Source organism: Somniosus microcephalus, chromosome 24, assembly GCF_052327205.1.
Source record: "Somniosus microcephalus isolate GS21.2 chromosome 24, FLI_Smic_1.0, whole genome shotgun sequence".
Lineage (NCBI taxonomy): Eukaryota > Metazoa > Chordata > Chondrichthyes > Squaliformes > Somniosidae > Somniosus > Somniosus microcephalus.
In genome coordinates this window covers 43001506-43246926 of record NC_141010.1, presented here as the reverse complement: position 1 = coordinate 43246926, position 245421 = coordinate 43001506, and the positions used below count along the sequence as shown (strand labels likewise).

Sequence of the window (245421 nt, the reverse complement as noted above, 5' to 3'; positions counted from 1 at the left end):
ATTCCAGATCAGATCAAAAATAACGACTGATCATCTCATCTCTGGTTAAGAACATAAGAAACAGGAGCAGGAGTAGGAGAAACAGGAGCAGGATTAGGAGAAACAGGAGCAGGAGTAGGAGAAACAGGAGCAGGAGTAGAAGAAACAGGAGCAGGAGTAGGAGAAACAGGAGCAGGAGTAGGAGAAACAGGAGCAGGATTAGGAGAAACAGGAGCAGGAGTAGGAGAAACAGAAGCAGGAGTAGAAGAAACAGGAGCAGGAGTAGGAGAAACAGGAGCAGGATTAGGAGAAACAGGAGCAAGATTAGGAGAAACAGGAGCAGGAGTAGGAGAAACAGGAGCAGGAGTAGGAGAAACAGGAGCAGGGGTAGGAGAAACAGGAGCAGGAGTAGGAGAAACAGGAGCAGGATTAGGAGAAACAGGAGCAGGAGTAGGAGAAACAGGAGCAGGATTAGGAGAAACAGGAGCAGGATTAGGAGAAACAGGAGCAGGAGTAGGAGAAACAGGAGTAGGAGTAGCAGGAGTAGGAGAAACAGGAGCAGGAGTAGGAGAAACAGGAGCAGGAGTAATGATCTTAAATCCGGGTTGTCTGGTTACTGACCCTTCTGCCACTGCGAGAATCAGCGGGAATCATGGGCTGAGCGGCTGTATAAAGGCTCCAGAGCCCAGGTAAGGCCTCAGTGCGAGAATTGGCGGGAATAACGGGCTGAGCGACTGTATAAAGGCCCCAGAGCCCAGGTAAGGCCTCAGTGCGAGAATCGGCGGGCATCGCGGGCTGAGCGGCAGTATAAAGGCCCCAGGTAAGGCCTCAGTGCGAGAATCAGCGGGAATCGCGGGCTGAGCCGCTGTATAAAGGCCCCAGAGCCCAGGTAAGGCCTCAGTGCGAGAATCGCGGGCTGAGCGGCTGTATAAAGGCTCCAGAGCCCAGGTAAGGCCTCAATGCAAGAGTCAGCAAGAATCGCGGGCTGAGCGGCTGTATAAAGGCCCCAGAGCCCAGGTAAGGCCTCAGTGCGAGAATCGGCGGGAATCGCGGGCTGAGCGGCTGTATAAAGGCCCCAGAGCCCAGGTAAGGCCTCAGTGTGAGAGTCGGCTGGAATCGCGGGCTGAGCGGCTGTATAAAGGCCCCAGAGCCCAGGTAAGGCCTCAGTACGAGAATCGGCGGGAATTGCAGGCTGAGCGGCTGTATAAAGGCTCCAGAGACCAGGTAATGTTTACCAATCTCCAATCTTGGAACTCGGAGGGAAGGAGAGAGGTAAAAAGTAATCCAAGTGTGACATCACTAGAAAGCGGGTAAGTGATTGGTTGGTAAGTATTTCTCCCTTTTTAAGCTTAAATCTCTTTGGTTTATAGTTTCTAAGGTGTGATATTCACCATCTAGAATCGGGGCAGAGGGTATTTAAGAATAATATTAATAAATTTAATTAATTACATAGAATGGGAGATCAGGTGATGTGTTGCTGCTGCAATATGTGGGAGCTGGTGGACACCATTGATGCTCACGGTGATCACATTTGCAGTAAGTGTTGGCTGCTCGAGGAATTCCGGCTCTGTGTTGAAGAGCTGGAGTCCGAGCTTCAAACACTGAGACACATCAGGGAGGGGGAGAGTTACCTGGACTCTGTGTATCACGAGGTATTCACACCACTTAGATTAATTAATTCAGTTGTAGTCCGTGGCCAGGGTCAGGATGGTGTGACTAGAAGTGAGGCAGGTACGGGGATCCAGGAGGTAGTGTTGGAGGAGCCGCAGCCCTTGCACTTGTCCAACAGGTTCGAGGCACTTACTCCCTGTGAGGATGGGAACAGGGACTGCGGGGAGGACGAGCAACCTGGCCACAGCACCGTGGAGTGGGGGGCCATTCAAGTGGGGGGAGTTAAAAGAAATGTTGTAGTGGTAGGGGATAGTATCGTTAGGGGGATAGATAGAGTTCTTTGCAGCCGAGAGCGAGTGTCCCGAAAGCTGTGTTGCCTGCCCAGTGCCAGGTTTAAGGACATCTCCTCTGGACTGGAGAGAAACTTCGAGTGGGAGGGGGAGGATCCAGTTGTCGTGCTCCATGTTGGTACCAACGACATAGATAGGACAAGGAAGGAGGTTCTGCTGAGGGAGTTTGAGCAGCTAGGGGCCAAATTAAAAAGCAGAACCACAAGGGTAATAATCTCTGGATTATTACCTGAGCCACGAGCGAATTTGGCTGGGACAAATAAAATTAGAGAGTTAAATGCGTGGCTCAAAGACGGGTGTGGGAGAAATGGGTTTTGCTTCCTGGGACACTGGCACCAGTACTGGGGCAGGAGGGAGCTGTTCCATTGGGACGGGCTTCACTTGGCCAGTGCTGGGACTAGAGTCCTGGCGGATCATATAACTAGGACTGTAGAGAGGGCTTTAAACTAACTAGTGGGGGGGAGGTTCCTAGAGAGCAAATAATAAAAATGACAACAGAGAAGGTCATAGACTTAGGCAGCAGTGGGGAAATTAAAAACCAGAGCATGTCAGGAAGGGGCAGAAGGTATGGAGTAAAAGGTAAAGTAATAAAAAGGGCAAAAGCAGGAACTAAGTGTCACAAAACATCTTTGAAAGTTCTCTATCTGAATGCCTGTAGCATTTGTAACAAAATAGATGAGTTAATCGCACAAATAACTACATATGGGTATGATCTTGTGGCCATTACAAAAACATGGCTGCAGGGTGACAATGCCTGGGAATTAAACATACCAGGTTATTTAACGATCAGGAAGGACAGGCAGGAAGGAAGAGGAGGTGGGGTGGCTATGTAAATAAAGGAAGGAATCACTGTAATACAGAGAAATGATATTGGGTCAAAAGATCAGGATAATGAAACAGTTTGGGTGGAGGTAAGGAATAATAAGGGGAAAAAAACACTAGTGGGCGTAGTCTATAGGCCTCCGAACAGTGGCAACTCTGTTGGACGGCGTATCAATCAGGAAATAGTTGAGGCTTGTAATAAGGGAACATGTATTATTATGGGGGATTTTAACTATCATATTAATTGGACAAATCAAATTGGGCAGGGCTGCCTTGAGGATGAGTCATTGAGTGTATTAGGGATCGGTTTCTTGAGCAGTATGTAACTGAACCGACCAGGGGGCAAGCAACCTTAGATCTGGTCCTGTGTAACGAGACAGGATTAATTAAAAATGTCCTAGTAAAGGATCCCCTTGGAATGAGTGACCATAACATGGTTGAATTCCATATTAAATTAGAGGGTGAGAAGGTTGGATCTCAAACAAGCATGCTAAGCTTGAATAAAGGAGACGATGAGGGTATGAGAGCGGAATTGAGTAGAGTGGATTGGGAAAATAGATTAAAGGGTAAGACGATACATGATCAGTGGTGTACATTTAAGGAGTTATTTTACAACTTCCAAAAAATATATATTCCACTGAGAAGAAAAGGGTGTAAAAGAAAAGACAGCCATCCGTGGCTAAGTAAAGAAATTAAGGATAGTATTCGACTAAAAACAAGGGCATATAAGGTAGCCAAATCTAGTGGGAGGATAGAGGATTGGGAAAACTTTAAAAGACAGCAAAAAATAACAAAAAGATTGATTAAGAAAGGGAAGATAGATTATGAAAGTAAATTAGCAAAAAATATAAAAACAGATAGTAAGAGTTTTTATAGTTATATAAAAAGAAAAAGGGTGGCTAAAGTAAATGTTGGTCCCTTAGAGGATGAGACCGGGAAATTAATGGTGGGAAATATGGAGATGGCAAAAACACTGAATGAATATTTTATATCAGTCTTTACAGTAGAAGACACTAAGAATATCCCAACACTGGACAAACAGGGGGCTAAAGGGGGGGGGGGAGGAGCTAAACACAATCAAAATCACTAAGGAAGTGGTACTCGGTAAAATAATGGGACTCAAGGCAGATAAATCACCTGGACCTGATGGCTTACATCCTAGGGTCTTGAGGGAAGTGGCGGTAGGGATTGTGGATGCATTGGTAATAATTTTCCAAAACTCCCTGGACTTGGCAAAGGTCCCGGCAGACTGGAAAACTGCTAATGTAACACCCTTATTTAAAAAGGGCAGTAGACAGAAGGCTGGAAACAATAGACCGGTTAGCCTAACATCTGTGGTCGGTAAAATTTTGGAGTCCATTATTAAGGAGACAGTAATAGGACATTTGGATAATCATAATTTAATAGGACAAAGTCAGCATGGTTTTATGAAGGGGAAATCATGTTTGACAAATTTGCTGGAGTTCTTTGAGGAAGTAACATATAGGGTGGATAAAGGGGAACCAGTGGACGTAGTGTATTTAGACTTCCAAAAGGCATTTGACAAGGTGCCACACAAAAGATTATTGCTTAAGATAAAAAATCATGGGATTGGGGGTAATATTCTGACATGGATAGAGGATTGGCTATCTAGCACAAGGCAGAGAGTTGGGATAAATGGTTCATTCTCAGACTGGCAATCAGTAACTAGTGGTGTTCCGCAGGGGTCAGTGCTGGGTCCCCAGCTCTTTACAATCTATATTAACGATTTGGAGGAGGGGACCGAGTGTAACATATCAAAGTTTGCAGATGATACTAAGATGGGAGGGAAAGTAGTGAGTGAGGAGGACATAAAAAACCTGCAAGGGGACATAGACAGGATAAGTAAGTGGGCAGAGATTTGGCAGATGGAATACAATACTGGAAAGTGTGAGGTTATGCACTTTGGCAGGAAAAATCGTAGAGCAAGTTATTATCTTAATGGCAAGAAACTTGAAAGTACTGAAGTACAAAGGGATCTGGGGGTCCTGGTGCACGAAACTCAAAAGGTTAGTATGCAGGTGCAGCAAGTGATTAAGAAGGCCAATGGAATGTTGGCTTTCATTGCTAGGGGGATAGAATATAAAAATAGGGAGGTATTGTTCAGTTGTAATAGGTATTGGTGAGACTGCACCTGGAATACTGCGTACAGTTTTGGTGTCCATACTTAAGAAAGGACATACTTGCTCTTGAGTCAGTACAAAGAAGGTTCACTCGGTTAATCCCGGGGATGAGGGGATGGACATATGAGGAGAGGTTGAGTAGATTGGGACTCTACGCATTGGAGTTCAGAAGAATGAGAGGCAATCTTATTGAAACATATAAGATTGTGAAGGGGTTGGATCGGGTGGATGCGGGGAAGATGTTCCCGATGATGGGTGAAACTAGAACTAGGGGGCATAGTCTTAGAATAAGGGGCTGCTCTTTCAAAACTGAGATGAGCAGGAATTACTTCACTCAGAGGGTGGTAGGTCCATGGAATATGCTGCCCCAAAAAGCTGCAGAAGCTACATCATTACATAAATTTAAAACAGAAATAGACAGTTTCCTAGAAGTAAAGGGAATTAAGGGTTACGGGGAGCGGGCAGGAGTTTGGACGTGAGTCTAGGTTCGGATCGGTCATGGCCCTGTGGGTAGCGAAGCGGGCCCAGGGGCCGTGTAGCCTGATCCTGCTCCTATTTCGTGTGTCTAATTCTGTTAGATTCAGGAGATGGTTCTGTGATAGTGGATTGGCGGTTAGGATCAGATCAGCCATGATCTTATTGAATGGCGGAGCAGGCTCGAGGGGTCGATTGGCCTACTCCTGCTCCTATTTCTTATGTTCTTATATTCTTATGGAAACAGCTTCTCCTTATTTATTCTATCAAAACCATTTTCCCTCCTAAGCTTCCTAATCTGCTTTTCCCCTCCGTTCTAAACATTTCTTTTATCATTCTTCCAAAATTCTTCAGCATTAGCTTACAGTTATAGGCATTTTTTGAAATGTTACTTTTACTCTGAGCTCTCCCTCTCACCCTTGACCCCCGGTCGTGGATGTTCAATGAAACATTCCAAAACTAAAAGATTTGATGAAAAGATTCTCACCAACACATTATCTCTTTAAGTTGCTGCAATATGATTGTTTAACTGAAGCGCCAATAACTTGCTGTGTCTACAGGCGGGGCTCCTGGGATCTCAGTCCCAGAGACATTCGGGGGGAAGTTTTTGTTCGCAGTTACAGCTGAGAGTGATTTTGTGACATTCCCTGTGTACGCGGGGAAATCCCGGATATCCCAAACCTTTTCCCAGCCCCCGCTCCCCACACTCAGTGTGAGCCGTTCTGTTTACAAACACTCCTCACTTTCGGAAATGACAAAGCTCGTCACTTTCCCTGAGACACTTTCGCTTTCAGTGAAATTGACACAAGGCTCATTTCCACAGAGAAACCGACACGGACACTTTCCCGGGAGAGAGACAAGAAAGAAACGAGGAAAGAAAAGGCAAATCGGGAACACTTTCGGACTCCGAGTCGAAGCGGATTAAATATTCTTTAAAACAAAATCTCAAAATGACTCCAGAGAACAGGCCAGAAATGAGAAGCTTCTTGTAGTGAAAGAGCAGAGACTCCGCCAGGTGACTGCGGGCGGAGACAGTGGGCATCAAGCGGTGCCCCTGGGCTGGGAGCCGGGCTCTCTGCAATGTCCCAGCTGCCAAGTGTGAACAGTCCAAGCGCGATGTGAGCCCAGCGGGGAGAGAGCGGGTTTGAAATGGAATGGCTCTCTCTGGAGCCCAGTGTCAGCACGAAAATCCGCCGCCCCGGGATTGCCGCTGTCGGTGTCACTGGAACCCGGGTTATAAAATACAGCCCCCAATACATGTCCACACTCCCACAATACAGAGCCTCCCTCAACACCGCCTCAGTGCCCCGGTGATCCCAGTCCACACAACACGGAGCTGGAAGCGGCCGCTGGTTGGGATCTTCTAGCGGGGATTTTCCTGTCGCTGGTTCAGGAATCTCCAGCTTTTGGATTCCTCACCTCAGAAACAAACCGCACAAACCATTCCTTTCCTCCGGCTCTTCCAAAACTTCTGCAGCCCGATTTCACTTTTCGAATGAATGCCACATATTAAAGCCGGCAGCATGGCAGTGAGAGGTCCCAGCAGTGTCCAGCCGCACACCCACAACACCCGGCAACACAGGCGGCCGCTCCCGGATCACAAGCGGCTGCATTTCCACTTCCAGACTTTCATTCGGTGACAAGAACCGTTTTCGGCGCTGAACCCGGATCCGCTCGCTTTCTGATCCTTTAGATCGGTGCTTTACCCTGGGTCGGTCCAGCATGGCTTTGGCGAGTGTGTGGAGATGTTGGGTTGTGTTGGTCCTGTTGTCCGGGACCCTGAGTCTGGGCTGTGAGAGGCTGCAGTTACAGCAAGTTCTCAACACAGAGACTCTCAGCAAACTGAATGAAATGGTGAGTTTAACCTGCATCCCGAGCCGGATCCGGCCCACACGGGGTCTGTTTGTTGTGAAAAGTCATATCAGGGGAGATAATTTGGAGTTTTATAACTTTATCAAATTAAAAGTCAGTGATTCTCCAGTATTCCTGTTTCTGGGGTTGTCAGTAACAGTGATTATCTTCTGTCTCAGGGCGGTCGCATCCCCCGACAGTGTGTTAGAGAGAGGCTCTCGCTGAAAACCAAGCCCTTGAATCTGCTGAAACTTTCGGAGGGATTACAGGTGAGTGTTGTTTTATTTTATTCAAACTCGAGTTTTATCGATAGTATGAGTAAGTTCAATATCCTGACCAAAACTTTAATTTGGAAATTTAAATCCAGTGTTGCCCGCCAATTAATGTGGACATGGAAGGAGAACTTTTCATTCACTCCATGTCACTCTCTGGAACTATCTCATCCCCTCTAACTATTTCACTCTCTATAACGATCTCACTCACTGACGATCTCACTCTGTAATTAATTGACTCCATCGACCTCACTCACTCTATCTCACTCCCTCTAACTATCTCACTCTATCTCATTCACTATCTCACTCCTTGTAAATATCTAACTCCCACAAATCATCTCACTACCTCTATTCGTGTAACCCCCTAATCATCTCGATCCCTGCAACCATCAGTTTCCTGACTATCTCGCTCCCTCTTACAATCTCACTCCCTCTATCTCACTCCCTCTTACAGTCTCACTCCTCTATCTCCCTCCCGCTATCTCACTCCCTCTTACAATCTCACTTCATCGATCTCACTCCCTCTTACAATATCCCTCCCACTATCTCACTCCCTCTTACAATCTCACTCCACTATCTCACTCCCTCTTACAATCTCCCTCCCTCTATCTCACTCCCTCTTACAGTCTCACTCCCTCTATCTCACTCCCTCTTACAGTCTCACACCTTCTATCTCACTCCCTCTATCTTACTCCCTCTTATAATCTCATTCCCTCTACCTCACTCCCTCTAACTATCTTACTCCCTCTGACCATCTCACTCAATCTAATCTTTTCACACCCACTAACTATCTGACTCTCGTGAGTGTGGACATGTATTGGGGGCTGTATTTTTAATCCGGGTTACAGTGACACCAACAACGGGAATCCCGGTGGAGAGAAATTTAGAATGCTGAAGAGAAAAGACAATGAAGCAGTGCAGGAAATTGATTGGGGTAAGGATAACTAGATTGTTTCAGGAGGGGACAGAGCGTAGAAACAAAAGAGTACACTAACAAATAGGGTCCTGGTAAGAAAAAATGGTAATAAGTCAAATAGGGCCATAATACAAAAAATGTTAAGATGTCTAAAAATGTTAAAAAGACAAATCTAAAGGCACCGTATCTGAATGCACAAAGCATTCGTAATAAGGTAGACGAATTAACAGCACAAATAGATGTAAACGGATAGGATATAATGGCAATTACGGAGACAAGGCTGCAGGATGACCAAGGCTGGGAGCTGAATGTCCAAGGATATTAAATATTTAGGAAGGACAGGCAAAAAGAAAAGGAGGTGGGGTGGCTTTGATAGTAAAATATGAAATCAGAGCAATAGCGAGAAAGGATATTGGCTCTGAAAATCAAGATGTAGAATCAGTCTGGTTGGAGCTTAGAAGCACCAAGGGGCAGAAAACATTGGCAGGAGTTGTCTATAGGCCTCCAAACAGTAGTGGTAATGTAGGAGACTGCATCCAACAGGAAATTAGAGATGCATGTAACAAGGGTACTACAGAAATCATGGGAGACTTTAATCTACATATAGACTGGCCAAACCAAATTAGCAATAATACTGTGGAGGATGAATTCCTGGATCTGTCCTAAAGCTAAACAAAGGAATCTACGATGGCATGAGGAATGAGTTGGCTATGATAGATTGGGGAGCTTCATTAAAAGGCATGACAGTGCATAGGCAATGGCTAACATTTAAGGAATGAATGCATGAATTGCAACCGTTTACATTCCTTTTGGCGCAAAATGACAAAAGGAAAAGCGGCCCAACGATGGCTATCAATAGAAATTAAGGATAGTATTAGATGCAAGGAGGAGTCATATAAAGTTGCAAGAAAAAGTAGCAGGGCTGAGGATTGGGAGCAGTTTAGAGTTCAGCAAAAAAGGACCAAGAGATTGATTAAGAGGGGAAAAATAGTGTATGAGAGTAAACTTGTAAGGAACATAAAAGTGGACTGTAAAAGCTTCTACAAGTATGTAAAAAGAAAAAGATTAGTGAAGACAAATGTAGGTCCCTTACAGTCAGAAACGGGAGAATTTATAATGGGGAACAAGGAATTGGCTGAGCAATTAAACAAATACTTTGGTTCTGTCTTCATGGAAGAGGACACAAATAACTCTCCAGAAATGCGAGGGAACCAAGGGTGTAGTGAGAAGGAGGAATTAAAGGAAATTAGTATTAGTAAAAAATAGTGCTGGAGAAATTAATGAGACTGAAAGCCAATAAATTCCCAGGGCCTGATAATCTGCATCCCAGAGTACTAAAAGAGGGAGCCATGGAAATAGTGGATGCATTGGTTGTCATCTTCCAAAATTCTATAGATTATGGAACAGTTCTGGTAGATTTGGAGGGTGACAAATGTAACCGCACTATTTAAAAAAGGAGGGAGGGAGAAAACCGGGAACTGCAGACTGGTTAGCCTAACATCAGTAGTAGGGAAAATGCCAGGCTATTATAAAGGATGTGATAACAGGACACTTAGAAAATATCAACGGGATTAGACAAAGTCAACAAGGATTTATGAAAGGGAAATCATGTTTGACCAACATACTGGAGTTTTTTGAGGATGTAACTGCTGGAATAGATAAGAGAGAACCAGTGGATGTGGTGTATTTGGATTTTCAGAAGGCCTTTGATAAAGTCACACATAAGAGGTTAGTGTGCAAAATTAAAGCACATGGGATTGGAGGTAATACACTGGCATGGATTGAAAATTGGTTAACAGACAGGAAACAGAGAGTAGGAATAAATGAGTCTTTTTCAGGTGGTGACTAGTGGGCTACTGCAGGGATCAGTGCTTGGGCCCCAGCTATTCAGAATATATATCAATGATTTGGTTGAGGGAACCAAATGTAATATTTCCAAATTTGCTGACGACACAAAACTAAGTGGGATTGTGAGTTGTGAGGAGGATGCCAAGAGGTTTCAAGATGATTTAGACAAGTTGTGTGAGTGGGCAAATACATGGCAGATGCAATATGCACTTCAGTAGGAAAAACAGAAAGGTAGAGTATTATTTAAATGGTGATACATTGGGAAATGCTGATGTACAAAGAGACCTGGGTGCCCTTGTACACCAATCACTGAAAGCAAACATGCAGGTGCAGCAAGTCATTAGGAAGGCAAATGGTATGTTGGCATTCATTCCATGAGGATTTGAGTACAGGAGCAAGGATGTCTTACTACAGTTATACAGGGCCTTGGTAAGACCACAGCCGGAGTACTGTGTGCAGTTTTGGTCTCCTTACCGAAGAGAGGATATACTTGCCATAAGAGGGAGTGCAGGGAAGGTTCACCACACTGATTCCTGGGATGGCAGAACTTTCGTATGAGGAGAGATTGGTTCGACTAGGCTTGTATGCACTAGAGTTTAGAAGAATGAGAGGGGATCTCATTGAAACATATAAAATCCTGACAGGGCTAGACAGACTGGATACAGGGAGGATGTTTCCCCTGGCTGGGGTGTCTAGAACAAGGGGTCACAGTCTCAGGATACGGGATAGGACATTTAGGACTGAGATGAGGAGAAATTTCTTCACTCAGAGGGTGGTGAACCTGCGGAATTCTTTATCACTGAAAGCTGTGGAGGCCAATTCACTGAATAAATTTGAGAAGGATGTAGATAGATTTCTAGACACAAACGGCATCAAGGGGTATGGGGAGAGAGTGTGAATACAGTATTTAGATGGAGGAACAGCCATGATCATGATGAATGGCGAAGCAGACTCTAAGGACCGAATGGCCAACTCCTGCTCCTATTTTTCTATGTTTCTATCTTCTCAAGCACTTGAATCATTTCACACCCTGGAGTAGAGATTCCGCTTTTGGCATAATTGCCGATTCTGGTGCAAAGTGCAGCCACAATTGGGCCCATTTTGAATAATGTTTTCCCCCGAGATTCCGCTTAAAATCATTTGCATATCACTGAACACAAAATCTGCCAAGAACCAGTGCAATTGGGCAGCGTTTTCAAATGTATTTTTTATAAACATTTGATTCAAAAAATTTCCCTTCATATATTTAAAAGTGGTAACTTGGTGACATTTGATGAAAAGAGCAGAAAACGTGTTTATTACAAAAAAAAGGCATTTTTAATCACAGTGTCAATCCATCACATGTGAGTAACCCGAGTTTAAATTACTGATCTTCATTCTTAAAAAATATATTAAACCATTTTCTAGTTATATTGGGGTACATTTGTCAAGTTCTTTGTAAAGTAAAACAAAAATCAGATTTAGAAGCTTTTAAAACGCACTTTTTAGTGTCCTAGCACCCAAAAGATCCAGCTTAATTTCTGGAGCCTCCCTGAAGGCCTGTAAATTCACCCGGGGGCGTGGCCAATATTGTGGGCGGGGCCTGCTTCCAGCGCGATGTGTTTAAAACCAGTGCGGAAGGTCGCAGAAACTCGAGTTGTGCGAAGACCAAATGCATCATTTCAGATTTCTCTCTCTTAAATTTCATCTGCCATATGTCTGCCCATTTCACCAGTCTGTCTGTGTCCTCCTGAAACAAGTAACAATATTCCTCACGGTTTACTACATCTCCGAGATTCGGGTCATCGGCAAATTTTGAAATTATGTAATCTGTACATTTTGGAATTATGTCCTGTATACTCAAGTCCAGGTCATCAATATATATCAAAAAAACAATGGTTCTAATACCGACCCCTAGGGGACACCGCTGTACACTTCCTCCAGTCTTAAAAACAACCGTCCATCACTACTCTCTGCTTTCTGTCACTTAGTCTCTTTAATCCAACGGGCGTCAGCTTTGCTAACAAATCTATTAAGTGATACTTTATTAAATACCTTTTTAAAATTTAAATACACAAAATTAACTGCATTGTTTTCATTAACACTCAATCAAGTTAGTCAAACACGATCTGCCTTTATCAAATCCCTTCTGACCGTCATTTATTATTTAAACTTAACCGACATCCAGCATTAAGCTGACTGACTTGTAGTTGCCCTATTTATCCCTCTCCCATTTTTTGAACAATGGTATAACATTTGGTATCCTCTAGTTCTCCTATATCGAAGGATTATTGGGAGAATGCGGTCAGAGCCTCTGCTGTCTCCACTCTTATTACCCCCAGCAACCTTGGATGCATCCCATCGGGGCCGGGTGATTTTTCAAGCAGTGCCGACTTTTAACTAACTTCTCTTTATCAATCGTTGTCCTATCCAATTACTCTACTGCCTCCTGCTTAATGTTACATTGGCAGCATTCTCTTCTTTAATGAAGACGGATGCAAAGTCCTCACTTAGTGCATCAGCCAAGCCCTCTGCCTCCACAGGATCTCTTTTCTAGTCCCTAATTGGTCCCACCCTTCCTATTACTGTGTATATGCTTAAAAATGACATTTGGGTTCCCTTTTATTTTCCTGCTAATCTATTCTCATACACGGTCTTTGCACCTCTTATTTCCCTTATGAGTTCTCTTCTGTATTTTTTTTTGTATTTGACTTGGTTCTCGACTGTATTATGAGCCTGACATTTATCATAAGCCTCCATTTTCTTTTTCATTTTAATCTCTATATCGATAGTCATCCAGGATTATCGAGGATTGGATTCCATTCTTTTCCCCTCCTGGGAATGTGTCTGGAGTTTACCCGAACTCTCTCCGCTTTGAAGGCCTTCCATTGTTCAGTTACTGTTCCACATTGGGCCAGAACCCCTTTCAACTCACTGAAATTAGCCCTCCTCTAGTTTGAGTATTTTCACGTATGATTCTTGCTTGCCCTTTTCCATAAGCACTCTAAAATTAAATGGGACCAGATCCCCTCTAATGTCATTGTGTGTATTTTGCACAGACCCAGGACAGGATCCAGATTGTCCATCAAACACTGCGTCACCTCACCAAGATCTACAGCATGAACCTGGGCTCAGTCACATGGCCCCGGGACAAGGTGGAAAACTTTCGTCTTCTCCTGGATCGGCAGCTCGAGGAGCTGGAAGAATGTGTCAGGAAACCAGGCTCAGAGTCCAGGCCGAGGAGAAACGCTTCAATTCACAAATACTTTAGGAAACTGAGAGAGTTTCTCAAACAGAAGGTGGGACAATTGATATTTGGCTGTGTGATTACTGACATGTACTTCATTTCACCCCATTTAAACCGGTTCATTCTCTAATGGATTTTCCTGAATATTTCTCTTTTTCAGAGATTCAGTGACTGTGCCTGGGAAATAATCCGTGCTGAGACCAGGGCCCGTTTACAACAGATCCTTACCATAACTGCAAAAATCAGAAGAAGTTAAATATTTTCCATAGACATGTTTAATAGCCACTGGGAACAATGAATAGTTATTTAAAAATTGTTGACTTTTATAAATTGTTACATTCCAAGGACATGTTTAGTAGAGACTGGGAATGATGTTCATTTATTTAAAATAAATTCTATTTATTACAAAATATATATTTTTTGCAATACTGACACTATTTGCAGCAAGGTGACTGTTAGAGAACAAGGAATGTCTTGATAAGTTTTTATATTTGATTATTTATTTTAATTTATTGATATTTATTACTGTGATATTTTCCTGTGATGAAATGTTAGTGTTTCCCTGGGGGGAGTCTGAGGAAAATGATGTTTCTGTCCCTTCCTTTATTGAATGGCAGCTGCTACAATGAAAATTTTCATCTCGGGTTCGCTCTGTTGGGCACCTTATTGTACTCGCTGGTTTTCCAGTGTCAGCTCCCTGGACCGGCCCACCCGGCTCACACTCCTTTTGCTCCTGATCTCATCGGAACTGAGTCAATTTTATTGTTGTGATACCTTCATACGATAAAACATTACAGTTTTAACACAATATCTAAAGTCAAAAATGAGAAGGAACTGAAGATTTTTCAATAACATGTTTAATACAGACTGTGAACGATAAGCTATTTTCAAGACCCCGAATTTTTACAAAATATATTTTAATAATATATAAAGTATTACTAATTTTACAATGTTGTCAGCTTAGCTCAGATGTAATAGACTGAGTCAGAAGGTTCTGGGTCAAAACCCCACCCCAAATGAACTCTTTTATTTCCATTTAGCTGCAAGGCTCCTTATTCCAGTTGCTGAACTTCCAGTGAGAACGCTCTGCTCTGGGAATGTCTCGGCCAATACCCAGCTCTGGCACTGGTTGCCATGGTACTGTCGGGCTCTCAAGGATGGGGTTTGCTGAGCAATAACCCCTGACCTCATCCCTGACCTGCACTGACCTTTACATTTCTGCTCTGCCAGTGGCCAACACTTCAACTCGCCTCATCGTGCCTTCCTAATTTATTGATATTTAAAGTTGTGATGACGTCATGTAATTAAATGTTAACAGTTTGATACAAAGTGTAAAATGAATTTAAAAAGAAGTGTTAATTTATTGATATTTATTAAGAGTTGGGGAATAGACAATGTTTTCCTAAACTGGAAACTTTTTATACTGAATGAAAACAAGTTGGCATAAATAAATTGTTTACAATATTACACTTTTACTGGAGTGATATTTATTTCTCATTTGTACCTGTCAGTTTTCCATACGCACTATAGATACTCTGGATTCCCATACCTGCTGCCTGTTACTGGGTCACCCTCTCTGCTCTATTCTCCTCTCTCCATTGCCCGCTTCTTCCTAACCAGTCAAAACTGTGGATCCATTTTGAACCCAATTGGCCCAATTTCCGTCTCCTAGACAGTATCACTGTTTTACTCTCCTGCTACTCAACTGCATATTCTCCCTCTGAATGAGAGAGGATTGAGCCTGAGGTGTTGAACAGGAAAGGGGAAATTGGAGGCATTAAGTGGAAAGGGGCATTCAGCGATACTGAGAAAAGGCGGCGTGGCTGGAGGATCAGGGACACAGTAGAGGGGGAAATCAAACAATGAGTGGACATGGACACCAGGCAATGAGTGAGGAGTGGAATGAGTGGAGAATGGGAATGAAAGTCTCTTTTGTGGCATCTTATCCTACACCTTCTGAAAATCTTTTCAATGTTCAGTCACATTCACTTTTTTATTCTCCCTTCCCTCGTGTTGCCTTGACACTCTCCCGTCTTTCTTTTGTATATTTACCGTAATCGCTTTATTCTACATCCTCCTCGGGTTTCGCTTTCACCTTCCGCTGTAACACTGAGGCATGCTACTGATGGTCGTCATTTTGTCACACTCAAGTACAACATGTCCTCAATCACGTATAACTGCGTCCAGCATTTCACTGAATATCCTTTTACTTCTTTTTAGCAAACTTCTACTGTCTTTGCCCACAGTCAGTTGATAAACAGACATTTTTTTTATCTACAAGATTAAGAGACTTCAGAATCTTGTCAGGGCCTGGAGTGAGGCTTTGGAATGGATTTAACATTCCCACCTGTGACTCAGAGAGTGGAGGGTTCAAACCCCACTCCACACAGTCCCAGCAAGTGGGGGCCTCTCAGACTGTCAATTGGCCTGTGAATGCTTTCATTACTCCACACTATTCTCTCCAGTGGAAGGTTGTTAAGGCAGGAAAACAACAACCTCATGGTCAAAGGCTTCAACTACATCAGTACAGCTGAATTATCAAAATAGAATTACAAATGTTGACATAGCAACTTCCAATGGTAAATGCGGACAAAAAAACCTCATCAACATTTGTGACAAACTTCAGTGAAATTTGTGGCCTAAAAATTAGTTACTCTCCCGTGATCTTTTACTTTGGAGTTTACATGGGTAAATTAACTCACACTATTGCTGTCTATGCAAATCCTACCCATTTATCTTTCCACTACTCAGTCCCCAACTAGCTCAGTCCCCACCAGCTCACTCCCATCAATAGCCCGACATCTTTTCCTTTGAATTATCTGAGCCAGTGGCCAGTTTGTGAAATCAGGCTGTGAAGTTCACATAGGCAAGACCTATTATAAATGTTGGTATTGTACTTTATATTGGGAAAAAGTTAACTCAAACAGTGTGACACAAACGTGACATTTGGAAGTCACACAGTGCAAAAGGAAATGAGCAAGGATATAAGATTATTTTATATCATAGATTAATGTGCTGATAAAAGTCCTTGACGTTTCCCTTTATGTTTCCCACCAGTGTTTATCATATAGAATAACAGAGTCACTGAATCATAGAATGATACAGCAGCATATGAGGCCGTGTGGCCCATCGTGCCTGTGCCGGCTCTTTGAATCAGTGATCCAATTAATCCCATCCCCCTGCCCCTTCCCCTAAACCCAGACAATTTTCCCCCTTCAATTATTTCCCAATCCCCTTTAGAAATTTATTATTGACTCTGCTTCCACCATCCTTTCAGGAAGTGCATTCCAGATCAGATCAAAAATAACAACTGATCATCTCACCTCTGGTTAAGAACATAAGAACAGGAGCAGGAGTAGGAGAAACAGGAGCAGGATTAGGAGAAACAGGAGCAGGAGTAGGAGAAACAGGAGCAGGAGTAGGAGAAACAGGAGCAGAATTAGGAGAAACAGGAGCAGGAGTAGGAGAAACAGGAGCAGGAGAAACAGGAGCAGGAGTAGGAGAAACAGGAGCAGGAGTAGGAGAAACAGGAGCAGGAGTAGGAGAAACAGGAGCAGGAGTAGGAGAAACAGGAGCAGGAGTAGGTGAAACAGGAGCAGGAGTAGGAGAAACAGGAGCAGGAGTAGGAGAAACAGGAGCAGGAGTAGGAGAAACAGGAGCAGGAGTAGGTGAAACAGGAGCAGGAGTAGGAAAAACAGGAGCAGGAGTAGGAGAAACAGGAGCAGGAGTAGGAGAAACAGGAGCAGGAGTAGGTGAAACAGGAGCCGGAGTAGGTGAAACAGGAGCCGGAGTAGGAGAAACAGGAGCAGGAGTAGGTGAAACAGGAGCAGGAGTAGGAAAAACAGGAGCAGGAGTAGGAGAAACAGGAGCAGGAGTAGGAGAAACAGGAGCAGGAGTAGGTGAAACAGGAGCAGGAGTAGGAGAAACAGGAGCAGGAGTAGGAGAAACAGGAGCAGGAGTAGGAGAAACAGGAGCAGGAGTAGGTGAAACAGGAGCAGGAGTAATGATCTTAAATCCGGGTTGTGTGGTTACTGACCCTTCTGCCACTGGAAACAGCTTCTCCTTATTTATTCTAACAAAACCCTTTTCCCTCCTAAGCTTCCTAATCTGCTTTTCCCCTCCGTTCTAAACATTTCTTTTATCATTCTTCCAAAATTCCTCCGCATTAGCTTACAGTTATAGGCATTTTTTGAAATGTTACTTTTACTCTGAGCTCTCCCTCTCACCCTTGACCCCCGGCCGTGGATGTTCAATGAAACATTCCAAAACTAAAAGATTTGATGAAAAGATTCTCACCAACACATTATCTCTTTAAGTTGCTGCAATATGATTGTTTAACTGTGATATACCTATCAATTCGTCCACTAAAAAGCGACGAGTTAGGAACGTAACTACAGGTTTTTATTGACTAAATAACAGAGCCCACCCTCGTGGGTGATCGGGTCCAACAAGGAGGAATACCAGCCAGTCGACTACCTTTATACCTGGGCAGGTAGGTGGAGCCATGGGCGGAGTCGGAGGTGGTCAGCCCAGGTATAACAGCGCGACAAGAGGTGACCTCGTATAGTGATACAACAGTGAGAACAGTGAGAACAATACAACAGTGATAACTATAGTGTAACGATAGTGAACGATAAAAGTGGTTTACCACATTCACCCCTTGTTTAGATTTGAGTCCGGCGGGGTGAAGTGTACTACCAGTTCTGGTATGTCAGTCTGTCCGGAGGCCTCGTAAGCCTCTCCGGTCGTCGCAGCGGCGGTGCTGCATTATCCAGTGTTAATGCTGGTGTCTGCGTGGTCGGCGAAGGCTCGTGGGGTTCCGGCATGCCGTCTACCTGGGCTGGAATTGGGGGGGTGGTGGGGGGGGGTAAGGTGGTGTCTCCGGAGTGCCCGAGGGTGCGAGGTCTCGTAAGGAGACAGTGTCCTCCCGCCCGTCTGGGTAAGCCACGTAGGCGTACTGGGGGTTGGCGTGCAGGAGGTTCACCCTCTCGACCAGGGGGTCCATTTTATGGGCCCTCACGTGCTTTCACAGCAAGACGGGCCCCGGAGAGGTCAGCCAGGTTGGTAGAGTGGTTCCCGTAGTTGACTTCCTGGGGAAAACAAACATTCGTTCATGGGGGGTGGCGTTAACGGCAGTGCAAAGTAGTGACCGGATGGAGTGCAGCGCTGTCTAGAGGACTTCCTGCCAGCGGGAGGTTGGGAGGCCCTTAGACTTTAAGGCTAAGAGGACGGCCTTCCATACCGTCGCGTTCTCTCTTTCCACCTGGCCGTTCCCTCAGGGGTTGTAGCTGGTGGTCCTACTTGCTGCAATACCTCTCGCTAGTAGGAACTGACGGAGTTCCTCGCTCATGAAGGAGGAGCCCCGGTCACTATGTATATAGTTCGGGAACCCGAACAAGGCGAAGAGGTCGTTCAGGCACTTGATGACCGTGGTACTGGTCATGTCTGGGCAGGGGAAGGCAAAAGGGAAACGGGAGTACTCATCAACAATGTTGAGGAAGTACACATTGCGGTCAGATGACGGTAGAGGCCCCTTAAAGTCGATGCTCAGGCGCTCGAAGGGGCGGGTGGCCTTGATCAGGCTTGCTCTGTCCGGCCTATAGAAGTGCGGTTTGCACTCGGCGCAGGTCTGGCAGTTCCTGGTCATGGTCCTGACCTCCTCGATGGAGTAGGTCAGGTTGCGGGCCTTAATGAAATGGTAAAGTCTGGTGACCCCGGGGTGGCAGAGGTCGTTGTGGAGGGTCTGAAGTCTATCAATATGCGCGCTGGCGCATGTAATTCGTGAAAGAGCATCAGGGGGTTCGTTCAGCTTACCTGGCCGGTACAAGATATCATAATCGTAGGTGGATAGCTCGATTCTCCACCTCAAGATCTTGTCATTCTTGATTTTGCCCCTCAGCTTGTTATTAAACATGAAAGCAACCGAACGTTGGTCGGTGAGGAGGGTAAATCGTTTGCCTGCCAGATAATGCCTCCAGCGCCGTACCGCCTCCACAATTGCCTGGGCTTCCTTCTCGACCGACGAGTGTCGGATCTCGGGGCCCTGTAGGGTCCTTGAGAAGAAGGCCACCGGCCTCCCCTCCTGGTTAAGGGTAGCGGCTAGGGCGAAGTCGGATGCATCGCTCTCCACTTGGAAGGGGATGGACTCATCCACTGCGTGCATTGTGGCCTTGGCTATGTCTCCCTTGATGAGGGAGAAGGCCGCGCATGCTTCCTCCGTGAGGGGGAAGGATGTGGACTTCATGAGGGGTCTGGCTTTGTCCGCATAACTGGGCACCCATTGGGCATAGTAGGCGAAGAGCCCCAGGGTTCTCTTAAGTGCCTTAGGGCAGTGGGGGAGGGGTAGCTCCATGAGGGGGCGCATTCTTTCGGGGTCGGGGCCGATGAGTCCGTTCTCTACTACACAGCCAAGGATGGCAAGGCGCGAGGTGTTAAACACACATTTCTCCTTATTGTAGGTGAGGTTCAGCCGTTGGGCCATACGGAGGAATTTCTCCAGATTCACGTCATGGTCCTGCCGGTCGCGGCCGCAGATGGTGACGTTATCTAGATAGGGGAATGTGGCCTGCAGTCCGTTCTGGTCAACCATCCGGTCCATCTCCCTTTGGAAGACCGAGACCCCATTGGTGACACCGAAGGGGACCCTAAGGAAGTGGTATAGGCGCCCATTCGCCTCGAAGGCGGTGTACTGGCGGTCCTCGGGGTGGATAGGGAGTTGGTGGTAGGCCGACTTAAGGTCGATGGTCGAGAATACGCGGTATTGTGCAATCTGATTGACCATGTCAGATATGCGGGGAAGGGGGTATGCATCCAGCTGGGTGTATCTGTTTATGGTCTGGCTGTAGTCGATGACCAGGCGATTTTTATCGCCGGTCTTAATGACCACGACCTGGGCACGCCAGGGGCTGTTGCTCCCCTCGATAATGCCCTCTTTCAGGAGGCGCCGCACCTCAGAGCTAATGAAGGCTCTGTCCCCAGCGCTGTACCGCCTGCTCTTGGTAGCGACGGGTTTGCAGTCGGGGGTGAGGTTAGCGAACAGGGAAGGTGGCGGCACCTTGAGGGTGGATAGGCTGCAGGTGTTACGCAGTGGGCGGTTTAACATTCGCTGGTTGTCGACTGTGAGTGGGGGGAGGGGTCCACCGTATGCTAGGGTTACACTTTGGAGGTGGGATTGGAAGTCCAGCCCTAGTAGGACAGCAGCGCAGAGCTGGGGGAGGACGAGGAGTTTAAAATTTTTATACTCCGTACCCTTAACCGACAAGGTCACAACACAGTAGCCGCTAATGTCCGTGGCGTGGGACCTCGATGCCATCGAGATTCGGTTGCGCGTTGGCAGGACAGGGAGGGAGTAGTGGCTCACCGTGTCTGGGTGGATGAAGCTCTCCGTGCTTCCGCTGTCGAACAGGCAGGTCGTGGCGTGGCCGTTTACTTTGATGTCCATCATCGACTTGGACAGGTGGTGTGGGCGGGCTTGATCCAGAGTGACGGAGGCTAGTGTGTAGGTAAGCGAGTCGTTGTCATCTGCGGGTGAGGCGGTCGTCGGGTCCGGAGGCCCGGTGGCAGTCGGGCGTGGTGGGTAAAATGGCGTCTCCCACGAGGTAGGACAAAATGGCGGAGAAGATGGCTGCTCCCATAACTCACATGAGGCACTATTGGGGTTGGTTGCCTTGATCAAAGATGGCCACCCCCATGACTCACGTGTGGGGATGCTGGCCTCAGTTGCCTTGAAAGAAGATGGCCGCCCCCACAGTTCGCATGAGGCACTGCTGGCCTCTGAAGATCCGCTCCTGCAGGCCTTAGAGAAGTGGCCTTTCTTCCTGCAGGTTGAGCAGGTAGAGTTCCTGGCTGGGCAGCGCGACCTCGGGTGCTTCTCCTGGCCGCAAAAGAAGCAGCCGGCGGCCCGATTGCGGGTGCCCGATGTCGGAGCCGGTACCGGGGGTGGCGGTCCTGGTCGGGTCCGGGACGCCGACGCTGAGGTAGGTCCCGGGGGCGGCGCTGCGAAGGGTATTGCGGTAGGGGTCGGGCCCGAGTCCCAGGGTCGCGAGCAGTACCTGGAAAACGCCTCCTGGTCCTGATGGGCCACCTCTAGGGAGAGAGCGAGGGCTTCAGCTTTGTCCAGGTCGAGGTCTTTAGCTTCAAGCAGTCTTTGCCGTGAGTGGTCGGACCGTAGGCCTTTCACAAAGGCATCGCGGATATTATCTTCCGTATTTTCAACAGCCGTCACCGCTTTAAAGTCACAGTTCCTGCCGAGTGCTCTTAGCGCCCGTAAAAATTCAGCTACAGATTCTCCTGGCTGTTGCCGGCGGGATCTTAGGAGGTGCCTGGTGTACATGTAATTTACCGGGCTCCGGTACTGCTGTTTCAGTAGGTTGATAGCGGCCTCGTATGTAGTCGTGTCCTGGATGAGTGCGTATACTCTCGGGCTCGCTTGGGCGTTCAGAACTCTTAGTTTGGATCTCTGAGGGACGCCGGATTCTTCCAGGTAGGATTCGAAGCAGCCCAGCCAGTGTTTGAAGTCGAGGGCTGAGTTTGCTGCCTGTGGGTTTAGATCCAGGTACGGTGGTTTGAGGGCTTGCAGCCAAGCCGGCTGGTGTGGCTGGTGTAGCCCGGTGTCTGAAAGCTGCTGTGGCTGTGCTTCTGGGAGGGCTTCTGGCTGGCCAGTAGTAGACATCTTTAAAATTTAGTCAATAAAATTGATATACCTATCAATTCGTCCAATAAAAAGCGACGAGTTAGGAACGTAACTAAAGGTTTTTATTGACTAAATAACAGAGCCCACCCTCGTGGGTGATCGGGTCCAACAAGGAGGAATACCAGCCAGTCGACTACCTTTATACCTGGGCAGGTAGGTGGAGCCATGGGCGGAGTCGGAGGTGGTCAGCCCAGGTATAACAGCGCGACAAGAGGCGACCAGTGAGAACAGTGATAACAATACAACAGTGATAACTATAGTGTAACGATAGTGAACGATAAAAGTGGTTTACCACAAACTGAAGCGCCAATAACTTGCTGTCGCGGTCTACAGGCGGGGCTCCTGGGATCTCAGTCCCAGAGACACTCGGGGGAAGTTTTTGTTCGCAGTTACAGCTGAGAGAGATTTTGTGACATTCCCTGTGAACGCGGGGAAATCCCGGATATCCCAAACCTTTTCCCAGCCGCCGCTCCCCCCTCTTAGTGTGAGCCGTTCTGTTTACAAACACTCCTCACTTTCGGAAATGACAAAACTCGTCACTTTCCCTGAGACACTTTCGCTTTCAATGAAATTGGCACAAGGCTCATTTCCACAGAGAAACCGACACGGACACTTTCCCGGGAGAGAGACAAGAAAGAAACGAGGAAAGAAAAGGCAAATCGGGAACACTTTCGGACTCCGAGTCGAAGCGGATTAAATATTCTTTAAAACAAAATCTCAAAATGACTCCAGAGAACAGGCCAGAAATGAGAAGCTTCTTGTAGTGAAAGAGCAGAGACTCCGCCAGGTGACTGCGGGCGGAGACAGTGGGCATCAAGCGGTGCCCCTGGGCTGGGAGCCGGGCTCTCTGCAATGTCCCAGCTGCCAAGTGTGAACAGTCCAAGCGCGATGTGAGCCCAGCGGGGAGAGAGCGGGTTTGAAATGGAATGGCTCTCTCTGGAGCCCAGTGTCAGCACGAAAATCCGCCGCCCCGGGATTGCCGCTGTCGGTGTCACTGGAACCCGGGTTATAAAATACAGCCCCCAATACATGTCCACACTCCCACAATACAGAGCCTCCCTCTACACCGCCTCAGTGCCCCGGTGATCCCAGTCCACACAACACGGAGCTGGAAGCGGCCGCTGGTTGGGATCTTCTAGCGGGGATTTTCCTGTCGCTGGATCAGGAATCTCCAGCTTTTGGATTCCTCACCTCAGAAACAAATCGCACAAACCATTCCTCTCCTGCGGCTCTTCCAAAACTCCCGCAGCCCGATTTCACTTTTCGAATGCCACATATTAAAGCCGGCAGCATGGCAGTGAGAGGTCCCAGCAGTGTCCAGCCGCACACCCACAACACTCGGCAACACAGGCGGCCGCTCCCGGATCACAAGCGGCTGCATTTCCACTTCCAGACTTTCATTCGGTGACAAGAACCGTTTTCGGCGCTGAACCCGGATCCGCTCGCTTTCTGAGCCTTCAGATCGGTGCTTTACCCTGGGTCGGTCCAGCATGGCTTTGGCGAGTGTGTGGAGATGTTGGGTTGTGTTGGTCTTGTTGTCCGGGACCCTGAGTCTGGGCTGTGAGAGGCTGCAGTTACAGCAAGTTCTCAACACAGAGACTCTCAGCAAACTGAATGAAATGGTGAGTTTAACCTGCATCCCGAGCCGGATCCGGTCCACACGGGGGCTGTTTGTTGCGAAAAGTCATATCAGGGGAGATAGTTTGGAGTTTTATAACTTTATCAATTTAAAAGTCATTGATTCTCCAGTATTCCTGTTTCTGGGGTTGTCAGTAACAGCGATTATCTTCTGTCTCAGGGCGGTCGCATCCCCCGACAGTGTGTTAGAGAGAGGCTCTCGCTGAAAACCAAGCCCTTGAATCTGCTGAAACTTTCGGAGGGATTACAGGTGAGTGTTGTTTTATTTTATTCAAACTCGAGTTTTATCGATAGTATGAGTTAATTCAACATCCTGGCCAGAACTTTAATTTGGAAATTTAAATCCAGTGTTGGCCGCCCATTAATGTGAACATGGAAAGAGAACTTTTCATTCACTCCATGTCACTCTATCTCAATCTCTATTCCTCACTTACTATCTCACTCCCTGTGACTGTCTAACTTCCTCGAATCAGCTCACACCCTCTATTCATTTAAACCCCCAATCAGCTTGGACTCTAAACATCTGCCTCCCACTAACCAATCCACTCCCTCTATCTCCCTCCCTCTATCTTACTCCCTCTGACCATTTCACTCCTTCGGACTCTCGGAAATCTTTTCAAACCCTTTAATCATCTCACACCCCAGGGGTAGAGTTTCCGGTTTGGGTGCAACAGCCAATTGCGGCACAAAGTGCGGCCAAAATTCCGCCAGTTTTGAAAAGTTTTATTTCACCGAGCTTCTGCTCAAACTCATTTGCATATCGCCGAACGCAAAACCTGCCGTGAACCAGCGCAACCAGGCAGCGTTTTAAAATTAATTTTATTTTAATTTTAAAAATTGCTTTAAAAACGTTCCTTCGTATAATTAAAAGTGGTAACTCGGTGAAGTTTGATTAAAACAGCTGGAGATTTGTTTAGCACAAAAAAATAAGCATTTTAGTCACAGTGTCAATCCACCACCCGATTTTAAATTACTAATCTTCCTTCTGAAACAATATATAAATCTATTTTTTAGTCATATTGCGGTTCATTTGTCAGGTTCTTAGTAAATTAAAAGTAAAATCATGTTTAAAATGTGCCTTTTGTCCTCCTTGCACTCAAAAGAACCAGCTTAATTTTTGGAGCCTACCTGAATCCTGCAACTGAGCTAAATGTGCGGAAACTCCCAGTGGTGATGAATTCACGCTGGGGGTGTGGCCGCTCTTGTGGGCGGGGCCTGCTTCCAGCCCATGTTTTTAAATCGAGAGCAAAAGATCGCGGAAACTCGAGTTGCACTGAAAGCTAATTGAACTTAAAATTCTGCAATCTTTTGCACCGATTACGCCGATTTCGGCTAAATTCCGCCGAAAAATACAGTGCAATCGAGCGGAAACTCCAGGCCGCTGTGTCTATCTCACTCCCTGTAACAATCTGCCTCACACTAACTATCTCACTCCTGAGCTGCGGGGATTGACTGTGACCTTTGCCCCATCCTGGCTGGTTACATCATAGAATCATATAATGAGGGAGCACAGAAGGTGGCTATTAGGCCCATCGTGCCTGTGCCGGCTCTTTGCAACAGCTCTCCAATTAATCCCACTTTCCTGCCCATTCCCCATAGCCCTGCATAGTTGCCCCCTTCAATTATTTGTCCAATTCTCTTTTGAAAGTTATGATTGAATCTGCTTCTACCATCTTTTCAGGCAGTTCATTCCAGATCATAACAAAATGTGGTGTAAAAAAATCTCCAATTCTTTTGCCACTTACTGTAGGTCTGTGCGCCCTGGTTAACGATACCTCTGCCACTAGAAACAGAGAGTAGTGGTGAACGGTTGTTTTTCGGACTGGAGGAAGGTGTACAGTGGTGTTCCCCAGGGGTCGGTACTAGGACCACTGCTTTTCTTGATATATATTAATGATTTGAACTTGGGTGTACAGGGCACTATTTCAAAATTTGCAGATGACACAAAACTTGGAAGCATAGTGAACAGTGAGGAGGATAGAGATAGACTTCAAGAGGACATAGACAGGCTGGTGGAATGGGCAAACGTGGCAGATGACGTTTAATGTAGAAAGGTGCGAAGTGATACATTTTGGTAGGAAGAATGAGGAGAGGCAATATAAACTAAAGGGTACAATCCTAAAGGGGGTGCATGAACAGAGAGACCTGGGGGTATATGTGCCCAAATCATTGAAGGTGGCAGGGCAGGTTGAGAAAGCGGTTAAAAAAGCATATGGGCATTCTAAAATGAGGCGTAGAGTACAACAGCAAGGACTTTATGATGAACCTTTATAAAACACTGAAATAAAAAGAGAAAATGCTGGAAACACTCAGCAGGTCAGGCAGCATCTGTGGAGAGAGAAACAGAGTTAATATTTCAGGTCGATGACCCTTCATCAGAACTGGATAAAGCTGGAGATGGAACAGGTTTTTAAGCAAGTGTAGGGGCAGGGAAAGGGGGGAGGGGAGGAACGAAGAAAAGGGAAGGTCTGTGATAGGATGGAAGGTGGGAGAGATTAAGAGACATTAAGAGAGATTAAGAGATGGTGCAAGACAAAAGGAGATGGTAATGGGACAAGTTAAGAAACAAAAGATGGCTCTAGATGAAGTGTAAATGGCACTGGCAGAATGAAAGACAGCTACCATGTGAGAGAACCTCCCTCCCTCTGAACTTGCAGCACTCCATTCTCTCAGATCCAACCCCGACATTGTCATTAAACCTGCTGACAAGGGTGGTGCTGTGGTTGCTTTTATAAAACACTGATTCGGCCCACAACTGGAGTATTGTGTCCAATTCTGGACACCGCACTTTAGGAAGGATGTGAAGGCTTTAGAGAGGGTGCAGAAATGATTTACAAGAATGGTTCCAGGGATGAGGAACTTCAGTTACGTGGATAGGCTGGAGTTGTTCTCCTTAGAACAGAGAAGATTGAGAGGAGATTTGATAGAGGTGTTTAAAATCATGAGAGTTCTGGACAGAGTAGATAGAGAGAAACTGTTCCCATTGGCAGAAGGGTCGAGAACCAGAGGACACAGATTTAAGGTGATTGGCAGAAGATCCAAAGGTGACATGAGGGAAAACTTTTTTACGCAGCGAATGCTTATTATCTGGAATGCACTGCCTAAGAGGAGTGTGGAGGCAAATTCAATCATGGCTTTCAAAAGGGAATTGGATGAATACCTGCAGGAAACAATTTGCAGGGCTACAGGGAAAGGGCGGGAGAGTGGAACTAGCTGAAGTGCTCTTGCAGAGAGCTGGCACGGGCTCGATGGGCCGAATGGCCGCCTACTGTGCTGTAACCATTCTATGATTCTAGAAACATTTGCTCTTTATTTACTCTGTCAAACCCCTTTTCCCTCTTGGGCTTCCTGATCCTCTTCATGATTTTGAACACCTCTATTAACTCTCCCCTTAATCTTCTCTGCCGTGGGGAGAACAACCCCAGCTTCTCCAGTCTCGCCATGTGCCTTAAGTCCCGCATCGCTGGTACCATTCTTGTAAATCTTCACTACATCCTCTCTAAGGCCTTGACATCCTTCCTAACATGTGGTGTCTAGAATTGAACACAATAATTTAGCTGGGGCCTAACCAGTGATTGATAAAGGTTTAGCATAACATTGTTTTTGTACTCTGTGCCTGGTTATAAAGCCAAGTATCACGTATGCATTTTTAACAACCTACTCAACTTGTCCTGCTACCTTCAAAGATTTGTATACATAGACACCCAGGTCTCTGTTCCTGCACTCCCTTTAAAATTGTACTGTTTAGTTTATATTGTCTCTCCTTATTCTTCATATCAAAATGCATCATTTCACACTTCTCTTTGTTAAATTTCATCTACGATATGTCTGCGTATTTCACCAGTCTATCTGTGTCCTCCTGAAGTAAGTTACTATCCTCCTCTGAGATGTTTACTACATCTCTGAGTTTCATGTCATCTGCAAACTTTGAAATGATGTCCTGTATACCCAAGACCAGGTCATTAATATATATCAAAAACACAGCGGTCCAAGTACTGACCCCTACGGAACGCCACTGTATACTTCCCTCCAGTCTTAAAAACAACCGTTCACCACTACTCTCTGCTTTCTGTCCCTTAGCCAATTTTGTATCCATGCTACCACTGTCCCTTTAATCCAATGGGCTTCAATTTTGCTAACAAGTCTATTATGTGCTACCTAATCAAATGCCTTTTGACAGTCCATATACACAACATCAACGGCACTACCTTCATCAACCCTCTCCGTTACTTCATCAAAGAACTCAATCAAGTTAGTCAAACACAATTTGCCTTTATCAATCCCTTATGGCTGTCATTTATTAAACCATAATTTTCCAAGAGACAATTAATTTTGTCCCGTGTATTGTCTCTAAAAGTTATGCAACCACCAGCTTTAGGCTGACTGACTTGTAGTTGCCGGGTTTATCCCTCTCCCCTTTTTTGAACAGTGGTGTAAGATTTGCAATCCTCCAGTCCTCCCGTATCTAAGGAGGATTGGAAGCTTTTGGTTAGAGCCTCTGCTATCTCCACTCTTATTTCCCTCAGCAACCTTGGATGCATCCCATCCAGACCGGATGATTTTGCTAGCACGGCCGACCTTTTAAGTACCTCGCCTTTCTCAATCGTTGTCCTGTCCAATGACTCTACTGCCTCCTCCTTTACTGTGACATTGGCAGCATTCTCTTCTTTAGTGAAGACGGATGCAAAGTCCTCACTTAGTGCATCAGCCAAGCCCACTGCTTCCACAAGATCTCTTTTCTAGTCCCTAATTGGTACCTTCTTCTTCTTCTTCTTAGGCAGTCCTTTGCAACCAAGAATGACTTGCTTCCAGATTAAAAATGAGTTTGCAGGTGACTGATGAGTCCAATGCGGGCCCTACAGTCTCTGTCACAGGTGGGGCAGACGGTGGCTGAAGGGACGGGTTGGCTTCCGCTTGTTCCCGGCGAAGAGACTCGAGGTGTTCGGCGCCTTCCCGGATGCTTCTCCTTCACTTTGTGCGATCTTGGGCCATGGATTCCCAGGTGTCGGTGGGGATGTTACACTTTTTCAAGGAGGCTTTGAGGGTGTCCTTGAAGCGTTTCCTCTGCCCACCTGGGGCTCTCTTGCCGTGCCAGAGCTCCGAGTAGAGCGCTTGTTTTGGGAGTCTCGTATCGGGCATGCAGACATTGCGACCCGTCCATCGGAGCTGATTGAGCGTGGTCAAAGCTTCGATGTTGGGGATGTTGGCCTGAGCAAGAACACTGACATTGGTGCGCCTATCCTGCCAATGGATTTGCAGGATCTTGCGGAGGCAGCGTTGGTGGTACCTCTCCAGTGCTTTGAGGTGCCTGCTATACATTGTCCATGTCTCTGAGGCATACAGCAGGGCGGGTATCACTGCTGCTCTGTAGACCATGAGCTTAGTGCCGGGCTTGAGGTCCTGGTCTTCAAACACTCTCTTTATCAGGCGACCGAAGGCTGCACTGGCACACTGAAGGTGGTGTTGGTCTTCGTCGTCGACATCTGCCGTTGTTGACAGTAGGCTCCCGAGGTATGGAAAGTGGTCCACGTTGTCCAAGACCTTGTCGTGGATTTTGATAATCGGGTGGCAGTACTGTGTGGCGGGGGCAAGTTGGTAGAGGACCTTTGTCTTACGGATGTTTAGTGTAAGGCCGATGCTCTCGTACGCTTCGGTGAAGGTGTTCGACCTCTGAGTGAGCGCAGACAGGTGCTGATTATGGAGGCCTTGAGTGCAGACCAGGCGCTGTGGGCACTCTGTGTCTCTGCATCACTGGGAGTCGTCAGGTTGTTTGTGAGGCGAAGGCTGAATAGAGCTTTCTTAGTGGGGTCTTTGAGTGCTCCAGCATTAATTTTCCTGTGGCATTGTTTCTGTTACCGCCGCTGTTTTGGGGCTACATTGATGGAAATGACAGAGCGGATTAGGCGATGGTCTGTCCAGCAGTCATCAGCTCCTGTCATGGCGCAGGTGATGCGGACGTCCTTGCGGTCCCTCGCTCGGACGATGACGTAGTCCAGCAGATGCCAGTGCTTGGAGCGAGGGTGCTGCCATGAAGCCTTGTACTTGTCTCTCTGATGGAGCAAGGTGTTGGTTATGACAAGGCCATGTTCTAAGCATTTCGTCAGGAGGAGGGTACCATTGGAGTTGGCTTTCCCTACCCCCTCTCTGCCGATCACACCTCCCCAGAGGTCTGTGTCCTTTCCAACTCTGGCGTTGAAGTCGCCAAAGAGGATCAGCTTGTCGCCCGTTGGGACTCGGGACAGGGATTGTTCGAGGCTGGAGTAGAATTTCTCTTTGGCCTCGTCTGTGGCTTCCAGTGTTGGGGCATACGCACTGATGACCGTAGCACACTGGTTCCGGGCTAGGGTGAGCCGTAGAGTCATGAGGCGTTCGTTTATACTGCTAGGGGAGTCTCGGAGACGCCCAACCAGTTCATTTTTTATGGCGAAGCCTACCCCATGGAGGCGGCATTCTTCTTCAGGTTTGCCTTTCCAGAAGAAGGTGTAATCACCGCCTTGCTCCTTGAGCTGGCCTTCCCCTGCCCGCCGGGTCTCACTTAGGGTGGCGATGTCAATGTCGAAACGTCTGAGCTCCCGGGCAATGGTAGCAGTACGGCGTTCCGCTCTGTCACTGTTGGGGTTGTCCATAAGGATCCTGACGTTCCAGGTCTCGAACTTCATTTTAAAGGGTGGAAGATGCCTGTGCGTGAATTCTTTTAACGTGGGATGGCCATTGCACACCAGCTACCACACGGGCTTGACAGAGCAAAGTCTTGGTCCAATGCCAACGGGATCCAAGACGATTGGAGACCAGGCTCTGCTGCAACGGCCTAGCAAATACACATAAACATAACGTTACTGTCCTCCTCCCTCCTTCCCGCAGGTCCTCTCTGCCTGGGTTTCGTAGGATGCATTGTGATCCTCCTGACCTCGCTGTTGGCCCGTGCCGCACCTTCCCTGGGCCCCGACCCCGCTGCTGGTCCACGCTGCGCCACTCCTGGGCCTTGACCTCACCGCTGGGCTCATCCTCGCTCCTGGGTCCTGGCCTCGGACATGAATGATGTTGTCTCTCACAGGATCAAATTAGCACTGATATTCTCACGATCCCTGGCCCCGAACTCCACTCGCAATCCACTAGTCACTAGATCACTTGCGTCTGCGTCTAGTGACTAATTGGTCCCACCCTCCCTTTGAATGCCCTATTACTGTTTGTATGTTTAAAAATGACATTTGGTTTTCCTTTAATGTTACCTGAAAATCTATTCCCATACACACTCTTGGCACATCTTATTTCCTTTTTTACTTCTCCGGTGTATTTTCTGTATTCGGCTTGGTTCTCTACTGTATTATGATCCTGGCATTTAGCATAAGCCTCCATTTTCTGTTTCATTTTAATCTCTATATCGATAGTCATCCAGGATTATCGAGGATTGGATTCCATTCTTCTCCCCTCCTGGGAATGTGTCCAGAGTTTACCCGAACTATCTCCGCTTTGAAGGCCTTCCATTGTTCAGTTACTGTTCCACATTGGGCCAGAACCCCTTTCAACTCACTGAAATTAGCCCTCCTCCAGTTTGAGTATTTTCACGTATGATTCTTGCTTGTCCTTTTCCATAAGCACTCTAAAATTAAATGTGACCAGATCCCCTCTAATGTCATTGTGTGTATCTTGCACAGACCCAGGACAGGATCCAGATTGTCCATCAAACACTGCGTCACCTCACCAAGATCTACAGCATGAACCTGGGCTCGGTCACATGGCCCCGGGACAAGGTGGAAAACTTTCGTCTTCTCCTGGATCGGCAGCTCGAGGAGCTGGAAGAATGTGTCAGGAAACCAGGCTCAGAGTCCAGGCCGAGGAGAAACGCTTCAATTCACAAATACTTTAGGAAACTGAGAGAGTTTCTCAAACAGAAGGTGGGACAATTGATATTTGGCTGTGTGATTACTGACATGTAGTTCATGTCACCCCATTTAAACCCATTCATACTTTAATGGATTTCCCTGAATATTTCTCTTTTTCAGAAATTCAGTGACTGCGCCTGGGAAATAATCCGCGCTGAGACCAGGGCCCGTTTACAACAGATCCTTACCATAACTGCAAAAATCAGAAGAAGAAATTAAAGATTTTCCATAGACGTGTTTAATAGAGACTGGGAACAAGGAATATTTATTTAAAAATTGTTGACTTTTAAAAATTGTTACATTCCAAGGACATGTTTAGTACAGACCAGGAATGATGTTCATTTATTTAAAATAACTTTTTATAAAAAGTAATTATATATTAACAGACATTATATTGTATGTCTGTAATGTCACAATTTGCAGCAAGGTGACTGATAGAGAACAAGGAATGTCTTGATACGTTTTTATATTTGATTATTTATTTTAATTTATTGATATTTATTACTGTGATATTTTCCTGTGATGAAATGTTAGTGTTTCCCGGGGGGGAGTCTGAGGAAAATGATGTTTCTGTCCCTTCCTTTATTGAATGGCAGCTGCTACAATGAAAAGTTTCATTTCAGGTTCGCTCTGTTGGGCACCTTATTGTACTCGCTGGTTTTCCAGTGTCAGCTCTCTGGACCGGCTCACCCGGCTCACACTCCTTTTGCTCCTGATCTCATTGGAACTTGTATTGTTGTGATATCTTCATACGATAAAACGTTACAGTTTTAACACAATATGTAAAGTCAAAAATGAGAAGGAACTGAAGATTTTTCAATGACATGTTTAATACAGACTGTGAATGATAAGCTATTTTAAAGACCCTGAATTTTTACAAAATACAATTTAAGTATATATAAAGTATTACTAATTTTACAATGTTGTCAGCTTGGCTCAGAGGCAATAGACTGAGTCAGAAGGTTCTGGGTCAAAACCCCACCCCAAATGAACTCTTTTTTCATTTAGCTGCAAGGCTCCTTATTCCAGTTGCTGAACTTCCAGTGAGAACTCTCTGCACTGGGAATGCCTCGGCCAATACCCAGCTCTGTCACTGGTTGCCATGGTACTGTCGGGCTCTCAAGGATGGGGTTTGCAGACCAATGACCCTGGAACTCCGTCCCTAACAGCACTGTGGGAGTACCTTCACCACACGGACTGCAGCATTTCACGAAGGTGGCTCACCACCACCTCCTCAAGGGCAATTAGGGATGGGCAATAAATGCTGGCCTTGCCAGCGATGCCCACATCACATGAACAAATAAATTAAAAGAAACCTCATCCCAGACCTGCACTGACCTTTACATTTCTGCTCTCGCAGTGGCCAGCACCTCCACTCGCCGCATCATGTCTTCCTAATTTATTGATATTTATAGTTGTGATGTCTTCATTTAATTAAATATTACAGTTTTATAAAATGTATAAAATGAATTAAAATTGAAATGTTAATTTATTGATATTTATTAAGAGTTGGGGAATAGACAATGTTTTATAAACTGGAAACTTTTTATACTGAATGAATATATTTTGGTATAAATAAATTGTTTTCAATATTACACTTTTGCTGGAGTGATATTTATTGCTCATTTGTGTCTGTCAGTTTTCCATACTCACTATAAATGCTCTGGATTTCCCTACCTGCTGCCTGTTACTGGGACTCCCTCTCCACTCTGTTCTCCACTCTATTCTCCTCTCTGCTTTTCCCTCACCAGTCAAAACTGTGAATCCCCTTTGAACCCAATGGGCCTGATTTTCCATCTCCTAGACAGTACCACTGTTTTACTCTTCTGCTACTCAACTGCGTATTCTCCCTCCCGAATGAGAGAGGATGGAGCCCGAGGTATTGAACAGAAAGAGAAAGGGGAAACTGGAGGCCTTTCAGAGGCACTGAGAGAAGGGGGGAGTGGCTGGAGGATCAGACACAGAGTATAGAGGGGCAAATCAGACAATGAGTGGACAAGGACATCCAACAATGAGTGGACAGGGACATCAGGCAATGAGTGAGGAGGGGAATGAGTGGGAATGGGAGTGAAAGTCTCTTATGTGACATCTTATCCTACACCTTCTGAAAATCTGTATCTTTACCACTGACTGCATTCCTTTAGCTATATATGTGAGCTTCTTGAATAATTCAACGTGTTCTTTACAGATTCATGCTGACTGCCCCAATGAGCCCATGTCTTTCCAACTATTCACTAATTTCATCCCATGCCACAGACTCCTAAGTTTAAATGCAGCTGAGGTAAGACTATAAAGTATATAATTTCTTGCCACCCTTCAATCCTTTGGCACAATATTTGTTTCCAAAGTTGAGTGGAAAATTATGGTTTGTTCTTTCTCTCATTGATCCTATTTCTCAGTTTCTTGGGTTGCATGTGCTCTGGACCTGGTGAATTTTCTACTTGCACTCGTGTTTTTTTATCCGCCCTTCCCTTTGCTCCTTTGTTACTCACTCCATCCTTGCTTTTGTATATTTATCTCAGTGGTTCTATTCCACATCCCCTTCAGGTTCCATTTTCACCTCCTTCAGTAACAACTGACGCATGATACTGTTTAAGGATCTTTACCATTTATTTAAACTCAAGTACAATATGTCCTCATTCGCCTATAACTCCCAGCCCTTCACTGACTATCCTTTTAGTTCTTATTAATACATTTCCCCAGGCTTTGCCCACAGTCATTCGATAAATATGTATTTTTTTATATGCAAGGTGGAGAGACTTCAGAAACTCATTCCGCAGAATTACCTCGGGGCCTGGAGTGATTCTTTGGCTTAGTATTCTAATTCCTGTGACTGGGCCAGAAGATGGAGTGTTTGAATCCTGTTCCAGACAGACTCAGTGGGAGACCGAATTGATACACACACCCAGTGGATTCGCTGGACCCCATATGGGTTGTGGGAGCCCATAAAACCCTCCTGTTGTTTCGGACTAATTGCCCTATTAATTGGTATAAAGATGGCTACAGCCATTGAAGGAATGCTCAAAGTTGTCGCCTGTCAGACTGTTAATCATCCTACAAATCCTTCTACTACTTCACACTATTGTCTCCAAGGGAAGAGTATGAAGATACGAAAACAGCACCCTCATGGCCAAATGCTGCAATTACATCATGACAGTTGACATATCAAAATTGAATTGCAAATGTTGACATAGCAATTTGTGTGATAAATGCTGACAAATAGCCTCACCAAAATTTGTAACAACAGGAAGTAAGGTTTGTGGCCTAAAATATTAGTCAATCTCCCATGATCCTTCATGGGGAAGGCAAATGGGTCAGTTTTCCCCACTTTTGTCTCCCCTACCATTTCATCTTCCCATTATTCATTCCTCTACGTTCCACCCACTCACTCGCATCACAAGCCCTACGTTTTTTCATTTGAACTAAGTGGCTAGTTTGTGCAACCAGAGTGTCAAGTTTGCATAAGCAAGACACATAATGGGCCAGAATTTGTGGTGGGCATAACGGCATACTCCCAGAGTACGCCGTCATACCGCCTTTGAAAAGGACCGCAAGTTCGGGATTTCCACATGCGCCTGCGCTAAATCCCAAACTTGCGATCTGTCAAGTTCCGACTTGACAGATCATCAGCACCAAAACTGCACTGACATTGAAAAGCTCATTGCTGGCGCAGAGTTGGGCTAATTGCCCAGCAATTATGTGTGAAAATGTTGTGGTTGGTGGAAACAGGAGCAGGGCCTGTTTCCGTCGCGTAAAGGGATATCCCCTGACAAATCCAAGTAATTCTAAAACTTATACGGCCAGAAATGGAGGCACTTTAGGATTTTGGCCATGAAAAGTATTTATTTGTCCGTAAAAAGCTTGGAGGGAGCGCTTGCTACTTTGATAAAATTATTTCTTTTTTTGCATCTATGTGGAGCATAAGCTTAAAAAACAAAATCCAATCTGAAAGTATAGATGTTTATCCCGGAAGGCTCTCGTAATGAGGTTTTTTTCTCCCCTTTCCGGAGATCATAAATGAATGAGAGACAACAGAAAATGCTGGAAAAACTCAGCAAGTCAGGCAACATCCGTGGAGAGAAATTTGAGTTGACGTTTCGGGTTTGACCCTTCTGTTTGCTGATTGGAGCACCGGCCCACGTGACCCCAGGTACGCTTCCTCACACGGTGCGCCCCTGGGATCCGTGGGCCGTTCCGCTGCCCTCTAGTACACAGCGTCAGCCGCAAATTCGCAAACGAGGGTCCTCATCGGGTAAGTTCGCATTCCGTTCGGATGCCGGCGGTGTAATCCGTAGCCACCGACTGTAAAATCCAGGCCATTAAATGTCAGCGTAAGAATTGATAATTGCCAAAAAGTAAACAGGAGTTTCCGCTCGGCTGCGTTGGTTTCTTCAGCGTAATTCGTCTGAAATCAGCAAAACCAGTGCAACAGATCGCGGAATGTTAGTGCAAATTACGTCCAGCGCAGATCGAGTTTCCGCTATCTTTTGCGCTAGTTTAAAAAGCATCGCGCTAGCAGCTGGCCCCGCCCACAAAACTGGCCTTGTCCCCAGGACAAATTCATCACCATTGGGATTTTCTGCTAATTGTACTCGTTTGTCAGCCTCTGAGGAGGCTCCAAAAACTAAACGGGTTCTTTGGGCGCAAGGACACTAATGGGCACTTTTTAAAAAGCTTTTGAATATAATTTTTTGTTAATTTACTAAGAAACTGACTACTGCACCCCAATGTAACTAACAAATGTTTCTGTATATTTTGTAAAAGTAATTTTCAGTAATTTAACATCGGGTTACTTACAGGTGGTGGATTGATACCGTGATTAAAAATGCTTATTTTTTGTGATTAACCCATTTTCAACCGTATTAATCAAACTGCACCAAGTTACCACTCTTAAATATATCCAGCAATATTTTTTGAGGCAATTTTTTTTTAAATGACGTTTGAAAGCGCCGCCCGGTTGCGCTGGTTCACGGCAGATTTTGCGTTTGGCGATTTGCAAATGAGTTTGAGCGCAAACACAAGAAAAAAAAACACTTCTCAGAACTGGTGCAATTTTGGTGGTGGATGGTAGGGGAGGCAAAGGGGGCAAAAGTGGGGATACCCCGACACATTTACCCTCCCCATCATGTCCGGCAAAGCGGAAACGCTACCGAAACGTGTGACAAAAAGGTGACATCAGGAAGTCAAATTATGCAGAAAGAAGAAAGAAAGACTTGCATTTGTATAGCGCCTTTCACAACCACCGGACATCTCAAAGCGTTTTACAGTCAATGAAGTACTATTTGAAGTGGAGTCACTGTTGTAATGTGGGAAACACGGCAGCCAATTTGCGCACAGCAAGCTCCCGCAAACAGCAATGTGATAATGACTAGATGATCTGTTTTTGTTATGTTGGTTGAGGGATAAATATTGGCCAGGACACAAGGGATAACTCCCCTGCTCTTCTTCAAAATAGTGTCATGGGATCTTTTACGTCCACCTGAGAGAGAAGACGGGGCCTCAGTTTAACGTCTCATCCGAAAGACAGCACCTCCGACAGTGCCGCGCTCCCTCAGCACTGCACTGGAGTGTCAGCCTAGCTTTATGTGCTCAAGTCCCTAGAGTGGGACTCTGAACCCACAACCTTCTGACTGAGAGGTGAGGGTGCTACCAACTGAGCCACAGCTGACACTGCAGAAGGATATATGCACGAACGCAAGACTATTATCTATATATATAAAACAGTATGTCTCTCTGTCTGTCTTTCTGTCTCTCTGTCCGGCTATACAATCAAAAGTTATAGAGCGTACCTACACATATGTTATATCAAAAGAAAGCTTATCATTAGGGGACTCTTGTAGGCATATTTACTTTTTCATCACACAAAAATTGTTTGCACAGTGTACAAAAAACGTTCAAAAATAATCAAAAATCCACTCATTAGCGCTTGACCAATCCTACCTCTCATTAGCGTTGAGTGACGTGCTGCTTGAACAATCCTACAGTTCACTCACCTGATGGTTGACCAATCGGTGCGTCACAGGCGGGACCTAATGCTCCAGTCTCCCTAAACTTCGCCGCCATTTTTTTCATCCCCACAGGGACACCGCCAGCCAAACAAACCCCCACATTCCGACTCCGGCAGTGGCAGGTGAGTTTCCACGCAGCAGGCGGGTCATTGGCAGCGGCCGACCGTCAACCGCGCCACCCGCGGGGGAGCTCCATCCCCACAGCAACCCTCACATTGCAGCTCCCGATCCCGCTCCTGCCCCGCCGCACCGGCAGGTAAGTTGGGCTCACTCGGGCCGTGCCTCGCAACCGCTCGGCCCGACACACACAGCAGTCGGGGGAGCGGCAGCGGCTGCCCGTCAGCCGCGCGATCCACGAGAGAGCTCAGCTCGGGTCTATCTCCGCCCGACAGTCCGGCCGCACCTCAAGCGCTAGGCCCCGCACGGCCGGTATCAGAAGGGGAGGGGGGAAGGGGAGGGGAGGGGGGAAGGGGAGGGGAGGTGGAGGGGGGGAGGTGAGGGGAGGGGGGAGGTGAGGAGGGGGGAGGTGAGGGGAGGGGGAGGTGAGGGGAGGGGGGAGGGGGAGGTGAGGGGAGGGGGAGGTGGAGGGGGGGAGGGGAGGGGGAGGTGAGGGGAGGGGAGGGGGGAGGTGAGGGGAGGGGGGAGGTGAGGAGGGGGAGGGGGGAGGTGAGGGGAGGGGGGAGGTGAGGAGGGGGGAGGTGAGGGGGAGGGGGAGGTGAGGAGAGGGGAGGGAGAGGGGAGGGGGGGAGAGAGAGGGGGGAGGGGGGGGGGAGGAGGAGGAGAGGGGAAGGGGGGGAGGAGGGGGGGGAGGAGGGGGGAGAGGAGGGGGGAGGGGGAGAGGAGGGGGGGAGAGGAGGGGGGGAGGGGGAGGAGAGGAGGGGGGAGGAGAGGGGGAGAGGGGGAGGGGGAGGAGGGGGGAGGGGGGGAGGGGGAGGGGGGGAGGAGGGGGGAGGGGGAGGAGGGGGGAGGGAGGGAGGCAGGGAGAGGACAGCACAGGGAGCGGGGGAGAGGGACAGAGAGGGGGGACACACAGGGGCATGGAGACCGCGCGGCCCAAAATTGCCTTGGCAATGCCGGGCTCCCCTGCTAGTATATTATAGATTAATGTGCTGATCAGAGTCCTTGCTATTTCCCATTATGTTGCTCACCAGTGTATTTTAAATATCGCCCTTAAGTTTCCTGACCCCCTTTTCACCTCCAGTCTAAACTTTTTATAATTCATACAATTTTATTCGGCATGAACCTACCAATGTGCCCCAATTAAAAGGGGGTCGTGTTTGTGTGGAAAGCTCAGGCAGATATCTGTGAATTATTTGATTGCGAAGTTCAGAGAGTAAGCTTTCAAGGAACATAAAAATGACTATAAAAGCTTCTATAGATATGTGAAGAGAAAAAGATTGGTGAAGTCAGGTGTAGGTCCCTTGCAGTCAGAATCAGGGGAATTTATAATGGGGAACAAAGAAATGGCTGACCAATTAAATACATACTTTGGTTCTGTCTTCACAAAGGAGGACACAAATAACCCCCCAGAGATGTCAGGGAACATAGGGTCTAATGAAAGAGAGGAACCGAATGAAATCAGTATTTGTAGGGAAATGGTGTTAGGGAAATTGACGGGATTGAAGGCCGATAAATCTGCAGGGCTTGATAATCTACATCCTAGGGTACTTAAGGAAGTGGCCCTAGAAATAGTAGATGCATTGCTGGTCATCTTCCAAAATTCTATAGACTCTGGAACAGTTCCCATGGATTGGAGGGTAGCTAATGTAACCCCACTATTTAAAAAAGGTGGTAGAGAGAAAATGGGGAATTATAGACCAGTAAGCCTGACATCGGTAGTGGGGAAAATGCTAGAGTCCATTATAAAAGATGTAATAGCAGAGCACTTGGAAAACAGTGACAGGATCGGACAAAGTCAACATGGATTTATAAAAGGTAAATCGTGCTTGACTAATCTACTGGAATTTTTTGAGGATGTAACTGGCAGAATAGATAAGGGAGAACCAGTGGATGTGGTGTATTTGGACTTTCAGAAGGCTTTCGATAAGCTCCCGCATAAGAGATTAGCGTGTAAAGTTAAAGCACATGGGATTGGGGGTAATGTACTGACTTGGATAGAGAACTGGTTGGCAGACAGGAAGCAAAGAGTTGGAATAAACTGGTCTTTTTCTGAGTGGCAGGCAGTGACTAGTGGGGTACCGCAGGGATCGGTGCTAGGACCCCAGCTATTCACAATATATATTAATGATCTAGACGAGGGACCTGTGTGGAATTTTCATCTCCAAGTTTGCAGACGACACAAAGCTGGGTGGGCGTGTGTGCTGTGAGGAGGATGCCGAGAAACTCCAGTATGATTTGGACAGGTTGGGTGATTAGGCAGATGCATGGCAGATGCAGTATAATGTGGATAAATGCAAGGTTATCCACTTTGGTGGCAAAAACAGGAAGGCAGATTATTATCTGAATGGCAGTAGATTGGGAAAAGGGGAAGTGCAACAAGACCTGTGTGTCCTTGTGCACCAGTCGCTGAAGGTAACCATGCAGGTGCAGCAGGCGGTTAAGAAGGCAAATGGTATGTTGGCTTTCATAGTGAGAGGATTTGAGTACAGGAGCAAGGATATCTTGCTGCAGTTGTACAGGGCCTTGGTGAGACTACACCTTGAGTGTTGTGTGCAGTTTTGGTCGCCTTATCTGAGGAAGGATGTTCTTGCCATGCAGGGAGTGCAGCGAAGATTCACCAGACTGATACCTGGGATGGCAGGAATGGCGTATGAGGAGAGATTGGGTCAATTGGGCTTATACTCACTGGAGTTTAGAAGAATGAGAGGGGATCTCATTGAAACTTATAAAATCCTAACAGGACTAGACAGACTAGATGCAGGAAGGATGTTCCCGATGGTCGGGGAGTCCAGAACCAGGGGTCACAGTCTAAGGATAAGGGGTAAGCCATTTAGGACAGAGATGAGGAGGAATTTCTTCACCCAGAGAGTGGTGAACCTGTGGAATTCTCTACCACAAAAGGCAGTTGAGCCAATTCATTAAATATATTCAAGAAGGAGTTAGATATATTTTTGGATGATCAGCCATCATCTCATTAAATGGCGGAGCAGGCCCAAGGGGCCAAATGGCCTACTCCTGCTCCTATCTTCTATGTTTCTATGAGAGGGTATAGCTCAGCGGTAGAGCATTTGGCTGCAGATTGAAGGGGTCCCTGGTGCCAATGCAGCGATGCCTCCTCAGTGAATGATAATTCCACACAGGTCCCTCTCCAATGTCTGCATCATTATCATGGAATGATGCAGTGCAGAAGAATGTGTTTAAGCCTATTAAGCCTGTGTTGGCTCTTTAGTAGAGCTAACCACTCCCTTGACCTTTTCCCGTGGGCATGGAGTGGGGCATCTCAGGAGCGGGTGAATATCCGGCTGGGCTGCAAATGTGCCCTAATTAAGAGAGGGTGGGGCTTGTGGGTAAATCTCAGGGCATTCTCGGTTGGATCATTCGGTTGTGAAGTTCATGGGACATTGGCTTGTGAGAGGTGGTATAGCTCAGTGGTTACCACAAAGAATGAAAGGTGCACACACCTGCCTCAACACCATGTCCATTATTATCATAGATTGTTGCAGCACACAAGAAGGTGTTTCAGTCCATTGTGTCCATGCCAGCTGTCTAGTAGATCTATCAAATTAATCCACTCTTTGCCCTTTTCTGGAATAATCTGTTTTCTCCCAAACCATTTCCAAGTTTGTTGCTGCGCTGTGTGATGAGTCATTGGGCCTTCATTTTGGTTCCTCAAAACACAAAATATTGAGCCGAACCTCTCATTTGTGAATAATTATTGGGGCAGATTTTGCACTGGGTATGACAGCGTACTCTGAGGATTGTTTACCGTTCTGGTATCACTTCACAATAAAATACATGGACCTAGCGGCACCCTTTAAAAAAATATGAAATAGTACAATATTTAAAATTATCAATGTTCTCGGCACTCCAATTATATGATTCTTAGCATGAAATATAAATCGCGGGTCTGTGCGCGGGATTAATGCCCATCTGGGGACAGGATTCTGCTGTGGGAAAAAGAGGTGGGTAGTGCACTGCCAGTGGAAACTTTGGCAAATATTTAAAAATCTCCCACTTTTCTTGGTGCACGACCTCGCTCTGAGAATGTTTGCTCAGGCTGCTCGCCCTATTCATCAGCTGAAGCTCAGTGGTAGCACTCGCACTAGTGAGTCAAAATGTTGTGGGTTCAAGCTACCCCACTCCAAAGACTTGAGTACATAATCCAGGCTAACACTTCAGATTAGGACTTATTAATACACTTCCCAAGTGATAGAAACTGTGCTGCTTATATGTGTTTACCAAGGAAAGAATGAGTGATGTGACCTGACAACAGCAGGATAAATGGTACGTTGTTTCCAGCAACCTGCTATTAAGAGCATGAATCCAGGTTACGTGATGATACAAGGGAAAAGAGAAGAACCGTGAACTAAGTTTTCATGCAAACATCTGTGCTCAAAACCCCGATCTTCAATATGCAAAGTATCAATGTATCAAGTAAGTGATAGCAAAATACCGCGGATGCTGGAAATCCGAAATAATAACAGAAAACGCTGGAAATACTCAGCAGGCCAGGCAGCATCCGTGGAGAGAGAAACAGAGTTAACGTTTCAGGTCAAAGACCCTTCATCAGAACTGAGAAAAAAGCAGGAAATGAAACGGATGAAAAGGCAAGTTTGGGGGCTGGTAAATGGGGGAGGGGATGAAAGAACAAAAGGGAAGGTCTGTGAGAGGTGAAGAGACATTAAGAGATATTCAAGGTGAGACGCGATAGTAATAGGACAGGTAAAGAGACAAAAGATGGCTCTAGATGAAGTGTGAAATGCGCTGGCAGAGTGAGAGACAGCTGCCATGTGGGAGAGAGGAAAAACCGAAAAGGCACAAACCAAAAGTGTGGATAAAAAATATATAAAAATATGATAGGGGCCGAGGTTATGATCTGAAATTGTTGAACTCGATATTGAGTCCGGAAGGCTGTAAAGTGCCTAATCGGAAGATGAGGTGCTGTTCCTCGAGCTTACGGTGAGCTTCCGTGGAACAATACAAGAGGCCACAGATGGTGAGGTCCGAGTGGGAATGGAGTGGTGAATCGAAATGACAGGCGACCGGAAGCTCGGGGTCACCCTCACGGACTGAACGGAGGTGTTCCGCAAAGCGGTCACCCAATCTGCATTTGGTCTCCCCAATGTAGAGGAGACCGCATCGTGAGCAGCGAATACAGTATACTAGATTGCGAGAAGTACAAGTAAATCGCTGTTTCACCTGGAAGGGGTGATTGGGGCCCTGGACAGTGGAAAGGGGGGAGGTGTAAGGGCAGGTGTTGCATCTCCTGCGCTTGCACGGGAAGGTGCCGGGCGAAGGGGAAGGGGTGCTGGGGGTGATAGAGGAGTGGACTAGGGTGTCTCAGAGGGAGCGGTCACTACGGAAAGCTGAAAGGGGAGGGGAGGGGAAAATGCGTTTGGTGGTGGTATCATGTTGGAGGTGGCGGAAATGGCGAAGGATGATCCGTTGAATGTGGAGGCTGGTGGGGTGAAAGGTGAGGACAAGGGGAACCCTATCGTGGTTCCGGGAGGGAGGGGTAGGGGTGAGGGCAGAAATGCGGGAGATAGAACGGACACGGTCGAGGATCGTGTCAACCACGGTAGAGGGGAATCCTCGGTTGAGGAAAAAGGAAGACATGTCGGAAGCACTGGTGTGGAAGGTACTTGGCTTTGCTGAATGGATTTTCCGAATCTTCACTTATATTAATTTAAATAGGTTTGGTTGTGGCTCCCCCTGGTGGGGATTATTGATACTCCATGTTACTGCAGCACAACATTAAAGCTTGCCTCATATAGCTGTACCCAACATGTTGTGCTGCCACTGGTCCCTCAGGTATAGGCTGTACGCTGCGCTCCTGGCCTTCCTGATGGAATAGGCTGCGCAGAACTCTGCAGTGCTGAAGAGCAAGTCTACATGTGGGGCCTCGCACAAGGTGAGTTCGTATTCTTTTCGTTGGTCGACAGCGTACTCTGTAGCTATGCCGCTGTCCGCAATATTTGGGCCATTATATTGCTCTTCCATTAATGAATAGTGTGTTAAGTGATGATGTGTGTGATCCATTGTGTCTGAACCTTAACCAGGTACTTGTTTATACAGGTAGGGAGTTATGAGTCCACAGTTACTACCCAGCACTCTAATTCCCGGAGAATCCGGTCTGCTTTAAATTTCTTGCAAAGGAAGGCTTGTGGTAGAATGCAGCCTGCCAGGCAGGACCGTGAGCACAAACTAAAAGCCAGTGGAATTGGCAGCACAAACCAGCTAATAAAGGTTGAACAGCGAAACGATTTATTTCACTTTAGTAAATGGTCAAAGGACGAGAATCTTTCCATTGACCTCAAATGATCTTTTTTAAAAGTGGAAAGCAGATGCCAAATTATTGTTGGTATTTTGTTACATAATTTTAACAAAATGCTGATATATGAAATAAGTCCAAGTACCAGTTTAATTAAAAGTTTTTAAAAGTTTTTAAAATGGTGTTTCAATGGAAGAGACTGAAAGAAGTTTCGGTGGGCGTGGCTTAGTTTTGACCGATTTTGTGGGTGTGTCTTCCCTCAGGTATCGGCTGTACGCTGCGCTCCTGGCCTTCCTAATGGAATAGGCTGCGCAGAACTCTGCAGCGCCGAAGAGCAAGTCTACGTGTGGGGCCTCGCACAAGGTGAGTTCGTATTCTTTTCGTGGGTCGGCTGTGTACTCCATAGCTATGCCACCGACCGCAATTTTTGGGCCATTTTATTGCTCTTCCATTAATGAACCAGTGGTAGCACAACATGTTGGGTACAGCTATGTGAGGCAAGCTTTAATTTTGTGCTGCAGTAACATGGAGTATCAATAATCCCCACCAGGGGGAGCCACAACCAAACCTATTTAATTAATATAAGCGAAGATTCAGAAAATCCATTCACCAAACCCAAGTACATCCCTCCAGTCCACTACATTATGGTACACAGCTGCATTTGGAATAAGCTTAATGGTCTTTCCTGTACTACCCTCCCTAACAAGCTGTCTCCTATTGCCAATTCAACCCCATTGTCACTAAATCTCACCTTGATCTCTCCCTCTACCTCCTCTGCACCTTCCTCAGCTTCAAGCACCTTGCTCTGTTTCACCCCATTGCCTCTCTTTTAAAATCCTCATTGTCTACGGCCCCATCCAAACCCCACCTCTAGTTTCTCTCTGAGATATTCTCCTGCCTAGGGGGCCATAAATGTAAGATAGTCACTAATAAATCCAATAGAGAATTCAGGAGAAACTTCTTTACCCAGAGAGTGGTGAGAATGTGGAACTCGCTAACTCGTGGAGTAATTGAGGCGAATAGTATAGATGTATTTAAGGGGAAGCTAGATAAGCACACGAGGAAGAAAGGAATAGAAGGATATGTTGATGGGGTGAGATGAAGAGGGGTGGGAGGAGGCTCCTGTGGAGCATAAACTCCAGCATGGACCAGTTGGGCCGAATGGCCTGTCTTGGCTGTACATTCTACACAATTCTATACCTTTCTTCCTCAATCTCTGCAGTGAGTGACTCCTCATTCTCGATGATTTCAATCTCCAGCTCAGCTCCTCTTGCCCTCTCTACCTCTAGATTCTTCGCCCTCCTGTCGTCCCCGAGCCTCTCCCTTCATATAAACTTTCCTACGCATATTCATGGCCACCCACTGATATCCTGTTACCTTCAGTGGCTTCTCCACTCCTATGTTCACGATCATTGATGAGGCCATCTCCGATCACTTCCTTGTATGGTTCACCACACCCATCCCCCTAAAGCTTTGTCTTCACAAGGACTGTGAAGTCCAATACCATTGTGGACAAAAATGTCTGCAACAAGTAGGTTGGGGCGATCAAGGTTAAGTAGGTTATTTCCTCTCTCATGAGACACAGGATTATTCTGGCAGCTAGGTCCTTCAGGACTCAGCCAACACCATCACTGATGATACACCTGACCTATTCTTGATGATAGGCAGTGATGTCCCCTACCAAGAGTATGTTCTGTGCCCTTGTTGGTGCTGTGCATGGAGGACCATTGATTCATTGAGGGCAGCCAGGATGTTTCCTTGGTGATGTTTGACCTGCATCATTAGGCGTGAAGTAGGCTAAAGTCACTGTTGCGGACTCCCAGTTCACTCCTACTTTAACCAAAGATGGTGATAGTAATATTCAGCCAACATGCCAGGCCCTTGTCTATGTCAGGCTGTTGCTTGAGTAGTCTGTGGGACAGCTGTTCCAACCTGGGAAACAGTCCCTATGTATAACTCAGCAGGACTTTGCACTATCGACTAGGCTGACATTAAAGAAAGCAAGAAAGAACTTGCATTTATATAGCACTTTTCATGACACTTTCAGGATGTCCCAAAACACATTACAGCCAATGAAGTACTTTTGAAGAGTAGTCACTGTTGTAATGTAGGAAACTGAGCACCCAAATTGCAGACAGCAAGGTCTCGGAAACAGCAATCTGATAATGACCAGGTAATCTGTTTTAATGATGTTTGTAAGAATTCGCAATAATTTACAGTTCTGAAGATTAATTTTTTTGATTAAAGAATCCCTGGGCATTGTGCTTTTAAATTTCCAGGGATAAAAATGGCTGTCATACCACATGGCCGAAGACAAAGGGACTTGGAAAGCAGCTTTCTGTGTCTGGAATTAAGGTTCAATGGAGCTGCCAATCAAAGGGGTGTCCCCACCCCCCCCTGCAGCAGGACAATCGATGCCTGTTTACAAAACGTTACCACAGGACAATGCTTTGTTTACAAAGCAATTGAATGCTATTAGCATTTGTTTGTATATTGAGTGGATACATCTAAACTGCAGAAGAGACTTTTGTATCTTGAATGGGGACCGTTTAAGAACTGAATGGGTCTAAATCACCTAGCATTCTGGACAATAGAGCAGTTGTATTTCCCTTTTGTTTCAGCCCAGGGAGCTCCGGAAGACACATTAACCCAGTCCAACCACTCTGAGTTAGCCAATCACAGCTTTCTCTTGTGTATTGGACCCTTTGGGCAGGAATTTTGCACACAGCCCTTGCAGGGCAGAATGGCAGGACCTCACCAGGTATATAAGATAGCTGCTGAGAAGCTATCACTCTTTTTACTTCGCTGGACCACAGGTGAGCAGGGTGTTCTGACTCCTCGGCAAGGCAACCTAGCAGGAGTTAGGGGGTGGTGATTTTAGGGTAATTGCTAAGATTGTTTAAGTAACATTGGAGTCATTTTATCCCTCGTTTTTGCCGTCTGCAACCCCCTGTTATATAGTTTTACTGTAATTACTGTGTTCATATGGTATAGTTTATTCTTTTGATTGTAGTTTATTTAGGTAATAAAACTTGATTTTTCTCTCATCCAAACCACTTGTCCGTTTTAATATAATTAATTATAAGTTCCTCCACTCAGAACTGAAGGAGGGGCAGCGATTCGAAACCGCTGTTTGTAAATTGGTTTAGAGTGCAGCAGCAAAAGGCTGCTGACCAGGTGAATTACCGTAAACCAGGTAAAAGGTTGGAATTGGTCAGAGCTCAGAGGCAAAGGCTGCTGGCCAGGTAAATGACCATAAACCAGTTAAAAGATGCCCCCCTTACAATGTTATTTGAGGGAGAAATATTGGCCAGGACATCGGGGAGAACTCCCCTGCTTTTCTTTGAAATAGTGCCATGGGAACTTTTATGTCCACCTGAGAGAGCAGACGGGGGCCTCAGTTTGACCTCTCACCTGAAAGAGGGCACCTCCGACAGTGCAGCACTCCCTCAGTACTGGACTGGAGTGTCAACATTGAGTTTGTTCTCAAGGTTCTGGAGTGCAACTTAAATTACCGAGTGTCTAAGTATGACTCCTTCCTCTTTGCCAATATGTCCATTCATTTATTTTAATACTGAACTTCATAGCAATTCTTTACAACTGAGTGTCTCACTGGGCCAATTCAGAGAGCATTGAGTGTATTGTGAGGTAAGAGTCACGTCGAGGCCAGATCAGCTGGTGATTGCAGAATCCCTTCCCTGAGGATATTAGTGAACCAGCTGGATTTTATGATAATCCCACAGCTTGCATGATCATTTTATTCTGGTGCTTGCCAGCTTTCTGAATTCAATCTGAATTTATAATCTCTAGATTGCTGGTCCAGCACCATAACCAACACATTATTACACCCATTAGTCTCCGTGCTGGCTGGAACAAAGGGATAAGGCCCATTCATAAAGGTCCAGATATATAAAGGATATATCTCACCATCAATACCACTTCCTGCATTAGGATTTATGTCTGGGCCTGTGTCTGATGAGGGAGGGAACAAATAAGAACTACTTAACTTTGACCTCCTCAACCTACCTGTTGCAGACATGTCTGTCCACAATTGTATTGGTAGCAATGACCATCCCACAGTCCTTGTCAACATAAGAATTAGGCGCAGGAGTCGGCCATATGGTAGTACAGGAAAAGCTTTAAGCTTATTCCAAATGCAGCTGTGTACCATAATGTAGTGGACTGGAGCGAAGAATCTAGAGGTAGAGAGGGCTTTCCCCTAAATGCATCTCTGCTATTCGCCTCAATTACTCCACGAGTTAGCGAGTTCTACATTCTCACCACTCTCTGGGTAAAGAAGTTTCTCCTGAATTCCCTATTGGATTTATTAGTGACTATCTTACATTTATGGCCCCCTAGGCAGGAGAATATCTCAGAGAGAAACTAGAGGTGGGGTTTGGATGGGGCCGTAGACAATGAGGATTTTAAAAGAGAGGCAATGGGGTGAAACAGAGCAAGGTGCTTGAAGCTGAGGAAGGTGCAGAGGAGGTAGAGGGAGAGACCAAGGTGAGATTTAGTGACAATGGGGTTGAATTGGCAATAGGAGACAGCTTGTTAGGGAGGGTAGTACAGGAAAGACCATTAAGCTTATTCCAAATGCAGCTGTGTACCATAATGTAGTGGACTGGAGGATGTACTTGGGTTTGGTGAATGGATTTTCTGAACCTTCATTTATATTAATTTAAATAGGTTTGGTTGTGGCTCCCCCTGGTGGGGATTATTGATACTCCATGTTACAGCAGCACAAAACTAAAGCTGCCCTCAGTCGATGCACTGCCACTCCCCGAATATTTTGTTCTACTTATTCATATTTAATCATAAAAAAAACCTTGAAGTAATTTAATAAATAGGCAAACTGAGCCAAGGATTGAAGGAGCAGATGAAAGAGGTCAGTGCAGCAGGTCGGAGTGCAGCAGCTCCCCACCCAAGGGGTGTCCTGAGCTAGCCGGGCCATCAGGGGCAGGAAATGAGCTGGGACCCAAGGGCGGAGGGTATCTGTCACGCACCTCAGATGGGCTGTCTACGTGATGAATATTGCCAGAGGCCTACGAGTGCCTTAACCTGGCTGTTGTCGGAGAGTGGGACGTGTAAAATAAGGAAAAGCTGAAGAGCAGGAAGGAAGAACCAATTTCCAGAAGAACTTTCCAGCTGAATGAATGTGCTTCAGATCCGACACTTATATATTCAGAGCGAGTGTAACGAGCTGGTGCGGTATTTATCCCAGAGTGTTACACTGGGGAGCAGAGGAATGAACAGGAACTGAAATCCTTGTCCTTCAATCTGGCCAGTCCCAGTGTCTGAGAATTGTCACATCCCACATTACCTCCCATACCCCCCCAGTGTTTATCAAACTCTCTCGTGACCTATGCCTTACGTGATTCAGAATAAAATGCATCAGAATCAAATGTTCCATAGCACAGGACACCATGTAGGATTCGCAAAATCCAGAAAATACAGTCTAGATTGGTAAAACCCCTGAAATGGCCACATTGTGAGAACACAAAATGGAGTTGGCAGTTCTCATGGCTCAGTTCAAAAGGACACACCAGCAGTATCTTACAGCAGCCTGAGTCATCACCGATTAGAAGATTCCAGAACTTACTGCTATTGATATGATAATATGGTTACAGCAGTAACGAAGTCAAAACAAAAGTATTTGCACCTGGAGGTGTGCTAATTGCTAGCAAAACGCAAACCCATCTCTGAAATCGCTGAGCACAGAAAAAAAAACATTATCTGTACCAAACTCAGAGGGACACAGGACAGATCCCATCAGTTTCATTTACAAGACATTAAAATAAAGTACTTGCTTTTGTCAAAGCAGCCTGCCCATTACCTTGACAAAAGAAAACCCCTGATTTGGCGCCGAGATAAGGGCAAGGAAACAGTATAACTGGGAAGGGAAAATCGACAGCAAGACAGATTCATTCAGTGAGATTCAGACAGATCCATCACAGTTTCACAGAGACACAAGGTCAAGGACAGAGCGAGGAGGACCCACAAGATTGTGCGGGAGAGCAGATTCAGAAGTTCAGTCCAGATCCAAGACCATCAGGAGTTCGAAGGCCGAGTGGAGAGGAGACGGTTCGAGGAGTTCGGAGGACTTACAAGATTGTGCAGGAGAGAGATTCAGCCAGACTCAGACAGATCCACAAGATTCACCAGAAGCAGTGAAGTCCAAGTCCAGATACCATCAGGAGTTCGAAGACCGTGCGGAAGAGGAGACGGCTCGAGGAGTTCGGAGGACTTCCAAGTTTGTGCAGGAGAGCGGGTCCAGGAGCCGGCCCCATAAGGAAGATTGGAGATCCCAGGCGTAACAAGGAGTACCAAGGTCCAGGAGGGTTTTAAAATTCTGGTGAGCATAAAGGCCCAACTCTACCTAACTGACATAGTTGAGGTATATTTTAGCAACGGGAGGGTTTGTAACATTAAGGGTTTTGTAATTAAGGAGTGTGATTTATCCCTCGATGTGTCCGTGCGTTTTTCCCACCCCCGTTTTAGTATACCGCTGATTAAGAATTGTTGTATGATTTAAGATAGTCAAAGTTATTCCTTGTGTGTTAAATTTTAGTTCCCATTGGGAGACGTGCTAATGATTTTTGTCTAAATTGATTCTTGCATTCTCTGTGTTTACTCTCCTTGAAAATAAAGATATTTCTGATTTAAAACTCATCTTGTCTCACCTGATCCATTTGTCTTCCGAGTCACAAGTTGGGCCACACGTCAAGGTTGTCTGGCAATAAGCCCAGTGTCTAGAACCGGTGAGGGGGGAGCGCTTCAGAACCGCTCACGAGCAGTGCGAAATCAAAACCGATCTAGCACACCATAAGCTCGTTAAAACGACCCCTTACACACCATTAGGTATAAAAAGAAAGTAGGAGAGATGGGGTCATTTCAAGAATTATTAGACAATGCTCAGCATCGCTTTCTGCTTCACAACAAAATGTTGCATAGCGCAGGACACCATGAGGGATAGGAAGATGATGGGGTCATGTCAAACAAATATTAGATAAAGCTAACCATTGCTTTAAAGAGACTCCTCACCCTTCTTTCAAAATTGGCAAGAAATGTTATGCAGAGTTATTTTTCAGCTGTTCAAAATCATGGAAGTTTTTTATCGTGTAAATTAAGCTGTTTCTTGTGGCAGAAGGGCCAGTAACCAGAGGACACAGATTTAAGGTGATTGACAAGGGAAAAAAAGGCAACATGTGGAGACATTTTTTTACACATCGAGTTGTTGTGATCTGGAATACACTGTTTGCAAGGGTGGTGGAAGCAGATTCAATGGTAACTTTCAAAAAGGAATTGGATAAATCCTTGAAGGGGAAACATCTACAGGGCTATGGGGTAAGGGAAGTGGAGTGGGATTAATTGAACAGCTCTGCCAAACACACGGTGCAGGCACAATGGAGCTAAAGGCCTCCTTCAGTATTATATCATTCTATCGTAACTATTGTAAGGGGGTTTTCGTTTGGGATTTTTGTCTGGCCAGTCAGGCGTATCTGAGCTGCTCCAGCCCCGTGCGGTTCGAATCACTTCCCCTTTGGTTCTGTCCGCCGGACTTATTTCAGTAGCGATATAGACAAAACGAGACCAGTGGTTTGGTGCAAAGAAAACCAATGTTTTATTGAAATAAAGAATAAATTACTATACAGTGAAAATAATTATGAATACGGCACACTTTTACTTAACAGGGAGGAGAAAAGACAGACACATCGAGGGAAAATTGACAAAAAATGACAATTTAACAAAATTCCCCTTTAGTTCCCAACCCTTATACCTATCTAGGTTGCCTTGTAATGGGCCAGAAAGTTTATGCTCACCAGTCTACGATGTTGAAACACCTGCTCCGTGCCAATAGTGCCCCCTCATTACCATTTAGGCTCAAAAATTATAAATCTCTTTCTCCACAGCTGCTCTGTGTTCATTAACAATAATGCTGCTTCAGAGCCACTTTTCACCGCCACTCGATCCTTGTGCTGATGAAGGTGTAGATTGCTTATTTTGGTGTTAGACTTAGCAAGCAAGAGGTTGTGCAAAGCAAGGTCTCGCGCAAACAGCAGTGAGAAAAATGAAACAGCAATTTTAGTGTTGGTTTAGGGATAAATGTAACCCAGGACCATGGCTGAGCTCCCTTGGCCTTCTTCAAATAATGTCATGAGATCTTTTACACCCACCAGAGATGACAGACAAGCCTCGGTTGAATGTGTCGTCTGAAAAATGGCCCTTGCAACAAGCCAGCACTTCCCTCAGACCTAAACTGAAGTGTTAGCCTGGATTATGTACTCAAGTCTTTGGAGTGGGGTAGCTTGAACCCACAACATTTTGACTCACTAGTGCGAGTGCTACCACTGAGCTTCAGCTGATGAATAGTGCGAGCAGCCTGAGCAAACATTCTCAGAGCGAGGTCGTGCACCAAGAAAAGTGGGAGACTTTAAAATATTTGCAAAAGTTTCCACTGGCAGTGCACTGCCCAACTCTTTCTCCCACAGCAGAATGCTGTCCCCAGATGGGCATTAATCCTGCGCACAGTCCAGCGAAACCTTCCCCCATATGTTAATAACCTGGTACCGGGAATGAAGTTGTGAGCATGGAGTGGGTCATCTCAGGAGCGGGTGAATATCCGGCTGGGCTGCAAATGTGCCTGTAGGAATTAATACACAGCGGGGGTTGGGGTTATTGTCTCTGAGCTGTCAGAATCCTCTGAGCTGCTCCAGGGACCCCCGTGCAGTTTTGAAGCGCTCCCCTATTCCTGGTTCTGACCGCCGGACTTATTCGGTAGCGATGTACACAGAAGACGTGACTCGTGGTTTGGGTGCAAAACAGACCAGCATTTATTGAAACAAAAAGAAAGAAACAACTTAAAAATAATCGATACAACACACCTATACCTGGTACAGCACTTTTGCTTAACACAGTTCACTTATCGTTTAGTGCAGCACTCTTTTGCTTAATAGAACACTGTTGCTTAAATGCAGCGCTTTACTTCTTAGTACAACACTGTTAATTAGATACAGCACCTTTAAATACAGCTACTTAGTGTCCACTGAAGCACCTTTTCTGCTTAGTGCAACACCCTTTTAATAGCACTTTCAATACAGAACTCTTAGTGTTCACTACAGCACTTCTCTGCTAGTGCAACACTGTTAGTTAAATAACACTTTTAATACAGAACGCTTAGTGTTCACTAAAGCACTTCACTGCTTGTGCAACACTGTTACTTAAAATAGGGGAGGAGAAAAACAGACACAACGAGGGAAAATTGACTAAAATTACAGTTTTAACAAAATTCCCCTTAATTCCCACCCCTTAAGACCTATTCTAAGTTGCCCTGTAATGGGCCAGAAAACGTATGCTCACCAATGAAAATGCCTGCTCCATGCCCCCTGCGGTCTATGATCTTCACTGCCCCAAAGTAGAGAATATCCCAGTATTTAAAAGTAAACCTGGTATTCCACTCCTTTAGGCAGGCTTCTGAGCTGTTCTTCTGTAGGCAGAGTAAGGAGGCGAGGCAGCAGAGAGGGAGATCACTTCCTGAGAAGCTATCTTATACCCCATTTGGGGCTGAAACCTTCCCGCCCAAATCCGGGTGCATCTGGGCTAAACAAAAGGGATCCGATGTCGCCATTAACTGAGATGGGTTTTGGATTATTTACCCATTTATCGTGATAGGTTTGTGAATGTATTCCCATTCATTGTACTGGGTTTGAATAGAGCTGTCTTGGTTTGAAAAAAAGCATGTCTTTCCTTAATTGCTCAGTAAACAGCCTTGGAAGTTAGTGTAAACAAAAGTCATTGTCCTGTGGTCAAACTGAAACCACAATCTCAAGTGGTTAATCCTTTGTGTAAACATTGTAGCAGTTTCTGTAAACAAACATCGATTGTCTCTGCAGGGAGGGAAACACCCTGAACTGCCTTTGATTGGCAGTTTAACTGCTCCATTGCTTCAGGGCTGGGATTTTTTCTAAATCCTTTGTCAGCCATCTTTGATCTTCCCTTTTCATATGCACACAGTCTGTGTTCTGCCACGTGGTTGGGTACCCATCTTTGATTACCCCTTTTTCACAGACACAACAGGCTGCCTTTCAAGAGAGACTGTCCTTTTTGTCTTTTGCCGCGAGGTCTGACGGCCATTTTGATCCCTGGATTTTTAAAGGTATATTACCCAGGTATTCTTTAAACAAAAATCAATCTTCGGAACTGTAGGATATTTCAAAATTATTGCAAAATCCTTACAGTCCCCCATCAGATACTAAAACTTGCTTGTCGTATCCTGGCCAAAGGTGAGCAATAATTTCTGATCCCCCACAAACAACCTTCCCTTATTCTTATCTAAATCTATCTTTGATCCCCCGACACCTCCATCTCCCCTGCCCCGAGAGAATCGCAGTACGGTAGGCATCTATCGACAGAAAACCAAGATTAATTAACTAATCAATACACGGGAGGGGGTCCAATGCCCCTGCACCACTCGTATTTACAATAATTCAAGCATGGAGGGGGTCCGACGCCCCTGCACCACTTGTAACATAATTTTAACATGATACAACATCTTTAATGGGAATGTCACCCAGCCAACATATCTGCTAAAAATACACATGGAAGACAACGAGCTTTCCTCCCTTTTTTTTTATTACAATGCAATTGCCTGGCACTTTATTAAATGGCACTATTCTTCAGCCATGAATGTATTTTAAATTTTCACAATGCAAACATAACAATTCATAGGCATATGCAATTTGTTGCCTTAACTCCAAACAATAATTAGCAAGCTTTGTAAATTCTTAATTTTAGTGGGATTATCAATAACAGTTTAAATGTTGTGGGCATCCGCTTCCTGCAGACCCCTTCCTTCGTGGGCTAGGAGTGCTCCTTCCTTGAGCATCCAAGGACACGCTGGTTCTCTGTGCCTTCCGGAACTCTGAAAAAGACTAAAAAAAAATCTATCCAGGTCCCCTGGCTCTGGGGAGTGTAATCAGGTCCTGCGACCTCGATTCACAATACAATTCCAGAACGGTACCATACTTAAAACTTTAACACTAATAATATCACTACTGAATTACAATACAAAAATTAAAATTAACAGATTCTACCTTAATCCTTTATACACACTACTTGGAAGTACACTACTTGAACAAAGCTATATACAAGTGCTGCCCGTCTCCGGGCGGCCAGCCTAATCCCTGTTTGGGCTGCCACAGGCTGCTCCCTGTGGCATGGCTGGACTGATTCCAGCTTCTAGTCCCTGGCAGCTTATGGCTGCTGGTTGGGGACCTCTGCCTTTTGGCTTCTCCCTGACTCGGGAGTCCGCCCTACTCCACTGGAAAGTGGGTGACCATACTTTCTTGGGCTGGGGTACCTGAAGAGATCTCCTAGGGAGTGTCGCCGGTTGGTCTACCCCGGCGAGCCAACCCTTAGCTCGGGTCACACTCCATGCTGGCTAGGGACCTCCTCCTTCGGGTCCCTCCCTTCCCAAACCTGGGCTGGGGACATGCAATCCCTTGCCACCGGCTGTCGGTGGCTGAGAGCTTTCCCCTTCAGGTCTAAAACCTGGTTCAGGCTCCTCCCTGGAGTCCCACAAGAGAGGATGAATTGCTCGAGCCAAGTGCTGGGGAGCTTCTCCTCTCATACACGCGACTGCGCCTGCGTGTGCAGTCCGTGTGTGCATCCCCCCATATCAGAGACATCCCCCATATCAGAGACACATCTCCCATATCAGAGGGACATCCCCCATATCAGAGACACATCCCCCATACCAGAGACACATCCCCCCATATCAGAAACACTTCACCCCATATCAGAGACACATCCCCCCATATCAGAGGGACATCCCCCATATCAGAGACACATCCCCCATACCAGAGACACATCCCCCCATATCAGAAACACTTCACCCCATATCAGAGACACATCCCCCCATATCAGAGAAACATCCCCCATATCAGAAACACTTCCCCCCATATCAGAGACACATCCCCCATATCAGAGACACACCCCCCATATCAGAGACACATCCCCCATATCAGAGACACATCCCCCATATCAGAGACACATCCCCCATATCAGAGACACATCCCCCATATCAGAGACACATCACCCCATATCAGAGACACACCACCCCATATCAGAGACACATCAGCCATATCAGAGACACATCCCCCATATCAGAGACAAATCCCCCCATATCAGAAACACTTCCCCCATATCAGAGACACATCCCCCTATATCAGAGACACATTCCCCATATCAGAGACACATCCGACCATATCAGCGACACATCCCCCATATCGGAGACATATCCCCCATATCAGAGACACATCCCCCATATCAGAGACAAATCCCCCCATATCAGAAACACTTCCCCCATATCAGAGACACATCCCCCATACCAGAGACACATCCCCCATATCAGAGACACATCACCCCATATCAGAGACACATCAGCCCATATCAGAGACACATCCCCCATATCAGAGACAAATCCCCCCATATCAGAGACACACCCCCCATATCAGAGACATATCCCCCATATCAGAGACACATCCCCCATATCAGAGACACATCCCCCATATCAGAGAAACATCCCCCATATCAGAGACACATCCCCCATATCAGAGACACATCCCCCCATATCAGAAACACTTCCTCCCCATATCAGAGACACATCCCCCATATCAGAGACACATCCCCCATTTCAGAGACACATCCCCCATATCAGAGACACATCCCCCATATCAGAGACACATCCCCCATATCAGAGACACATCACCCCATATCAGAGACACATCCCCCATATCAGAGACACATCCCCCCATATCAGAGACAAATCCCCCCATATCAGAGACATATTCCTCATATCAGAGACACATCCCCCATTTCAGAGACACATCCCCCATATCAGAGACACATCCCCCATATCAGAGACACATCCTCCATATCAGAGACACATCCCCCATTTCAGAGACACATCCCCCATATCAGAGACACATCCCCCATATCAGAGACACATCCCCCATATCAGAGACACATCCCCCATATCAGAGACACATCCCCCCATATCAGGGACAAATCCCCCCATATCAGAGACACATCCCCCCATATAAGAGACATATCCCCCATATCAGAGACACATTCCCCATATCAGAGACACATCCGACCATATCAGCGACACATCCCCCATATCAGAGACACATCCCCCATATCAGAGACACATCCCCCATATCAGAAACACTTCCCCCATATCAGAGACACATCCCCATATCAGAGACACATCCCTCACTTCAGAGACACATCCCCCCATATCAGAGACACATCCCCCATATCAGAGACACATCCCCCATATCAGAGACACATCCCCCATATCAGAGACACATCCCCCATATCAGAGACACATCCCCCATATCATAGACACATACCCGCATATCAGAGACACATGCTCCATATCAGTGACACATCCCCCCCCATTTCAGAGACACATCCCCCCATATCAGAGACACATCCTCCATATCCTGGCGGATCATATAACTAGGGCTGTAGAGAGGGCTTTAAACTAACTAGTGCGGGGGAGGTTCCTAGAGAGCAAATAATAAAAATGACAACAGAGAAGGTCATAGACTTAGGTAGCAGTGGGGAAATTAAAAACCAGAGCATGTCAGGAAGGGGCAGAAGGTATGGAGTAAAAGGTAAAATAATAAAAAGGGCAAAAGCAGGAACTAAGTGTCACAAAACATCTTTGAAAGTTCTCTACCTGAATGCACGTAGCATTCGTAACAAAATAGACGAGTTAATGGCACAAATAACTACATATGGGTATGATCTTGTGGCCATTACAGAAACATGGCTGCAGGGTGACAATGCCTGGGAATTAAACATACCAGGTTATTTAACGATCAGGAAGGACAGGCAGGAAGGAAGGGGAGGTGGGGTGGCTATGTAAATAAAGGAAGGAATCACTGTAATACAGAGAAATGATATTGGGTCAAAACATCAGGATAATGAAACAGTTTGGGTGGAGGTAAGGAATAATAAGGAAAAAAAAACACTAGTGGGCATAGTCTATAGGCCTCCGAACAGTGGCAACTCTGTTGGATGGAGTATCAATCAGGAAATAGTTGAGGCTTGTAATAAGGGAACACCTATAATTATGGGGGATTTTAACTATCATATTAATTGGACAAATCAAATTGGGCAGGGCTGCCTTGAGGATGAGTTCATTGAGTGTATTAGGGATGGGTTTCTTGAGCAGTATGTAACTGAACCGACCAGGGGGCAAGCAACCTTAGATCTGGTCCTGTGTAACGAGACAGGATTAATTAAAAATGTCCTAGTAAAGGATCCCCTTGGAATGAGTGACCATAACATGGTTGAATTCCATATTCAATTAGAGGGTGAGAAGGCTGGATCTCAAACAAGCGTGCTAAGCTTGAATAAAGGAGACTATGAAGGTATGAGAGCGGAATTGAGTAGAGTGGATTGGGAAAATAGATTAAAGGGTAAGACGATACATGATCAGTGGTGTACATTTAAGGAGTTAGTTTACAACTTCCAAAAAAAATATATTCCACTGAGAAGAAAAGGGTGTAAAAAAAAAGACAGCCATCCATGGCTAAGTAAAGAAATTAAGGATAGTATTTGACTAAAAGCAAGGGCATATAAGGTAGCCAAATCTAGTGGGAGGATAGAGGATTGGGAAAACTTTAAAAGACAGCAAAAAATAACAAAAAGATTGATTAAGAAAGGGAAGATAGATTATGAAAGTAAATTAGCAAAAAATATAAAAACAGATAGTAAGAGTTTTTATAGTTATATAAAAAGAAAAAGGGTGGCTAAAGTAAATGTTGGTCCCTTAGAGGATGAGACCGGGACATTAATGGTGGGAAATATGGAGATGGCAAAAACACTGAATGAATATTTTATATCAGTCTTTACAGTAGAAGACTCTAAGAATATCCCAACACTGGACAAACAGGGGGCTAAAGGGGGGGAGGAGCTAAACACGATCAAAATCACTAAGGAAGTGGTACTCGGTAAAATAATGGGACTCAAGGCGGATAAATCACCTGGACCTGATGGCTTACATCCTAGGGTCTTGAGGGAAGTGGCGGTAGGGATTGTGGATGCATTGGTAATAATTTTCCAAAACTCCCTGGACTCGGCAAAGGTCCCGGCAGACTGGAAAACTGCTAATGTAACACCCTTATTTAAAAAGGGCAGTAGACAGAAGGCTGGAAACTATAGACCGGTTAGCCTAATATCTGTGGTAGGTAAAATTTTGGAGTCCATTATTAAGGAGACAGTAACAGGACATTTGGATAATCATAATTTAATAGGACAAAGTCAGTATGGTTTTATGAAGGGGAAGCCATGTTTGACAAATTTGCTGGAGTTCTTTGAGGAAGTAACATATAGGGTGGATAAAGGGGAACCAGTGGATGTAGTGTATTTAGACTTCCAAAAGGCATTTGACAAGGTGCCACACAAAAGATTATTGCTTAAGATAAAAAATCACGGGATTGGGGGTAATATTCTGGCATGGATAGAGGATTGGCTATCTAACAGAAGGCAGAGAGTTGGGATAAATGGTTCATTCTCAGACTGGCAATCAGTAACTAGTGGTGTTCCGCAGGGGTCAGTGCTGGGTCCCCAACTCTTTACAATCTATATTAACGATTTGGAGGAGGGGACCGAGTGTAACATATCAAAGTTTGCAGATGATACTAAGATGGGAGGGAAGGTAGTGAGTGAGGAGGACATAAAAAACCTGCAAGGGGACATAGACAGGCTAAGTAAGTGGGCAGAGATTTGGCAGATGGAATACAATTCTGGAAAGTGTGAGGTTATGCACTTTGGCTGGAAAAATCGTAGAGCAAGTTATTATCTTAATGGCAAGAAACTGGAAAGTACTGAAGTACAAAGGGATCTGGGGGTCCTGGTGCACAAAACTCAAAAGGTTAGTATGCAGGTGCAGCAAGTGATTAAGAAGGCCAATGGAATGTTGGCTTTCATTGCTAGGGGGATAGAATATAAAAATAGGGAGGTATTGCTGCAGTTGTACAAGGTATTGGTGAGACCGCACCTGGAATACTGCGTACAGTTTTGGTGTCCATACTTAAGAAAGGACATACTTGCTCTCGAGTCAGTACAAAGAAGGTTCACTCGGTTAATCCCGGGGATGAGGGGATGGACATATGAGGAGAGGTTGAGTAGATTGGGACTCTACTCATTGGAGTTCAGAAGAATGAGAGGCGATCTTATTGAAACATATAAGATTGTGAAGGAGTTGGATCGGGTGGATGCGGGGAAGATGTTCCCGATGATGGGTGAAACTAGAACTAGGGGCCATAGTCTTAGAATAAGGGGCTGCTCTTTCAAAACTGAGATGAGGAGGAACTACTTCACTCAGAGGGTGGTAGGTCCATGGAATATGCTGCCCCAAAAAGCTGTAGAAGCTACATCATTACATAAATTTAAAACAGAAATAGACAGTTTCCTAGAAGTAAAGGGAATTAAGGGTTACGGGGAGCGGGCAGGAATTTGGACATGAGTCTAGGTTCGGATCAGTCATGGCCCTGTGGGTAGCGGAGCGGGCCCAGGGGCCGTGTAGCCTGATCCTGCTCCTATTTCGTGTGTCTAATTTTGTTAGATTCAGGAGATGGTTAGTGGATTGGTGGTTAGGATCAGATCAGCCATGATCTTATTGAATGGCGGAGCAGGCTCGAGGGGCCGATTGGCCTACTCCTGCTCCTATTTCTTATGTTCTTATGTTCTTATCAGAGATACTTCCCCCCATATCAGAGACTCATCCTCCATATCAGAGACACATCCCCCTATATCAGAGAAATAGGGGAGGAGAGAAACGGATACAACGAGGGAAAATTGACTAAAATTACAGTTTTAACAAAATTCCCCTTAATTACCACCCCTTAATACCTATTCTAAGTTGCCTTGTAATGGGCCAGAAAAGGTATGCTCACCAATGAAAACGCCTCCTCCGTGCCCCCTGCGGTCTATGATCTTCACTGCCCCAAAGTAGAAAATACCCCAGTATTTAAAAGTAAACTGCTGGTATTCCACTCCTTTAGGCAGGCTTCTGAGCTGTTCTTCTGTAGGCAGAGCATGGAGGCAAGGCGGCAGAGAGAGAGATCACTTCCTGAGAAGCTATCTTATACCCCATTTGGGGCCGAAACCTTCCCGCCCAAATCCGGGTGCATCTGGGCTAAACAAAAGGGATCCGATGTCCCCATTAACTGAGATGGGTTTTGGATGAATTACCCATTTATCGTGATGGGTTTCTAAATGTATTCCCATTCATCGTACTAGGTTTGAATAGGGCTGTCTTGGTTTGAAAAAAGCATGTGTTTCCTTAATTGCTGAGTAAACAGCCTTGGAAGTTAGTGTAAACAAAAGTCATTGTCCTGTGGTCAAACTGAAACCCGCAGTCTCAAGTGGTTAATCCTTTGTGTAAGCATTGTAGCAGTTTCTGTAAACAAACATCGATTGTCTCTGCAGGGAGGGAAACACCCTGAACTGCCTTTGATTGGCAGTTTAACTGCTCCATTGCTTCAGGGCTGGGATTTTTTCTAAATCCTTTGTCAGCCATCTTTGATCTTCCCTTTTCATATGCACACAGCCTGTGTTCTGCCACAAGGTTGGGCAGCCATCTTTGATTACCCCTTTTTCACAGACACAACAGGCTGCCTTTCAAGAGAGACTGTCCTTCTTGTCTTCTGCCACGAGGTCTGACGGCCATTTAGATCCCTGGATTTATAAAGGTATATTACCCAGGTATTCTTTAATCAAAAATCAATCTTCGGAACTGTAGGAACTTTCAAAATTATTGCAAAATCCTTACAGTCCTCCATCGGATATTAAAACTTGCTTGTAGTATCCTGGCCAATGGTGAGCAATAATTTCTGACCTCCCACAAACAACCTTCCCTTATTCTTATCTAAATCTATCTTTGATCCCCCGACACCTCCATCTCCCCTGCCCAGAGAGAATCACAGTACGGTAGGCATCTATCGACAGAAATCCAAGATTAATTAACTAATCAATACACGGAGGGGGTCCAATGCCCCTGCACCACTCGTATTTACAATAATTCAAGCATGGAGGGGTTCCGACGCCCCTGCACCACTTGTAACATAATTTTAACATGATACAACATCTTTAATGGGATTGTCACCCAGCCAACATATCTGCTAAAAATACACATGGAAGACAATGAGCTTCCCCCCCTTTTTTTTATGACAGTGCAATTGCCTGGCACTTTATTAAATGGCACTATTCTTCAACCATAAATGTATTTTAAATTTTCACAATGCAAACATAACAATTCATAAGCATATGCAATTTGTTGCCTTAACTCCAAACAATAATTAACAAGCTTTGTAAATTCTTAATCTTAGTGGGATTATCAATAACACTTTAAATGTTGTGGGCATCCGCTTCCTGCAGACCCCTTCCTTCACGGGCTAGGAGTGCTCCTTCCTTGAGCATCCAACGACACGCTGGTTCTCTGTGCCTTCCGGAACTCTGAAAAAGACTAAAAAAAAAATCTAGCCAGGTCCCCTGGCTCGGGGGAGTGTAATCAGGTCCCGTGACCACGATTCACAATACAATTCCGGAACGGTAGAATACTTTAAACTTATACACTAATAATATCACTACTGAATTACAATACAAAAATTAACATTAACACATTCTACCTTAATCCTTTATACACACTACTTGGAAGTACACTACTTGAACAAAGCTATATGCAAGTGCTGCCCATCTCTGGGCGGCCAGCCTAATCCCTAGTTGGGCTGCCACAGGCTGCTCCCTGTGGCGTGGCTGGACTGATTCCAGCTTCTAGTCCCTGGCAGCTTATGGCTGCTGGTTGGGGACCTCTGCCTTTTGGCTTCTCCCTGACTCGGGAGTCCGCCCTACTCCACTGGAAAGTGGGTGACCATTCTTTCTTGGGCTGGGGTACCCGAAGAGATCTCCTAGGGAGTGTCACTGGTGGGACTACCCCGGCGAGCCGACCCTTAGCTCGGGTCACACTCCCTGCTCGCTGGGGACCTCCTCCTTCAGGTCCCTCCCTTCCCAAACCTGGGCTGGGGACAGGCAATCCCTTGCCACCGGCTGCCGGTGTGAGGGTGCCGGTTAGTTCCCTCAGTAACCCCTAGATGGCACCTTCACTTGTTTTTTTCCCTTTGCTAATTGTTACTAGTTTCTCCTTTGTTTATTACTTAACTGCCTTTCATCAGGCTGTTTTTGCTTGTATTTATGTTCTGTGGTTTCTGCCCTCTGTGCTCAGTCTTGACAAGCCGTTTGCCTAGTGGTAGCTTGTCTTGAGCTCCTATGTTTGTAACTGTTTACCTGTGTGATTCTAGTAAAGTACTTTTATTTAAGACTGCATACCTGCTTCTCGCCTCATCTGTCTGCACTTGGGTCCAGAACCAGCCTCGCCCTGACAGCAAGACTGAGCCAGTATGGGCCCAGCAGTGATGGAGGAATTTCGTTCTATTCTCTCCCATCAAGGTGTTTTCCTCAGCCGCCTTGAGCAACTTCTCCAAAGCATTTCGGACAAGGTAGATACGTGGACTCAGACCATTCAACACCCAGCCGCTGTGGCTTCTGCTCAGGATGTTCCTCCTCAGTCAGTTCCTTTGGGTGCTACCCCACCGGTCGCCGATCTCCAGACTCACTGAGAGCCTCGCCTACCTGCGCCAGAGCGCCATGACGGTCATCCGGGCAAGTGTCGCGGCTTCTTGACCCAGTGCTTCCTAGTTTTTGAACTCCAACCCTCCATGCTCCTATCACCCCACTCTAAGGTAGCGTTCATCATATCACTATTCTCGGGAAAAGCTCTCGCCTGGTCTACCGTTATCTGGGAGCAGCAATCTTTCGTCTGCTTGGACATTCTCCTTTTTGCCGAAGAGATGAGCAAAGTCTTTGACCATCCTGTGAGTGGACGGGAGGCAGCTAAGAGACTTTTGAATCTCCGCCAGGGCAAATGCAGCGTAGCCAACTTTGCCATTGAGTTCCACACACTCGCTGCGGAAAGCCGCTGGAACACCGAGGCCCTTCTCTCCACGTTTCTTCATGGCCTCTCCGAATCTATCAAAGATGAACTGGTGTCCAGGGAGGTTCCGGAGGACCTTGACACGCTCATCTCCCTTGCCATCAGAGTGGATAACCGCCTCTGGGAGCATGATAGAGAGAGGAGATTCACTACTTCCACAGAGGTGAGATCTTCCGGTGTTTCGAATCTGACCAAGAGTTTCCAAGTACCCCCGAGTCCACCTGTTAGCGCCGAAGAGGAACCTATGCAACTCGGTAGAACTCGGCTCTCCCAGTTTGAGAGACAGAGGAGATTGAGAGAGGGGCGTTGTCTTTACTGTGGCCTGTCTGGCCATCTCAGAGCCACATGCCCTGAGCTCCAGGAAAAAGCCAGGAGGATTGGGAAAATACTGACAGATCAAATCCCTTCTCCTACCCCTTCTGTCTTCCAAACCCTGCTTCCCGCTCGTCTCTCTTGGGAGGGACAACAGTACAACCTCCAGGCATTTGTTGACTCCGGGGCCACTGGCTGTTTTATCGATGCCACCCTTGTGTGCAGCCTGAAAATTCCTTTCTCCCGCCTTGACAAGCCTTTACAAGTCACCGCCCTCGACGGCAGGCCCCTTGGTTCTGGGCGTATTTACCATATCACCGGAGTATTACATGTCCAAGTAGGGGAGAGACATCAAGAGTTGCTGCAGTTTCACCTTATCGATTCACCTGAGCTCCCTCTCGTTCTTGGACATCCGTGGCTCTCTCTTCACAACCCTCACATTGACTGGACTACCGGGACTGTGCTGGAGTGGGGTCCTTCATGTCTAGCCAACTGTCTTAAGGTCTTCCCTAGTCTGCCCCGTCCTTCCTCTCCCGAGCCAGCTGATCAGCTGGACCTTGCTCATGTGCCCCCTGAATATTTGGACCTCCATGCTGTGTTTCGTAAGAGGCGGTCCACTACACTCCCCCACACCGGTCCTACGACTGTGCCATTGATCTCCTGCCTGGCACTAGCCCCCCTCGGGGTCAGCTCTACTCTCTCTCTGGCCCTGAGAATGTTTCCGTGGAAGAATACATCAAGGAAGCCCTCGCTACAGGTTTCATTCGCCCTTCCACCTCCCCAGCGGGTGCTGGCTTCTTTTTTGTAAAGAAGAAGGATGGTGGTCTCAGGCCTTGCATAGACTATCGGGGGCTTAACAAAATTACCATTAAGAACCGCTATCCTCTCCCTTTGATGCCTTCAGTGTTTGAGCAGCTGCAGGGAGCTACAATCTTCTCCAAACTTGACCTCCGCAACGCGTACAACCTGGTCCGCATTAGGGAGGAGGATGAATGGAAGACTGCCTTTATCACCCCTAGCGGTCACTGGGAATACCTCGTCATGCCCTTTGGTCTCACTAACGCTCCTGCTGTCTTCCAAGCTCTGGTCAATGACATGCTTCGGGACCTGCTGAACCAGTTCGTGTTTGTTTATTTGGATGACATTCTCATCTTCTCAAAGTCCCCCCAGCAGCATGTCCAACACGTCAGACGGGTGCTGCAGAGGCTCTTGGAGAACCGTCTCTTTATCAAATCCGAGAAATGTGAATTCCACGTCTCTAAGGTCACCTTCCTGGGCTACATCATCTCCTGTGGAAGTGTCCAGATGGATCCTAGCAAGGTTCAAGCCGTCTTGAACTGGCCACGTCCCACGTCGGTTAAGCAGGTTCAGCGGTTCCTGGGATTCGCCAACTTTTACAGACGCTTCATCCGCAACTTCAGCTCCCTTGCCGCCTCCCTCTCCGCATTGACCAAGGGCTCGTCTTTACGGTTCAGTTGGCCTTCTGAAGCGGAACGGGCCTTCCAGGAGCTCAAACAATGCTTCACCTCTGCTCCCATTCTGGTACACCCTGACCCCACCCGGCCCTTTATCGTAGAGGTGGATGCCTCGGATATTGGAGTCGGGGCTGTCCTGTCCCAGCGCTCCCCTAAGGACCAAAAGCGACATCCCTGTGCCTTCTTTTCCCGTCGCCTGAAGCCAGCAGAGAGTAACTATGATGTCGGCAGTTAAGTTGGCCTTGGAGGAGTGGAGACACTGGTTGGAGGGAGCAGAGCATCCTTTTGTCGTCTGGACCGACCATAAAAATCTGACATATATCCAGGACACCAAGTGCCTCAACCCTCGGCAGGCCAGGTGGGCTCTCTTCTTTAACCGGTTCAACTTTCTCCTGTCTTACCACCCAGGGTCTCAGAACCTCAAACCAGATGCCCTTTCTTGCCAGTTTGACCCCTCGGAAAAGGACCGGACCCCGGAACCTATCATCCCCAGTTCCTGCATCGTTGCTCCCGTCGCATGGGAAATTGAGACTGTGGTGCGAGGGGCCAAACGTCAGGAGGCTGACCCTGGAGGAGGTCCTCCTAATAGCCTTTATGTTCCCAGTCAGGTGTGCGCCCAGGTCCTTCAATGGGGGCACTCTTCTCGATTGACTGGTCATCCTGGGATCCGTCGGACTCTCGAGTTCCTTAAGAGGAGGTTCTGGTGGCCCTTTATTGAAGCCGACACCCGGGCCTTTGTCTCCGCTTGTCCCGTCTGTGCCCAGAACAAGACATCCCAACAACCCTCGCTTGGTCTCCTGCATCCCTTGCCCATACCCAGCCATCCCTGGTCTCATATCGCCCTGGATTTCATCACCGGGCTACCTCCATCTGTGGGATTCACTACCATCCTAGTTGTGGTCAATCGCTTTTCCAATGCTGCTCACTTCGTCCCTCTTGTCAAACTTCCCTCTGCCAGAGAGACTGCCCAGCTGGTTGTCCAGCATGTCTTCCGCCTCCATGGCTTGCCCCTGGATGTCATCTCTGACCGTGGTCCCCAGTTCTCATCCAGGTTCTGGAAGGTTTTTTGTTCCCTCCTGGGCGCTTCCGTCAGTCTCTCCTCTGGGTTCCACCCACAGTCTAACAGCCAGACTGAGAGAACCAACCAAGATCTGGAGAGGGTGCTAAGAAGCTTTGTGTCCTCCAATCCTTCCACCTGGAGCAAGTATCTGGTCTGGGCGGAGTACGTGCACAATACCCTTCAGAGCTCCTCCACTGGCCTCTCACCTTTCGAATGCCAATATGGCTTCCAACCGCCACTCTTCCCTGAACAGGAGAGGGAGGTAGGAGTCCCGGCTGCCCAGGGGTTCGTCCAACGCTGCCACCGTACCTGGAGGAGGGTCTGATCCACCTTGCAGCTCGCTTCTTCTCAGCAGAAAGTGCAGGCTAACCGACACCGCCGCCCAGCTCCTCGGTTCCGGACCGGACAGAAGGTCTGGCTGACTACCCGGAATCTTCCGCTCCATGTGGAGTCCCGCAAGTTGGCTCCCCGGTTCATCGGACTTTTCAGGATTTTGGAAAAAGTAAACCCTGTGGCCTACCGGCTCCTCCTTCCTCGGTCGATGAAGATACATCCCACGTTCCACATCTCTCACCTCAAGCCGGTACTTACCAGTCCCTTGGTTCCTGCTTCCAGACCTCCCCCCCCCCGCCCCGCATGATTGACAGTCAGCAAACCTACACTGTCCGTCGCCTCCTTGATAGTCACCAGGTTAGGAGGAGCATTCAATACCTGGTCGACTGGGAGGGTTATGGTCCCGAAGAGCGTTCCTGGGTTCCGGCCCGGAACATTTTGGATCCTGAACTCATCAGGGATTTTCGCCGTCGCAACCCTGATTGTCCAGGAGGAACGTCAGGAGCCGTTCCTAGGGGAGGGGGCCCTGTGAAGGTGCCGGTTAGTTCCCTCAGTAACCCCTAGATGGCACCTTCACTTGTTTTTTCCCCTTTGCTAATTGTTACTAGTTTCTCCTGTGTTTATTACTTAACTGCCTTTCATCAGGTTTATTGGTTTCACCTGTTTTTGCTTGTATTTATGTTCTGTGGTTTCTTCCCTCTGTGCTCAGTCTTGACAAGCCATTTGCCTAGTGGTAGCTTGTCTTGAGCTCCTATGTTTGTAACTGTTTACCTGTGTGATTCTAGTAAAGTACTTTTATTTAAGACTGCATACCCGCTTCTCGCCTCGCCTGTCTGCACTTGGGTCCAGCACCAGCCTCGCCCTGACAGCCGGTGGCTGAGAGCCTTCCCCTTCAAATCTGAAACCTGGTTCAGGCTCTTCCCCGGAGTCCCACAAGAGAGGAGGAATCGCTCGGGCCAAGTGCTGGGGAGCTTCTTGTCTCATACACGCGACTGCGCCTGTGTGTGCAGTCCGTGTGTGCATACTCGCTGCAGGCTGGGGATTTCTAATCTCAGGTACAATCCCAGCTGCCTGTTTCCCTGCCCCTTGCTTAAACAAACCGCATTGTTTGATATAGCTGGCTGCCTGCCAGTAATCCTGTTCCAAATCCATTTCTCTTACCAGGATGGCCTTAAAGGTGGAGTCTTGGGCTTGGACCTGCTTTTGGTCTGGGGCCAAAACTATCCCCTGTGTGCCTCCCTTGTCCTGGATTACTGCTACCGGACCTGCTTTACAGGGGTCCCAGAACTCTCCTTCCCTGTTCCCCTGCTTGAATAACTTACTCTGGTCATGAATGGCTCCTCCCCTAACACAAGCCACAGCGCCTGCCTGTGCAGCCTGTGAGCTTGTATCTGCTGTGGGCTGAGGATTTCTATTCTCAGGTTCACTCCCAGCTGCCTGTTTCCCTGTGGGTCCTACTAAGTTAAATGAGACCTTGTTAGACCGGGGTGAATTGGTCAGGTCTTCCGAGTGGACCACCGTGCTGGAGGCTCCAGTGTCCACTGAATATCTCCCCTGCACCATCTTCACCCCCATCTCAACATAGGGCCTGCTCCCCTCAGCATTTTCGCGGGGACACAGGTCAACAGGCTGCGCTGGCTCTAGTCATTGCTGGGAGAGAGGTGGGGCAGGTGGGGTCAGAGCACCGGTGGTGGCTGCTACTCTCCCCTGGCCAGTCAGAAGAGACCGTAGGGACTGTAAAAATGACTCAATTGCTGCAGGAGGGAGGTCTGGCCCTGCCTTTTGGGCTGGGGCTGTGGGATCCTTTCCCTTGTCCTTCCAAGGATTTTTACAGTCTTTTCTCCAGTGACCGTCTTTCCCGCGCCCGTAGCAATTTAACCTAGCCTGAGAGGGCCGGTCCCCCTCCTGGTGCCACTCTTTCTTACTCTGGCTACCAAGTTTAACCTCATGGACTCTTCCCTTGAGTTGGGGAGCCTCAATACCCCTCATGTTCCTGACGGCTACTGTGAGCCGGTGGATCACCACTTCTTCGGTGGTCTGGGGGTTTCGGGGGTCAAACCAAGCCACGACCTGGGCTTGGATCTGGGGTAGGCTGTTTGTCACGTGTCACCGGAGCCAGTAAGCCAACTGGACTGGGTCCAGTGCTGCCCGCCCTGGCATTCCCGGTCATGCGCTCCGGTAGACTGGCCACAGCCTGTCTGCGAATGCCTGCGGGGACTCCCCTGGGAGCTGCACCGTTCTTTCCACCCGAGCGAACGGGCTACCATCATTGAGTCCCATGGCCTGCAATATCTCATTCTTGAGACCCTCATAATCCCTCTGCCCCCTTTTGCACTCGCCAGATAGGGACTGGAGGAGATCACCTGCCAGGGAAAACAGCAGCATTTTTGCTTGCTCTGCATCATCGCAGTCATTTACACAAGCTGCTTGCTCTATCTCCCTGAAGTGCAGAGAGGGGTCTCCCTTTTTAGTGAGCTTGGGGATGTGGCTAACCATGTCCCTGAGCTGGTGGGTGCCATATGGCACCACAAACTGATTCTGGATGGCCCCTGGGTCATCTTCATCAAGGGGTGGACCATACCTCCGTTGTCGGAGGGGGTACACTGGTCCTGGTCCCGGCCTATCTAGCGGGGCCTGCTGTGCTTCCTCTACCACCTCATCCTCCACCCCCCTTTGCTGCCAGAGCTCCTGAAAGCTCGGAGCCTTGGGTGGCGGTCGTGGGACCTCTGATTCCCTGACCAACCTTTCCCTGGGGGTTGCCTGTGGGACGGTTTTACTTGGGTTGCCAGTAAAATCCGATTGACCTGCCTTCGAGCTGATCAGACATATCATCCCCCTTGCCCTCTTTAAAGCCATATTCAAGCTTTCTATCTCTGCTCTACAGGGGCCATGATCTGCTTCCTCAAACCCTTGCTCGCAGGCCAGCTTATATGCTGCCTTTACCTCCCTAAACTTTTCCTCCTGGACTTTTATTTCTTGTATGAGGCGAGCGTTCTCCTCCCGCACCCTCATCTCATTGCTCTTGGCCTCTGCAACTAGGCACTTCAGGTACTCTGACTTGTGCCTCGTGTGGCTTTTGCCCTCACTAAACTGAACCACCAGGCGCTCTACCTTGGCCTGGTATTCTTCAACCTGCCTTTCCCTGTCCCAACTCTCTGCTCTGGCTTCCCTAAGCCTGTGGGTAACCTCCCCAAGCCTGCGGGATCCTAACCAGAAACAAACCAGTGGGATAAAAAGAAAACCAATAACAGCTGCTCTCTCCAGACCCAAACCACCGTCTGTTACATCGCACACCATTGCCGACGGTCCTGCCGCAGTCGCCATTTTGTAGGAATTAATACACAGCAGGGGTTGGGGTTATTGTCTCTGAGCTGTCAGAAGCCTCTGAGCTGCTCCAAGGACCCCCATGCAGTTTCGAAGCACTCCCCTATTCCTGGTTCTGACCGCTGGACTTATTCGGTAGCGATGTAGACAGAAAACGTGACTCATGGTTTGGGTGCAAAACAGACCAGTATTTATTGAAACAAAAAGAAAGGAACAACTTAAAAATAATCGATACAACACACCTATACCTGGTACAGCACTTTTGCTTAACACAGTTCACTTATCGTTTACTGCAGCACTCTTTTGCTTAATAGAACACTGTTGCTTAAATGCAGTGCTTTACTTCTTAGTACAACACTGTTACTTAGACACAGCACCTTTAAATACAGCTACTTAGTGTCCACTGAAGCACCTTTTCTGCTTAGTGCAACACTCTTTCAATAGCACTTTCAATACAGAACTCTTAGTGTTCACTACAGCACTTCTATGCTAGTGCAACACTGTCTTACTTAAATAACACTTTTAATACAGAACTCTTAGTGTTCGCTACAGCACTTCACTGCATAGTGCAACACCCTTTTAATAGCACTTTCAATCCTTGAAGGGGAAACATCTACAGGGCTATGGGGTAAGGGAAGTGGAGTGGGATTAATTGAACAGCTCTGCCAAACACACGGTGCAGGCACAATGGAGCTAAAGGCCTCTTTCAGTATTATACCATTCTATCGTAACTATGGACATGGTGTAGCGGACGGCGGGTATAACTATCGTTCTCTGTGATAACATAGGAGTTCATGAGGAGATATTGATATATCAACCAGGAACTTCTATAATCTGCAGTCAAATGTTCTACCACTGAGCTATAGCTCTCTCACAAGCCAATGTCCCATGAACTTCACAACCGAATGATCCAACCGAGAATGCCCTGAGATTTACACACAAGCCCCACCCTCTCAGAATTGGGGCACATTTGCAGCCCAGCCGGATATTCACCCGCTCCTGAGATGCCCCACTCCATGCCCACGGCCTCATTCCTGGCACCAGGTCATTAACATATGGGGGAAGGTCTCGCTGGTCTGTGTGCAGGATTAATGCCCATCTGGGGACAGGATTCTGCTGTGGGAAAAAGAGGTGGGTAGTGCACTGCCAGTGGAAGCTGTTGCAAATATTTAAAAATCTCCCACTTTTCTTGGTGCACGACCTCGCTCTGAGAATGTTTGCTTAGGCTGCTCGCCCTATTCTTCAGCTGAAGCTCAGTGGTAGCACTCGCACTAGTGAGTCAAAATGTTGTGGGTTCAAGCTACCCCACTCCAAAGACTTGAGTACATAATCCAGGCTAACACTTCAGTTTAGGTCTGAGGGAAGTGCTGGCTTGTTGCAAGGGCCATTTTTCAGACGACACATTCAACCGAGGCTTGTCTGTCATCTCTGGTGGGTGTAAAAGATCTCATGGCATTATTTGAAGAAGGTCAAGGGAGCTCAGCCATGGTCCTGGGGTACATTTATCCCTAAACCAACACTAAAATTTCTGTTTCATTGTTCTCACTGCAGTTTGTGCTGACTCTATCACTGAAATAAGCAATCTACAGCTTCATCACAAAGCAACTGTGGAGAAAGAGATTTTTAATTATGGAGCCTGATGTAAGAAAAAGGAGACTTACCATCAAGTAACTTTAAAGTAAGCTTTAAGTAACTTATAAACACACTATATACACAAGAGAGGTCTTTACCATGCCTCTGGTAGAAGCCTCTTACAATACTGAACAGACCAGTATTTATACCAGTCCAACAGGAAGTGACATTGACAGGAAGTGAGGTATGTACACAGTTCATAGTTCATAGTTCATAGTTCACAGGAAGTGATGACATAACTTCCCGGAAGTTATCATTTTTATCACATTCTTCCCTCCTGCAGGATTAGGAGGCTGTGGTCTACCTTTTGGTCCACAGCCGCCGAACAAGGAAGAGTCGCACCCGTTTGGATTCCCGTCGTAGAGAGTCGCTGGTCCGCTTACATGCGGTTGGCCATTGGTCAGAGTCTGTGTGGCCTGGATTGCCCTGTGAAGGGTCGGGGAGATCATGGCTTCGAGTACGAGCCCCAATAGGTTCAAAGTCGGACTGCCTCTGTTCAGAGGAAGGTGCAGAGCTGGTCTGTGGCGGATCAGTACTTTCATGCGCGGTACTGGGAGGGTCGCAACCTTGAGCACGGGGTTCTACCGGCACCAAGCTAGTTGGTGTCCGATCAGGATCCTGGAGAGGGGTACCCGATAGGTCCCAAGAGTTTCCTGGTGAAATGCCATCACCCGATGTCCCACTAGGTCCTGGTGGGCAGGGAGCCAGATCCCGTAATGATACGGTAGATTCTCGGCCGTCGGAATATCGTATGTTGGCATAGGTGGGGTTGGCATCGGTTAGTTCGACCTCGTCTACAAGAGGGTCATTTTTAGACGTCCGAACGTATCTTCGGAGTAATACAGGTCCAGGAGTAGTTAGCCATGACGGGAGTGATGTCCCATGAGATGAGCGACGCTGGAATCCAAAGAACCGCTCATGAGGTGTAGTATTTGTGGCTGTAGAAAGCAGGGACCGTATAGAGTGCAATGCATCCGGAAGCACTGTTTCCCATTGCTGGTCTGGTAGGCCCCGAGATCTTAAAGCGAGACGTACGGAATTCCAGATGATACCGTTATACCTCTCTACCTGCCCATTTCCGATGGGATGGTATGGTGTTGTTTTGCTTGTAGCAATTCCCCGTTCTGAGAGGTAGTCCTTGAGTTCCCTTGACATAAAGGATGGACCCCGATCTGAGTGAATATAAGCCGGCATGCCACAGAGAGAAAATACCTGCTCAAGGCAGCAGATTACTGTGGACGCCAGCATATTGGAGCAGGGGAAGGCAAACGGAAAACGTGAATATTCGTCGATCATGGTGAGCAAATATGTGTTCCGAGTTGAAGAGGGCACTGGGCCCTTAAAATCGATGCTAAGTCGTTGCATCGGTTGGGTTGCATGTATGAGTATACCATCTGAGGGGCGGAAGAACTGAGGTTTTAATTCCGCACACAGCCGGCATTCTGAGCATATTTTCTTTACATCTCCAGTGGAAAAAGGGAGATTCCGTGATCGTACGAAATGTAGCATGCGCGTAACGCCAGGATGACACAAACCATTGTGGACATCCATGAGAGTGGAGGATGACATAGTGGAGCAGAATGCCCGTGTGAGGGTGTCCGGGGCCACATTCTCCTTGCCAGGCCGATAGAGAATGGTATAACCAAAAGAGGCCAGTTCCATCCTCCAAAGTTGTATTTTATTATTCTTAATTTTGGTTCGTTTTCGATTATCGAGCATGAAGGCGACTGATCGTTGGTCCGTGATCAATGTAAAGTGCTGGCGAGCTAGAAAATGGTTCCACTTCCGTACTGCCTCTATGATGGCTGTAGCTTCTTTCTCAACCGGAGGATAATGTAGCTCGGCACCTTGTAAGGTCCTGGACATAAATGCTACAGGACGACCTTCCTGATTCAGAGTAGCCGAGATCGCCACCTCCGAGGCATCACATTCAACCACGAAAGGGAGATTCTCATCAATGGAGTGAAGAGCCGCTTTCTCCAACTGTTTTTTGAGAAGGTTAAAGGCTGCAACAGCCGCTGTTCCCAGTGGAAATGATCTAGCATGCAGCAAGGGTTGGATTTTGTCCGAAAAATGAGGAATCCATTTAGCGTAGTATGCAAACAGACCGAGAGCCCGACGTAAAGAAGCCGGATTCTTAGGTGACGGGAGCTCTTGGAGCGGGCGAAGTCTTTCTGGGTCTGGCTTAATGATACCATTGCCTACGCAGTAGCCAAGGATGTTGATGGTCGGTTGCGACTCAACAGATTTGGATTCATTCAGGGTCAAATTACGGCGATGGAGGGCATCCCGAAATTTTTGGAGGTTGGAGTCGTGTTCCTGTTGATCGTGACCTGCAATGGTAATGTTATCAAGATAGGGAAAAGTGTCCCTTAGGTTTTCCTGCTTAACCAGGCCATCCATTGCCCGTTGAAAGACAGCCACTCCATTAGTAACCCCGAATGGGAGGCGACGAAATTGGTACAGCCGTCCATTAGCCTCAAAGGCTGTGTACTGCTTATCTGAGACCTTCAAGGGTAACTGATGATAGGCACTTTTTAAATCGTAAGTTGAGAACACTTTGTATTCGGCCAGTTTATTAACCATATCATCAATGCGTGGCAATGGGTAGGCGTCCAAGTTGGTATATTGATTGATGGTTTGCGAATAATCGATGCATAGTCGCTGTTTGTGAGGTTTTAGAGGGTTCTTGACAATGACGACTTGAGCCCGCCAGGGCGACGAACATGGTTCAATGATATCCTCTGCTAGAAGTCGAGAGATTTCAGCCGCAATAAAAGATTGGTCTTCCTGATTAAAGCACCGCGATTTCGTTATTATCGGTTGGCATTGAGGCGGAATACTGGCAAATAATGAGGGTTCATCAAGTGAAGCTGCTGATAATGCACAAAATGGTAATTTAGACGGTATATTAGAAATAGTAAGTCCGGGTTTGGATCCACCAAACTCAATGGTGAGTTTCTTATGCTGTTTTTGGAAGTCCAGCCCTAAGAGGAGATCACTACATAAGTCCTTGAGCACCGAAAGTCGGGTGGAGGGATACATACGACCATGAAGTGTCATATCAACAACACAAAAGCCGGAGATTCTGGTATTAAGTGATGACTGGGCCATCGCAATTGCCTGATCCGATGGGAAGACATGTAGTTTCAATTTCGCAACAATCTGTTCCTTAATGAAACTATCAGTACTTCCTGAGTCAATTAAGGCATCTAAGGTATGCCCTTTAATTGAAATTTTTGTGGCTGCTTGAGACAGGTTCTGTGGGCAAGCAGCTGTAATTGGTGTCGTTGCACAGAGAGTGGCTAAAACTCTCGGTGTGCTTCTTCAGGAGAGAGCTCGAGAGGAAGCTTGATAGGTCCTAGCTGGAGCATCTTGATAGGCCCTAATTGGGGCAGTTCGGTAGGCCTTAGCTGGATTGGCCCTCGTAGAGGCCCTTGATAGGCAAACTTTAGCAAAGTGTCCTTTTTTCCCGCAATAACTGCAGATTGCATTGCGAGCAGGGCAGGTTTTCCTAGGGTGAAAAGCATCTCCACAAAAGAAGCATTCCTTCCTAGATTGCCAAGAGGCTGCTAAAGTGGGGTCGTCCTCCTCTTCTTCATCAGAATTATCAGAATTAGATTCCCCCATGATAGGGTTCACCTGAGACCGCTTGAATTGTCTGGTTGCAGCTACAGCAGCAGATCGAGATCTGGGCAGCTGATAGAGGTCTGCATTTCTCTTTGCCAAATCCAGTGAACAAGCTAAGTCAAAAGCTTTTTGTAGCTCAAGTGTTTTACTTTCTAGTAGACGCTGGCGTATAAATGGAGAGGCAATCCCGCAGATGAAAGCATCACGAATCATTTCTTGGCGGTACAGCTCAGCTGAGGCTGCCTGAAAGTTACAATCTACGCTGAGCCTGCGAAGTTCTTGCAGGAATTCGTCAATTGATTCCCCTGGCCCTTGTCAGGCTGTGGCCAGTAGATGTCTAGCATAGACCTCATTTGGGGTCTTCGCATACAGTTTCTTAAGTGCCCGAATCACCTCTTCGTAATTATCCCAGTCATCAACATATTCGAACACTTTTGGGGTCACATAATTGACAAGTATCTTCAATTTAGCAGGAGCATCCGCTTTACATTCATCCAGAAAATTCTCAAAAGCACGATACCAATGCTTCCATACCCTGCCAGCTGCTGGTGTATTCGGGTCCAAGTCCAGACGAATAGGTCTAAGGATTTTCTCCATGATGGGTGGTTCCCTGGATCCTTAACTTCCGAGTTTGTCTGAAGGTCTAGTATTTGTCAGTGTAAATATCTAAGTTACTTAAATTGATGTAAGAAAAAGGAGACTTACCATCAAGTAACTTTAAAGTAAGCTTTAAGTAACTTATAAACACACTATATACACAAGAGAGGTCTTTACCATGCCTCTGGTAGAAGCCTCTTACAATACTGAACAGACCAGTATTTATACCAGTCCAACAGGAAGTGACATTGACAGGAAGTGAGGTATGTACACAGTTCATAGTTCATAGTTCACAGGAAGTGATGACATAACTTCCCAGAAGTTATCATTTTTATCACAGAGCCCAAATGGTAAAGAGTGAGCGCCTGGATTTGAACCAAGGACCTCTTGATCTGCAGTCAAATGCTCTACCACTGAGCAATACCCCCAGAGCCCTATTGGTAGCTTTCTGCTTCACAACAAAATGTTGCATAGCGCAGGACACCATGAGGGATAGGAAGATGATGGGATCATGTCAAACAAATATTAGATAAAGCTAACCATTGCTTTAAAGAGACTCCTCACCCTTCTTTCGAAATTGGCAAGAAATTTTATGCAGAGTTATTTTTCAGCTGTTCAAAATCATGGAAGTTTTTTATCGTGTAAATTTAGCTGTTTCTAGTGGCAGAAGGGCCAGTAACCAGAGGACACAGATTTAAGGTGATTGACAAGGGAAAAAAAGGCAACATGTTGTAATGATCAATAACATGTCATTCTATAGTGGACACTAGGTGGAGCCGTAGAGCTGTGTAGCGCTGTAAGACTACACTACCCAGCTGTATGTATATTAAGACTACATTACCCATGAGGCACTAGGCTACCCACAAGGCAGCAGTCAAGATGGAAGCCTCTACAGATACTGCACCTAGTCCACATGTGCTCAATAAAAGTGTGTAGCAAAAGCTAGCTGTGTTCATAATAAGAATGTCTATTTATTAATGAACATAATATGGTACCAGGATGGTGAAGATCTGCTGAAAATTGTGAAAAGCGACATGGAGAATTTGAAGCCACCAGAGCGTTTGAAACTCACAGGAAACATCGACTACAATTGGCAGACTCTTAAACAACAATTCGAACTCTACATTGCAGCCTTCGGATTTGGTACGAAGCCAGATGCAAGGAAGATAGTGTTGCTGCTTACGGTTGCAGGCCCACAGGCGATAGAGGTATTTAATACATTTGTATTTAATCCAGAGGAGAACAGAGAAAAATTAGAAGATGTGCTAAAAAAATTTGATGCACATTGCTCTCCCAAAAAGAATGAGACCTATGAAAGTTAGATCATCTGTTCTCGGACACAGCAGCAAAATGAGACTTTTGATAGCTTTATAACTGATCTGAAACTGAAAGCACAGACATGTAATTTCTCTGAGCTCAAAGCATCCATGATTCGTGACCAGATTGTGTTTGGTATTCATGATAAAAAAGTCAGGGAACGTCTGTTGAGAGAAACCGAACTAAATTTGGAAATGCGGTGAAAATATGCCAAGCCAGCGAGCTAGCTCGAAAGCACGCGAAGACTTTCAGTGAAATCAATAATGATGCGATTGTAATGAGTGATAATGCTGCTGTCGGTGCTGTGTCCTACAAGGGGAAGAAACGTGGGCAGAACAGAAATGAAAAGCAATCGGAGGATGACATTTTTAATTGTAAATGCTGCGGTTACAAACACCAGTTAAGACAATGCCCAGCGTTTGGAAAAATGTGCACAAAGTGTAATGGAAAGAATCACTTTGCCAAACAATGCTTTTCAAAAGTAAAAACAACGAAAGGGCAACAAGTTAATGTGATTGAGGACACTGATTTAAGTGAGACATTTTTTGTAGGAATGGTGTCATGTGACGATATCAAAAAAGATACAGAAAATGTGCAGCCCTCAGAAATGGACAATGCTGAACATAAAGTCAATGCAGTACAAGTGGACAAATGGATGATCCCACTGCAGGTAAATGGAACATTAGTTACCTTGAAACTAGACACTGGGGCAAAAGCAAACTTAATCAGTATGAGTGACATTAACAATATGAAAGAAAAGCCCAAAATACAGAAAAAGTCAGTACTACTGAAGAGCTATAATGGACAGAAAATAGATAGCTTAGGTGTATGCAGACTTAAAGTGACAGTCAAAGACAAAGTGCATCATCTCATGCTTTCTGTTGTGGCTGAAAGACTTGATTCGATACTAGGTGACAAAGCTTGAGAAGACTTAGAACTGGTCAAGAGAGTCTACCGTATAAACTGTGCCATAAGCAGACCAGATGACTCAGGTGATGAAGCAGAGAACCCATCAAGGATGAAAAGGCCAAAGGGTATCCAGGTCTTCAAAAAGCCTAGTTTCTCCAAGAAGAAAGAAAAAGACTTTAAGCTCAAAGAGAAGCCAAAGGAAGAAAAGCACAAAGAGGAAAAACACAAGGAGAAAAAGTCCAAAGATATAACTGCAGCAGATGTTGCTAAGCAGTGGAAAGAGAAAAAGAAAAAGAAGAAGCCTGCACCAGAGCAGGAAGCAGTTCCGGTGGATACTCCTTCTTCCCTCAGGCCAATCTTTGGTGTTCCATTAGCCGAGGCTGCTGAGAGGACTATGCTGTATGATGGGATCCAGCTGCCAGCAGTTTTTCGAGAGTGCATTGACTACATTGAGAGTTATGGCATGAAGAGTGAAGGAAACACTGAAACCCTCTCCAAGCAAAGATCGCAAGGAGACCTCGATCTATACAAGAGCAGATTGATGACAATGCCGCAACTGCATCTTGTCATTCACCGCCAGAACAATCTCATGAAGACACATCAGACTTACCTGTGTTGAGAAGATCCCCAAGTGAAGTAAAAAAGCCTGATAGACTTAATTTTTGAGTACAATGTAAAGCTTTGAAAATGTGTTGACTGTTTTGAAAATGTTTATGTTTATAGAGCACTAACAAAAAGTGTTACTGATATTATCTTTAATGTTTTCTTGAAAGTTGATTGATATTGATTATGTTAAACCTCAAAGAAAGGGGGATGTAATGATCAATAACATGTCATTCTATAGTGGACACTAGGTGGAGCAGTAGAGCTGTGTAGAGCTGTATATAGCTGTATGTATAAGACTACACTACCCAGCTGTATGTATATTAAGACTACATTACCAATGAGGCATTAGGCTACCCACAAGGCAGCAGTCAAGATGGAAGCCTCTACAGATACTGTACCTAGTCCACATGTGCTCAATAAAAGTGTCTAGCAAAAGCTAGCTGTGTTCATAATAAGAATGTCTATTTATTAATGAACATAAGACAGGTGGAGACATTTTTTTACACAGCGAGTTGTTGTGGTCTGGAATACACTGCAAGGGTGGAGGAAGCAGATTCAATGGTATCTTTCAAAAAGGAATTGGATAAATCCTTGAAGGGGAAACATCTACAGGGCTATGGGGTAAGGGAAGTGGACTGGGATTAATTGAACAGCTCTGCCAAACACACGGTGCAGGCACAATGGAGCTAAAGGCCTCCTTCAGTATTATATCTTTCTATCGTAACTATGGACATGGTGTAGCGGACGGCGGGTATAACTATCGTTCTCTGTGATAACATAGGAGTTCATGAGGAGATATTTATATATCAACCAGGAACTTCTATAATCTGCAGTCAAATGTTCTACCACTGAGCTATAGCCCTCTCACAAGCCAATGTCCCATGAACTTCGCAACCGAATGATCCAACCGAGAATGCCCTGAGATTTACACACAAGCCCCACCCTCTCTTAATTGGGGCACATTTGCAGCCCAGCCGGGTATTCACCCGCTCCTGAGATGCCCCGCTCCATGCCCACGGCCTCATTCCTGGCACCAGGTCATTAACATATGGGGGAAGGTCTCGCTGGTCTGTGCGCAGGATTAATGCCCATCTGGGGACAGGATTCTGCTGTGGGAAAAAGAGGTGGGTAGTGCACTGCCAGTGGAAACTTTTGCAAATATTTAAAAATCTCCCACTTTTCTTGGTGCACGACCTCGCTCTGAGAATGTTTGCTCAGGCTGCTCGCCCTATTCATCAGCTGAAGCTCAGTGGTAGCACTCGCACTAGTGAGTCAAAATGTTGTGGGTTCAAGCTACCCCACTCCAAAGACTTGCGTACATAATCGAGGCTAACACTTCAGTTTAGGTCTGAGGGAAGTGCTGGCTTGTTGCAAGGGCCATTTTTCAGGCGACACATTCAACCGAGGCTTGTCTGTCAGCTCTGGTGGGTGTAAAAGATCTCATGGCATTATTTGAAGAAGGTCAAGGGAGCTCAGCCATGGTCCTGGGTTACATTTATCCCTAAACCAACACTAAAATTGCTGTTTCACTTTTCTCACTGCAGTTTGCGCTGACTCTATCACCGAAATAAGCAATCGACAGCTTCATCACCACAAGGATTGACTGTTGGTGAAAAGTGGCTCTGAAGCAGCATTATTGTTAATGAACACAGAGCAACTGTGAAGAAAGAGATTTTTAATTATTGAGCCTAAATGGTAATGAGTGGGCACCTGGATTTGAACTAAGGACCTCTTGATCTGCAGTCAAATGCTCTACCACTGAGCTATACCCCCAGAGCCCTATTGGCATCTTTCTGCTTCACATCAAAATGTTGCATAGCGCAGGACACCATGAGGGATAGGAAGATGACGGGGTCATGTCAAACAAATATTAGATAAAGCTAACCATTGCTTTAAAGAGACTCCTCACCCTTCTTTCAAAATTGGCGAGAAATTTTATGCAGAGTTATTTTTCAGCTGTTCAAAATCATGGAAGTTTTTTATTGTGCAAATTAAGCTGTTTCTACTGGCAGAAGGGCCAGTAACCAGAGGACACAGATTTACGGTGATTGACAAGGGAAAAAAAGGCAACATGTGGAGACATTTTTTTACACAGCGAGTTGTTGTGGTCTGGAATACACTGTTTGCAAGGGTGGTGGAAGCAGATTCAATGGTAACTTTCAAAAAGGAATTGGATAAATCCTTGAAGGGGAAACATCTACAGGGCTATGGGGTAAGGGAAGTGGAGTGGGATTAATCGAACAGCTCTGCCAAACACACGGTGCAGGCACAATGGAGCTAAAGGCCTCCTTCAGTATTATATCTTTCTATCGTAACTATGGACATGGTGTAGCTGACGGCGGGTATAACTATCGTTCTCTGTGATAACATAGGAGTTCATGAGGAGATATTTATATATCAACCAGGAACTTCTATAATCTGCAGTCAAATGTTCTACCACTGAGCTATAGCCCTCTCACAAGCCAATGTCCCATGAACTTCGCAACCGAATGATCCAACCGAGAATGCCCTGAGATTTACACACAAGCCCCACCCTCTCTTAATTGGGGCACATTTGCAGCCCAGCCAGATATTCACCCGCTCCTGAGATGCCCCACTCCATGCCCACGGCCTCATTCCTGGCACCAGGTCATTAACATATGGGGGAAGGTCTCGCTGGTCTGTGCGCAGGATTAATGCCCATCTGGGGACAGGATTCTGCTGTGGGAAAAAGAGGTGGGTAGTGCACTGCCAGTGGAAACTTTTGCAAATATTTAAAAATCTCCCACTTTTCTTGGTGCACGACCTCGCTCTGAGAATGTTTGCTCAGGCTGCTCGCCCTATTCATCAGCTGAAGCTCAGTGGTAGCACTCGCACTAGTGAGTCAAAATGTTGGGGGTTAAAGCTACCCCACTCCAAAGACTTGAGTACATAATCCAGGCTAACACTTCAGTTTAGGTCTGAGGGAAGTGCTGGCTTGTTGCAAGGGCCATTTTTCAGGCGACACATTCAACCGAGGCTTGTCTGTCAGCTCTGGTGGGTGTAAAAGATCTCATGGCATTATTTGAAGAAGGTCAAGGGAGCTCAGCCATGGTCCTGGGTTACATTTATCCCTAAACCAACACTAAAATTGCTGTTTCACTTTTCTCACTGCAGTTTGCGCTGACTCTATCACCGAAATGAGCAATCTACAGCTTCATCACCACAAGGATTGACTGTTGGTGAAAAGTGGCTCTGAAGCAGCATTATTGTTAATGAACACAGAGCAACTGTGGAGAAAGAGATTTTTAATTATTGAGCCTAAATGGTAACGAGGGGTCACCTGGATTTGAACCAGGGACCTCTTGATCTGCAGTCAAATGCTCTACCACTGAGCTATACCCCCAGAGCCCTATTGGCAGCTTTCTGCTTCACATCAAAATGTTGCATAGCGCAGGACACCATGAGGGATAGGAAGATGACGGGGTCATGTCAAACAAATATTAGATAAAGCTAACCATTGCTTTAAAGAGACTCCTCACCCTTCTTTCAAAATTGGCAAGAAATTTTATGCAGAGTTATTTTTCAGCTGTTCAAAATCATGGAAGTTTTTTATTGTGCAAATTAAGCTGTTTCTAGTGGCAGAAGGGCCAGTAACCGGAGGACACAGATTTACGGTGATTGACAAGGGAAAAAAAGGCAACATGTGGAGACATTTTTTTACACAGCAAGTTGTTGTGGTCTGGAATACACTGTTTGCAAGGGTGGAGGAAGCAGATTCAATGGTAACTTTCAAAAAGGAATTGGATAAATCATTGAAGGGGAAACATCTACAGGGCTATGGGGTAAGGGAAGTGGAGTGGGATTAATTGAACAGCTCTGCCAAACACACGGTGCAGGCACAATGGAGCTAAAGGCCTCCTTCAGTATTATATCTTTCTATCGTAACTATGGACATGGTGTAGCGGACGGCGGGTATAACTATCGTTCTCTGTGATAACAGAGGAGTTCATGAGGAGATATTTATATATCAACCAGGAACTTCTATAATCTGCAGTCAAATGTTCTACCACTGAGCTATAGCCCTCTCACAAGCCAATGTCCCATGAACTTCGCAACCGAATGATCCAACCGAGAATGCCCTGAGATTTACACACAAGCCCCACCCTCTCTTAATTGGGGCACATTTGCAGCCCAGCCGGATATTCACCCGCTCCTGAGGTGCCCCACTCCATGCCCACGGCCTCATTCCTGGCACCAGGTCATTAACATATGGGGGAAGGTCTCGCTGGTCTGTACGCAGGATTAATGCCCATCTGGGGACAGGATTCTGCTGTGGGAAAAAGAGGTGGGTAGTGCACTGCCAGTGCAAACTTTTGCAAATATTTAAAAATCTCCCACTTTTCTTGGTGCACGACCTCGCTCTGAGAATGTTTGCTCAGGCTGCTCGCCCTATTCATCAGCTGAAGCTCAGTGGTAGCACTCGCACTAGTGAGTCAAAATGTTGTGGGTTCAAGCTACCCCACGCCAAAGACTTGAGTACATAATCCAGGCTAACACTTCAGTTTAGGTCTGAGGGAAGTGCTGGCTTGTTGCAAGGGCCATTTTTCAGGCGACACATTCAACCGAGGCTTGTCTGTCAGCTCTGGTGGGTGTAAAAGATCTCATGGCATTATTTGAAGAAGGTCAAGGGAGCTCAGCCATGGTCCTGGGTTACATTTATCCCTAAACCAACACTAAAATTGCTGTTTCACTTTTCTCACTGCAGTTTGCGCTGACTCTATCACCGAAATAAGCAATCTACAGCTTCATCACCACAAGGATTGACTGTTGGTGAAAAGTGGCTCTGAAGCAGCATTATTGTTAATGAACACAGAGCAACTGTGGAGAAAGAGATTTTTAATTATTGAGCCTAAATGGTAACGAGGGGGCACCTGGATTTGAATCAGGGACCGCTTGATCTGCAGTCAAATGCTCTACCACTGAGCTATACCCCCAGAGCCCTATTAGCAGCTTTCTGCTTCACATCAAAATGTTGCATAGCGCAGGACACCATGAGGGATAGGAAGATGACGGGGTCATGTCAAACAAATATTAGATAAAGCTAACCATTGCTTTAAAGAGACTCCTCACCCTTCTTTCAAAATTGGCAAGAAATTTTATGCAGAGTTATTTTTCAGCTGTTCAAAATCATGGAAGTTTTTTATTGTGCAAATTAAGCTGTTTCTAGTGGCAGAAGGGTCAGTAACCAGAGGACACAGATTTACGGTGATTGACAAGGGAAAAAAAGGCAACATGTGGAGACATTTTTTTACACACCGAGTTGTTGTGGTCTGGAATACACTGTTTGCAAGGGTGGTGGAAGCAGATTCAATGGTAACTTTCAAAAAGGAATTGGATAAATCCTTGAAGGGGAAACATCTACAGGGCTATGGGGTAAGGGAAGTGGAGTGGGATTAATCGAACAGCTCTGCCAAACACACGGTGCAGGCACAATGGAGCTAAAGGCCTCCTTCAGTATTATATCTTTCTATCGTAACTATGGACATGGTGTAGCGGACGGCGGGTATAACTATCGTTCTCTGTGATAACATAGGAGTTCATGAGGAGATATTTAAATATCAACCAGGAACTTCTATAATCTGCAGTCAAATGTTCTACCACTGAGCTATAGCCCTCTCACAAGCCAATGTCCCATGAACTTCGCAACCGAATGATCCAACCGAGAATGCCCTGAGATTTACACACAAGCCCCACCCTCTCTTAATTAGGGCACATTTGCAGCCCAGCCGGATATTCACCCGCTCCTGAGATGCCCCACTCCATGCCCACGGCCTCATTCCTGGCACCAGGTCATTAACATATGGGGGAAGGTCTCGCTGGTCTGTGCGCAGGATTAATGCCCATCTGGGGACAGGATTCTGCTGTGGGAAAAAGAGGTGGGTAGTGCACTGCCAGTGGAAACTTTTGCAAATATTAAAAAATCTCCCACTTTTCTTGGTGCACGACCTCGCTCTGAGAATGTTTGCTCAGGCTGCTCGCCCTATTCATCAGCTGAAGCTCAGTGGTAGCACTCGCACTAGTGAGTCAAAATGTTGTGGGTTCAAGCTACCCCACTCTAAAGACTTGAGTACATAATTGATGTAAGCCCCCAAAGTGTGGACTAAGTGATATACAAAGTCGACAACACTGGCTTGTTATAAGAAAGACAGACCCAATAATTGAAGTAAAAACGGTTTTTTCAGGCCTGGGGAGCTATGGCTCTTGCGTCCCAACACAAGGCTCCGACTCCACCGAATCTCTTGAGGTTCACACAGTTATACAAAAATTAAGGCCCTGCCCTAAAGGCGGGGATAAGCTTATTAGCATATACAGAATTATAGTTAAATTGTAATTATAAAACCGTGACATTCCATTCTTCCAGTCGCTTACAAATCTCACATTTCGTTATCAGTTGGTCCTGTTACTTTCTCATGACCCAGGGGCCTCAACTTTATTACTTTACGATCGTCCATTTGCTGTTGTCAGATGGCTTGGTCTTTTTAAGTATTTCTCTGAGATAGTAGATCTTTCCAAAGCGGGCAATCCGCAGATTTTCTATCTCTCTCTCTTAAATTATTTCTACAGAGCAAAAACACTTTAGTTAGTTAAAAGAATAGAACCCTATTGAGCTTCACACTTAACAAACCCTTAAGTGCAAAGGTGTCGACTCGCGTGGCCGAACCCATATATCTCTCACTCTTTCTAAGGGGTTGTTTTGACAGTTTTAATCTCTCAGCAGTTAACCCGTAGTCCTGTTTAAACCTTATCTGGGTTTATGCAACTTTTACAGACTTCTATTGTTCAACTCGGAGCACGAATTAACCTATTCCCTCCATTTTGTATATTGGTGTTACAGATGAATCCTGGTTTGTTTTTCCTTATTAAATCCAATTTTTAATATCTTACTTCAATAATCCAGGCTAACACTTCAGTTTAGGTCTGAGGGAAGTGCTGGCTTGTTGCAAGGGCCATTTTTCAGGCGACACATTCAACCGAGGCTTGTCTGTCAGCTCTGGTGGGTGTAAAAGATCTCATGGCATTATTTGAAGAAGGTCAAGGGAGCTCAGCCATGGTCCTGGGTTACATTTATCCCTAAACCAACACTAAAATTGCTGTTTCACTTTTCTCACTGCAGTTTGCGCTGACTTGGATCACCGAAATGAGCAATCTACAGCTTCATCACCACAAGGATTGACTGTTGGTGAAAAGTGGCTCTGAAGCAGCATTATTGTTAATGAACACAGAGCAACTGTGGAGAAAGAGATTTTTAATTATTGAGCCTAAATGGTAACGAGGGGTCACCTGGATTTGAACCAGGGACCTCTTGATCTGCAGTCAAATGCTCTACCACTGAGCTATACCCCCAGAGCCCTATTGGCAGCTTTCTGCTTCACATCAAAATGTTGCATAGCGCAGGACACCATGAGGGATAGGAAGATGACGGGGTCATGTCAAACAAATATTAGATAAAGCTAACCATTGCTTTAAAGAGACTCCTCACCCTTCTTTCAAAATTGGCGAGAAATTTTATGCAGAGTTATTTTTCAGCTGTTCAAAATCATGGAAGTTTTTTATTGTGCAAATTAAGCTGTTTCTAGTGCCAGAAGGGCCAGTAACCAGAGGACACAGATTTACGGTGATTGACAAGGGAAAAAAAGGCAACATGTGGAGACATTTTTTTACACAGCGAGTTGTTGTGGTCTGGAATACACTGTTTGCAAGGGTGGTGGAAGCAGATTCAATGGTAACTTTCAAAAAGGAATTGGATAAATCCTTGAAGGGGAAACATCTACAGGGCTATGGGGTAAGGGAAGTGGAGTGGGATTAATCGAACAGCTCTGCCAAACACACAGTGCAGGCACAATGGAGCTAAAGGCCTCCTTCAGTATTATATCTTTCTATCGTAACTATGGACATGGTGTAGCGGACGGCGGGTATAACTATCGTTCTCTGTGATAACATAGGAGTTCATGAGGAGATATTTAAATATCAACCAGGAACTTCTATAATCTGCAGTCAAATGTTCTACCACTGAGCTATAGCCCTCTCACAAGCCAATGTCCCATGAACTTCGCAACCGAATGATCCAACCGAGAATGCCCTGAGATTTACACACAAGCCCCACCCTCTCTTAATTAGGGCACATTTGCAGCCCAGCCGGATATTCACCCGCTCCTGAGATGCCCCACTCCATGCCCACGGCCTCATTCCTGGCACCAGGTCATTAACATATGGGGGAAGGTCTCGCTGGTCTGTGCGCAGGATTAATGCCCATCTGGGGACAGGATTCTGCTGTGGGAAAAAGAGGTGGGTAGTGCACTGCCAGTGGAAACTTTTGCAAATATTTAAAAATCTCCCACTTTTCTTGGTGCACGACCTCGCTCTGAGAATGTTTGCTCAGGCTGCTCGCCCTATTCATCAGCTGAAGCTCAGTGGTAGCACTCGCACTAGTGAGTCAAAATGTTGTGGGTTCAAGCTACCCCACTCTAAAGACTTGAGTACATAATTGATGTAAGCCCCCAAAGTGTGGACTAAGTGATATACAAAGTCGACAACACTGGCTTGTTATAAGAAAGACAGACCCAATAATTGAAGTAAAAACGGTTTTTTCAGGCCTGGGGAGCTATGGCTCTTGCGTCCCAACACAAGGCTCCGACTCCACCGAATCTCTTGAGGTTCACACAGTTATACAAAAATTAAGGCCCTGCCCTAAAGGCGGGGTTAAGCTTATTAGCATATACAGAATTATAGTTAAATTGTAATTATAAAACCGTGACATTCCATTCTTCCAGTCGCTTACAAATCTCACATTTCGTTATCAGTTGGTCCTGTTACTTTCTCATGACCCAGGGGCCTCAACTTTATTACTTTACGATCGTCCATTTGCTGTTGTCAGATGGCTTGGTCTTTTTAAGTATTTCTCTGAGATAGTAGATCTTTCCAAAGCGGGCAATCCGCAGATTTTCTGTCTCTCTCTCTTAAATTATTTCTACAGAGCAAAAACACTTTAGTTAGTTAAAAGAATAGAACCCTATTGAGCTTCACACTTAACAAACCCTTAAGTGCAAATGTGTCGACTCGCGTGGCCGAACCCATATATCTCTCACTCTTTCTAAGGGGTTGTTTTGACAGTTTTAATCTCTCAGCAGTTAACCCGTAGTCCTGTTTAAACCTTATCTGGGTTTATGCAACTTTTACAGACTTCTATTGTTCAACTCGGAGCACGAATTAACCTATTCCCTCCATTTTGTATATTGGTGTTACAGATGAATCCTGGTTTGTTTTTCCTTATTAAATCCAATTTTTAATATCTTACTTCAATAATCCAGGCTAACACTTCAGTTTAGGTCTGAGGGAAGTGCTGGCTTGTTGCAAGGGCCATTTTTCAGGCGACACATTCAACCGAGGCTTGTCTGTCAGCTCTGGTGGGTGTAAAAGATCTCATGGCATTATTTGAAGAAGGTCAAGGGAGCTCAGCCATGGTCCTGGGTTACATTTATCCCTAAACCAACACTAAAATTGCTGTTTCACTTTTCTCACTGCAGTTTGCGCTGACTCTATCACCGAAATAAGCAATCTACAGCTTCATCACCACAAGGATTGACTGTTGGTGAAAAGTGGCTCTGAAGCAGCATTATTGTTAATGAACACAGAGCAACTGTGGAGAAAGAGATTTTTAATTATTGAGCCTAAATGGTAACGAGGGGGCACCTGGATTTGAACCAGGGACCTCTGGATCTGCAGTCAAATGCTCTACCACTGAGCTATACCCCCAGAGCCCTATTGGCAGCTTTCTGCTTCACATCAAAATGTTGCATAGCGCAGGACACCATGAGGGATAGGAAGATGACGGGGTCATGTCAAACAAATATTAGATAAAGCTAACCATTGCTTTAAAGAGACTCCTCACCCTTCTTTCAAAATTGGCGAGAAATTTTATGCAGAGTTATTTTTCAGCTGTTCAAAATCATGGAAGTTTTTTATTGTGCAAATTAAGCTGTTTCTAGTGGCAGAAGGGCCAGTAACCGGAGGACACAGATTTACGGTGATTGACAAGGGAAAAAAAGGCAACATGTGGAGACATTTTTTTACACAGCAAGTTGTTGTGGTCTGGAATACACTGTTTGCAAGGGTGGTGGAAGCAGATTCAATGGTAACTTTCAAAAAGGAATTGGATAAATCCTTGAAGGGGAAACATCTACAGGGCTATGGGGTAAGGGAAGTGGAGTGGGATTAATCGAACAGCTCTGCCAAACACACAGTGCAGGCACAATGGAGCTAAAGGCCTCCTTCAGTATTATATCTTTCTATCGTAACTATGGACATGGTGTAGCGGGCGGCGGGTATAACTATCGTTCTCTGTGATAACATAGGAGTTCATGAGGAGATATTTAAATATCAACCAGGAACTTCTATAATCTGCAGTCAAATGTTCTACCACTGAGCTATAGCCCTCTCACAAGCCAATGTCCCATGAACTTCGCAACCGAATGATCCAACCGAGAATGCCCTGAGATTTACACACAAGCCCCACCCTCTCTTAATTAGGGCACATTTGCAGCCCAGCCGGATATTCACCCGCTCCTGAGATGCCCCACTCCATGCCCACGGCCTCATTCCTGGCACCAGGTCATTAACATATGGGGGAAGGTCTCGCTGGTCTGTGCGCAGGATTAATGCCCATCTGGGGACAGGATTCTGCTGTGGGAAAAAGAGGTGGGTAGTGCACTGCCAGTGGAAACTTTTGCAAATATTTAAAAATCTCCCACTTTTCTTGGTGCACGACCTCGCTCTGAGAATGTTTGCTCAGGCTGCTCGCCCTATTCATCAGCTGAAGCTCAGTGGTAGCACTCGCACTAGTGAGTCAAAATGTTGTGGGTTCAAGCTACCCCACTCCAAAGACTTGAGTACATAATCCAGGCTAACACTTCAGTTTAGGTGTGAGGGAAGTGCTGGCTTGTTGCAAGGGCCATTTTTCAGGCGACACATTCAACCGAGGCTTGTCTGTCAGCTCTGGTGGGTGTAAAAGATCTCATGGCATTATTTGAAGAAGGTCAAGGGAGCTCAGCCATGGTCCTGGGTTACATTTATCCCTAAACCAACACTAAAATTGCTGTTTCACTTTTCTCACTGCAGTTTGCGCTGACTCTATCACCGAAATAAGCAATCTGCAGCTTCATCACCACAAGGATTGACTGTTGGTGAAAAGTGGCTCTGAAGCAGCATTATCGTTAATGAACACAGAGCAACTGTGGAGAAAGAGATTTTTAATTATTGAGCCTAAATGGTAACGAGGGGGCACCTGGATTTGAACCAGGGACCTCTTGATCTGCAGTCAAATGCTCTACCACTGAGCTATACCCCCAGAGCCCTATTGGCAGCTTTCTGCTTCACATCAAAATGTTGCATAGCGCAGGACACCATGAGGGATAGGAAGATGACGGGGTCATGTCAAACAAATATTAGATAAAGCTAACCATTGCTTTAAAGAGACTCCTCACCCTTCTTTCAAAATTGGCGAGAAATTTTATGCAGAGTTATTTTTCAGCTGTTCAAAATCATGGAAGTTTTTTATTGTGCAAATTAAGCTGTTTCTAGTGGCAGAAGGGCCAGTAACCGGAGGACACAGATTTACGGTGATTGACAAGGGAAAAAAAGGCAACATGTGGAGACATTTTTTTACACAGCGAGTTGTTGTGGTCTGGAATACACTGTTTGCAAGGGTGGTGGAAGCAGATTCAATGGTAACTTTCAAAAAGGAATTGGATAAATCCTTGAAGGGGAAACATCTACAGGGCTATGGGGTAAGGGAAGTGGAGTGGGATTAATCGAACAGCTCTGCCAAACACACGGTGCAGGCACAATGGAGCTAAAGGCCTCCTTCAGTATTATATCTTTCTATCGTAACTATGGACATGGTGTAGCGGACGGCGGGTATAACTATCGTTCTCTGTGATAACATAGGAGTTCATGAGGAGATATTTAAATATCAACCAGGAACTTCTATAATCTGCAGTCAAATGTTCTACCACTGAGCTATAGCCCTCTCACAAGCCAATGTCCCATGAACTTCGCAACCGAATGATCCAACCGAGAATGCCCTGAGATTTACACACAAGCCCCACCCTCTCTTAATTAGGGCACATTTGCAGCCCAGCCGGATATTCACCCGCTCCTGAGATGCCCCACTCCATGCCCACGGCCTCATTCCTGGCACCAGGTCATTAACATATGGGGGAAGGTCTCGCTGGTCTGTGCGCAGGATTAATGCCCATCTGGGGACAGGATTCTGCTGTGGGAAAAAGAGGTGGGTAGTGCACTGCCAGTGGAAACTTTTGCAAATATTTAAAAATCTCCCACTTTTCTTGGTGCACGACCTCGCTCTGAGAATGTTTGCTCAGGCTGCTCGCCCTATTCATCAGCTGAAGCTCAGTGGTAGCACTCGCACTAGTGAGTCAAAATGTTGTGGGTTCAAGCTACCCCACTCTAAAGACTTGAGTACATAATTGATGTAAGCCCCCAAAGTGTGGACTAAGTGATATACAAAGTCGACAACACTGGCTTGTTATAAGAAAGACAGACCCAATAATTGAAGTAAAAACGGTTTTTTCAGGCCTGGGGAGCTATGGCTCTTGCGTCCCAACACAAGGCTCCGACTCCACCGAATCTCTTGAGGTTCACACAGTTATACAAAAATTAAGGCCCTGCCCTAAAGGCGGGGTTAAGCTTATTAGCATATACAGAATTATAGTTAAATTGTAATTATAAAACCGTGACATTCCATTCTTCCAGTCGCTTACAAATCTCACATTTCGTTATCAGTTGGTCCTGTTACTTTCTCATGACCCAGGGGCCTCAACTTTATTACTTTACGATCGTCCATTTGCTGTTGTCAGATGGCTTGGTCTTTTTAAGTATTTCTCTGAGATAGTAGATCTTTCCAAAGCGGGCAATCCGCAGATTTTCTGTCTCTCTCTCTTAAATTATTTCTACAGAGCAAAAACACTTTAGTTAGTTAAAAGAATAGAACCCTATTGAGCTTCACACTTAACAAACCCTTAAGTGCAAATGTGTCGACTCGCGTGGCCGAACCCATATATCTCTCACTCTTTCTAAGGGGTTGTTTTGACAGTTTTAATCTCTCAGCAGTTAACCCGTAGTCCTGTTTAAACCTTATCTGGGTTTATGCAACTTTTACAGACTTCTATTGTTCAACTCGGAGCACGAATTAACCTATTCCCTCCATTTTGTATATTGGTGTTACAGATGAATCCTGGTTTGTTTTTCCTTATTAAATCCAATTTTTAATATCTTACTTCAATAATCCAGGCTAACACTTCAGTTTAGGTCTGAGGGAAGTGCTGGCTTGTTGCAAGGGCCATTTTTCAGGCGACACATTCAACCGAGGCTTGTCTGTCAGCTCTGGTGGGTGTAAAAGATCTCATGGCATTATTTGAAGAAGGTCAAGGGAGCTCAGCCATGGTCCTGGGTTACATTTATCCCTAAACCAACACTAAAATTGCTGTTTCACTTTTCTCACTGCAGTTTGCGCTGACTCTATCACCGAAATAAGCAATCTACAGCTTCATCACCACAAGGATTGACTGTTGGTGAAAAGTGGCTCTGAAGCAGCATTATTGTTAATGAACACAGAGCAACTGTGGAGAAAGAGATTTTTAATTATTGAGCCTAAATGGTAACGAGGGGGCACCTGGATTTGAACCAGGGACCTCTGGATCTGCAGTCAAATGCTCTACCACTGAGCTATACCCCCAGAGCCCTATTGGCAGCTTTCTGCTTCACATCAAAATGTTGCATAGCGCAGGACACCATGAGGGATAGGAAGATGACGGGGTCATGTCAAACAAATATTAGATAAAGCTAACCATTGCTTTAAAGAGACTCCTCACCCTTCTTTCAAAATTGGCGAGAAATTTTATGCAGAGTTATTTTTCAGCTGTTCAAAATCATGGAAGTTTTTTATTGTGCAAATTAAGCTGTTTCTAGTGGCAGAAGGGCCAGTAACCGGAGGACACAGATTTACGGTGATTGACAAGGGAAAAAAAGGCAACATGTGGAGACATTTTTTTACACAGCAAGTTGTTGTGGTCTGGAATACACTGTTTGCAAGGGTGGTGGAAGCAGATTCAATGGTAACTTTCAAAAAGGAATTGGATAAATCCTTGAAGGGGAAACATCTACAGGGCTATGGGGTAAGGGAAGTGGAGTGGGATTAATCGAACAGCTCTGCCAAACACACAGTGCAGGCACAATGGAGCTAAAGGCCTCCTTCAGTATTATATCTTTCTATCGTAACTATGGACATGGTGTAGCGGGCGGCGGGTATAACTATCGTTCTCTGTGATAACATAGGAGTTCATGAGGAGATATTTAAATATCAACCAGGAACTTCTATAATCTGCAGTCAAATGTTCTACCACTGAGCTATAGCCCTCTCACAAGCCAATGTCCCATGAACTTCGCAACCGAATGATCCAACCGAGAATGCCCTGAGATTTACACACAAGCCCCACCCTCTCTTAATTAGGGCACATTTGCAGCCCAGCCGGATATTCACCCGCTCCTGAGATGCCCCACTCCATGCCCACGGCCTCATTCCTGGCACCAGGTCATTAACATATGGGGGAAGGTCTCGCTGGTCTGTGCGCAGGATTAATGCCCATCTGGGGACAGGATTCTGCTGTGGGAAAAAGAGGTGGGTAGTGCACTGCCAGTGGAAACTTTTGCAAATATTTAAAAATCTCCCACTTTTCTTGGTGCACGACCTCGCTCTGAGAATGTTTGCTCAGGCTGCTCGCCCTATTCATCAGCTGAAGCTCAGTGGTAGCACTCGCACTAGTGAGTCAAAATGTTGTGGGTTCAAGCTACCCCACTCCAAAGACTTGAGTACATAATCCAGGCTAACACTTCAGTTTAGGTGTGAGGGAAGTGCTGGCTTGTTGCAAGGGCCATTTTTCAGGCGACACATTCAACCGAGGCTTGTCTGTCAGCTCTGGTGGGTGTAAAAGATCTCATGGCATTATTTGAAGAAGGTCAAGGGAGCTCAGCCATGGTCCTGGGTTACATTTATCCCTAAACCAACACTAAAATTGCTGTTTCACTTTTCTCACTGCAGTTTGCGCTGACTCTATCACCGAAATAAGCAATCTGCAGCTTCATCACCACAAGGATTGACTGTTGGTGAAAAGTGGCTCTGAAGCAGCATTATTGTTAATGAACACAGAGCAACTGTGGAGAAAGAGATTTTTAATTATTGAGCCTAAATGGTAACGAGGGGGCACCTGGATTTGAACCAGGGACCCCTGGATCTGCAGTCAAATGCTCTACCACTGAGCTATACCCCCAGAGCCCTATTGGCAACTTTCTGCTTCACATCAAAATGTTGCATAGCGCAGGACACCATGAGGGATAGGAAGATGACGGGGTCATGTCAAACAAATATTAGATAAAGCTAACCATTGCTTTAAAGAGACTCCTCACCCTTCTTTCAAAATTGGCGAGAAATTTTATGCAGAGTTATTTTTCAGCTGTTCAAAATCATGCAAGTTTTTTATTGTGCAAATTAAGCTGTTTCTAGTGGCAGAAGGGCCAGTAACCAGAGGACACAGATTTACGGTGATTGACAAGGGAAAAAAAGGCAACATGTGGAGACATTTTTTTACACAGCGAGTTGTTGTGGTCTGGAATGCACTGTTTGCAAGGGTGGTGGAAGCAGATTCAATGGTAACTTTCAAAAAGGAATTGGATAAATCCTTGAAGGGGAAACATCGACAGGGCTATGGGGTAAGGGAAGTGGAGTGGGATTAATTGAACAGCTCTGCCAAACACACGGTGCAGGCACAATGGAGCTAAAGGCCTCCTTCAGTATTATATCTTTCTATCGTAACTATGGACATGGTGTAGCGGACGGCGGGTATAACTATCGTTCTCTGTGATAACATAGGAGTTCATGAGGAGATATTTATATATCAACCAGGAACTTCTATAATCTGCAGTCAAATGTTCTACCACTGAGCTATAGCCCTCTCACAAGCCAATGTCCCATGAACTTCGCAAACGAATGATCCAACCGAGAATGCCCTGAGATTTACACACAAGCCCCACCCTCTCTTAATTGGGGCACATTTGTAGCCCAGCCGGATATTCACCCGCTCCTGAGGTGCCCCGCTCCATGCCCACGGCCTCATTCCTGGCACCAGGTCATTAAAATATGGGGGAAGGTCTCGCTGGTCTGTGCGCAGGATTAATGCCCATCTGGGGACAGGATTCTGCTGTGGGAAAAAGAGGTGGGTAGTGCACTGCCAGTGGAAACTTTTGCAAATATTTAAAAATCTCCCACTTTTCTTGGTGCACGACCTCGCTCTGAGAATGTTTGCTCAGGCTGCTCGCCCTATTCATCAGCTGAAGCTCAGTGGTAGCACTCGCACTAGTGAGTCAAAATATTGTGGGTTCAAGCTACCCCACTCCAAAGACTTGAGTACATAATCCAGGCTAACACTTCAGTTTAGGTCTGAGGGAAGTGCTGGCTTGTTGCAAGGGCCATTTTTCAGGCGACACATTCAACCGAGGCTTGTCTGTCAGCTCTGGTGGGTGTAAAAGATCTCATGGCATTATTTGAAGAAGGTCAAGGGAGCTCAGCCATGGTCCTGGGTTACATTTATCCCTAAACCAACACTAAAATTGCTGTTTCACTTTTCTCACTGCAGTTTGCACTGACTCTATCACTGAAATAAGCAATCGACAGCTTCATCACCACAAGGATTGACTGTTGGTGAAAAGTAGCTCTGAAGCAGCATTCTTGTTAATGAACACAGAGCAACTGTGGAGAAAGAGATTTTTAAATATTGAGCCTAAATGGTAACAAGGGAGCACCTGGATTTGAACCAGGGACCTCTTGATCTGCAGTCAAATGCTCTACCACTGAGCTATACCCCCAGAGCCCTATTGGCAGCTTTCTGCTTCACATCAAAATGTTGCATAGCGCAGGACACCATGAGGGATAGGAAGATGACGGGGTCATGTCAAACAAATATTAGATAAAGCTAACCATTGCTTTAAAGAGACTCCTCACCCTTCTTTCAAAATTGGCGAGAAATTTTATGCAGAGTTATTTTTCAGCTGTTCAAAATCATGGAAGTTTTTTATTGTGCAAATTAAGCTGTTTCTAGTGGCAGAAGGGCCAGTAACCGGAGGACACAGATTTACGGTGATTGACAAGGGAAAAAAAGGCAACATGTGGAGACATTTTTTTACACAGCGAGTTGTTGTGGTCTGGAATACACTGTTTGCAAGGGTGGTGGAAGCAGATTCAATGGTAACTTTCAAAAAGGAATTGGATAAATCCTTGAAGGGGAAACATCTACAGGGCTATGGGGTAAGGGAAGTGGAGTGGGATTAATTGAACAGCTCTGCCAAACACACGGTGCAGGCACAATGGAGCTAAAGGCCTCCTTCAGTATTATATCTTTCTATCGTAACTATGGACATGGTGTAGCGGACGGCGGGTATAACTATCGTTCTCTGTGATAACATAGGAGTTCATGAGGAGATATTTAAATATCAACCAGGAACTTCTATAATCTGCAGTCAAATGTTCTACCACTGAGCTATAGCCCTCTCACAAGCCAATGTCCCATGAACTTCGCAAACGAATGATCCAACCGAGAATGCCCTGAGATTTACACACAAGCCCCACCCTCTCTTAATTGGGGCACATTTGTAGCCCAGCCGGATATTCACCCGCTCCTGAGGTGCCCCGCTCCATGCCCACGGCCTCATTCCTGGCACCAGGTCATTAAAATATGGGGGAAGGTCTCGCTGGTCTGTGCGCAGGATTAATGCCCATCTGGGGACAGGATTCTGCTGTGGGAAAAAGAGGTGGGTAGTGCACTGCCAGTGGAAACTTTTGCAAATATTTAAAAATCTCCCACTTTTCTTGGTGCACGACCTCGCTCTGAGAATGTTTGCTCAGGCTGCTCGCCCTATTCATCAGCTGAAGCTCAGTGGTAGCACTCGCACTAGTGAGTCAAAATGTTGTGGGTTCAAGCTACCCCACTCCAAAGACTTGAGTACATAATCCAGGCTAACACTTCAGTTTAGGTCTGAGGGAAGTGCTGGCTTGTTGCAAGGGCCATTTTTCAGGCGACACATTCAACCGAGGCTTGTCTGTCAGCTCTGGTGGGTGTAAAAGATCTCATGGCATTATTTGAAGAAGGTCAAGGGAGCTCAGCCATGGTCCTGGGTTACATTTATCCCTAAACCAACACTAAAATTGCTGTTTCACTTTTCTCACTGCAGTTTGCACTGACTCTATCACCGAAATAAGCAATCTACAGCTTCATCACCACAAGGATTGACTGTTGGTGAAAAGTAGCTCTGAAGCAGCATTATTGTTAATAAACACAGAGCAACTGTGGAGATAGAGATTTTTAATTATTGAGCCTAAATGGTAACAAGGGGGCACCTGAATTTAGAACCAAGGACCTCTTGATCTGCAGTCAAATGCTCTACCACTGAGCTATACCCCCAGAGCCCTATTGGCAGCTTTCTGCTTCACATCAAAATGTTGCATAGCGCAGGACACCATGAGGGATAGGAAGATGACGGGGTCATGTCAAACAAATATTAGATAAAGCTAACCATTGCTTTAAAGAGACTCCTCACCCTTCTTTCAAAATTGGCGAGAAATTTTATGCAGAGTTATTTTTCAGCTGTTCAAAATCATGGAAGTTTTTTATTGTGCAAATTAAGCTGTTTCTAGTGGCAGAAGGGCCAGTAACCGGAGGAGACAGATTTACGGTGATTGACAAGGGAAAAAAAGGCAACATGTGGAGACATTTTTTTACACAGCAAGTTGTTGTGGTCTGGAATACACTGTTTGCAAGGGTGGTGGAAGCAGATTCAATGGTAACTTTCAAAAAGGAATTGGATAAATCCTTGAAGGGGAAACATCTACAGGGCTATGGGGTAAGGGAAGTGGAGTGGGATTAATTGAACAGCTCTGCCAAACACACGGTGCAGGCACAATGGAGCTAAAGGCCTCCTTCAGTATTATATCTTTCTATCGTAACTATGGACATGGTGTAGCGGACGGCGGGTATAACTATCGTTCTCTGTGATAACATAGGAGTTCATGAGGAGATATTTATATATCAACCAGGAACTTCTATAATCTGCAGTCAAATGTTCTACCACTGAGCTATAGCCCTCTCACAAGCCAATGTCCCATGAACTTCGCAACCGAATGATCCAACCGAGAATGCCCTGAGATTTACACACAAGCCCCACCCTCTCTTAATTGGGGCACATTTGCAGCCCAGCCGGATATTCACCCGCTCCTGAGGTGCCCCGCTCCATGCCCACGGCCTCATTCCTGGCACCAGGTCATTAAAATATGGGGGAAGGTCTCGCTGGTCTGTGCGCAGGATTAATGCCCATCTGGGGACAGGATTCTGCTGTGGGAAAAAGAGGTGGGTAGTGCACTGCCAGTGGAAACTTTTGCAAATATTTAAAAATCTCCCACTTTTCTTGGTGCACGACCTCGCTCTGAGAATGTTTGCTCAGGCTGCTTGCCCTATTCATCAGCTGAAGCTCAGTGGTAGCACTCGCACTAGTGAGTCAAAATGTTGTGGGTTCAAGCTACCCCACTCCAAAGACTTGAGTACATAATCCAGGCTAACACTTCAGTTTAGGTCTGAGGGAAGTGCTGGCTTGTTGCAAGGGCCATTTTTCAGGCGACACATTCAACCGAGGCTTGTCTGTCAGCTCTGGTGGGTGTAAAAGATCTCATGGCATTATTTGAAGAAGGTCAAGGGAGCTCAGCCATGGTCCTGGGTTACATTTATCCCTAAACCAACACTAAAATTGCTGTTTCACTTTTCTCACTGCAGTTTGCGCTGACTCTATCACCGAAAAAAGCAATCTACAGCTTCATCACCATCAAGGATTGACTGTTGGTGAAAAGTGGCTCTGAAGCAGCATTATTGTTAATGAACACAGAGCAACTGTGGAGAAAGAGATTTTTAATTATTGAGCCTAAATGGTAACGAGGGGGCACCTGGATTTGAACCAGGGACCTCTTGATCTGCAGTCAAATGCTCTACCACTGAGCTATACCCCCAGAGCCCTATTGGCAGCTTTCTGCTTCACATCAAAATGTTGCATAGCGCAGGACACCATGAGGGATAGGAAGATGACGGGGTCATGTCAAACAAATATTAGATAAAGCTAACCATTGCTTTAAAGAGACTCCTCACCCTTCTTTCAAAATTGGCGAGAAATTTTATGCAGAGTTATTTTTCAGCTGTTCAAAATCATGGAAGTTTTTTATTGTGCAAATTAAGCTGTTTCTAGTGGCAGAAGGGCCAGTAACCGGAGGACACAGATTTACGGTGATTGACAAGGGAAAAAAAGGCAACATGTGGAGACATTTTTTTACACAGCAAGTTGTTGTGGTCTGGAATACACTGTTTGCAAGGGTGGTGGAAGCAGATTCAATGGTAACTTTCAAAAAGGAATTGGATAAATCCTTGAAGGGGAAACATCTACAGGGCTATGGGGTAAGGGAAGTGGAGTGGGATTAATTGAACAGCTCTGCCAAACACACGGTGCAGGCACAATGGAGCTAAAGGCCTCCTTCAGTATTATATCTTTCTATCGTAACTATGGACATGGTGTAGCGGACGGCGGGTATAACTATCGTTCTCTGTGATAACATAGGAGTTCATGAGGAGATATTTATATATCAACCAGGAACTTCTATAATCTGCAGTCAAATGTTCTACCACTGAGCTATAGCCCTCTCACAAGCCAATGTCCCATGAACTTCGCAACCGAATGATCCAACCGAGAATGCCCTGAGATTTACACACAAGCCCCACCCTCTCTTAATTGGGGCACATTTGCAGCCCAGCCGGATATTCACCCGCTCCTGAGGTGCCCCGCTCCATGCCCACGGCCTCATTCCTGGCACCAGGTCATTAAAATATGGGGGAAGGTCTCGCTGGTCTGTGCGCAGGATTAATGCCCATCTGGGGACAGGATTCTGCTGTGGGAAAAAGAGGTGGGTAGTGCACTGCCAGTGGAAACTTTTGCAAATATTTAAAAATCTCCCACTTTTCTTGGTGCACGACCTCGCTCTGAGAATGTTTGCTCAGGCTGCTCGCCCTATTCACCAGCTGAAGCTCAGTGGTAGCACTCGCACTAGTGAGTCAAAATGTTGTGGGTTCAAGCTACCCCACTCCAAAGACTTGAGTACATAATCCAGGCTAACACTTCAGTTTAGGTCTGAGGGAAGTGCTGGCTTGTTGCAAGGGCCATTTTTCAGGCGACACATTCAACCGAGGCTTGTCTGTCAGCTCTGGTGGGTGTAAAAGATCTCATGGCATTATTTGAAGAAGGTCAAGGGAGCTCAGCCATGGTCCTGGGTTACATTTATCCCTAAACCAACACTAAAATTGCTGTTTCACTTTTCTCACTGCAGTTTGCGCTGACTCTATCACCGAAATAAGCAATCTACAGCTTCATCACCACAAGGATTGACTGTTGGTGAAAAGTAGCTCTGAAGCAGCATTATTGTTAATGAACACAGAGCAACTGTGGAGAAAGAGATTTTTAATTATTGAGCCTAAATGGTAACGAGGGGGCACCTGGATTTGAACCAGGGACCTCTTGATCTGCAGTCAAATGCTCTACCACTGAGCTATACCCCCAGAGCCCTATTGGCAGCTGTCTGCTTCACATCAAAATGTTGCATAGCGCAGGACACCATGAGGGATAGGAAGATGACGGGGTCATGTCAAACAAATATTAGATAAAGCTAACCATTGCTTTAAAGAGACTCCTCACCCTTCTTTCAAAATTGGCGAGAAATTTTATGCAGAGTTATTTTTCAGCTGTTCAAAATCATGGAAGTTTTTTATTGTGCAAATTAAGCTGTTTCTAGTGGCAGAAGGGCCAGTAACCGGAGGACACAGATTTACGGTGATTGACAAGGGAAAAAAAGGCAACATGTGGAGACATTTTTTTACACAGCAAGTTGTTGTGGTCTGGGTTACACTGTTTGCAAGGGTGGTGGAAGCAGATTCAATGGTAACTTTCAAAAAGGAATTGGATAAATCCTTGAAGGGGAAACATCTACAGGGCTATGGGGTAAGGGAAGTGGAGTGGGATTAATTGAACAGCTCTGCCAAACACACGGTGCAGGCACAATGGAGCTAAAGGCCTCCTTCAGTATTATATCTTTCTATCGTAACTATGGACATGGTGTAGCGGACGGCGGGTATAACTATCGTTCTCTGTGATAACATAGGAGTTCATGAGGAGATATTTATATATCAACCAGGAACTTCTATAATCTGCAGTCAAATGTTCTACCACTGAGCTATAGCCCTCTCACAAGCCAATGTCCCATGAACTTCGCAACCGAATGATCCAACCGAGAATGCCCTGAGATTTACACACAAGCCCCACCCTCTCTTAATTGGGGCACATTTGCAGCCCAGCCGGATATTCACCCGCTCCTGAGGTGCCCCGCTCCATGCCCACGGCCTCATTCCTGGCACCAGGTCATTAAAATATGGGGGAAGGTCTCGCTGGTCTGTGCGCAGGATTAATGCCCATCTGGGGACAGGATTCTGCTGTGGGAAAAAGAGGTGGGTAGTGCACTGCCAGTGGAAACTTTTGCAAATATTTAAAAATCTCCCACTTTTCTTGGTGCACGACCTCGCTCTGAGAATGTTTGCTCAGGCTGCTCGCCCTATTCATCAGCTGAAGCTCAGTGGTAGCACTCGTGAGTCAAAATGTTGTGGGTTCAAGCTACCCCACTCCAAAGACTTGAGTACATAATCCAGGCTAACACTTCAGTTTAGGTCTGAGGGAAGTGCTGGCTTGTTGCAAGGGCCATTTTTCAGGCGACACATTCAACCGAGGCTTGTCTGTCAGCTCTGGTGGGTGTAAAAGATCTCATGGCATTATTTGAAGAAGGTCAAGGGAGCTCAGCCATGGTCCTGGGTTACATTTATCCCTAAACCAACACTAAAATTGCTGTTTCACTTTTCTCACTGCAGTTTGCGCTGACTCTATCACCGAAAAAAGCAATCTACAGCTTCATCACCATCAAGGATTGACTGTTGGTGAAAAGTGGCTCTGAAGCAGCATTATTGTTAATGAACACAGAGCAACTGTGGAGAAAGAGATTTTTAATTATTGAGCCTAAATGGTAACGAGGGGGCACCTGGATTTGAACCAGGGACCTCTTGATCTGCAGTCAAATGCTCTACCACTGAGCTATACCCCCAGAGCCCTATTGGCAGCTTTCTGCTTCACATCAAAATGTTGCATAGCGCAGGACACCATGAGGGATAGGAAGATGACGGGGTCATGTCAAACAAATATTAGATAAAGCTAACCATTGCTTTAAAGAGACTCCTCACCCTTCTTTCAAAATTGGCGAGAAATTTTATGCAGAGTTATTTTTCAGCTGTTCAAAATCATGGAAGTTTTTTATTGTGCAAATTAAGCTGTTTCTAGTGGCAGAAGGGCCAGTAACCGGAGGACACAGATTTACGGTGATTGACAAGGGAAAAAAAGGCAACATGTGGAGACATTTTTTTACACAGCAAGTTGTTGTGGTCTGGAATACACTGTTTGCAAGGGTGGTGGAAGCAGATTCAATGGTAACTTTCAAAAAGGAATTGGATAAATCCTTGAAGGGGAAACATCTACAGGGCTATGGGGTAAGGGAAGTGGAGTGGGATTAATTGAACAGCTCTGCCAAACACACGGTGCAGGCACAATGGAGCTAAAGGCCTCCTTCAGTATTATATCTTTCTATCGTAACTATGGACATGGTGTAGCGGACGGCGGGTATAACTATCGTTCTCTGTGATAACATAGGAGTTCATGAGGAGATATTTATATATCAACCAGGAACTTCTATAATCTGCAGTCAAATGTTCTACCACTGAGCTATAGCCCTCTCACAAGCCAATGTCCCATGAACTTCGCAACCGAATGATCCAACCGAGAATGCCCTGAGATTTACACACAAGCCCCACCCTCTCTTAATTGGGGCACATTTGCAGCCCAGCCGGATATTCACCCGCTCCTGAGGTGCCCCGCTCCATGCCCACGGCCTCATTCCTGGCACCAGGTCATTAAAATATGGGGGAAGGTCTCGCTGGTCTGTGCGCAGGATTAATGCCCATCTGGGGACAGGATTCTGCTGTGGGAAAAAGAGGTGGGTAGTGCACTGCCAGTGGAAACTTTTGCAAATATTTAAAAATCTCCCACTTTTCTTGGTGCACGACCTCGCTCTGAGAATGTTTGCTCAGGCTGCTCGCCCTATTCACCAGCTGAAGCTCAGTGGTAGCACTCGCACTAGTGAGTCAAAATGTTGTGGGTTCAAGCTACCCCACTCCAAAGACTTGAGTACATAATCCAGGCTAACACTTCAGTTTAGGTCTGAGGGAAGTGCTGGCTTGTTGCAAGGGCCATTTTTCAGGCGACACATTCAACCGAGGCTTGTCTGTCAGCTCTGGTGGGTGTAAAAGATCTCATGGCATTATTTGAAGAAGGTCAAGGGAGCTCAGCCATGGTCCTGGGTTACATTTATCCCTAAACCAACACTAAAATTGCTGTTTCACTTTTCTCACTGCAGTTTGCGCTGACTCTATCACCGAAATAAGCAATCTACAGCTTCATCACCACAAGGATTGACTGTTGGTGAAAAGTAGCTCTGAAGCAGCATTATTGTTAATGAACACAGAGCAACTGTGGAGAAAGAGATTTTTAATTATTGAGCCTAAATGGTAACGAGGGGGCACCTGGATTTGAACCAGGGACCTCTTGATCTGCAGTCAAATGCTCTACCACTGAGCTATACCCCCAGAGCCCTATTGGCAGCTGTCTGCTTCACATCAAAATGTTGCATAGCGCAGGACACCATGAGGGATAGGAAGATGACGGGGTCATGTCAAACAAATATTAGATAAAGCTAACCATTGCTTTAAAGAGACTCCTCACCCTTCTTTCAAAATTGGCGAGAAATTTTATGCAGAGTTATTTTTCAGCTGTTCAAAATCATGGAAGTTTTTTATTGTGCAAATTAAGCTGTTTCTAGTGGCAGAAGGGCCAGTAACCGGAGGACACAGATTTACGGTGATTGACAAGGGAAAAAAAGGCAACATGTGGAGACATTTTTTTACACAGCAAGTTGTTGTGGTCTGGGTTACACTGTTTGCAAGGGTGGTGGAAGCAGATTCAATGGTAACTTTCAAAAAGGAATTGGATAAATCCTTGAAGGGGAAACATCTACAGGGCTATGGGGTAAGGGAAGTGGAGTGGGATTAATTGAACAGCTCTGCCAAACACACGGTGCAGGCACAATGGAGCTAAAGGCCTCCTTCAGTATTATATCTTTCTATCGTAACTATGGACATGGTGTAGCGGACGGCGGGTATAACTATCGTTCTCTGTGATAACATAGGAGTTCATGAGGAGATATTTATATATCAACCAGGAACTTCTATAATCTGCAGTCAAATGTTCTACCACTGAGCTATAGCCCTCTCACAAGCCAATGTCCCATGAACTTCGCAACCGAATGATCCAACCGAGAATGCCCTGAGATTTACACACAAGCCCCACCCTCTCTTAATTGGGGCACATTTGCAGCCCAGCCGGATATTCACCCGCTCCTGAGGTGCCCCGCTCCATGCCCACGGCCTCATTCCTGGCACCAGGTCATTAAAATATGGGGGAAGGTCTCGCTGGTCTGTGCGCAGGATTAATGCCCATCTGGGGACAGGATTCTGCTGTGGGAAAAAGAGGTGGGTAGTGCACTGCCAGTGGAAACTTTTGCAAATATTTAAAAATCTCCCACTTTTCTTGGTGCACGACCTCGCTCTGAGAATGTTTGCTCAGGCTGCTCGCCCTATTCATCAGCTGAAGCTCAGTGGTAGCACTCGCACTAGTGAGTCAAAATGTTGTGGGTTCAAGCTACCCCACTCCAAAGACTTGAGTACATAATCCAGGCTAACACTTCAGTTTAGGTCTGAGGGAAGTGCTGGCTTGTTGCAAGGGCCATTTTTCAGGCGACACATTCAACCGAGGCTTGTCTGTCAGCTCTGGTGGGTGTAAAAGATCTCATGGCATTATTTGAAGAAGGTCAAGGGAGCTCAGCCATGGTCCTGGGTTACATTTATCCCTAAACCAACACTAAAATTGCTGTTTCACTTTTCTCACTGCAGTTTGCGCTGACTCTATCACCGAAATAAGCAATCTACAGCTTCATCACCACAAGGATTGACTGTTGGTGAAAAGTAGCTCTGAAGCAGCATTATTGTTAATGAACACAGAGCAACTGTGGAGAAAGAGATTTTTAATTATTGAGCCTAAATGGTAACGAGGGGGCACCTGGATTTGAACCAGGGACCTCTTGATCTGCAGTCAAATGCTCTACCACTGAGCTATACCCCCAGAGCCCTATTGGCAGCTGTCTGCTTCACATCAAAATGTTGCATAGCGCAGGACACCATGAGGGATAGGAAGATGACGGGGTCATGTCAAACAAATATTAGATAAAGCTAACCATTGCTTTAAAGAGACTCCTCACCCTTCTTTCAAAATTGGCGAGAAATTTTATGCAGAGTTATTTTTCAGCTGTTCAAAATCATGGAAGTTTTTTATTGTGCAAATTAAGCTGTTTCTAGTGGCAGAAGGGCCAGTAACCGGAGGACACAGATTTACGGTGATTGACAAGGGAAAAAAAGGCAACATGTGGAGACATTTTTTTACACAGCAAGTTGTTGTGGTCTGGGTTACACTGTTTGCAAGGGTGGTGGAAGCAGATTCAATGGTAACTTTCAAAAAGGAATTGGATAAATCCTTGAAGGGGAAACATCTACAGGGCTATGGGGTAAGGGAAGTGGAGTGGGATTAATTGAACAGCTCTGCCAAACACACGGTGCAGGCACAATGGAGCTAAAGGCCTCCTTCAGTATTATATCTTTCTATCGTAACTATGGACATGGTGTAGCGGACGGCGGGTATAACTATCGTTCTCTGTGATAACATAGGAGTTCATGAGGAGATATTTATATATCAACCAGGAACTTCTATAATCTGCAGTCAAATGTTCTACCACTGAGCTATAGCCCTCTCACAAGCCAATGTCCCATGAACTTCGCAACCGAATGATCCAACCGAGAATGCCCTGAGATTTACACACAAGCCCCACCCTCTCTTAATTGGGGCACATTTGCAGCCCAGCCGGATATTCACCCGCTCCTGAGGTGCCCCGCTCCATGCCCACGGCCTCATTCCTGGCACCAGGTCATTAAAATATGGGGGAAGGTCTCGCTGGTCTGTGCGCAGGATTAATGCCCATCTGGGGACAGGATTCTGCTGTGGGAAAAAGAGGTGGGTAGTGCACTGCCAGTGGAAACTTTTGCAAATATTTAAAAATCTCCCACTTTTCTTGGTGCACGACCTCGCTCTGAGAATGTTTGCTCAGGCTGCTCGCCCTATTCATCAGCTGAAGCTCAGTGGTAGCACTCGCACTAGTGAGTCAAAATGTTGTGGGTTCAAGCTACCCCACTCCAAAGACTTGAGTACATAATCCAGGCTAACACTTCAGTTTAGGTCTGAGGGAAGTGCTGGCTTGTTGCAAGGGCCATTTTTCAGGCGACACATTCAACCGAGGCTTGTCTGTCAGCTCTGGTGGGTGTAAAAGATCTCATGGCATTATTTGAAGAAGGTCAAGGGAGCTCAGCCATGGTCCTGGGTTACATTTATCCCTAAACCAACACTAAAATTGCTGTTTCACTTTTCTCACTGCAGTTTGCGCTGACTCTATCACCGAAATAAGCAATCTACAGCTTCATCACCACAAGGATTGACTGTTGGTGAAAAGTAGCTCTGAAGCAGCATTATTGTTAATGAACACAGAGCAACTGTGGAGAAAGAGATTTTTAATTATTGAGCCTAAATGGTAACGAGGGGGCACCTGGATTTGAACCAGGGACCTCTTGATCTGCAGTCAAATGCTCTACCACTGAGCTATACCCCCAGAGCCCTATTGGCAGCTTTCTGCTTCACATCAAAATGTTGCATAGCGCAGGACACCATGAGGGATAGGAAGATGACGGGGTCATGTCAAACAAATATTAGATAAAGCTAACCATTGCTTTAAAGAGACTCCTCACCCTTCTTTCAAAATTGGCGAGAAATTTTATGCAGAGTTATTTTTCAGCTGTTCAAAATCATGGAAGTTTTTTATTGTGCAAATTAAGCTGTTTCTAGTGGCAGAAGGGCCAGTAACCGGAGGACACAGATTTACGGTGATTGACAAGGGAAAAAAAGGCAACATGTGGAGACATTTTTTTACACAGCAAGTTGTTGTGGTCTGGAATACACTGTTTGCAAGGGTGGTGGAAGCAGATTCAATGGTAACTTTCAAAAAGGAATTGGATAAATCCTTGAAGGGGAAACATCTACAGGGCTATGGGGTAAGGGAAGTGGAGTGGGATTAATTGAACAGCTCTGCCAAACACACGGTGCAGGCACAATGGAGCTAAAGGCCTCCTTCAGTATTATATCTTTCTATCGTAACTATGGACATGGTGTAGCGGACGGCGGGTATAACTATCGTTCTCTCTGATAACATAGGAGTTCATGAGGAGATATTTATATATCAACCAGGAACTTCTATAATCTGCAGTCAAATGTTCTACCACTGAGCTATAGCCCTCTCACAAGCCAATGTCCCATGAACTTCGCAACCGAATGATCCAACCGAGAATGCCCTGAGATTTACACACAAGCCCCACCCTCTCTTAATTGGGGCACATTTGCAGCCCAGCCGGATATTCACCCGCTCCTGAGGTGCCCCGCTCCATGCCCACGGCCTCATTCCTGGCACCAGGTCATTAAAATATGGGGGAAGGTCTCGCTGGTCTGTGCGCAGGATTAATGCCCATCTGGGGACAGGATTCTGCTGTGGGAAAAAGAGGTGGGTAGTGCACTGCCAGTGGAAACTTTTGCAAATATTTAAAAATCTCCCACTTTTCTTGGTGCACGACCTCGCTCTGAGAATGTTTGCTCAGGCTGCTCGCCCTATTCATCAGCTGAAGCTCAGTGGTAGCACTCGCACTAGTGAGTCAAAATGTTGTGGGTTCAAGCTACCCCACTCCAAAGACTTGAGTACATAATCCAGGCTAACACTTCAGTTTAGGTCTGAGGGAAGTGCTGGCTTGTTGCAAGGGCCATTTTTCAGGCGACACATTCAACCGAGGCTTGTCTGTCAGCTCTGGTGGGTGTAAAAGATCTCATGGCATTATTTGAAGAAGGTCAAGGGAGCTCAGCCATGGTCCTGGGTTACATTTATCCCTAAACCAACACTAAAATTGCTGTTTCACTTTTCTCACTGCAGTTTGCGCTGACTCTATCACCGAAAAAAGCAATCTACAGCTTCATCACCATCAAGGATTGACTGTTGGTGAAAAGTGGCTCTGAAGCAGCATTATTGTTAATGAACACAGAGCAACTGTGGAGAAAGAGATTTTTAATTATTGAGCCTAAATGGTAACGAGGGGGCACCTGGATTTGAACCAGGGACCTCTTGATCTGCAGTCAAATGCTCTACCACTGAGCTATACCCCCAGAGCCCTATTGGCAGCTTTCTGCTTCACATCAAAATGTTGCATAGCGCAGGACACCATGAGGGATAGGAAGATGACGGGGTCATGTCAAACAAATATTAGATAAAGCTAACCATTGCTTTAAAGAGACTCCTCACCCTTCTTTCAAAATTGGCAAGAAATTTTATGCAGAGTTATTTTTCAGCTGTTCAAAATCATGGAAGTTTTTTATTGTGCAAATTAAGCTGTTTCTAGTGGCAGAAGGGCCAGTAACCGGAGGACACAGATTTACGGTGATTGACAAGGGAAAAAAAGGCAACATGTGGAGACATTTTTTTACACAGCAAGTTGTTGTGGTCTGGAATACACTGTTTGCAAGGGTGGTGGAAGCAGATTCAATGGTAACTTTCAAAAAGGAATTGGATAAATCCTTGAAGGGGAAACATCTACAGGGCTATGGGGTAAGGGAAGTGGAGTGGGATTAATTGAACAGCTCTGCCAAACACACGGTGCAGGCACAATGGAGCTAAAGGCCTCCTTCAGTATTATATCTTTCTATCGTAACTATGGACATGGTGTAGCGGACGGCGGGTATAACTATCGTTCTCTGTGATAACATAGGAGTTCATGAGGAGATATTTATATATCAACCAGGAACTTCTATAATCTGCAGTCAAATGTTCTACCACTGAGCTATAGCCCTCTCACAAGCCAATGTCCCATGAACTTCGCAACCGAATGATCCAACCGAGAATGCCCTGAGATTTACACACAAGCCCCACCCTCTCTTAATTGGGGCACATTTGCAGCCCAGCCGGATATTCACCCGCTCCTGAGGTGCCCCGCTCCATGCCCACGGCCTCATTCCTGGCACCAGGTCATTAAAATATGGGGGAAGGTCTCGCTGGTCTGTGCGCAGGATTAATGCCCATCTGGGGACAGGATTCTGCTGTGGGAAAAAGAGGTGGGTAGTGCACTGCCAGTGGAAACTTTTGCAAATATTTAAAAATCTCCCACTTTTCTTGGTGCACGACCTCGCTCTGAGAATGTTTGCTCAGGCTGCTTGCCCTATTCATCAGCTGAAGCTCAGTGGTAGCACTCGCACTAGTGAGTCAAAATGTTGTGGGTTCAAGCTACCCCACTCCAAAGACTTGAGTACATAATCCAGGCTAACACTTCAGTTTAGGTCTGAGGGAAGTGCTGGCTTGTTGCAAGGGCCATTTTTCAGGCGACACATTCAGCCGAGGCTTGTCTGTCAGCTCTGGTGGGTGTAAAAGATCTCATGGCATTATTTGAAGAAGGTCAAGGGAGCTCAGCCATGGTCCTGGGTTACATTTATCCCTAAACCAACACTAAAATTGCTGTTTCACTTTTCTCACTGCAGTTTGCGCTGACTCTATCACCGAAATAAGCAATCGACAGCTTCATCACCACAAGGATTGACTGTTGGTGAAAAGTGGCTCTGAAGCAGCATTATTGTTAATGAACACAGAGCAACTGTGGAGAAAGAGATTTTTAATTATTGAGCCTAAATGGTAACGAGGGGGCACCTGGATTTGAACTAGGGACCTCTTGATCTGCAGTCAAATGCTCTACCACTGAGCTATACCCCCAGAGCCCTATTGGCAGCTTTCTGCTTCACATCAAAATGTTGCATAGCGCAGGACACCATGAGGGATAGGAAGATGACGGGGTCATGTCAAACAAATATTAGATAAAGCTAACCATTGCTTTAAAGAGACTCCTCACCCTTCTTTCAAAATTGGCGAGAAATTTTATGCAGAGTTATTTTTCAGCTGTTCAAAATCATGGAAGTTTTTTATTGTGCAAATTAAGCTGTTTCTAGTGGCAGAAGGGCCAGTAACCGGAGGACACAGATTTACGGTGATTGACAAGGGAAAAAAAGGCAACATGTGGAGACATTTTTTTACACAGCAAGTTGTTGTGGTCTGGAATACACTGTTTGCAAGGGTGGTGGAAGCAGATTCAATGGTAACTTTCAAAAAGGAATTGGATAAATCCTTGAAGGGGAAACATCTACAGGGCTATGGGGTAAGGGAAGTGGAGTGGGATTAATTGAACAGCTCTGCCAAACACACGGTGCAGGCACAATGGAGCTAAAGGCCTCCTTCAGTATTATATCTTTCTATCGTAACTATGGACATGGTGTAGCGGACGGCGGGTATAACTATCGTTCTCTGTGATAACATAGGAGTTCATGAGGAGATATTTATATATCAACCAGGAACTTCTATAATCTGCAGTCAAATGTTCTACCACTGAGCTATAGCCCTCTCACAAGCCAATGTCCCATGAACTTCGCAACCGAATGATCCAACCGAGAATGCCCTGAGATTTACACACAAGCCCCACCCTCTCTTAATTGGGGCACATTTGCAGCCCAGCCGGATATTCACCCGCTCCTGAGGTGCCCCGCTCCATGCCCACGGCCTCATTCCTGGCACCAGGTCATTAAAATATGGGGGAAGGTCTCGCTGGTCTGTGCGCAGGATTAATGCCCATCTGGGGACAGGATTCTGCTGTGGGAAAAAGAGGTGGGTAGTGCACTGCCAGTGGAAACTTTTGCAAATATTTAAAAATCTCCCACTTTTCTTGGTGCACGACCTCGCTCTGAGAATGTTTGCTCAGGCTGCTTGCCCTATTCATCAGCTGAAGCTCAGTGGTAGCACTCGCACTAGTGAGTCAAAATGTTGTGGGTTCAAGCTACCCCACTCCAAAGACTTGAGTACATAATCCAGGCTAACACTTCAGTTTAGGTCTGAGGGAAGTGCTGGCTTGTTGCAAGGGCCATTTTTCAGGCGACACATTCAACCGAGGCTTGTCTGTCAGCTCTGGTGGGTGTAAAAGATCTCATGGCATTATTTGAAGAAGGTCAAGGGAGCTCAGCCATGGTCCTGGGTTACATTTATCCCTAAACCAACACAAAAATTGCTGTTTCACTTTTCTCACTGCAGTTTGCACTGACTCTATCACCGAAATAAGCAATCTACAGCTTCATCACCACAAGGATTGACTGTTGGTGAAAAGTAGCTCTGAAGCAGCATTATTGTTAATAAACACAGAGCAACTGTGGAGAAAGAGATTTTTAATTATTGAGCCTAAATGGTAACGAGGGGGCACCTGGATTTGAACCAGGAACCTCTTGATCTGCAGTCAAATGCTCTACCACTGAGCTATACCCCCAGAGCCCTTTTGGCAGCTTTCTGCTTCACATCAAAATGTTGCATAGCGCAGGACACCATGAGGGATAGGAAGATGACGGGGTCATGTCAAACAAATATTAGATAAAGCTAACCATTGCTTTAAAGAGACTCCTCACCCTTCTTTCAAAATTGGCAAGAAATTTTATGCAGAGTTATTTTTCAGCTGTTCAAAATCATGCAAGTTTTTTATTGTGCAAATTAAGCTGTTTCTAGTGGCAGAAGGGCCAGTAACCAGAGGACACAGATTTACGGTGATTGACAAGGGAAAAAAAGGCAACATGTGGAGACATTTTTTTACACAGCGAGTTGTTGTGGTCTGGAATGCACTGTTTGCAAGGGTGGTGGAAGCAGATTCAATGGTAACTTTCAAAAAGGAATTGGATAAATCCTTGAAGGGGAAACATCTACAGGGCTATGGGGTAAGGGAAGTGGAGTGGGATTAATTGAACAGCTCTGCCAAACACACGGTGCAGGCACAATGGAGCTAAAGGCCTCCTTCAGTATTATATCTTTCTATCGTAACTATGGACATGGTGTAGCGGACGGCGGGTATAACTATCGTTCTCTGTGATAACATAGGAGTTCATGAGGAGATATTTATATATCAACCAGGAACTTCTATAATCTGCAGTCAAATGTTCTACCACTGAGCTATAGCCCTCTCACAAGCCAATGTCCCATGAACTTCGCAACCGAATGATCCAACCGAGAATGCCCTGAGATTTACACACAAGCCCCACCCTCTCTTAATTGGGGCACATTTGCAGCCCAGCCGGATATTCACCCGCTCCTGAGGTGCCCCGCTCCATGCCCACGGCCTCATTCCTGGCACCAGGTCATTAAAATATGGGGGAAGGTCTCGCTGGTCTGTGCGCAGGACTAATGCCCATCTGGGGACAGGATTCTGCTGTGGGAAAAAGAGGTGGGTAGTGCACTGCCAGTGGAAACTTTTGCAAATATTTAAAAATCTCCCACTTTTCTTGGTGCACGACCTCGCTCTGAGAATGTTTGCTCAGGCTGCTCGCCCTATTCATCAGCTGAAGCTCAGTGGTAGCACTCGCACTAGTGAGTCAAAATGTTGTGGGTTCAAGCTACCCCACTCCAAAGACTTGAGTACATAATCCAGGCTAACACTTCAGTTTAGGTCTGAGGGAAGTGCTGGCTTGTTGCAAGGGCCATTTTTCAGGCGACACATTCAACCGAGGCTTGTCTGTCAGCTCTGGTGGGTGTAAAAGATCTCATGGCATTATTTGAAGAAGGTCAAGGGAGCTCAGCCATGGTCCTGGGTTACATTTATCCCTAAACCAACACTAAAATTGCTGTTTCACTTTTCTCACTGCAGTTTGCGCTGACTCTATCACCGAAATAAGCAATCTACAGCTTCATCACCACAAGGATTGACTGTTGGTGAAAAGTGGCTCTGAAGCAGCATTATTGTTAATGAACACAGAGTAACTGTGGAGAAAGAGATTTTTAATTATTGAGCCTAAATGGTAACGAGGGGGCACCTGGATTTGAACTAGGGACCTCTTGATCTGCAGTCAAATGCTCTACCACTGAGCTATACCCCCAGAGCCCTATTGGCAGCTTTCTGCTTCACATCAAAATGTTGCATAGCGCAGGACACCATGAGGGATAGGAAGATGACGGGGTCATGTCAAACAAATATTAGATAAAGCTAACCATTGCTTTAAAGAGACTCCTCACCCTTCTTTCAAAATTGGCGAGAAATTTTATGCAGAGTTATTTTTCAGCTGTTCAAAATCATGGAAGTTTTTTATTGTGCAAATTAAGCTGTTTCTAGTGGCAGAAGGGCCAGTAACCGGAGGACACAGATTTACGGTGATTGACAAGGGAAAAAAAGGCAACATGTGGAGACATTTTTTTACACAGCAAGTTGTTGTGGTCTGGAATACACTGTTTGCAAGGGTGGTGGAAGCAGATTCAATGGTAACTTTCAAAAAGGAATTGGATAAATCCTTGAAGGGGAAACATCTACAGGGCTATGGGGTAAGGGAAGTGGAGTGGGATTAATTGAACAGCTCTGCCAAACACACGGTGCAGGCACAATGGAGCTAAAGGCCTCCTTCAGTATTATATCTTTCTATCGTAACTATGGACATGGTGTAGCGGACGGCGGGTATAACTATCGTTCTCTGTGATAACATAGGAGTTCATGAGGAGATATTTATATATCAACCAGGAACTTCTATAATCTGCAGTCAAATGTTCTACCACTGAGCTATAGCCCTCTCACAAGCCAATGTCCCATGAACTTCGCAACCGAATGATCCAACCGAGAATGCCCTGAGATTTACACACAAGCCCCACCCTCTCTTAATTGGGGCACATTTGCAGCCCAGCCGGATATTCACCCGCTCCTGAGGTGCCCCGCTCCATGCCCACGGCCTCATTCCTGGCACCAGGTCATTAAAATATGGGGGAAGGTCTCGCTGGTCTGTGCGCAGGATTAATGCCCATCTGGGGACAGGATTCTGCTGTGGGAAAAAGAGGTGGGTAGTGCACTGCCAGTGGAAACTTTTGCAAATATTTAAAAATCTCCCACTTTTCTTGGTGCACGACCTCGCTCTGAGAATGTTTGCTCAGGCTGCTCGCCCTATTCATCAGCTGAAGCTCAGTGGTAGCACTCGCACTAGTGAGTCAAAATGTTGTGGGTTCAAGCTACCCCACTCCAAAGACTTGAGTACATAATCCAGGCTAACACTTCAGTTTAGGTCTGAGGGAAGTGCTGGCTTGTTGCAAGGGCCATTTTTCAGGCGACACATTCAACCGAGGCTTGTCTGTCAGCTCTGGTGGGTGTAAAAGATCTCATGGCATTATTTGAAGAAGGTCAAGGGAGCTCAGCCATGGTCCTGGGTTACATTTATCCCTAAACCAACACTAAAATTGCTGTTTCACTTTTCTCACTGCAGTTTGCGCTGACTCTATCACCGAAAAAAGCAATCTACAGCTTCATCACCATCAAGGATTGACTGTTGGTGAAAAGTGGCTCTGAAGCAGCATTATTGTTAATGAACACAGAGCAACTGTGGAGAAAGAGATTTTTAATTATTGAGCCTAAATGGTAACGAGGGGGCACCTGGATTTGAACCAGGGACCTCTTGATCTGCAGTCAAATGCTCTACCACTGAGCTATACCCCCAGAGCCCTATTGGCAGCTTTCTGCTTCACATCAAAATGTTGCATAGCGCAGGACACCATGAGGGATAGGAAGATGACGGGGTCATGTCAAACAAATATTAGATAAAGCTAACCATTGCTTTAAAGAGACTCCTCACCCTTCTTTCAAAATTGGCGAGAAATTTTATGCAGAGTTATTTTTCAGCTGTTCAAAATCATGGAAGTTTTTTATTGTGCAAATTAAGCTGTTTCTAGTGGCAGAAGGGCCAGTAACCGGAGGACACAGATTTACGGTGATTGACAAGGGAAAAAAAGGCAACATGTGGAGACATTTTTTTACACAGCAAGTTGTTGTGGTCTGGAATACACTGTTTGCAAGGGTGGTGGAAGCAGATTCAATGGTAACTTTCAAAAAGGAATTGGATAAATCCTTGAAGGGGAAACATCTACAGGGCTATGGGGTAAGGGAAGTGGAGTGGGATTAATTGAACAGCTCTGCCAAACACACGGTGCAGGCACAATGGAGCTAAAGGCCTCCTTCAGTATTATATCTTTCTATCGTAACTATGGACATGGTGTAGCGGACGGCGGGTATAACTATCGTTCTCTGTGATAACATAGGAGTTCATGAGGAGATATTTATATATCAACCAGGAACTTCTATAATCTGCAGTCAAATGTTCTACCACTGAGCTATAGCCCTCTCACAAGCCAATGTCCCATGAACTTCGCAACCGAATGATCCAACCGAGAATGCCCTGAGATTTACACACAAGCCCCACCCTCTCTTAATTGGGGCACATTTGCAGCCCAGCCGGATATTCACCCGCTCCTGAGGTGCCCCGCTCCATGCCCACGGCCTCATTCCTGGCACCAGGTCATTAAAATATGGGGGAAGGTCTTGCTGGTCTGTGCGCAGGATTAATGCCCATCTGGGGACAGGATTCTGCTGTGGGAAAAAGAGGTGGGTAGTGCACTGCCAGTGGAAACTTTTGCAAATATTTAAAAATCTCCCACTTTTCTTGGTGCACGACCTCGCTCTGAGAATTTTTGCTCAGGCTGCTCGCCCTATTCATCAGCTGAAGCTCAGTGGTAGCACTCGCACTAGTGAGTCAAAATGTTGTGGGTTCAAGCTACCCCACTCCAAAGACTTGAGTACATAATCCAGGCTAACACTTCAGTTTAGGTCTGAGGGAAGTGCTGGCTTGTTGCAAGGGCCATTTTTCAGGCGACACATTCAACCGAGGCTTGTCTGTCAGCTCTGGTGGGTGTAAAAGATCTCATGGCATTATTTGAAGAAGGTCAAGGGAGCTCAGCCATGGTCCTGGGTTACATTTATCCCTAAACCAACACTAAAATTGCTGTTTCACTTTTCACACTGCAGTTTGCGCTGACTCTATCACCGAAATAAGCAATCTACAGCTTCATCACCACAAGGATTGACTGTTGGTGAAAAGTAGCTCTGAAGCAGCATTATTGTTAATGAACACAGAGCAACTGTGGAGAAAGAGATTTTTAATTATTGAGCCTAAATGGTAATGAGGGGGCACCTGGATTTGAACCAGGGACCTCTTGATCTGCAGTCAAATGCTCTACCACTGAGCTATACCCCCAGAGCCCTATTGGCAGCTTTCTGCTTCACATCAAAATGTTGCATAGCGCAGGACACCATGAGGGATAGGAAGATGACGGGGTCATGTCAAACAAATATTAGATAAAGCTAACCATTGCTTTAAAGAGACTCCTCACCCTTCTTTCAAAATTGGCGAGAAATTTTATGCAGAGTTATTTTTCAGCTGTTCAAAATCATGGAAGTTTTTTATTGTGCAAATTAAGCTGTTTCTAGTGGCAGAAGGGCCAGTAACCGGAGGACACAGATTTACGGTGATTGACAAGGGAAAAAAAGGCAACATGTGGAGACATTTTTTTACACAGCAAGTTGTTGTGGTCTGGAATACACTGTTTGCAAGGGTGGTGGAAGCAGATTCAATGGTAACTTTCAAAAAGGAATTGGATAAATCCTTGAAGGGGAAACATCTACAGGGCTATGGGGTAAGGGAAGTGGAGTGGGATTAATTGAACAGCTCTGCCAAACACACGGTGCAGGCACAATGGAGCTAAAGGCCTCCTTCAGTATTATATCTTTCTATCGTAACTATGGACATGGTGTAGCGGACGGCGGGTATAACTATCGTTCTCTCTGATAACATAGGAGTTCATGAGGAGATATTTATATATCAACCAGGAACTTCTATAATCTGCAGTCAAATGTTCTACCACTGAGCTATAGCCCTCTCACAAGCCAATGTCCCATGAACTTCGCAACCGAATGATCCAACCGAGAATGCCCTGAGATTTACACACAAGCCCCACCCTCTCTTAATTGGGGCACATTTGCAGCCCAGCCGGATATTCACCCGCTCCTGAGGTGCCCCGCTCCATGCCCACGGCCTCATTCCTGGCACCAGGTCATTAAAATATGGGGGAAGGTCTCGCTGGTCTGTGCGCAGGATTAATGCCCATCTGGGGACAGGATTCTGCTGTGGGAAAAAGAGGTGGGTAGTGCACTGCCAGTGGAAACTTTTGCAAATATTTAAAAATCTCCCACTTTTCTTGGTGCACGACCTCGCTCTGAGAATGTTTGCTCAGGCTGCTTGCCCTATTCATCAGCTGAAGCTCAGTGGTAGCACTCGCACTAGTGAGTCAAAATGTTGTGGGTTCAAGCTACCCCACTCCAAAGACTTGAGTACATAATCCAGGCTAACACTTCAGTTTAGGTCTGAGGGAAGTGCTGGCTTGTTGCAAGGGCCATTTTTCAGGCGACACATTCAACCGAGGCTTGTCTGTCAGCTCTGGTGGGTGTAAAAGATCTCATGGCATTATTTGAAGAAGGTCAAGGGAGCTCAGCCATGGTCCTGGGTTACATTTATCCCTAAACCAACACAAAAATTGCTGTTTCACTTTTCTCACTGCAGTTTGCACTGACTCTATCACCGAAATAAGCAATCTACAGCTTCATCACCACAAGGATTGACTGTTGGTGAAAAGTAGCTCTGAAGCAGCATTATTGTTAATAAACACAGAGCAACTGTGGAGAAAGAGATTTTTAATTATTGAGCCTAAATGGTAACGAGGGGGCACCTGGATTTGAACCAGGAACCTCTTGATCTGCAGTCAAATGCTCTACCACTGAGCTATACCCCCAGAGCCCTTTTGGCAGCTTTCTGCTTCACATCAAAATGTTGCATAGCGCAGGACACCATGAGGGATAGGAAGATGACGGGGTCATGTCAAACAAATATTAGATAAAGCTAACCATTGCTTTAAAGAGACTCCTCACCCTTCTTTCAAAATTGGCAAGAAATTTTATGCAGAGTTATTTTTCAGCTGTTCAAAATCATGCAAGTTTTTTATTGTGCAAATTAAGCTGTTTCTAGTGGCAGAAGGGCCAGTAACCAGAGGACACAGATTTACGGTGATTGACAAGGGAAAAAAAGGCAACATGTGGAGACATTTTTTTACACAGCGAGTTGTTGTGGTCTGGAATGCACTGTTTGCAAGGGTGGTGGAAGCAGATTCAATGGTAACTTTCAAAAAGGAATTGGATAAATCCTTGAAGGGGAAACATCTACAGGGCTATGGGGTAAGGGAAGTGGAGTGGGATTAATTGAACAGCTCTGCCAAACACACGGTGCAGGCACAATGGAGCTAAAGGCCTCCTTCAGTATTATATCTTTCTATCGTAACTATGGACATGGTGTAGCGGACGGCGGGTATAACTATCGTTCTCTGTGATAACATAGGAGTTCATGAGGAGATATTTATATATCAACCAGGAACTTCTATAATCTGCAGTCAAATGTTCTACCACTGAGCTATAGCCCTCTCACAAGCCAATGTCCCATGAACTTCGCAACCGAATGATCCAACCGAGAATGCCCTGAGATTTACACACAAGCCCCACCCTCTCTTAATTGGGGCACATTTGCAGCCCAGCCGGATATTCACCCGCTCCTGAGGTGCCCCGCTCCATGCCCACGGCCTCATTCCTGGCACCAGGTCATTAAAATATGGGGGAAGGTCTCGCTGGTCTGTGCGCAGGATTAATGCCCATCTGGGGACAGGATTCTGCTGTGGGAAAAAGAGGTGGGTAGTGCACTGCCAGTGGAAACTTTTGCAAATATTTAAAAATCTCCCACTTTTCTTGGTGCACGACCTCGCTCTGAGAATGTTTGCTCAGGCTGCTCGCCCTATTCATCAGCTGAAGCTCAGTGGTAGCACTCGCACTAGTGAGTCAAAATGTTGTGGGTTCAAGCTACCCCACTCCAAAGACTTGAGTACATAATCCAGGCTAACACTTCAGTTTAGGTCTGAGGGAAGTGCTGGCTTGTTGCAAGGGCCATTTTTCAGGCGACACATTCAACCGAGGCTTGTCTGTCAGCTCTGGTGGGTGTAAAAGATCTCATGGCATTATTTGAAGAAGGTCAAGGGAGCTCAGCCATGGTCCTGGGTTACATTTATCCCTAAACCAACACAAAAATTGCTGTTTCACTTTTCTCACTGCAGTTTGCACTGACTCTATCACCGAAATAAGCAATCTACAGCTTCATCACCACAAGGATTGACTGTTGGTGAAAAGTAGCTCTGAAGCAGCATTATTGTTAATAAACACAGAGCAATTGTGGAGAAAGAGATTTTTAATTATTGAGCCTAAATGGTAACGAGGGGGCACCTGGATTTGAACCAGGAACCTCTTGATCTGCAGTCAAATGCTCTACCACTGAGCTATACCCCCAGAGCCCTATTGGCAGCTTTCTGCTTCACATCAAAATGTTGCATAGCGCAGGACACCATGAGGGATAGGAAGATGACGGGGTCATGTCAAACAAATATTAGATAAAGCTAACCATTGCTTTAAAGAGACTCCTCACCCTTCTTTCAAAATTGGCAAGAAATTTTATGCAGAGTTATTTTTCAGCTGTTCAAAATCATGGAAGTTTTTTATTGTGCAAATTAAGCTGTTTCTAGTGGCAGAAGGGCCAGTAACCAGAGGACACAGATTTACGGTGATTGACAAGGGAAAAAAAGGCAACATGTGGAGACATTTTTTTACACAGCAAGTTGTTGTGGTCTGGAATACACTGTTTGCAAGGGTGGTGGAAGCAAATTCAATGGTAACTTTCAAAAAGGAATTGGATAAATCCTTGAAGGGGAAACATCTACAGGGCTATGGGGTAAGGGAAGTGGAGTGGAATTAATTGAACAGCTCTGCCAAACACACGGTGCAGGCACAATGGAGCTAAAGGCCTCCTTCAGTATTATATCTTTCTATCGTAACTATGGACATGGTGTAGCGGACGGCGGGTATAACTATCGTTCTCTGTGATAACATAGGAGTTCATGAGGAGATATTTATATATCAACCAGGAACTTCTATAATCTGCAGTCAAATGTTCTACCACTGAGCTATAGCCCTCTCACAAGCCAATGTCCCATGAACTTCGCAACCGAATGATCCAACCGAGAATGCCCTGAGATTTACACACAAGCCCCACCCTCTCTTAATTGGGGCACATTTGCAGCCCAGCCGGATATTCACCCGCTCCATGCCCACGGCCTCATTCCTGGCACCAGGTCATTAACATATGGGGGAAGGTCTCGCTGGTCTGTGCGCAGGATTAATGCCCATCTGGGGACAGGATTCTGCTGTGGGAAAAAGAGGTGGGTAGTGCACTGCCAGTGGAAACTTTTGCAAATATTTAAAAATCTCCCACTTTTCTTGGTGCACGACCTCGCTCTGAGAATGTTTGCTCAGGCTGCTCGCCCTATTCATCAGCTGAAACTCAGTGGTAGCACTCGCACTAGTGAGTCAAAATGTTGTGGGTTCAAGCTACCCCACTCCAAAGACTTGAGTACATAATCCAGGCTAACACTTCAGTTTAGGTCTGAGGGAAGTGCTGGCTTGTTGCAAGGGCCATTTTTCAGGCGACACATTCAACCGAGGCTTGTCTGTCAGCTCTGGTGGGTGTAAAAGATCTCATGGCATTATTTGAAGAAGGTCAAGGGAGCTCAGCCATGGTCCTGGGTTACATTTATCCCTAAACCAACACTAAAATTGCTGTTTCACTTTTCTCACTGCAGTTTGCGCTGATTCTATCACTGAAATATGCAATCTACAGCTTCATCACCACAAGGATTGACTGTTGGTGAAAAGTGGCTCTGAAGCAGCATTATTGTTAATGAACACAGAGCAACTGTGGAGAAAGAGATTTTTAATTATTGAGCCTAAATGGTAACGAGGGGGCACCTGGATTTGAACCAAGGACCTCTTGATCTGCAGTCAAATGCTCTACCACTGAGCTATACCCCCAGAGCCCTATTCGCAGCTTTCTGCTTCACATCAAAATGTTGCATAGCGCAGGACACCATGAGGGATAGGAAGATGACGGGGTCATGTCAAACAAATATTAGATAAAGCTAACCATTGCTTTAAAGAGACTCCTCACCCTTCTTTCAAAATTGGCAAGAAATTTTATGCAGAGTTATTTTTCAGCTGTTCAAAATCATGGAAGTTTTTTATTGTGCAAATTAAGCTGTTTCTAGTGGCAGAAGGGCCAGTAACCAGAGGACACAGATTTACGGTGATTGACAAGGGAAAAAAAGGCAACATGTGGAGACATTTTTTTACACAGCGAGTTGTTGTGGTCTGGAATACACTGTTTGCAAGGGTGGTGGAAGCAGATTCAATGGTAACTTTCAAAAAGGAATTGGATAAATCCTTGAAGGGGAAACATCTACAGGGCTATGGGGTAAGGGAAGTGGAGTGGGATTAATTGAACAGCTCTGCCAAACACACGGTGCAGGCACAATGGAGCTAAAGGCCTCCTTCAGTATTATATCTTTCTATCGTAACTATGGACATGGTGTAGCGGACGGCGGGTATAACTATCGTTCTCTGTGATAACATAGGAGTTCATGAGGAGATATTTATATATCAACCAGGAACTTCTATAATCTGCAGTCAAATGTTCTACCACTGAGCTATAGCCCTCTCACAAGCCAATGTCCCATGAACTTCGCAACCGAATGATCCAACCGAGAATGCCCTGAGATTTACACACAAGCCCCACCCTCTCTTAATTGGGGCACATTTGCAGCCCAGCCGGATATTCACCCGCTCCTGAGGTGCCCCGCTCCATGCCCACGGCCTCATTCCTGGCACCAGGTCATTAAAATATGGGGGAAGGTCTCGCTGGTCTGTGCGCAGGATTAATGCCCATCTGGGGACAGGATTCTGCTGTGGGAAAAAGAGGTGGGTAGTGCACTGCCAGTGGAAACTTTTGCAAATATTTAAAAATCTCCCACTTTTCTTGGTGCACGACCTCGCTCTGAGAATGTTTGCTCAGGCTGCTCGCCCTATTCATCAGCTGAAGCTCAGTGGTAGCACTCGCACTAGTGAGTCAAAATGTTGTGGGTTCAAGCTACCCCACTCCAAAGACTTGAGTACATAATCCAGGCTAACACTTCAGTTTAGGTCTGAGGGAAGTGCTGGCTTGTTGCAAGGGCCATTTTTCAGGCGACACATTCAACCGAGGCTTGTCTGTCAGCTCTGGTGGGTGTAAAAGATCTCATGGCATTATTTGAAGAAGGTCAAGGGAGCTCAGCCATGGTCCTGGGTTACATTTATCCCTAAACCAAAACTAAAATTGCTGTTTCACTTTTCTCACTGCAGTTTGCACTGACTCTATCACCGAAATAAGCAATCTACAGCTTCATCACCACAAGGATTGACTGTTGGTGAAAAGTAGCTCTGAAGCAGCATTATTGTTAATGAACACAGAGCAACTGTGGAGAAAGAGATTTTTAATTATTGAGCCTAAATGGTAACGAGGGGGCACCTGGATTTGAACCAGGGACCTCTTGATCTGCAGTCAAATGCTCTACCACTGAGCTATACCCCCAGAGCCCTATTGGCAGCTTTCTGCTTCACATCAAAATGTTGCATAGCGCAGGACACCATGAGGGATAGGAAGATGACGGGGTCATGTCAAACAAATATTAGATAAAGCTAACCATTGCTTTAAAGAGACTCCTCACCCTTCTTTCAAAATTGGCAAGAAATTTTATGCAGAGTTATTTTTCAGCTGTTCAAAATCATGGAAGTTTTTTATTGTGCAAATTAAGCTGTTTCTAGTGGCAGAAGGGCCAGTAACCGGAGGACACAGATTTACGGTGATTGACAAGGGAAAAAAAGGCAACATGTGGAGACATTTTTTTACACAGCAAGTTGTTGTGGTCTGGAATACACTGTTTGCAAGGGTGGTGGAAGCAGATTCAATGGTAACTTTCAAAAAGGAATTGGATAAATCCTTGAAGGGGAAACATCTACAGGGCTATGCGGTAAGGGAAGTGGAGTGGGATTAATTGAACAGCTCTGCCAAACACACGGTGCAGGCACAATGGAGCTAAAGGCCTCCTTCAGTATTATATCTTTCTATCGTAACTATGGACATGGTGTAGCGGACGGCGGGTATAACTATCGTTCTCTGTGATAACATAGGAGTTCATGAGGAGATATTTATATATCAACCAGGAACTTCTATAATCTGCAGTCAAATGTTCTACCACTGAGCTATAGCCCTCTCACAAGCCAATGTCCCATGAACTTCGCAACCGAATGATCCAACCGAGAATGCCCTGAGATTTACACACAAGCCCCACCCTCTCTTAATTGGGGCACATTTGCAGCCCAGCCGGATATTCACCCGCTCCTGAGGTGCCCCGCTCCATGCCCACGGCCTCATTCCTGGCACCAGGTCATTAAAATATGGGGGAAGGTCTCGCTGGTCTGTGCGCAGGATTAATGCCCATCTGGGGACAGGATTCTGCTGTGGGAAAAAGAGGTGGGTAGTGCACTGCCAGTGGAAACTTTTGCAAATATTTAAAAATCTCCCACTTTTCTTGGTGCACGACCTCGCTCTGAGAATGTTTGCTCAGGCTGCTCGCCCTATTCATCAGCTGAAGCTCAGTGGTAGCACTCGCACTAGTGAGTCAAAATGTTGTGGGTTCAAGCTACCCCACTCCAAAGACTTGAGTACATAATCCAGGCTAACACTTCAGTTTAGGTCTGAGGGAAGTGCTGGCTTGTTGCAAGGGCCATTTTTCAGGCGACACATTCAACCGAGGCTTGTCTGTCAGCTCTGGTGGGTGTAAAAGATCTCATGGCATTATTTGAAGAAGGTCAAGGGAGCTCAGCCATGGTCCTGGGTTACATTTATCCCTAAACCAACACTAAAATTGCTGTTTCACTTTTCTCACTGCAGTTTGCGCTGACTCTATCACCGAAAAAAGCAATCTACAGCTTCATCACCATCAAGGATTGACTGTTGGTGAAAAGTGGCTCTGAAGCAGCATTATTGTTAATGAACACAGAGCAACTGTGGAGAAAGAGATTTTTAATTATTGAGCCTAAATGGTAACGAGGGGGCACCTGGATTTGAACCAGGGACCGCTTGATCTACAGTCAAATGCTCTACCACTGAGCTATACCCCCAGAGCCCTATTGGCAGCTTTCTGCTTCACATCAAAATGTTGCATAGCGCAGGACACCATGAGGGATAGGAAGATGACGGGGTCATGTCAAACAAATATTAGATAAAGCTAACCATTGCTTTAAAGAGACTCCTCACCCTTCTTTCAAAATTGGCGAGAAATTTTATGCAGAGTTATTTTTCAGCTGTTCAAAATCATGGAAGTTTTTTATTGTGCAAATTAAGCTGTTTCTAGTGGCAGAAGGGCCAGTAACCGGAGGACACAGATTTACGGTGATTGACAAGGGAAAAAAAGGCAACATGTGGAGACATTTTTTTACACAGCAAGTTGTTGTGGTCTGGAATACACTGTTTGCAAGGGTGGTGGAAGCAGATTCAATGGTAACTTTCAAAAAGGAATTGGATAAATCCTTGAAGGGGAAACATCTACAGGGCTATGGGGTAAGGGAAGTGGAGTGGGATTAATTGAACAGCTCTGCCAAACACACGGTGCAGGCACAATGGAGCTAAAGGCCTCCTTCAGTATTATATCTTTCTATCGTAACTATGGACATGGTGTAGCGGACGGCGGGTATAACTATCGTTCTCTGTGATAACATAGGAGTTCATGAGGAGATATTTATATATCAACCAGGAACTTCTATAATCTGCAGTCAAATGTTCTACCACTGAGCTATAGCCCTCTCACAAGCCAATGTCCCATGAACTTCGCAACCGAATGATCCAACCGAGAATGCCCTGAGATTTACACACAAGCCCCACCCTCTCTTAATTGGGGCACATTTGCAGCCCAGCCGGATATTCACCCGCTCCTGAGGTGCCCCGCTCCATGCCCACGGCCTCATTCCTGGCACCAGGTCATTAAAATATGGGGGAAGGTCTCGCTGGTCTGTGCGCAGGATTAATGCCCATCTGGGGACAGGATTCTGCTGTGGGAAAAAGAGGTGGGTAGTGCACTGCCAGTGGAAACTTTTGCAAATATTTAAAAATCTCCCACTTTTCTTGGTGCACGACCTCGCTCTGAGAATGTTTGCTCAGGCTGCTCGCCCTATTCATCAGCTGAAGCTCAGTGGTAGCACTCGCACTAGTGAGTCAAAATGTTGTGGGTTCAAGCTACCCCACTCCAAAGACTTGAGTACATAATCCAGGCTAACACTTCAGTTTAGGTCTGAGGGAAGTGCTGGCTTGTTGCAAGGGCCATTTTTCAGGCGACACATTCAACCGAGGCTTTTCTGTCAGCTCTGGTGGGAGTAAAAGATCTCATGGCATTATTTGAAGAAGGTCAAGGGAGCTCAGCCATGGTCCTGGGTTCCATTTATCCCTAAACCAACACTAAAATTGCTGTTTCACTTTTCTCACTGCAGTTTGCGCTGACTCTATCACCGAAATAAGCAATCTACAGCTTCATCACCACAAGGATTGACTGTTGGTGAAAAGTAGCTCTGAAGCAGCATTATTGTTAATGAACACAGAGCAACTGTGGAGAAAGAGATTTTTAATTATTGAGCCTAAATGGTAACGAGGGGGCACCTGGATTTGAACCAGGGACCTCTTGATCTGCAGTCAAATGCTCTACCACTGAGCTATACCCCCAGAGCCCTATTGGCAGCTTTCTGCTTCACATCAAAATGTTGCATAGCACAGGACACCATGAGGGATAGGAAGATGACGGGGTCATGTCAAACAAATATTAGATAAAGCTAACCATTGCTTTAAAGAGACTCCTCACCCTTCTTTCAAAATTGGCAAGAAATTTTATGCAGAGTTATTTTTCAGCTGTTCAAAATCATGGAAGTTTTTTATTGTGCAAATTAAGCTGTTTCTAGTGGCAGAAGGGCCAGTAACCGGAGGACACAGATTTACGGTGATTGACAAGGGAAAAAAAGGCAACATGTGGAGACATTTTTTTACACAGCAAGTTGTTGTGGTCTGGAATACACTGTTTGCAAGGGTGGTGGAAGCAGATTCAATGGTAACTTTCAAAAAGGAATTGGATAAACCCTTGAAGGGGAAACATCTACAGGGCTATGCGGTAAGGGAAGTGGAGTGGGATTAATTGAACAGCTCTGCCAAACACACGGTGCAGGCACAATGGAGCTAAAGGCCTCCTTCAGTATTATATCTTTCTATCGTAACTATGGACATGGTGTAGCGGACGGCGGGTATAACTATCGTTCTCTGTGATAACATAGGAGTTCATGAGGAGATATTTATATATCAACCAGGAACTTCTATAATCTGCAGTCAAATGTTCTACCACTGAGCTATAGCCCTCTCACAAGCCAATGTCCCATGAACTTCGCAACCGAATGATCCAACCGAGAATGCCCTGAGATTTACACACAAGCCCCACCCTCTCTTAATTGGGGCACATTTGCAGCCCAGCCGGATATTCACCCGCTCCTGAGGTGCCCCGCTCCATGCCCACGGCCTCATTCCTGGCACCAGGTCATTAAAATATGGGGGAAGGTCTCGCTGGTCTGTGCGCAGGATTAATGCCCATCTGGGGACAGGATTCTGCTGTGGGAAAAAGAGGTGGGTAGTGCACTGCCAGTGGAAACTTTTGCAAATATTTAAAAATCTCCCACTTTTCTTGGTGCACGACCTCGCTCTGAGAATGTTTGCTCAGGCTGCTCGCCCTATTCATCAGCTGAAGCTCAGTGGTAGCACTCGCACTAGTGAGTCAAAATGTTGTGGGTTCAAGCTACCCCACTCCAAAGACTTGAGTACATAATCCAGGCTAACACTTCAGTTTAGGTCTGAGGGAAGTGCTGGCTTGTTGCAAGGGCCATTTTTCAGGCGACACATTCAACCGAGGCTTGTCTGTCAGCTCTGGTGGGTGTAAAAGATCTCATGGCATTATTTGAAGAAGGTCAAGGGAGCTCAGCCATGGTCCTGGGTTACATTTATCCCTAAACCAACACTAAAATTGCTGTTTCACTTTTCTCACTGCAGTTTGCGCTGACTCTATCACCGAAAAAAGCAATCTACAGCTTCATCACCATCAAGGATTGACTGTTGGTGAAAAGTGGCTCTGAAGCAGCATTATTGTTAATGAACACAGAGCAACTGTGGAGAAAGAGATTTTTAATTATTGAGCCTAAATGGTAACGAGGGGGCACCTGGATTTGAACCAGGGACCGCTTGATCTGCAGTCAAATGCTCTACCACTGAGCTATACCCCCAGAGCCCTATTGGCAGCTTTCTGCTTCACATCAAAATGTTGCATAGCGCAGGACACCATGAGGGATAGGAAGATGACGGGGTCATGTCAAACAAATATTAGATAAAGCTAACCATTGCTTTAAAGAGACTCCTCACCCTTCTTTCAAAATTGGCGAGAAATTTTATGCAGAGTTATTTTTCAGCTGTTCAAAATCATGGAAGTTTTTTATTGTGCAAATTAAGCTGTTTCTAGTGGCAGAAGGGCCAGTAACCGGAGGACACAGATTTACGGTGATTGACAAGGGAAAAAAAGGCAACATGTGGAGACATTTTTTTACACAGCAAGTTGTTGTGGTCTGGAATACACTGTTTGCAAGGGTGGTGGAAGCAGATTCAATGGTAACTTTCAAAAAGGAATTGGATAAATCCTTGAAGGGGAAACATCTACAGGGCTATGGGGTAAGGGAAGTGGAGTGGGATTAATTGAACAGCTCTGCCAAACACACGGTGCAGGCACAATGGAGCTAAAGGCCTCCTTCAGTATTATATCTTTCTATCGTAACTATGGACATGGTGTAGCGGACGGCGGGTATAACTATCGTTCTCTGTGATAACATAGGAGTTCATGAGGAGATATTTATATATCAACCAGGAACTTCTATAATCTGCAGTCAAATGTTCTACCACTGAGCTATAGCCCTCTCACAAGCCAATGTCCCATGAACTTCGCAACCGAATGATCCAACCGAGAATGCCCTGAGATTTACACACAAGCCCCACCCTCTCTTAATTGGGGCACATTTGCAGCCCAGCCGGATATTCACCCGCTCCTGAGGTGCCCCGCTCCATGCCCACGGCCTCATTCCTGGCACCAGGTCATTAAAATATGGGGGAAGGTCTCGCTGGTCTGTGCGCAGGATTAATGCCCATCTGGGGACAGGATTCTGCTGTGGGAAAAAGAGGTGGGTAGTGCACTGCCAGTGGAAACTTTTGCAAATATTTAAAAATCTCCCACTTTTCTTGGTGCACGACCTCGCTCTGAGAATGTTTGCTCAGGCTGCTCGCCCTATTCATCAGCTGAAGCTCAGTGGTAGCACTCGCACTAGTGAGTCAAAATGTTGTGGGTTCAAGCTACCCCACTCCAAAGACTTGAGTACATAATCCAGGCTAACACTTCAGTTTAGGTCTGAGGGAAGTGCTGGCTTGTTGCAAGGGCCATTTTTCAGGCGACACATTCAACCGAGGCTTTTCTGTCAGCTCTGGTGGGAGTAAAAGATCTCATGGCATTATTTGAAGAAGGTCAAGGGAGCTCAGCCATGGTCCTGGGTTCCATTTATCCCTAAACCAACACTAAAATTGCTGTTTCACTTTTCTCACTGCAGTTTGCGCTGACTCTATCACCGAAATAAGCAATCTACAGCTTCATCACCACAAGGATTGACTGTTGGTGAAAAGTAGCTCTGAAGCAGCATTATTGTTAATGAACACAGAGCAACTGTGGAGAAAGAGATTTTTAATTATTGAGCCTAAATGGTAACGAGGGGGCACCTGGATTTGAACCAGGGACCTCTTGATCTGCAGTCAAATGCTCTACCACTGAGCTATACCCCCAGAGCCCTATTGGCAGCTTTCTGCTTCACATCAAAATGTTGCATAGCACAGGACACCATGAGGGATAGGAAGATGACGGGGTCATGTCAAACAAATATTAGATAAAGCTAACCATTGCTTTAAAGAGACTCCTCACCCTTCTTTCAAAATTGGCAAGAAATTTTATGCAGAGTTATTTTTCAGCTGTTCAAAATCATGGAAGTTTTTTATTGTGCAAATTAAGCTGTTTCTAGTGGCAGAAGGGCCAGTAACCGGAGGACACAGATTTACGGTGATTGACAAGGGAAAAAAAGGCAACATGTGGAGACATTTTTTTACACAGCAAGTTGTTGTGGTCTGGAATACACTGTTTGCAAGGGTGGTGGAAGCAGATTCAATGGTAACTTTCAAAAAGGAATTGGATAAACCCTTGAAGGGGAAACATCTACAGGGCTATGCGGTAAGGGAAGTGGAGTGGGATTAATTGAACAGCTCTGCCAAACACACGGTGCAGGCACAATGGAGCTAAAGGCCTCCTTCAGTATTATATCTTTCTATCGTAACTATGGACATGGTGTAGCGGACGGCGGGTATAACTATCGTTCTCTGTGATAACATAGGAGTTCATGAGGAGATATTTATATATCAACCAGGAACTTCTATAATCTGCAGTCAAATGTTCTACCACTGAGCTATAGCCCTCTCACAAGCCAATGTCCCATGAACTTCGCAACCGAATGATCCAACCGAGAATGCCCTGAGATTTACACACAAGCCCCACCCTCTCTTAATTGGGGCACATTTGCAGCCCAGCCGGATATTCACCCGCTCCTGAGGTGCCCCGCTCCATGCCCACGGCCTCATTCCTGGCACCAGGTCATTAAAATATGGGGGAAGGTCTCGCTGGTCTGTGCGCAGGATTAATGCCCATCTGGGGACAGGATTCTGCTGTGGGAAAAAGAGGTGGGTAGTGCACTGCCAGTGGAAACTTTTGCAAATATTTAAAAATCTCCCACTTTTCTTGGTGCACGACCTCGCTCTGAGAATGTTTGCTCAGGCTGCTCGCCCTATTCATCAGCTGAAGCTCAGTGGTAGCACTCGCACTAGTGAGTCAAAATGTTGTGGGTTCAAGCTACCCCACTCCAAAGACTTGAGTACATAATCCAGGCTAACACTTCAGTTTAGGTCTGAGGGAAGTGCTGGCTTGTTGCAAGGGCCATTTTTCAGGCGACACATTCAACCGAGGCTTTTCTGTCAGCTCTGGTGGGAGTAAAAGATCTCATGGCATTATTTGAAGAAGGTCAAGGGAGCTCAGCCATGGTCCTGGGTTCCATTTATCCCTAAACCAACACTAAAATTGCTGTTTCACTTTTCTCACTGCAGTTTGCGCTGACTCTATCACCGAAATAAGCAATCTACAGCTTCATCACCACAAGGATTGACTGTTGGTGAAAAGTAGCTCTGAAGCAGCATTATTGTTAATGAACACAGAGCAACTGTGGAGAAAGAGATTTTTAATTATTGAGCCTAAATGGTAACGAGGGTGCACCTGCATTTGAACCAGGGACCTCTTGATCTGCAGTCAAATGCTCTACCACTGAGCTATACCCCCAGAGCCCTATTGGCAGCTTTCTGCTTCACATCAAAATGTTGCATAGCGCAGGACACCATGAGGGATAGGAAGATGACGGGGTCATGTCAAACAAATATTAGATAAAGCTAACCATTGCTTTAAAGAGACTCCTCACCCTTCTTTCAAAATTGGCGAGAAATTTTATGCAGAGTTATTTTTCAACTGTTCAAAATCATGGAAGTTTTTTATTGTGCAAATTAAGCTGTTTCTAGTGGCAGAAGGGCCAGTAACCGGAGGACACAGATTTACGGTGATTGACAAGGGAAAAAAAGGCAACATGTGGAGACATTTTTTTACACAGCAAGTTGTTGTGGTCTGGAATACACTGTTTGCAAGGGTGGTGGAAGCAGATTCAATGGTAACTTTCAAAAAGGAATTGGATAAATCCTTGAAGGGGAAACATCTACAGGGCTATGGGGTAAGGGAAGTGGAGTGGGATTAATTGAACAGCTCTGCCAAACACACGGTGCAGGCACAATGGAGCTAAAGGCCTCCTTCAGTATTATATCTTTCTATCGTAACTATGGACATGGTGTAGCGGACGGCGGGTATAACTATCGTTCTCTGTGATAACATAGGAGTTCATGAGGAGATATTTATATATCAACCAGGAACTTCTATAATCTGCAGTCAAATGTTCTACCACTGAGCTATAGCCCTCTCACAAGCCAATGTCCCATGAACTTCGCAACCGAATGATCCAACCGAGAATGCCCTGAGATTTACACACAAGCCCCACCCTCTCTTAATTGGGGCACATTTGCAGCCCAGCCGGATATTCACCCGCTCCTGAGGTGCCCCGCTCCATGCCCACGGCCTCATTCCTGGCACCAGGTCATTAAAATATGGGGGAAGGTCTCGCTGGTCTGTGCGCAGGATTAATGCCCATCTGGGGACAGGATTCTGCTGTGGGAAAAAGAGGTGGGTAGTGCACTGCCAGTGGAAACTTTTGCAAATATTTAAAAATCTCCCACTTTTCTTGGTGCACGACCTCGCTCTGAGAATGTTTGCTCAGGCTGCTCGCCCTATTCATCAGCTGAAGCTCAGTGGTAGCACTCGCACTAGTGAGTCAAAATGTTGTGGGTTCAAGCTACCCCACTCCAAAGACTTGAGTACATAATCCAGGCTAACACTTCAGTTTAGGTCTGAGGGAAGTGCTGGCTTGTTGCAAGGGCCATTTTTCAGGCGACACATTCAACCGAGGCTTTTCTGTCAGCTCTGGTGGGACTAAAAGATCTCATGGCATTATTTGAAGAAGGTCAAGGGAGCTCAGCCATGGTCCTGGGTTCCATTTATCCCTAAACCAACACTAAAATTGCTGTTTCACTTTTCTCACTGCAGTTTGCGCTGACTCTATCACCGAAATAAGCAATCTACAGCTTCATCACCACAAGGATTGACTGTTGGTGAAAAGTAGCTCTGAAGCAGCATTATTGTTAATGAACACAGAGCAACTGTGGAGAAAGAGATTTTTAATTATTGAGCCTAAATGGTAACGAGGGGGCACCTGGATTTGAACCATGGACCTCTTGATCTGCAGTCAAATGCTCTACCACTGAGCTATACCCCCAGAGCCCTATTGGCAGCTTTCTGCTTCACATCAAAATGTTGCATAGCGCAGGACACCATGAGGGATAGGAAGATGACGGGGTCATGTCAAACAAATATTAGATAAAGCTAACCATTGCTTTAAAGAGACTCCTCACCCTTCTTTCAAAATTGGCGAGAAATTTTATGCAGAGTTATTTTTCAGCTGTTCAAAATCATGGAAGTTTTTTATTGTGCAAATTAAGCTGTTTCTAGTGGCAGAAGGGCCAGTAACCGGAGGACACAGATTTACGGTGATTGACAAGGGAAAAAAAGGCAACATGTGGAGACATTTTTTTACACAGCAAGTTGTTGTGGTCTGGAATACACTGTTTGCAAGGGTGGTGGAAGCAGATTCAATGGTAACTTTCAAAAAGGAATTGGATAAATCCTTGAAGGGGAAACATCTACAGGGCTATGGGGTAAGGGAAGTGGAGTGGGATTAATTGAACAGCTCTGCCAAACACACGGTGCAGGCACAATGGAGCTAAAGGCCTCCTTCAGTATTATATCTTTTTATCGTAACTATGGACATGGTGTAGCGGACGGCGGGTATAACTATCGTTCTCTGTGATAACATAGGAGTTCATGAGGAGATATTTATATATCAACCAGGAACTTCTATAATCTGCAGTCAAATGTTCTACCACTGAGCTATAGCCCTCTCACAAGCCAATGTCCCATGAACTTCGCAACCGAATGATCCAACCGAGAATGCCCTGAGATTTACACACAAGCCCCACCCTCTCTTAATTGGGGCACATTTGCAGCCCAGCCGGATATTCACCCGCTCCATGCCCACGGCCTCATTCCTGGCACCAGGTCATTAACATATGGGGGAAGGTCTCGCTGGTCTGTGCGCAGGATTAATGCCCATCTGGGGACAGGATTCTGCTGTGGGAAAAAGAGGTGGGTAGTGCACTGCCAGTGGAAACTTTTGCAAATATTTAAAAATCTCCCACTTTTCTTGGTGCACGACCTCGCTCTGAGAATGTTTGCTCAGGCTGCTCGCCCTATTCATCAGCTGAAACTCAGTGGTAGCACTCGCACTAGTGAGTCAAAATGTTGTGGGTTCAAGCTACCCCACTCCAAAGACTTGAGTACATAATCCAGGCTAACACTTCAGTTTAGGTGTGAGGGAAGTGCTGGCTTGTTGCAAGGGCCATTTTTCAGGCGACACATTCAACCGAGGCTTGTCTGTCAGCTCTGGTGGGTGTAAAAGATCTCATGGCATTATTTGAAGAAGGTCAAGGGAGCTCAGCCATGGTCCTGGGTTACATTTATCCCTAAACCAACACTAAAATTGCTGTTTCACTTTTCTCACTGCAGTTTGCGCTGACTCTATCACCGAAATAAGCAATCTACAGCTTCATCACCACAAGGATTGACTGTTGGTGAAAAGTAGCTCTGAATCAGCATTATTGTTAATGAACACAGAGCAACTGTGGAGAAAGAGATTTTTAATTATTGAGCCTAAATGGTAACGAGGGGGCACCTGGATTTGAACCAGGGACCTCTTGATCTGCAGTCAAATGCTCTACCACTGAGCTATACCCCCAGAGCCCTATTGGCAGCTTTCTGCTTCACATCAAAATGTTGCATAGCGCAGGACACCATGAGGGATAGGAAGATGACGGGGTCATGTCAAACAAATATTAGATAAAGCTAACCATTGCTTTAAAGAGACTCCTCACCCTTCTTTCAAAATTGGCGAGAAATTTTATGCAGAGTTATTTTTCAGCTGTTCAAAATCATGGAAGTTTTTTATTGTGCAAATTAAGCTGTTTCTAGTGGCAGAAGGGCCAGTAACCGGAGGACACAGATTTACGGTGATTGACAAGGGAAAAAAAGGCAACATGTGGAGACATTTTTTTACACAGCAAGTTGTTGTGGTCTGGGTTACACTGTTTGCAAGGGTGGTGGAAGCAGATTCAATGGTAACTTTCAAAAAGGAATTGGATAAATCCTTGAAGGGGAAACATCTACAGGGCTATGGGGTAAGGGAAGTGGAGTGGGATTAATTGAACAGCTCTGCCAAACACACGGTGCAGGCACAATGGAGCTAAAGGCCTCCTTCAGTATTATATCTTTCTATCGTAACTATGGACATGGTGTAGCGGACGGCGGGTATAACTATCGTTCTCTGTGATAACATAGGAGTTCATGAGGAGATATTTATATATCAACCAGAAACTTCTATAATCTGCAGTCAAATGTTCTACCACTGAGCTATAGCCCTCTCACAAGCCAATGTCCCATGAACTTCGCAACCGAATGATCCAACCGAGAATGCCCTGAGATTTACACACAAGCCCCACCCTCTCTTAATTGGGGCACATTTGCAGCCCAGCCGGATATTCACCCGCTCCTGAGGTGCCCCGCTCCATGCCCACGGCCTCATTCCTGGCACCAGGTCATTAAAATATGGGGGAAGGTCTCGCTGGTCTGTGCGCAGGATTAATGCCCATCTGGGGACAGGATTCTGCTGTGGGAAAAAGAGGTGGGTAGTGCACTGCCAGTGGAAACTTTTGCAAATATTTAAAAATCTCCCACTTTTCTTGGTGCACGACCTCGCTCTGAGAATGTTTGCTCAGGCTGCTCGCCCTATTCATCAGCTGAAGCTCAGTGGTAGCACTCGCACTAGTGAGTCAAAATGTTGTGGGTTCAAGCTACCCCACTCCAAAGACTTGAGTACATAATCCAGGCTAACACTTCAGTTTAGGTCTGAGGGAAGTGCTGGCTTGTTGCAAGGGCCATTTTTCAGGCGACACATTCAACCGAGGCTTTTCTGTCAGCTCTGGTGGGACTAAAAGATCTCATGGCATTATTTGAAGAAGGTCAAGGGAGCTCAGCCATGGTCCTGGGTTCCATTTATCCCTAAACCAACACTAAAATTGCTGTTTCACTTTTCTCACTGCAGTTTGCGCTGACTCTATCACCGAAATAAGCAATCTACAGCTTCATCACCACAAGGATTGACTGTTGGTGAAAAGTAGCTCTGAAGCAGCATTATTGTTAATGAACACAGAGCAACTGTGGAGAAAGAGATTTTTAATTATTGAGCCTAAATGGTAACGAGGGGGCACCTGGATTTGAACCATGGACCTCTTGATCTGCAGTCAAATGCTCTACCACTGAGCTATACCCCCAGAGCCCTATTGGCAGCTTTCTGCTTCACATCAAAATGTTGCATAGCGCAGGACACCATGAGGGATAGGAAGATGACGGGGTCATGTCAAACAAATATTAGATAAAGCTAACCATTGCTTTAAAGAGACTCCTCACCCTTCTTTCAAAATTGGCGAGAAATTTTATGCAGAGTTATTTTTCAGCTGTTCAAAATCATGGAAGTTTTTTATTGTGCAAATTAAGCTGTTTCTAGTGGCAGAAGGGCCAGTAACCGGAGGACACAGATTTACGGTGATTGACAAGGGAAAAAAAGGCAACATGTGGAGACATTTTTTTACACAGCAAGTTGTTGTGGTCTGGAATACACTGTTTGCAAGGGTGGTGGAAGCAGATTCAATGGTAACTTTCAAAAAGGAATTGGATAAATCCTTGAAGGGGAAACATCTACAGGGCTATGGGGTAAGGGAAGTGGAGTGGGATTAATTGAACAGCTCTGCCAAACACACGGTGCAGGCACAATGGAGCTAAAGGCCTCCTTCAGTATTATATCTTTTTATCGTAACTATGGACATGGTGTAGCGGACGGCGGGTATAACTATCGTTCTCTGTGATAACATAGGAGTTCATGAGGAGATATTTATATATCAACCAGGAACTTCTATAATCTGCAGTCAAATGTTCTACCACTGAGCTATAGCCCTCTCACAAGCCAATGTCCCATGAACTTCGCAACCGAATGATCCAACCGAGAATGCCCTGAGATTTACACACAAGCCCCACCCTCTCTTAATTGGGGCACATTTGCAGCCCAGCCGGATATTCACCCGCTCCTGAGGTGCCCCGCTCCATGCCCACGGCCTCATTCCTGGCACCAGGTCATTAACATATGGGGGAAGGTCTCGCTGGTTTGTGCGCAGGATTAATGCCCATCTGGGGACAGGATTCTGCTGTGGGAAAAAGAGGTGGGTAGTGCACTGCCAGTGGAAACTTTTGCAAATATTTAAAAATCTCCCACTTTTCTTGGTGCACGACCTCGCTCTGAGAATGTTTGCTCAGGCTGCTCGCCCTATTCATCAGCTGAAGCTCAGTGGTAGCACTCGCACTAGTGAGTCAAAATATTGTGGGTTCAAGCTACCCCACTCCAAAGACTTGAGTACATAATCCAGGCTAACACTTCAGTTTAGGTGTGAGGGAAGTGCTGGCTTGTTGCAAGGGCCATTTTTCAGGCGACACATTCAACCGAGGCTTGTCTGTCAGCTCTGGTGGGTGTAAAAGATCTCATGGCATTATTTGAAGAAGGTCAAGGGAGCTCAGCCATGGTCCTGGGTTACATTTATCCCTAAACCAACACTAAAATTGCTGTTTCACTTTTCTCACTGCAGTTTGCGCTGACTCTATCACCGAAATAAGCAATCGACAGCTTCATCACCACAAGGATTGACTGTTGGTGAAAAGTAGCTCTGAAGCAGCATTATTGTTAATGAACACAGAGCAACTGTGGAGAAAGAGATTTTTAATTATTGAGCCTAAATGGTAACGAGGGGGCACCTGGATTTGAACCAGGGACCTCTTGATCTGCAGTCAAATGCTCTACCACTGAGCTATACCCCCAGAGCCCTATTGACAGCTTTCTGCTTCACATCAAAATGTTGCATAGCGCAGGACACCATGAGGGATAGGAAGATGACGGGGTCATGTCAAACAAATATTAGATAAAGCTAACCATTGCTTTAAAGAGACTCCTCACCCTTCTTTCAAAATTGGCAAGAAATTTTATGCAGAGTTATTTTTCAGCTGTTCAAAATCATGGAAGTTTTTTATTGTGCAAATTAAGCTGTTTCTAGTGGCAGAAGGGCCAGTAACCAGAGGACACAGATTTAAGGTGATTGACAAGGGAAAAAAAGGCAACATGTGGAGACATTTTTTTACACAGCAAGTTGTTGTGGTCTGGAATACACTGTTTGCAAGGGTGGTGGAAGCAAATTCAATGGTAACTTTCAAAAAGGAATTGGATAAATCCTTGAAGGGGAAACATCTACAGGGCTATGGGGTAAGGGAAGTGGAGTGGAATTAATTGAACAGCTCTGCCAAACACACGGTGCAGGCACAATGGAGCTAAAGGCCTCCTTCAGTATTATATCTTTCTATCGTAACTATGGACATGGTGTAGCGGACGGCGGGTATAACTATCGTTCTCTGTGATAACATAGGAGTTCATGAGGAGATATTTATATATCAACCAGGAACTTCTATAATCTGCAGTCAAATGTTCTACCACTGAGCTATAGCCCTCTCACAAGCCAATGTCCCATGAACTTCGCAACCGAATGATCCAACCGAGAATGCCCTGAGATTTACACACAAGCCCCACCCTCTCTTAATTGGGGCACATTTGCAGCCCAGCCGGATATTCACCCGCTCCATGCCCACGGCCTCATTCCTGGCACCAGGTCATTAACATATGGGGGAAGGTCTCGCTGGTCTGTGCGCAGGATTAATGCCCATCTGGGGACAGGATTCTGCTGTGGGAAAAAGAGGTGGGTAGTGCACTGCCAGTGGAAACTTTTGCAAATATTTAAAAATCTCCCACTTTTCTTGGTGCACGACCTCGCTCTGAGAATGTTTGCTCAGGCTGCTCGCCCTATTCATCAGCTGAAACTCAGTGGTAGCACTCGCACTAGTGAGTCAAAATGTTGTGGGTTCAAGCTACCCCACTCCAAAGACTTGAGTACATAATCCAGGCTAACACTTCAGTTTAGGTCTGAGGGAAGTGCTGGCTTGTTGCAAGGGCCATTTTTCAGGCGACACATTCAACCGAGGCTTGTCTGTCAGCTCTGGTGGGTGTAAAAGATCTCATGGCATTATTTGAAGAAGGTCAAGGGAGCTCAGCCATGGTCCTGGGTTACATTTATCCCTAAACCAACACTAAAATTGCTGTTTCACTTTTCTCACTGCAGTTTGCGCTGATTCTATCACTGAAATATGCAATCTACAGCTTCATCACCACAAGGATTGACTGTTGGTGAAAAGTGGCTCTGAAGCAGCATTATTGTTAATGAACACAGAGCAACTGCGGAGAAAGAGATTTTTAATTATTGAGCCTAAATGGTAACGAGGGGGCACCTGGATTTGAACCAAGGACCTCTTGATCTGCAGTCAAATGCTCTACCACTGAGCTATACCGCCAGAGCCCTATTCGTAGCTTTCTGCTTCACATCAAAATGTTGCATAGCGCAGGACACCATGAGGGATAGGAAGATGACGGGGTCATGTCAAACAAATATTAGATAAAGCTAACCATTGCTTTAAAGAGACTCCTCACCCTTCTTTCAAAATTGGCAAGAAATTTTATGCAGAGTTATTTTTCAGCTGTTCAAAATCATGGAAGTTTTTTATTGTGCAAATTAAGCTGTTTCTAGTGGCAGAAGGGCCAGTAACCAGAGGACACAGATTTACGGTGATTGACAAGGGAAAAAAAGGCAACATGTGGAGACATTTTTTTACACAGCGAGTTGTTGTGGTCTGGAATACACTGTTTGCAAGGGTGGTGGAAGCAGATTCAATGGTAACTTTCAAAAAGGAATTGGATAAATCCTTGAAGGGGAAACATCTACAGGGCTATGGGGTAAGGGAAGTGGAGTGGGATTAATTGAACAGCTCTGCCAAACACACGGTGCAGGCACAATGGAGCTAAAGGCCTCCTTCAGTATTATATCTTTCTATCGTAACTATGGACATGGTGTAGCGGACGGCGGGTATAACTATCGTTCTCTGTGATAACATAGGAGTTCATGAGGAGATATTTATATATCAACCAGGAACTTCTATAATCTGCAGTCAAATGTTCTACCACTGAGCTATAGCCCTCTCACAAGCCAATGTCCCATGAACTTCGCAACCGAATGATCCAACCGAGAATGCCCTGAGATTTACACACAAGCCCCACCCTCTCTTAATTGGGGCACATTTGCAGCCCAGCCGGATATTCACCCGCTCCTGAGGTGCCCCGCTCCATGCCCACGGCCTCATTCCTGGCACCAGGTCATTAAAATATGGGGGAAGGTCTCGCTGGTCTGTGCGCAGGATTAATGCCCATCTGGGGACAGGATTCTGCTGTGGGAAAAAGAGGTGGGTAGTGCACTGCCAGTGGAAACTTTTGCAAATATTTAAAAATCTCCCACTTTTCTTGGTGCACGACCTCGCTCTGAGAATGTTTGCTCAGGCTGCTCGCCCTATTCATCAGCTGAAGCTCAGTGGTAGCACTCGCACTAGTGAGTCAAAATGTTGTGGGTTCAAGCTACCCCACTCCAAAGACTTGAGTACATAATCCAGGCTAACACTTCAGTTTAGGTCTGAGGGAAGTGCTGGCTTGTTGCAAGGGCCATTTTTCAGGCGACACATTCAACCGAGGCTTTTCTGTCAGCTCTGGTGGGAGTAAAAGATCTCATGGCATTATTTGAAGAAGGTCAAGGGAGCTCAGCCATGGTCCTGGGTTCCATTTATCCCTAAACCAACACTAAAATTGCTGTTTCACTTTTCTCACTGCAGTTTGCGCTGACTCTATCACCGAAATAAGCAATCTACAGCTTCATCACCACAAGGATTGACTGTTGGTGAAAAGTAGCTCTGAAGCAGCATTATTGTTAATGAACACAGAGCAACTGTGGAGAAAGAGATTTTTAATTATTGAGCCTAAATGGTAACGAGGGGGCACCTGGATTTGAACCATGGACCTCTTGATCTGCAGTCAAATGCTCTACCACTGAGCTATACCCCCAGAGCCCTATTGGCAGCTTTCTGCTTCACATCAAAATGTTGCATAGCGCAGGACACCATGAGGGATAGGAAGATGACGGGGTCATGTCAAACAAATATTAGATAAAGCTAACCATTGCTTTAAAGAGACTCCTCACCCTTCTTTCAAAATTGGCGAGAAATTTTATGCAGAGTTATTTTTCAGCTGTTCAAAATCATGGAAGTTTTTTATTGTGCAAATTAAGCTGTTTCTAGTGGCAGAAGGGCCAGTAACCGGAGGACACAGATTTACGGTGATTGACAAGGGAAAAAAAGGCAACATGTGGAGACATTTTTTTACACAGCAAGTTGTTGTGGTCTGGAATACACTGTTTGCAAGGGTGGTGGAAGCAGATTCAATGGTAACTTTCAAAAAGGAATTGGATAAATCCTTGAAGGGGAAACATCTACAGGGCTATGGGGTAAGGGAAGTGGAGTGGGATTAATTGAACAGCTCTGCCAAACACACGGTGCAGGCACAATGGAGCTAAAGGCCTCCTTCAGTATTATATCTTTTTATCGTAACTATGGACATGGTGTAGCGGACGGCGGGTATAACTATCGTTCTCTGTGATAACATAGGAGTTCATGAGGAGATATTTATATATCAACCAGGAACTTCTATAATCTGCAGTCAAATGTTCTACCACTGAGCTATAGCCCTCTCACAAGCCAATGTCCCATGAACTTCGCAACCGAATGATCCAACCGAGAATGCCCTGAGATTTACACACAAGCCCCACCCTCTCTTAATTGGGGCACATTTGCAGCCCAGCCGGATATTCACCCGCTCCATGCCCACGGCCTCATTCCTGGCACCAGGTCATTAACATATGGGGGAAGGTCTCGCTGGTCTGTGCGCAGGATTAATGCCCATCTGGGGACAGGATTCTGCTGTGGGAAAAAGAGGTGGGTAGTGCACTGCCAGTGGAAACTTTTGCAAATATTTAAAAATCTCCCACTTTTCTTGGTGCACGACCTCGCTCTGAGAATGTTTGCTCAGGCTGCTCGCCCTATTCATCAGCTGAAACTCAGTGGTAGCACTCGCACTAGTGAGTCAAAATGTTGTGGGTTCAAGCTACCCCACTCCAAAGACTTGAGTACATAATCCAGGCTAACACTTCAGTTTAGGTGTGAGGGAAGTGCTGGCTTGTTGCAAGGGCCATTTTTCAGGCGACACATTCAACCGAGGCTTGTCTGTCAGCTCTGGTGGGTGTAAAAGATCTCATGGCATTATTTGAAGAAGGTCAAGGGAGCTCAGCCATGGTCCTGGGTTACATTTATCCCTAAACCAACACTAAAATTGCTGTTTCACTTTTCTCACTGCAGTTTGCGCTGACTCTATCACCGAAATAAGCAATCTACAGCTTCATCACCACAAGGATTGACTGTTGGTGAAAAGTAGCTCTGAATCAGCATTATTGTTAATGAACACAGAGCAACTGTGGAGAAAGAGATTTTTAATTATTGAGCCTAAATGGTAACGAGGGGGCACCTGGATTTGAACCAGGGACCTCTTGATCTGCAGTCAAATGCTCTACCACTGAGCTATACCCCCAGAGCCCTATTGGCAGCTTTCTGCTTCACATCAAAATGTTGCATAGCGCAGGACACCATGAGGGATAGGAAGATGACGGGGTCATGTCAAACAAATATTAGATAAAGCTAACCATTGCTTTAAAGAGACTCCTCACCCTTCTTTCAAAATTGGCGAGAAATTTTATGCAGAGTTATTTTTCAGCTGTTCAAAATCATGGAAGTTTTTTATTGTGCAAATTAAGCTGTTTCTAGTGGCAGAAGGGCCAGTAACCGGAGGACACAGATTTACGGTGATTGACAAGGGAAAAAAAGGCAACATGTGGAGACATTTTTTTACACAGCAAGTTGTTGTGGTCTGGGTTACACTGTTTGCAAGGGTGGTGGAAGCAGATTCAATGGTAACTTTCAAAAAGGAATTGGATAAATCCTTGAAGGGGAAACATCTACAGGGCTATGGGGTAAGGGAAGTGGAGTGGGATTAATTGAACAGCTCTGCCAAACACACGGTGCAGGCACAATGGAGCTAAAGGCCTCCTTCAGTATTATATCTTTCTATCGTAACTATGGACATGGTGTAGCGGACGGCGGGTATAACTATCGTTCTCTGTGATAACATAGGAGTTCATGAGGAGATATTTATATATCAACCAGAAACTTCTATAATCTGCAGTCAAATGTTCTACCACTGAGCTATAGCCCTCTCACAAGCCAATGTCCCATGAACTTCGCAACCGAATGATCCAACCGAGAATGCCCTGAGATTTACACACAAGCCCCACCCTCTCTTAATTGGGGCACATTTGCAGCCCAGCCGGATATTCACCCGCTCCTGAGGTGCCCCGCTCCATGCCCACGGCCTCATTCCTGGCACCAGGTCATTAAAATATGGGGGAAGGTCTCGCTGGTCTGTGCGCAGGATTAATGCCCATCTGGGGACAGGATTCTGCTGTGGGAAAAAGAGGTGGGTAGTGCACTGCCAGTGGAAACTTTTGCAAATATTTAAAAATCTCCCACTTTTCTTGGTGCACGACCTCGCTCTGAGAATGTTTGCTCAGGCTGCTCGCCCTATTCATCAGCTGAAGCTCAGTGGTAGCACTCGCACTAGTGAGTCAAAATGTTGTGGGTTCAAGCTACCCCACTCCAAAGACTTGAGTACATAATCCAGGCTAACACTTCAGTTTAGGTCTGAGGGAAGTGCTGGCTTGTTGCAAGGGCCATTTTTCAGGCGACACATTCAACCGAGGCTTTTCTGTCAGCTCTGGTGGGACTAAAAGATCTCATGGCATTATTTGAAGAAGGTCAAGGGAGCTCAGCCATGGTCCTGGGTTCCATTTATCCCTAAACCAACACTAAAATTGCTGTTTCACTTTTCTCACTGCAGTTTGCGCTGACTCTATCACCGAAATAAGCAATCTACAGCTTCATCACCACAAGGATTGACTGTTGGTGAAAAGTAGCTCTGAAGCAGCATTATTGTTAATGAACACAGAGCAACTGTGGAGAAAGAGATTTTTAATTATTGAGCCTAAATGGTAACGAGGGGGCACCTGGATTTGAACCATGGACCTCTTGATCTGCAGTCAAATGCTCTACCACTGAGCTATACCCCCAGAGCCCTATTGGCAGCTTTCTGCTTCACATCAAAATGTTGCATAGCGCAGGACACCATGAGGGATAGGAAGATGACGGGGTCATGTCAAACAAATATTAGATAAAGCTAACCATTGCTTTAAAGAGACTCCTCACCCTTCTTTCAAAATTGGCGAGAAATTTTATGCAGAGTTATTTTTCAGCTGTTCAAAATCATGGAAGTTTTTTATTGTGCAAATTAAGCTGTTTCTAGTGGCAGAAGGGCCAGTAACCGGAGGACACAGATTTACGGTGATTGACAAGGGAAAAAAAGGCAACATGTGGAGACATTTTTTTACACAGCAAGTTGTTGTGGTCTGGAATACACTGTTTGCAAGGGTGGTGGAAGCAGATTCAATGGTAACTTTCAAAAAGGAATTGGATAAATCCTTGAAGGGGAAACATCTACAGGGCTATGGGGTAAGGGAAGTGGAGTGGGATTAATTGAACAGCTCTGCCAAACACACGGTGCAGGCACAATGGAGCTAAAGGCCTCCTTCAGTATTATATCTTTTTATCGTAACTATGGACATGGTGTAGCGGACGGCGGGTATAACTATCGTTCTCTGTGATAACATAGGAGTTCATGAGGAGATATTTATATATCAACCAGGAACTTCTATAATCTGCAGTCAAATGTTCTACCACTGAGCTATAGCCCTCTCACAAGCCAATGTCCCATGAACTTCGCAACCGAATGATCCAACCGAGAATGCCCTGAGATTTACACACAAGCCCCACCCTCTCTTAATTGGGGCACATTTGCAGCCCAGCCGGATATTCACCCGCTCCTGAGGTGCCCCGCTCCATGCCCACGGCCTCATTCCTGGCACCAGGTCATTAACATATGGGGGAAGGTCTCGCTGGTTTGTGCGCAGGATTAATGCCCATCTGGGGACAGGATTCTGCTGTGGGAAAAAGAGGTGGGTAGTGCACTGCCAGTGGAAACTTTTGCAAATATTTAAAAATCTCCCACTTTTCTTGGTGCACGACCTCGCTCTGAGAATGTTTGCTCAGGCTGCTCGCCCTATTCATCAGCTGAAGCTCAGTGGTAGCACTCGCACTAGTGAGTCAAAATATTGTGGGTTCAAGCTACCCCACTCCAAAGACTTGAGTACATAATCCAGGCTAACACTTCAGTTTAGGTGTGAGGGAAGTGCTGGCTTGTTGCAAGGGCCATTTTTCAGGCGACACATTCAACCGAGGCTTGTCTGTCAGCTCTGGTGGGTGTAAAAGATCTCATGGCATTATTTGAAGAAGGTCAAGGGAGCTCAGCCATGGTCCTGGGTTACATTTATCCCTAAACCAACACTAAAATTGCTGTTTCACTTTTCTCACTGCAGTTTGCGCTGACTCTATCACCGAAATAAGCAATCGACAGCTTCATCACCACAAGGATTGACTGTTGGTGAAAAGTAGCTCTGAAGCAGCATTATTGTTAATGAACACAGAGCAACTGTGGAGAAAGAGATTTTTAATTATTGAGCCTAAATGGTAACGAGGGGGCACCTGGATTTGAACCAGGGACCTCTTGATCTGCAGTCAAATGCTCTACCACTGAGCTATACCCCCAGAGCCCTATTGACAGCTTTCTGCTTCACATCAAAATGTTGCATAGCGCAGGACACCATGAGGGATAGGAAGATGACGGGGTCATGTCAAACAAATATTAGATAAAGCTAACCATTGCTTTAAAGAGACTCCTCACCCTTCTTTCAAAATTGGCAAGAAATTTTATGCAGAGTTATTTTTCAGCTGTTCAAAATCATGGAAGTTTTTTATTGTGCAAATTAAGCTGTTTCTAGTGGCAGAAGGGCCAGTAACCAGAGGACACAGATTTAAGGTGATTGACAAGGGAAAAAAAGGCAACATGTGGAGACATTTTTTTACACAGCAAGTTGTTGTGGTCTGGAATACACTGTTTGCAAGGGTGGTGGAAGCAAATTCAATGGTAACTTTCAAAAAGGAATTGGATAAATCCTTGAAGGGGAAACATCTACAGGGCTATGGGGTAAGGGAAGTGGAGTGGAATTAATTGAACAGCTCTGCCAAACACACGGTGCAGGCACAATGGAGCTAAAGGCCTCCTTCAGTATTATATCTTTCTATCGTAACTATGGACATGGTGTAGCGGACGGCGGGTATAACTATCGTTCTCTGTGATAACATAGGAGTTCATGAGGAGATATTTATATATCAACCAGGAACTTCTATAATCTGCAGTCAAATGTTCTACCACTGAGCTATAGCCCTCTCACAAGCCAATGTCCCATGAACTTCGCAACCGAATGATCCAACCGAGAATGCCCTGAGATTTACACACAAGCCCCACCCTCTCTTAATTGGGGCACATTTGCAGCCCAGCCGGATATTCACCCGCTCCATGCCCACGGCCTCATTCCTGGCACCAGGTCATTAACATATGGGGGAAGGTCTCGCTGGTCTGTGCGCAGGATTAATGCCCATCTGGGGACAGGATTCTGCTGTGGGAAAAAGAGGTGGGTAGTGCACTGCCAGTGGAAACTTTTGCAAATATTTAAAAATCTCCCACTTTTCTTGGTGCACGACCTCGCTCTGAGAATGTTTGCTCAGGCTGCTCGCCCTATTCATCAGCTGAAACTCAGTGGTAGCACTCGCACTAGTGAGTCAAAATGTTGTGGGTTCAAGCTACCCCACTCCAAAGACTTGAGTACATAATCCAGGCTAACACTTCAGTTTAGGTCTGAGGGAAGTGCTGGCTTGTTGCAAGGGCCATTTTTCAGGCGACACATTCAACCGAGGCTTGTCTGTCAGCTCTGGTGGGTGTAAAAGATCTCATGGCATTATTTGAAGAAGGTCAAGGGAGCTCAGCCATGGTCCTGGGTTACATTTATCCCTAAACCAACACTAAAATTGCTGTTTCACTTTTCTCACTGCAGTTTGCGCTGATTCTATCACTGAAATATGCAATCTACAGCTTCATCACCACAAGGATTGACTGTTGGTGAAAAGTGGCTCTGAAGCAGCATTATTGTTAATGAACACAGAGCAACTGCGGAGAAAGAGATTTTTAATTATTGAGCCTAAATGGTAACGAGGGGGCACCTGGATTTGAACCAAGGACCTCTTGATCTGCAGTCAAATGCTCTACCACTGAGCTATACCGCCAGAGCCCTATTCGTAGCTTTCTGCTTCACATCAAAATGTTGCATAGCGCAGGACACCATGAGGGATAGGAAGATGACGGGGTCATGTCAAACAAATATTAGATAAAGCTAACCATTGCTTTAAAGAGACTCCTCACCCTTCTTTCAAAATTGGCAAGAAATTTTATGCAGAGTTATTTTTCAGCTGTTCAAAATCATGGAAGTTTTTTATTGTGCAAATTAAGCTGTTTCTAGTGGCAGAAGGGCCAGTAACCAGAGGACACAGATTTACGGTGATTGACAAGGGAAAAAAAGGCAACATGTGGAGACATTTTTTTACACAGCGAGTTGTTGTGGTCTGGAATACACTGTTTGCAAGGGTGGTGGAAGCAGATTCAATGGTAACTTTCAAAAAGGAATTGGATAAATCCTTGAAGGGGAAACATCTACAGGGCTATGGGGTAAGGGAAGTGGAGTGGGATTAATTGAACAGCTCTGCCAAACACACGGTGCAGGCACAATGGAGCTAAAGGCCTCCTTCAGTATTATATCTTTCTATCGTAACTATGGACATGGTGTAGCGGACGGCGGGTATAACTATCGTTCTCTGTGATAACATAGGAGTTCATGAGGAGATATTTATATATCAACCAGGAACTTCTATAATCTGCAGTCAAATGTTCTACCACTGAGCTATAGCCCTCTCACAAGCCAATGTCCCATGAACTTCGCAACCGAATGATCCAACCGAGAATGCCCTGAGATTTACACACAAGCCCCAACCTCTCTTAATTGGGGCACATTTGCAGCCCAGCCGGATATTCACCCGCTCCTGAGGTGCCCCGCTCCATGCCCACGGCCTCATTCCTGGCACCAGGTCATTAAAATATGGGGGAAGGTCTCGCTGGTCTGTGCGCAGGATTAATGCCCATCTGGGGACAGGATTCTGCTGTGGGAAAAAGAGGTGGGTAGTGCACTGCCAGTGGAAACTTTTGCAAATATTTAAAAATCTCCCACTTTTCTTGGTGCACGACCTCGCTCTGAGAATGTTTGCTCAGGCTGCTCGCCCTATTCATCAGCTGAAGCTCAGTGGTAGCACTCGCACTAGTGAGTCAAAATGTTGTGGGTTCAAGCTACCCCACTCCAAAGACTTGAGTACATAATCCAGGCTAACACTTCAGTTTAGGTCTGAGGGAAGTGCTGGCTTGTTGCAAGGGCCATTTTTCAGGTGACACATTCAACCGAGGCTTGTCTGTCAGCTCTGGTGGGAGTAAAAGATCTCATGGCATTATTTGAAGAAGGTCAAGGGAGCTCAGCCATGGTCCTGGGTTCCATTTATCCCTAAACCAACACTAAAATTGCTGTTTCACTTTTCTCACTGCAGTTTGCGCTGACTCTATCACCGAAATAAGCAATCTACAGCTTCATCACCACAAGGATTGACTGTTGGTGAAAAGTAGCTCTGAAGCAGCATTATTGTTAATGAACACAGAGCAACTGTGGAGAAAGAGATTTTTAATTATTGAGCCTAAATGGTAACGAGGGGGCACCTGGATTTGAACCAGAGACCTCTTGATCTGCAGTCAAATGCTCTACCACTGAGCTATACCCCCAGAGCCCTATTGGCAGCTTTCTGCTTCACATCAAAATGTTGCATAGCGCAGGACACCATGAGGGATAGGAAGATGACGGGGTCATGTCAAACAAATATTAGATAAAGCTAACCATTGCTTTAAAGAGACTCCTCACCCTTCTTTCAAAATTGGCAAGAAATTTTATGCAGAGTTATTTTTCAGCTGTTCAAAATCATGGAAGTTTTTTATTGTGCAAATTAAGCTGTTTCTAGTGGCAGAAGGGCCAGTAACCGGAGGACACAGATTTACGGTGATTGACAAGGGAAAAAAAGGCAACATGTGGAGACATTTTTTTACACAGCAAGTTGTTGTGGTCTGGAATACACTGTTTGCAAGGGTGGTGGAAGCAGATTCAATGGTAACTTTCAAAAAGGAATTGGATAAATCCTTGAAGGGGAAACATCTACAGGGCTATGGGGTAAGGGAAGTGGAGTGGGATTAATTGAACAGCTCTGCCAAACACACGGTGCAGGCACAATGGAGCTAAAGGCCTCCTTCAGTATTATATCTTTTTATCGTAACTATGGACATGGTGTAGCGGACGGCGGGTATAACTATCGTTCTCTGTGATAACATAGGAGTTCATGAGGAGATATTTATATATCAACCAGGAACTTCTATAATCTGCAGTCAAATGTTCTACCACTGAGCTATAGCCCTCTCACAAGCCAATGTCCCATGAACTTCGCAACCGAATGATCCAACCGAGAATGCCCTGAGATTTACACACAAGCCCCACCCTCTCTTAATTGGGGCACATTTGCAGCCCAGCCGGATATTCACCCGCTCCTGAGGTGCCCCGCTCCATGCCCACGGCCTCATTCCTGGCACCAGGTCATTAAAATATGGGGGAAGGTCTCGCTGGTCTGTGCGCAGGATTAATGCCCATCTGGGGACAGGATTCTGCTGTGGGAAAAAGAGGTGGGTAGTGCACTGCCAGTGGAAACTTTTGCAAATATTTAAAAATCTCCCACTTTTCTTGGTGCACGACCTCGCTCTGAGAATGTTTGCTCAGGCTGCTCGCCCTATTCATCAGCTGAAGCTCAGTGGTAGCACTCGCACTAGTGAGTCAAAATGTTGTGGGTTCAAGCTACCCCACTCCAAAGACTTGAGTACATAATCCAGGCTAACACTTCAGTTTAGGTCTGAGGGAAGTGCTGGCTTGTTGCAAGGGCCATTTTTCAGGCGACACATTCAACCGAGTCTTGTCTGTCAGCTCTGGTGGGAGTAAAAGATCTCATGGCATTATTTGAAGAAGGTCAAGGGAGCTCAGCCATGGTCCTGGGTTACATTTATCCCTAAACCAACACTAAAATTGCTGTTTCACTTTTCTCACTGCAGTTTGCGCTGACTCTATCACCGAAATAAGCAATCTACAGCTTCATCACCACAAGGATTGACTGTTGGTGAAAAGTAGCTCTGAAGCAGCATTATTGTTAATGAACACAGAGCAACTGTGGAGAAAGAGATTTTTAATTATTGAGCCTAAATGGTAACGAGGGGGCACCTGGATTTGAACCAGGGACCTCTTGAATCTGCAGTCAAATGCTCTACCACTGAGCTATACCCCCAGCGCCCTATTGGCACCTTTCTGCTTCACATCAAAATGTTGCATAGCGCAGGACACCATGAGGGATAGGAAGATGACGGGGTCATGTCAAACAAATATTAGATAAAGCTAACCATTGCTTTAAAGAGACTCCTCACCCTTCTTTCAAAATTGGCAAGAAATTTTATGCAGAGTTATTTTTCAGCTGTTCAAAATCATGGAAGTTTTTTATTGTGCAAATTAAGCTGTTTCTAGTGGCAGAAGGGCCAGTAACCAGAGGACACAGATTTACGGTGATTGACAAGGGAAAAAAAGGCAACATGTGGAGACATTTTTTTACACAGCGAGTTGTTGTGGTCTGGAATGCACTGTTTGCAAGGGTGGTGGAAGCAGATTCAATGGTAACTTTCAAAAAGGAATTGGATAAATCCTTGAAGGGGAAACATCTACAGGGCTATGGGGTAAGGGAAGTGGAGTGGGATTAATTGAACAGCTCTGCCAAACACACGGTGCAGGCACAATGGAGCTAAAGGCCTCCTTCAGTATTATATCTTTCTATCGTAACTATGGACATGGTGTAGCGGACGGCGGGTATAACTATCGTTCTCTGTGATAACATAGGAGTTCATGAGGAGATATTTATATATCAACCAGGAACTTCTATAATCTGCAGTCAAATGTTCTACCACTGAGCTATAGCCCTCTCACAAGCCAATGTCCCATGAACTTCGCAACCGAATGATCCAACCGAGAATGCCCTGAGATTTACACACAAGCCCCACCCTCTCTTAATTGGGGCACATTTGCAGCCCAGCCGGATATTCACCCGCTCCTGAGGTGCCCCACTCCATGCCCACGGCCTCATTCCTGGCACCAGGTCATTAACATATGGGGGAAGGTCTCGCTGGTTTGTGCGCAGGATTAATGCCCATCTGGGGACAGGATTCTGCTGTGGGAAAAAGAGGTGGGTAGTGCACTGCCAGTGGAAACTTTTGCAAATATTTAAAAATCTCCCACTTTTCTTGGTGCACGACCTCGCTCTGAGAATGTTTGCTCAGGCTGCTCGCCCTATTCATCAGCTGAAGCTCAGTGGTAGCACTCGCACTAGTGAGTCAAAATGTTGTGGGTTCAAGCTACCCCACTCCAAAGACTTGAGTACATAATCCAGGCTAACACTTCAGTTTAGGTCTGAGGGAAGTGCTGGCTTGTTGCAAGGGCCATTTTTCAGGCGACACATTCAACCGAGGCTTGTCTGTCAGCTCTGGTGGGTGTAAAAGATCTCATGGCATTATTTGAAGAAGGTCAAGGGAGCTCAGCCATGGTCCTGGGTTACATTTATCCCTAAACCAACACTAAAATTGCTGTTTCACTTTTCTCACTGCAGTTTGCACTGACTCTATCACCGAAATAAGCAATCTACAGCTTCATCACCACAAGGATTGACTGTTGGTGAAAAGTAGCTCTGAAGCAGCATTATTGTTAATAAACACAGAGCAACTGTGGAGAAAGAGATTTTTAATTATTGAGCCTAAATGGTAACGAGAGGGCACCTGGATTTGAACCAGGGACCTCTTGATCTGCAGTCAAATGCTCTACCACTGAGCTATACCCCCAGAGCCCTATTGGCAGCTTTCTGCTTCACATCAAAATGTTGCATAGCGCAGGACACCATGAGGGATAGGAAGATGACGGGGTCATGTCAAACAAATATTAGATAAAGCTAACCATTGCTTTAAAGAGACTCCTCACCCTTCTTTCAAAATTGGCGAGAAATTTTATGCAGAGTTATTTTTCAGCTGTTCAAAATCATGGAAGTTTTTTATTGTGCAAATTAAGCTGTTTCTAGTGGCAGAAGGGCCAGTAACCGGAGGACACAGATTTACGGTGATTGACAAGGGAAAAAAAGGCAACATGTGGAGACATTTTTTTACACAGCAAGTTGTTGTGGTCTGGAATACACTGTTTGCAAGGGTGGTGGAAGCAGATTCAATGGTAACTTTCAAAAAGGAATTGGATAAATCCTTGAAGGGGAAACATCTACAGGGCTATGGGGTAAGGGAAGTGGAGTGGGATTAATTGAACAGCTCTGCCAAACACACGGTGCAGGCACAATGGAGCTAAAGGCCTCCTTCAGTATTATATCTTTCTATCGTAACTATGGACATGGTGTAGCGGACGGCGGGTATAACTATCGTTCTCTGTGATAACATAGGAGTTCATGAGGAGATATTTATATATCAACCAGGAACTTCTATAATCTGCAGTCAAATGTTCTACCACTGAGCTATAGCCCTCTCACAAGCCAATGTCCCATGAACTTCGCAACCGAATGATCCAACCGAGAATGCCCTGAGATTTACACACAAGCCCCACCCTCTCTTAATTGGGGCACATTTGCAGCCCAGCCGGATATTCACCCGCTCCTGAGGTGCCCCGCTCCATGCCCACGGCCTCATTCCTGGCACCAGGTCATTAAAATATGGGGGAAGGTCTCGCTGGTCTGTGCGCAGGATTAATGCCCATCTGGGGACAGGATTCTGCTGTGGGAAAAAGAGGTGGGTAGTGCACTGCCAGTGGAAACTTTTGCAAATATTTAAAAATCTCCCACTTTTCTTGGTGCACGACCTCGCTCTGAGAATGTTTGCTCAGGCTGCTTGCCCTATTCATCAGCTGAAGCTCAGTGGTAGCACTCGCACTAGTGAGTCAAAATGTTGTGGGTTCAAGCTACCCCACTCCAAAGACTTGAGTACATAATCCAGGCTAACACTTCAGTTTAGGTCTGAGGGAAGTGCTGGCTTGTTGCAAGGGCCATTTTTCAGGCGACACATTCAACCGAGGCTTGTCTGTCAGCTCTGGTGGGTGTAAAAGATCTCATGGCATTATTTGAAGAAGGTCAAGGGAGCTCAGCCATGGTCCTGGGTTACATTTATCCCTAAACCAACACTAAAATTGCTGTTTCACTTTTCTCACTGCAGTTTGCACTGACTCTATCACCGAAATAAGCAATCTACAGCTTCATCACCACAAGGATTGACTGTTGGTGAAAAGTAGCTCTGAAGCAGCATTATTGTTAATAAACACAGAGCAACTGTGGAGAAAGAGATTTTTAATTATTGAGCCTAAATGGTAACGAGAGGGCACCTGGATTTGAACCAGGGACCTCTTGATCTGCAGTCAAATGCTCTACCACTGAGCTATACCCCCAGAGCCCTATTGGCAGCTTTCTGCTTCACATCAAAATGTTGCATAGCGCAGGACACCATGAGGGATAGGAAGATGACGGGGTCATGTCAAACAAATATTAGATAAAGCTAACCATTGCTTTAAAGAGACTCCTCACCCTTCTTTCAAAATTGGCGAGAAATTTTATGCAGAATTATTTTTCAGCTGTTCAAAATCATGGAAGTTTTTTATTGTGCAAATTAAGCTGTTTCTAGTGGCAGAAGGGCCAGTAACCGGAGGACACAGATTTACGGTGATTGACAAGGGAAAAAAAGGCAACATGTGGAGACATTTTTTTACACAGCAAGTTGTTGTGGTCTGGAATACACTGTTTGCAAGGGTGGTGGAAGCAGATTCAATGGTAACTTTCAAAAAGGAATTGGATAAATCCTTGAAGGGGAAACATCTACAGGGCTATGGGGTAAGGGAAGTGGAGTGGGATTAATTGAACAGCTCTGCCAAACACACGGTGCAGGCACAATGGAGCTAAAGGCCTCCTTCAGTATTATATCTTTCTATCGTAACTATGGACATGGTGTAGCGGACGGCGGGTATAACTATCGTTCTCTGTGATAACATAGGAGTTCATGAGGAGATATTTATATATCAACCAGGAACTTCTATAATCTGCAGTCAAATGTTCTACCACTGAGCTATAGCCCTCTCACAAGCCAATGTCCCATGAACTTCGCAACCGAATGATCCAACCGAGAATGCCCTGAGATTTACACACAAGCCCCACCCTCTCTTAATTGGGGCACATTTGCAGCCCAGCCGGATATTCACCCGCTCCTGAGGTGCCCCGCTCCATGCCCACGGCCTCATTCCTGGCACCAGGTCATTAAAATATGGGGGAAGGTCTCGCTGGTCTGTGCGCAGGATTAATGCCCATCTGGGGACAGGATTCTGCTGTGGGAAAAAGAGGTGGGTAGTGCACTGCCAGTGGAAACTTTTGCAAATATTTAAAAATCTCCCACTTTTCTTGGTGCACGACCTCGCTCTGAGAATGTTTGCTCAGGCTGCTCGCCCTATTCATCAGCTGAAGCTCAGTGGTAGCACTCGCACTAGTGAGTCAAAATGTTGTGGGTTCAGGATATGGTGTTAAGGAAGCTAAAGGTCCTGAATTTAAACAAGGGGAATTATGATGCCATGAGACGGGAACTGAGTAGGTCTGATTGGACAACGTTCCTGAGAGGACTGGAGGTAGATAAACAATGGCAAACATTTAAAGATAGAATGACAAAATTGCAAAAATTGTTTATACCAATCTGGCATAAAAGGAAATCTAAAAAGGTGACTCAACCGTGGATAACAGGGGAAATTAGAGACAGCATACAATCCAAAGATAGGGCGTATAAAATAGCCAAAAAAAGCGCCAGAGCGGAAGATTGGGAACAGTTTAAGATAGAGCAAAGGAGGGCAAAGGGCATGATCAAGAGGGGCAAAATAGCTTACGAAAACAAGCTGGCGGAAAATATAAAAACTAACTCCAAAAGCTTTTATAAATATATCAAAAGGAAAAGACTGGTGAAAACCAAAGTTGGTCCATTGCAGTCAGATACGGGGGAATATATAATGGGAAATAAGGAAATGGCAGATCAACTAAATGCATACTTTGGGTCAGTCTTTACGAAGGAAGACACAAAAAACCTCCCTGGGATATCGGGAAAAATAGGGACATTGGCAAAGGAGGAACTGACGCAAATCAATATCTCTAAGGATATGGTGTTAAGGAAGCTAAAGGGATTGAAGGTGGACAAATCCCCAGGGCCTGATAACATGCATCCTAGGGTACTGAAGGAGGTGGCCCTAGAGATAGCGGATGCACTAAGGATGATTTTTCAGAATTCATTAGACTCGGGAACAGTGCCGATGGATTGGAGGGTAGCTAACGTTACCCCACTATTCAAAAAGGGGGGTAGGGAAAAAGCAGGTAATTACAGACCTGTAAGCCTTACATCAGTTGTGGGCAAAATGCTGGAGTCCATCATTAAGGATGAAATAGCGGAGCACTTAGCAAATGGGGACAGGATAGGACAGAGTCAACATGGATTTACAAAGGGTAAATCGTGCTTGACTAATCTATTGGAATTTTTTGAGGGAGTAACTGGTAGAATAGATGGGGGAGAGCCAGTAGATGTGGTGTACCTGGACTTCCAAAAGGCCTTCGATAAGGTCCCACATAAAAGATTAGCATGGAAAATTGAGGCTCATGGGATAAAGGGGAAAGTTTTGGCGTGGATAGGGAACTGGCTGTCAGATAGAAAACAGAGAGTTGGAATAAACGGCTCATTTTCTGAATGGCAGGCAGTAACAAGTGGGGTACCACAGGGATCTGTCCTGGGCCCCCAGCTGTTCACAATTTACATTAATGACCTGGATCAGGGAGTCGGATGCAGCATTTCCAAATTTGCAGACGACACTAAACTAGGAGGTGGGGTGGGCTCAGAGGAAGAGACCAGGAAGCTCCAGAGCGATTTGGACAGACTGGGCGATTGGGCGGATAAATGGCAGATGCACTATAATGTGGACAAGTGCGAAGTTATCCACCTTGGGTGCAGGAACGGGAGGGCAAATTATTATTTAAATGGCAATAGATTGGGAGAGGGGGAAGTACAGAGAGACCTGGGTGTTCTTGTACACCAGTCACTGAAGGCGAGCATGCAGGTGCAACAGGCGGTCAAGAAGGCAAACGGTATGCTGGCCTTCATAGCAAAAGGGTTAGAATACAGGAACAGGGATACCTTGCTGCAGCTGTACAGGGCACTGGTGAGACCACACCTCGAGTACTGTGTACAGTTTTGGTCGCCTCATCTGAGGAAGGATGTTCTTGCCATGGAGGGGGTGCAGCGGCGATTCACCAGGCTGATACCAGGAATGGCGGGAATGACCTATGAGGAGAGACTATGTAGTTTAGGGATGTACACACTGGAGTTTAGAAGATTGAGAGGGGACCTCATAGAAGTGTATAAAATTCTGACAGGTCTAGACAGACTGGATGCAGAAGGAATGTTTCCCTTGGCGGGTGAGAACAGAACTAGAGGACATAATTTAAGGATAAGGGCTAAACCATTTAGGACAGAGATGAGGGGGAATTTCTTCACTCAGAGAGTGGTGAACCTGTGGAACTCATTGCCACAGAGGGCAGTGTACGCCAGCTCATTAAATATATTTAAGAGGGAATTAGATATATTTCTACGGGCAAAAGGGGTTAAGGGTTACGGAGAGAAGGCGGGGACGGGATACTGAATTAAAGGATCAGCCATGATCTCATTAAATGGCGGAGCAGGCACGAAGGGCCGAATGGCCTACTCCTGCTCCTATCTTCTATGTATCTATGTACCCCACTCCAAAGACTTGAGTGCATAATCCAGGCTAACACTTCAGTTTAGGTCTGAGGGAAGTGCTGGCTTGTTGCAAGGGCCATTTTTCAGGTGACACATTCAACCGAGGCTTGTCTGTCAGCTCTGGTGGGTGTAAAAGATCTCATGGCATTATTTGAAGAAGGTCAAGGGAGCTCAGCCATGGTCCTGGGTTACATTTATCCCTAAACCAACACTAAAATTGCTGTTTCACTTTTCTCACTGCAGTTTGCGCTGACTCTATCACCGAAAAAAGCAATCTACAGCTTCATCACCACAAGGATTGACTGTTGGTGAAAAGTGGCTCTGAAGCAGCATTATTGTTAATGAACACAGAGCAACTGTGGAGAAAGAGATTTTTAATTATTGAGCCTAAATGGTAACGAGGGGGCACCTGGATTTGAACCAGGGACCTCTTGATCTGCAGTCAAATGCTCTACCACTGAGCTATACCCCCAGAGCCCTATTGGCAGCTTTCTGCTTCACATCAAAATGTTGCATAGCGCAGGACACCATGAGGGATAGGAAGATGACGGGGTCATGTCAAACAAATATTAGATAAAGCTAACCATTGCTTTAAAGAGACTCCTCACCCTTCTTTCAAAATTGGCGAGAAATTTTATGCAGAGTTATTTTTCAGCTGTTCAAAATCATGGAAGTTTTTTATTGTGCAAATTAAGCTGTTTCTAGTGGCAGAAGGGCCAGTAACCGGAGGACACAGATTTACGGTGATTGACAAGGGAAAAAAAGGCAACATGTGGAGACATTTTTTTACACAGCAAGTTGTTGTGGTCTGGAATACACTGTTTGCAAGGGTGGTGGAAGCAGATTCAATGGTAACTTTCAAAAAGGAATTGGATAAATCCTTGAAGGGGAAACATCTACAGGGCTATGGGGTAAGGGAAGTGGAGTGGGATTAATTGAACAGCTCTGCCAAACACACGGTGCAGGCACAATGGAGCTAAAGGCCTCCTTCAGTATTATATCTTTCTATCGTAACTATGGACATGGTGTAGCGGACGGCGGGTATAACTATCGTTCTCTGTGATAACATAGGAGTTCATGAGGAGATATTTATATATCAACCAGGAACTTCTATAATCTGCAGTCAAATGTTCTACCACTGAGCTATAGCCCTCTCACAAGCCAATGTCCCATGAACTTCGCAACCGAATGATCCAACCGAGAATGCCCTGAGATTTACACACAAGCCCCACCCTCTCTTAATTGGGGCACATTTGCAGCCCAGCCGGATATTCACCCGCTCCTGAGGTGCCCCGCTCCATGCCCACGGCCTCATTCCTGGCACCAGGTCATTAAAATATGGGGGAAGGTCTCGCTGGTCTGTGCGCAGGATTAATGCCCATCTGGGGACAGGATTCTGCTGTGGGAAAAAGAGGTGGGTAGTGCACTGCCAGTGGAAACTTTTGCAAATATTTAAAAATCTCCCACTTTTCTTGGTGCACGACCTCGCTCTGAGAATGGTTGCTCAGGCTGCTCGCCCTATTCATCAGCTGAAGCTCAGTGGTAGCACTCGCACTAGTGAGTCAAAATGTTGTGGGTTCAAGCTACCCCACTCCAAAGACTTGAGTACATAATCCAGGCTAACACTTCAGTTTAGGTCTGAGGGAAGTGCTGGCTTGTTGCAAGGGCCATTTTTCAGGTGACACATTCAACCGAGGCTTGTCTGTCAGCTCTGGTGGGTGTAAAAGATCTCATGGCATTATTTGAAGAAGGTCAAGGGAGCTCAGCCATGGTCCTGGGTTACATTTATCCCTAAACCAACACTAAAATTGCTGTTTCACTTTTCTCACTGCAGTTTGCGCTGACTCTATCACCGAAAAAAGCAATCTACAGCTTCATCACCACAAGGATTGACTGTTGGTGAAAAGTGGCTCTGAAGCAGCATTATTGTTAATGAACACAGAGCAACTGTGGAGAAAGAGATTTTTAATTATTGAGCCTAAATGGTAACGAGGGGGCACCTGGATTTGAACCAGGGACCTCTTGATCTGCAGTCAAATGCTCTACCACTGAGCTATACCCCCAGAGCCCTATTGGCAGCTTTCTGCTTCACATCAAAATGTTGCATAGCGCAGGACACCATGAGGGATAGGAAGATGACGGGGTCATGTCAAACAAATATTAGATAAAGCTAACCATTGCTTTAAAGAGACTCCTCACCCTTCTTTCAAAATTGGCGAGAAATTTTATGCAGAGTTATTTTTCAACTGTTCAAAATCATGGAAGTTTTTTATTGTGCAAATTAAGCTGTTTCTAGTGGCAGAAGGGCCAGTAACCGGAGGACACAGATTTACGGTGATTGACAAGGGAAAAAAAGGCAACATGTGGAGACATTTTTTTACACAGCAAGTTGTTGTGGTCTGGAATACACTGTTTGCAAGGGTGGTGGAAGCAGATTCAATGGTAACTTTCAAAAAGGAATTGGATAAATCCTTGAAGGGGAAACATCTACAGGGCTATGGGGTAAGGGAAGTGGAGTGGGATTAATTGAACAGCTCTGCCAAACACACGGTGCAGGCACAATGGAGCTAAAGGCCTCCTTCAGTATTATATCTTTCTATCGTAACTATGGACATGGTGTAGCGGACGGCGGGTATAACTATCGTTCTCTGTGATAACATAGGAGTTCATGAGGAGATATTTATATATCAACCAGGAACTTCTATAATCTGCAGTCAAATGTTCTACCACTGAGCTATAGCCCTCTCACAAGCCAATGTCCCATGAACTTCGCAACCGAATGATCCAACCGAGAATGCCCTGAGATTTACACACCAGCCCCACCCTCTCTTAATTGGGGCACATTTGCAGCCCAGCCGGATATTCACCCGCTCCTGAGGTGCCCCGCTCCATGCCCACGGCCTCATTCCTGGCACCAGGTCATTAAAATATGGGGGAAGGTCTCGCTGGTCTGTGCGCAGGATTAATGCCCATCTGGGGACAGGATTCTGCTGTGGGAAAAAGAGGTGGGTAGTGCACTGCCAGTGGAAACTTTTGCAAATATTTAAAAATCTCCCACTTTTCTTGGTGCACGACCTCGCTCTGAGAATGTTTGCTCAGGCTGCTCGCCCTATTCATCAGCTGAAGCTCAGTGGTAGCACTCGCACTAGTGAGTCAAAATGTTGTGGGTTCAAGCTACCCCACTCCAAAGACTTGAGTACATAATCCAGGCTAACACTTCAGTTTAGGTCTGAGGGAAGTGCTGGCTTGTTGCAAGCGCCATTTTTCAGGCGACACATTCAACCGAGGCTTGTCTGTCAGCTCTGGTGGGTGTAAAAGATCTCATGGCATTATTTGAAGAAGGTCAAGGGAGCTCAGCCATGGTCCTGGGTTACATTTATCCCTAAACCAACACTAAAATTGCTGTTTCACTTTTCTCACTGCAGTTTGCGCTGACTCTATCACCGAAATAAGCAATCTGCAGCTTCATCACCACAAGGATTGACTGTTGGTGAAAAGTGGCTCTGAAGCAGCATTATTGTTAATGAACACAGAGCAACTGTGGAGAAAGAGATTTTTAATTATTGAGCCTAAATGGTAACGAGGGGGCACCTGGATTTGAACCAGGGACCTCTTGATCTGCAGTCAAATGCTCTACCACTGAGCTATACCCCCAGAGCCCTATTGGCAGCTTTCTGCTTCACATCAAAATGTTGCATAGCGCAGGACACCATGAGGGATAGGAAGATGACGGGGTCATGTCAAAGAAATATTAGATAAAGCTAACCATTGCTTTAAAGAGACTCCTCACCCTTCTTTCAAAATTGGCGAGAAATTTTATGCAGAGTTATTTTTCAGCTGTTCAAAATCATGGAAGTTTTTTATTGTGCAAATTAAGCTGTTTCTAGTGGCAGAAGGGCCAGTAACCGGAGGACACAGATTTACGGTGATTGACAAGGGAAAAAAAGGCAACATGTGGAGACATTTTTTTACACAGCAAGTTGTTGTGGTCTGGAATACACTGTTTGCAAGGGTGGTGGAAGCAGATTCAATGGTAACTTTCAAAAAGGAATTGGATAAATCCTTGAAGGGGAAACATCTACAGGGCTATGGGGTAAGGGAAGTGGAGTGGGATTAATTGAACAGCTCTGCCAAACACACGGTGCAGGCACAATGGAGCTAAAGGCCTCCTTCAGTATTATATCTTTCTATCGTAACTATGGACATGGTGTAGCGGACGGCGGGTATAACTATCGTTCTCTGTGATAACATAGGAGTTCATGAGGAGATATTTATATATCAACCAGGAACTTCTATAATCTGCAGTCAAATGTTCTACCACTGAGCTATAGCCCTCTCACAAGCCAATGTCCCATGAACTTCGCAACCGAATGATCCAACCGAGAATGCCCTGAGATTTACGCACAAGCCCCACCCTCTCTTAATTGGGGCACATTTGCAGCCCAGCCGGATATTCACCCGCTCCTGAGGTGCCCCGCTCCATGCCCACGGCCTCATTCCTGGCACCAGGTCATTAAAATATGGGGGAAGGTCTCGCTGGTCTGTGCGCAGGATTAATGCCCATCTGGGGACAGGATTCTGCTGTGGGAAAAAGAGGTGGGTAGTGCACTGCCAGTGGAAACTTTTGCAAATATTTAAAAATCTCCCACTTTTCTTGGTGCACGACCTCGCTCTGAGAATGTTTGCTCAGGCTGCTCGCCCTATTCATCAGCTGAAGCTCAGTGGTAGCACTCGCACTAGTGAGTCAAAATGTTGTGGGTTCAAGCTACCCCACTCCAAAGACTTGAGTACATAATCCAGGCTAACACTTCAGTTTAGGTCTGAGGGAAGTGCTGGCTTGTTGCAAGGGCCATTTTTCAGGCGACACATTCAACCGAGGCTTGTCTGTCAGCTCTGGTGGGTGTAAAAGATCTCATGGCATTATTTGAAGAAGGTCAAGGGAGCTCAGCCATGGTCCTGGGTTACATTTATCCCTAAACCAACACTAAAATTGCTGTTTCACTTTTCTCACTGCAGTTTGTGCTGACTCTGTCACCGAAATAAGCAATCTACAGCTTCATCACCACAAGGATTGACTGTTGGTGAAAAGTAGCTCTGAAGCAGCATTATTGTTAATGAACACAGAGCAACTGTGGAGAAAGAGATTTTTAATTATTGAGCCTAAATGGTAACGAGGGGTCACCTGGATTTGAACCAGGGACTTCTTGATCTGCAGTCAAATGCTCTACCACTGAGCTATACCCCCAGAGCCCTATTGGCAGCTTTCTGCTTCACATCAAAATGTTGCATAGCGCAGGACACCATGAGGGATAGGAAGATGACGGGGTCATGTCAAAGAAATATTAGATAAAGCTAACCATTGCTTTAAAGAGACTCCTCACCCTTCTTTCAAAATTGGCGAGAAATTTTATGCAGAGTTATTTTTCAGCTGTTCAAAATCATGGAAGTTTTTTATTGTGCAAATTAAGCTGTTTCTAGTGGCAGAAGGGCCAGTAACCGGAGGACACAGATTTACGGTGATTGACAAGGGAAAAAAAGGCAACATGTGGAGACATTTTTTTACACAGCAAGTTGTTGTGGTCTGGAATACACTGTTTGCAAGGGTGGTGGAAGCAGATTCAATGGTAACTTTCAAAAAGGAATTGGATAAATCCTTGAAGGGGAAACATCTACAGGGCTATGGGGTAAGGGAAGTGGAGTGGGATTAATTGAACAGCTCTGCCAAACACACGGTGCAGGCACAATGGAGCTAAAGGCCTCCTTCAGTATTATATCTTTCTATCGTAACTATGGACATGGTGTAGCGGACGGCGGGTATAACTATCGTTCTCTGTGATAACATAGGAGTTCATGAGGAGATATTTATATATCAACCAGGAACTTCTATAATCTGCAGTCAAATGTTCTACCACTGAGCTATAGCCCTCTCACAAGCCAATGTCCCATGAACTTCGCAACCGAATGATCCAACCGAGAATGCCCTGAGATTTACGCACAAGCCCCACCCTCTCTTAATTGGGGCACATTTGCAGCCCAGCCGGATATTCACCCGCTCCTGAGGTGCCCCGCTCCATGCCCACGGCCTCATTCCTGGCACCAGGTCATTAAAATATGGGGGAAGGTCTCGCTGGTCTGTGCGCAGGATTAATGCCCATCTGGGGACAGGATTCTGCTGTGGGAAAAAGAGGTGGGTAGTGCACTGCCAGTGGAAACTTTTGCAAATATTTAAAAATCTCCCACTTTTCTTGGTGCACGACCTCGCTCTGAGAATGTTTGCTCAGGCTGCTCGCCCTATTCATCAGCTGAAGCTCAGTGGTAGCACTCGCACTAGTGAGTCAAAATGTTGTGGGTTCAAGCTACCCCACTCCAAAGACTTGAGTACATAATCCAGGCTAACACTTCAGTTTAGGTCTGAGGGAAGTGCTGGCTTGTTGCAAGGGCCATTTTTCAGGCGACACATTCAACCGAGGCTTGTCTGTCAGCTCTGGTGGGTGTAAAAGATCTCATGGCATTATTTGAAGAAGGTCAAGGGAGCTCAGACCATGGTCCTGGGTTACATTTATCCCTAAACCAACACTAAAATTGCTGTTTCACTTCTCTCACTGCAGTTTGCGCTGACTCTATCACCGAAATAAGCAATCTACAGCTTCATCACCACAAGGATTGACTGTTGGTGAAAAGTAGCTCTGAAGCAGCATTATTGTTAATGAACACAGAGCAACTGTGGAGAAAGAGATTTTTAATTATTGAGCCTAAATGGTAACGAGGGGTCACTTGGATTTGAACCAGGGACTTCTTGATCTGCAGTCAAATGCTCTACCACTGAGCTATACCCCCAGAGCCCTATTGGCAGCTTTCTGCTTCACATCAAAATGTTGCATAGCGCAGGACACCATGAGGGATAGGAAGATGACGGGGTCATGTCAAACAAATATTAGATAAAGCTAACCATTGCTTTAAAGAGACTCCTCACCCTTCTTTCAAAATTGGCGAGAAATTTTATGCAGAGTTATTTTTCAGCTGTTCAAAATCATGGAAGTTTTTTATTGTGCAAATTAAGCTGTTTCTAGTGGCAGAAGGGCCAGTAACCGGAGGACACAGATTTACGGTGATTGACAAGGGAAAAAAAGGCAACATGTGGAGACATTTTTTTACACAGCAAGTTGTTGTGGTCTGGAATACACTGTTTGCAAGGGTGGTGGAAGCAGATTCAATGGTAACTTTCAAAAAGGAATTGGATAAATCCTTGAAGGGGAAACATCTACAGGGCTATGGGGTAAGGGAAGTGGAGTGGGATTAATTGAACAGCTCTGCCAAACACACGGTGCAGGCACAATGGAGCTAAAGGCCTCCTTCAGTATTATATCTTTCTATCGTAACTATGGACATGGTGTAGCGGACGGCGGGTATAACTATTGTTCTCTGTGATAACATAGGAGTTCATGAGGAGATATTTATATATCAACCAGGAACTTCTATAATCTGCAGTCAAATGTTCTACCACTGAGCTATAGCCCTCTCACAAGCCAATGTCCCATGAACTTCGCAACCGAATGATCCAACCGAGAATGCCCTGAGATTTACACACAAGCCCCACCCTCTCTTAATTGGGGCACATTTGCAGCCCAGCCGGATATTCACCCGCTCCATGCCCACGGCCTCATTCCTGGCACCAGGTCATTAACATATGGGGGAAGGTCTCGCTGGTCTGTGCGCAGGATTAATGCCCATCTGGGGACAGGATTCTGCTGTGGGAAAAAGAGGTGGGTAGTGCACTGCCAGTGGAAACTTTTGCAAATATTTAAAAATCTCCCACTTTTCTTGGTGCACGACCTCGCTCTGAGAATGTTTGCTCAGGCTGCTCGCCCTATTCATCAGCTGAAGCTCAGTGGTAGCACTCGCACTAGTGAGTCAAAATGTTGTGGGTTCAAGCTACCCCACTCCAAAGACTTGAGTACATAATCCAGGCTAACACTTCAGTTTAGCTCTGAGGGAAGTGCTGGCTTGTTGCAAGGGCCATTTTTCAGGCGACACATTCAACTGAGGCTTCTCTGTCAGCTCTGGTGGGTGTAAAAGATCTCATGGCATTATTTGAAGAAGGTCAAGGGAGCTCAGCCATGGTCCTGGGTTACATTTATCCCTAAACCAACACTAAAATTGCTGTTTCACTTTTCTCACTGCAGTTTGCGCTGACTCTATCACCGAAATAAGCAATCTGCAGCTTCATCACCACAAGGATTGACTGTTGGTGAAAAGTGGCTCTGAAGCAGCATTATTGTTAATGAACACAGAGCAACTGTGGAGAAAGAGATTTTTAATTATTGAGCCTAAATGGTAACGAGGGGGCACCTGGATTTGAACCAGGGACCTCTTGATCTGCAGTCAAATGCTCTACCACTGAGCTATACCCCCAGAGCCCTATTGGCAGCTTTCTGCTTCACATCAAAATGTTGCATAGCGCAGGACACCATGAGGGATAGGAAGATGACGGGGTCATGTCAAAGAAATATTAGATAAAGCTAACCATTGCTTTAAAGAGACTCCTCACCCTTCTTTCAAAATTGGCGAGAAATTTTATGCAGAGTTATTTTTCAGGTGTTCAAAATCATGGAAGTTTTTTATTGTGCAAATTAAGCTGTTTCTAGTGGCAGAAGGGCCAGTAACCGGAGGACACAGATTTACGGTGATTGACAAGGCAAAAAAAGGCAACATGTGGAGACATTTTTTTACACAGCAAGTTGTTGTGGTCTGGAATACACTGTTTGCAAGGGTGGTGGAAGCAGATTCAATGGTAACTTTCAAAAAGGAATTGGATAAATCCTTGAAGGGGAAACATCTACAGGGCTATGGGGTAAGGGAAGTGGAGTGGGATTAATTGAACAGCTCTGCCAAACACACGGTGCAGGCACAATGGAGCTAAAGGCCTCCTTCAGTATTATATCTTTCTATCGTAACTATGGACATGGTGTAGCGGACGGCGGGTATAACTATCGTTCTCTGTGATAACATAGGAGTTCATGAGGAGATATTTATATATCAACCAGGAACTTCTATAATCTGCAGTCAAATGTTCTACCACTGAGCTATAGCCCTCTCACAAGCCAATGTCCCATGAACTTCGCAACCGAATGATCCAACCGAGAATGCCCTGAGATTTACACACAAGCCCCACCCTCTCTTAATTGGGGCACATTTGCAGCCCAGCCGGATATTCACCCGCTCCTGAGGTGCCCCGCTCCATGCCCACGGCCTCATTCCTGGCACCAGGTCATTAAAATATGGGGGAAGGTCTCGCTGGTCTGTGCGCAGGATTAATGCCCATCTGGGGACAGGATTCTGCTGTGGGAAAAAGAGGTGGGTAGTGCACTGCCAGTGGAAACTTTTGCAAATATTTAAAAATCTCCCACTTTTCTTGGTGCACGACCTCGCTCTGAGAATGTTTGCTCAGGCTGCTCGCCCTATTCATCAGCTGAAGCTCAGTGGTAGCACTCGCACTAGTGAGTCAAAATGTTGTGGGTTCAAGCTACCCCACTCCAAAGACTTGAGTACATAATCCAGGCTAACACTTCAGTTTAGGTCTGAGGGAAGTGCTGGCTTGTTGCAAGGGCCATTTTTCAGGCGACACATTCAACCGAGGCTTGTCTGTCAGCTCTGGTGGGTGTAAAAGATCTCATGGCATTATTTGAAGAAGGTCAAGGGAGCTCAGCCATGGTCCTGGGTTACATTTATCCCTAAACCAACACTAAAATTGCTGTTTCACTTTTCTCACTGCAGTTTGTGCTGACTCTATCACCGAAATAAGCAATCTACAGCTTCATCACCACAAGGATTGACTGTTGGTGAAAAGTAGCTCTGAAGCAGCATTATTGTTAATGAACACAGAGCAACTGTGGAGAAAGAGATTTTTAATTATTGAGCCTAAATGGTAACGAGGGGTCACCTGGATTTGAACCAGGGACTTCTTGATCTACAGTCAAATGCTCTACCACTGAGCTATACCCCCAGAGCCCTATTGGCAGCTTTCTGCTTCACATCAAAATGTTGCATAGCGCAGGACACCATGAGGGATAGGAAGATGACGGGGTCATGTCAAAGAAATATTAGATAAAGCTAACCATTGCTTTAAAGAGACTCCTCACCCTTCTTTCAAAATTGGCGAGAAATTTTATGCAGAGTTATTTTTCAGCTGTTCAAAATCATGGAAGTTTTTTATTGTGCAAATTAAGCTGTTTCTAGTGGCAGAAGGGCCAGTAACCGGAGGACACAGATTTACGGTGATTGACAAGGGAAAAAAAGGCAACATGTGGAGACATTTTTTTACACAGCAAGTTGTTGTGGTCTGGAATACACTGTTTGCAAGGGTGGTGGAAGCAGATTCAATGGTAACTTTCAAAAAGGAATTGGATAAATCCTTGAAGGGGAAACATCTACAGGGCTATGGGGTAAGGGAAGTGGAGTGGGATTAATTGAACAGCTCTGCCAAACACACGGTGCAGGCACAATGGAGCTAAAGGCCTCCTTCAGTATTATATCTTTCTATCGTAACTATGGACATGGTGTAGCGGACGGCGGGTATAACTATCGTTCTCTGTGATAACATAGGAGTTCATGAGGAGATATTTATATATCAACCAGGAACTTCTATAATCTGCAGTCAAATGTTCTACCACTGAGCTATAGCCCTCTCACAAGCCAATGTCCCATGAACTTCGCAACCGAATGATCCAACCGAGAATGCCCTGAGATTTACGCACAAGCCCCACCCTCTCTTAATTGGGGCACATTTGCAGCCCAGCCGGATATTCACCCGCTCCTGAGGTGCCCCGCTCCATGCCCACGGCCTCATTCCTGGCACCAGGTCATTAAAATATGGGGGAAGGTCTCGCTGGTCTGTGCGCAGGATTAATGCCCATCTGGGGACAGGATTCTGCTGTGGGAAAAAGAGGTGGGTAGTGCACTGCCAGTGGAAACTTTTGCAAATATTTAAAAATCTCCCACTTTTCTTGGTGCACGACCTCGCTCTGAGAATGTTTGCTCAGGCTGCTCGCCCTATTCATCAGCTGAAGCTCAGTGGTAGCACTCGCACTAGTGAGTCAAAATGTTGTGGGTTCAAGCTACCCCACTCCAAAGACTTGAGTACATAATCCAGGCTAACACTTCAGTTTAGGTCTGAGGGAAGTGCTGGCTTGTTGCAAGGGCCATTTTTCAGGCGACACATTCAACCGAGGCTTGTCTGTCAGCTCTGGTGGGTGTAAAAGATCTCATGGCATTATTTGAAGAAGGTCAAGGGAGCTCAGACCATGGTCCTGGGTTACATTTATCCCTAAACCAACACTAAAATTGCTGTTTCACTTCTCTCACTGCAGTTTGCGCTGACTCTATCACCGAAATAAGCAATCTACAGCTTCATCACCACAAGGATTGACTGTTGGTGAAAAGTAGCTCTGAAGCAGCATTATTGTTAATGAACACAGAGCAACTGTGGAGAAAGAGATTTTTAATTATTGAGCCTAAATGGTAACGAGGGGTCACTTGGATTTGAACCAGGGACTTCTTGATCTGCAGTCAAATGCTCTACCACTGAGCTATACCCCCAGAGCCCTATTGGCAGCTTTCTGCTTCACATCAAAATGTTGCATAGCGCAGGACACCATGAGGGATAGGAAGATGACGGGGTCATGTCAAACAAATATTAGATAAAGCTAACCATTGCTTTAAAGAGACTCCTCACCCTTCTTTCAAAATTGGCGAGAAATTTTATGCAGAGTTATTTTTCAGCTGTTCAAAATCATGGAAGTTTTTTATTGTGCAAATTAAGCTGTTTCTAGTGGCAGAAGGGCCAGTAACCGGAGGACACAGATTTACGGTGATTGACAAGGGAAAAAAAGGCAACATGTGGAGACATTTTTTTACACAGCAAGTTGTTGTGGTCTGGAATACACTGTTTGCAAGGGTGGTGGAAGCAGATTCAATGGTAACTTTCAAAAAGGAATTGGATAAATCCTTGAAGGGGAAACATCTACAGGGCTATGGGGTAAGGGAAGTGGAGTGGGATTAATTGAACAGCTCTGCCAAACACACGGTGCAGGCACAATGGAGCTAAAGGCCTCCTTCAGTATTATATCTTTCTATCGTAACTATGGACATGGTGTAGCGGACGGCGGGTATAACTATTGTTCTCTGTGATAACATAGGAGTTCATGAGGAGATATTTATATATCAACCAGGAACTTCTATAATCTGCAGTCAAATGTTCTACCACTGAGCTATAGCCCTCTCACAAGCCAATGTCCCATGAACTTCGCAACCGAATGATCCAACCGAGAATGCCCTGAGATTTACACACAAGCCCCACCCTCTCTTAATTGGGGCACATTTGCAGCCCAGCCGGATATTCACCCGCTCCATGCCCACGGCCTCATTCCTGGCACCAGGTCATTAACATATGGGGGAAGGTCTCGCTGGTCTGTGCGCAGGATTAATGCCCATCTGGGGACAGGATTCTGCTGTGGGAAAAAGAGGTGGGTAGTGCACTGCCAGTGGAAACTTTTGCAAATATTTAAAAATCTCCCACTTTTCTTGGTGCACGACCTCGCTCTGAGAATGTTTGCTCAGGCTGCTCGCCCTATTCATCAGCTGAAGCTCAGTGGTAGCACTCGCACTAGTGAGTCAAAATGTTGTGGGTTCAAGCTACCCCACTCCAAAGACTTGAGTACATAATCCAGGCTAACACTTCAGTTTAGCTCTGAGGGAAGTGCTGGCTTGTTGCAAGGGCCATTTTTCAGGCGACACATTCAACTGAGGCTTGTCTGTCAGCTCTGGTGGGTGTAAAAGATCTCATGGCATTATTTGAAGAAGGTCAAGGGAGCTCAGCCATGGTCCTGGGTTACATTTATCCCTAAACCAACACTAAAATTGCTGTTTCACTTTTCTCACTGCAGTTTGCGCTGACTCTATCACCGAAATAAGCAATCTGCAGCTTCATCACCACAAGGATTGACTGTTGGTGAAAAGTGGCTCTGAAGCAGCATTATTGTTAATGAACACAGAGCAACTGTGGAGAAAGAGATTTTTAATTATTGAGCCTAAATGGTAACGAGGGGGCACCTGGATTTGAACCAGGGACCTCTTGATCTGCAGTCAAATGCTCTACCACTGAGCTATACCCCCAGAGCCCTATTGGCAGCTTTCTGCTTCACATCAAAATGTTGCATAGCGCAGGACACCATGAGGGATAGGAAGATGACGGGGTCATGTCAAACAAATATTAGATAAAGCTAACCATTGCTTTAAAGAGACTCCTCACCCTTCTTTCAAAATTGGCGAGAAATTTTATGCAGAGTTATTTTTCAGGTGTTCAAAATCATGGAAGTTTTTTATTGTGCAAATTAAGCTGTTTCTAGTGGCAGAAGGGCCAGTAACCGGAGGACACAGATTTACGGTGATTGACAAGGCAAAAAAAGGCAACATGTGGAGACATTTTTTTACACAGCAAGTTGTTGTGGTCTGGAATACACTGTTTGCAAGGGTGGTGGAAGCAGATTCAATGGTAACTTTCAAAAAGGAATTGGATAAATCCTTGAAGGGGAAACATCTACAGGGCTATGGGGTAAGGGAAGTGGAGTGGGATTAATTGAACAGCTCTGCCAAACACACGGTGCAGGCACAATGGAGCTAAAGGCCTCCTTCAGTATTATATCTTTCTATCGTAACTATGGACATGGTGTAGCGGACGGCGGGTATAACTATCGTTCTCTGTGATAACATAGGAGTTCATGAGGAGATATTTATATATCAACCAGGAACTTCTATAATCTGCAGTCAAATGTTCTACCACTGAGCTATAGCCCTCTCACAAGCCAATGTCCCATGAACTTCGCAACCGAATGATCCAACCGAGAATGCCCTGAGATTTACACACAAGCCCCACCCTCTCTTAATTGGGGCACATTTGCAGCCCAGCCGGATATTCACACGCTCCTGAGGTGCCCCGCTCCATGCCCACGGCCTCATTCCTGGCACCAGGTCATTAAAATATGGGGGAAGGTCTCGCTGGTCTGTGCGCAGGATTAATGCCCATCTGGGGACAGGATTCTGCTGTGGGAAAAAGAGGTGGGTAGTGCACTGCCAGTGGAAACTTTTGCAAATATTTAAAAATCTCCCACTTTTCTTGGTGCACGACCTCGCTCTGAGAATGTTTGCTCAGGCTGCTCGCCCTATTCATCAGCTGAAGCTCAGTGGTAGCACTCGCACTAGTGAGTCAAAATGTTGTGGGTTCAAGCTACCCCACTCCAAAGACTTGAGTACATAATCCAGGCTAACACTTCAGTTTAGGTCTGAGGGAAGTGCTGGCTTGTTGCAAGGGCCATTTTTCAGGCGACACATTCAACCGAGGCTTGTCTGTCAGCTCTGGTGGGTGTAAAAGATCTCATGGCATTATTTGAAGAAGGTCAAGGGAGCTCAGACCATGGTCCTGGGTTACATTTATCCCTAAACCAACACTAAAATTGCTGTTTCACTTTTCTCACTGCAGTTTGCGCTGACTCTATCACCGAAATAAGCAATCTACAGCTTCATCACCACAAGGATTGACTGTTGGTGAAAAGTAGCTCTGAAGCAGCATTATTGTTAATGAACACAGAGCAACTGTGGAGAAAGAGATTTTTAATTATTGAGCCTAAATGGTAACGAGGAGTCACCTGGATTTGAACCAGGGACTTCTTGATCTGCAGTCAAATGCTCTACCACTGAGCTATACCCCCAGAGCCCTATTGGCAGCTTTCTGCTTCACATCAAAATGTTGCATAGCGCAGGACACCATGAGGGATAGGAAGATGACGGGGTCATGTCAAACAAATATTAGATAAAGCTAACCATTGCTTTAAAGAGACTCCTCACCCTTCTTTCAAAATTGGCGAGAAATTTTATGCAGAGTTATTTTTCAGCTGTTCAAAATCATGGAAGTTTTTTATTGTGCAAATTAAGCTGTTTCTAGTGGCAGAAGGGCCAGTAACCGGAGGACACAGATTTACGGTGATTGACAAGGGAAAAAAAGGCAACATGTGGAGACATTTTTTTACACAGCAAGTTGTTGTGGTCTGGAATACACTGTTTGCAAGGGTGGTGGAAGCAGATTCAATGGTAACTTTCAAAAAGGAATTGGATAAATCCTTGAAGGGGAAACATCTACAGGGCTATGGGGTAAGGGAAGTGGAGTGGGATTAATTGAACAGCTCTGCCAAACACACGGTGCAGGCACAATGGAGCTAAAGGCCTCCTTCAGTATTATATCTTTCTATCGTAACTATGGACATGGTGTAGCGGACGGCGGGTATAACTATCGTTCTCTGTGATAACATAGGAGTTCATGAGGAGATATTTATATATCAACCAGGAACTTCTATAATCTGCAGTCAAATGTTCTACCACTGAGCTATAGCCCTCTCACAAGCCAATGTCCCATGAACTTCGCAACCGAATGATCCAACCGAGAATGCCCTGAGATTTACACACAAGCCCCACCCTCTCTTAATTGGGGCACATTTGCAGCCCAGCCGGATATTCACCCGCTCCATGCCCACGGCCTCATTCCTGGCACCAGGTCATTAACATATGGGGGAAGGTCTCGCTGGTCTGTGCGCAGGATTAATGCCCATCTGGGGACAGGATTCTGCTGTGGGAAAAAGAGGTGGGTAGTGCACTGCCAGTGGAAACTTTTGCAAATATTTAAAAATCTCCCACTTTTCTTGGTGCACGACCTCGCTCTGAGAATGTTTGCTCAGGCTGCTCGCCCTATTCATCAGCTGAAGCTCAGTGGTAGCACTCGCACTAGTGAGTCAAAATGTTGTGGGTTCAAGCTACCCCACTCCAAAGACTTGAGTACATAATCCAGGCTAACACTTCAGTTTAGGTCTGAGGGAAGTGCTGGCTTGTTGCAAGGGCCATTTTTCAGGCGACACATTCAACCGAGGCTTGTCTGTCAGCTCTGGTGGGTGTAAAAGATCTCATGGCATTATTTGAAGAAGGTCAAGGGAGCTCAGCCCTGGTCCTGGGTTACATTTATCCCTAAACCAACACTAAAATTGCTGTTTCACTTTTCTCACTGCAGTTTGCGCTGACTCTATCACCGAAATAAGCAATCTGCAGCTTCATCACCACAAGGATTGACTGTTGGTGAAAAGTGGCTCTGAAGCAGCATTATTGTTAATGAACACAGAGCAACTGTGGAGAAAGAGATTTTTAATTATTGAGCCTAAATGGTAACGAGGGGGCACCTGGATTTGAACCAGGGACCTCTTGATCTGCAGTCAAATGCTCTACCACTGAGCTATACCCCCAGAGCCCTATTGGCAGCTTTCTGCTTCACATCAAAATGTTGCATAGCGCAGGACACCATGAGGGATAGGAAGATGACGGGGTCATGTCAAAGAAATATTAGATAAAGCTAACCATTGCTTTAAAGAGACTCCTCACCCTTCTTTCAAAATTGGCGAGAAATTTTATGCAGAGTTATTTTTCAGGTGTTCAAAATCATGGAAGTTTTTTATTGTGCAAATTAAGCTGTTTCTAGTGGCAGAAGGGCCAGTAACCGGAGGACACAGATTTACGGTGATTGACAAGGGAAAAAAAGGCAACATGTGGAGACATTTTTTTACACAGCAAGTTGTTGTGGTCTGGAATACACTGTTTGCAAGGGTGGTGGAAGCAGATTCAATGGTAACTTTCAAAAAGGAATTGGATAAATCCTTGAAGGGGAAACATCTACAGGGCTATGGGGTAAGGGAAGTGGAGTGGGATTAATTGAACAGCTCTGCCAAACACACGGTGCAGGCACAATGGAGCTAAAGGCCTCCTTCAGTATTATATCTTTCTATCGTAACTATGGACATGGTGTAGCGGACGGCGGGTATAACTATCGTTCTCTGTGATAACATAGGAGTTCATGAGGAGATATTTATATATCAACCAGGAACTTCTATAATCTGCAGTCAAATGTTCTACCACTGAGCTATAGCCCTCTCACAAGCCAATGTCCCATGAACTTCGCAACCGAATGATCCAACCGAGAATGCCCTGAGATTTACACACAAGCCCCACCCTCTCTTAATTGGGGCACATTTGCAGCCCAGCCGGATATTCACCCGCTCCATGCCCACGGCCTCATTCCTGGCACCAGGTCATTAAAATATGGGGGAAGGTCTCGCTGGTCTGTGCGCAGGATTAATGCCCATCTGGGGACAGGATTCTGCTGTGGGAAAAAGAGGTGGGTAGTGCACTGCCAGTGGAAACTTTTGCAAATATTTAAAAATCTCCCACTTTTCTTGGTGCACGACCTCGCTCTGAGAATGTTTGCTCAGGCTGCTCGCCCTATTCATCAGCTGAAGCTCAGTGGTAGCACTCGCACTAGTGAGTCAAAATGTTGTGGGTTCAAGCTACCCCACTCCAAAGACTTGAGTACATAATCCAGGCTAACACTTCAGTTTAGGTCTGAGGGAAGTGCTGGCTTGTTGCAAGGGCCATTTTTCAGGCGACACATTCAACCGAGGCTTGTCTGTCAGCTCTGGTGGGTGTAAAAGATCTCATGGCATTATTTGAAGAAGGTCAAGGGAGCTCAGCCATGGTCCTGGGTTACATTTATCCCTAAACCAACACTAAAATTGCTGTTTCACTTTTCTCACTGCAGTTTGCGCTGACTCTATCACCGAAATAAGCAATCTACAGCTTCATCACCACAAGGATTGACTGTTGGTGAAAAGTAGCTCTGAAGCAGCATTATTGTTAATGAACACAGAGCAACTGTGGAGAAAGAGATTTTTAATTATTGAGCCTAAATGGTAACGAGGGGGCACCTGGATTTGAACCAGGGACCTCTTGATCTGCAGTCAAATGCTCTACCACTGAGCTATACCCCCAGAGCCCTATTGGCAGCTTTCTGCTTCACATCAAAATGTTGCATAGCGCAGGACACCATGAGGGATAGGAAGATGACGGGGTCATGTCAAACAAATATTAGATAAAGCTAACCATTGCTTTAAAGAGACTCCTCACCCTTCTTTCAAAATTGGCGAGAAATTTTATGCAGAGTTATTTTTCAGCTGTTCAAAATCATGGAAGTTTTTTATTGTGCAAATTAAGCTGTTTCTAGTGGCAGAAGGGCCAGTAACCGGAGGACACAGATTTACGGTGATTGACAAGGGAAAAAAAGGCAACATGTGGAGACATTTTTTTACACAGCAAGTTGTTGTGGTCTGGAATACACTGTTTGCAAGGGTGGTGGAAGCAGATTCAATGGTAACTTTCAAAAAGGAATTGGATAAATCCTTGAAGGGGAAACATCTACAGGGCTATGGGGTAAGGGAAGTGGAGTGGGATTAATTGAACAGCTCTGCCAAACACACGGTGCAGGCACAATGGAGCTAAAGGCCTCCTTCAGTATTATATCTTTCTATCGTAACTATGGACATGGTGTAGCGGACGGCGGGTATAACTATCGTTCTCTGTGATAACATAGGAGTTCATGAGGAGATATTTATATATCAACCAGGAACTTCTATAATCTGCAGTCAAATGTTCTACCACTGAGCTATAGCCCTCTCACAAGCCAATGTCCCATGAACTTCGCAACCGAATGATCCAACCGAGAATGCCCTGAGATTTACACACAAGCCCCACCCTCTCTTAATTGGGGCACATTTGCAGCCCAGCCGGATATTCACCCGCTCCATGCCCACGGCCTCATTCCTGGCACCAGGTCATTAAAATATGGGGGAAGGTCTCGCTGGTCTGTGCGCAGGATTAATGCCCATCTGGGGACAGGATTCTGCTGTGGGAAAAAGAGGTGGGTAGTGCACTGCCAGTGGAAACTTTTGCAAATATTTAAAAATCTCCCACTTTTCTTGGTGCACGACCTCGCTCTGAGAATGTTTGCTCAGGCTGCTCGCCCTATTCATCAGCTGAAGCTCAGTGGTAGCACTCGCACTAGTGAGTCAAAATGTTGTGGGTTCAAGCTACCCCACTCCAAAGACTTGAGTACATAATCCAGGCTAACACTTCAGTTTAGGTCTGAGGGAAGTGCTGGCTTGTTGCAAGGGCCATTTTTCAGGCGACACATTCAACCGAGGCTTGTCTGTCAGCTCTGGTGGGTGTGAAAGATCTCATGGCATTATTTGAAGAAGGTCAAGGGAGCTCAGCCATGGTCCTGGGTTACATTTATCCCTAAACCAACACAAAAATTGCTGTTTCACTTTTCTCACTGCAGTTTGCACTGACTCTATCACCGAAATAAGCAATCTACAGCTTCATCACCACAAGAATTGACTGTTGGTGAAAAGTAGCTCTCATGCAGCATTATTGTTAATAAACACAGAGCAACTGTGGAGAAAGAGATTTTTAATTATTGAGCCTAAATGGTAACGAGGGGGCACCTGGATTTGAACCAGGGACCTCTTGATCTGCAGTCAAATGCTCTACCACTGAGCTATACCCCCAGAGCCCTATTGCCAGCTTTCTGCTTCACATCAAAATGTTGCATAGCGCAGGACACCATGAGGGATAGGAAGATGACGGGGTCATGTCAAACAAATATTAGATAAAGCTAACCATTGCTTTAAAGAGACTCCTCACCTTTCTTTCAAAATTGGCAAGAAATTTTATGCAGAGTTATTTTTCAGCTGTTCAAAATCATGCAAGTTTTTTATTGTGCAAATTAAGCTGTTTCTAGTGGCAGAAGGGCCAGTAACCAGAGGACACAGATTTACGGTGATTGACAAGGGAAAAAAAGGCAACATGTGGAGACATTTTTTTACACAGCGAGTTGTTGTGGTCTGGAATGCACTGTTTGCAAGGGTGGTGGAAGCAGATTCAATGGTAACTTTCAAAAAGGAATTGGATAAATCCTTGAAGGGGAAACATCTACAGGGCTATGGGGTAAGGGAAGTGGAGTGGGATTAATTGAACAGCTCTGCCAAACACACGGTGCAGGCACAATGGAGCTAAAGGCCTCCTTCAGTATTATATCTTTCTATCGTAACTATGGACATGGTGTAGCGGACGGCGGGTATAACTATCGTTCTCTGTGATAACATAGGAGTTCATGAGGAGATATTTATATATCAACCAGGAACTTCTATAATCTGCAGTCAAATGTTCTACCACTGAGCTATAGCCCTCTCACAAGCCAATGTCCCATGAACTTCGCAACCGAATGATCCAACCGAGAATGCCCTGAGATTTACACACAAGCCCCACCCTCTCTTAATTGGGGCACATTTGCAGCCCAGCCGGATATTCACCCGCTCCATGCCCACGGCCTCATTCCTGGCACCAGGTCATTAAAATATGGGGGAAGGTCTCGCTGGTCTGTGCGCAGGATTAATGCCCATCTGGGGACAGGATTCTGCTGTGGGAAAAAGAGGTGGGTAGTGCACTGCCAGTGGAAACTTTTGCAAATATTTAAAAATCTCCCACTTTTCTTGGTGCACGACCTCGCTCTGAGAATGTTTGCTCAGGCTGCTCGCCCTATTCATCAGCTGAAGCTCAGTGGTAGCACTCGCACTAGTGAGTCAAAATGTTGTGGGTTCAAGCTACCCCACTCCAAAGACTTGAGTACATAATCCAGGCTAACACTTCAGTTTAGGTCTGAGGGAAGTGCTGGCTTGTTGCAAGGGCCATTTTTCAGGCGACACATTCAACCGAGGCTTGTCTGTCAGCTCTGGTGGGTGTGAAAGATCTCATGGCATTATTTGAAGAAGGTCAAGGGAGCTCAGCCATGGTCCTGGGTTACATTTATCCCTAAACCAACACAAAAATTGCTGTTTCACTTTTCTCACTGCAGTTTGCACTGACTCTATCACCGAAATAAGCAATCTACAGCTTCATCACCACAAGGATTGACTGTTGGTGAAAAGTAGCTCTGAAGCAGCATTATTGTTAATAAACACAGAGCAACTGTGGAGAAAGAGATTTTTAATTATTGAGCCTAAATGGTAACGAGGGGGCACCTGGATTTGAACCAGGGACCTCTTGATCTGCAGTCAAATGCTCTACCACTGAGCTATACCCCCAGAGCCCTATTGGCAGCTTTCTGCTTCACATCAAAATGTTGCATAGCGCAGGACACCATGAGGGATAGGAAGATGACGGGGTCATGTCAAACAAATATTAGATAAAGCTAACCATTGCTTTAAAGAGACTCCTCACCTTTCTTTCAAAATTGGCAAGAAATTTTATGCAGAGTTATTTTTCAGCTGTTCAAAATCATGCAAGTTTTTTATTGTGCAAATTAAGCTGTTTCTAGTGGCAGAAGGGCCAGTAACCAGAGGACACAGATTTACGGTGATTGACAAGGGAAAAAAAGGCAACATGTGGAGACATTTTTTTACACAGCGAGTTGTTGTGGTCTGGAATGCACTGTTTGCAAGGGTGGTGGAAGCAGATTCAATGGTAACTTTCAAAAAGGAATTGGATAAATCCTTGAAGGGGAAACATCTACAGGGCTATGGGGTAAGGGAAGTGGAGTGGGATTAATTGAACAGCTCTGCCAAACACACGGTGCAGGCACAATGGAGCTAAAGGCCTCCTTCAGTATTATATCTTTCTATCGTAACTATGGACATGGTGTAGCGGACGGCGGGTATAACTATCGTTCTCTGTGATAACATAGGAGTTCATGAGGAGATATTTATATATCAACCAGGAACTTCTATAATCTGCAGTCAAATGTTCTACCACTGAGCTATAGCCCTCTCACAAGCCAATGTCCCATGAACTTCGCAACCGAATGATCCAACCGAGAATGCCCTGAGATTTACACACAAGCCCCACCCTCTCTTAATTGGGGCACATTTGCAGCCCAGCCGGATATTCACCCGCTCCTGAGGTGCCCCGCTCCATGCCCACGGCCTCATTCCTGGCACCAGGTCATTAAAATATGGGGGAAGGTCTCGCTGGTCTGTGCGCAGGATTAATGCCCATCTGGGGACAGGATTCTGCTGTGGGAAAAAGAGGTGGGTAGTGCACTGCCAGTGGAAACTTTTGCAAATATTTAAAAATCTCCCACTTTTCTTGGTGCACGACCTCGCTCTGAGAATGTTTGCTCAGGCTGCTCGCCCTATTCATCAGCTGAAGCTCAGTGGTAGCACTCGCACTAGTGAGTCAAAATGTTGTGGGTTCAAGCTACCCCACTCCAAAGACTTGAGTACATAATCCAGGCTAACACTTCAGTTTAGGTCTGAGGGAAGTGCTGGCTTGTTGCAAGGGCCATTTTTCAGGCGACACATTCAACCGAGGCTTGTCTGTCAGCTCTGGTGGGTGTAAAAGATCTCATGGCATTATTTGAAGAAGGTCAAGGGAGCTCAGCCATGGTCCTGGGTTACATTTATCCCTAAACCAACACTAAAATTGCTGTTTCACTTTTCTCACTGCAGTTTGCGCTGACTCTATCACCGAAATAAGCAATCTACAGCTTCATCACCACAAGGATTGACTGTTGGTGAAAAGTAGCTCTGAAGCAGCATTATTGTTAATGAACACAGAGCAACTGTGGAGAAAGAGATTTTTAATTATTGAGCCTAAATGGTAACGAGGGGGCACCTGGATTTGAACCAGGGACCTCTTGATCTGCAGTCAAATGCTCTACCACTGAGCTATACCCCCAGAGCCCTATTGGCAGCTTTCTGCTTCACATCAAAATGTTGCATAGCGCAGGACACCATGAGGGATAGGAAGATGACGGGGTCATGTCAAACAAATATTAGATAAAGCTAACCATTGCTTTAAAGAGACTCCTCACCCTTCTTTCAAAATTGGCGAGAAATTTTATGCAGAGTTATTTTTCAGCTGTTCAAAATCATGGAAGTTTTTTATTGTGCAAATTAAGCTGTTTCTAGTGGCAGAAGGGCCAGTAACCGGAGGACACAGATTTACGGTGATTGACAAGGGAAAAAAAGGCAACATGTGGAGACATTTTTTTACACAGCAAGTTGTTGTGGTCTGGAATACACTGTTTGCAAGGGTGGTGGAAGCAGATTCAATGGTAACTTTCAAAAAGGAATTGGATAAATCCTTGAAGGGGAAACATCTACAGGGCTATGGGGTAAGGGAAGTGGAGTGGGATTAATTGAACAGCTCTGCCAAACACACGGTGCAGGCACAATGGAGCTAAAGGCCTCCTTCAGTATTATATCTTTCTATCGTAACTATGGACATGGTGTAGCGGACGGCGGGTATAACTATCGTTCTCTGTGATAACATAGGAGTTCATGAGGAGATATTTATATATCAACCAGGAACTTCTATAATCTGCAGTCAAATGTTCTACCACTGAGCTATAGCCCTCTCACAAGCCAATGTCCCATGAACTTCGCAACCGAATGATCCAACCGAGAATGCCCTGAGATTTACACACAAGCCCCACCCTCTCTTAATTGGGGCACATTTGCAGCCCAGCCGGATATTCACCCGCTCCATGCCCACGGCCTCATTCCTGGCACCAGGTCATTAAAATATGGGGGAAGGTCTCGCTGGTCTGTGCGCAGGATTAATGCCCATCTGGGGACAGGATTCTGCTGTGGGAAAAAGAGGTGGGTAGTGCACTGCCAGTGGAAACTTTTGCAAATATTTAAAAATCTCCCACTTTTCTTGGTGCACGACCTCGCTCTGAGAATGTTTGCTCAGGCTGCTCGCCCTATTCATCAGCTGAAGCTCAGTGGTAGCACTCGCACTAGTGAGTCAAAATGTTGTGGGTTCAAGCTACCCCACTCCAAAGACTTGAGTACATAATCCAGGCTAACACTTCAGTTTAGGTCTGAGGGAAGTGCTGGCTTGTTGCAAGGGCCATTTTTCAGGCGACACATTCAACCGAGGCTTGTCTGTCAGCTCTGGTGGGTGTAAAAGATCTCATGGCATTATTTGAAGAAGGTCAAGGGAGCTCAGCCATGGTCCTGGGTTACATTTATCCCTAAACCAACACTAAAATTGCTGTTTCACTTTTCTCACTGCAGTTTGCGCTGACTCTATCACCGAAATAAGCAATCTACAGCTTCATCACCACAAGGATTGACTGTTGGTGAAAAGTAGCTCTGAAGCAGCATTATTGTTAATGAACACAGAGCAACTGTGGAGAAAGAGATTTTTAATTATTGAGCCTAAATGGTAACGAGGGGGCACCTGGATTTGAACCAGGGACCTCTTGATCTGCAGTCAAATGCTCTACCACTGAGCTATACCCCCAGAGCCCTATTGGCAGCTTTCTGCTTCACATCAAAATGTTGCATAGCGCAGGACACCATGAGGGATAGGAAGATGACGGGGTCATGTCAAACAAATATTAGATAAAGCTAACCATTGCTTTAAAGAGACTCCTCACCCTTCTTTCAAAATTGGCGAGAAATTTTATGCAGAGTTATTTTTCAGCTGTTCAAAATCATGGAAGTTTTTTATTGTGCAAATTAAGCTGTTTCTAGTGGCAGAAGGGCCAGTAACCGGAGGACACAGATTTACGGTGATTGACAAGGGAAAAAAAGGCAACATGTGGAGACATTTTTTTACACAGCAAGTTGTTGTGGTCTGGAATACACTGTTTGCAAGGGTGGTGGAAGCAGATTCAATGGTAACTTTCAAAAAGGAATTGGATAAATCCTTGAAGGGGAAACATCTACAGGGCTATGGGGTAAGGGAAGTGGAGTGGGATTAATTGAACAGCTCTGCCAAACACACGGTGCAGGCACAATGGAGCTAAAGGCCTCCTTCAGTATTATATCTTTCTATCGTAACTATGGACATGGTGTAGCGGACGGCGGGTATAACTATCGTTCTCTGCGATAACATAGGAGTTCATGAGGAGATATTTATATATCAACCAGGAACTTCTATAATCTGCAGTCAAATGTTCTACCACTGAGCTATAGCCCTCTCACAAGCCAATGTCCCATGAACTTCGCAACCGAATGATCCAACCGAGAATGCCCTGAGATTTACACACAAGCCCCACCCTCTCTTAATTGGGGCACATTTGCAGCCCAGCCGGATATTCACCCGCTCCTGAGGTGCCCCGCTCCATGCCCACGGCCTCATTCCTGGCACCAGGTCATTAAAATATGGGGGAAGGTCTCGCTGGTCTGTGCGCAGGATTAATGCCCATCTGGGGACAGGATTCTGCTGTGGGAAAAAGAGGTGGGTAGTGCACTGCCAGTGGAAACTTTTGCAAATATTTAAAAATCTCCCACTTTTCTTGGTGCACGACCTCGCTCTGAGAATGTTTGCTCAGGCTGCTCGCCCTATTCATCAGCTGAAGCTCAGTGGTAGCACTCGCACTAGTGAGTCAAAATGTTGTGGGTTCAAGCTACCCCACTCCAAAGACTTGAGTACATAATCCAGGCTATCACTTCAGTTTAGGTCTGAGGGAAGTGCTGGCTTGTTGCAAGGGCCATTTTTCAGGCGACACATTCAACCAAGGCTTGTCTGTCAGCTCTGGTGGGTGTAAAAGATCTCATGGCATTATTTGAAGAAGGTCAAGGGAGCTCAGCCATGGTCCTGGGTTACATTTATCCCTAAACCAACACTAAAATTGCTGTTTCACTTTTCACACTGCAGTTTGCGCTGACTCTATCACCGAAATAAGCAATCTACAGCTTCATCACCACAAGGATTGACTGTTGGTGAAAAGTAGCATTATTGTTAATGAACACAGAGCAACTGTGGAGAAAGAGATTTTTAATTATTGAGCCTAAATGGTAACGAGGGGGCACCTGGATTTGAACCAGGGACCTCTTGATCTGCAGTCAAATGCTCTACCACTGAGCTATACCCCCAGAGCCCTATTGGCAGCTTTCTGCTTCACATCAAAATGTTGCATAGCGCAGGACACCATGAGGGATAGGAAGATGACGGGGTCATGTCAAACAAATATTAGATAAAGCTAACCATTGCTTTAAAGAGACTCCTCACCCTTCTTTCAAAATTGGCGAGAAATTTTATGCAGAGTTATTTTTCAGCTGTTCAAAATCATGGAAGTTTTTTATTGTGCAAATTAAGCTGTTTCTAGTGGCAGAAGGGCCAGTAACCGGAGGACACAGATTTACGGTGATTGACAAGGGAAAAAAAGGCAACATGTGGAGACATTTTTTTACACAGCAAGTTGTTGTGGTCTGGAATACACTGTTTGCAAGGGTGGTGGAAGCAGATTCAATGGTAACTTTCAAAAAGGAATTGGATAAATCCTTGAAGGGGAAACATCTACAGGGCTATGGGGTAAGGGAAGTGGAGTGGGATTAATTGAACAGCTCTGCCAAACACACGGTGCAGGCACAATGGAGCTAAAGGCCTCCTTCAGTATTATATCTTTCTATCGTAACTATGGACATGGTGTAGCGGACGGCGGGTATAACTATCGTTCTCTGTGATAACATAGGAGTTCATGAGGAGATATTTATATATCAACCAGGAACTTCTATAATCTGCAGTCAAATGTTCTACCACTGAGCTATAGCCCTCTCACAAGCCAATGTCCCATGAACTTCGCAACCGAATGATCCAACCGAGAATGCCCTGAGATTTACACACAAGCCCCACCCTCTCTTAATTGGGGCACATTTGCAGCCCAGCCGGATATTCACCCGCTCCATGCCCACGGCCTCATTCCTGGCACCAGGTCATTAAAATATGGGGGAAGGTCTCGCTGGTCTGTGCGCAGGATTAATGCCCATCTGGGGACAGGATTCTGCTGTGGGAAAAAGAGGTGGGTAGTGCACTGCCAGTGGAAACTTTTGCAAATATTTAAAAATCTCCCACTTTTCTTGGTGCACGACCTCGCTCTGAGAATGTTTGCTCAGGCTGCTCGCCCTATTCATCAGCTGAAGCTCAGTGGTAGCACTCGCACTAGTGAGTCAAAATGTTGTGGGTTCAAGCTACCCCACTCCAAAGACTTGAGTACATAATCCAGGCTAACACTTCAGTTTAGGTCTGAGGGAAGTGCTGGCTTGTTGCAAGGGCCATTTTTCAGGCGACACATTCAACCGAGGCTTGTCTGTCAGCTCTGGTGGGTGTAAAAGATCTCATGGCATTATTTGAAGAAGGTCAAGGGAGCTCAGCCATGGTCCTGGGTTACATTTATCCCTAAACCAACACAAAAATTGCTGTTTCACTTTTCTCACTGCAGTTTGCACTGACTCTATCACCGAAATAAGCAATCTACAGCTTCATCACCACAAGGATTGACTGTTGGTGAAAAGTAGCTCTGAAGCAGCATTATTGTTAATAAACACAGAGCAACTGTGGAGAAAGAGATTTTTAATTATTGAGCCTAAATGGTAACGAGGGGGCACCTGGATTTGAACCAGGGACCTCTTGATCTGCAGTCAAATGCTCTACCACTGAGCTATACCCCCAGAGCCCTATTGGCAGCTTTCTGCTTCACATCAAAATGTTGCATAGCGCAGGACACCATGAGGGATAGGAAGATGACGGGGTCATGTCAAACAAATATTAGATAAAGCTAACCATTGCTTTAAAGAGACTCCTCACCTTTCTTTCAAAATTGGCAAGAAATTTTATGCAGAGTTATTTTTCAGCTGTTCAAAATCATGCAAGTTTTTTATTGTGCAAATTAAGCTGTTTCTAGTGGCAGAAGGGCCAGTAACCAGAGGACACAGATTTATGGTGATTGACAAGGGAAAAAAAGGCAACATGTGGAGACATTTTTTTACACAGCGAGTTGTTGTGGTCTGGAATGCACTGTTTGCAAGGGTGGTGGAAGCAGATTCAATGGTAACTTTCAAAAAGGAATTGGATAAATCCTTGAAGGGGAAACATCTACAGGGCTATGGGGTAAGGGAAGTGGAGTGGGATTAATTGAACAGCTCTGCCAAACACACGGTGCAGGCACAATGGAGCTAAAGGCCTCCTTCAGTATTATATCTTTCTATCGTAACTATGGACATGGTGTAGCGGACGGCGGGTATAACTATCGTTCTCTGTGATAACATAGGAGTTCATGAGGAGATATTTATATATCAACCAGGAACTTCTATAATCTGCAGTCAAATGTTCTACCACTGAGCTATAGCCCTCTCACAAGCCAATGTCCCATGAACTTCGCAACCGAATGATCCAACCGAGAATGCCCTGAGATTTACACACAAGCCCCACCCTCTCTTAATTGGGGCACATTTGCAGCCCAGCCGGATATTCACCCGCTCCTGAGGTGCCCCGCTCCATGCCCACGGCCTCATTCCTGGCACCAGGTCATTAAAATATGGGGGAAGGTCTCGCTGGTCTGTGCGCAGGATTAATGCCCATCTGGGGACAGGATTCTGCTGTGGGAAAAAGAGGTGGGTAGTGCACTGCCAGTGGAAACTTTTGCAAATATTTAAAAATCTCCCACTTTTCTTGGTGCACGACCTCGCTCTGAGAATGTTTGCTCAGGCTGCTCGCCCTATTCATCAGCTGAAGCTCAGTGGTAGCACTCGCACTAGTGAGTCAAAATGTTGTGGGTTCAAGCTACCCCACTCCAAAGACTTGAGTACATAATCCAGGCTAACACTTCAGTTTAGGTCTGAGGGAAGTGCTGGCTTGTTGCAAGGGCCATTTTTCAGGCGACACATTCAACCGAGGCTTGTCTGTCAGCTCTGGTGGGTGTAAAAGATCTCATGGCATTATTTGAAGAAGGTCAAGGGAGCTCAGCCATGGTCCTGGGTTACATTTATCCCTAAACCAACACTAAAATTGCTGTTTCACTTTTCTCACTGCAGTTTGCGCTGACTCTATCACCGAAATAAGCAATCTACAGCTTCATCACCACAAGGATTGACTGTTGGTGAAAAGTAGCTCTGAAGCAGCATTATTGTTAATGAACACAGAGCAACTGTGGAGAAAGAGATTTTTAATTATTGAGCCTAAATGGTAACGAGGGGGCACCTGGATTTGAACCAGGGACCTCTTGATCTGCAGTCAAATGCTCTACCACTGAGCTATACCCCCAGAGCCCTATTGGCAGCTTTCTGCTTCACATCAAAATGTTGCATAGCGCAGGACACCATGAGGGATAGGAAGATGACGGGGTCATGTCAAACAAATATTAGATAAAGCTAACCATTGCTTTAAAGAGACTCCTCACCCTTCTTTCAAAATTGGCGAGAAATTTTATGCAGAGTTATTTTTCAGCTGTTCAAAATCATGGAAGTTTTTTATTGTGCAAATTAAGCTGTTTCTAGTGGCAGAAGGGCCAGTAACCGGAGGACACAGATTTACGGTGATTGACGAGGGAAAAAAAGGCAACATGTGGAGACATTTTTTTACACAGCAAGTTGTTGTGGTCTGGAATACACTGTTTGCAAGGGTGGTGGAAGCAGATTCAATGGTAACTTTCAAAAAGGAATTGGATAAATCCTTGAAGGGGAAACATCTACAGGGCTATGGGGTAAGGGAAGTGGAGTGGGATTAATTGAACAGCTCTGCCAAACACACGGTGCAGGCACAATGGAGCTAAAGGCCTCCTTCAGTATTATATCTTTCTATCGTAACTATGGACATGGTGTAGCGGACGGCGGGTATAACTATCGTTCTCTGTGATAACATAGGAGTTCATGAGGAGATATTTATATATCAACCAGGAACTTCTATAATCTGCAGTCAAATGTTCTACCACTGAGCTATAGCCCTCTCACAAGCCAATGTCCCATGAACTTCGCAACCGAATGATCCAACCGAGAATGCCCTGAGATTTACACACAAGCCCCACCCTCTCTTAATTGGGGCACATTTGCAGCCCAGCCGGATATTCACCCGCTCCTGAGGTGCCCCGCTCCATGCCCACGGCCTCATTCCTGGCACCAGGTCATTAAAATATGGGGGAAGGTCTCGCTGGTCTGTGCGCAGGATTAATGCCCATCTGGGGACAGGATTCTGCTGTGGGAAAAAGAGGTGGGTAGTGCACTGCCAGTGGAAACTTTTGCAAATATTTAAAAATCTCCCACTTTTCTTGGTGCACGACCTCGCTCTGAGAATGTTTGCTCAGGCTGCTCGCCCTATTCATCAGCTGAAGCTCAGTGGTAGCACTCGCACTAGTGAGTCAAAATGTTGTGGGTTCAAGCTACCCCACTCCAAAGACTTGAGTACATAATCCAGGCTAACACTTCAGTTTAGGTCTGAGGGAAGTGCTGGCTTGTTGCAAGGGCCATTTTTCAGGCGACACATTCAACCGAGGCTTGTCTGTCAGCTCTGGTGGGTGTAAAAGATCTCATGGCATTATTTGAAGAAGGTCAAGGGAGCTCAGCCATGGTCCTGGGTTACATTTATCCCTAAACCAACACTAAAATTGCTGTTTCACTTTTCTCACTGCAGTTTGCGCTGACTCTATCACCGAAATAAGCAATCTACAGCTTCATCACCACAAGGATTGACTGTTGGTGAAAAGTAGCTCTGAAGCAGCATTATTGTTAATGAACACAGAGCAACTGTGGAGAAAGAGATTTTTAATTATTGAGCCTAAATGGTAACGAGGGGGCACCTGGATTTGAACCAGGGACCTCTTGATCTGCAGTCAAATGCTCTACCACTGAGCTATACCCCCAGAGCCCTATTGGCAGCTTTCTGCTTCACATCAAAATGTTGCATAGCGCAGGACACCATGAGGGATAGGAAGATGACGGGGTCATGTCAAACAAATATTAGATAAAGCTAACCATTGCTTTAAAGAGACTCCTCACCCTTCTTTCAAAATTGGCGAGAAATTTTATGCAGAGTTATTTTTCAGCTGTTCAAAATCATGGAAGTTTTTTATTGTGCAAATTAAGCTGTTTCTAGTGGCAGAAGGGCCAGTAACCGGAGGACACAGATTTACGGTGATTGACGAGGGAAAAAAAGGCAACATGTGGAGACATTTTTTTACACAGCAAGTTGTTGTGGTCTGGAATACACTGTTTGCAAGGGTGGTGGAAGCAGATTCAATGGTAACTTTCAAAAAGGAATTGGATAAATCCTTGAAGGGGAAACATCTACAGGGCTATGGGGTAAGGGAAGTGGAGTGGGATTAATTGAACAGCTCTGCCAAACACACGGTGCAGGCACAATGGAGCTAAAGGCCTCCTTCAGTATTATATCTTTCTATCGTAACTATGGACATGGTGTAGCGGACGGCGGGTATAACTATCGTTCTCTGTGATAACATAGGAGTTCATGAGGAGATATTTATATATCAACCAGGAACTTCTATAATCTGCAGTCAAATGTTCTACCACTGAGCTATAGCCCTCTCACAAGCCAATGTCCCATGAACTTCGCAACCGAATGATCCAACCGAGAATGCCCTGAGATTTACACACAAGCCCCACCCTCTCTTAATTGGGGCACATTTGCAGCCCAGCCGGATATTCACCCGCTCCTGAGGTGCCCCGCTCCATGCCCACGGCCTCATTCCTGGCACCAGGTCATTAACATATGGGGGAAGGTCTCGCTGGTTTGTGCGCAGGATTAATGCCCATCTGGGGACAGGATTCTGCTGTGGGAAAAAGAGGTGGGTAGTGCACTGCCAGTGGAAACTTTTGCAAATATTTAAAAATCTCCCACTTTTCTTGGTGCACGACCTCGCTCTGAGAATGTTTGCTCAGGCTGCTCGCCCTATTCATCAGCTGAAGCTCAGTGGTAGCACTCGCACTAGTGAGTCAAAATGTTGTGGGTTCAAGCTACCCCACTCCAAGACTTGAGTACATAATCCAGGCTAACACTTCAGTTTAGGTCTGAGGGAAGTGCTGGCTTGTTGCAAGGGCCATTTTTCAGGCGACACATTCAACCGAGGCTTGTCTGTCAGCTCTGGTGGGTGTAAAAGATCTCATGGCATTATTTGAAGAAGGTCAAGGGAGCTCAGCCATGGTCCTGGGTTACATTTATCCCTAAACCAACACTAAAATTGCTGTTTCACTTTTCTCACTGCAGTTTGCACTGACTCTATCACCGAAATAAGCAATCTACAGCTTCATCACCACAAGGATTGACTGTTGGTGAAAAGTAGCTCTGAAGCAGCATTATTGTTAATAAACACAGAGCAACTGTGGAGAAAGAGATTTTTAATTATTGAGCCTAAATGGTAACGAGGGGGCACCTGGATTTGAACCAGGGACCTCTTGATCTGCAGTCAAATGCTCTACCACTGAGCTATACCCCCAGAGCCCTATGGGCAGCTTTCTGCTTCACATCAAAATGTTGCATAGCGCAGGACACCATGAGGGATAGGAAGATGACGGGGTTATGTCAAACAAATATTAGATAAAGCTAACCATTGCTTTAAAGAGACTCCTCACCCTTCTTTCAAAATTGGCGAGAAATTTTATGCAGAGTTATTTTTCAGCTGTTCAAAATCATGGAAGTTTTTTATTGTGCAAATTAAGCTGTTTCTAGTGGCAGAAGGGCCAGTAACCGGAGGACACAGATTTACGGTGATTGACAAGGGAAAAAAAGGCAACATGTGGAGACATTTTTTTACACAGCAAGTTGTTGTGGTCTGGAATACACTGTTTGCAAGGGTGGTGGAAGCAGATTCAATGGTAACTTTCAAAAAGGAATTGGATAAATCCTTGAAGGGGAAACATCTACAGGGCTATGGGGTAAGGGAAGTGGAGTGGGATTAATTGAACAGCTCTGCCAAACACACGGTGCAGGCACAATGGAGCTAAAGGCCTCCTTCAGTATTATATCTTTCTATCGTAACTATGGACATGGTGTAGCGGACGGCGAGTATAACTATCGTTCTCTGTGATAACATAGGAGTTCATGAGGAGATATTTATATATCAACCAGGAACTTCTATAATCTGCAGTCAAATGTTCTACCACTGAGCTATAGCCCTCTCACAAGCCAATGTCCCATGAACTTCGCAACCGAATGATCCAACCGAGAATGCCCTGAGATTTACACACAAGCCCCACCCTCTCTTAATTGGGGCACATTTGCAGCCCAGCCGGATATTCACCCGCTCCTGAGGTGCCCCGCTCCATGCCCACGGCCTCATTCCTGGCACCAGGTCATTAAAATATGGGGGAAGGTCTCGCTGGTCTGTGCGCAGCATTAATGCCCATCTGGGGACAGGATTCTGCTGTGGGAAAAAGAGGTGGGTAGTGCACTGCCAGTGGAAACTTTTGCAAATATTTAAAAATCTCCCACTTTTCTTGGTGCACGACCTCGCTCTGAGAATGTTTGCTCAGGCTGCTCGCCCTATTCATCAGCTGAAGCTCAGTGGTAGCACTCGCACTAGTGAGTCAAAATGTTGTGGGTTCAAGCTACCCCACTCCAAAGACTTGAGTACATAATCCAGGCTAACACTTCAGTTTAGGTCTGAGGGAAGTGCTGGCTTGTTGCAAGGGCCATTTTTCAGGCGACACATTCAACCGAGGCTTGTCTGTCAGCTCTGGTGGGTGTAAAAGATCTCATGGCATTATTTGAAGAAGGTCAAGGGAGCTCAGCCATGGTCCTGGGTTACATTTATCCCTAAACCAACACTAAAATTGCTGTTTCACTTTTCTCACTGCAGTTTGCGCTGACTCTATCACCGAAATAAGCAATCTGCAGCTTCATCACCACAAGGATTGACTGTTGGTGAAAAGTAGCTCTGAAGCAGCATTATTGTTAATGAACACAGAGCAACTGTGGAGAAAGAGATTTTTAATTATTGAGCCTAAATGGTAACGAGGGGGCACCTGGATTTGAACCAGGGACCTCTTGATCTGCAGTCAAATGCTCTACCACTGAGCTATACCCCCAGAGCCCTATTGGCAGCTTTCTGCTTCACATCAAAATGTTGCATAGCGCAGGACACCATGAGGGATAGGAAGATGACGGGGTTATGTCAAACAAATATTAGATAAAGCTAACCATTGCTTTAAAGAGACTCCTCACCCTTCTTTCAAAATTGGCGAGAAATTTTATGCAGAGTTATTTTTCAGCTGTTCAAAATCATGGAAGTTTTTTATTGTGCAAATTAAGCTGTTTCTAGTGGCAGAAGGGCCAGTAACCGGAGGACACAGATTTACGGTGATTGACAAGGGAAAAAAAGGCAACATGTGGAGACATTTTTTTACACAGCAAGTTGTTGTGGTCTGGAATACACTGTTTGCAAGGGTGGTGGAAGCAGATTCAATGGTAACTTTCAAAAAGGAATTGGATAAATCCTTGAAGGGGAAACATCTACAGGGCTATGGGGTAAGGGAAGTGGAGTGGGATTAATTGAACAGCTCTGCCAAACACACGGTGCAGGCACAATGGAGCTAAAGGCCTCCTTCAGTATTATATCTTTCTATCGTAACTATGGACATGGTGTAGCGGACGGCGAGTATAACTATCGTTCTCTGTGATAACATAGGAGTTCATGAGGAGATATTTATATATCAACCAGGAACTTCTATAATCTGCAGTCAAATGTTCTACCACTGAGCTATAGCCCTCTCACAAGCCAATGTCCCATGAACTTCGCAACCGAATGATCCAACCGAGAATGCCCTGAGATTTACACACAAGCCCCACCCTCTCTTAATTGGGGCACATTTGCAGCCCAGCCGGATATTCACCCGCTCCTGAGGTGCCCCGCTCCATGCCCACGGCCTCATTCCTGGCACCAGGTCATTAAAATATGGGGGAAGGTCTCGCTGGTCTGTGCGCAGCATTAATGCCCATCTGGGGACAGGATTCTGCTGTGGGAAAAAGAGGTGGGTAGTGCACTGCCAGTGGAAACTTTTGCAAATATTTAAAAATCTCCCACTTTTCTTGGTGCACGACCTCGCTCTGAGAATGTTTGCTCAGGCTGCTCGCCCTATTCATCAGCTGAAGCTCAGTGGTAGCACTCGCACTAGTGAGTCAAAATGTTGTGGGTTCAAGCTACCCCACTCCAAAGACTTGAGTACATAATCCAGGCTAACACTTCAGTTTAGGTCTGAGGGAAGTGCTGGCTTGTTGCAAGGGCCATTTTTCAGGCGACACATTCAACCGAGGCTTGTCTGTCAGCTCTGGTGGGTGTAAAAGATCTCATGGCATTATTTGAAGAAGGTCAAGGGAGCTCAGCCATGGTCCTGGGTTACATTTATCCCTAAACCAACACTAAAATTGCTGTTTCACTTTTCTCACTGCAGTTTGCGCTGACTCTATCACCGAAATAAGCAATCTGCAGCTTCATCACCACAAGGATTGACTGTTGGTGAAAAGTAGCTCTGAAGCAGCATTATTGTTAATGAACACAGAGCAACTGTGGAGAAAGAGATTTTTAATTATTGAGCCTAAATGGTAACGAGGGGGCACCTGGATTTGAACCAGGGACCTCTTGATCTGCAGTCAAATGCTCTACCACTGAGCTATACACCCAGCGACCTATTGGCACCTTTCTGCTTCACATCAAAATGTTGCATAGCGCAGGACACCATGAGGGATAGGAAGATGACGGGGTCATGTCAAACAAATATTAGATAAAGCTAACCATTGCTTTAAAGAGACTCCTCACCCTTCTTTCAAAATTGGCAAGAAATTTTATGCAGAGTTATTTTTCAGCTGTTCAAAATCATGCAAGTTTTTTATTGTGCAAATTAAGCTGTTTCTAGTGGCAGAAGGGCCAGTAATCAGAGGACACAGATTTACGGTGATTGACAAGGGAAAAAAAGGCAACATGTGGAGACATTTTTTTACACAGCGAGTTGTTGTGGTCTGGAATGCATTGTTTGCAAGGGTGGTGGAAGCAGATTCAATGGTAACTTTCAAAAAGGAATTGGATAAATCCTTGAAGGGGAAACATCTACAGGGCTATGGGGTAAGGGAAGTGGAGTGGGATTAATTGAACAGCTCTGCCAAACACACGGTGCAGGCACAATGGAGCTAAAGGCCTCCTTCAGTATTATATCTTTCTATCGTAACTATGGACATGGTGTAGCGGACGGCGGGTATAACTATCGTTCTCTGTGATAACATAGGAGTTCATGAGGAGATATTTATATATCAACCAGGAACTTCTATAATCTGCAGTCAAATGTTCTACCACTGAGCTATAGCCCTCTCACAAGCCAATGTCCCATGAACTTCGCAACCGAATGATCCAACCGAGAATGCCCTGAGATTTACACACAAGCCCCACCCTCTCTTAATTGGGGCACATTTGCAGCCCAGCCGGATATTCACCCGCTCCTGAGGTGCCCCACTCCATGCCCACGGCCTCATTCCTGGCACCAGGTCATTAACATATGGGGGAAGGTCTCGCTGGTTTGTGCGCAGGATTAATGCCCATCTGGGGACAGGATTCTGCTGTGGGAAAAAGAGGTGGGTAGTGCACTGCCAGTGGAAACTTTTGCAAATATTTAAAAATCTCCCACTTTTCTTGGTGCACGACCTCGCTCTGAGAATGTTTGCTCAGGCTGCTCGCCCTATTCATCAGCTGAAGCTCAGTGGTAGCACTCGCACTAGTGAGTCAAAATGTTGTGGGTTCAAGCTACCCCACTCCAAAGACTTGAGTACATAATCCAGGCTAACACTTCAGTTTAGGTCTGAGGGAAGTGCTGGCTTGTTGCAAGGGCCATTTTTCAGGCGACACATTCAACCGAGGCTTGTCTGTCAGCTCTGGTGGGTGTAAAAGATCTCATGGCATTATTTGAAGAAGGTCAAGGGAGCTCAGCCATGGTCCTGGGTTACATTTATCCCTAAACCAACACTAAAATTGCTGTTTCACTTTTCTCACTGCAGTTTGCACTGACTCTATCACCGAAATAAGCAATCTACAGCTTCATCACCACAAGGATTGACTGTTGGTGAAAAGTAGCTCTGAAGCAGCATTATTGTTAATAAACACAGAGCAACTGTGGAGAAAGAGATTTTTAATTATTGAGCCTAAATGGTAACGAGGAGGCACCTGGATTTGAACCAGGGACCTCTTGATCTGCAGTCAAATGCTCTACCACTGAGCTATACCCCCAGAGCCCTATGGGCAGCTTTCTGCTTCACATCAAAATGTTGCATAGCGCAGGACACCATGAGGGATAGGAAGATGACGGGGTTATGTCAAAGAAATATTAGATAAAGCTAACCATTGCTTTAAAGAGACTCCTCACCCTTCTTTCAAAATTGGCGAGAAATTTTATGCAGAGTTATTTTTCAGCTGTTCAAAATCATGGAAGTTTTTTATTGTGCAAATTAAGCTGTTTCTAGTGGCAGAAGGGCCAGTAACCGGAGGACACAGATTTACGGTGATTGACAAGGGAAAAAAAGGCAACATGTGGAGACATTTTTTTACACAGCAAGTTGTTGTGGTCTGGAATACACTGTTTGCAAGGGTGGTGGAAGCAGATTCAATGGTAACTTTCAAAAAGGAATTGGATAAATCCTTGAAGGGGAAACATCTACAGGGCTATGGGGTAAGGGAAGTGGAGTGGGATTAATTGAACAGCTCTGCCAAACACACGGTGCAGGCACAATGGAGCTAAAGGCCTCCTTCAGTATTATATCTTTCTATCGTAACTATGGACATGGTGTAGCGGACGGCGAGTATAACTATCGTTCTCTGTGATAACATAGGAGTTCATGAGGAGATATTTATATATCAACCAGGAACTTCTATAATCTGCAGTCAAATGTTCTACCACTGAGCTATAGCCCTCTCACAAGCCAATGTCCCATGAACTTCGCAACCGAATGATCCAACCGAGAATGCCCTGAGATTTACACACAAGCCCCACCCTCTCTTAATTGGGGCACATTTGCAGCCCAGCCGGATATTCACCCGCTCCTGAGGTGCCCCGCTCCATGCCCACGGCCTCATTCCTGGCACCAGGTCATTAAAATATGGGGGAAGGTCTCGCTGGTCTGTGCGCAGCATTAATGCCCATCTGGGGACAGGATTCTGCTGTGGGAAAAAGAGGTGGGTAGTGCACTGCCAGTGGAAACTTTTGCAAATATTTAAAAATCTCCCACTTTTCTTGGTGCACGACCTCGCTCTGAGAATGTTTGCTCAGGCTGCTCGCCCTATTCATCAGCTGAAGCTCAGTGGTAGCACTCGCACTAGTGAGTCAAAATGTTGTGGGTTCAAGCTACCCCACTCCAAAGACTTGAGTACATAATCCAGGCTAACACTTCAGTTTAGGTCTGAGGGAAGTGCTGGCTTGTTGCAAGGGCCATTTTTCAGGCGACACATTCAACCGAGGCTTGTCTGTCAGCTCTGGTGGGTGTAAAAGATCTCATGGCATTATTTGAAGAAGGTCAAGGGAGCTCAGCCATGGTCCTGGGTTACATTTATCCCTAAACCAACACTAAAATTGCTGTTTCACTTTTCTCACTGCAGTTTGCGCTGACTCTATCACCGAAATAAGCAATCTGCAGCTTCATCACCACAAGGATTGACTGTTGGTGAAAAGTAGCTCTGAAGCAGCATTATTGTTAATGAACACAGAGCAACTGTGGAGAAAGAGATTTTTAATTATTGAGCCTAAATGGTAACGAGGGGGCACCTGGATTTGAACCAGGGACCTCTATGATCTGCAGTCAAATGCTCTACCACTGAGCTATACCCCCAGAGCCCTATTGGCAGCTTTCTGCTTCACATCAAAATGTTGCATAGCGCAGGACACCATGAGGGATAGGAAGATGACGGGGTTATGTCAAACAAATATTAGATAAAGCTAACCATTGCTTTAAAGAGACTCCTCACCCTTCTTTCAAAATTGGCGAGAAATTTTATGCAGAGTTATTTTTCAGCTGTTCAAAATCATGGAAGTTTTTTATTGTGCAAATTAAGCTGTTTCTAGTGGCAGAAGGGCCAGTAACCGGAGGACACAGATTTACGGTGATTGACAAGGGAAAAAAAGGCAACATGTGGAGACATTTTTTTACACAGCAAGTTGTTGTGGTCTGGAATACACTGTTTGCAAGGGTGGTGGAAGCAGATTCAATGGTAACTTTCAAAAAGGAATTGGATAAATCCTTGAAGGGGAAACATCTACAGGGCTATGGGGTAAGGGAAGTGGAGTGGGATTAATTGAACAGCTCTGCCAAACACACGGTGCAGGCACAATGGAGCTAAAGGCCTCCTTCAGTATTATATCTTTCTATCGTAACTATGGACATGGTGTAGCGGACGGCGAGTATAACTATCGTTCTCTGTGATAACATAGGAGTTCATGAGGAGATATTTATATATCAACCAGGAACTTCTATAATCTGCAGTCAAATGTTCTACCACTGAGCTATAGCCCTCTCACAAGCCAATGTCCCATGAACTTCGCAACCGAATGATCCAACCGAGAATGCCCTGAGATTTACACACAAGCCCCACCCTCTCTTAATTGGGGCACATTTGCAGCCCAGCCGGATATTCACCCGCTCCTGAGGTGCCCCGCTCCATGCCCACGGCCTCATTCCTGGCACCAGGTCATTAAAATATGGGGGAAGGTCTCGCTGGTCTGTGCGCAGCATTAATGCCCATCTGGGGACAGGATTCTGCTGTGGGAAAAAGAGGTGGGTAGTGCACTGCCAGTGGAAACTTTTGCAAATATTTAAAAATCTCCCACTTTTCTTGGTGCACGACCTCGCTCTGAGAATGTTTGCTCAGGCTGCTCGCCCTATTCATCAGCTGAAGCTCAGTGGTAGCACTCGCACTAGTGAGTCAAAATGTTGTGGGTTCAAGCTACCCCACTCCAAAGACTTGAGTACATAATCCAGGCTAACACTTCAGTTTAGGTCTGAGGGAAGTGCTGGCTTGTTGCAAGGGCCATTTTTCAGGCGACACATTCAACCGAGGCTTGTCTGTCAGCTCTGGTGGGTGTAAAAGATCTCATGGCATTATTTGAAGAAGGTCAAGGGAGCTCAGCCATGGTCCTGGGTTACATTTATCCCTAAACCAACACTAAAATTGCTGTTTCACTTTTCTCACTGCAGTTTGCGCTGACTCTATCACCAAAATAAGCAATCTGCAGCTTCATCACCACAAGGATTGACTGTTGGTGAAAAGTAGCTCTGAAGCAGCATTATTGTTAATGAACACAGAGCAACTGTGGAGAAAGAGATTTTTAATTATTGAGCCTAAATGGTAACGAGGGGGCACCTGGATTTGAACCAGGGACCTCTTGATCTGCAGTCAAATGCTCTACCACTGAGCTATACCCCCAGAGCCCTATTGGCAGCTTTCTGCTTCACATCAAAATGTTGCATAGCGCAGGACACCATGAGGGATAGGAAGATGACGGGGTTATGTCAAACAAATATTAGATAAAGCTAACCATTGCTTTAAAGAGACTCCTCACCCTTCTTTCAAAATTGGCGAGAAATTTTATGCAGAGTTATTTTTCAGCTGTTCAAAATCATGGAAGTTTTTTATTGTGCAAATTAAGCTGTTTCTAGTGGCAGAAGGGCCAGTAACCGGAGGACACAGATTTACGGTGATTGACAAGGGAAAAAAAGGCAACATGTGGAGACATTTTTTTACACAGCAAGTTGTTGTGGTCTGGAATACACTGTTTGCAAGGGTGGTGGAAGCAGATTCAATGGTAACTTTCAAAAAGGAATTGGATAAATCCTTGAAGGGGAAACATCTACAGGGCTATGGGGTAAGGGAAGTGGAGTGGGATTAATTGAACAGCTCTGCCAAACACACGGTGCAGGCACAATGGAGCTAAAGGCCTCCTTCAGTATTATATCTTTCTATCGTAACTATGGACATGGTGTAGCGGACGGCGAGTATAACTATCGTTCTCTGTGATAACATAGGAGTTCATGAGGAGATATTTATATATCAACCAGGAACTTCTATAATCTGCAGTCAAATGTTCTACCACTGAGCTATAGCCCTCTCACAAGCCAATGTCCCATGAACTTCGCAACCGAATGATCCAACCGAGAATGCCCTGAGATTTACACACAAGCCCCACCCTCTCTTAATTGGGGCACATTTGCAGCCCAGCCGGATATTCACCCGCTCCTGAGGTGCCCCGCTCCATGCCCACGGCCTCATTCCTGGCACCAGGTCATTAACATATGGGGGAAGGTCTCGCTGGTTTGTGCGCAGGATTAATGCCCATCTGGGGACAGGATTCTGCTGTGGGAAAAAGAGGTGGGTAGTGCACTGCCAGTGGAAACTTTTGCAAATATTTAAAAATCTCCCACTTTTCTTGGTGCACGACCTCGCTCTGAGAATGTTTGCTCAGGCTGCTCGCCCTATTCATCAGCTGAAGCTCAGTGGTAGCACTCGCACTAGTGAGTCAAAATGTTGTGGGTTCAAGCTAACTCCAAAGACTTGAGTACATAATCCAGGCTAACACTTCAGTTTAGGTCTGAGGGAAGTGCTGGCTTGTTGCAAGGGCCATTTTTCAGGCGACACATTCAACCGAGGCTTGTCTGTCAGCTCTGGTGGGTGTAAAAGATCTCATGGCATTATTTGAAGAAGGTCAAGGGAGCTCAGCCATGGTCCTGGGTTACATTTATCCCTAAGCCAACACTAAAATTGCTGTTTCACTTTTCTCACTGCAGTTTGCACTGACTCTATCACCGAAATAAGCAATCTACAGCTTCATCACCACAAGGATTGACTGTTGGTGAAAAGTAGCTCTGAAGCAGCATTATTGTTAATAAACACAGAGCAACTGTGGAGAAAGAGATTTTTAATTATTGAGCCTAAATGGTAACGAGGGGGCACCTGGATTTGAACCAGGGACCTCTTGATCTGCAGTCAAATGCTCTACCACTGAGCTATACCCCCAGAGCCCTATTGGCAGCTTTCTGCTTCACATCAAAATGTTGCATAGCGCAGGACACCATGAGGGATAGGAAGATGACGGGGTCATGTCAAAGAAATATTAGATAAAGCTAACCATTGCTTTAAAGAGACTCCTCACCCTTCTTTCAAAATTGGCGAGAAATTTTATGCAGAGTTATTTTTCAGCTGTTCAAAATCATGGAAGTTTTTTATTGTGCAAATTAAGCTGTTTCTAGTGGCAGAAGGGCCAGTAACCGGAGGACACAGATTTACGGTGATTGACAAGGGAAAAAAAGGCAACATGTGGAGACATTTTTTTACACAGCAAGTTGTTGTGGTCTGGAATACACTGTTTGCAAGGGTGATGGAAGCAGATTCAATGGTAACTTTCAAAAAGGAATTGGATAAATCCTTGAAGGGGAAACATCTACAGGGCTATGGGGTAAGGGAAGTGGAGTGGGATTAATTGAACAGCTCTGCCAAACACACGGTGCAGGCACAATGGAGCTAAAGGCCTCCTTCAGTATTATATCTTTCTATCGTAACTATGGACATGGTGTAGCGGACGGCGGGTATAACTATCGTTCTCTGTGATAACATAGGAGTTCATGAGGAGATATTTATATATCAACCAGGAACTTCTATAATCTGCAGTCAAATGTTCTACCACTGAGCTATAGCCCTCTCACAAGCCAATGTCCCATGAACTTCGCAACCGAATGATCCAACCGAGAATGCCCTGAGATTTACGCACAAGCCCCACCCTCTCTTAATTGGGGCACATTTGCAGCCCAGCCGGATATTCACCCGCTCCTGAGGTGCCCCGCTCCATGCCCACGGCCTCATTCCTGGCACCAGGTCATTAAAATATGGGGGAAGGTCTCGCTGGTCTGTGCGCAGGATTAATGCCCATCTGGGGACAGGGTTCTGCTGTGGGAAAAATAGGTGGGTAGTGCACTGCCAGTGGAAACTTTTGCAAATATTTAAAAATCTCCCACTTTTCTTGGTGCACGACCTCGCTCTGAGAATGTTTGCTCAGGCTGCTCGCCCTATTCATCAGCTGAAGCTCAGTGGTAGCACTCGCACTAGTGAGCCAAAATGTTGTGGGTTCAAGCTACCCCACTCCAAAGACTTGAGTACATAATCCAGGCTAACACTTCAGTTTAGGTCTGAGGGAAGTGCTGGCTTGTTGCAAGGGCCATTTTTCAGGCGACACATTCAACCGAGGCTTGTCTGTCAGCTCTGGTGGGTGTAAAAGATCTCATGGCATTATTTGAAGAAGGTCAAGGGAGCTCAGCCATGGTCCTGGGTTACATTTATCCCTAAACCAACACTAAAATTGCTGTTTCACTTTTCTCACTGCAGTTTGCGCTGACTCTATCACCGAAATAAGCAATCTACAGCTTCATCACCACAAGGATTGACTGTTGGTGAAAAGTAGCTCTGGAGCAGCATTATTGTTAATGAACACAGAGCAACTGTGGAGAAAGAGATTTTTAATTATTGAGCCTAAATGGTAACGAGGGGGCACCTGGATTTGAACCAGGGACCTCTTGATCTGCAGTCAAATGCTCTACCACTGAGCTATACCCCCAGAGCCCTATTGGCAGCTTTCTGCTTCACATCAAAATGTTGCATAGCGCAGGACACCATGAGGGATAGGAAGATGACGGGGTCATGTCAAACAAATATTAGATAAAGCTAACCATTGCTTTAAAGAGACTCCTCACCCTTCTTTCAAAATTGGCGAGAAATTTTATGCAGAGTTATTTTTCAGCTGTTCAAAATCATGGAAGTTTTTTATTGTGCAAATTAAGCTGTTTCTAGTGGCAGAAGGGCCAGTAACCGGAGGACACAGATTTACGGTGATTGACAAGGGAAAAAAAGGCAACATGTGGAGACATTTTTTTACACAGCAAGTTGTTGTGGTCTGGAATACACTGTTTGCAAGGGTGATGGAAGCAGATTCAATGGTAACTTTCAAAAAGGAATTGGATAAATCCTTGAAGGGGAAACATCTACAGGGCTATGGGGTAAGGGAAGTGGAGTGGGATTAATTGAACAGCTCTGCCAAACACACGGTGCAGGCACAATGGAGCTAAAGGCCTCCTTCAGTATTATATCTTTCTATCGTAACTATGGACATGGTGTAGCGGACGGCGGGTATAACTATCGTTCTCTGTGATAACATAGGAGTTCATGAGGAGATATTTATATATCAACCAGGAACTTCTATAATCTGCAGTCAAATGTTCTACCACTGAGCTATAGCCCTCTCACAAGCCAATGTCCCATGAACTTCGCAACCGAATGATCCAACCGAGAATGCCCTGAGATTTACGCACAAGCCCCACCCTCTCTTAATTGGGGCACATTTGCAGCCCAGCCGGATATTCACCCGCTCCTGAGGTGCCCCGCTCCATGCCCACGGCCTCATTCCTGGCACCAGGTCATTAAAATATGGGGGAAGGTCTCGCTGGTCTGTGCGCAGGATTAATGCCCATTTGGGGACAGGGTTCTGCTGTGGGAAAAATAGGTGGGTAGTGCACTGCCAGTGGAAACTTTTGCAAATATTTAAAAATCTCCCACTTTTCTTGGTGCACGACCTCGCTCTGAGAATGTTTGCTCAGGCTGCTCGCCCTATTCATCAGCTGAAGCTCAGTGGTAGCACTCGCACTAGTGAGCCAAAATGTTGTGGGTTCAAGCTACCCCACTCCAAAGACTTGAGTACATAATCCAGGCTAACACTTCAGTTTAGGTCTGAGGGAAGTGCTGGCTTGTTGCAAGGGCCATTTTTCAGGCGACACATTCAACCGAGGCTTGTCTGTCAGCTCTGGTGGGTGTAAAAGATCTCATGGCATTATTTGAAGAAGGTCAAGGGAGCTCAGCCATGGTCCTGGGTTACATTTATCCCTAAACCAACACTAAAATTGCTGTTTCACTTTTCTCACTGCAGTTTGCGCTGACTCTATCACCGAAATAAGCAATCTACAGCTTCATCACCACAAGGATTGACTGTTGGTGAAAAGTAGCTCTGGAGCAGCATTATTGTTAATGAACACAGAGCAACTGTGGAGAAAGAGATTTTTAATTATTGAGCCTAAATGGTAACGAGGGGTCACCTGGATTTGAACCAGGGACTTCTTGATCTGCAGTCAAATGCTCTACCACTGAGCTATACCCCCAGAGCCCTATTGGCAGCTTTCTGCTTCACATCAAAATGTTGCATAGCGCAGGACACCATGAGGGATAGGAAGATGACGGGGTCATGTCAAACAAATATTAGATAAAGCTAACCATTGCTTTAAAGAGACTCCTCACCCTTCTTTCAAAATTGGCGAGAAATTTTATGCAGAGTTATTTTTCAGCTGTTCAAAATCATGGAAGTTTTTTATTGTGCAAATTAAGCTGTTTCTAGTGGCAGAAGGGCCAGTAACCGGAGGACACAGATTTACGGTGATTGACAAGGGAAAAAAAGGCAACATGTGGAGACATTTTTTTACACAGCAAGTTGTTGTGGTCTGGAATACACTGTTTGCAAGGGTGGTGGAAGCAGATTCAATGGTAACTTTCAAAAAGGAATTGGATAAATCCTTGAAGGGGAAACATCTACAGGGCTATGGGGTAAGGGAAGTGGAGTGGGATTAATTGAACAGCTCTGCCAAACACACGGTGCAGGCACAATGGAGCTAAAGGCCTCCTTCAGTATTATATCTTTCTATCGTAACTATGGACATGGTGTAGCGGACGGCGGGTATAACTATCGTTCTCTGTGATAACATAGGAGTTCATGAGGAGATATTTATATATCAACCAGGAACTTCTATAATCTGCAGTCAAATGTTCTACCACTGAGCTATAGCCCTCTCACAAGCCAATGTCCCATGAACTTCGCAACCGAATGATCCAACCGAGAATGCCCTGAGATTTACACACAAGCCCCACCCTCTCTTAATTGGGGCACATTTGCAGCCCAGCCGGATATTCACCCGCTCCATGCCCACGGCCTCATTCCTGGCACCAGGTCATTAACATATGGGGGAAGGTCTCGCTGGTCTGTGCGCAGGATTAATGCCCATCTGGGGACAGGATTCTGCTGTGGGAAAAAGAGGTGGGTAGTGCACTGCCAGTGGAAACTTTTGCAAATATTTAAAAATCTCCCACTTTTCTTGGTGCACGACCTCGCTCTGAGAATGTTTGCTCAGGCTGCTCGCCCTATTCATCAGCTGAAGCTCAGTGGTAGCACTCGCACTAGTGAGTCAAAATGTTGTGGGTTCAAGCTACCCCACTCCAAAGACTTGAGTACATAATCCAGGCTAACACTTCAGTTTAGGTCTGAGGGAAGTGCTGGCTTGTTGCAAGGGCCATTTTTCAGGCGACACATTCAACCGAGGCTTGTCTGTCAGCTCTGGTGGGTGTAAAAGATCTCATGGCATTATTTGAAGAAGGTCAAGGGAGCTCAGCCATGGTCCTGGGTTACATTTATCCCTAAACCAACACTAAAATTGCTGTTTCACTTTTCTCACTGCAGTTTGCGCTGACTCTATCACCGAAATAAGCAATCTACAGCTTCATCACCACAAGGATTGACTGTTGGTGAAAAGTAGCTCTGAAGCAGCATTATTGTTAATGAACACAGAGCAACTGTGGAGAAAGAGATTTTTAATTATTGAGCCTAAATGGTAACGAGGGGGCACCTGGATTTGAACCAGGGACCTCTTGATCTGCAGACAAATGCTCTACCACTGAGCTATACCCCCAGAGCCCTATTGGCAGCTTTCTGCTTCACATCAAAATGTTGCATAGCGCAGGACACCATGAGGGATAGGAAGATGACGGGGTCATGTCAAACAAATATTAGATAAAGCTAACCATTGCTTTAAAGAGACTCCTCACCCTTCTTTCAAAATTGGCGAGAAATTTTATGCAGAGTTATTTTTCAGCTGTTCAAAATCATGGAAGTTTTTTATTGTGCAAATTAAGCTGTTTCTAGTGGCAGAAGGGCCAGTAACCGGAGGACACAGATTTACGGTGATTGACAAGGGAAAAAAAGGCAACATGTGGAGACATTTTTTTACACAGCAAGTTGTTGTGGTCTGGAATACACTGTTTGCAAGGGTGGTGGAAGCAGATTCAATGGTAACTTTCAAAAAGGAATTGGATAAATCCTTGAAGGGGAAACATCTACAGGGCTATGGGGTAAGGGAAGTGGAGTGGGATTAATTGAACAGCTCTGCCAAACACACGGTGCAGGCACAATGGAGCTAAAGGCCTCCTTCAGTATTATATCTTTCTATCGTAACTATGGACATGGTGTAGCGGACGGCGGGTATAACTATCGTTCTCTGTGATAACATAGGAGTTCATGAGGAGATATTTATATATCAACCAGGAACTTCTATAATCTGCAGTCAAATGTTCTACCACTGAGCTATAGCCCTCTCACAAGCCAATGTCCCATGAACTTCGCAACCGAATGATCCAACCGAGAATGCCCTGAGATTTACACACAAGCCCCACCCTCTCTTAATTGGGGCACATTTGCAGCCCAGCCGGATATTCACCCGCTCCATGCCCACGGCCTCATTCCTGGCACCAGGTCATTAACATATGGGGGAAGGTCTCGCTGGTCTGTGCGCAGGATTAATGCCCATCTGGGGACAGGATTCTGCTGTGGGAAAAAGAGGTGGGTAGTGCACTGCCAGTGGAAACTTTTGCAAATATTTAAAAATCTCCCACTTTTCTTGGTGCACGACCTCGCTCTGAGAATGTTTGCTCAGGCTGCTCGCCCTATTCATCAGCTGAAGCTCAGTGGTAGCACTCGCACTAGTGAGTCAAAATGTTGTGGGTTCAAGCTACCCCACTCCAAAGACTTGAGTACATAATCCAGGCTAACACTTCAGTTTAGGTCTGAGGGAAGTGCTGGCTTGTTGCAAGGGCCATTTTTCAGGCGACACATTCAACCGAGGCTTGTCTGTCAGCTCTGGTGGGTGTAAAAGATCTCATGGCATTATTTGAAGAAGGTCACGGGAGCTCAGCCATGGTCCTGGGTTACATTTATCCCTAAACCAACACTAAAATTGCTGTTTCACTTTTCTCACTGCAGTTTGCGCTGACTCTATCACCGAAATAAGCAATCTACAGCTTCATCACCACAAGGATTGACTGTTGGTGAAAAGTAGCTCTGAAGCAGCATTATTGTTAATGAACACAGAGCAACTGTGGAGAAAGAGATTTTTAATTATTGAGCCTAAATGGTAACGAGGGGGCACCTGGATTTGAACCAGGGACCTCTTGATCTGCAGTCAAATGCTCTACCACTGAGCTATACCCCCAGAGCCCTATTGGCAGCTTTCTGCTTCACATCAAAATGTTGCATAGCGCAGGACACCATGTGGGATAGGAAGATGACGGGGTCATGTCAAACAAATATTAGATAAAGCTAACCATTGCTTTAAAGAGACTCCTCACCCTTCTTTCAAAATTGGCGAGAAATTTTATGCAGAGTTATTTTTCAGCTGTTCAAAATCATGGAAGTTTTTTATTGTGCAAATTAAGCTGTTTCTAGTGGCAGAAGGGCCAGTAACCGGAGGACACAGATTTACGGTGATTGACAAGGGAAAAAAAGGCAACATGTGGAGACATTTTTTTACACAGCAAGTTGTTGTGGTCTGGAATACACTGTTTGCAAGGGTGGTGGAAGCAGATTCAATGGTAACTTTCAAAAAGGAATTGGATAAATCCTTGAAGGGGAAACATCTACAGGGCTATGGGGTAAGGGAAGTGGAGTGGGATTAATTGAACAGCTCTGCCAAACACACGGTGCAGGCACAATGGAGCTAAAGGCCTCCTTCAGTATTATATCTTTCTATCGTAACTATGGACATGGTGTAGCGGACGGCGAGTATAACTATCGTTCTCTGTGATAACATAGGAGTTCATGAGGAGATATTTATATATCAACCAGGAACTTCTATAATCTGCAGTCAAATGTTCTACCACTGAGCTATAGCCCTCTCACAAGCCAATGTCCCATGAACTTCGCAACCGAATGATCCAACCGAGAATGCCCTGAGATTTACACACAAGCCCCACCCTCTCTTAATTGGGGCACATTTGCAGCCCAGCCGGATATTCACCCGCTCCTGAGGTGCCCCGCTCCATGCCCACGGCCTCATTCCTGGCACCAGGTCATTAACATATGGGGGAAGGTCTCGCTGGTTTGTGCGCAGGATTAATGCCCATCTGGGGACAGGATTCTGCTGTGGGAAAAAGAGGTGGGTAGTGCACTGCCAGTGGAAACTTTTGCAAATATTTAAAAATCTCCCACTTTTCTTGGTGCACGACCTCGCTCTGAGAATGTTTGCTCAGGCTGCTCGCCCTATTCATCAGCTGAAGCTCAGTGGTAGCACTCGCACTAGTGAGTCAAAATGTTGTGGGTTCAAGCTAACTCCAAAGACTTGAGTACATAATCCAGGCTAACACTTCAGTTTAGGTCTGAGGGAAGTGCTGGCTTGTTGCAAGGGCCATTTTTCAGGCGACACATTCAACCGAGGCTTGTCTGTCAGCTCTGGTGGGTGTAAAAGATCTCATGGCATTATTTGAAGAAGGTCAAGGGAGCTCAGCCATGGTCCTGGGTTACATTTATCCCTAAGCCAACACTAAAATTGCTGTTTCACTTTTCTCACTGCAGTTTGCACTGACTCTATCACCGAAATAAGCAATCTACAGCTTCATCACCACAAGGATTGACTGTTGGTGAAAAGTAGCTCTGAAGCAGCATTATTGTTAATAAACACAGAGCAACTGTGGAGAAAGAGATTTTTAATTATTGAGCCTAAATGGTAACGAGGGGGCACCTGGATTTGAACCAGGGACCTCTTGATCTGCAGTCAAATGCTCTACCACTGAGCTATACCCCCAGAGCCCTATTGGCAGCTTTCTGCTTCACATCAAAATGTTGCATAGCGCAGGACACCATGAGGGATAGGAAGATGACGGGGTCATGTCAAAGAAATATTAGATAAAGCTAACCATTGCTTTAAAGAGACTCCTCACCCTTCTTTCAAAATTGGCGAGAAATTTTATGCAGAGTTATTTTTCAGCTGTTCAAAATCATGGAAGTTTTTTATTGTGCAAATTAAGCTGTTTCTAGTGGCAGAAGGGCCAGTAACCGGAGGACACAGATTTACGGTGATTGACAAGGGAAAAAAAGGCAACATGTGGAGACATTTTTTTACACAGCAAGTTGTTGTGGTCTGGAATACACTGTTTGCAAGGGTGATGGAAGCAGATTCAATGGTAACTTTCAAAAAGGAATTGGATAAATCCTTGAAGGGGAAACATCTACAGGGCTATGGGGTAAGGGAAGTGGAGTGGGATTAATTGAACAGCTCTGCCAAACACACGGTGCAGGCACAATGGAGCTAAAGGCCTCCTTCAGTATTATATCTTTCTATCGTAACTATGGACATGGTGTAGCGGACGGCGGGTATAACTATCGTTCTCTGTGATAACATAGGAGTTCATGAGGAGATATTTATATATCAACCAGGAACTTCTATAATCTGCAGTCAAATGTTCTACCACTGAGCTATAGCCCTCTCACAAGCCAATGTCCCATGAACTTCGCAACCGAATGATCCAACCGAGAATGCCCTGAGATTTACGCACAAGCCCCACCCTCTCTTAATTGGGGCACATTTGCAGCCCAGCCGGATATTCACCCGCTCCTGAGGTGCCCCGCTCCATGCCCACGGCCTCATTCCTGGCACCAGGTCATTAAAATATGGGGGAAGGTCTCGCTGGTCTGTGCGCAGGATTAATGCCCATCTGGGGACAGGGTTCTGCTGTGGGAAAAATAGGTGGGTAGTGCACTGCCAGTGGAAACTTTTGCAAATATTTAAAAATCTCCCACTTTTCTTGGTGCACGACCTCGCTCTGAGAATGTTTGCTCAGGCTGCTCGCCCTATTCATCAGCTGAAGCTCAGTGGTAGCACTCGCACTAGTGAGCCAAAATGTTGTGGGTTCAAGCTACCCCACTCCAAAGACTTGAGTACATAATCCAGGCTAACACTTCAGTTTAGGTCTGAGGGAAGTGCTGGCTTGTTGCAAGGGCCATTTTTCAGGCGACACATTCAACCGAGGCTTGTCTGTCAGCTCTGGTGGGTGTAAAAGATCTCATGGCATTATTTGAAGAAGGTCAAGGGAGCTCAGCCATGGTCCTGGGTTACATTTATCCCTAAACCAACACTAAAATTGCTGTTTCACTTTTCTCACTGCAGTTTGCGCTGACTCTATCACCGAAATAAGCAATCTACAGCTTCATCACCACAAGGATTGACTGTTGGTGAAAAGTAGCTCTGGAGCAGCATTATTGTTAATGAACACAGAGCAACTGTGGAGAAAGAGATTTTTAATTATTGAGCCTAAATGGTAACGAGGGGGCACCTGGATTTGAACCAGGGACCTCTTGATCTGCAGTCAAATGCTCTACCACTGAGCTATACCCCCAGAGCCCTATTGGCAGCTTTCTGCTTCACATCAAAATGTTGCATAGCGCAGGACACCATGAGGGATAGGAAGATGACGGGGTCATGTCAAACAAATATTAGATAAAGCTAACCATTGCTTTAAAGAGACTCCTCACCCTTCTTTCAAAATTGGCGAGAAATTTTATGCAGAGTTATTTTTCAGCTGTTCAAAATCATGGAAGTTTTTTATTGTGCAAATTAAGCTGTTTCTAGTGGCAGAAGGGCCAGTAACCGGAGGACACAGATTTACGGTGATTGACAAGGGAAAAAAAGGCAACATGTGGAGACATTTTTTTACACAGCAAGTTGTTGTGGTCTGGAATACACTGTTTGCAAGGGTGATGGAAGCAGATTCAATGGTAACTTTCAAAAAGGAATTGGATAAATCCTTGAAGGGGAAACATCTACAGGGCTATGGGGTAAGGGAAGTGGAGTGGGATTAATTGAACAGCTCTGCCAAACACACGGTGCAGGCACAATGGAGCTAAAGGCCTCCTTCAGTATTATATCTTTCTATCGTAACTATGGACATGGTGTAGCGGACGGCGGGTATAACTATCGTTCTCTGTGATAACATAGGAGTTCATGAGGAGATATTTATATATCAACCAGGAACTTCTATAATCTGCAGTCAAATGTTCTACCACTGAGCTATAGCCCTCTCACAAGCCAATGTCCCATGAACTTCGCAACCGAATGATCCAACCGAGAATGCCCTGAGATTTACGCACAAGCCCCACCCTCTCTTAATTGGGGCACATTTGCAGCCCAGCCGGATATTCACCCGCTCCTGAGGTGCCCCGCTCCATGCCCACGGCCTCATTCCTGGCACCAGGTCATTAAAATATGGGGGAAGGTCTCGCTGGTCTGTGCGCAGGATTAATGCCCATTTGGGGACAGGGTTCTGCTGTGGGAAAAATAGGTGGGTAGTGCACTGCCAGTGGAAACTTTTGCAAATATTTAAAAATCTCCCACTTTTCTTGGTGCACGACCTCGCTCTGAGAATGTTTGCTCAGGCTGCTCGCCCTATTCATCAGCTGAAGCTCAGTGGTAGCACTCGCACTAGTGAGCCAAAATGTTGTGGGTTCAAGCTACCCCACTCCAAAGACTTGAGTACATAATCCAGGCTAACACTTCAGTTTAGGTCTGAGGGAAGTGCTGGCTTGTTGCAAGGGCCATTTTTCAGGCGACACATTCAACCGAGGCTTGTCTGTCAGCTCTGGTGGGTGTAAAAGATCTCATGGCATTATTTGAAGAAGGTCAAGGGAGCTCAGCCATGGTCCTGGGTTACATTTATCCCTAAACCAACACTAAAATTGCTGTTTCACTTTTCTCACTGCAGTTTGCGCTGACTCTATCACCGAAATAAGCAATCTACAGCTTCATCACCACAAGGATTGACTGTTGGTGAAAAGTAGCTCTGGAGCAGCATTATTGTTAATGAACACAGAGCAACTGTGGAGAAAGAGATTTTTAATTATTGAGCCTAAATGGTAACGAGGGGTCACCTGGATTTGAACCAGGGACTTCTTGATCTGCAGTCAAATGCTCTACCACTGAGCTATACCCCCAGAGCCCTATTGGCAGCTTTCTGCTTCACATCAAAATGTTGCATAGCGCAGGACACCATGAGGGATAGGAAGATGACGGGGTCATGTCAAACAAATATTAGATAAAGCTAACCATTGCTTTAAAGAGACTCCTCACCCTTCTTTCAAAATTGGCGAGAAATTTTATGCAGAGTTATTTTTCAGCTGTTCAAAATCATGGAAGTTTTTTATTGTGCAAATTAAGCTGTTTCTAGTGGCAGAAGGGCCAGTAACCGGAGGACACAGATTTACGGTGATTGACAAGGGAAAAAAAGGCAACATGTGGAGACATTTTTTTACACAGCAAGTTGTTGTGGTCTGGAATACACTGTTTGCAAGGGTGGTGGAAGCAGATTCAATGGTAACTTTCAAAAAGGAATTGGATAAATCCTTGAAGGGGAAACATCTACAGGGCTATGGGGTAAGGGAAGTGGAGTGGGATTAATTGAACAGCTCTGCCAAACACACGGTGCAGGCACAATGGAGCTAAAGGCCTCCTTCAGTATTATATCTTTCTATCGTAACTATGGACATGGTGTAGCGGACGGCGGGTATAACTATCGTTCTCTGTGATAACATAGGAGTTCATGAGGAGATATTTATATATCAACCAGGAACTTCTATAATCTGCAGTCAAATGTTCTACCACTGAGCTATAGCCCTCTCACAAGCCAATGTCCCATGAACTTCGCAACCGAATGATCCAACCGAGAATGCCCTGAGATTTACACACAAGCCCCACCCTCTCTTAATTGGGGCACATTTGCAGCCCAGCCGGATATTCACCCGCTCCATGCCCACGGCCTCATTCCTGGCACCAGGTCATTAACATATGGGGGAAGGTCTCGCTGGTCTGTGCGCAGGATTAATGCCCATCTGGGGACAGGATTCTGCTGTGGGAAAAAGAGGTGGGTAGTGCACTGCCAGTGGAAACTTTTGCAAATATTTAAAAATCTCCCACTTTTCTTGGTGCACGACCTCGCTCTGAGAATGTTTGCTCAGGCTGCTCGCCCTATTCATCAGCTGAAGCTCAGTGGTAGCACTCGCACTAGTGAGTCAAAATGTTGTGGGTTCAAGCTACCCCACTCCAAAGACTTGAGTACATAATCCAGGCTAACACTTCAGTTTAGGTCTGAGGGAAGTGCTGGCTTGTTGCAAGGGCCATTTTTCAGGCGACACATTCAACCGAGGCTTGTCTGTCAGCTCTGGTGGGTGTAAAAGATCTCATGGCATTATTTGAAGAAGGTCAAGGGAGCTCAGCCATGGTCCTGGGTTACATTTATCCCTAAACCAACACTAAAATTGCTGTTTCACTTTTCTCACTGCAGTTTGCGCTGACTCTATCACCGAAATAAGCAATCTACAGCTTCATCACCACAAGGATTGACTGTTGGTGAAAAGTAGCTCTGAAGCAGCATTATTGTTAATGAACACAGAGCAACTGTGGAGAAAGAGATTTTTAATTATTGAGCCTAAATGGTAACGAGGGGGCACCTGGATTTGAACCAGGGACCTCTTGATCTGCAGACAAATGCTCTACCACTGAGCTATACCCCCAGAGCCCTATTGGCAGCTTTCTGCTTCACATCAAAATGTTGCATAGCGCAGGACACCATGAGGGATAGGAAGATGACGGGGTCATGTCAAACAAATATTAGATAAAGCTAACCATTGCTTTAAAGAGACTCCTCACCCTTCTTTCAAAATTGGCGAGAAATTTTATGCAGAGTTATTTTTCAGCTGTTCAAAATCATGGAAGTTTTTTATTGTGCAAATTAAGCTGTTTCTAGTGGCAGAAGGGCCAGTAACCGGAGGACACAGATTTACGGTGATTGACAAGGGAAAAAAAGGCAACATGTGGAGACATTTTTTTACACAGCAAGTTGTTGTGGTCTGGAATACACTGTTTGCAAGGGTGGTGGAAGCAGATTCAATGGTAACTTTCAAAAAGGAATTGGATAAATCCTTGAAGGGGAAACATCTACAGGGCTATGGGGTAAGGGAAGTGGAGTGGGATTAATTGAACAGCTCTGCCAAACACACGGTGCAGGCACAATGGAGCTAAAGGCCTCCTTCAGTATTATATCTTTCTATCGTAACTATGGACATGGTGTAGCGGACGGCGGGTATAACTATCGTTCTCTGTGATAACATAGGAGTTCATGAGGAGATATTTATATATCAACCAGGAACTTCTATAATCTGCAGTCAAATGTTCTACCACTGAGCTATAGCCCTCTCACAAGCCAATGTCCCATGAACTTCGCAACCGAATGATCCAACCGAGAATGCCCTGAGATTTACACACAAGCCCCACCCTCTCTTAATTGGGGCACATTTGCAGCCCAGCCGGATATTCACCCGCTCCATGCCCACGGCCTCATTCCTGGCACCAGGTCATTAACATATGGGGGAAGGTCTCGCTGGTCTGTGCGCAGGATTAATGCCCATCTGGGGACAGGATTCTGCTGTGGGAAAAAGAGGTGGGTAGTGCACTGCCAGTGGAAACTTTTGCAAATATTTAAAAATCTCCCACTTTTCTTGGTGCACGACCTCGCTCTGAGAATGTTTGCTCAGGCTGCTCGCCCTATTCATCAGCTGAAGCTCAGTGGTAGCACTCGCACTAGTGAGTCAAAATGTTGTGGGTTCAAGCTACCCCACTCCAAAGACTTGAGTACATAATCCAGGCTAACACTTCAGTTTAGGTCTGAGGGAAGTGCTGGCTTGTTGCAAGGGCCATTTTTCAGGCGACACATTCAACCGAGGCTTGTCTGTCAGCTCTGGTGGGTGTAAAAGATCTCATGGCATTATTTGAAGAAGGTCACGGGAGCTCAGCCATGGTCCTGGGTTACATTTATCCCTAAACCAACACTAAAATTGCTGTTTCACTTTTCTCACTGCAGTTTGCGCTGACTCTATCACCGAAATAAGCAATCTACAGCTTCATCACCACAAGGATTGACTGTTGGTGAAAAGTAGCTCTGAAGCAGCATTATTGTTAATGAACACAGAGCAACTGTGGAGAAAGAGATTTTTAATTATTGAGCCTAAATGGTAACGAGGGGGCACCTGGATTTGAACCAGGGACCTCTTGATCTGCAGTCAAATGCTCTACCACTGAGCTATACCCCCAGAGCCCTATTGGCAGCTTTCTGCTTCACATCAAAATGTTGCATAGCGCAGGACACCATGTGGGATAGGAAGATGACGGGGTCATGTCAAACAAATATTAGATAAAGCTAACCATTGCTTTAAAGAGACTCCTCACCCTTCTTTCAAAATTGGCGAGAAATTTTATTCAGAGTTATTTTTCAGCTGTTCAAAATCATGGAAGTTTTTTATTGTGCAAATTAAGCTGTTTCTAGTGGCAGAAGGGCCAGTAACCGGAGGACACAGATTTACGGTGATTGACAAGGGAAAAAAAGGCAACATGTGGAGACATTTTTTTACACAGCAAGTTGTTGTGGTCTGGAATACACTGTTTGCAAGGGTGGTGGAAGCAGATTCAATGGTAACTTTCAAAAAGGAATTGGATAAATCCTTGAAGGGGAAACATCTACAGGGCTATGGGGTAAGGGAAGTGGAGTGGGATTAATTGAACAGCTCTGCCAAACACACGGTGCAGGCACAATGGAGCTAAAGGCCTCCTTCAGTATTATATCTTTCTATCGTAACTATGGACATGGTGTAGCGGACGGCGGGTATAACTATCGTTCTCTGTGATAACATAGGAGTTCATGAGGAGATATTTATATATCAACCAGGAACTTCTATAATCTGCAGTCAAATGTTCTACCACTGAGCTATAGCCCTCTCACAAGCCAATGTCCCATGAACTTCGCAACCGAATGATCCAACCGAGAATGCCCTGAGATTTACACACAAGCCCCACCCTCTCTTAATTGGGGCACATTTGCAGCCCAGCCGGATATTCACCCGCTCCTGAGGTGCCCCGCTCCATGCCCACGGCCTCATTCCTGGCACCAGGTCATTAACATATGGGGGAAGGTCTCGCTGGTCTGTGCGCAGGATTAATGCCCATCTGGGGACAGGATTCTGCTGTGGGAAAAAGAGGTGGGTAGTGCACTGCCAGTGGAAACTTTTGCAAATATTTAAAAATCTCCCACTTTTCTTGGTGCACGACCTCGCTCTGAGAATGTTTGCTCAGGCTGCTCGCCCTATTCATCAGCTGAAGCTCAGTGGTAGCACTCGCACTAGTGAGTCAAAATGTTGTGGGTTCAAGCTACCCCACTCCAAAGACTTGAGTACATAATCCAGGCTAACACTTCAGTTTAGGTCTGAGGGAAGTGCTGGCTTGTTGCAAGGGCCATTTTTCAGGCGACACATTCAACCGAGGCTTGTCTGTCAGCTCTGGTGGGTGTGAAAGATCTCATGGCATTATTTGAAGAAGGTCAAGGGAGCTCAGCCATGGTCCTGGGTTACATTTATCCCTAAACCAACACTAAAATTGCTGTTTCACTTTTCTCACTGCAGTTTGCACTGACTCTATCACCGAAATAAGCAATCGACAGCTTCATTCATCACCACAAGGATTGACTGTTGGTGAAAAGTAGCTCTGAAGCAGCATTATTGTTAATGAACACAGAGCAACTGTGGAGAAAGAGATTTTTAATTATTGAGCCTAAATGGTAACGAGGGGGCACCTGGATTTGAACCAGGGACCTCTTGATCTGCAGTCAAATGCTCTACCACTGAGCTATACTCCCAGCGACCTATTGGCACCTTTCTGCTTCACATCAAAATGTTGCATAGCGCAGGACACCATGAGGGATAGGAAGATGACGGGGTCATGTCAAACAAATATTAGATAAAGCTAACCATTGCTTTAAAGAGACTCCTCACCCTTCTTTCAAAATTGGCAAGAAATTTTATGCAGAGTTATTTTTCAGCTGTTCAAAATCATGCAAGTTTTTTATTGTGCAAATTAAGCTGTTTCTAGTGGCAGAAGGGCCAGTAATCAGAGGACACAGATTTACGGTGATTGACAAGGGAAAAAAAGGCAACATGTGGAGACATTTTTTTACACAGCGAGTTGTTGTGGTCTGGAATGCATTGTTTGCAAGGGTGGTGGAAGCAGATTCAATGGTAACTTTCAAAAAGGAATTGGATAAATCCTTGAAGGGGAAACATCTACAGGGCTATGGGGTAAGGGAAGTGGAGTGGGATTAATTGAACAGCTCTGCCAAACACACGGTGCAGGCACAATGGAGCTAAAGGCCTCCTTCAGTATTATATCTTTCTATCGTAACTATGGACATGGTGTAGCGGACGGCGGGTATAACTATCGTTCTCTGTGATAACATAGGAGTTCATGAGGAGATATTTATATATCAACCAGGAACTTCTATAATCTGCAGTCAAATGTTCTACCACTGAGCTATAGCCCTCTCACAAGCCAATGTCCCATGAACTTCGCAACCGAATGATCCAACCGAGAATGCCCTGAGATTTACACACAAGCCCCACCCTCTCTTAATTGGGGCACATTTGCAGCCCAGCCGGATATTCACCCGCTCCTGAGGTGCCCCACTCCATGCCCACGGCCTCATTCCTGGCACCAGGTCATTAACATATGGGGGAAGGTCTCGCTGGTTTGTGCGCAGGATTAATGCCCATCTGGGGACAGGATTCTGCTGTGGGAAAAAGAGGTGGGTAGTGCACTGCCAGTGGAAACTTTTGCAAATATTTAAAAATCTCCCACTTTTCTTGGTGCACGACCTCGCTCTGAGAATGTTTGCTCAGGCTGCTCGCCCTATTCATCAGCTGAAGCTCAGTGGTAGCACTCGCACTAGTGAGTCAAAATGTTGTGGGTTCAAGCTACCCCACTCCAAAGACTTGAGTACATAATCCAGGCTAACACTTCAGTTTAGGTCTGAGGGAAGTGCTGGCTTGTTGCAAGGGCCATTTTTCAGGCGACACATTCAACCGAGGCTTGTCTGTCAGCTCTGGTGGGTGTAAAAGATCTCATGGCATTATTTGAAGAAGGTCAAGGGAGCTCAGCCATGGTCCTGGGTTACATTTATCCCTAAGCCAACACTAAAATTGCTGTTTCACTTTTCTCACTGCAGTTTGCGCTGACTCTATCACCGAAATAAGCAATCTACAGCTTCATCACCACAAGGATTGACTGTTGGTGAAAAGTAGCTCTGAAGCAGCATTATTGTTAATAAACACAGAGCAACTGTGGAGAAAGAGATTTTTAATTATTGAGCCTAAATGGTAACGAGGGGGCACCTGGATTTGAACCAGGGATCTCTTGATCTGCAGTCAAATGCTCTACCACTGAGCTATACCCCCAGAGCCCTGTTGGCAGCTTTCTGCTTCACATCAAAATGTTGCATAGCGCAGGACACCATGAGGGATAGGAAGATGACGGGGTCATGTCAAACAAATATTAGATAAAGCTAACCATTGCTTTAAAGAGACTCCTCACCCTTCTTTCAAAATTGGCGAGAAATTTTATGCAGAGTTATTTTTCAGCTGTTCAAAATCATGGAAGTTTTTTATTGTGCAAATTAAGCTGTTTCTAGTGGCAGAAGGGCCAGTAACCGGAGGACACAGATTTACGGTGATTGACAAGGGAAAAAAAGGCAACATGTGGAGACATTTTTTTACACAGCAAGTTGTTGTGGTCTGGAATACACTGTTTGCAAGGGTGGTGGAAGCAGATTCAATGGTAACTTTCAAAAAGGAATTGGATAAATCCTTGAAGGGGAAACATCTACAGGGCTATGGGGTAAGGGAAGTGGAGTGGGATTAATTGAACAGCTCTGCCAAACACACGATGCAGTCACAATGGAGCTAAAGGCCTCCTTCAGTATTATATCTTTCTATCGTAACTATGGACATGGTGTAGCGGACGGCGGGTATAACTATCGTTCTCTGTGATAACATAGGAGTTCATGAGGAGATATTTATATATCAACCAGGAACTTCTATAATCTGCAGTCAAATGTTCTACCACTGAGCTATAGCCCTCTCACAAGCCAATGTCCCATGAACTTCGCAACCGAATGATCCAACCGAGAATGCCCTGAGATTTACACACAAGCCCCACCCTCTCTTAATTGGGGCACATTTGCAGCCCAGCCGGATATTCACCCGCTCCTGAGGTGCCCCGCTCCATGCCCACGGCCTCATTCCTGGCACCAGGTCATTAAAATATGGGGGAAGGTCTCGCTGGTCTGTGCGCAGGATTAATGCCCATCTGGGGACAGGATTCTGCTGTGGGAAAAAGAGGTGGGTAGTGCACTGCCAGTGGAAACTTTTGCAAATATTTAAAAATCTCCCACTTTTCTTGGTGCACGACCTCGCTCTGAGAATGTTTGCTCAGGCTGCTCGCCCTATTCATCAGCTGAAGCTCAGTGGTAGCACTCGCACTAGTGAGTCAAAATGTTGTGGGTTCAAGCTACCCCACTCCAAAGACTTGAGTACATAATCCAGGCTAACACTTCAGTTTAGGTCTGAGGGAAGTGCTGGCTTGTTGCAAGGGCCATTTTTCAGGCGACACATTCAACCGAGGCTTGTCTGTCAGCTCTGGTGGGTGTAAAAGATCTCATGGCATTATTTGAAGAAGGTCAAGGGAGCTCAGCCATGGTCCTGGGTTACATTTATCCCTAAACCAACACTAAAATTGCTGTTTCACTTTTCTCACTGCAGTTTGCGCTGACTCTATCACCGAAAAAAGCAATCTACAGCTTCATCACCACAAGGATTGACTTGGTGAAAAGTAGCTCTGAAGCAGCATTATTGTTAATGAACACAGAGCAACTGTGGAGAAAGAGATTTTTAATTATTGAGCCTAAATGGTAACGAGGGGGCACCTGGATTTGAACCAGGGACCTCTTGATCTGCAGTCAAATGCTCTACCACTGAGCTATACCCCCAGAGCCCTACTAGCAGCTTTCTGCTTCACATCAAAATGTTGCATAGCGCAGGACACCATGAGGGATAGGAAGATGACGGGGTCATGTCAAACAAATATTAGATAAAGCTAACCATTGCTTTAAAGAGACTCCTCACCCTTCTTTCAAAATTGGCGAGAAATTTTATGCAGAGTTATTTTTCAGCTGTTCAAAATCATGGAAGTTTTTTATTGTGCAAATTAAGCTGTTTCTAGTGGCAGAAGGGCCAGTAACCGGAGGACACAGATTTACGGTGATTGACAAGGGAAAAAAAGGCAACATGTGGAGACATTTTTTTACACAGCAAGTTGTTGTGGTCTGGAATACACTGTTTGCAAGGGTGGTGGAAGCAGATTCAATGGTAACTTTCAAAAAGGAATTGGATAAATCCTTGAAGGGGAAACATCTACAGGGCTATGGGGTAAGGGAAGTGGAGTGGGATTAATTGAACAGCTCTGCCAAACACACGGTGCAGGCACAATGGAGCTAAAGGCCTCCTTCAGTATTATATCTTTCTATCGTAACTATGGACATGGTGTAGCGGACGGCGGGTATAACTATCGTTCTCTGTGATAACATAGGAGTTCATGAGGAGATATTTATATATCAACCAGGAACTTCTATAATCTGCAGTCAAATGTTCTACCACTGAGCTATAGCCCTCTCACAAGCCAATGTCCCATGAACTTCGCAACCGAATGATCCAACCGAGAATGCCCTGAGATTTACACACAAGCCCCACCCTCTCTTAATTGGGGCACATTTGCAGCCCAGCCGGATATTCACCCGCTCCTGAGGTGCCCCGCTCCATGCCCACGGCCTCATTCCTGGCACCAGGTCATTAAAATATGGGGGAAGGTCTCGCTGGTCTGTGCGCAGGATTAATGCCCATCTGGGGACAGGATTCTGCTGTGGGAAAAAGAGGTGGGTAGTGCACTGCCAGTGGAAACTTTTGCAAATATTTAAAAATCTCCCACTTTTCTTGGTGCACGACCTCGCTCTGAGAATGTTTGCTCAGGCTGCTCGCCCTATTCATCAGCTGAAGCTCAGTGGTAGCACTCGCACTAGTGAGTCAAAATGTTGTGGGTTCAAGCTACCCCACTCCAAAGACTTGAGTACATAATCCAGGCTAACACTTCAGTTTAGGTCTGAGGGAAGTGCTGGCTTGTTGCAAGGGCCATTTTTCAGGCGACACATTCAACCGAGGCTTGTCTGTCAGCTCTGGTGGGTGTAAAAGATCTCATGGCATTATTTGAAGAAGGTCAAGGGAGCTCAGCCATGGTCCTGGGTTACATTTATCCCTAAACCAACACTAAAATTGCTGTTTCACTTTTCTCACTGCAGTTTGTGCTGACTCTATCACCGAAATAAGCAATCTACAGCTTCATCACCACAAGGATTGACTGTTGGTGAAAAGTGGCTCTGAAGCAGCATTATTGTTAATGAACACAGAGCAACTGTGGAGAAAGAGATTTTTAATTATTGAGCCTAAATGGTAACGAGGGGGCACCTGGATTTGAACCAGGGACCTCTTGATCTGCAGTCAAATGCTCTACCACTGAGCTATACCCCCAGAGCCCTATTGGCAGCTTTCTGCTTCACATCAAAATGTTGCATAGCGCAGGACACCATGAGGGATAGGAAGATGACGGGGTCATGTCAAACAAATATTAGATAAAGCTAACCATTGCTTTAAAGAGACTCCTCACCCTTCTTTCAAAATTGGCGAGAGATTTTATGCAGAGTTATTTTTCAGCTGTTCAAAATCATGGAAGTTTTTTATTGTGCAAATTAAGCTGTTTCTAGTGGCAGAAGGGCCAGTAACCGGAGGACACAGATTTACGGTGATTGACAAGGGAAAAAAAGGCAACATGTGGAGACATTTTTTTACACAGCAAGTTGTTGTGGTCTGGAATACACTGTTTGCAAGGGTGGTGGAAGCAGATTCAATGGTAACTTTCAAAAAGGAATTGGATAAATCCTTGAAGGGGAAACATCTACAGGGCTATGGGGTAAGGGAAGTGGAGTGGGATTAATTGAACAGCTCTGCCAAACACACGGTGCAGGCACAATGGAGCTAAAGGCCTCCTTCAGTATTATATCTTTCTATCGTAACTATGGACATGGTGTAGCGGACGGCGGGTATAACTATCGTTCTCTGTGATAACATAGGAGTTCATGAGGAGATATTTATATATCAACCAGGAACTTCTATAATCTGCAGTCAAATGTTCTACCACTGAGCTATAGCCCTCTCACAAGCCAATGTCCCATGAACTTCGCAACCGAATGATCCAACCGAGAATGCCCTGAGATTTACACACAAGCCCCACCCTCTCTTAATTGGGGCACATTTGCAGCCCAGCCGGATATTCACCCGCTCCATGCCCACGGCCTCATTCCTGGCACCAGGTCATTAACATATGGGGGAAGGTCTCGCTGGTTTGTGCGCAGGATTAATGCCCATCTGGGGACAGGATTCTGCTGTGGGAAAAAGAGGTGGGTAGTGCACTGCCAGTGGAAACTTTTGCAAATATTTAAAAATCTCCCACTTTTCTTGGTGCACGACCTCGCTCTGAGAATGTTTGCTCAGGCTGCTCGCCCTATTCATCAGCTGAAGCTCAGTGGTAGCACTCGCACTAGTGAGTCAAAATGTTGTGGGTTCAAGCTACCCCACTCCAAAGACTTGAGTACATAATCCAGGCTAACACTTCAGTTTAGGTCTGAGGGAAGTGCTGGCTTGTTGCAAGGGCCATTTTTCAGGCGACACATTCAACCGAGGCTTGTCTGTCAGCTCTGGTGGGTGTAAAAGATCTCATGGCATTATTTGAAGAAGGTCAAGGGAGCTCAGCCATGGTCCTGGGTTACATTTATCCCTAAACCAACACTAAAATTGCTGTTTCACTTTTCTCACTGCAGTTTGCGCTGACTCTATCACCGAAATAAGCAATCTACAGCTTCATCACCACAAGGATTGACTGTTGGTGAAAAGTAGCTCTGAAGCAGCATTATTGTTAATGAACACAGAGCAACTGTGGAGAAAGAGATTTTTAATTATTGAGCCTAAATGGTAACGAGGGGGCACCTGGATTTGAACCAGGGACCTCTTGATCTGCAGTCAAATGCTCTACCACTGAGCTATACCCCCAGAGCCCTATTGGCAGCTTTCTGCTTCACATCAAAATGTTGCATAGCGCAGGACACCATGAGGGATAGGAAGATGACGGGGTCATGTCAAACAAATATTAGATAAAGCTAACCATTGCTTTAAAGAGACTCCTCACCCTTCTTTCAAAATTGGCGAGAAATTTTATGCAGAGTTATTTTTCAGCTGTTCAAAATCATGGAAGTTTTTTATTGTGCAAATTAAGCTGTTTCTAGTGGCAGAAGGGCCAGTAAACGGAGGACACAGATTTACGGTGATTGACAAGGGAAAAAAAGGCAACATGTGGAGACATTTTTTTACACAGCAAGTTGTTGTGGTCTGGAATACACTGTTTGCAAGGGTGGTGGAAGCAGATTCAATGGTAACTTTCAAAAAGGAATTGGATAAATCCTTGAAGGGGAAACATCTACAGGGCTATGGGGTAAGGGAAGTGGAGTGGGATTAATTGAACAGCTCTGCCAAACACACGGTGCAGGCACAATGGAGCTAAAGGCCTCCTTCAGTATTATATCTTTCTATCGTAACTATGGACATGGTGTAGCGGACGGCGGGTATAACTATCGTTCTCTGTGATAACATAGGAGTTCATGAGGAGATATTTATATATCAACCAGGAACTTCTATAATCTGCAGTCAAATGTTCTACCACTGAGCTATAGCCCTCTCACAAGCCAATGTCCCATGAACTTCGCAACCGAATGATCCAACCGAGAATGCCCTGAGATTTACACACAAGCCCCACCCTCTCTTAATTGGGGCACATTTGCAGCCCAGCCGGATATTCACCCGCTCCTGAGGTGCCCCACTCCATGCCCACGGCCTCATTCCTGGCACCAGGTCATTAACATATGGGGGAAGGTCTCGCTGGTTTGTGCGCAGGATTAATGCCCATCTGGGGACAGGATTCTGCTGTGGGAAAAAGAGGTGGGTAGTGCACTGCCAGTGGAAACTTTTGCAAATATTTAAAAATCTCCCACTTTTCTTGGTGCACGACCTCGCTCTGAGAATGTTTGCTCAGGCTGCTCGCCCTATTCATCAGCTGAAGCTCAGTGGTAGCACTCGCACTAGTGAGTCAAAATGTTGTGGGTTCAAGCTACCCCACTCCAAAGACTTGAGTACATAATCCAGGCTAACACTTCAGTTTAGGTCTGAGGGAAGTGCTGGCTTGTTGCAAGGGCCATTTTTCAGGCGACACATTCAACCGAGGCTTGTCTGTCAGCTCTGGTGGGTGTAAAAGATCTCATGGCATTATTTGAAGAAGGTCAAGGGAGCTCAGCCATGGTCCTGGGTTACATTTATCCCTAAGCCAACACTAAAATTGCTGTTTCACTTTTCTCACTGCAGTTTGCACTGACTCTATCACCGAAATAAGCAATCTACAGCTTCATCACCACAAGGATTGACTGTTGGTGAAAAGTAGCTCTGAAGCAGCATTATTGTTAATAAACACAGAGCAACTGTGGAGAAAGAGATTTTTAATTATTGAGCCTAAATGGTAACGAGGGGGCACCTGGATTTGAACCAGGGACCTCTTGATCTGCAGTCAAATGCTCTACCACTGAGCTATATCCCCAGAGCCCTGTTGGCAGCTTTCTGCTTCACATCAAAATGTTGCATAGCGCAGGACACCATGAGGGATAGGAAGATGACGGGGTCATGTCAAACAAATATTAGATAAAGCTAACCATTGCTTTAAAGAGACTCCTCACCCTTCTTTCAAAATTGGCGAGAAATTTTATGCAGAGTTATTTTTCAGCTGTTCAAAATCATGGAAGTTTTTTATTGTGCAAATTAAGCTGTTTCTAGTGGCAGAAGGGCCAGTAACCGGAGGACACAGATTTACGGTGATTGACAAGGGAAAAAAAGGCAACATGTGGAGACATTTTTTTACACAGCAAGTTGTTGTGGTCTGGAATACACTGTTTGCAAGGGTGGTGGAAGCAGATTCAATGGTAACTTTCAAAAAGGAATTGGATAAATCCTTGAAGGGGAAACATCTACAGGGCTATGGGGTAAGGGAAGTGGAGTGGGATTAATTGAACAGCTCTGCCAAACACACGATGCAGTCACAATGGAGCTAAAGGCCTCCTTCAGTATTATATCTTTCTATCGTAACTATGGACATGGTGTAGCGGACGGCGGGTATAACTATCGTTCTCTGTGATAACATAGGAGTTCATGAGGAGATATTTATATATCAACCAGGAACTTCTATAATCTGCAGTCAAATGTTCTACCACTGAGCTATAGCCCTCTCACAAGCCAATGTCCCATGAACTTCGCAACCGAATGATCCAACCGAGAATGCCCTGAGATTTACACACAAGCCCCACCCTCTCTTAATTGGGGCACATTTGCAGCCCAGCCGGATATTCACCCGCTCCATGCCCACGGCCTCATTCCTGGCACCAGGTCATTAACATATGGGGGAAGGTCTCGCTGGTCTGTGCGCAGGATTAATGCCCATCTGGGGACAGGATTCTGCTGTGGGAAAAAGAGGTGGGTAGTGCACTGCCAGTGGAAACTTTTGCAAATATTTAAAAATCTCCCACTTTTCTTGGTGCACGACCTCGCTCTGAGAATGTTTGCTCAGGCTGCTCGCCCTATTCATCAGCTGAAGCTCAGTGGTAGCACTCGCACTAGTGAGTCAAAATGTTGTGGGTTCAAGCTACCCCACTCCAAAGACTTGAGTACATAATCCAGGCTAACACTTCAGTTTAGGTCTGAGGGAAGTGCTGGCTTGTTGCAAGGGCCATTTTTCAGGCGACACATTCAACCGAGGCTTGTCTGTCAGCTCTGGTGGGTGTAAAAGATCTCATGGCATTATTTGAAGAAGGTCAAGGGAGCTCAGCCATGGTCCTGGGTTACATTTATCCCTAAACCAACACTAAAATTGCTGTTTCACTTTTCTCACTGCAGTTTGCGCTGACTCTATCACCGAAATAAGCAATCTACAGCTTCATCACCACAAGGATTGACTGTTGGTGAAAAGTAGCTCTGAAGCAGCATTATTGTTAATGAACACAGAGCAACTGTGGAGAAAGAGATTTTTAATTATTGAGCCTAAATGGTAACGAGGGGGCACCTGGATTTGAACCAGGGACCTCTTGATCTGCAGTCAAATGCTCTACCACTGAGCTATACCCCCAGAGCCCTATTGGCAGCTTTCTGCTTCACATCAAAATGTTGCATAGCGCAGGACACCATGAGGGATAGGAAGATGACGGGGTCATGTCAAACAAATATTAGATAAAGCTAACCATTGCTTTAAAGAGACTCCTCACCCTTCTTTCAAAATTGGCGAGAGATTTTATGCAGAGTTATTTTTCAGCTGTTCAAAATCATGGAAGTTTTTTATTGTGCAAATTAAGCTGTTTCTAGTGGCAGAAGGGCCAGTAACCGGAGGACACAGATTTACGGTGATTGACAAGGGAAAAAAAGGCAACATGTGGAGACATTTTTTTACACAGCAAGTTGTTGTGGTCTGGAATACACTGTTTGCAAGGGTGGTGGAAGCAGATTCAATGGTAACTTTCAAAAAGGAATTGGATAAATCCTTGAAGGGGAAACATCTACAGGGCTATGGGGTAAGGGAAGTGGAGTGGGATTAATTGAACAGCTCTGCCAAACACACGGTGCAGGCACAATGGAGCTAAAGGCCTCCTTCAGTATTATATCTTTCTATCGTAACTATGGACATGGTGTAGCGGACGGCGGGTATAACTATCGTTCTCTGTGATAACATAGGAGTTCATGAGGAGATATTTATATATCAACCAGGAACTTCTATAATCTGCAGTCAAATGTTCTACCACTGAGCTATAGCCCTCTCACAAGCCAATGTCCCATGAACTTCGCAACCGAATGATCCAACCGAGAATGCCCTGAGATTTACACACAAGCCCCACCCTCTCTTAATTGGGGCACATTTGCAGCCCAGCCGGATATTCACCCGCTCCTGAGGTGCCCCGCTCCATGCCCACGGCCTCATTCCTGGCACCAGGTCATTAAAATATGGGGGAAGGTCTCGCTGGTCTGTGCGCAGGATTAATGCCCATCTGGGGACAGGATTCTGCTGTGGGAAAAAGAGGTGGGTAGTGCACTGCCAGTGGAAACTTTTGCAAATATTTAAAAATCTCCCACTTTTCTTGGTGCACGACCTCGCTCTGAGAATGTTTGCTCAGGCTGCTCGCCCTATTCATCAGCTGAAGCTCAGTGGTAGCACTCGCACTAGTGAGTCAAAATGTTGTGGGTTCAAGCTACCCCACTCCAAAGACTTGAGTACATAATCCAGGCTAACACTTCAGTTTAGGTCTGAGGGAAGTGCTGGCTTGTTGCAAGGGCCATTTTTCAGGCGACACATTCAACCGAGGCTTGTCTGTCAGCTCTGGTGGGTGTAAAAGATCTCATGGCATTATTTGAAGAAGGTCCAGGGAGCTCAGCCATGGTCCTGGGTTACATTTATCCCTAAACCAACACTAAAATTGCTGTTTCACTTTTCTCACTGCAGTTTGCGCTGACTCTATCACCGAAATAAGCAATCTACAGCTTCATCACCACAAGGATTGACTGTTGGTGAAAAGTAGCTCTGAAGCAGCATTATTGTTAATGAACACAGAGCAACTGTGGAGAAAGAGATTTTTAATTATTGAGCCTAAATGGTAACGAGGGGGCACCTGCATTTGAACCAGGGACCTCTTTGATCTACAGTCAAATGCTCTACCACTGAGCTATACCCCCAGAGCCCTATTAGCAGTTTTCTGCTTCACATCAAAATGTTGCATAGCGCAGGACACCATGAGGGATAGGAAGATGACGGGGTCATGTCAAACAAATATTAGATAAAGCTAACCATTGCTTTAAAGAGACTCCTCACCCTTCTTTCAAAATTGGCGAGAAATTTTATGCAGAGTTATTTTTCAGCTGTTCAAAATCATGGAAGTTTTTTATTGTGCAAATTAAGCTGTTTCTAGTGGCAGAAGGGCCAGTAACCGGAGGACACAGATTTACGGTGATTGACAAGGGAAAAAAAGGCAACATGTGGAGACATTTTTTTACACAGCAAGTTGTTGTGGTCTGGAATACACTGTTTGCAAGGGTGGTGGAAGCAGATTCAATGGTAACTTTCAAAAAGGAATTGGATAAATCCTTGAAGGGGAAACATCTACAGGGCTATGGGGTAAGGGAAGTGGAGTGGGATTAATTGAACAGCTCTGCCAAACACACGGTGCAGGCACAATGGAGCTAAAGGCCTCCTTCAGTATTATATCTTTCTATCGTAACTATGGACATGGTGTAGCGGACGGCGGGTATAACTATCGTTCTCTGTGATAACATAGGAGTTCATGAGGAGATATTTATATATCAACCAGGAACTTCTATAATCTGCAGTCAAATGTTCTACCACTGAGCTATAGCCCTCTCACAAGCCAATGTCCCATGAACTTCGCAACCGAATGATCCAACCGAGAATGCCCTGAGATTTACACACAAGCCCCACCCTCTCTTAATTGGGGCACATTTGCAGCCCAGCCGGATATTCACCCGCTCCTGAGGTGCCCCGCTCCATGCCCACGGCCTCATTCCTGGCACCAGGTCATTAAAATATGGGGGAAGGTCTCGCTGGTCTGTGCGCAGGATTAATGCCCATCTGGGGACAGGATTCTGCTGTGGGAAAAAGAGGTGGGTAGTGCACTGCCAGTGGAAACTTTTGCAAATATTTAAAAATCTCCCACTTTTCTTGGTGCACGACCTCGCTCTGAGAATGTTTGCTCAGGCTGCTCGCCCTATTCATCAGCTGAAGCTCAGTGGTAGCACTCGCACTAGTGAGTCAAAATGTTGTGGGTTCAAGCTACCCCACTCCAAAGACTTGAGTACATAATCCAGGCTAACACTTCAGTTTAGGTCTGAGGGAAGTGCTGGCTTGTTGCAAGGGCCATTTTTCAGGCGACACATTCAACCGAGGCTTGTCTGTCAGCTCTGGTGGGTGTAAAAGATCTCATGGCATTATTTGAAGAAGGTCAAGGGAGCTCAGCCATGGTCCTGGGTTACATTTATCCCTAAACCAACACTAAAATTGCTGTTTCACTTTTCTCACTGCAGTTTGTGCTGACTCTATCACCGAAATAAGCAATCTACAGCTTCATCACCACAAGGATTGACTGTTGGTGAAAAGTAGCTCTGAAGCAGCATTATTGTTAATGAACACAGAGCAACTGTGGAGAAAGAGATTTTTAATTATTGAGCCTAAATGGTAACGAGGGGGCACCTGGATTTGAACCAGGGACCTCTTGATCTGCAATCAAATGCTCTACCACTGAGCTATACCCCCAGAGCCCTATTGGCAGCTTTCTGCTTCACATCAAAATGTTGCATAGCGCAGGACACCATGAGGGATAGGAAGATGACGGGGTCATGTCAAACAAATATTAGATAAAGCTAACCATTGCTTTAAAGAGACTCCTCACCCTTCTTTCAAAATTGACAAGAAATTTTATGCAGAGTTATTTTTCAGCTGTTCAAAATCATGGAAGTTTTTTATTGTGCAAATTAAGCTGTTTCTAGTGGCAGAAGGGCCAGTAACCGGAGGACACAGATTTACGGTGATTGACAAGGGAAAAAAAGGCAACATGTGGAGACATTTTTTTACACAGCAAGTTGTTGTGGTCTGGAATACACTGTTTGCAAGGGTGGTGGAAGCAGATTCAATGGTAACTTTCAAAAAGGAATTGGATAAATCCTTGAAGGGGAAACATCTACAGGGCTATGGGGTAAGGGAAGTGGAGTGGGATTAATTGAACAGCTCTGCCAAACACACGGTGCAGGCACAATGGAGCTAAAGGCCTCCTTCAGTATTATATCTTTCTATCGTAACTATGGACATGGTGTAGCGGACGGCGGGTATAACTATCGTTCTCTGTGATAACAGAGGAGTTCATGAGGAGATATTTATATATCAACCAGGAACTTCTATAATCTGCAGTCAAATGTTCTACCACTGAGCTATAGCCCTCTCACAAGCCAATGTCCCATGAACTTCGCAACCGAATGATCCAACCGAGAATGCCCTGAGATTTACACACAAGCCCCACCCTCTCTTAATTGGGGCACATTTGCAGCCCAGCCGGATATTCACCCGCTCCTGAGGTGCCCCGCTCCATGCCCACGGCCTCATTCCTGGCACCAGGTCATTAAAATATGGGGGAAGGTCTCGCTGGTCTGTGCGCTGGATTAATGCCCATCTGGCGACAGGATTCTGCTGTGGGAAAAAGAGGTGGGTAGTGCACTGCCAGTGGAAACTTTTGCAAATATTTAAAAATCTCCCACTTTTCTTGGTGCACGACCTCGCTCTGAGAATGTTTGCTCAGGCTGCTCGCCCTATTCATCAGCTGAAGCTCAGTGGTAGCACTCGCACTAGTGAGTCAAAATGTTGTGGGTTCAAGCTACCCCACTCCAAAGACTTGAGTACATAATCCAGGCTAACACTTCAGTTTAGGTCTGAGGGAAGTGCTGGCTTGTTGCAAGGGCCATTTTTCAGGCGACACATTCAACCGAGGCTTGTCTGTCAGCTCTGGTGGGTGTAAAAGATCTCATGGCATTATTTGAAGAAGGTCAAGGGAGCTCAGCCATGGTCCTGGGTTACATTTATCCCTAAACCAACACTAAAATTGCTGTTTCACTTTTCTCACTGCAGTTTGCGCTGACTCTATCACCGAAATAAGCAATCTACAGCTTCATCACCACAAGGATTGACTGTTGGTGAAAAGTAGCTCTGAAGCAGCATTATTGTTAATGAACACAGAGCAACTGTGGAGAAAGAGATTTTTCATTATTGAGCCTAAATGGTAATGAGGGGGCACCTGGATTTGAACCAGGGACCTCTTGATCTGCAGTCAAATGCTCTACCACTGAGCTATACCCCCAGAGCCCTATTGGCAGCTTTCTGCTTCACATCAAAATGTTGCATAGCGCAGGACACCATGAGGGATAGGAAGATGACGGGGTCATGTCAAACAAATATTAGATAAAGCTAACCATTGCTTTAAAGAGACTCCTCACCCTTCTTTCAAAATTGGCGAGAAATTTTATGCAGAGTTATTTTTCAGCTGTTCAAAATCATGGAAGTTTTTTATTGTGCAAATTAAGCTGTTTCTAGTGGCAGAAGGGCCAGTAACCGGAGGACACAGATTTACGGTGATTGACAAGGGAAAAAAAGGCAACATGTGGAGACATTTTTTTACACAGCAAGTTGTTGTGGTCTGGAATACACTGTTTGCAAGGGTGGTGGAAGCAGATTCAATGGTAACTTTCAAAAAGGAATTGGATAAATCCTTGAAGGGGAAACATCTACAGGGCTATGGGGTAAGGGAAGTGGAGTGGGATTAATTGAACAGCTCTGCCAAACACACGGTGCAGGCACAATGGAGCTAAAGGCCTCCTTCAGTATTATATCTTTCTATCGTAACTATGGACATGGTGTAGCGGACGGCGGGTATAACTATCGTTCTCTGTGATAACAGAGGAGTTCATGAGGAGATATTTATATATCAACCAGGAACTTCTATAATCTGCAGTCAAATGTTCTACCACTGAGCTATAGCCCTCTCACAAGCCAATGTCCCAAGAACTTCGCAACCGAATGATCCAACCGAGAATGCCCTGAGATTTACACACAAGCCCCACCCTCTCTTAATTGGGGCACATTTGCAGCCCAGCCGGATATTCACCCGCTCCTGAGGTGCCCCGCTCCATGCCCACGGCCTCATTCCTGGCACCAGGTCATTAAAATATGGGGGAAGGTCTCGCTGGTCTGTGCGCAGGATTAATGCCCATCTGGCGACAGGATTCTGCTGTGGGAAAAAGAGGTGGGTAGTGCACTGCCAGTGGAAACTTTTGCAAATATTTAAAAATCTCCCACTTTTCTTGGTGCACGACCTCGCTCTGAGAATGTTTGCTCAGGCTGCTCGCCCTATTCATCAGCTGAAGCTCAGTGGTAGCACTCGCACTAGTGAGTCAAAATGTTGTGGGTTCAAGCTACCCCACTCCAAAGACTTGAGTACATAATCCAGGCTAACACTTCAGTTTAGGTCTGAGGGAAGTGCTGGCTTGTTGCAAGGGCCATTTTTCAGGCGACACATTCAACCGAGGCTTGTCTGTCAGCTCTGGTGGGTGTAAAAGATCTCATGGCATTATTTGAAGAAGGTCAAGGGAGCTCAGCCATGGTCCTGGGTTACATTTATCCCTAAACCAACACTAAAATTGCTGTTTCACTTTTCTCACTGCAGTTTGCGCTGACTCTATCACCGAAATAAGCAATCTACAGCTTCATCACCACAAGGATTGACTGTTGGTGAAAAGTAGCTCTGAAGCAGCATTATTGTTAATGAACACAGAGCAACTGCTGAGAAAGAGATTTTTAATTATTGAGCCTAAATGGTAACGAGGGGGCACCTGGATTTGAACCAGGGACCTCTTGATCTGCAGTCAAATGCTCTACCACTGAGCTATACCCCCAGAGCCCTATTGGCAGCTTTCTGCTTCACATCAAAATGTTGCATAGCGCAGGACACCATGAGGGATAGGAAGATGACGGGGTCATGTCAAACAAATATTAGATAAAGCTAACCATTGCTTTAAAGAGACTCCTCACCCTTCTTTCAAAATTGGCGAGAAATTTTATGCAGAGATATTTTTCAGCTGTTCAAAATCATGGAAGTTTTTTATTGTGCAAATTAAGCTGTTTCTAGTGGCAGAAGGGCCAGTAACCGGAGGACACAGATTTACGGTGATTGACAAGGGAAAAAAAGGCAACATGTGGAGACATTTTTTTACACAGCAAGTTGTTGTGGTCTGGAATACACTGTTTGCAAGGGTGGTGGAAGCAGATTCAATGGTAACTTTCAAAAAGGAATTGGATAAATCCTTGAAGGGGAAACATCTACAGGGCTATGGGGTAAGGGAAGTGGAGTGGGATTAATTGAACAGCTCTGCCAAACACACGGTGCAGGCACAATGGAGCTAAAGGCCTCCTTCAGTATTATATCTTTCTATCGTAACTATGGACATGGTGTAGCGGACGGCGGGTATAACTATCGTTCTCTGTGATAACATAGGAGTTCATGAGGAGATATTTATATATCAACCAGGAACTTCTATAATCTGCAGTCAAATGTTCTACCACTGAGCTATAGCCCTCTCACAAGCCAATGTCCCATGAACTTCGCAACCGAATGATCCAACCGAGAATGCCCTGAGATTTACACACAAGCCCCACCCTCTCTTAATTGGGGCACATTTGCAGCCCAGCCGGATATTCACCCGCTCCTGAGGTGCCCCGCTCCATGCCCACGGCCTCATTCCTGGCACCAGGTCATTAAAATATGGGGGAAGGTCTCGCTGGTCTGTGCGCAGGATTAATGCCCATCTGGGGACAGGATTCTGCTGTGGGAAAAAGAGGTGGGTAGTGCACTGCCAGTGGAAACTTTTGCAAATATTTAAAAATCTCCCACTTTTCTTGGTGCACGACCTCGCTCTGAGAATGTTTGCTCAGGCTGCTCGCCCTATTCATCAGCTGAAGCTCAGTGGTAGCACTCGCACTAGTGAGTCAAAATGTTGTGGGTTCAAGCTACCCCACTCCAAAGACTTGAGTACATAATCCAGGCTAACACTTCAGTTTAGGTCTGAGGGAAGTGCTGGCTTGTTGCAAGGGCCATTTTTCAGGCGACACATTCAACCGAGGCTTGTCTGTCAGCTCTGGTGGGTGTAAAAGATCTCATGGCATTATTTGAAGAAGGTCAAGGGAGCTCAGCCATGGTCCTGGGTTACATTTATCCCTAAACCAACACTAAAATTGCTGTTTCACTTTTCTCACTGCAGTTTGCGCTGACTCTATCACCGAAATAAGCAATCTACAGCTTCATCACCACAAGGATTGACTGTTGGTGAAAAGTAGCTCTGAAGCAGCATTATTGTTAATGAACACAGAGCAACTGTGGAGAAAGAGATTTTTAATTATTGAGCCTAAATGGTAACGAGGGGGCACCTGGATTTGAACCAGGGACCTCTTAATCTGCAGTCAAATGCTCTACCACTGAGCTATACCCCCAGAGCCCTATTAGCAGCTTTCTGCTTCACATCAAAATGTTGCATAGCGCAGGACACCATGAGGGATAGGAAGATGACGGGGTCATGTCAAACAAATATTAGATAAAGCTAACCATTGCTTTAAAGAGACTCCTCACCCTTCTTTCAAAATTGGCGAGAAATTTTATGCAGAGTTATTTTTCAGCTGTTCAAAATCATGGAAGTTTTTTATTGTGCAAATTAAGCTGTTTCTAGTGGCAGAAGGGCCAGTAACCGGAGGACACAGATTTACGGTGATTGACAAGGGAAAAAAAGGCAACATGTGGAGACATTTTTTTACACAGCAAGTTGTTGTGGTCTGGAATACACTGTTTGCAAGGGTGGTGGAAGCAGATTCAATGGTAACTTTCAAAAAGGAATTGGATAAATCCTTGAAGGGGAAACATCTACAGGGCTATGGGGTAAGGGAAGTGGAGTGGGATTAATTGAACAGCTCTGCCAAACACACGGTGCAGGCACAATGGAGCTAAAGGCCTCCTTCAGTATTATATCTTTCTATCGTAACTATGGACATGGTGTAGCGGACGGCGGGTATAACTATCGTTCTCTGTGATAACAGAGGAGTTCATGAGGAGATATTTATATATCAACCAGGAACTTCTATAATCTGCAGTCAAATGTTCTACCACTGAGCTATAGCCCTCTCACAAGCCAATGTCCCATGAACTTCGCAACCGAATGATCCAACCGAGAATGCCCTGAGATTTACACACAAGCCCCACCCTCTCTTAATTGGGGCACATTTGCAGCCCAGCCGGATATTCACCCGCTCCTGAGGTGCCCCGCTCCATGCCCACGGCCTCATTCCTGGCACCAGGTCATTAAAATATGGGGGAAGGTCTCGCTGGTCTGTGCGCAGGATTAATGCCCATCTGGCGACAGGATTCTGCTGTGGGAATAAGAGGTGGGTAGTGCACTGCCAGTGGAAACTTTTGCAAATATTTAAAAATCTCCCACTTTTCTTGGTGCACGACCTCGCTCTGAGAATGTTTGCTCAGGCTGCTCGCCCTATTCATCAGCTGAAGCTCAGTGGTAGCACTCGCACTAGTGAGTCAAAATGTTGTGGGTTCAAGCTACCCCACTCCAAAGACTTGAGTACATAATCCAGGCTAACACTTCAGTTTAGGTCTGAGGGAAGTGCTGGCTTGTTGCAAGGGCCATTTTTCAGGCGACACATTCAACCGAGGCTTGTCTGTCAGCTCTGGTGGGTGTAAAAGATCTCATGGCATTATTTGAAGAAGGTCAAGGGAGCTCAGCCATGGTCCTGGGTTACATTTATCCCTAAACCAACACTAAAATTGCTGTTTCACTTTTCTCACTGCAGTTTGCGCTGACTCTATCACCGAAATAAGCAATCTACAGCTTCATCACCACAAGGATTGACTGTTGGTGAAAAGTAGCTCTGAAGCAGCATTATTGTTAATGAACACAGAGCAACTGCTGAGAAAGAGATTTTTAATTATTGAGCCTAAATGGTAACTAGGAGGCACCTGGATTTGAACCAGGGACCTCTTGATCTGCAGTCAAATGCTCTACCACTGAGCTATACCCCCAGAGCCCTATTAGCAGCTTTCTGCTTCACATCAAAATGTTGCATAGCGCAGGACACCATGAGGGATAGGAAGATGACGGGGTCATGTCAAACAAATATTAGATAAAGCTAACCATTGCTTTAAAGAGACTCCTCACCCTTCTTTCAAAATTGGCGAGAAATTTTATGCAGAGTTATTTTTCAGCTGTTCAAAATCATGGAAGTTTTTTATTGTGCAAATTAAGCTGTTTCTAGTGGCAGAAGGGCCAGTAACCGGAGGACACAGATTTACGGTGATTGACAAGGGAAAAAAAGGCAACATGTGGAGACATTTTTTTACACAGCAAGTTGTTGTGGTCTGGAATACACTGTTTGCAAGGGTGGTGGAAGCAGATTCAATGGTAACTTTCAAAAAGGAATTGGATAAATCCTTGAAGGGGAAACATCTACAGGGCTATGGGGTAAGGGAAGTGGAGTGGGATTAATTGAACAGCTCTGCCAAACACACGGTGCAGGCACAATGGAGCTAAAGGCCTCCTTCAGTATTATATCTTTCTATCGTAACTATGGACATGGTGTAGCGGACGGCGGGTATAACTATCGTTCTCTGTGATAACATAGGAGTTCATGAGGAGATATTTATATATCAACCAGGAACTTCTATAATCTGCAGTCAAATGTTCTACCACTGAGCTATAGCCCTCTCACAAGCCAATGTCCCATGAACTTCGCAACCGAATGATCCAACCGAGAATGCCCTGAGATTTACACACAAGCCCCACCCTCTCTTAATTGGGGCACATTTGCAGCCCAGCCGGATATTCACCCGCTCCTGAGGTGCCCCGCTCCATGCCCACGGCCTCATTCCTGGCACCAGGTCATTAAAATATGGGGGAAGGTCTCGCTGGTCTGTGCGCAGGATTAATGCCCATCTGGGGACAGGATTCTGCTGTGGGAAAAAGAGGTGGGTAGTGCACTGCCAGTGGAAACTTTTGCAAATATTTAAAAATCTCCCACTTTTCTTGGTGCACGGCCTCGCTCTGAGAATGTTTGCTCAGGCTGCTCGCCCTATTCATCAGCTGAAGCTCAGTGGTAGCACTCGCACTAGTGAGTCAAAATGTTGTGGGTTCAAGCTACCCCACTCCAAAGACTTGAGTACATAATCCAGGCTAACACTTCAGTTTAGGTCTGAGGGAAGTGCTGGCTTGTTGCAAGGGCCATTTTTCAGGCGACACATTCAACCGAGGCTTGTCTGTCAGCTCTGGTGGGTGTAAAAGATCTCATGGCATTATTTGAAGAAGGTCAAGGGAGCTCAGCCATGGTCCTGGGTTACATTTATCCCTAAACCAACACTAAAATTGCTGTTTCACTTTTCTCACTGCAGTTTGCGCTGACTCTATCACCGAAATAAGCAATCTACAGCTTCATCACCACAAGGATTGACTGTTGGTGAAAAGTAGCTCTGAAGCAGCATTATTGTTAATGAACACAGAGCAACTGCGGAGAAAGAGATTTTTAATTATTGAGCCTAAATGGTAACGAGGGGGCACCTGGATTTGAACCAGGGACCTCTTGAATCTGCAGTCAAATGCTCTACCACTGAGCTATACCCCCAGAGCCCTATTGGCAGCTTTCTGCTTCACATCAAAATGTTGCATAGCGCAGGACACCATGAGGGATAGGAAGATGACGGGGTCATGTCAAACAAATATTAGATAAAGCTAACCATTGCTTTAAAGAGACTCCTCACCCTTCTTTCAAAATTGGCAAGAAATTTTATGCAGAGTTATTTTTCAGCTGTTCAAAATCATGGAAGTTTTTTATTGTGCAAATTAAGCTGTTTCTAGTGGCAGAAGGGCCAGTAACCGGAGGACACAGATTTACGGTGATTGACAAGGGAAAAAAAGGCAACATGTGGAGACATTTTTTTACACAGCAAGTTGTTGTGGTCTGGAATACACTGTTTGCAAGGGTGGTGGAAGCAGATTCAATGGTAACTTTCAAAAAGGAATTGGATAAATCCTTGAAGGGGAAACATCTACAGGGCTATGGGGTAAGGGAAGTGGAGTGGGATTAATTGAACAGCTCTGCCAAACACACGGTGCAGGCACAATGGAGCTAAAGGCCTCCTTCAGTATTATATCTTTCTATCGTAACTATGGACATGGTGTAGCGGACGGCGGGTATAACTATCGTTCTCTGTGATAACAGAGGAGTTCATGAGGAGATATTTATATATCAACCAGGAACTTCTATAATCTGCAGTCAAATGTTCTACCACTGAGCTATAGCCCTCTCACAAGCCAATGTCCCATGAACTTCGCAACCGAATGATCCAACCGAGAATGCCCTGAGATTTACACACAAGCCCCACCCTCTCTTAATTGGGGCACATTTGCAGCCCAGCCGGATATTCACCCGCTCCTGAGGTGCCCCGCTCCATGCCCACGGCCTCATTCCTGGCACCAGGTCATTAAAATATGGGGGAAGGTCTCGCTGGTCTGTGCGCAGGATTAATGCCCATCTGGGGACAGGATTCTGCTGTGGGAAAAAGAGGTGGGTAGTGCACTGCCAGTGGAAACTTTTGCAAATATTTAAAAATCTCCCACTTTTCTTGGTGCACGACCTCGCTCTGAGAATGTTTGCTCAGGCTGCTCGCCCTATTCATCAGCTGAAGCTCAGTGGTAGCACTCGCACTAGTGAGTCAAAATGTTGTGGGTTCAAGCTACCCCACTCCAAAGACTTGAGTACATAATCCAGGCTAACACTTCAGTTTAGGTCTGAGGGAAGTGCTGGCTTGTTGCAAGGGCCATTTTTCAGGCGACACATTCAACCGAGGCTTGTCTGTCAGCTCTGGTGGGTGTAAAAGATCTCATGGCATTATTTGAAGAAGGTCAAGGGAGCTCAGCCATGGTCCTGGGTTACATTTATCCCTAAACCAACACTAAAATTGCTGTTTCACTTTTCTCACTGCAGTTTGCGCTGACTCTATCACCGAAATAAGCAATCTACAGCTTCATCACCACAAGGATTGACTGTTGGTGAAAAGTAGCTCTGAAGCAGCATTATTGTTAATGAACACAGAGCAACTGCGGAGAAAGAGATTTTTAATTATTGAGCCTAAATGGTAACGAGGGGGCACCTGGATTTGAACCAGGGACCTCTTGATCTGCAATCAAATGCTCTACCACTGAGCTATACCCCCAGAGCCCTATTGGCAGCTTTCTGCTTCACATCAAAATGTTGCATAGCGCAGGACACCATGAGGGATAGGAAGATGACGGGGTCATGTCAAACAAATATTAGATAAAGCTAACCATTGCTTTAAAGAGACTCCTCACCCTTCTTTCAAAATTGACAAGAAATTTTATGCAGAGTTATTTTTCAGCTGTTCAAAATCATGGAAGTTTTTTATTGTGCAAATTAAGCTGTTTCTAGTGGCAGAAGGGCCAGTAACCGGAGGACACAGATTTACGGTGATTGACAAGGGAAAAAAAGGCAACATGTGGAGACATTTTTTTACACAGCAAGTTGTTGTGGTCTGGAATACACTGTTTGCAAGGGTGGTGGAAGCAGATTCAATGGTAACTTTCAAAAAGGAATTGGATAAATCCTTGAAGGGGAAACATCTACAGGGCTATGGGGTAAGGGAAGTGGAGTGGGATTAATTGAACAGCTCTGCCAAACACACGGTGCAGGCACAATGGAGCTAAAGGCCTCCTTCAGTATTATATCTTTCTATCGTAACTATGGACATGGTGTAGCGGACGGCGGGTATAACTATCGTTCTCTGTGATAACATAGGAGTTCATGAGGAGATATTTATATATCAACCAGGAACTTCTATAATCTGCAGTCAAATGTTCTACCACTGAGCTATAGCCCTCTCACAAGCCAATGTCCCATGAACTTCGCAACCGAATGATCCAACCGAGAATGCCCTGAGATTTACACACAAGCCCCACCCTCTCTTAATTGGGGCACATTTGCAGCCCAGCCGGATATTCACCCGCTCCTGAGGTGCCCCGCTCCATGCCCACGGCCTCATTCCTGGCACCAGGTCATTAAAATATGGGGGAAGGTCTCGCTGGTCTGTGCGCAGGATTAATGCCCATCTGGGGACAGGATTCTGCTGTGGGAAAAAGAGGTGGGTAGTGCACTGCCAGTGGAAACTTTTGCAAATATTTAAAAATCTCCCACTTTTCTTGGTGCACGGCCTCGCTCTGAGAATGTTTGCTCAGGCTGCTCGCCCTATTCATCAGCTGAAGCTCAGTGGTAGCACTCGCACTAGTGAGTCAAAATGTTGTGGGTTCAAGCTACCCCACTCCAAAGACTTGAGTACATAATCCAGGCTAACACTTCAGTTTAGGTCTGAGGGAAGTGCTGGCTTGTTGCAAGGGCCATTTTTCAGGCGACACATTCAACCGAGGCTTGTCTGTCAGCTCTGGTGGGTGTAAAAGATCTCATGGCATTATTTGAAGAAGGTCAAGGGAGCTCAGCCATGGTCCTGGGTTACATTTATCCCTAAACCAACACTAAAATTGCTGTTTCACTTTTCTCACTGCAGTTTGCGCTGACTCTATCACCGAAATAAGCAATCTACAGCTTCATCACCACAAGGATTGACTGTTGGTGAAAAGTAGCTCTGAAGCAGCATTATTGTTAATGAACACAGAGCAACTGCGGAGAAAGAGATTTTTAATTATTGAGCCTAAATGGTAACGAGGGGGCACCTGGATTTGAACCAGGGACCTCTTGATCTGCAATCAAATGCTCTACCACTGAGCTATACCCCCAGAGCCCTATTGGCAGCTTTCTGCTTCACATCAAAATGTTGCATAGCGCAGGACACCATGAGGGATAGGAAGATGACGGGGTCATGTCAAACAAATATTAGATAAAGCTAACCATTGCTTTAAAGAGACTCCTCACCCTTCTTTCAAAATTGACAAGAAATTTTATGCAGAGTTATTTTTCAGCTGTTCAAAATCATGGAAGTTTTTTATTGTGCAAATTAAGCTGTTTCTAGTGGCAGAAGGGCCAGTAACCGGAGGACACAGATTTACGGTGATTGACAAGGGAAAAAAAGGCAACATGTGGAGACATTTTTTTACACAGCAAGTTGTTGTGGTCTGGAATACACTGTTTGCAAGGGTGGTGGAAGCAGATTCAATGGTAACTTTCAAAAAGGAATTGGATAAATCCTTGAAGGGGAAACATCTACAGGGCTATGGGGTAAGGGAAGTGGAGTGGGATTAATTGAACAGCTCTGCCAAACACACGGTGCAGGCACAATGGAGCTAAAGGCCTCCTTCAGTATTATATCTTTCTATCGTAACTATGGACATGGTGTAGCGGACGGCGGGTATAACTATCGTTCTCTGTGATAACAGAGGAGTTCATGAGGAGATATTTATATATCAACCAGGAACTTCTATAATCTGCAGTCAAATGTTCTACCACTGAGCTATAGCCCTCTCACAAGCCAATGTCCCATGAACTTCGCAACCGAATGATCCAACCGAGAATGCCCTGAGATTTACACACAAGCCCCACCCTCTCTTAATTGGGGCACATTTGCAGCCCAGCCGGATATTCACCCGCTCCTGAGGTGCCCCGCTCCATGCCCACGGCCTCATTCCTGGCACCAGGTCATTAAAATATGGGGGAAGGTCTCGCTGGTCTGTGCGCAGGATTAATGCCCATCTGGCGACAGGATTCTGCTGTGGGAAAAAGAGGTGGGTAGTGCACTGCCAGTGGAAACTTTTGCAAATATTTAAAAATCTCCCACTTTTCTTGGTGCACGACCTCGCTCTGAGAATGTTTGCTCAGGCTGCTCGCCCTATTCATCAGCTGAAGCTCAGTGGTAGCACTCGCACTAGTGAGTCAAAATGTTGTGGGTTCAAGCTACCCCACTCCAAAGACTTGAGTACATAATCCAGGCTAACACTTCAGTTTAGGTCTGAGGGAAGTGCTGGCTTGTTGCAAGGGCCATTTTTCAGGCGACACATTCAACCGAGGCTTGTCTGTCAGCTCTGGTGGGTGTAAAAGATCTCATGGCATTATTTGAAGAAGGTCAAGGGAGCTCAGCCATGGTCCTGGGTTACATTTATCCCTAAACCAACACTAAAATTGCTGTTTCACTTTTCTCACTGCAGTTTGCGCTGACTCTATCACCGAAATAAGCAATCTACAGCTTCATCACCACAAGGATTGACTGTTGGTGAAAAGTAGCTCTGAAGCAGCATTATTGTTAATGAACACAGAGCAACTGCTGAGAAAGAGATTTTTAATTATTGAGCCTAAATGGTAACGAGGGGGCACCTGGATTTGAACCAGGGACCTCTTGATCTGCAGTCAAATGCTCTACCACTGAGCTATACCCCCAGAGCCCTATTGGCAGCTTTCTGCTTCACATCAAAATGTTGCATAGCGCAGGACACCATGAGGGATAGGAAGATGACGGGGTCATGTCAAACAAATATTAGATAAAGCTAACCATTGCTTTAAAGAGACTCCTCACCCTTCTTTCAAAATTGGCGAGAAATTTTATGCAGAGTTATTTTTCAGCTGTTCAAAATCATGGAAGTTTTTTATTGTGCAAATTAAGCTGTTTCTAGTGGCAGAAGGGCCAGTAACCGGAGGACACAGATTTACGGTGATTGACAAGGGAAAAAAAGGCAACATGTGGAGACATTTTTTTACACAGCAAGTTGTTGTGGTCTGGAATACACTGTTTGCAAGGGTGGTGGAAGCAGATTCAATGGTAACTTTCAAAAAGGAATTGGATAAATCCTTGAAGGGGAAACATCTACAGGGCTATGGGGTAAGGGAAGTGGAGTGGGATTAATTGAACAGCTCTGCCAAACACACGGTGCAGGCACAATGGAGCTAAAGGCCTCCTTCAGTATTATATCTTTCTATCGTAAATATGGACATGGTGTAGCGGACGGCGGGTATAACTATCGTTCTCTGTGATAACATAGGAGTTCATGAGGAGATATTTATATATCAACCAGGAACTTCTATAATCTGCAGTCAAATGTTCTACCACTGAGCTATAGCCCTCTCACAAGCCAATGTCCCATGAACTTCGCAACCGAATGATCCAACCGAGAATGCCCTGAGATTTACACACAAGCCCCACCCTCTCTTAATTGGGGCACATTTGCAGCCCAGCCGGATATTCACCCGCTCCTGAGGTGCCCCGCTCCATGCCCACGGCCTCATTCCTGGCACCAGGTCATTAAAATATGGGGGAAGGTCTCGCTGGTCTGTGCGCAGGATTAATGCCCATCTGGGGACAGGATTCTGCTGTGGGAAAAAGAGGTGGGTAGTGCACTGCCAGTGGAAACTTTTGCAAATATTTAAAAATCTCCCACTTTTCTTGGTGCACGGCCTCGCTCTGAGAATGTTTGCTCAGGCTGCTCGCCCTATTCATCAGCTGAAGCTCAGTGGTAGCACTCGCACTAGTGAGTCAAAATGTTGTGGGTTCAAGCTACCCCACTCCAAAGACTTGAGTACATAATCCAGGCTAACACTTCAGTTTAGGTCTGAGGGAAGTGCTGGCTTGTTGCAAGGGCCATTTTTCAGGCGACACATTCAACCGAGGCTTGTCTGTCAGCTCTGGTGGGTGTAAAAGATCTCATGGCATTATTTGAAGAAGGTCAAGGGAGCTCAGCCATGGTCCTGGGTTACATTTATCCCTAAACCAACACTAAAATTGCTGTTTCACTTTTCTCACTGCAGTTTGCGCTGACTCTATCACCGAAATAAGCAATCTACAGCTTCATCACCACAAGGATTGACTGTTGGTGAAAAGTAGCTCTGAAGCAGCATTATTGTTAATGAACACAGAGCAACTGCGGAGAAAGAGATTTTTAATTATTGAGCCTAAATGGTAACGAGGGGGCACCTGGATTTGAACCAGGGACCTCTTGAATATGCAGTCAAATGCTCTACCACTGAGCTATACCCCCAGAGCCCTATTGGCAGCTTTCTGCTTCACATCAAAATGTTGCATAGCGCAGGACACCATGAGGGATAGGAAGATGACGGGGTCATGTCAAACAAGTATTAGATAAAGCTAACCATTGCTTTAAAGAGACTCCTCACCCTTCTTTCAAAATTGGCAAGAAATTTTATGCAGAGTTATTTTTCAGCTGTTCAAAATCATGGAAGTTTTTTATTGTGCAAATTAAGCTGTTTCTAGTGGCAGAAGGGCCAGTAACCGGAGGACACAGATTTACGGTGATTGACAAGGGAAAAAAAGGCAACATGTGGAGACATTTTTTTACACAGCAAGTTGTTGTGGTCTGGAATACACTGTTTGCAAGGGTGGTGGAAGCAGATTCAATGGTAACTTTCAAAAAGGAATTGGATAAATCCTTGAAGGGGAAACATCTACAGGGCTATGGGGTAAGGGAAGTGGAGTGGGATTAATTGAACAGCTCTGCCAAACACACGGTGCAGGCACAATGGAGCTAAAGGCCTCCTTCAGTATTATATCTTTCTATCGTAACTATGGACATGGTGTAGCGGACGGCGGGTATAACTATCGTTCTCTGTGATAACATAGGAGTTCATGAGGAGATATTTATATATCAACCAGGAACTTCTATAATCTGCAGTCAAATGTTCTACCACTGAGCTATAGCCCTCTCACAAGCCAATGTCCCATGAACTTCGCAACCGAATGATCCAACCGAGAATGCCCTGAGATTTACACACAAGCCCCACCCTCTCTTAATTGGGGCACATTTGCAGCCCAGCCGGATATTCACCCGCTCCTGAGGTGCCCCGCTCCATGCCCACGGCCTCATTCCTGGCACCAGGTCATTAAAATATGGGGGAAGGTCTCGCTGGTCTGTGCGCAGGATTAATGCCCATCTGGGGACAGGATTCTGCTGTGGGAAAAAGAGGTGGGTAGTGCACTGCCAGTGGAAACTTTTGCAAATATTTAAAAATCTCCCACTTTTCTTGGTGCACGGCCTCGCTCTGAGAATGTTTGCTCAGGCTGCTCGCCCTATTCATCAGCTGAAGCTCAGTGGTAGCACTCGCACTAGTGAGTCAAAATGTTGTGGGTTCAAGCTACCCCACTCCAAAGACTTGAGTACATAATCCAGGCTAACACTTCAGTTTAGGTCTGAGGGAAGTGCTGGCTTGTTGCAAGGGCCATTTTTCAGGCGACACATTCAACCGAGGCTTGTCTGTCAGCTCTGGTGGGTGTAAAAGATCTCATGGCATTATTTGAAGAAGGTCAAGGGAGCTCAGCCATGGTCCTGGGTTACATTTATCCCTAAACCAACACTAAAATTGCTGTTTCTCTTTTCTCACTGCAGTTTGCGCTGACTCTATCACCGAAATAAGCAATCTACAGCTTCATCACCACAAGGATTGACTGTTGGTGAAAAGTAGCTCTGAAGCAGCATTATTGTTAATGAACACAGAGCAACTGTGGAGAAAGAGATTTTTAATTATTGAGCCTAAATGGTAACGAGCGGGCACCTGGATTTGAACCAGGGACCTCTTGATCTGCAGTCAAATGCTCTACCACTGAGCTATACCCCCAGAGCCCTATTGGCAGCTTTCTGCTTCACATCAAAATGTTGCATAGCGCAGGACACCATGAGGGATAGGAAGATGACGGGGTCATGTCAAACAAATATTAGATAAAGCTAACCATTGCTTTAAAGAGACTCCTCACCCTTCTTTCAAAATTGGCAAGAAATTTTATGCAGAGTTATTTTTCAGCTGTTCAAAATCATGGAAGTTTTTTATTGTGCAAATTAAGCTGTTTCTAGTGGCAGAAGGGCCAGTAACCGGAGGACACAGATTTACGGTGATTGACAAGGGAAAAAAAGGCAACATGTGGAGACATTTTTTTACACAGCAAGTTGTTGTCGTCTGGAATACACTGTTTGCAAGGGTGGTGGAAGCAGATTCAATGGTAACTTTCAAAAAGGAATTGGATAAATCCTTGAAGGGGAAACATCTACAGGGCTATGGGGTAAGGGAAGTGGAGTGGGATTAATTGAACAGCTCTGCCAAACACACGGTGCAGGCACAATGGAGCTAAAGGCCTCCTTCAGTATTATATCTTTCTATCGTAACTATGGACATGGTGTAGCGGACGGCGGGTATAACTATCGTTCTCTGTGATAACAGAGGAGTTCATGAGGAGATATTTATATATCAACCAGGAACTTCTATAATCTGCAGTCAAATGTTCTACCACTGAGCTATAGCCCTCTCACAAGCCAATGTCCCATGAACTTCGCAACCGAATGATCCAACCGAGAATGCCCTGAGATTTACACACAAGCCCCACCCTCTCTTAATTGGGGCACATTTGCAGCCCAGCCGGATATTCACCCGCTCCTGAGGTGCCCCGCTCCATGCCCACGGCCTCATTCCTGGCACCAGGTCATTAAAATATGGGGGAAGGTCTCGCTGGTCTGTGCGCAGGATTAATGCCCATCTGGGGACAGGATTCTGCTGTGGGAAAAAGAGGTGGGTAGTGCACTGCCAGTGGAAACTTTTGCAAATATTTAAAAATCTCCCACTTTTCTTGGTGCACGACCTCGCTCTGAGAATGTTTGCTCAGGCTGCTCGCCCTATTCATCAGCTGAAGCTCAGTGGTAGCACTCGCACTAGTGAGTCAAAATGTTGTGGGTTCAAGCTACCCCACTCCAAAGATTTGAGTACATAATCCAGGCTAACACTTCAGTTTAGGTCTGAGGGAAGTGCTGGCTTGTTGCAAGGGCCATTTTTCAGGCGACACATTCAACCGAGGCTTGTCTGTCAGCTCTGGTGGGTGTAAAAGATCTCATGGCATTATTTGAAGAAGGTCAAGGGAGCTCAGCCATGGTCCTGGGTTACATTTATCCCTAAACCAACACTAAAATTGCTGTTTCACTTTTCTCACTGCAGTTTGCGCTGACTCTTTCACCGAAATAAGCAATCTACAGCTTCATCACCACAAGGATTGACTGTTGGTGAAAAGTAGCTCTGAAGCAGCATTATTGTTAATGAACACAGAGCAACTGTGGAGAAAGAGATTTTTAATTATTGAGCCTAAATGGTAACGAGGGGGCACCTGGATTTGAACCAGGGACCTCTTGATCTGCAGTCAAATGCTCTACCACTGAGCTATACCCCCAGAGCCCTATTGGCGGCTTTCTGCTTCACATCAAAATGTTGCATAGCGCAGGACACCATGAGGGCTAGGAAGATGACGGGGTCATGTCAAACAAATATTAGATAAAGCTAACCATTGCTTTAAAGAGACTCCTCACCCTTCTTTCAAAATTGGCAAGAAATTTTATGCAGAGTTATTTTTCAGCTGTTCAAAATCATGGAAGTTTTTTATTGTGCAAATTAAGCTGTTTCTAGTGGCAGAAGGGCCAGTAACCGGAGGACACAGATTTACGGTGATTGACAAGGGAAAAAAAGGCAACATGTGGAGACATTTTTTTACACAGCAAGTTGTTGTGGTCTGGAATACACTGTTTGCAAGGGTGGTGGAAGCAGATTCAATGGTAACTTTCAAAAAGGAATTGGATAAATCCTAGAAGGGGAAACATCTACAGGGCTATGGGGTAAGGGAAGTGGAGTGGGATTAATTGAACAGCTCTGCCAAACACACGGTGCAGGCACAATGGAGCTAAAGGCCTCCTTCAGTATTATATCTTTCTATCGTAACTATGGACATGGTGTAGCGGACGGCGGGTATAACTATCGTTCTCTGTGATAACAGAGGAGTTCATGAGGAGATATTTATATATCAACCAGGAACTTCTATAATCTGCAGTCAAATGTTCTACCACTGAGCTATAGCCCTCTCACAAGCCAATGTCCCATGAACTTCGCAACCGAATGATCCAACCGAGAATGCCCTGAGATTTACACACAAGCCCCACCCTCTCTTAATTGGGGCACATTTGCAGCCCAGCCG

The 245421-nt window shown here is 45.6% G+C and overlaps 2 protein-coding genes and 99 non-coding genes across 101 annotated transcripts; 2 read left to right on the top strand and 99 right to left on the bottom strand.

The window, feature by feature from the left end:
• The first annotated feature begins 7099 nt into the window (after positions 1-7099).
• Positions 7100-13746, top strand: LOC147101441 (interferon alpha-B-like). The gene is made up of 4 exons (XM_085966723.1): positions 7100-7231; positions 7408-7497; positions 13303-13542; positions 13651-13746. Exons 1-4 carry the CDS (start codon positions 7100-7102, stop codon positions 13744-13746), a joined length of 558 nt encoding a protein of 185 aa, XP_085822849.1.
• Positions 13747-23672: 9926 nt separating this feature from the next.
• On the top strand, positions 23673-31922 carry LOC147101440 (interferon alpha-F-like). Its single transcript, XM_085966722.1, has 4 exons — positions 23673-23804; positions 23981-24070; positions 31476-31715; positions 31824-31922. The coding sequence occupies exons 1-4, from the start codon at positions 23673-23675 to the stop codon at positions 31920-31922; spliced, it is 561 nt and encodes a 186-aa protein (XP_085822848.1).
• A 44967-nt stretch (positions 31923-76889) lies between these two features.
• On the bottom strand, positions 76890-76961 carry trnac-gca (transfer RNA cysteine (anticodon GCA)). Its single transcript has one exon. It is a non-coding gene; the product is annotated as a tRNA-Cys (tRNA).
• Positions 76962-81066: 4105 nt separating this feature from the next.
• trnac-gca (transfer RNA cysteine (anticodon GCA)) lies at positions 81067-81138 on the bottom strand. The gene has a single exon. It is a non-coding gene; the product is annotated as a tRNA-Cys (tRNA).
• Positions 81139-82657: 1519 nt separating this feature from the next.
• trnac-gca (transfer RNA cysteine (anticodon GCA)) lies at positions 82658-82729 on the bottom strand. The gene has a single exon. It is a non-coding gene; the product is annotated as a tRNA-Cys (tRNA).
• Positions 82730-84248: 1519 nt separating this feature from the next.
• Positions 84249-84320, bottom strand: trnac-gca (transfer RNA cysteine (anticodon GCA)). Its single transcript has one exon. It is a non-coding gene; the product is annotated as a tRNA-Cys (tRNA).
• A 2338-nt stretch (positions 84321-86658) lies between these two features.
• trnac-gca (transfer RNA cysteine (anticodon GCA)) lies at positions 86659-86730 on the bottom strand. Its single transcript has one exon. It is a non-coding gene; the product is annotated as a tRNA-Cys (tRNA).
• Positions 86731-89067: 2337 nt separating this feature from the next.
• trnac-gca (transfer RNA cysteine (anticodon GCA)) lies at positions 89068-89139 on the bottom strand. The gene has a single exon. It is a non-coding gene; the product is annotated as a tRNA-Cys (tRNA).
• A 1519-nt stretch (positions 89140-90658) lies between these two features.
• On the bottom strand, positions 90659-90730 carry trnac-gca (transfer RNA cysteine (anticodon GCA)). The gene has a single exon. It is a non-coding gene; the product is annotated as a tRNA-Cys (tRNA).
• Positions 90731-93067: 2337 nt separating this feature from the next.
• On the bottom strand, positions 93068-93139 carry trnac-gca (transfer RNA cysteine (anticodon GCA)). Its single transcript has one exon. It is a non-coding gene; the product is annotated as a tRNA-Cys (tRNA).
• A 1519-nt stretch (positions 93140-94658) lies between these two features.
• Positions 94659-94730, bottom strand: trnac-gca (transfer RNA cysteine (anticodon GCA)). Its single transcript has one exon. It is a non-coding gene; the product is annotated as a tRNA-Cys (tRNA).
• A 1519-nt stretch (positions 94731-96249) lies between these two features.
• trnac-gca (transfer RNA cysteine (anticodon GCA)) lies at positions 96250-96321 on the bottom strand. Its single transcript has one exon. It is a non-coding gene; the product is annotated as a tRNA-Cys (tRNA).
• Positions 96322-97840: 1519 nt separating this feature from the next.
• On the bottom strand, positions 97841-97913 carry trnac-gca (transfer RNA cysteine (anticodon GCA)). The gene has a single exon. It is a non-coding gene; the product is annotated as a tRNA-Cys (tRNA).
• A 1520-nt stretch (positions 97914-99433) lies between these two features.
• Positions 99434-99505, bottom strand: trnac-gca (transfer RNA cysteine (anticodon GCA)). Its single transcript has one exon. It is a non-coding gene; the product is annotated as a tRNA-Cys (tRNA).
• A 1519-nt stretch (positions 99506-101024) lies between these two features.
• Positions 101025-101096, bottom strand: trnac-gca (transfer RNA cysteine (anticodon GCA)). The gene has a single exon. It is a non-coding gene; the product is annotated as a tRNA-Cys (tRNA).
• A 1514-nt stretch (positions 101097-102610) lies between these two features.
• trnac-gca (transfer RNA cysteine (anticodon GCA)) lies at positions 102611-102682 on the bottom strand. Its single transcript has one exon. It is a non-coding gene; the product is annotated as a tRNA-Cys (tRNA).
• Positions 102683-104201: 1519 nt separating this feature from the next.
• On the bottom strand, positions 104202-104273 carry trnac-gca (transfer RNA cysteine (anticodon GCA)). Its single transcript has one exon. It is a non-coding gene; the product is annotated as a tRNA-Cys (tRNA).
• A 1519-nt stretch (positions 104274-105792) lies between these two features.
• trnac-gca (transfer RNA cysteine (anticodon GCA)) lies at positions 105793-105864 on the bottom strand. The gene has a single exon. It is a non-coding gene; the product is annotated as a tRNA-Cys (tRNA).
• Positions 105865-107383: 1519 nt separating this feature from the next.
• trnac-gca (transfer RNA cysteine (anticodon GCA)) lies at positions 107384-107455 on the bottom strand. Its single transcript has one exon. It is a non-coding gene; the product is annotated as a tRNA-Cys (tRNA).
• A 1520-nt stretch (positions 107456-108975) lies between these two features.
• On the bottom strand, positions 108976-109047 carry trnac-gca (transfer RNA cysteine (anticodon GCA)). Its single transcript has one exon. It is a non-coding gene; the product is annotated as a tRNA-Cys (tRNA).
• Positions 109048-110566: 1519 nt separating this feature from the next.
• Positions 110567-110638, bottom strand: trnac-gca (transfer RNA cysteine (anticodon GCA)). The gene has a single exon. It is a non-coding gene; the product is annotated as a tRNA-Cys (tRNA).
• A 1519-nt stretch (positions 110639-112157) lies between these two features.
• Positions 112158-112229, bottom strand: trnac-gca (transfer RNA cysteine (anticodon GCA)). The gene has a single exon. It is a non-coding gene; the product is annotated as a tRNA-Cys (tRNA).
• Positions 112230-113748: 1519 nt separating this feature from the next.
• On the bottom strand, positions 113749-113820 carry trnac-gca (transfer RNA cysteine (anticodon GCA)). The gene has a single exon. It is a non-coding gene; the product is annotated as a tRNA-Cys (tRNA).
• Positions 113821-115340: 1520 nt separating this feature from the next.
• On the bottom strand, positions 115341-115412 carry trnac-gca (transfer RNA cysteine (anticodon GCA)). The gene has a single exon. It is a non-coding gene; the product is annotated as a tRNA-Cys (tRNA).
• A 1519-nt stretch (positions 115413-116931) lies between these two features.
• trnac-gca (transfer RNA cysteine (anticodon GCA)) lies at positions 116932-117003 on the bottom strand. Its single transcript has one exon. It is a non-coding gene; the product is annotated as a tRNA-Cys (tRNA).
• Positions 117004-118522: 1519 nt separating this feature from the next.
• Positions 118523-118594, bottom strand: trnac-gca (transfer RNA cysteine (anticodon GCA)). The gene has a single exon. It is a non-coding gene; the product is annotated as a tRNA-Cys (tRNA).
• Positions 118595-120113: 1519 nt separating this feature from the next.
• On the bottom strand, positions 120114-120185 carry trnac-gca (transfer RNA cysteine (anticodon GCA)). The gene has a single exon. It is a non-coding gene; the product is annotated as a tRNA-Cys (tRNA).
• Positions 120186-121688: 1503 nt separating this feature from the next.
• On the bottom strand, positions 121689-121760 carry trnac-gca (transfer RNA cysteine (anticodon GCA)). The gene has a single exon. It is a non-coding gene; the product is annotated as a tRNA-Cys (tRNA).
• Positions 121761-123279: 1519 nt separating this feature from the next.
• trnac-gca (transfer RNA cysteine (anticodon GCA)) lies at positions 123280-123351 on the bottom strand. Its single transcript has one exon. It is a non-coding gene; the product is annotated as a tRNA-Cys (tRNA).
• A 1520-nt stretch (positions 123352-124871) lies between these two features.
• trnay-gua (transfer RNA tyrosine (anticodon GUA)) lies at positions 124872-124943 on the bottom strand. The gene has a single exon. It is a non-coding gene; the product is annotated as a tRNA-Tyr (tRNA).
• A 1519-nt stretch (positions 124944-126462) lies between these two features.
• On the bottom strand, positions 126463-126534 carry trnac-gca (transfer RNA cysteine (anticodon GCA)). The gene has a single exon. It is a non-coding gene; the product is annotated as a tRNA-Cys (tRNA).
• Positions 126535-128054: 1520 nt separating this feature from the next.
• Positions 128055-128126, bottom strand: trnac-gca (transfer RNA cysteine (anticodon GCA)). Its single transcript has one exon. It is a non-coding gene; the product is annotated as a tRNA-Cys (tRNA).
• Positions 128127-129645: 1519 nt separating this feature from the next.
• Positions 129646-129717, bottom strand: trnac-gca (transfer RNA cysteine (anticodon GCA)). The gene has a single exon. It is a non-coding gene; the product is annotated as a tRNA-Cys (tRNA).
• Positions 129718-131236: 1519 nt separating this feature from the next.
• On the bottom strand, positions 131237-131308 carry trnac-gca (transfer RNA cysteine (anticodon GCA)). Its single transcript has one exon. It is a non-coding gene; the product is annotated as a tRNA-Cys (tRNA).
• A 1519-nt stretch (positions 131309-132827) lies between these two features.
• trnac-gca (transfer RNA cysteine (anticodon GCA)) lies at positions 132828-132899 on the bottom strand. The gene has a single exon. It is a non-coding gene; the product is annotated as a tRNA-Cys (tRNA).
• Positions 132900-134402: 1503 nt separating this feature from the next.
• Positions 134403-134474, bottom strand: trnac-gca (transfer RNA cysteine (anticodon GCA)). Its single transcript has one exon. It is a non-coding gene; the product is annotated as a tRNA-Cys (tRNA).
• Positions 134475-135993: 1519 nt separating this feature from the next.
• trnac-gca (transfer RNA cysteine (anticodon GCA)) lies at positions 135994-136065 on the bottom strand. Its single transcript has one exon. It is a non-coding gene; the product is annotated as a tRNA-Cys (tRNA).
• Positions 136066-137584: 1519 nt separating this feature from the next.
• Positions 137585-137656, bottom strand: trnac-gca (transfer RNA cysteine (anticodon GCA)). Its single transcript has one exon. It is a non-coding gene; the product is annotated as a tRNA-Cys (tRNA).
• A 1503-nt stretch (positions 137657-139159) lies between these two features.
• On the bottom strand, positions 139160-139231 carry trnac-gca (transfer RNA cysteine (anticodon GCA)). Its single transcript has one exon. It is a non-coding gene; the product is annotated as a tRNA-Cys (tRNA).
• A 1519-nt stretch (positions 139232-140750) lies between these two features.
• On the bottom strand, positions 140751-140822 carry trnac-gca (transfer RNA cysteine (anticodon GCA)). Its single transcript has one exon. It is a non-coding gene; the product is annotated as a tRNA-Cys (tRNA).
• Positions 140823-142325: 1503 nt separating this feature from the next.
• On the bottom strand, positions 142326-142397 carry trnac-gca (transfer RNA cysteine (anticodon GCA)). Its single transcript has one exon. It is a non-coding gene; the product is annotated as a tRNA-Cys (tRNA).
• Positions 142398-143916: 1519 nt separating this feature from the next.
• trnac-gca (transfer RNA cysteine (anticodon GCA)) lies at positions 143917-143988 on the bottom strand. Its single transcript has one exon. It is a non-coding gene; the product is annotated as a tRNA-Cys (tRNA).
• A 1519-nt stretch (positions 143989-145507) lies between these two features.
• On the bottom strand, positions 145508-145579 carry trnac-gca (transfer RNA cysteine (anticodon GCA)). Its single transcript has one exon. It is a non-coding gene; the product is annotated as a tRNA-Cys (tRNA).
• Positions 145580-147082: 1503 nt separating this feature from the next.
• On the bottom strand, positions 147083-147154 carry trnac-gca (transfer RNA cysteine (anticodon GCA)). Its single transcript has one exon. It is a non-coding gene; the product is annotated as a tRNA-Cys (tRNA).
• Positions 147155-148673: 1519 nt separating this feature from the next.
• On the bottom strand, positions 148674-148745 carry trnac-gca (transfer RNA cysteine (anticodon GCA)). The gene has a single exon. It is a non-coding gene; the product is annotated as a tRNA-Cys (tRNA).
• Positions 148746-150264: 1519 nt separating this feature from the next.
• Positions 150265-150337, bottom strand: trnac-gca (transfer RNA cysteine (anticodon GCA)). Its single transcript has one exon. It is a non-coding gene; the product is annotated as a tRNA-Cys (tRNA).
• A 1519-nt stretch (positions 150338-151856) lies between these two features.
• trnac-gca (transfer RNA cysteine (anticodon GCA)) lies at positions 151857-151928 on the bottom strand. The gene has a single exon. It is a non-coding gene; the product is annotated as a tRNA-Cys (tRNA).
• A 1519-nt stretch (positions 151929-153447) lies between these two features.
• Positions 153448-153519, bottom strand: trnac-gca (transfer RNA cysteine (anticodon GCA)). The gene has a single exon. It is a non-coding gene; the product is annotated as a tRNA-Cys (tRNA).
• Positions 153520-157284: 3765 nt separating this feature from the next.
• Positions 157285-157356, bottom strand: trnac-gca (transfer RNA cysteine (anticodon GCA)). Its single transcript has one exon. It is a non-coding gene; the product is annotated as a tRNA-Cys (tRNA).
• A 1519-nt stretch (positions 157357-158875) lies between these two features.
• trnac-gca (transfer RNA cysteine (anticodon GCA)) lies at positions 158876-158947 on the bottom strand. The gene has a single exon. It is a non-coding gene; the product is annotated as a tRNA-Cys (tRNA).
• A 1519-nt stretch (positions 158948-160466) lies between these two features.
• Positions 160467-160538, bottom strand: trnac-gca (transfer RNA cysteine (anticodon GCA)). Its single transcript has one exon. It is a non-coding gene; the product is annotated as a tRNA-Cys (tRNA).
• Positions 160539-162057: 1519 nt separating this feature from the next.
• trnac-gca (transfer RNA cysteine (anticodon GCA)) lies at positions 162058-162129 on the bottom strand. The gene has a single exon. It is a non-coding gene; the product is annotated as a tRNA-Cys (tRNA).
• Positions 162130-163649: 1520 nt separating this feature from the next.
• On the bottom strand, positions 163650-163721 carry trnac-gca (transfer RNA cysteine (anticodon GCA)). Its single transcript has one exon. It is a non-coding gene; the product is annotated as a tRNA-Cys (tRNA).
• A 1503-nt stretch (positions 163722-165224) lies between these two features.
• Positions 165225-165296, bottom strand: trnac-gca (transfer RNA cysteine (anticodon GCA)). The gene has a single exon. It is a non-coding gene; the product is annotated as a tRNA-Cys (tRNA).
• Positions 165297-168407: 3111 nt separating this feature from the next.
• Positions 168408-168479, bottom strand: trnac-gca (transfer RNA cysteine (anticodon GCA)). The gene has a single exon. It is a non-coding gene; the product is annotated as a tRNA-Cys (tRNA).
• A 1503-nt stretch (positions 168480-169982) lies between these two features.
• trnac-gca (transfer RNA cysteine (anticodon GCA)) lies at positions 169983-170054 on the bottom strand. Its single transcript has one exon. It is a non-coding gene; the product is annotated as a tRNA-Cys (tRNA).
• A 1520-nt stretch (positions 170055-171574) lies between these two features.
• On the bottom strand, positions 171575-171646 carry trnac-gca (transfer RNA cysteine (anticodon GCA)). The gene has a single exon. It is a non-coding gene; the product is annotated as a tRNA-Cys (tRNA).
• Positions 171647-173149: 1503 nt separating this feature from the next.
• trnac-gca (transfer RNA cysteine (anticodon GCA)) lies at positions 173150-173221 on the bottom strand. The gene has a single exon. It is a non-coding gene; the product is annotated as a tRNA-Cys (tRNA).
• Positions 173222-174724: 1503 nt separating this feature from the next.
• trnac-gca (transfer RNA cysteine (anticodon GCA)) lies at positions 174725-174796 on the bottom strand. Its single transcript has one exon. It is a non-coding gene; the product is annotated as a tRNA-Cys (tRNA).
• Positions 174797-176299: 1503 nt separating this feature from the next.
• Positions 176300-176371, bottom strand: trnac-gca (transfer RNA cysteine (anticodon GCA)). Its single transcript has one exon. It is a non-coding gene; the product is annotated as a tRNA-Cys (tRNA).
• Positions 176372-177874: 1503 nt separating this feature from the next.
• Positions 177875-177946, bottom strand: trnac-gca (transfer RNA cysteine (anticodon GCA)). Its single transcript has one exon. It is a non-coding gene; the product is annotated as a tRNA-Cys (tRNA).
• A 1519-nt stretch (positions 177947-179465) lies between these two features.
• Positions 179466-179537, bottom strand: trnac-gca (transfer RNA cysteine (anticodon GCA)). The gene has a single exon. It is a non-coding gene; the product is annotated as a tRNA-Cys (tRNA).
• Positions 179538-181040: 1503 nt separating this feature from the next.
• trnac-gca (transfer RNA cysteine (anticodon GCA)) lies at positions 181041-181112 on the bottom strand. The gene has a single exon. It is a non-coding gene; the product is annotated as a tRNA-Cys (tRNA).
• Positions 181113-182620: 1508 nt separating this feature from the next.
• trnac-gca (transfer RNA cysteine (anticodon GCA)) lies at positions 182621-182692 on the bottom strand. The gene has a single exon. It is a non-coding gene; the product is annotated as a tRNA-Cys (tRNA).
• A 1503-nt stretch (positions 182693-184195) lies between these two features.
• trnac-gca (transfer RNA cysteine (anticodon GCA)) lies at positions 184196-184267 on the bottom strand. Its single transcript has one exon. It is a non-coding gene; the product is annotated as a tRNA-Cys (tRNA).
• Positions 184268-185786: 1519 nt separating this feature from the next.
• Positions 185787-185858, bottom strand: trnac-gca (transfer RNA cysteine (anticodon GCA)). Its single transcript has one exon. It is a non-coding gene; the product is annotated as a tRNA-Cys (tRNA).
• A 1519-nt stretch (positions 185859-187377) lies between these two features.
• Positions 187378-187449, bottom strand: trnac-gca (transfer RNA cysteine (anticodon GCA)). Its single transcript has one exon. It is a non-coding gene; the product is annotated as a tRNA-Cys (tRNA).
• A 1518-nt stretch (positions 187450-188967) lies between these two features.
• trnac-gca (transfer RNA cysteine (anticodon GCA)) lies at positions 188968-189039 on the bottom strand. The gene has a single exon. It is a non-coding gene; the product is annotated as a tRNA-Cys (tRNA).
• Positions 189040-190558: 1519 nt separating this feature from the next.
• Positions 190559-190630, bottom strand: trnac-gca (transfer RNA cysteine (anticodon GCA)). The gene has a single exon. It is a non-coding gene; the product is annotated as a tRNA-Cys (tRNA).
• A 1519-nt stretch (positions 190631-192149) lies between these two features.
• trnac-gca (transfer RNA cysteine (anticodon GCA)) lies at positions 192150-192221 on the bottom strand. The gene has a single exon. It is a non-coding gene; the product is annotated as a tRNA-Cys (tRNA).
• A 1519-nt stretch (positions 192222-193740) lies between these two features.
• trnac-gca (transfer RNA cysteine (anticodon GCA)) lies at positions 193741-193812 on the bottom strand. The gene has a single exon. It is a non-coding gene; the product is annotated as a tRNA-Cys (tRNA).
• A 1519-nt stretch (positions 193813-195331) lies between these two features.
• On the bottom strand, positions 195332-195404 carry trnac-gca (transfer RNA cysteine (anticodon GCA)). Its single transcript has one exon. It is a non-coding gene; the product is annotated as a tRNA-Cys (tRNA).
• Positions 195405-196923: 1519 nt separating this feature from the next.
• On the bottom strand, positions 196924-196995 carry trnac-gca (transfer RNA cysteine (anticodon GCA)). The gene has a single exon. It is a non-coding gene; the product is annotated as a tRNA-Cys (tRNA).
• Positions 196996-198510: 1515 nt separating this feature from the next.
• trnac-gca (transfer RNA cysteine (anticodon GCA)) lies at positions 198511-198582 on the bottom strand. The gene has a single exon. It is a non-coding gene; the product is annotated as a tRNA-Cys (tRNA).
• A 1519-nt stretch (positions 198583-200101) lies between these two features.
• On the bottom strand, positions 200102-200173 carry trnac-gca (transfer RNA cysteine (anticodon GCA)). The gene has a single exon. It is a non-coding gene; the product is annotated as a tRNA-Cys (tRNA).
• A 1519-nt stretch (positions 200174-201692) lies between these two features.
• trnac-gca (transfer RNA cysteine (anticodon GCA)) lies at positions 201693-201764 on the bottom strand. Its single transcript has one exon. It is a non-coding gene; the product is annotated as a tRNA-Cys (tRNA).
• Positions 201765-203267: 1503 nt separating this feature from the next.
• Positions 203268-203339, bottom strand: trnac-gca (transfer RNA cysteine (anticodon GCA)). The gene has a single exon. It is a non-coding gene; the product is annotated as a tRNA-Cys (tRNA).
• Positions 203340-204842: 1503 nt separating this feature from the next.
• trnac-gca (transfer RNA cysteine (anticodon GCA)) lies at positions 204843-204914 on the bottom strand. Its single transcript has one exon. It is a non-coding gene; the product is annotated as a tRNA-Cys (tRNA).
• Positions 204915-206429: 1515 nt separating this feature from the next.
• Positions 206430-206501, bottom strand: trnac-gca (transfer RNA cysteine (anticodon GCA)). The gene has a single exon. It is a non-coding gene; the product is annotated as a tRNA-Cys (tRNA).
• Positions 206502-208020: 1519 nt separating this feature from the next.
• Positions 208021-208092, bottom strand: trnac-gca (transfer RNA cysteine (anticodon GCA)). The gene has a single exon. It is a non-coding gene; the product is annotated as a tRNA-Cys (tRNA).
• A 1519-nt stretch (positions 208093-209611) lies between these two features.
• trnac-gca (transfer RNA cysteine (anticodon GCA)) lies at positions 209612-209683 on the bottom strand. Its single transcript has one exon. It is a non-coding gene; the product is annotated as a tRNA-Cys (tRNA).
• A 1503-nt stretch (positions 209684-211186) lies between these two features.
• Positions 211187-211258, bottom strand: trnac-gca (transfer RNA cysteine (anticodon GCA)). Its single transcript has one exon. It is a non-coding gene; the product is annotated as a tRNA-Cys (tRNA).
• A 1503-nt stretch (positions 211259-212761) lies between these two features.
• trnac-gca (transfer RNA cysteine (anticodon GCA)) lies at positions 212762-212833 on the bottom strand. The gene has a single exon. It is a non-coding gene; the product is annotated as a tRNA-Cys (tRNA).
• A 1523-nt stretch (positions 212834-214356) lies between these two features.
• trnac-gca (transfer RNA cysteine (anticodon GCA)) lies at positions 214357-214428 on the bottom strand. Its single transcript has one exon. It is a non-coding gene; the product is annotated as a tRNA-Cys (tRNA).
• Positions 214429-215947: 1519 nt separating this feature from the next.
• On the bottom strand, positions 215948-216019 carry trnac-gca (transfer RNA cysteine (anticodon GCA)). The gene has a single exon. It is a non-coding gene; the product is annotated as a tRNA-Cys (tRNA).
• A 1517-nt stretch (positions 216020-217536) lies between these two features.
• Positions 217537-217608, bottom strand: trnac-gca (transfer RNA cysteine (anticodon GCA)). Its single transcript has one exon. It is a non-coding gene; the product is annotated as a tRNA-Cys (tRNA).
• A 1519-nt stretch (positions 217609-219127) lies between these two features.
• Positions 219128-219199, bottom strand: trnac-gca (transfer RNA cysteine (anticodon GCA)). The gene has a single exon. It is a non-coding gene; the product is annotated as a tRNA-Cys (tRNA).
• A 1503-nt stretch (positions 219200-220702) lies between these two features.
• trnac-gca (transfer RNA cysteine (anticodon GCA)) lies at positions 220703-220774 on the bottom strand. The gene has a single exon. It is a non-coding gene; the product is annotated as a tRNA-Cys (tRNA).
• Positions 220775-222293: 1519 nt separating this feature from the next.
• trnac-gca (transfer RNA cysteine (anticodon GCA)) lies at positions 222294-222365 on the bottom strand. Its single transcript has one exon. It is a non-coding gene; the product is annotated as a tRNA-Cys (tRNA).
• A 1503-nt stretch (positions 222366-223868) lies between these two features.
• Positions 223869-223940, bottom strand: trnac-gca (transfer RNA cysteine (anticodon GCA)). Its single transcript has one exon. It is a non-coding gene; the product is annotated as a tRNA-Cys (tRNA).
• A 3111-nt stretch (positions 223941-227051) lies between these two features.
• Positions 227052-227123, bottom strand: trnac-gca (transfer RNA cysteine (anticodon GCA)). Its single transcript has one exon. It is a non-coding gene; the product is annotated as a tRNA-Cys (tRNA).
• Positions 227124-228642: 1519 nt separating this feature from the next.
• trnac-gca (transfer RNA cysteine (anticodon GCA)) lies at positions 228643-228714 on the bottom strand. The gene has a single exon. It is a non-coding gene; the product is annotated as a tRNA-Cys (tRNA).
• Positions 228715-230233: 1519 nt separating this feature from the next.
• Positions 230234-230305, bottom strand: trnac-gca (transfer RNA cysteine (anticodon GCA)). The gene has a single exon. It is a non-coding gene; the product is annotated as a tRNA-Cys (tRNA).
• A 1519-nt stretch (positions 230306-231824) lies between these two features.
• Positions 231825-231896, bottom strand: trnac-gca (transfer RNA cysteine (anticodon GCA)). The gene has a single exon. It is a non-coding gene; the product is annotated as a tRNA-Cys (tRNA).
• A 1519-nt stretch (positions 231897-233415) lies between these two features.
• Positions 233416-233487, bottom strand: trnac-gca (transfer RNA cysteine (anticodon GCA)). Its single transcript has one exon. It is a non-coding gene; the product is annotated as a tRNA-Cys (tRNA).
• A 1519-nt stretch (positions 233488-235006) lies between these two features.
• Positions 235007-235079, bottom strand: trnac-gca (transfer RNA cysteine (anticodon GCA)). Its single transcript has one exon. It is a non-coding gene; the product is annotated as a tRNA-Cys (tRNA).
• Positions 235080-236598: 1519 nt separating this feature from the next.
• On the bottom strand, positions 236599-236670 carry trnac-gca (transfer RNA cysteine (anticodon GCA)). Its single transcript has one exon. It is a non-coding gene; the product is annotated as a tRNA-Cys (tRNA).
• A 1519-nt stretch (positions 236671-238189) lies between these two features.
• trnac-gca (transfer RNA cysteine (anticodon GCA)) lies at positions 238190-238261 on the bottom strand. The gene has a single exon. It is a non-coding gene; the product is annotated as a tRNA-Cys (tRNA).
• A 1519-nt stretch (positions 238262-239780) lies between these two features.
• On the bottom strand, positions 239781-239852 carry trnac-gca (transfer RNA cysteine (anticodon GCA)). The gene has a single exon. It is a non-coding gene; the product is annotated as a tRNA-Cys (tRNA).
• Positions 239853-242963: 3111 nt separating this feature from the next.
• trnac-gca (transfer RNA cysteine (anticodon GCA)) lies at positions 242964-243035 on the bottom strand. The gene has a single exon. It is a non-coding gene; the product is annotated as a tRNA-Cys (tRNA).
• Positions 243036-244554: 1519 nt separating this feature from the next.
• On the bottom strand, positions 244555-244626 carry trnac-gca (transfer RNA cysteine (anticodon GCA)). The gene has a single exon. It is a non-coding gene; the product is annotated as a tRNA-Cys (tRNA).
• Between the last annotated feature and the right edge of the window lie 795 nt (positions 244627-245421).

Excerpts from the sequence above, each read along its gene's own strand:
- LOC147101441 (XM_085966723.1), top strand. The coding sequence starts at position 7,100 with ATGGCTTTGGCGAGTGTGTGGAGATGTTGGGTTGTGTTGGTCCTGTTG. Across the intron at positions 7,498-13,302 it reads AACTTTCGGAGGGATTACAG|ACCCAGGACAGGATCCAGAT; the intron begins GTGAGTGTTGTT and ends TATTTTGCACAG. Across the intron at positions 13,543-13,650 it reads GAGAGTTTCTCAAACAGAAG|AGATTCAGTGACTGTGCCTG; the intron begins GTGGGACAATTG and ends TCTCTTTTTCAG.
- LOC147101440 (XM_085966722.1), top strand. The coding sequence starts at position 23,673 with ATGGCTTTGGCGAGTGTGTGGAGATGTTGGGTTGTGTTGGTCTTGTTG. Across the intron at positions 23,805-23,980 it reads TCAGCAAACTGAATGAAATG|GGCGGTCGCATCCCCCGACA; the intron begins GTGAGTTTAACC and ends CTTCTGTCTCAG. Across the intron at positions 24,071-31,475 it reads AACTTTCGGAGGGATTACAG|ACCCAGGACAGGATCCAGAT; the intron begins GTGAGTGTTGTT and ends TATCTTGCACAG.